The 266,059-nt window shown below is 42.2% G+C and overlaps 4 protein-coding genes, 1 non-coding gene and 2 pseudogenes across 26 annotated transcripts; 4 read left to right on the top strand and 3 right to left on the bottom strand.

Moving 5' to 3' along the window:
- Positions 1-21,338: 21,338 nt before the first annotated feature.
- On the bottom strand, positions 21,339-22,322 carry Or6d12 (olfactory receptor family 6 subfamily D member 12). The gene is given in 1 exon segment (NM_001000905.1): positions 21,339-22,322. A coding segment is annotated over 1 exon segment (984 nt).
- Positions 22,323-67,078: 44,756 nt separating this feature from the next.
- On the bottom strand, positions 67,079-74,729 carry Or13a1 (olfactory receptor family 13 subfamily A member 1). Of its 2 annotated transcripts, XM_087658401.1 has the most exons (2): positions 74,716-74,729; positions 67,079-68,000 (listed from the first exon to the last, which is right to left on the bottom strand). In XM_087658401.1, exons 1-2 carry the CDS (start codon positions 74,727-74,729, stop codon positions 67,079-67,081), a joined length of 936 nt encoding a protein of 311 aa, XP_087514527.1.
- Positions 74,730-98,288: 23,559 nt separating this feature from the next.
- Alox5 (arachidonate 5-lipoxygenase) lies at positions 98,289-145,452 on the top strand. 2 transcript variants are annotated; one of them, NM_012822.2, is given in 14 exon segments: positions 98,289-98,528; positions 106,364-106,562; positions 111,393-111,474; positions 126,976-127,098; positions 130,971-131,077; positions 131,920-132,092; positions 134,963-135,109; positions 140,063-140,266; positions 141,140-141,226; positions 141,826-142,004; positions 142,191-142,312; positions 142,557-142,657; positions 143,151-143,321; positions 144,847-145,451. In NM_012822.2, coding segments are annotated over 14 exon segments (2,025 nt in total). In that variant the 5' UTR covers positions 98,289-98,378; the 3' UTR covers positions 145,027-145,451.
- Trnap-ggg3 (transfer RNA proline (anticodon GGG) 3) lies at positions 116,310-116,390 on the top strand. The gene has a single exon. It is a non-coding gene; the product is annotated as a tRNA-Pro (tRNA).
- Positions 121,911-122,806, top strand: LOC148006333 (large ribosomal subunit protein uL30 pseudogene; annotated as a pseudogene).
- Positions 145,453-146,194: 742 nt separating the features above from the next.
- Marchf8 (membrane associated ring-CH-type finger 8) lies at positions 146,195-263,722 on the bottom strand. 19 transcript variants are annotated; one of them, NM_001401674.1, is given in 9 exon segments: positions 146,195-149,625; positions 149,938-150,085; positions 151,724-151,904; positions 153,110-153,955; positions 154,170-154,255; positions 170,768-170,818; positions 216,751-216,921; positions 263,251-263,351; positions 263,529-263,722. In NM_001401674.1, coding segments are annotated over 7 exon segments (1,707 nt in total). In that variant the 5' UTR covers positions 216,844-216,921; positions 263,251-263,351; positions 263,529-263,722; the 3' UTR covers positions 146,195-149,323.
- On the top strand, positions 186,831-189,758 carry Rpl23al6 (ribosomal protein L23A like 6; annotated as a pseudogene). The gene has a single exon (XR_015686960.1). The product of XR_015686960.1 is annotated as a ribosomal protein L23A like 6 (transcript).
- Positions 263,723-266,059: the final 2,337 nt, after the last annotated feature.

Raw genomic sequence — 266,059 nt, 5'->3', positions numbered from 1 at the left:
GCAGACCTGTGAAGTAGACTAGATTAGAAGACCCACACAGTTAATTCTAACTGGGTGGTTAAAGGCTCAGGTCTAGTTGCTTTCATCTAGAGCCCCAGACAACAGAGAAAATTCAGACTCCCAGCACCAAGTACAAAGCCAGGAGAGGTGAAGTCCAGCTGTAAGTTCAGCACTGGACACGGCAAAGACAGGGATGTCCCAGGAGCCCACAGGACACACCAGCCAGTCTACTTGGAGCAATGAGCCCCACATTCAGGAAGAGACTGTAGCTCACAAAATAGTGATGAGTGAGAGTATCCAAAATCAACCTCTGGCTACCAAAGGAACATCTGCAGTTAAATATTCTTTCACTATAAATGGATAAAGTCCTTGTATGTGAGACTTTGTCATTCTGGTCCACGAGCATCGATCTCCTGTCTAAGACCTAGATATCTGACTTAGAACAACCAAATGCTCTCAGTCTTATCAGACCTGTAGGGAAACCAGGTTGAAGAAAAGCATCACAGCCATTTACAGCAAACAAATGACAAGATGCTCTCTTCACACTGAGGCCACAGCATTGTCACAAGCAGCTCACAGCACCCAGAACTCAACTCTGCCTCTGCTTTTTTCATTCGAAGAAAAAAAGTCACCACATTGTTCCTGACAGCTGAAGCATAAGGAAATCCACACCTCCATTGTAATGCTCATAAATTCTCCAGAGGTAAATCCAACATCTGCCCGATATCCTTCTCCAATCAGCTAACTAAGAACTGCATCAAACCAAGCACATCTCGGTGCAAATCTCGAGTGCTAACTATGGAAAAACCAGTACACATTTCCTCATTGTTCTCTGAGAACTGGCAAGTGGATTCATCTGGAATTCCACAAAAAGCATTCCTGAGTCTCCATGTCATCATAACCTATCCTGAGACCTTTCTTATGCCAGCATCAAAACAAACAAACAAACAAACAAAACCCTACTGCTAGGAACATAATACAGTCAGGGTAGAAGGCAGGAGACTCTTCACTCAATAAACCTACATAGATATGATCTCCATTGATAATAATTCTTTAAAATGCTTTCCAAGGCACTGAATTTCTCACTCTTACCATCACCAAAACATGCACACTCCCAGACTGAGAAGAATACACACAACACAAGGAGCAGAAATGAAAGGGACATGAATCTGTTCCAACCTATGTTTAGTAATGGACTGTCTCTTGATACTAATCAGGGACTACCAGGTCCAGTAGGTGGCACCAAGAGACACTAAGATTCATTAGCGAGTGGAACAAAGCCCTCACACACCTGACACTCTGGGAGCCATCACGATTGGTAACTTAACAGTGTTGCGAATGAAATATCACTTGATTAATGACAATAATAGTAAGCCTGTATAAAGTATTATTATATCTGATAACACATATTGATTATGAAGTAAATGGTTGCCCTTTTAGGAGGAGATTGATATCTTTCCTTTATTTTTATGATATGTACACATTTTTAATTTTTTTATTTTTACATTCCAGATTTTGTACCCATCCCAGTCCACTCCCCTGAATGTTCCACATCCCATACCTCTCCCCCAGCTCCCGTGTCTCCACAAGGCTGTCCCCACACACCCCCAACCCACCCCAACAGACCTCTAAACTTCCTGGGGCCTCCAGTCTCTTGAGAATTAGATGCATCTTCTCTGACTGAACCCAGAGACTGGGTCCTCTAGTGTATATATATTGGAGGCCTCATCTCAGCTGGTGAATGCTGTCTGGTTGGTGATCCAGTGTCAGAGACCTCAGGGGTCCAGGTTAATTGAGACTGTGGTCCTCCTACAGGGTTGCCCTCCTCCTCAGCTTCCTCTAGCTTTTCCCTAATTCAACCAGAGGGGTCAGCAGCTTCTGTTCATTAGTTGGGTCCACATATCTGCATCTGACTCTTTCACCTGCTTCTTGAGTCTTTTGGAGGGCAGTTATAATAGTTTCTTTTTGTGAGCACTGCATAGCCTCAGTAATAGTGTCAGGTCTTGAGGCCTCCCCTTGAGCTGGATCTCATTTGGGCCTGCTGCTGAACCTTCTTTTTCTCAGGCTCTTCTCCAATTTCTATCACTGCATTTAGTTCAGAGAGGAAGAATTATGGGCCAGAGCTTTGACTGTGAGAGAGCAAACCCATCCCTCACTTGACACCCTCTCTTTCTACTGGAGGTAGGTTGAATAAGTTCCCTCTCCCCACTGTAGGGAATTTCATCTAGGTACCCCCCTTTGAGTCCTGAGAGTCTCTCACTTCCCAGGTCTCTGGTACACTCTAGAGGGTCCTCCCAACCCCCTTCCTCCAGAGGTGGCCTATTTTCATTCTTTCTGCTGGCTCTCAGGTCTTCAATATTTTCCCCCCACCCAATACCAAACTATTCCTCACTCTCCCCCCACCCCATCCTCTCTCTCTCCCCAGCCCTCCCTCCATCCCCCCTTGTGGTTGCTTTCTTCTCCATTCCAAGTGGACCTGAGGCCTCCTCACTTGGGCCCTTCAGCTTGATGACCTTTTCAGAAAGGTCTGTGGTTCTTTGGTATTCTGTAATTTGTGTGTGTGGTTGGTGGGGGTCTTAATATCCACTTATTAGTGAAAACATATCAGACTTCTCCTTTTGGGTCTGAGTCACTTCACTCAGGATGATATTTTCTAGTTTCATCCATTTGCCTGCAAAACTCAGAATGTCCTTGTTCTTAATAGCTGTATAGCATTCCATTGTGTAAATGAACCACATTTTCTGTATCCATTCTTCTGTCATGGGATGTATGGGTTATTTCTATCTTCTGGCTATCACAAATAAGGCTACTATGGACAGAGTAGAACATGGGCTACTGTGGCATGGTGGGGCATCATTTAGATATATTCCCGAGTGGTATTTTGGGGTCTTTAGGTAGGTCTAGCTCCAATTTTCTGAGGAACCTCCAAATTAATTTCCAGACTTCTTGTACCAGTTTGCAATCCCACCAGCACTGGAGGCATGTTCTTCTTTCTCCACATCCTCACCAACATGTGCTGTCACCTGAGGGTTTTATCTTAGCCATTGTCACTGGTATAAGGTAGAATCTCAGGATCATTTTGATTGGAACTTCTCTGATCACTAAGGATTTTGAACATTTTTAGGTGCTTCTAAGCCGTTCAAGATTCCTCTCTTGTGAATTCTCAGTTTAGTTTTATACCACATTTTTTTGATTTGGTTGTTTGGGTTTTTTTTATGGTTAGCTTCTTGACTTCTTTATATATATTAGATATTAGCCCTCTATTGGATGTGGGGTTAGTGAAGATTTTTTTCCAATCCATAGGATGTCTTTTTGACTATATCCTTTGCCTTATGAACCTTTCCAGTTTCATGAGTTTCCATTTATCAATTCTTGATCTTGGAATGTGAGCCACTGGAGTTATGTTTAGAAAATTACCCCCTAGGCCAATCAGTTCAAGGCTCTTTCCCACTTTCTCTTCTATTAGATTCAGTGTATCTGGTTTTACATTGAGGTCCATGATCCACTTGAACTTGAGCTTTATGCAAGGTGACAAATATGGGTCTATTTTTATTTTTCTGCATACACACATCCAGTTTAGACCAGCACAATTTATTGAGGATGCTGTCTTTTTTCCATTGTATATTTTTTACTTCTGTGTCAAAAAATCAAGTGTGCATAAATGTGTAGTTTTATTTCTGGGTCTTCAATTCTATTCCATTGGTCAATCTGACTGTTTCTGTACCAATACCACACAGTTTTTTTATCACTATTGCTCTGTAGTAAGGCTTGAGGTCAGGGATGATGATTCCCCCAACTGTTCTTTTACTGTTAAGAATTATTTTTGCTATTCTGGGTTTTTTGCCTTTCCAGATGAATTTGAGAATTGCTCTTTCCATGCCTTTGTGTGAGGATTTTGATGGGGATTGCATTGAATCTGCAGATTGCCTTTGGTGATATGGCCATTTTTACTGTGTTAATTCTGCCAATCCATGAGCATGGGAGATCTCTCCATTTTCTGAGATCTTCTTTGATTTCTTTCTTGTGGGACTCGAAGTTCTTATCATACAAATCTTTCACTTGTTTGATTAGAGTTACCCCAAGATATTTTATATTATTTGTGGCTATTGTGAAAAGAATTGTTTCCCTGATTATCATTTGTATAAAAGGAGATTACTGATTTATTTGAGTTAATTTTATATCCGGCCTCTTTGCTAAAGTTGTTTATCAGCTGAAGAAGTTCTCTGGTAAAATTTTTGGGATCACTTATGTATACTATCATGTCATCTGAAAATAGTGATACCTTTATTTCTTCTTTGCCAATTTGTATCTCTTTTTGTTGTCTTATTTTTCTAGCTAACACTTTGATTACTATACTGAATAGATATGGGGAGACTGGGCATCCTTGTCTTGTCCTCGACTTTAGTGGGATTGTTTCAAGTATCTCTCCATTTAATTTGATATTGGTTTGCAGTAAATTGCTTTTATTATCTTTAGGTATGGACATTAAGTTCCAGATCGCGCCAATATTTTCAACATGAAGGGATGTAGTATTTTGTCAAATGCTTTTACTGCATCTAATAAGATGCTCATGTTCATCTTTCCTTTGAGTTTGTTTATATGGTGGATTACATTAATGGATTTTTATATATTGATTCAACCTTACATCCCTGGAATGAAGCCTACTTGATCCTGTTTAATGATGGTTTTAATGTGTTCTTGGATTTGGTTTGCAAGAACTGTATTGAGTATTTTTGCATTAATCTTCATACATGAGATTGGTTTAAATTTCTCTTTTCTGGTAGGGCCCTTGTGTGTTTTAGGTATCAGAGTTATTGTGGCTTCATAAAATGAATTAGGTAGTGCTCCTTCTGTTTCTATTTTAGGGAATACTTTGAGGAAAATTGGTATCAGGTCTTCTTTGAAGGTCTGGTAGAATTCTGAACTAAATTCATCTGGCCCTGGGCTTTTTTTTTTTTTTTTTTGGTTGGGAGGTTTTTCACAACTCCTATTTAATTATAGGATATGGGTCTATTTAGAAAGTTTACCTGCTCTTGATTTATCTTTAGTATATGCTATTTGTATAAAAAAAACTATCCATTTCAACTAGATTTTTTATTTTGGCGAGTATAGGCTGTTGTAGTAAGATCTGATGATTTTTTTTAATTGCCTCTGTTTCTGTTGTTTTGTCTCCCTTTTCATTTCTGATTTAATTAATTCGGATACTGCCTCTGGGCCCATTAATTAATTTGACTAAGGGTTTATCTATCTTGTTGATTCTTTTAAAGAAACATCTTTTGTTTTTACTGATTCTTTGTTGTTCTCTTTGTTTCTATTTGTTTTATATCAACCCTGAGTTTGACTATTTCCTGCCTTCTAATTGACCTGGGAGAGTTTGCTTCTTTTTGTTCTAGAACTCTCAGGTGTGCTGTTAAGTTACTAATGTAAGATCTTTCCAGTTTCTTTACCAGTGCATTTACTGCTATGAATTTTCCTATTAGCACTCTTTCATTGTGTCCCATAACTTTGGGTATGATGGGTCAATATTTTCATTAAATTCCAGAAAGTCTTTAATTTCTTTCTTTATTTCATCCCTGAATAAATTATCATTGAGTAGAGAGTTATTTAGTTTCCACAAGTCTGTGGGTTTTCTGTTGCTTTTGCTGCTATTGAAGACCAGCTTTAGGCCATGGTGGTCTGTTAGAATGCATGGGATTATCTCCATCTTCTTAAATTGGTTGAGGGTTGTCTTGTGACCAATTATATGGTCAATTTTGGAGAAGGTACCATGAGGTGCTGAAAGGAAAGTATATTCTTTTGTTTTAGGGTGAAGTGTTCTGTAGATTTCGGTTATATCCATTTGGTTCATAACCTGTATTAGCTTCATTGAGTCTCTGTTTATTTTCTGTTTCAATGACCTGTCCATTGGTAAGAGTGTGATGTTGAAGTTTCCCATTATCATTGTGTTTGGTTCAATGTGTGCTTTGAGTTTTAGTAAAGTTTCTTTTCTGAATGTGGGTGACCATGAATTTGGGGCATAGATGTTGAGAATTGAGACTGTCTCTTAGTGGATTTTCCCTTTGATGAATATGAAGTGCCCTTCCTCATTATTCTTGTTAACTTTTGGTTGAAAGTCTATTTTATTGGATAGTAGGATGGTGACTTCAGCTTGTTTCTTGGGACCATTTGCTTGGAAGACCCTTTTCCATCCTTTTACTGTGAGATGGTGTCTGTCTTTGTTATTCAGGTGTGTTTGTTGTATGCTGCAAATTGCTGGATCTTATTTGTGTATCCACTCTGTGAGCTTATGTATTTTTATAGGTGATTTGAGTCCATTAATATTGAGAGATATTAAAGACACATGAATGTTGGTTCCTGTTATATTTGTTTTTGTGGGTAGCTTTATGTGCTTGTGATTTTCTCTTTTTGGCTTTGTTGTGAGATGCTTAATATCTTGTCTTTGGTATTGGTATCTTCCTTGTATTAGAGTTTTCCCTCTAGGATCCTCTGTAGGACTGGAGTTATAGATAGCTATTATTTTAATTTGGTTAAATTAAACTGGAATATTTTGGTTTCTCAATCTATGTTGATTGAGAGTTTTGCCGGGTATATTAGCCAGGGATGGCATTTGTATTCTCTTAGAGTCTGTGTGACCTCTGACCAGGCTCTTCTGGCTTTCATAGTCTCTGCTGAGAAGTATGGTGTAATTCTGATAGATCTACCTTTGTATGTTACTTGCCACTTTTCCCTTGCAGCTTTAATATTCTTTCTTTGTTCTGCACATTTAGTGTTTTGACTATTATGTGATGAGAGGATTTTCGTTTCTGGTACCATTTGTTTGGTGTTCTGTAGGTTTCTTGTACCTTTACGGCCATCTCTACTTTTAGGTTGGGGAAGTTTTCTTCTGTGATTTTGTTGAAGACATGTTCAGGTCCTTTGAACTGGGAATCTTCATTCTCCTCTATTCCAATTATTCTGAGACTTGATCTTTTCATTGTGTCCTGAATTTTCTGGATGTTTTGGGTTAGGAGTTTTTTATGTTTGAATTTTCTTTGACCATTGTGTCAATCTCTTCTACTGTATCTTCTACACCTATATTCTCTCATTTATCTCTTGTATTCTGTTGGTGAAACTTACATCTGTAATTCCTGTCCTCTTTCCCAGGCTTTTCATTTCCTGGTTTGCCTCCATTTGTGTTTTCTTTATTGGTTCTACTTCCACTTTTCAGTCTTGAATGAAAATTGTATGCAATTCCTTCACCTATTTGATTGTATTTTCCTGTATTCCTTTAAGGGATTTATTTGTTTATTCTTTAAGAGCTTCTACCTGTTTACCTGTGTTTTCTTGTATTTCTTTCAGTGAATCCTTAAAGGACTCTACTATCTTCATGAGAAAGGTTTTTAGGTCAGCTTCCTGAGGTGTGTTGGTGTATTCAGGGCTTGCCATGGTGGGAGAACTGAGTTCTGATGATGCCCATGTGTATTGGCTTCTGTTGCTTATGGTCTTGTACTTGCTTCTTGCCATCTGGTTTTCCCTAGTGTTTGCTGTTCTGGGTGACCCTGTCTAGAATCTACCTTTTTTATCCCTGGATTTCAACATGTTTCCTGGCTGAAGCAGACCTCCTGTGTGGCCTTCCCACTGGAGGGTCTTTAGAGGGGCAGAGAAGCTGCTGATTTGTTGCCCTGGCTGCAGTAGATCTTTTGGGAGGCCTTCAGACTATTGGATCTTCAGACAAACAATCACACTATTGTCCCGCGTGAAGCTTTTTTATTTTTGGTGGTGGTGAGGTTAATGGACTGTGATTTCTGTTCCTTTGTGTGCATCCACACTCCAGGGAGACTTTGAGTCTTTTGGGTCATTTACCCTGCATGCCATACAGCCTCTTGGAGTTCTTCAGACTGTGGTGTCAATTGCCCAGTTGCTCTGTGTACAGAGGAACTCCTGGGATGCCTTCAAGCTATGGTGTCCTGGGTGCAAGAGACCTTCTGGGATGCCTTAGAATGTAGTATCAATTATTTGAGGGTAGTGGTTCTTCTGATAGGCTTCAAGATGTGACTTCAAATGTTCTGAATGCAGCAAATCCTCTGGTATACCTCAGGATATAGCTTCTTCAGAGAAGCAGTCTAGCTAGCAGTCTGTCCCAGCAGAAAGGATCAGGCAGAAAGGGATTGTTAGTAACTGGTAGGGTGTTGGGGAAATGGTGGGTCTCCAAGTCCACTCTCCACCAGAACTTGCTGTGGGAATTTATGTGTGTGGAGCGGGGAGTCTTACCAAATGCTCAGGGCAGTGAATCCTCTGGTATGTCTCAGGATATAGTCTCTATCAGGGACTATATAGGAGTGAATCCTCTGGTATGTCAGCAGACTATAGTCTGCTACTAGGTAGCAGTCTGTTCCAGCAGAAAGGACCAGGCAGAAGTGCAATATGTACACATTTTATTATTATACAAGAACTCTAAATAGCTCCTAAGACCAAGTCATTTTTATTGGATATTTTATATATTTACATTTCAAATGTTATCCCCTTTCCTGGTTTCCCCTCCAGAAACTCCTTATCCTATCCTCCATACTCCTGCTTCTATGAGTGTCCTCCTCCTCCTAACAAACCCACTCCAACCTCACCACTCTCGCATCCCCCTACAATGGGGCATCAAGCCTCCTAAGGACCAAGGGCATCCCCTACCAATCATGTCAGATAAGGCCATCCTCTGCTACATATATATTTTCAAAAATGGACTCCTCATTTCATGCTCTTTGGTTGGTGGTTTAGTCCTTGGGAGCACTGGGTGTTCAGATTAGTTGATAATGTTCTTCTTACAGGATTGCAGTCCCCTTCAGCTCCTTCAGTCCTTACTCTAGCCCTTTCATTGGGGTCACAGTCACTCTGTCCAATGGTTGTCTAGGAGTACCCACATTTGCATTGGTCAGGTGCTTGTAGTACCTCTTAGGGAATACCCATACCAAGCTACTGTCAGCAAGAGTTTCTTCTAATCAGCAATAGTGTTGGGGTTTGCTATCTAGAGACAGGGATATCTCTGGATGACCTTTCATTCAGTCTCTGTTCCATTTTTTGCTCTGTCTCTCTTTTTTAACCCTTTCTAGGTTAAAACTTTTGAGGTGAGTGGGTGACCACATCCCTCTACTGGGGGAACGGTAGCTATCTACTGGAGCTGCTCTCTGCAGTTTCTATCTCCCCTTTGTTGTCTATTTCAGCTAATGCCATCCCCATTGGGTCCTGGAAGCCTCCTGATTCCCTGGAATCTGGGACTTATTAGTGGATACCTACAGTTCCCAATACCTCACTGCTACGTGTTTCTATTCTATTTCCAGACCCTCTGTACTTCTCTCCTGTCCCTTCCAACACCTGATGCTGCCCCTCCCCTTTTCAGTCCAACTGTCCCAAATCCTTCCCAGGTCTCTCCCTCCCTCCCTCTACCTCCTGTGATTATTTGTTCTCTGTTCTATGTAGTATTGAAGCATCCACAATTTTTTCTTCCTTCTTCTTAAACCCCATATAGTTTGTGGGTTGTATCATGGGTATTCTGAGATTTGAGGTTTATATCTACCTATTAGTGAGTACACACCATGTGAGTTCTTTTCTGTCTGTATGACCTCACTCAGGATTATATTTGCTAGTTTTATCCATTTGCCTGCAAATTTCATGAAGTCGTTGTTTTTACTAGTAGAGTAGTACTCTATTATGTAAATGTATCACATTTTCTGTATCCATTATTCTGTTGAGGGACATCTGACTTTCTTCCCAGCATCTGGCTATTATAAATAAAGCTGCTATAAACATAGCAGAGCATGAGTCCTTGTAATATGTTGGAGCATCTTTTGGGTATATGCCCAGTAGTAGTATAGCTGGGTCTTCAAGAAAAACTATTTCCAATTTTCTGTGGAACCAACATATTGATTTTCAAAGTGGTTTTACCAACTTGGATTTTCACCACCTATAGAGGAGTGTTTTTTGTTCTCCACACCCTCTTCAGGGTCTGCTGTCACCTGAGTTTTTTTATCTTAGTCATTCTGATTGGTGTGAGGTGGAATATCAGCATCATTTTCATGTGTAGTTCTCTAATGACTAAGGATGTAGAACATTTCTTTAATTGCTTCACAGACATTTGAGATTCTCCAGTTGAGAATGCTTTGTTTAAATCTGGACCCCATTTTTAATAGGGCTACTTGTATCTCTGAGTCTAACTTCTTGAGTTCTTTGTATATTTTTGATATTAGCTCTGAACTGGATGTAGGATTGGAAAAGATCTTTACCCAATCTGTGGGTTGCTGTTTTGTTTTATTGACAGGATCTTTTGCCTTACAGAAGCTTGTCAATTTTATTAGGTCCCATTTGTCGATTCTTGATCTTAGAGCATAAGCCATTGGTATTTTGTTCAGGAAATTTTTCCTTGTGTTCTAGGCTCTTCCCCACTTTCTCTTCTATTAGATTCAGTGTTTCTGGTTGTGCTCAGAGATGGAGTTTCCCCTAGAAGTGCTATTAATGTTGGGAATAGTTTTTGCTATCCTAATTTTTTTGTTGTTCCAGTTGATTTTGAGAATGATTCTTTCAATCTCTGTAAATAATTGAGTCTAATTGCACTAGTTAGAACTTTGAGTACTACATTGAATAGATAGGGGAAGAGTGACCAGCCTTGTCTTCTTGATTTTAGTGGGATTGCTTCAAGTTTCTCTCCATTCAGTTAGGTGTTGACTACTGGTTTGCTGTATATTGCCTTTATCATGCTTAGGAATGCACATTGAATTCATGATCTTCCCAATACATTTAACATGAATGAGTATTATGTTTTGTCATAAGCTTTTTTAGCATCTACCTAGATGATCATGTGGTTTTCTCCATTGAGTTTTTTTATATAGTTAATTATGTTGAAGGATTTCTGTATATTGAACCATCCCTGCATCCTTGGAAGGAAGCCTAGTTGACCACGGTGAACGATAATTCTGATATGTTCTTGCATTCAGTTTGCATGAATCTTATTGAGTATTTTTGCATTGATATTCATAAGCAAGATTGTTCTGTAATCCTTTCTGTTCGTTGGGTTTTTGTGGGGTTTTTGGTATCAGCATAAATGTGGCTTCATAGAACAAATTGGATACTGTTTCTACTTTTTCTATTTTGTGGGATAGTTCTAGAGTATTGGTCTTCTTAGAAGGTATGACAGAATTCTGCCTAACCCTGAGCTTTTCTTGGCTTGGCAGAACTAAATGAATGCTTCTATCTTTGTGGGAGTTATGGGAGAGTTTAGATGCTTTATCCTATCCTGGTCTAACTATGGTACCAGGGACCTCTCTAGAAAAATCATCCATTTCATGGTAATTTTCCAGTTTTGTTGAGTAAAGGCTTTTGGAGTATGATCTGATGGTGTTTTGAATTTCTGCAGTTTCTGTTGTTATGTCTCCTTTTTCAATTCTGATTTTCTTAATTTGTATACTGTCACTGTGACCTCTTGTTAGTATGGGTAAGGCTTTATCGATCTTGTTAACTTTCTCAAAGAACAAGTTCGTGGTTTTGTTGATACTTTGTATAGTTCTCTTTGTTTATCCTTGGTTGATTTCAGCCCTGAGTTTGATTATTACCTGAAATCTACGGCTCTTGGCTATATTTGCTTCTTTCTGTTCAAGAGCTTTCAGATGTGCTGATAACCTGCTACTGTATGATCTCTCCACTTTCTTTTTCTTATTTTCTTTAGTCTTTATTAACTTGAGTATTTCTTTTTTTTTATCTTAATTAACTTGAGTATTTCTTATTTACATTTCGATTGTTATTCCCTTTTCCACTTTCCTGGCCAACATCCCCCTAACCCCTCCCTCCCCTTCTATAAGGGTTTCCCCTCCCCATCCTCCCCCCATTACCACCCTCCCCCCAACAATCACATTCACTGGGGGTTCAGTCTTAGCAGGACCAAGGGCTTCCCCTTCCACTGGTGCTCTTACTAGGCTGTTCATTGTTACCTATGAGGTTGGAGCCCAGGGTCAGTCCATGTATAGTCTTTGGGTAGTGGCTTAGTCCCTGGAAGCTCTGGTTGCTTGGCATTGTTGTTCATATGTGGTCTCAAGCCCCTTCAAGCTCTTCCAGTCCTTCCTCTGATTCCTTCAGCGGGGGTCCCGTTCTCAGTTCAGTGGTTTCCTGCTGGCATTCACCTGTGTATTTGCTGTATTCTGGCCATGTCTCTCAGGAGAGATCTACATCCGGTTCCTGTCAGCCTGCACTTCTTTGCTTCATCCATCTTATCTAGTTTGGTGGCTGTATATGTATGGGCCACATGTGGGGCAGGCTCTGAATGGGTGTTCCTTCTGCCTCTGTTCTAAACTTTGCCTCCCTATAACCTGCCAAGGGTATTCTTGTTCCCCTTTTAAAGAAGGAGTGAAGCATTCGCATTTTGATCATCCGTCTTGAGTTTCATGTGTTCTGTGCATCTAGGGCAATTCAAGCATTTGGGCTAATAGCCACTTATCAATGAGTGCATACCATGTCTGTTTTTCTATGATTGGGTTAGCTCACTCAGGATGATATTTTCCAGTTCCATCCATTTGCCTACGAATTTCATAAAGTCATTGTTTTTGATAGCTGAGTAATATTCCATTGTGTGGATGTACCAAATTTTCTGTATCCATTCTTCTGTTGAAGGGCATCTGGGTTCTTTCCAGCTTCTGGCTATTATAAATAAGGCTGCTATGAACATAGTGGAGCACGTGTCTTTGTTATATGTTGGGGCATCTTTTGGGTGTATGCCCAAGAGAGGTATAGCTGGGTCCTCAGGTAGTTCAATGTCCAATTTTCTGAGGAACCTCCAGACTGATTTCCAGAATGGTTGTACCAGTCTGCAATCCCACCAACAATGGAGGAGTGTTCCTCTTTCTCCACATCCTCGCCAGCATTTGCTGTCACCTAAGTTTTTGATCTTAGCCATTCTCACTGGTTTGAGGTGAAATCTCAGTATTGTTTTGATTTGCATTTCCCTTATGACTAAAGATGTTGAACATTTCTTTAGGTGTTTCTCAGCCATTCGGCATTCCTCAGCTGTGAATTCTTTGTTTAGCTCTGAACTCCATTTTTAATAGGGTTATTTGTCTCCCTGCAGTCTAACTTCTTGAGTTCTTTGTATATTTTGGATATAAGGCCTCTATCTGTTGTAGGATTGGTAAAGATCTTTTCCCAATCTGTTGGTTGCCGTTTTGTCCTAACCACAGTGTCCTTTGCCTTACAGAAGCTTTGCAGTTTTATGAGAACCCATTTGTTGATTCTTGACCTTAGAGCATAAGCCATTGGTGTTTTGTTCAGGAAATTTTTTCCAGTGCCCATGTGTTCAAGATGCTTCCCCACTTTTTCTTCTATTAGTTTGAGTGTATCTGGTTTGATGTGGACTTGATCCACTTGGACTTAAGCTCTGTACAGGGTGATAAGCATGGATCTATCTGCTGACCTCCAGTTGAACCAGCACCATTTTCTAAAAATGCTATCTTTTTTCCATTGGATGGTTTTGGCTCCTTTGTCAAAAATCAAGTGACCATAGGTGTGTGGGTTCATTTCTGGGTCTTCAATTCTATTCCATTGGTCTATCTGTCTGTCTCTGTACCAATACTGTGCAGTTTTTATCACTATTGCTCTGTAATACTGCTTGAGTTCAAGGATAGCGATTCCCCCAGAAGTCCTTTTATTGTTGAGGATAGTTTTAGCTATCCTGGGTTTTTTGTTATTCCAGATGAATTTGCAAATTGTTCTGTCTAACTCTCTGAAAAATTGGATTGATATTTTGATGTCTCCACTTTTTTTATGGAGGCACTCAGAGGTACGAGTTTTCCTCTTAGCACTGCTTTCATTGTGTCCCATAAGTTTGGGCATGTTTGTGCCTTCATTTTCATTAAATTCTAAAAAAAGGTCTTTAATTTCTTTCTTTATTTCTTCTGTGACCAAGTTATCCTTGAGTAGAAAACTGTTTGCCTTCCATGTGTATGTGGGCTTTCTGTTGTTCTTGAAGGCTAATCTTAGTCTGTGGTAACCTGATAGGTTGCATGGGATCATTTCAATCTTCTTATCTCTGTTGAGGTTTTTTTTTTGTTAATTATATGGTCAATTTTGGAGAAAGTACCATGAGGTGCTGAGAAGAAGATATATTCTATTGTTTTAGGGTGAAATGTTATGTAGGTATCTGTTAAATCCATTTGGTTCGTAACTTCTGTTAGTTTCACTGTATCTCTATTTAATTTCTCTTTCCATAATCTGTCAATTCATGAGAGTGGGTGTTGAACTCTCCCACTATTATTCTGTGAGGTTGTTTAGTAACTTTTCTTTTACAAATGTGGGTGCCCCAGCATTTGGAGCATAATGTGCAGAATTGAGAGTTCATCTTGGTGAATTTTTCCTCTGATGAGTATGCTGTGTCCTTCTCCAAATTTTCTGATGACATTTAATTGAACATCTATTTTATTGGATAATGGAATGGCTTGTTTCTTGAGACCATGTGTTTGGAAAATTTTTCCCAGCCTTCTACTTTGAGGTAGGATCTGACTTTGTCACTGAGGTGTGTTTCCTGTATGTAGGAAAATGCATGGTCCTGTTCATGAATCCACTTTATTAACCCATGTCGTTTTATTGGAGAATAGAGTCCATTGATGTTGAGAAATATTAAGGACCTGATTGTTGCTTATTGCTCTTTTTGTTTTTAGAGGCAGAAGTATGCTTGAATGGGATTGGGGATCCCCATAATATTGTTAATATGAGACTGGAAGCTCAGATGAAGGTTGCTAACACCACATATCCCTGTAATCCATGCATTCATATGACTAAGGCAGGAGGATTACAGTGAGTTTGAGACCAGCCTGAACTTCACAATGAATGCCATGCCAGCCAGAACTGTAGAGTTAAATAGCACAACTTGATTTATTTTTTTAAGTCGTAAGGTATTGGATCCCTGAATATAAGTCAGGTTTCTCTAGAGAAAGACTATTAAAAGAAAGAACACATGTTACAAACAGAATTCATTGGTTTGGCTTATGCAATATGGATGTGTTGTCCAGCAATGGCTGTCTGCACAGTGTACAGGATGAGAAGCCAGTTCTCGGGTTACCATGCATGCTGCCTTTCAAGTTCTAATCTGGTGCTGAAACCCTGGATAATTCCTGGAGACCTTTTGGTCTTCATTCCACCCTGGAAAGCTGATAAGGCTGAGTTCTGATATCTACTCTTTTGTTTAACCACTGAGTCGATGCACTTACAAACAATAAGTGAAGGAAGTCAGGCAAAAGAAATGGTTTTTCTTCATTCTTCTTTATATATTGGATCCAGCCAGAAGATACTGCAGGCTATTGGAATGGATCTTGCTCTCACATTTAAACCAGAAAATATCCATACAGAGCTACCCAGAGGCACATTTCTTAATTAATTGATCCAATCATGTTGACAACAAAAATTAACCATTACGAGTCCAACTTTTGCCAACATAACACTCACTAAAATGTGTCATGATTCGCTTCTAAAGGATCATAATAACATTATAATTACACCTAACATTAGACAAATATTGCATTGTGCTGACTAGTTTTATGTCAAGTTAACACAAGCAGAGTCATTTTGGAAGAAGAAAGCTCAACTGAGAACCAGATTTGCCTGTTGAAAAATCTGGTGACACTTTTTTCATTGATGATTGATATCAGAGGGCTCAACTCACTGTGGGACCTAACACCCCTAAGCTAGTAGTCCTGGAGACTATATAAATACAGGCTGAGCAACCCAGTGACCAACACTACTCCATGGTTTCTGCTTCAGTTCCTGTCCTGACTTTCTTCTGTGATGAACTCTTACCTGGAGGTGTAAGACAAACTAGCACTTTCCTTCACAAACTGCAGCTGGGCATTGTATTTTATCTAAAGACAATAGAAACTGTATTTAATACAGGAATCAGCACTAGAAATAGAGTAATAGCTGTGACATGTATTTTGGGCATGTCCTTTTGGGGTTTTGTAACTTTAATTTTTTTCAAAACCTACTTTTCATGATGGTTCCTAAGAATTTTAACCTCCCTTGTAACCCACTACCCACCAGAGGTAGTGGTGAAGAAAGGATATGAGTGAAGGGGGCCTGACTAGAAAGGTTCTTTGGAGCAACTCCCATCTGTGTGGTCTGGAAATGTACAGTTGGGTTCACAGGTTGGCAGTAGCAGCTCAATCCACTCACAAACAATTTCCAGGTACACCAGCAGTCCAGATCTGTAGAGTGGGCTAGCAACAGTGGTGACAAGACCTAGCAGAGACAACCAGTCTTCAGCCTTGGCTCAACTCAGCAGGAAGGACCAAGAGGAACACCAGGATAAATTCTCAACTATGATCCAAAGCTCAGAAAAGAGCACATGTTGGCAAGGATGTGTAAAAAGAGGAATAGGCCTCCATTGCTGGTGAGATTGAAAAATGGTACAAACACCCTGGAAATCAATCTGAAGGTTCCTCAGAAAATTGGACATAGATCTACCTGAAGACCAGCTATACCATGTTTGGGCATATATCCAAAAGATGCCACAACACACTACAGTGGCAGAGGCTCCACTATGTTCATATTGGCCTTGTCTGTGATAGCCAGAAGCTGGAAAGAACCCAGGTAACCCAGAATGGAAGAATGGATACAGAAAATGTGGTTTATTTACACAATAGAATACTACCCAGCCATTAAGAACAAGGACATTATGAGATAGGCAAATGGATGTAACTAGAAAATATCATCCTGACTGAGGTAACTGAAACCCAAAAGGACATGCACAATATGTACTCGCTACATGGATATTAGCCAATAAAGCACAGAATACCAAGAATAAAATCCACAGAACTCATGAAGGTTAACAAGCCATTGGGAGGCCTCAATCTCAGTTGGGAGGGAGGAGAATGCAATCTTGTGGGGAGTAGTTAGACAAAGGGTTCTGGGTGGGAGAGGGGACAGGGGTGGAAAGGGACAAACATGATCAAGTACTGGGTGGGTGGGAGGAAAGGACTCAAGCTCTGAGGGTCAGCAGAATGAATGGAAACAGTCCACCTCAGGAGGTAGGAGGTGTGAGGACCCTTTAGAAGGTCCTGGGGACCTGGGAGATCAGAGACTCTCAGGACTCATAGGGAGGGAACTTGGATGAAGTGCTCCACAGTGAGGAGGGGAACGTCTTGATTTTTCTTGGATGTAGTTTCACTCTTTGTCTTTGAGTTTTCCTTCTATTATCCTCTGTAGGGTTGGAATAGTAGAAAAATATTGTTTAATTTAGTTTTGTCATAGAACATCTTGTTTTCTCCAAATATGGTAATTGAGAGTTTTACTGGGTATGGTAGCCTGGAATGCATTCTTGTTCTCTTTGGGTCTGTAGCATATCTGCCCAAGATCTGGCTTTTAGAGTCTCTGTTGAGAAGGCTCATGTAATTCTGATAGGTCTGCCTTGATATGTTACTTGACATTTTACCCTTACAGCTTTATATATTCTTTCTGTGCATTTTAATTATGTGATGGGAAGAATTTCTTTTCTGGTCTAATCTGTTTGGTGTTCTGTAGCCTTCTTGTATGTTTATGGGCATCTCTTTCTTTAGGTTAGGGAAGTTTTCTTCTATAATTTTGTTGAAGACGTTTACTGGCACTTTGAATTGGAATTTCCCCTCTCTTCTACACCTATTATTCTTAGGTTTGTCTTTAAATTGTGTCCTGGACTACTTTAATGTTAGAGTTAGGATCTTTTTGCTCTTTATATTTTCTTTGACTGTTTTCTCATTGTCTTCTATGGTAGCTTCTACGCCTGGGATTCACTTCTATCTCTTGTATTCTTTATGTAATGCTTGTATCTGTGACTTCTGCTCTCTTTCCCATGTTTTCCATCTTCAGCATTGCCTCCCTTTGTGTTTACTTTCATGTTTCTATTTCCATTTTTAGATCCTGGATGTTTGTGTACAATTCCTTCACCTATTTGATTTTGTTTTCATCTGTTTCTTTGAGTTCTGTGTTTCCTCTTTAAGGGCTTCTACTGTTTTACCTGTTTTCTCCTATAATTCTTAATGTATTTATGTCCTCCTTAAAGTCCTCTATCATCTTCATGAGATGAAATTTTAGACCTGAATCTTGCTTTTCAAGTGTGCTGGGGTATCCAAGTCTTGCTGTGGTGGGAGAACTGGGTTCTGATGTTGCCAAGTAGCACTGGTTTCTGTTGATTATGAACTTGCACTTGCCTGTTCACATCTGATTATCTCTGCTGTTAACTGGCCTTACTGAAGGGGGCCTTTTCCTCCTGTGAGTCTGTGATCCTGGGTGTGTCAGAACTCCTGAGGAGTCAAGCTATTTCTAGGTGTGGGTTAGTTGTGAGGAGGCTTCAGCACAGGCTCTTCTCCAGGCTCTCATGCAATGCAGAAGAAACATGTGCCTCTGGCTAAGAAGGAGTTCCTATGTCCCCTGAGTCCCAGAGGCCTCAGTTAGGCCAGGTATTGGGACTTGATTTGGGCCTCAAATGTGATCCTGGATGTGTCAGAACTCCTGGGAGTCAAGTTGCCTCTCCATATGGGCAGAGTGGATAGGGATCTCCATAATATGATAAGTGTAGGACTGAAAGGTTAGATGAAAGTAGCTAACACCACATATGCCTGTCCCCATGCAGGAGGATTACAGTGAGTTTGAGGCCAGCCTGGAATTCACCAGTGAAGCCCACGCCAGCCAGAAATGAAGAACTAAATAATACAACTTAATTTCCTTTTTTAAAGTTACATAGACGAATGGATCCCTGCACTGTATAAGTCAGTTTCTCTAGAGAAATACAAGTAATAGAATGAACACATGCTAAAAAGAGAATTCACTGGTTTGCCATATACAATATGGGTGTGTTGCCCAGTAACTGCTTTCTGCTCACTGTACAGGCTGAGAACCCAGTTCTCAGGTCACCATGCAGCTGCCTTTCAAGTTCTAATCTGACGATAGAACCCTAAGTAATTCCTGGAGACCTGTTGGTCTTCAGTCTAAACTGGAAAACTAATAGGGCTGAGTTGTGATGTCTCCTCTCTTGTTTAACCACAGAGTTGATGCACTTACCAACAATAAGTGATGGAATTCAGGCTAAAAGACTGATTTCCTTCATTCTTCTTTATATATTGGATCCAGCCAGAAGATACTACAGGCCTTTGGAAAGGATCTTGCTCTCACAGTTAAATCAGAAAATACCCCCATAGAGTTACCGAAAAGTACATTTCGTAAGGGATTCCTGATCCATCAAGTTGACAACAAAAATTAAGGACTCCTAGTCCATCTTTTGCCAACATAACACCCAATACAATATTATTTCATGATTATCTTCTAAAGAAACACAAAAACATCATAATTACACCTAACATAACACAAATATTGCATTCTGATGACCAGTTTTATCTGAATTTAACACAAGATAGAGTCATTTTAGAAGAGGGAAGCTCAACTGAGAAAATGTCCCCGTTAGATGGGATTTTTGGAATATCTGTTGGACATTTTCTTGATTGATGATTGATATCAGAGGGCCCAGCTCACTGTGGTAGCTGACCTCACTAAGCTAGTGGCCCTAAGGACTATAAAAATGCAGACTGAGCAAGCTAGCATGCAGTAATCCTCGGCTGCAGCTGCTTCAGTTCCTGCACACAGCTTCCTGCCCTGCCCTTCCTCCATGATGAACTGTTACCTGGAGGTGTAAAACAAACTTCACAAATTGCAGCAGGCCATGGTATTTTATCTGAAGGCAATAGAAACCATAACTAATGCAGGAATTAGCACCAGGAATAGAGTAATGACTGTGACAGCCCTGACCGTGTATTTTGGGGAGGACTGTGGAAGAATTGGAACTTTGTAACTTTAATTTTTTCAGAACCTATTTTTAATGATGGTTCTTAAGTGCTTCAACCTCCCTTGTAGACCACCACATACCAGGAAGTGGGAAAGAAAGTATACGGATGACATGAACTGATTAGAAAAGTTCTTTGGAGCAACTCCCATGTGTGCTGTCTGGAAATGTACAGTCGGGTTCACAGGTTAGCAGTGGCAGCTCGATCCACTCACAAACAATTCCCAGATACACCAGCAGTCCAGATCGGTAGAGTTGGGATAGCAACAGTGGTGGCATGACCTAGCAGAGACAGTCAGTCTTCAGCCTTGACTAGACTCAGCAGGAGGGACTAAGAGAAGCACAGGATAAGTTCTCAGCTAAGATCCAAAGCTCAGGTAAGAGCACATGTTGGCAAGGATGTGTAGAAAGAGGAACATCCTCCATAACTGGTGAGATTGCAAAATGGTACTAACAGTCTGAAAATCTATCTGGACATTCCTCAAAAACCAAAATAGATCTATCAAAATAGATCCAACTGAAGACCAGCTATACCACTCTTGGAAATATACTCAAAAGAAGCCCCACCACACCACAGAGGCAATTGCTCCACTATGCCCATAGTGGCCTTATCTGTAGTAGCCAGAAGTTAAAAATGATCCAGATGTCCCACAATGGAAGAATGGATGCAGAAAGTGTGGTTGATTTATACAATGGCATACTATCCAACTGTTAAGAACAAGGATGCCAGGAGTTTTGCAGACAAATGCATGGAACTAGAAAATACCATCCTGAGTGAGAAAATTTCAGAGCAAAGGACATGTATAGTATGTACTCATTAATAAGTGGATATTAGCCCCAAAAGTACTGAATTCATAGGATACAATCCAGAGAACTCAAGAAGATTAACAAGGAGAAGGACCCAAGTGAGGATGCCTCAATCCCACTTGGGAGGGAGGAGAAAGAAATCACAGGAGAGGGTGACAGAAGGAGGAAGGGATCTGGGGGAGGACAGGGAGTGGAAGGAAGGAACATGTTCAAGTATCTGGGGAAACAGGACTGAATTCCTGACTTCCAACACAGACAATGGAAACAGGCAACCTCAGGAGGTAGGAGGTGGGAGGACCCTTTGTAATGTACCACAGATCTGGGAGGCGAGAGACTCCAGGGTGAAGTGCTCTACAGTGGAGAGGGTGAACTTGTAGAACCCACCTCCAGTGGAAATTATGCATTTCCACTACTACCCTGGAGTCTTGCTTTGTTCCTCCACCACAACAAGAGGATACATGAAATCAGACCCAAAACACACATCAAATCAATGCACGGATAATTTGAGACACTTTGTTGAAACTGTACCATATAGGAGATTTTGGTCTTTACTGCCACCAAAGCAGATATAGAATGATTTTTTTCATCATAAGATTATTAATGCCATCAGATGGAATTACCAGATGTGTCAGCCATTGTTGCAATAACTAACAAGCCGAATTTGATGAGATAAAGTATCTGATGACTTATATAGGACATATAAAGAAAAGGGTGTTAGATGAAATCAAAGGAAAGGAGCCTTCCTCCTCTGATATCTGTGCAATTGAAGCCTGGACAGAGCATCCCTGAGAGCCTGGTGGACCTGCTTGTTGCGCAGGGTGTAGATGACAGGGTTCAGAAGGGGTGTCACTACTGTGTTCACAAGAGCAGCCTCTCTGTTGCTGTCCACTCTGCTTCTCTGCTTTGGCTTCAGGTATATAAATACACAGCTGCCATACATTAGAGAGAGGACAATGAGATGAGAGGAACAGGTGGAAAAAGCTCTCTGTCGCTCCCTGGCTGAAGGGAGTCTCACTATGGTGACTACTATATTGCTGTATGCAAAGATGGCTATAAGAAAGGAAGCAAAAAGCACAATTATAGCAAGGGTAAAAAACAGCATCTCAATAGACCTGGTTTCTGAACAGGAGAGATTTGCCAGTGGTCCAAAATCACAGAAAAAGTGAGGAATAATGTTTGGGCCACAGTAAAATGACTGGGAAAGCATCACAACTGGACTGGCCATGAAGAGGAAGCCCAAAAATAAACAGACAGTAACGAGAAGGAAGCACATCCTTGGGCTCATGATTGTTGGATAATGTAGAGGTTTGCAGATGGCCAGAAAGCGGTCCAGGGATAACACAGCCATAAGGAAAAAAACTGTTGCCCCAAGGACAAGATAGACAAAGGCCTGTGAGAAGCAGGCCCCAAAGGAAATTTTTTGCCTCCCTGACAGAATGATGGTGAGGAGCTGGGGGATAGCAGTAGTTATAAAACAACACTCCACAAAGGAGAATGAGCTGAGAAAGAAGTACATGGGCGTCTGCAGTCGGTGGTCCACACAGGTGATGGTAATTATGAGCATGTTGCCCATGAGGGAGGCCAAGTAGGCCAGCAAGTGCAGTAGGAAGAAGAGGATCCTCAGGTGCTCAGCTACAGGGAACCCCTCAAGGATGAACTCCTGGACCAAAGTCCCATTCCTTGTCTCCTCAGCCATCAGCCATTCCATTTCTTCAGTCTGTCACTGAGGGTCTTTGCAGAACCATGACTGAAGGTGGAGAACCATGTGTCTCTAAAACTGCAAATGACATTTGGTAAACAGGGAGTCCAATGTGTCATTTTGCCCATTTTGAAGGAAAATACTGAATATTACTATGACTGCCTTTATATTACCTGTACCCAAAAATGCAATCTATAGAAGAAATGCTTGTGCCACACACCTGCATTATTGATAAAGTCACTCACCAGTGTTGATCACTTTCCCATGTGGTTGGCTGCTTACTGAAAGCAAGGTTACACACTTTTATCTATGTAGTCATGGGACATGTTTAAAGTAAAATCATATTCATGTCACACAGGTCCAGATAAATATTGCAAAGTGAAATTTACAACTTTCAAATCAGCCTGATTCTGGGAGTGTAGATCAGGGGTAGTGCACCTAAATAACAAGTGTGATATTATGGTTTTAATTCCCACTGACACAAAATGGAAGGAAAAAAAACAAGACAGACAAACCAACATTTCAGTCACAGGAACAAGAGAGATGGCTCAGCAGTTATGGGCATTAAGTTATTCATGCAGAGGACCTGGGGTCAGTTCCCAGATTGTTCATGACATCTCGTCATCTGGAACTCCAGTTCCATGGCATCTGGATCTCTATTCTGACCTCTGAGAACACCAGACATGCATGTTGTATGCATGCACACAGGTAACCAAAATATATAGTATGCATAAGATAGGAAATTCTCAAAAGATTTTAAATCAGAAGCCATTCATTATAGAAAATATATTCCTTCATCATACCTTAGCATTTGTTTTCATGCTTGGTCATATTATTATTGGGGGAAGAATCCTGTAGTTCATAGTCTCTTCTGCAGACCTATGAAGAATACTAGTTTAGAAGACCCACACAGTTACTGTCGCTGGGTGGTTAAAGGCTCAGGTCTAGTTGCTTTCATATAAAGCCCCAGACACACAGCGAAAATTCAGACTCCCAGCACCAGGTAAAAAGCCAGGAGTGGTGAAGTGCAGCTGTAAACTCAGCATTGGACAAGACAAAGACAGGCAGGTTCTGGGAGCCCACAGGACACTCTAGCCAGTCTACTTGAAACAGTGAGCCCCACATTCAGGAGGAGACTGTAGCTCACCAAACAGTGATGACTGGGGGTATCCAAAATCAAACTCTGGCTACTACAGGAACATCTGCAGTTAAATACTCTTTCCCTGTAAATGGATAGACTTTGTATGTGAGACTTTGTCATTCTGGTTCACGAGCATCGATTTCCTGTCTAAGACTTGGCTATCTGACTTAAGACAACCAAATGCTCTCAATCTTGTTATCAGACCTGTAGGGAAACCAGGTTGAAGAAAAACATCACTGCCATTTACAGCAAACAAATAGCAAGATGCTCTGTTCACACTGAGGCCACATCCTTGTCACCAGAAGCTCACAGCACCCAGAACTCTGCCCTCTGCTTTTTTCATTCAAAAGAAAAAAGTCAACACATTGGCCTGACAGCTGAAGTGTAAGTAAATGAACACCTATGTTCTAATGCTCATAATTTCTCCAGAAGTAAACCCAACATCTGCCAGATATTCTTCTCCAATCAGCTAACAGCCTAAGAACTGCATTAAACCAAGCACATCTCAGTGCAAATCTCGAGTGCTAACTATGGAAAAACAACTACACACATTTCCTCATTGTTCTCTGAGAACTGGCAAGTGGATTCATCTGGAATTCCGAAAAAGTATTCCTGAGTCTCCAGGTACCCACACCCTATCCTGAGAGCTTTCTTATGCCAGCATCAAAAAGAAACCCTAGTGCTAGGAACATAATACAGTCAGGGTAGAAGGCAGGACACTCCTCACTCAATACACCATACATAGACTCGATCTACATTGATAATAGTTCTTTAAAATGCTTTCCAAGGCACTGAATTTCTCACTTCTGCTACCGCCAAAAACAGAGCACGCATGCTCCCAGACTGAGAAGAATACTTACAACTCAAGGAACAGAAATGTAAGGGACATGAATCTGTTCCAACATATGTTTAGTAATGGACTGTCTCTTGACACTAATCAGGGACTACCAGGTCCAGTGGGCAGCACCAAGAGACACTAAGATTCATTAGTGAGTGGAACAAAGCCCTCACACACCTGACACTCTGGGATCCCTCATGATTGGTAACCTAACAGTGTTGTGAATGAAATAGCACTTGATTAATGACAATAATAGTAACCTTGCATAAACTATTATTATATCTGATAACACAAATTGATTAGGAAGTAAAATGGTTGCCCTTTCATTTTGGGGGGAATGACATTTTTCTTTCCTTCTTTTAATGATAAGTACAATTTTTTAAATTTCTTTATTTTTACATTCCATATTTTATTCCCCTCCCACTCCATCCACCTTCCCCGAACTGTTCCACATCCCATACCTCTCCCATCCCAGAGCACCTCCTCCACAAGGCTGTCCCCACCCCACCCATCCCAACAAACCTCTAAACTTCCTGAGTCCTCTAGTCTCTTGAGAATTAGATGCATCTTCTCTGACTGAACCCTGACCTGGGAGTCCTAGGCTACATTTGTGTTGAAGGCCTCATCTCAGGTGGTGTGTGCTGACTGGTTGATGGTCCAGTGTCTGAGAGATATGGGGGATCCAGGTTAATTGAGACTACTGGTCCCCCTTCAGGGTTGCCCTCCTCCGCAGCTTCCTCTGGCTTTTCCCAAATCCAACCAGAGGGGTCAGCATTGGTTGGGTGCACGTATCTACATCTGACTCTTTCAGCTGCTGGTTGGGACTTTTGGAGGGCAGTCATGACAGGTCCCTTTTTGTGAGCACCCCATAGCCTCAGTAATGGTGTCAGGTCTTGGGGTCTCCCCTTGTGCTGGTCCCACTTTGGGCATGTTTCTGGACCTTCTATACCTTAGGTTCTTCTCCATTTCCATTACTGTACTTCTTTCAAACAGGATGAATTATGGGTCAGAGCTTTGGCTATGGGATAGCAACCCCACCCCTCACTTGATGCCCTGTCTTTCTGCTGGAGGTGAGTTCAATAAGTTTCCTTTCCCTACTGTCAAACATTTCATCTAGTGTCCCCTCTTTGAATCCTGAGAGTCTCTCATTTTGCAGGTTTCTGGTACATTCTAGAGATTCCTCCCAATCAAATTCCTCTGGAGGTCGCCTATTTCCATTCTTTCTGCTGGCCCTGAGGGCTGTAGTCCTTTCCCCTCACCCGATACCAGATCTTGTTCCCCCCTACCCCTACCCCTACCCCATCCCCTATCCCTCCTCTGTCCCTCCCTCCATCCACCCTTGTGGTTGCTTTCTTCTCCCTCCCAAGTGAAACTGAGGCATCCTCACTTGGGCCCTTCAGCTTGTTGAACTCTTTGAGTTTTGTGGACTTTTATTTGGCTAATATCCACTTATTACTGAGAACATACCAGGCTTGTCCTTTTGGGTCTGAGTTACCTGACTCAGGATGATATTTTCTAGTTTTATCTTTTGGCCTGCAAAACTTAGGATGTTCTCATTCTTAATAGAAGAATAGCATTCCATTGTGTAAATGAAACACAATTTCTGTATCCATTATTCTGTCAGTGTTGGGATTTTGAAGGGGATTGTATTCAATCTATAGATTGCCTTTGGTAGGATGACCATTTTTACTATGTTAATTCTGCCAGTCCATGAGCATGGGAGTTCTATTTTCTGAGATGATCTTTGATTTCTTTCTTTCTGGAGAGATGTCAAGTTCTTATCATACAGATGTTTCACTTGTTCAGTTAGAGTTACCCCAAGATAGTTTATATTATCTGTGGCTATTGTGAAAGGAATTGTTTCCCTAATTTCTTTCTCATCCTGTTAATCATTTGTATGAAGGAAGGCTACTGATTTATTTGAGTTAATTTTATATCTGGCCACTTTCCTGTTTATCAGCTGAAGAAGTTCTCTGAAAGAATTTTTGGTGTCGCTTATGTATATAATCTGAAAATAGTAATACCTTTATTTCTTCTTCGCCAATTTATATCCCTTGATCTCTTTTTGTTGTCTTATTGTTCTAGCTAGCACTTTGAGTACTATATTGAATAGATATGGGGAGAGTGGGCATCCTTGTCTTGTCCCCGATTTTAGTGGGATTGCTTCATGTATTTTGGTCTGCACTAAATTGCTTCTATTATGTTTAGGTATGGGCCTTGAATACATGTTCTCTCCAACACTTTTAACATGAAGGGGTGTTGTATTTTATCAAATGTTTTTTTCTGGATCTAAAAATATGATCATGTGATTTTTTTTCATTTGAGTTTGGTTATATGGTGGATTACGTTAACAGATTTTTGTATATTGATCCAACCTTGCAGCCCTTGGATGAAGCCTACTTGATTTGGTGAATGATGGTCTTAATATGTTCTTGGATTCAGTTTGCAAGAATTTTATTGAGAATTCTCGTATCGATATTCATAAATAAGATTGGTCTGAAGTTCTCTTTTTTGGTAGGGCCCTTGTGTGATTTAGGTATCAGAGTTATTGTGGTCTGACTAGAATGAATTAAGTAGTGTTTCTTCTGTTTCTATTATATGAAATAGTTTGAGGAATATTAGTATCAGGTCTTATTTGAAGGTCTGGGAGAATTCTGAACTAAATCCATCTGGTCCTGGGGTTTTCTTTGGTTGGGAGTTTTTTAATGACTTCTTTTATTTTTTGATGGTATATTGTCCTGTTTAGAAAGTTTACCTGCTCTTGATTTAACTTTGGTATATGGTATCTGTCTAGAAAACTATCCATTTCATCTAGATTTTCCAGTTTTGTTGAGTATAGGCTATTGTAGTAGGATCTGATGATTTTTTGAATTTCTTCTCTTTCTGTGGTTATGTCTCCCTTTTCATTTCTGATTTTGCTAATTTGGATACTGCCTGTAGGTCATTTAATTAGTTTGTCTAGGGGTTTATCTATCTTGTTGATTGTTTCAAAAAAACCAGCTTTTCTTTTTGTGGATTCTTTGTTGTTCTCTTTGTTTCTGTTTGGTTGATTTCAGCCCTTAGTTTGACTATTTTCTGCTGTCTACTCCTATTGGGTGAGTTTGCCTATTTTTGTTCTAGAACTCAAGTATGCTGTTAAGTTGCTAATGTAAGATCTTTCCAGTTTTTTTTTCAGACATGACTGATTTATTTGATGAATTCAAATTTCACTTGTCAAAGTATATTGAGGGGCAGGGTTTTGGGTTAATTATTTCATTAGAAGCAATCACATTTTTTTTACAGTTAATTGACATGGGGTAGTATCTAGAGGAAAGGCAAAACTCTAAAAAACGACAGCGAAAAACAACGTCATGTGTGTGGGTGATAATTACAAATATCAGCAAAGGAAACAACTAGCTTATACTACTGAGGCGTGAAGCATGCTCACACTAGTAGTGACCCTTTAGTTCAACTCAACCCACAGTCTGGAATGAGTTGGTGCAAGACACTAGGTACTAGGGATATGGTGAAAACACATGCACAATCAGACATCCTCCATCTCCTTAGCAAGTACACTAATAGCATTTATAAAAGTGGTATCGTGAGGCATAAAGCACTCTTCTAAGGCCATGGATGGAGATGTTTCTTCAGGTGACACCACTGAGTTCCACTTCAATCTGGTGAAGTAGATCTTTCCAGGTTTTTACCAGTGCATTTAGTGATACGAATTTTCCTCTTAGCACTCTTGCATTATGTCCTATAACTTGGGTATGATGTGTCAATATTTTCATTAAATTCCAGGAAGTCTTTAATTTCTTTCTTTGTTTCATCCCTGACCAAATCACCATTGAGTAGAGAGCTGTTCAGTTTCCATATGTATGTGGGTTTTCTGTTGCTTTTTCTGTTACTGAAGAACAGCTTTAAGGTATGGTTGTCTGAAAGAATGCATGGGATTATTTCCATCTTCTTTAATTGTTTCAGGGTTGTTTTGTGACCAATTATATGGTCAATTCTGGAGAAGGTACCATGAGGTGCTGAAAAGAAGGTATATTCTTTTGTTTCAGGGTGAAGTGTTCTGTAGATGTCTGTTAAATCCATTTGGTCCATAACATCTATTAGTTTCACTGTGTCTCTGTTTAGTTCCTATTTAATGACCTGTGCATTGGTGAGAGTATGCTATTGAAGTCTCCCATTATTATTAGGAAGAATTCAATGTGTGTTTTCAGCTTTAGTAGTTCCTTTTATGAATGTAGATGCCCTTGCATTTGGAGTATAGATGTTCAGAACTGAGACTTTCTTTGGTGAATTTTCCCTTTGATGAATATGAAGAGTCCTTCCTTGTCATTCTTAATAATATTTGGTTGAAAGTCTATTTTATTGGATATTAGGATGGTGACTTCAGCTAGTTTCTTGGGACCATGTGCTTGGAAGACCTTTCTCCATCCTTTATTGTGAGATAGTGTCTGTCTTTGTTATTGAGTTGTGTTTGTTGTATGCTGCAAATTGCTGGATCTTTAACCAATCTGTTAGCTTATGTCTTTTTATAGGTGATTGGAGTCCATTAATATTGAGAGATATTAAAGACATGTGACTGTTGCTTTTTGTTATATTTGTTTGTTATAAAGTTACATAAAGGTAGCTTTATGTGCTTGTGATTTTCTCCTTTTGGCTTTGTGAGATGCTTAATTTCTTGTCTTTGCTATAGGTATAAGTCCTTGTATTAGAGTTTCCCATCTAGGATTCTCTGTAGGACTGGATTTGTAGATAGATACTCTTTGAATTTGGTTTTGTCTTGGACTATTTTGGTTTCTCCATCTAAGTTGATTGAGAGTTTTGCTGAGTATATTAGCCTCTGCTGACATTCGTATTCTCTTGGAGTTTGCATGACCAGGCTCTTCTGGCTTTCACAGTCTCTGTTGAGAAGTCTGGTGTAATTCTGATAGATCTGCCTTTGTATGTTACTTGGTCCTTTTCCCTTGCAGCTTTTAATACTCTTTCTTTGTTCTGAGTGTTTAGTATTTTAACTATTATGTGATGAGAGGATTTTCTGTTTTGGTCCCATTTGCTTGGTTTTCTGTAGGCTTCTTGCACCTTTATGGCCATTATGTCTTTAGGTTGGGTAAGTTTTCTTCTACGATTTTGTTGAAGACATTTTAAGGTCTTTTGAGCAAGGAATCTTCGTTCTCCTCTATTCCAATTGTTCTGAGATTTGGCTTTTCATTGTGTCCTGAATTTTTTGGATGTTTTGGTTAGGAGTGGTTCATGCTTTGAATTTTCTTTGACCATTGTGTCAATCTCTTCTACTGTATCTTCTACACCTGCGATTCTTTCTTCAATCTCTTGTGTTCTGTTGGTGATAGTTACATCTGTAATTCCTGTCCTCTTTCCCAGGTTTTCCATTTCCTGGTTGCCTCCATTTGTGTTTTCTTTAATGTTTCTACTTCCACTTTTAGGTCTTGTACTGCTTTATGCAATTATTTCACCTGTTTGATTCGGTTTTTCTGTATTAGAGGTTTATTTGTTTCCTCTTTAAGGGCTTCAACCTGTTTACCTGTGTTTTCCTGTTAGTCTTCAGTGAGTCATTAAAAGATTCTATTATCTTTATGAGATAAAGGGTTAGGTCAGCTTCCTTATTTTCAGTTGTGCTGGTGTTCTCTGTGGTGGGAGAAGTGGGTTCTGATGATACCCATGTATATTGACTTCTTTTGCTTGTGGTCTTGTGCTTGTCTCCTGCCATCTGATTATCCCTAGTGTTTGCTGTTCTGGATGACTCTGTTTAGAGGCTTCCTCTTTTGTCCCTTTTACATCATGTCTCCTGACTGTAGCAGACCTCCTGTGGGGCCTTCCAACTGGAGGGTCTTCAGAGGGGCAGAGAGGCTGCTGATTTGTTGCCCTGGCTGCAGTAGATCTCCTGAGAGGCCTTCAGACTGTTGGGTCCTCAGAGGAGCACCCACACTGTTGTCCTGTGTGAAGGTGGTTTTTTTCTTTTGGTGGTGGTGGTGGTGGGATTAATGGACTGTGGTTTCTATTTCGTTGTGTGCAGCCACATCCCAGGGAGTCTTTGAGTCTTGTGGGTCAGTTGTCCTGCATGTCACACAGCCCCTGAGAGATCTACAGTCTGTGGTGTGAATTGCCCAGTTGCCATGTATACAGAGGAACTCCTGGGATGCCTTCAAGCTGTGGTGTTCTGGGTGCAGCAGACTCCCTGGGATGCATCAGGATGTGGTTTCAAATGTTTTGAGGGTAGTGGTTCTTCTGGTATGCTTCAGGATATGATGTCAAATGTTCTGAGTGCAACAGATCCTCTGGTAAGCCTCAAGATACAGCTTCCTCCAGGAAGCAGTCTAACTAGCAGTCTGTCCCAGCAGAAAGTACCAGGGGGGAGGTGATTGGTATTTGGCGGTGTCAGGTTGGGAGGATGGTATGTCCCCAAGTCCACTGGCCCCCAGCAGCAACTGTGGGAGTCTGGGAGAGAGTGAGTGCAGTAGAACTTTTGGTATGTCTCAGGATACAGCCTTTTCCAGGGAACAGACTGTCTGGGTAGCAGTCTATCCCAACAGAAAGGACCAGGCCAAAGGGCAATATGTACACATTTTATTATTATATTGGAACTCAAAATAGTTCCCAAGACCAAGTAGTTTTTATATTGGATATTTTATTTATTTACATTTCAAATATTATCTTCTATCCTGGTTTCCCCTCCAGAAACACCCTATCCCATCCTCCATAACCCTGCTTCTATGAAGGTGCTCCTCCACTGAACACACCCACTCCAGCCTCACCACTCTCGCATCCCCCTACAATGGGGCATCAAGCCTCCAAAGGACCAAGGGCATCTCCTCCCAATGATGTCAGATAATGCCATCCTCTGCTACATATATTTGCAGAAAGGGACTCTATGCTCTTTGGTTAGTGGTTTAGTATTTGGGAGCTCAGGGTGGTCTGGCTAGCTGACATTGTTCTTCTTATGGGGTTGCAATCCCCTTCAGCTCCTTCAGTCCTTACCCTAGCTCTTGGGGGGGGCTAGCTGCTCATTCCAATGGTTGGCTGTGAGTACCTACATCTGTATTGGCCATGTGCTGATAAAACCTCTCAGGAAATAGTCATACCAAGCTCCTGTTAGCAAGAGCTTCTTGTCATCAACAATAGTGACAGGTTTGTTGTCTGCAGACAGGATGATCCCTAGGTGGGCATTCTTTTTTTTTTAATTTTTCAAATACTATTTTAATGATGGTTTTTTTTAATTCACAGAACCAAGGACCTCCCCTCCCATTGATGCCCAACAAGAACATCCCCTGCTACATAAGCAGATAGAGCCATACATCCATCCCTGTATACACTTGAGATGGTAGTTTACTCCCTGGGAGCTCGGGGGTGGGGGAGGTTGGTTGGTAGATGTTGTAGTTCTTCTTGTGGGGTTGCAAACTCCTTCAGCTCCTTCAGTCCTTTCTCTAACTCCTCCATTAAGGACCCCATTCTCAGTTCAATGGTTGGCTGTGAGCATCTAGGTGGGCATTCTTTAGGAGACATTTCCTTCAGTCTCTGTCCCATTTTTTGTCCCTGTCTTTCCTTTGGACAGGAACATTTCTGGGTTAAATATTTTGAATGGGTGGGTGACTACATCCCTCTATTGGGGGACTGTGCTATCTACTGGAGCTGCTCTCTACAGGTTCTATCTCCCCTTTGTTGGATATTTCAGCTAATGTCATCCCCACTGAGTGCTGGGAGCCTCTTATTTCCATAGAATATGGGACTTTCTATTAGATACCTCCAGTTCCAATACCCCACTGCTACATATTACTATTCAATTTCCAGACCCTCTGTACTTCTCTCCTGTCCTGTCCAACACCTGATCCTGCCACTCCCCTGTTCAGTCCCCTCTTCTGTCTCTGTTCCAGGTCCCTCCCTCCCTCTACCTCCTGTGATTATTTTGTTCTCTGTTCTATGTAGGATTGAAGCATCCACAATTTTGTCTACCTTCTTCTTAAACTCCATAGAATTTGTAAATTGTATGATGGGTATTCTCAGCTTTGGGGCTTATATCCACTTACCAGTGAGTACATACCATGTGTATTCTTCTGTCTCTGTGTGACCTCACTCAGGGTAATATTTGCTAGTTCTATCTATTTGTCTGCACATTTCATGAAGACATTGTTTTTACTAGAAGAGCAGTACTCTATTGTGTAAATGTACCACATTTTCTGTATTCATTGTTCTGCTGAGGAATATCTGTGTTGTTTCCAGCTTCTGGCTATTCTAAATAAGGCTGCTCAGAAGCTGGAAAGAACCCAGATGCCCTTCAACAGAGGAATGGATACAGAAAATGTGGTACATCTACACAATGGAATACTACTAAACTATCAAAAACAATGACTTTATGAAATTCATAGGCAAATGGATGGAACTGGAAAATATCATCCTGAGTGAGCTAACCCAATCACAGAAAAACACACATGGTATGCACTCATTGATAAGTGGCTATTAGCGCAAATGCTCGAATTACCCTAGATGCACAGAATACGTGAAACTCAAGAAGGATGACAAAAATGTGAATGCTTCACTCCTTCTTTAAAAGGGGAACAAGAATACCCTTAGGAGGCAATAGGGAGACAAAGTTTAGAACAGAGGCTGAAGGAACACCCATTCAGAGCCTGCCCCACGTGTGGCCCATACATATACAGCCACCAAACTAGATAAGATGGATGAAGCAAAGAAGTGCAGGCTGACAGGAACGGGATGTAGATCTCTCCTGAGAGACACAGCCAGAATACAGCAAATACAGAGGCGAATGCCAGCAGCAAATCACTGAACTGAGAATAGGACCCCCGTTGAAGGAATCAGAGAAAGGACTAGAAGAGCTTGAAGGGGCTTGAGACCCCATATGAACAACAATGCTAAGAAACTAGAGCTTCCAGGGACTAAGCTACTACCCAAAGACTATACATGGACTGACCCTGGGCTCCTACCACATAGGTAGCAATGAATAGCCTAGTAAGAGCACCAGTGGAAAGGGAAGCCCTTGGTCCTGCTAAGACTGAACCCCCAGTGAACGTGATTGTTGGGGGGAGGGCGGTAGTGGTGGGAGGATGGGGAGGGGATCACCCATATAGAAGGGAAGGGTCAGGGGTTAGGGGGATGTTGGCCTGGAAACCAGGAAAGGGAATAACAATTGAAATATAAATAAGAAATACCCAAGCTAATAAAGATGGAGGAAAAATAAATAAGGCTGCTATAAACATAGTGTCAATATTATATGTTGGAGCATCTTTTGGATATATGCCCAGTAGTGGTATAGCTGAGTTTTCAGGTAAAACTATTTCCAATTTTCTAAGGAACTAACACATTGATTTGCAACATGGTTTTACCAGCCTGGTTTCCCACCCGCTGTAGAGCAGCATTCCTCTTTCTCCACATCCTCTCCAGCATCTGATGTCACCTGAATTTTTGATCTTAGCCATTCTGATTGGTGAAAGGTAGAGTCTCAGCATCATTTTTTTTATTATTTTTTTATTAACTTGAGTATTTCTTATATACATTTCAAGTGTTATTCCCTTTCCCGGTTTCCGGGCAAACATCCCCCTCCCCCTCCCCTTCCTTATGGGTGTTCCCCTCCCAACCCTCCCCCCATTGCCGCCCTCCCCCCATAGACTAGTTCACTGGGGGTTCAGTCTTAGCAGGACCCAGGGCTTCCCCTTCCACTGGTGCTCTTACTAGGATATTCATTGCTACCTATGGGGTCAGAGTCCAGGGTCAGTCCATGTATAGTCTTTAGGTAGTGGCTTAGTCCCTGGAAGCTCTGGTTGCTTGGCATTGTTGTACTTTTGGGGTCTCGAGCCCCTTCAAGCTCTTCCAGTTCTTTCTCTGATTCCTTCAATAGGGGACCTATTCTCAGTTCAGTGGTTTGCTGCTGGCATTCGCCTCTGTATTTGCTGTATTCTGGCTGTGTCTCTCAGGAGCGATCTACATCCGGCTCCTGTCGGTCTGCACTTCTTTGCTTCATCCATCTTGTCCAATTGGGTGGCTGTATATGTATGGGCCACCTGTGGGGCAGGCTCTGAATGGGTGTTCCTTCAGTCTCTGTTTTAATCTTTGCCTCTCCCTTCCCTGCCAAGGGTATTCTTTTTCTTCATTTAAAGAAGGAGTGAAGCATTCACATTTTGATCATCCGTCTTGAGTTTCGTTTGTTCTAGGGATCTAGGGTAATTCAAGCATTTGGGCTAATAGCCACTTATCAATGAGTGCATACCATGTATGTCTTTCTGTGATTCGGTTAGCTCACTCAGGATGATATTTTCCAGTTCCAACCATTTGCCTACGAATTTCATAAACTCGATGTTTTTGATAGCTGAGTAATATTCCATTGTGTAGATGTACCACATTTTCTGAATCCATTCCTCTGTTGAAGGGCATCTGGGTTCTTTCCATTTTCTGGCTATTATAAATAAGGCTGCGATGAACATAGTGGAGCATGTGTCTCTTTTATATGTTGAGGCATCTTGTGGGTATATGCCCAAGAGAGGTATAGCTGTATCCTCAGGCAGTTCAATGTCCAATTTTCTGAGGAACCTCCAGACTGATTTCCAGAATGGTTTTACCAGTCTGCAATCCCACCAACAATGGAGGAGTGTTCCTCTTTCTCCACATCCTCGCGAGCATCTGCTGTCACCTGAGTTTTTGATCTTAGCCATTCTCACTGGTGTGAGGTGAAATCTCAGGGTTGTTTTGATTTGCATTTCCCTTATGACTAAAGATGTTGAACATTTCTTTAGGTGTTTCTCAGCCATTCAGCATTCCTCAGCTGTGAATTCTTTGTTTAGCTCTGAACCCCATTTTTTAATAGGGTTATTTGTTTCCCTGTGGTCTAACTTCTTGAGTTCTTTGTATATTTTGGATATAAGGCCTCTATCTGTTGTAGGATTGGTAAAGATCTTTTCCCAATCTGTTGGTTGCCGTTTTGTCCTAACCACAGTGTCCTTTGCCTTACAGAAGCTTTGCAGTTTTATGAGATCCCATTTGTCGATTCTTGATCTTCGAGCATAAGCCATTGGTGTTTTGTTCAGGAAATTTTTTCCAGTGCCCATGTGTTCCAGATGCTTCCCTAGTTTTTCTTCTATTAGTTTGAGTGTGTCTGGTTTGATGTGGAGGTCCTTGATCCACTTGGACTTAAGCTTTGTACAGGGTGATAAGCATGGATCGATCTGCATTCTTCTACATGTTGCCCTCCAGTTGAACCAGCACCATTTGCTGAAAATGCTATCTTTTTTCCATTGGATGGTTTTGGCTCCTTTGTCAAAAATCAAGTGACCATAGGTGTGTGGGTTCATTTCTGGGTCTTCAATTCTATTCCATTGGTCTATCTGTCTGTCTCTGTACCAATACCATGCAGTTTTTATCACTATTGCTCTGTAATACTGCTTGAGTTCAGGGATAGTGATTCCCCCTGAAGTCCTTTTATTGTTGAGGATAGCTTTAGCTATCCTGGGTTTTTTGTTATTCCAGATGAATTTGCAAATTGTTCTGTCTAACTCTTTGAAGAATTGGATTGGTATTTTGATGGGGATTGCATTGAATCTGTAGATTGCTTTTGGTAAAATGGCCATTTTTACTAAATTAATCCTGCCAATCCATGAGCATGGGAGATCTTTCCATCTTCTGAGGTCTTCTTCAATTTCCTTCTTCAGTGTCTTGTAGATCTTATTGTACAGATCTTTTACTTGCTTGGTTAAAGTCACACCGAGGTACTTTATATTATTTGGGTCTATTATGAAGGGTGTCGTTTCCCTAATTTCTTTCTCGGCTGGTTTCTCTTTTGTGTAGAGGAAGGCTACTGATTTATTTGAGTTAATTTTATACCCAGCCACTTTGCTGAAGTTGTATATCAGCTTTAGTAGTTCTCTGGTGGAACTTTTGGGATCACTTAAATATACTATCATGTCATCTGCAAATAGTGATATTTTGACCTCTTCTTTTCCGATCTGTATCCCCTTGATCTCCTTTTGTTGTCTGATTGCTCTGGCTAGAACTTCAAGGACTATATTGAATAAGTAGGGAGAGAGTGGGCAGCCTTGTCTAGTCCCTGATTTTAGTGGGATTGCTTCAAGTTTCTCTCCATTTAGTTTAATATTAGCAACTGGTTTGCTGTATATGGCTTTTACTATGTTTAGGTATGGGCCTTGAATTCCTATTCTTTCCAGGACTTTTATCATGAAGGGGTGTTGAATTTTGTCAAATGCTTTCTCAGCATCTAATGAAATGATCATGTGGTTCTGTTCTTTCAGTTTGTTTATATAATGGATCACGTTGATGGTTTTCCGTATATTAAACCATCCCTGCATGCCTGGGATGAAGCCTACTTGATCATGGTGGATGATTGTTTTGATGTGCTCTTGAATTCGGTTTGCCAGAATTTTATTGAGTATTTTTGCGTCGATATTCATAAGGGAAATTGGTCTGAAGTTCTCTTTCTTTGTTGTGTCTTTGTGTGGTTTAGGTATAAGAGTAATTGTGGCTTCATAGAAGGAATTCGGTAGGGCTCCATCTGTTTCAATTTTGTGGAATAGTTTGGATAATATTGGTATGAGGTCTTCTATGGAGGTTTGATAGAATTCTGCACTAAACCCGTCTGGACCTGGGCTCTTTTTGGTTGGGAGACCTTTAATGACTGCTTCTATTTCCTTAGGAGTTATGGGGTTGTTTAACTGGTTTATCTGTTCCTGATTTAACTTCGATACCTGGTATCTGTCTAGGAAATTGTCCATTTCCTGAAGATTTTCAAATTTTGTTGAATATAGGTTTTTATAGTAAGATCTGATGATTTTTTGAATTTCCTCCGAATCTGTAGTTATGTCTCCCTTTTCATTTCTGATTTTGTTAATTTGGACACACTCTCTGTGTCCTCTCGTTAGTCTGGCTAAGGGTTTATCTATCTTGTTGATTTTCTCAAAGAACCAACTTTTGGTTCTGTTGATTCTTTCTATGGTCCTTTTTGTTTCTACTTGGTTGATTTCAGCTCTGAGTTTGATTATTTCCTGCCTTCTACTCCTCCTGGGTGTATTTGCTTCTTACTGTTCTAGAGCTTTTAGGTGTGCTGTCAAGCTGCTGATATATGCTCTTTCCTGTTTCTTTCTGCAGGCACTCAGCGCTATGAGTTTTCTTCTTAGCACAGCTTTCATTGTGTCCCATAAGTTTGGGTATGTTGTATCTTCATTTTCATTAAATTCTAAAAAGTTTTTAATTTCTTTCTTTATTTCTTCCTTGACCAGGTTATCATTGAGTAGAGCATTGTTCAATTTCCACGTATATGTGGGCATTCTTCCCTTATTGTTATTGAAGACCAGTTTTAGGCCGTGGTGGTCCGATAGCACGCATGGGATTATTTCTATCTTTCTGTACCTGTTGAGGCCCGTTTTTTGACCAATTATATGGTCAATTTTGGAGAAAGTACCATGAGGAGCTGAGAAGAAGGTATATCCTTTTGCTTTAGGATAGAATGTTCTATAAATATCCGTTAAGTCCATTTGGCTCATGACTTCTCTTAGTCTGTCGACATCACTGTTTAATTTCTGTTTCCATGATCTGTCCATTGATGAGAGTGGTGTGTTGAAATCTCCCACAATTATTGTGTGAGGTGCAATGTGTGCTTTGAGCTTTAGTAAGGTTTCTTTTACGTATGTAGGTGCCCTTGTATTTGGGGCATAGATATTTAGGATTGAGAGTTCATCTTGGTGGATTTTTCCTTTGATGAATATGAAGTGTCCTTCCTTATCTTTTTTGATGACTTTTAGTTGGAAATTGATTTTATTTGATATTAGAATGGCTACTCCAGCTTGCTTCTTCTGACCATTTGCTTGGAAAGTTGTTTTCCAGCCTTTCACTCTGAGGTAGTGTCTGTCTTTGTCTCTGAGGTGTGTTTCCTGTAGGCAGCAGAATGCAGGGTCCTCGTTGTGTATCCAGTTTGTTAATCTATGTCTTTTTATTGGGGAGTTGAGGCCATTGATATTGAGAGATATTAAGGAATAGTGATTATTGCTTCCCGTTATATTCATATTTGGATGTGAGGTTATGTTTGTGTGCTTTCATTCTCTTTGTTTTGTTGCCAAGACGATTAGTTTCTTGCTTCTTCTAGGGTATAGCTTGCCTCCTTATGTTGGGCTTTACCATTTATTATCCTTTGTAGTGCTGGATTTGTGGAAAGATATTGTGTAAATTTGGTTTTGTCATGGAATGTCTTGGTTTCTCCATCAATGTTAATTGAGAGTTTTGCTGGATACAGTAACCTGGGCTGGCATTTGTGTTCTCTTAGGGTCTGTATAACATCAGTCCATGATCTTCTGGCCTTCATAGTTTCTGGCGAGAAGTCTGGTGTGATTCTGATAGGTCTGCCTTTATATGTTACTTGACCTTTTTCCCTTACTGCTTTTAATATTCTTTCTTTATTTTGTGCGTTTGGTGTTTTGACAATTATGTGACAGGAGGTGTTTCTTTTCTGGTCCAATCTATTTGGAGTTCTGTAGGCTTCTTGTATGTCTATGGGTATCTCTTTTTTTAGGTTAGGGAAGTTTTCTTCTATGATTTTGTTGAAGATATTTACTGGTCCTTTGAGCTGGGAGTCTTCACTCTCTTCTATACCTATTATCCTTAGGTTTGATCTTCTCATTGAGTCCTGGATTTCCTGTATGTTTTGGACCAGTAGCTTTTTCCGCTTTACATTATCTTTGACAGTTGAGTCAATGATTTCTTTTTTTTTTTTTTATTTACTTGAGTATTTCTTATATACATTTCGGGTGTTATTCCCTTTCCCGGTTTCCGGGCAAACATCCCCCTCCCCCCTCCCCTTCCTTATGGGTGTTCCCCTCCCAACCCTCCCCCCATTGCCGCCCTCCCCCCATAGACTAGTTCACTGGGGGTTCAGTCTTAGCAGGACCCAGGGCTTCCCCTTCCACTGGTGCTCTTACTAGGATATTCATTGCTACCTATGGGGTCAGAGTCCAGGGTCAGTCCATGTATAGTCTTTAGGTAGTGGCTTAGTCCCTGGAAGCTCTGGTTGCTTGGCATTGTTGTACTTTTGGGGTCTCGAGCCCCTTCAAGCTCTTCCAGTTCTTTCTCTGATTCCTTCAATAGGGGACCTATTCTCAGTTCAGTGGTTTGCTGCTGGCATTCGCCTCTATATTTGCTGTATTCTGGCTGTGTCTCTCAGGAGCGATCTACATCCGGCTCCTGTCGGTCTGCACTTCTTTGCTTCATCCATCTTGTCTAATTGGGTGGCTGTATATGTATGGGCCACATGTGGGGCAGGCTCTGAATGGGTGTTCCTTCAGTCTCTGTTTTAATCTTTGCCTCTCCCTTCCCTGCCAAGGGTATTCTTTTTCTTCATTTAAAGAAGGAGTGAAGCATTCACATTTTGATCATCCGTCTTGAGTTTCGTTTGTTCTAGGGATCTAGGGTAATTCAAGCATTTGGGCTAATAGCCACTTATCAATGAGTGCATACCATGTATGTCTTTCTGTGATTGGGTCAGCTCACTCAGGATGATATTTTCCAGTTCCAACCATTTGCCTACGAATTTCATAAACTCGTTGTTTTTGATAGCTGAGTAATATTCCATTGTGTAGATGTACCACATTTTCTGTATCCATTCCTCTGTTGAAGGGCATCTGGGTTCTTTCCATTTTCTGGCTATTATAAATAAGGCTGCGATGAACATAGTGGAGCACGTGTCTCTTTTATATGTTGAGGCATCTTTTGGGTATATGCCCAAGAGAGGTATAGCTGGATCCTCAGGCAGTTCAATGTCCAATTTTCTGAGGAACCTCCAGACTGATTTCCAGAATGGTTTTACCAGTCTGCAATCCCACCAACAATGGAGGAGTGTTCCTCTTTCTCCACATCCTCGCCAGCATCTGCTGTCACCTGAGTTTTTGATCTTAGCCAATCGCACTGGTGTGAGGTGAAATCTCAGGGTTGTTTTGATTTGCATTTCCCTTATGACTAAAGATGTTGAACATTTCTTTAGGTGTTTCTCAGCCATTCGGCATTCCTCAGCTGTGAATTCTTTGTTTAGCTCTGAACCCCATTTTTTAATAGGGTTATTTGTTTCCCTGCGGTCTAACTTCTTGAGTTCTTTGTATATTTTGGAAATAAGGCCTCTATCTGTTGTAGGATTGGTAAAGATCTTTTCCCAATCTGTTGGTTGCCGTTTTGTCCTAACCACAGTGTCCTTTGCCTTACAGAAGCTTTGCAGTTTTATGAGATCCCATTTGTCGATTCTTGATCTTAGAGCATAAGCCATTGGTGTTTTGTTCAGGAAATTTTTTCCAGTGCCCATGTGTTCCAGATGCTTCCCTAGTTTTTCTTCTATTAGTTTGAGTGTGTCTGGTTTGATGTGGAGGTCCTTGATCCACTTGGACTTAAGCTTTGTACAGGGTGATAAGCATGGATCGATCTGCATTCTTCTACATGTTGCCCTCCAGTTGAACCAGCACCATTTGCTGAAAATGCTATCTTTTTTCCATTGGATGGTTTTGGCTCCTTTGTCAAAAATCAAGTGACCATAGGTGTGTGGGTTCATTTCTGGGTCTTCAATTCTATTCCATTGGTCTATCTGTCTGTCTCTGTACCAATACCATGCAGTTTTTATCACTATTGCTCTGTAATACTGCTTGAGTTCAGGGATAGTGATTCCCCCTGAAGTCCTTTTATTGTTGAGGATAGCTTTAGCTATCCTGGGTTTTTTGTTATTCCAGATGAATTTGCAAGTTGTTCTGTCTAACTCTTTGAAGAATTGGATTGGTATTTTGATGGGGATTGCATTGAATCTGTAGATTGCTTTTGGTAAAATGGCCATTTTTACCATATTAATCCTGCCAATCCATGAGCATGGGAGATCTTTCCATCTTCTGAGGTCTTCTTCAATTTCTTTCCTCAGTGTCTTGAAGTTCTTATTGTACAGATCTTTTACTTGCTTGGTTAAAGTCACACCGAGGTACTTTATATATTTGGGTCTATTATGAAGGGTGTCGTTTCCCTAATTTCTTTCTCGGCTTGTTTCTCTTTTGTATAGAGGAAGGCAACTGATTTATTTGAGTTAATTTTATACCCAGCCACTTTGCTGAAGTTGTTTATCAGCTTTAGTAGTTCTCTGGTGGAACTTTTGGGATCACTTAAATATACTATCATGTCATCTGCAAATAGTGATATTTTGACCTCTTCTTTTCCGATCTGTATCCCTTTGATCTCCTTTTGTTGTCTGATTGCTCTGGCTAGAACTTCAAGAACTATATTGAATAAGTAGGGAGAGAGTGGGCAGCCTTGTCTAGTCCCTGATTTTAGTGGGATTGCTTCAAGTTTCTCTCCATTTAGTTTAATGTTAGCAACTGGTTTGCTGTATATGGCTTTTACTATGTTTAGGTATGGGCCTTGAATTCCTATTCTTTCCAGGACTTTTATCATGAAGGGGTGTTGAATTTTGTCAAATGCTTTCTCAGCATCTAATGAAATGATCATGTGGTTCTGTTCTTTCAGTTTGTTTATATAATGGATCACGTTGATGGTTTTCCGTATATTAAACCATCCCTGCATGCCTGGGATGAAGCCTACTTGATCATGGTGGATGATTGTTTTGATGTGCTCTTGAATTCGGTTTGCCAGAATTTTATTGAGTATTTTTGCGTCGATATTCATAAGGGAAATTGGTCTGAAGTTCTCTTTCTTTGTTGTGTCTTTGTGTGGTTTAGGTATAAGAGTAATTGTGGCTTCATAGAAGGAATTCGGTAGGGCTCCATCTGTTTCAATTTTGTGGAATAGTTTGGATAATATTGGTATGAGGTCTTCTATGGAGGTTTGATAGAATTCTGCACTAAACCCGTCTGGACCTGGGCTCTTTTTGGTTGGGAGACCTTTAATGACTGCTTCTATTTCCTTAGGAGTTATGGGGTTGTTTAACTGGTTTATCTGTTCCTGATTTAACTTCGATACCTGGTATCTGTCTAGGAAATTGTCCATTTCCTGAAGATTTTCAAATTTTGTTGAATATAGGTTTTTATAGTAAGATCTGATGATTTTTTGAATTTCCTCCGAATCTGTAGTTATGTCTCCCTTTTCATTTCTGATTTTGTTAATTTGGACACACTCTCTGTGTCCTCTCGTTAGTCTGGCTAAGGGTTTATCTATCTTGTTGATTTTCTCAAAGAACCAACTTTTGGTTCTGTTGATTCTTTCTATGGTCCTTTTTGTTTCTACTTGGTTGATTTCAGCTCTGAGTTTGATTATTTCCTGCCTTCTACTCCTCCTGGGTGTATTTGCTTCTTTTTGTTCTAGAGCTTTTAGGTGTGCTGTCAAGCTGCTGACATATGCTCTTTCCTGTTTCTTTCTGCAGGCACTCAGCGCTATGAGTTTTCCTCTTAGCACAGCTTTCATTGTGTCCCATAAGTTTGAGTATGTTGTATCTTCATTTTCATTAAATTCTAAAAAGTTTTTAATTTCTTTCTTTATTTCTTCCTTGACCAGGTTATCATTGAGTAGAGCATTGTTCAATTTCCACTTTTGGGTATATGTGGGCATTCTTCCCTTATTGTTATTGAAGACCAGTTTTAGGCCGTGGTGGTCCGATAGCACGCATGGGATTATTTCTATCTTTCTGTACCTGTTGAGGCCCGTTTTTTGACCAATTATATGGTCAATTTTGGAGAAAGTACCATGAGGAGCTGAGAAGAAGGTATATCCTTTTGCTTTAGGATAGAATGTTCTATAAATATCCGTTAAGTCCATTTGGCTCATGACTTCTCTTAGTCTGTCTACATCACTGTTTAATTTCTGTTTCCATGATCTGTCCATTGATGAGAGTGGGGTGTTGAAATCTCCCACTATTATTGTGTGAGGTGCAATGTGTGTTTTGAGCTTTAGTAAGGTTTCTTTTACATATGTAGGTGCCCTTGTATTTGGGGCATAGATATTTAGGATTGAGAGTTCATCTTGGTTGATTTTTCCTTTGATGAATATGAAGTGTCCTTCCTTATCTTTTTTGATGACTTTTAGTTGGAAATTGATTTTATTTGATATTAGAATGGCTACTCCAGCTTGCTTCTTCTGACCATTTGCTTGGAAAGTTGTTTTCCAGCCTTTCACTCTGAGATAGTGTCTGTCTTTGTCTCTGAGGTGTGTTTCCTGTAGGCAGCAGAATGCAGGGTCCTCGTTGCGTATCCAGTTTGTTAATCTATGTCTTTTTATTGGGGAGTTGAGGCCATTGATATTGAGAGATATTAAGGAATAGTGATTATTGCTTCCCGTTATATTCATATTTGGATGTGAGGTTATGTTTGTGTGCTTTCATTCTCTTTGTTTTGTTGCCAAGACGATTAGTTTCTTGCTTCTTCTAGGGTATAGCTTGCCTCCTTATGTTGGGCTTTACCATTTATTATCCTTTGTAGTGCTGGATTTGTAGAAAGATATTGTGTAAATTTGGTTTTGTCATGGAATATCTTGGTTTCTCCATCGATGTTAATTGAGAGTTTTGCTGGATACAGTAATCTGGGCTGGCATTTGTGTTCTCTTAGGGTCTGTATAACATCAGTCCAGGATCTTCTGGCCTTCATAGTTTCTGGCGAGAAGTCTGGTGTGATTCTGATAGGTCTCCCTTTATATGTTACTTGACCTTTTTCCCTTACTGCTTTTAATATTCTTTCTTTATTTTGTGCGTTTGGTGTTTTGACAATTATGTGACGGGAGGTGTTTCTTTTCTGGTCCAATCTATTTGGAGTTCTGTAGGCTTCCTGTATGTCTATGGGTATCTCTTTTTTTAGGTTAGGGAAGTTTTCTTCTATGATTTTGTTGAAGATATTTACTGGTCCTTTGAGCTGGGAGTCTTCACTCTCTTCTATACCTATTATCCTTAGGTTTGATCTTCTCATTGAGTCCTGGATTTCCTGTATGTTTTGGACCAGTAGCTTTTTCCGCTTTACATTATCTTTGACAGTTGAGTCAATGATTTCTATGGAATCTTCTGCTCCTGAGATTCTCTCTTCCATCTCTTGTATTCTGTTGGTGAAGCTTGTATCTACAGCTCCTTGTCTCTTCTTTTGGTTTTCTATATCCAGGGTTGTTTCCATGTGTTCTTTCTTGATTGCTTCTATTTCCATTTTTAATTCCTTCAACTGTTTGATTGTGTTTTCCTGGAATTCTTTCAGGGATTTTTGCGATTCCTCTCTGTAGGCTTTTACTTGTTTATTAATGTTTTCCTGTGCTTCCCTAAGTGTGTTCAGGTCTTTCCTGAAGTCCTCCAGCATCATGATCAAATATGATTTTGAAACTAGATCTTGCTTTTCTGGTGTGTTTGGATATTCCATGTTTGTTTGGGTGGGAGAATTGGGCTCCGATGATGGCATGTAGTCTTGGTTTCTGTTGCTTGGGTTCCTGCGCTTGCCTCTCGCCATCAGATTATCTCTAGTGTTACTTTGTTCTGCTATTTCTGACAGTGGCTAGACTGTCCTATAAGCCTGTGTGTCAGGAGTGCTGTAGACCTGTTTTCCTCTCTTTCAGTCAGTTATGGGGACAGAGTGTTCTGCTTTCGGGCGTGTAGTTTTTCCTCTCTACAGGTCTTCAGCTGTTCCTGTGGGCCTGTGTCTTGAGTTCACTAGGCAGCTTTCTTGCAGCAGAAAATTTGGTCTTACCTGTGGTCCCGAGGCTCAGGTTTGCTCGTGGGGTGCTGTCCAGGGGCTCTCTGCAGCGGCAGCAACCAGGAAGACCTGTGCCGCCCCTTCCGGGAGCTTCAGTGCACCAGGGTTCCAGATGGTCTTTGGCTTTTTCCTCTGGCGTCCGAGATGTGTGTGCAGGGAGCAGTCTCTTCTGGTTTCCCAGGCTTGTCTGCCTCTCTGAAGGTTCAGCTCTCCCTCCCACGGGATTTGGGTGCAGAGAACTGTTTATCCAGTCTGTTTCCTTCTGGTTCTGGTGGTGTCTCAGGCACAGGGGTCCTGCCACTCCTGGGCCCTCCCCCACGGGAGCCCAGAGGCCTTATACAGTTTCCTCTTGGGCCAGGGATGTGGGCAGGGGTGAGCAGTGTTGGTGGTCTCTTCCGCTCTGCAGCCTCAGGAGTGCCCACCTGACCAGGCGGTTGGGTCTCTCTCTCACCGGGTCTGGGAGCAGAGAGCTGCTGCGGGCCGGGATCCGCGGGTGTGGGACTTCCGGTAAACACAGAACGTGCCCGGTTCTAGAGAAATTCTGTTTCCGTGTGTCCCAAGCTCACCAGGCAGCTTTCTTGCAGCAGAAAATTTGGTCTTACCTGTGATCCCGAGGCTCAAGTTCGCTCGTGGGGTGCTGCCCAGGGGCTCTCTGAGTCAATGATTTCTATGGAATCTTCTGCTCCTGAGATTCTCTCTTCCATCTCTTGTATTCTGTTGGTGAAGCTTGTATCTACAGCTCCTTGTCTCTTCTTTTGGTTTTCTATATCCAGGGTTGTTTCCATGTGTTCTTTCTTGATTGCTTCTATTTCCATTTTTAATTCCTTCAACTGTTTGATTGTGTTTTCCTGGAATTCTTTCAGGGATTTTTGTGTCTCCTCTCTATGGGCTTCTACTTGTTTATTTATGTTTTCCTGGAATTCTTTCAGGGATTTTTGCGATTCTTTCAGGCATTGTTGCAATTCCTCTCTGTAGGCTTCTACTTGTTCTCTAAGGGAGTTCTTCACGTCTTTCTTGAAGTCCTCCAGCATCATGATCAAAAATGATTTTGGAACTAGATCTTGCTTTTCTGGTGTGTTTGGATATTCCATGTTTGTTTTGATGGGAGAATTGGGCTCCGATGGTGCCATGTAGTCTTGGTTTCTGTTGCTTGGGTTCCTGCGCTTGCCTCTCGCCATCAGATTATCTGTAGTGTTACTTTGTTCTGCTATTTCTGACAGTGGCTAGACTGTCCTATAAGCCTGTGTGTCAGGAGTGCTGTAGACCTGTATTCCTCTCTTTCAGTAAGTTATGGGGAGAGAGTGTTCTGCTTTCCGGCGTGTGGTTTTTCCTCTCTACAGGTCTTCAGCTGTTCCTGTGGGCCTGTGTCTTGAGTTCACTAGGCAGCTTTCTTGCAGCAGAAAAGTTGGTCTTACCTGTGGTCCCAAGGCTCAAGTTCGCTCGTGGGGTGCTACCCACAGGCTCTCTGCAGCGGCAGCAACCAGGAAGACCTGTGCCGCCGTTTCTGGGAGCTTCAGTGCACCAGGGTTCCAGATGGTCTTTGGCTTTTTCCTCTGGCGTCCGAGATGTGTGTGCAGAGAGCAGTCTCTTCTGGTTTCCCAGGCTTGTCTGCCTCTCTGAAGGTTCAGCTCTCCCTCCCACGGGATTTGGGTGCAGAGAACTGTTTATCCGGTCTGTTTCCTTCTGGTTCTGGTGGTGTCTCAGGCACAGGGGTCCTGCCACTCCTGGGCCCTCCCCCACGGGAGCCCAGAGGCCTTATACAGTTTCCTCTTGGGCCAGGGATGTGGGCAGGGGTGAGCAGTGTTGGTGGTCTCTTCCGCTCTGCAGCCTCAGGAGTGCCCACCTGACCAGGCCGTTGGGTCTCTCTCTCACAGGGTCTGGCGGCAGAGAGCTGCTGCGGGCCGGGATCCGCCCTCAGCATCATTTTAATGTGCATTTCCCTAATGACTAAGGATGGAGAACATTTCTTTAATTGCTTCTCAGCCTTTTAAGATTTCCCAGTTGAGAATGCTTTGTTGAGCTCTGTACCCCATTTTTTTCTTTCTTTTTTTTTATTAACTTGAGTATTTATTATTTACATTTCGAGTGTTATTCCCTTTCCCGGTTTCCTGGCAATCATCCCCCTAATCCCTCCCCCTCCCCTTCTATATGGGTGTTCCCCTCCCCGTCCTCCCCCCATTGCCGCCCTCCCCCCAACAATCTAGTTCACTGGGGGTTCAGTCTTAGCAGGACCCAGGGCTTCCCCTTCCACTGGTGCTCTTACTAGGATATTCATTGCTACCTATGAGGTCAGAGTCCAGGGTCAGTCCATGTATAGTCTTTAGGTAGTGGCTTAGTCCCTGGAAGCTCTGGTTGCTTGGCATTGTTGTACATATGGGGTTTCAAGCCCCTTCAAGCTCTTCCAGTTCTTTCTCTGATTCCTTCAACGGGGGTCCTATTCTCAGTTCAGTGGTTTGCTGCTGGCATTCGCCTCTGTATTTGCTGTATTCTGGCTGTGTTTCTCAGGAGCGATCTACATCCGGCTCCTGTCGGTCTGCACTTCTTTGCTTCATCCATCTTGTCTAATTGGGTGGCTGTATATGTATGGGCCACATGTGGGGCAGGCTCTGAATGGGTGTTCCTTCAGTCTCTGTTTTAATCTTTGCCTCTCTCTTCCCTGCCAAGGGTATTCTTGTTCCCCTTTTAAAGAAGGAATGAAGCATTCACATTTTGATCATCCGTATTGAGTTGCATTTGTTCTAGGCATCTAGGGTAATTCAAGCATTTGGGCTAATAGCCACTTATCAATGAGTGCATACCATATGTGTTTTTCTGTGATTGGGTTACCTCACTCAGGATGATATTTTCCAGTTCCAACCATATGCCTACGAATTTCATAAAGTCATTGTTTTTGATAGCTAAGTAATATTCCATTGTGTAGATGTACCACATTTTCTGTATTCATTCCTCTGTTGAAGGGCATCTGGGTTCTTTCCAGCTTCTGGCTATTATAAATAAGGCTGCTATGAACATAGTGGAGCACGTGCCTTTTTTATATGTTGGGGCATCTTGTGGGTATATGCCCAAGAGAGGTATAGCTGTATCCTAAGGCAGTTCAATGTCCAATTTTCTGAGGAACCTCCAGACTGATTTCCAGAATGGTTTTACCAGTCTGCAATCCCACCAACAATGGAGGAGTGTTCCTCTTTCTCCTCATCCTCGCCAGCATCTGCTGTCACCTGAGTTTTTGATCTTAGCCATTCTCACTGGTGTGAGGTGAAATCTCAGGGTTGTTTTGATTTGCATTTCCCTTATGACTAAAGATGTTGAACATTTCTTTAGGTGTTTCTCAGCCATTCGGCATTCTTCAGCTGTGAATTCTTTGTTTAGCTCTGAACCCCATTTTTAATAGGGTTATTTGTCTCCCTGCAGTCTAACTTCTTGAGTTCTTTGTATATTTTGGATATAAGGCCTCTATCTGTTGTAGGATTGGTAAAGATCTTTTCCCAATCTGTTGGTTGCCGTTTTGTCCTAACCACAGTGTCCTTTGCCTTACAGAAGCTTTGCAGTTTTATGAGATCCCATTTGTCGATTCTTGATCTTCGAGCATAAGCCATTGGTGTTTTGTTCAGGAAATTTTTTCCAGTGCCCATGTGTTCCAGATGCTTCCCTAGTTTTTCTTCTATTAGTTTGAGTATATCTGGTTTGATGTGGAGGTCCTTGATCCACTTGGACTTAAGCTTTGTACAGAGTGATAAGCATGGATCGATCTGCATTCTTCTCTACATGTTGACCTCCAGTTGAACCAGCACCATTTGCTAAAAATGCTATCTTTTTTCCATTGGATGGTTTTGGCTCCTTTGTCAAAAATCAAGTGACCATAGGTGTGTGGGTTCATTTCTGGGTCTTCAATTCTATTCCATTGGTCTATCTGTCTGTCTCTGTACCAATACCATGCAGTTTTTTTCACTATTGCTCTGTAATACTGCTTGAGTTCGGGGATAGTGATTCCCCCAGAAGTCCTTTTATTGTTGAGGATAGTTTTAGCTATCCTGGGTTTTTTGTTATTCCAGATGAATTTGCAAATTGTTCTGTCTAACTCTTTGAAGAATTGGATTGGTATTTTGATGGGGATTGCATTGAATCTGTAGATCGCTTTTGGTAAAATGGCCATTTTTACTATATTAATCCTGCCAATCCATGAGCATGGGAGATCTTTCCATCTTCTGAGGTCTTCTTCAATTTCTTTCTTCAGAGTCTTGAAGTTCTTATTGTACAGATCATTTACTTGCTTGGTTAAAGTCACACCGAGGTACTTTATATTATTTGGATCTATTATGAAGGGTGTCGTTTCCCTAATTTCTTTCTCAGCTTGTTTCTCTTTTGTGTAGAGGAAGGCTACTGATTTATTTGAGTTAATTTTATACCCAGCCACTTTGTTGAAGTTGTATATCAGCTTTAGTAGTTCTCTGGTGGAACTTTTGGGATCACTTAAATATACTATCATATCATCTGCAAATAGTGATATTTTGACTTCTTCTTTTCCGATCTGTATCCCCTTGACCTCCTTTTTTTGTCTGATTGCTCTGGCTAGAACTTCAAGAACTATATTGAATAAGTAGGGAGAGAGTGGGCAGCCTTGTCTAGTCCCTGATTTTAGTGTGTACCCCATTTTTAATAGGGCTATTTGGTTCTTTGGAGTCGAACTTCTTGAATTCTTTGTATATTTTGGATATTTTCCCTCAATCAGGTGTAGTGTTGATAAAGATATTTTCCCAATCTGTGGTTTGCTATTTTGTCCTGGTGACAGGGTCCTTTGCCTTACAAAAGCTTGTTAATTTTATCAGGTCCCATTTGTCAATTCTTGATCTTAGAGCATAAGCCATTGGTGTTCTGTTCAGGAAATTTTTTCTTGTGCCACTGTATTCTAGGCTCTTCCCACTTTCTCTTCTATTAGATTCAGTGTTTCTGGTTGTATGTGGAGCTCCTTCGTCCAGTTGGACCTGAGCTTTGTACAAGGAGATAAGAATGGATCATTTTGCACTCTTCTACATGCAAACCACCAATTGAACCACCACCATTTGTTGAAAATGCTGTCTTTTTTCCCTGGATGATATTGGTCTCTTTGTCAAAGATCAGGTGAACATAGGTGTGTGGGTTTATTACTGGATCTTCAATTCTATTGCATTGCATTGTCCTGTAGTGCATCCTGAAGTCAAGGATGAAGTTTCCCATACAAATTCTCTTAATGTTGAGAATAGATTTTGCTATCCTGCTTTTTTTATGCCAGTCGATTTTGAGAATTATTATTTCTATCTCTGTGAAGAATTGAGTTATAATTATGATGAGGATTGCATTCAATCTGTAGACTGCTTGTGGTCAGATGGCCATTTTTACTATATGGTTAATCCTGCCAACCCATGAGATTGTAAGATCTTTCCGTATTCTGAAGACTTCTTTGATTTCTTTCTTCAGAGAATTAAAGTTCTTCTCCTACAGATCTTTCACTTGCTTGGTTAGAGTCACACCAAGGTATTTTATATTATTCATGACTATTGTGAAGGATGTAATTTCTCTAATTTCTTTCTCAGCCTGTTTATCCTTTGAGTAGAGGAAGGATACTATTTGTATCCTTTGTAAATTTTTAGTTAACTTTATATCCAGCCACATTGCTGAAACTGTTTATCAGCTGTAGGAATTCTTTGGTGGAAATTTTAGGGTCCCTTATGTATACTATCATATTTTTTTTAAATTTAGAGAATACTTTATTAGTTTTTGTAATCAAACCCACGTAGATAAGACCTTACATATTTAATACAGTGTGTTACCCCTGTACAAATGGAAAAAACTTAAGTTCAACATTTCTAGGCCAATATGGCTGTTAATTTCTGTACAGTGCCAACTCAACACAGTAAACGGGGATACTTTTTTCCAAAGTTGACAGCACAGCTAAAGTTTCAAAAAATTCAAATTATATATCTGTATATATATATATATATTTATATTTATATAAAAAGACCAATAATAGCAGTGTGTTATGCATCAACAGCAGCAACAGCTTTTCCAGGTTCTGCAGTCACCTGAACAAAACTGTAGAGACATCCAGCACACTCCATTAAAAAAAAAGTAAAAAAAACAAAACCCGAGAAAACAGCACAGTTCTGTTACTCTTGTGGTACCTGGCACCATTTTTTTAAATTAGCTTCTCAATCATCATCTGGAAAGAAAACATTCTGAGCAACATCATTAAAAACAGCTCTGATAAAGCACGGTCACTACTACGTATCATAAAGCAGGTACAAGCTATTTTACATCCACAGAGGTATGATACAGTACTGTCCTACATCTATAATACTAGAGGATACAATTTAAAAGGCATTATTTGAGACTTGATTCTACTTTTCCAGCAGAGGGCCCAAAGGATGGTGTGACACAGCTTTGTAAAGAAACATACTCTAGACAGGATTTCCTTTCACTAGTGGCACAGTTCTAAGGATTCATTCTCTCCATGAATGTCAGCTAAAACCGTTATTAAAAAAATGAAAAATCCCTATAACAAAACCGTATAACCACTGGATTCACATGAAGATGACCTAGTGGAGACAAGCTGGACCTCACCATACCAACAAGCTATCAAATCTGTTATGTTTAAACAGTGAGACCTCCAAGGAAGGAGATGCCAAGTAGTGCTTCAAAGCTTCGGACCACAATCAAACACAGCATCCTTTTCAACAGAAGCAGAAGCTCATCTGAATATGCTCAAGGATGCTGACAACATTTAATCATCTCCTCACTCATCCAGGAAGAAGGGGAGATCAGTTACTACTGTACTTTATTGTGTTCAACCAAATCACCATGTTACAAAAATAGCAAGCTGCCATAATAAAAAATAAGGCTCCTCTATCCAGCACCAGATAGCATCATTTTACTTTCAAGCCTAGAAATTGCACACTTGTATATAAACCAACCAAAGATGAGGATTGAGAGTTCATCTTGGTGGATTTTTCCTTTGATGAATATGAAGTGTCCTTCCTTATCTTTTTTGATGACTTTTTTTTCTTTTTTTTGTTTATTTCTATATTTTTTTATTAACTTGAGTATTTCTTATATACATTTCAAGTGTTATTCCCTTTCCCGGTATCCGGGCAAACATCCCCCTCCCCCCTCCCCTTCGTTATGGGTGTTCCCCTCCCAACCCTCCCCCCATTGTCGCCCTCCCCCCAACAGTCTAGTTCACTGGGGGTTCAGTCTTAGCAGGACCCAGGGCTTCCCCTTCCACTGGTGCTCTTACTAGGATATTCATTGCTACCTATGATGTTGGAGCCCAGGGTCAGTCCATGTATCATCTTTGGGTAATGGCTTAGTCCCTGGAAGCTCTGGTTTCTTGGCATTGTTGTTCATATGGGGTCTCAAGCCCCTTCAATCTCTTTCAGTCCTTTCTCTGATTCCATCAACTGGGATCCCGTTCTCAGTTCAGTGGTTTCCTGCTGGCATTCACCTGTGTATTTCCTGTATTCTGGCTGTGTCTCTCAGGAGAGATCTACATCTGGCTCCTGTCGGCCTGCACTTCTTTGCTTCATCCATCTTGTCTAGTTAGGTGGCTGTATATGTATGGGCCATATGTGGGGCAGGCTCTGAATGGGTGTTCCTTCTGCCTCTGTTTTTAGCTTTGTCTCCCTATCCCCTCCCAAGGGTATTCTTGTTCCCCTTTTAAAGAAGGAGTGAAGCATTCGCATTTTGGTCATCCTTCTTGAGTCTCATGGGTTCTGTGCATCTAAGGTAATTCAAGCATTTGGGCTAATAGCCACTTATCAATGAGTGCATACCATGTGTGTTTTTCTGTGATTGGTTTACCTCACTCAGGATGATATTTTCCAGTTCCATCCATTTGCCTATGAATTTCATAAAGTCATTGTTTTTGATAGCTGAGTAATATTCCATTGTGTAGATGTACCACATTTTCTGTATTCATTCCTCTGTTCAAGGGCATCTGGGTTCTTTCCAGCTTCTGGCTATTATAAACAAGGCTGCTATGAACATAGTGTCTTTGTTATATGTTGGGGCATCTTTTGGGTATATGCCCAAGAGAGGGATAGCTGGGTCCTCAGGCAGTTCAATGTTAAATTTTCTGAGAAACCTCCAGACTGATTTCCAGAATGGCTGTGCCAGTCTGCAATCCCACCAACAATGGAGGAGTGTTCCTCTTTCTCCACATCCTCACCAGCATCTGCTGTCACCTGAGTTTTTGATCTTAGCCATTCTCACTGGTGTGAGGTGAAATCTCAGGGTTGTTTTGATTTGCATTTCCCTTATGACTAAAGATGTTGAACATTTCTTTAGGTCTTTCTCAGTCATTCAGCATTCCTCAGCTGTGAATTCTATGTTTAGCTCTGAACCCCATTTTTAATAGGTTTGTCTCCCTGCAGTCTAACTTCTTGAGTTCTTTGTATATTTTGGATATAAGGTCTCTATCTGTTGTAGGATTGGTAAAGATCTTTTCCCAATCTGTTGGTTGCCGTTTTGTCCTAACCACAGTGTCCTTTGCCTTACAGGAGCTTTGCAGTTTTATGACATCCCATTTGTCGATTCTTGATCTTAGAGCATAAGCCATTGGTGTTTTGTTCAGGAAATTTTCTCCAGTGCCCATGTGTTCCAGATGCTTCCCTAGTTTTTCTTCTATTAGTTTGAGTGTGTCTGGTTTGATGTGGAGGTCCTTGATCCACTTGGACTTAAGCTTTGTACAGGGTGATAAGGATGGATCGATCTGCATTCTTCTACATGTTGCCCTCCAGTTGAACCAGCACCATTTGCTGAAAATGCTATCTTTTTTCCATTGGATGGTTTTGGCTTCTTTGTCAAAAATCAAGTGACCATAGGTGTGTGGGTTCATTTCTGGGTCTTCAATTCTATTCCATTGGTCTATCTGCCTGTCTCTGTACCAATACCATGCAGTTTTTATCACTATTGCTCTGTAATACTGCTTGAGTTCAGGGATAGTGATTCCCCCAGAAGTCCTTTTATTGTTGAGGATAGTTTCAGCTATCCTGGGTTTTTTCTTATTCCAGATGAATTTGCAAATTGTTCTAACTCACTGAAGAATTGGATTGGTATTTTGATGGGGATTGCATTGAATCTGTAGATCGCTTTTGGTAGAATGGCCATTTTTACTCTATTAATCCTGCCAGTCCATGAGCATGGGAGATCTTTCCATCGTCGGAGGTCTTCTTCAATTTCTTTCTTCAGAGTCTTGAAGTTCTTTTTTTTCCCATCTTTATTAACTTGAGTGTTACTTTTTTTTCATCTTTATTATGTTAGGTATTTCTTATTGACATTTCAATTGTTATTGCCCTTCCCGGTTTCCCAGCCAACATCTTCCTAACCCCTCCCTCTCACCTTCTATATGGGTGTTCCCCTCCCCATCTTCCCCCCTTACTGCCCTCCCCCCAGCAATCACATTCACTGGGGGTTCAGTCTTGGCAGGACCAAGGGCTTCCCCTTACACTGGTGCTCTTACTAGGCTATTCATTGCTACCTATGAGGTTGGAGCCCAGGGTCAGTCCATGTATCGTCTTTGGGTAGTGGCTTAGTCCCTGGAAGCTCTGGTTGTTGGCATTGTTGTTCATATGGCGTCTCAAGCCCCTTCAAGCTCTTCCAGTCCTTTCTCTGATCCCTTCAACGGGAGTCCCGTTCTCAGTTCAGTGGTTTAATGATGACATTCGCCTAAGTATTTGCTGTATTCTGCCTGTGTGTCTCTCAGGAGAGATCTACATCCAGTTCCTGTCGGCCTGCACTTCTTTGCTTCATCCATCTTATCTACTTGGGTGGCTGTATATGTATGGGCCACATGGGGGGCAGGCTCTGAATGGGCGTTCCTTCAGTCTCTGTTCTAAACTTTGCCTCCCTATTCCCTGCCAAGGGTATTCTTGTTCCCCTTTTAAAGAAGAAGTGAAGCATTCGCATTTTGGTCATCCTTCTTGAGTTTCATGTGTTCTGTGCATCCAGGGCAATTCAAGCATTTGGGCTTATAGCCCCTTATCAATGAGTGCATACCATGTGTGTTTTTCTGTGATTGGGTTACCTCACTCAGGATGATATTTTCCAGTTCCATCCATTTGCCTATGAATTTCATAAAGTCATTGTTTTTGATAGCTGAGTAATATTCCATTGTGTATATGTACCACATTTTCTGTATCCATTCCACTTTTGAAGGGCATCTGGGTTCTTTCCAGCATCTGGCTATTATAAATAAGGCTGCTATGAACATAGTGGAGCATGTGTCTTTGTTATATGTTGGGGCATCTTTTGAAGTTCTTATCATACAGATCTTTCACTTGCTTGATTAAAGTCATACCAAGGTATTTTATATTAATTGGGACTATTATGAAGGGTGTCGTTTCCCTAATTTCTTTCTCGGCTTGTTTGTCTTTTGTGTAGAGGAAGGCTACTGATTTATTTGAGTTAATTTTATACCTAGCCACTTTGCTGAAGGTGTTTATCAGGTTTAGTAGTTCTCTGGTGGAACTTTTGGGTGCACTTCAATATACTATCATATAATCTGCAAATGATGATATTTTGACTTCTTCTTTTCCAATCTGTATCCCTTTAACCTCCTTTTGTTTTCTGGTTGCTCTGACTAGAACTTCAAGGACTATATTGAATAAATAGGGAGAGAGTGGGCAGCCCTGTCTAGTCCCTGATTTTAGTGGGATTGCTTCAAATTTCTCTCCATTTAGTTTAATGTTAGCTATTGGTTTGCTGTATATGGCTTTTACTATATTTAGGTATGGGCCTTGAATTCTTATCCTTTCCAGGACTTTTATCATGAAGGGGTGTTGAATGTTGTCAAATGCTTTCTCAGCATCTAATGAAATGATCATGTGGTTTTTATCTTTCAGTTTGTTTATATATTGGATTATGTTGATGGTTTTTGATATATTAAACCATCCCTGCATGCCTGGGATGAAGCCTACTTGATCATGGTGGATGATTGTTTTGATGTGCTCTTGGATTCGGTTTGCCAGAATTTTATTGAGTATTTTTGCGTCAATATTCATAAGGGAAATTGGTCTGAAGTTCTTTCTTTGTTGGGTCTTTGTGCGGTTTAGGTATAAGAGTAATTGTGGCTTCATAGAAGGGATTTGGTATTGCACCATCTGTTTCAATTTTGTGGAATAGTTTGGATGGTATTGTTATGAAGTCTTCTATGAAGGTCTGATAGAATTCTGCACTGAACCCATCTGGACCTGGGCTCTTTTTGGTTGGGAGACCTTTAATGACTGCTTCTATTTCATTAGGAGTTTGGGGTTGTTTAAATGGTTTATCTGTTCCTGATTCAACTTTAGTACCTGGTATCTGTCTAGAAAATTGTCCATTTCCTTCAGATTTTCCAGTTTTGTTGAATGTAGACTTTGTAGTAGGATCTGACGATTTTTTTTAATTTCCTCTGATTCCGTTGTTATGTCTCCCTTTTCATTTCTGATTTTGTTAATTTGGACACACTCTCTGTGTCCTCTCATTAGTCTGGCTAAGGGTTTATCTATCTTGTTGATTTTCTCAAAGAACCAACTTTTACTTCTGTTGATTCTTTGTATACTCCTTTTTGTTTCTACTTGGTTGATTTCAGCTCTGAGTTTGATTATTTCCTGCCTTCTACTCCTCCTGGGTGTATTTGCTTCTTTTTGTTCTAGAGCTTTTAGGTGTGCTGTCAAGCTGCTGATATATGCTCTCTCCTGTTTCTTTCTGCAGGCACTCGGCGCTATGAGTTTCCCTCTTAGCACAGCTTTCATTGTGTCCCATAAGTTTGGGTATGTTGTACCTTCATTTTCACTAAATTCTAAGAAGTCTTTAATTTCTTGCTTTATTTCTTCCTTGACCAGGTTATCATTGAGTAGAGCATTGTTCAACTTCCATGTATATGTGGGCGTTCTTCCCTTATTGTTATTGAAGATCAGCTGTAACCCGTGGTGATCTGATAGGACGCATGGGACTATTTATATCTTTCTGTATCTGTTGAGGCCTGTTTTATGACCAATTATATGGTCAATTTTGCAGAAAGTACCATGAGGTGGTGAGAAGAAGGTATATCCGTTTGTTTTAGGATAGAATGTTCTATAAATATCTGTTAAGTCCATTTGGTTCATGACTCTCTTAGTCTGTCTATGCCTCTGCTTAATTTTTGTTTCAATGATCTGTCCATTGATGAGAGTGGGGTGTTGAAATCTCCTACTATTATTGTGTGAGGTGCAATGTGTGCTTTGAGCTTTAGTAAGGTTTCTTTTATGTATTTAGGTGCCCTTGTATTTGGAGCATAGGTATTTAGGATTGAGAGTTCATCTTGGTGGATTTTTCCTTTGATGAATATGAAGTGTTCTTCCTTATCTTTTTTGATGACTTTTGGTTGAAAATCAATTTTATTCAATATTAGAATGGCTACTCCAGCTTGCTTCTTTGGACCATTTGCTTGGAAAGTTGTTTTCCACCCTTTCACTCTGAGGTAGTGTCTGTCTTTGTCTCTGAGGTGTGTTTCTTGTAGGCAGCAGAATGCAGGGTCCTCATTGTGTATCCAGTTTGTTAGTCTATGTCTTTTTATTGGGGAATTGAGTCCATTGATGTTGAGAGATATTAAGGAATAGTGATTATTGCTTCCTGTTATATTCGTATTTGGATATGAGATTATGTTTGTGTGCTTTCATTCTCTTTGTTTTGTTGCCAAGACGATTAGTTTCTTGCTTGCTTTTTCTAGAGTGTAGCTTACCTCCTTGTGTTGGGCTTTACCATTTATTATCCTTTGTAAGGCTGGATTTGTAGAAAGATATTTTGTAAATTTGGTTTTGTCATGGAATATCTTGGTTTCTCCATCTATGTTAATTGAGAGTTTTGCAGGATACAGTAACCTGGGCTGGCATTTGTGTTCTCTTAGAGTGTGTATGACATCTGTCCAGGATCTTCTGGTTTTCATAGTCTCTGGTGAGAAGTCTGGTGTGATTCTGATAGGTCTGCCTTTATAAGTTATTTAACCTTTTTCCCTTACTGCTTTTAATATTCTTTCTTTATTTTGTGCATTTGCTGTTTTGACTATTATGTGATAGGAGGATTTTCTTTTCTGGTCCAATTTAATTGGAGTTCTGTAGGGTTCTTGTATGTTTATGGGCATCTCTTTCTTTAGGTTCTGGAAGTTTTCTTCTATGATTTTGTTGAAGATATTTACTGGTCCTTTGAGCTGGGAGTCTTCACTCTCTTCTATACCTATTGTCCTTAGGTTTGATCTTCTCATTGAGTCCTGGATTTCCTGTATGTTTTGGACCAGTAGCTTTTTCCGTTTTACATTATCTTTGACAGTTGTGTCCATAATTTCTAAGGAATCTTCTGCTCCTGAGATTCTCCCTTCTATCTTTTGCATTCTGTTGGTGATGCTTGTATTTACAGCTTCCTTGTCTCTTTCTATATCCAGGGTTGTTTCCCTTTCTTTATTGCTTCTATTTCCATTTGTAATTCCTTCAGCTGTTTGATTGTGTTTTCCTGGAATTCTTTCAGAGATTTTTGTGATTCCTCTACAGGCTTCTACTTGTTTACTTATCTTTTCCTGCATTTCTCTAAGGGAGTTCTTTGTCTTTCTTGAAGTCCTCCATCGTCATGATCACATGCGATTTAAAATCAAGATCTTGCTTTTCTGGTGTATTTGGATATTCAGTGTTTGCTTTGGTGGGAGAATTGGGCTCCAATGATGCCATGCAGTCTTGTTCTCTGTTGCTTGGGTTCCTGCGCTTGCCTCTCACCATCAGGTTGTCTCTGGTGTTACCTCGTTCTGCTATTTCCAACAGTGGCTAGACCATCCTATAGGCCTGTGTGTTAGGACTGCTGTAGACCTGTTTTCCTCTTTTCTTTTGGTCAGTTATGGGAACAGAGTGTTCTGCTTTTAGGCGTGAAGTCTTTCCTGTCTACTGATCTTCAGCTGTTCCTGTGGGCGGGCGTGTATCCTGAGACTACCAGGCAGGTCACTTGGAGCAGAAAAGTTGGTCTTACCTCTGCTCCTGGGGCTGAAGCTGTTCCTTGGGGGTTGTGTTTGAGCTCTCCGTGAGGGCAGCAACCAGAAGTCCGGCCCTGCCTTTTCCCTGTACCCCTGTGCACAGGGGTCCCAGATGGCATTAGGTGTTTTCCTCTGGAGTCAGAAATGTGGGCAGAGTGTAGTCTCTTCTGGCTTCCCAGGCATGTCTGCCCCTCTGAAGGTTTAACTCTCCCTCCCAAGGGATTTGGGTGCAGGGAGCTATTGACTGGGTCCCTTCAGATCTTCGTGGTGTCCAGGCCGCAGGGGACCTGCGACTTAAGTGCCCCTATCTTCATGTTCCCAGAGGCCCTATACAGTTTCCTCTTGGGCCAAGGATGTGGGCAGGGGTGGGCAGTATTGGTGGTCTTTCCTGCCCTGTAGTCTCAGGAGTGCCCACCTGTCTGAGCTGTGAACTCTCTCCCACAGGATTTGGGAGCAGGGAGCTGTGGGCCAGGATCAGCAAGGTTCGGGCTCCAGCTCCTTTACAAGACTTTTAAGATGAAGGGGTGTTGAATTTTGTCAAATGCTTTCTCAGGATCTAATGAGATGATCATGTGGGTTTTTTTTCTCTTTGAGTTTATTTACATAGTGGATTATGCTGATGGATTTTCATATATTAAACCATCCCTGCATTCCTGGAGTGAAGCCTACTTGATCATGATGGATGATCATTTTTCACATGTTCTTGGATTCTGTTTGCAGGAAATTTATTGAGTATTTTGCATCAATATTCATATGGGAAATTGGTCTAAAGTCATTATTGTTGATTGTATCTTTGCAATGTATAGGTATCAGCATAACTGTGGCTTCATACAACAAATTGAGTAGTGTTCCTAATTATTGTATTTTCAGGAATAGTTCTAGAAGTAATGGTCTTCCTTAAAGAGCTGATAGAATTCTGCATGAAAATCATCTAGCCCTGAGCCTTTGCTTTTGGTTGGGAGAATTCTATAACTGCTTCTATTTCTTTAGGAGTTATGGGACTGTTTAGATGGTTTATCTGACCTGGATTTAACTTGGGTACCTGCTATCTGTCTAGAAAATTGACCATTTCATCCATATTCTCCAGTTTTGTTAAATATACACTTTTATAGTAGGATCTGATGATATTTTGAATTTCCTCAGATTCTGTTGTTTTCTCTCTCTTTTCATATCTGATTTTGTTAATTTGGATACTCTTTGTGTGCCCTCTGGTTAGTACAGCTAAGGGTTTATCTATGTTGTTGATTTTCTCAAAGAACCAGCTCCTGGTTTTGTTGATTCTTTGTATAGTTCTTTTTGTTTCTATTTGGTTGATTTTAGCCCTGCATTTGATTATTTCCTCCTGTCTACTTCTCTTGGGTGTATTTGCTTGTTTTTGTTCTAGAGTTTGTAGGTGTGCTATCAAGCTGCATGCTCTTTCCAGTTTCTTTTTGAAGGTGCTCAGAGCTAGGACTTTACCTCTTAGCACTGTTTTCATTGTGTCCTGTAAGTTTGGGTATGTTGTGCCTTCATTTTCATTAAATTCTAACAAGTCTTTAATTTCTTTCTTTATTTCTTCCTTGACCAAGTCATCATTGAGTAGAGTGTTGTTCAATCTCCATGTTTATGTGAGCTTTCTGCCTTTTTTGTTGTTATTGATGATCAGCCTTAATCCATGGTGATCTGATAGGATGTATGAGATTATTTCAATTTTCTTATATCTGTTGAGGTCTGTTTTGTGACCAGTTATATAGTCAGTTTTAGAGAAGGTACCATGAGCTGCTGAGAAGAAGGTATATTCTTTTGTTTTAGGATGAAATGTTCTATAGATATATGTTACATCCATTTGGTTCATAACTTCTGTTAGTTTCTCTATGTCTTTGTTTAGTTTCTGTTTCCATGATCCATCCAACGATGAGAGTGGGGTGTTGTAATCTCCCACTATTATTGCGTGAGGTGCAATGCATGCTTTGAGCTTTAGTAAGCTTTCTTTTATGATAGTAGGTTCCCTTGCATTTGGAGGATAGATATTCAGAATTGAGAGTTCATCCTGGTGGATTTTTCCTTTGATGAATATGAAGTGTCCTTTCTTATCTTTTTTGATAACTTTGAGTTGAAAGTCGATTTTATTCAATATTAGAATGGCTATTGTAGCTTGTTTCTTAAGGCCATATGCCTGGAAAATTGTTTTCCAGCCTTTTACTCTGAGGTAATATGTGTCTTTGTCACTGAGGTGTGTTTCCTGCATCAGCAAAATGCTGGGTCCTCTTTACATATCTAGTCTGTTAGTCTATGTATTTTTATTGGGGAATTGAGTCCATTGATGGTAAGAAATATTAAGGAATAGTGATTGTGGTTTCCTGAGTCTGTTGTTGTTGTTGTTGTTGTTGTTGTTGTTGTTGTTGTTAGAATTGGGATTATGTTTGGGTGTCTCTCTTCCTTTGTGTTTATTGCAAGAAGATTACTTTCTTGGTTTTTCTAGGGTGAGTTTCCCTCCTTGTGTTGAAGTTTTCCATCTATTATCCTTTATAGGGCTGGATTTATGGAAAGATATTGTATAAATTTGGCTTTGTCATGGAATATCTTGGTTTCTCCATCTATGCTAATTGAGAGTTTTGCTGGATATAGCAGCCTGATCTGGCATTTGTGTTCTCTTAGAGTCTGTATGACATCTTCCCAGGATCTTCTGGCTTTCATAGTCTCTGGTGAGAAGTCTGGTGTAATTTTGATAGATCTGCCTTTATATGTTACTTGAACTTTCCCCCTTACTGCTTTTAATATTCTTTCTTTGTTTTGTGCATTTGGTGTTTTGACCATTATGTGAAGGGAAGAATTTCTTCTCTGATCCAATCAGAGTTCTGTAGGTTTCTGTATGTTTATGGACATCTCTTTCTTTAGGTTAGGAAATTTTTCTTCTATAATTTTCTTGAAGATACTTAATGGCCCTTTATGTTGGGAATCTTTGTTCTCTTCTATATCTATTATTTGTAGGTTTTGTCTTCTCATTGTATCCTGGATTTCCTGGATGGTTTTGGTTAGGAGAGGGGAGCTGAGTAGGAAGTGCCATCCCTAGCTGAGGAGAGATTGGCAATCTGTAGCTGCAGAAGGAGGGAGAATGAGGTTTGCTTAAGGATGTGATAGGCCATGGTATGTCAGCTATGCTCCATTGCAGTCTCTACATCAAGAGTATTGGGACAGGGCAAATAAAATTCAGTGAACAAGAGAAAGAGGGAATTTTATCATCACACAGTGTAATCCAAACAGCACAAACCAAAACACAAAACAAACCCTTTTTACTACTTTCCCTTTGAGTTCTGAAAACTGACTAAGCTCAGCTGGTAGCTTAGCTGGTTTCCACTCAGGGATTCTACACACACACACACACACACACACACACACACACACACACACACACCTTTTCCTCCCTCTCCCTACCACTACTCCTGGCCTCTATTCTGGGATTCTCCTAAGACTGGTCAACAATGGCTGGAAATATTTAAATACCTTCCTCATTCCTATGTCTGATGCCAGCAAGACAGAATTAGAGCACTGAGGTAGCACCTTCAGCCTTTCTCAACTGCCATGCTGCCTCCCTGAATCATGTCTCAGATGGTATCTTCCAACTTCCTGAATGTCCTATGTGCTAAAGGTTGACTCTGAAGAGAATTTGCTGGAGGAAGAAACCAGCTGATGACTATCTTGCTTTTTTTTAACATTTTTCTAGCATGTCACAACACTTCCACCACATTTCCCATACTCCCTGGTCTCTGTCCTTTTCTCTTATTCTTTTGTCATAGCCTTTTCTCACTCCCACTTCTGTCTTTAGCTTACCAAGTTCCTCGTGTTTCTTTTTTTTCCTTTTATTGGATTTTTTTATTTACATTTCAAATGTTATTCCCTTCCCCGGTTTCCTGGACATAAGCCCCCTATTCCGTTCCCCTCCCCTTCCTCTATAAGGGCGTTCCCTCCCCATCCAACCTCCTTATCCATCCCACCCCCACATTCCCCTACACTGAGGGCTAATGTTTCTTTACACGAGTAAATGCCTTTTTAAATTCATTCCTTGTACATTTTGTTCGTATTTGAGAGAAGTGAACCTTCAGTGGTTGCAACTGAAAGAGGCCCTGGGTTAGAACATAGTCCCTTCACTGTAACACTTAGAGAGCCATATACTTTGTTTTCTCAAAATGTAAAATTTTTTTAAGGTTTACATGAAAATCATATCTACTAGACTTACATATGTTTCTTAAATAGTATAACTACAAAAGAGGAATGCTACCCCAGAAATCTACTTTACAGATGAAGGATTGAATATGACCAAAAACTAACAAGCACGTGTGACAATGTCATAAAAGTCCATAATTAGTACAATTCACCCACCCCTTGTCACAGATGAAACATACAAAGAATGGATTTTAAAAGGTGTTTATTTGTTAAAGAAACATTAGGAGCTTGAAAAGTTAGAACACAGAAGTGCAAGTGAGATAAAGCAATGGAAAAGAATAAGAGAAATGACAGAGAACTCTAACACAAAACCATGCAGTGGTAGGAGAGGTGTTTTTTACAGCATTTTTTCACATTATCATATAATGTTCTCCAACATCATATTTGAATTAATTTATATTAATTAATGTAAAGTTAATATAGTTAATTAATATGAAGTTAATATGAGTAAATTTATCTTTCTCTACTGGCAATTTTCAGATGATTTTGAAAGTGTTTTTTAATGAGCACCTTTTCTATAGCTTTGATGTTTGATTTTTGTAAGGAGAAGGCAATGTAAGAATTTTTCGTACCTGACTTACACTCAAGTAAATAAAATGTATTCTTTGATGGTTCTTCAGTTACCTGGAACAACAAAAGGTATTTCCACAGTTTTTACACTTACAGAGTTTCTCCCTCTTATAGCAACTCATATATTCTAGAAATTTGTTAAGTGAATGAAAAGTTTCTCACATTGTACATTTAGAATTTTTTCCTGATTTTAATGAATGCGTGTATTAGTGACTTTTCTCTTTGGTATGATGAATACCTGACAAAAGAAACTTACACAATGAAGGTTTTATGTTGGCTCACAATATGGTACAAGGCCTATCAGGGCCTGGAAGGCAGAAGGACAGGACATGAAGCAGCTGGTCATACGGCATCTGATTTGGAAAGCAGAGAAAGATGAATGCTTGTGGTCTGTTCACTTTCTCTGGACCCTTGGAATAGGTTCAGATGCAGAAGGTTGGGAATTCTGCCCTCCTAAAGTCTCAAAGGCCTTCACGCCCTCATAACAGAAAGAGCAAGACCCAGAGACCAGGTTTTTCATGTTGTTTGTTTGATTTCCAGCCGTGGAGATCAAATCCTGAGCCTCACAGTCACCTACTGCTAAGCTAAACTCTAGGCCTCTCACCTCGGTGCTTGAATTAAACATGAAGCCTGGGTAAGGAAACATTGGAACCTGGGATTGTTTACATGCTGCTTATAGAGTTTGTGCTGTACATGAAAGTCCCATAGTGTCCTCCATCCAGACTAGCCATATGTGTTTAAGCTGATACTAACAAACAAATCTGGTTTCTACCACATGAAGTGATTAAATTGAATTGAGAATCTCAAGAGAATAAGAACCTGTGGTTGGGAATGGTGGGCTTAATCAGTGACAGAAGACAGAGAAACAGGTGGAATGGAAATTCTGTCCTTTCTTCTCTGTGGCTCCTTCTGTTAGGTTGCAAGGAATAACACAACATGGAAGGAATTGTTCTTTCCTGCCTGTGGGAAGTTGTCACTGGTTCCTATAAAATGATCCACAGAAGAATAAAGTCTTAACTTTTAGGGCTGTTGGGGTAAAAGACACGTATGTCCTTGCAACACAAGGGAGAAAGATAAAGGCATCCCAGCAGACATAAAAAGGCTTAAGCAGCAAGGTAAAGTGGAGGCCAAAATAGGGTTCAACTGCAAAGAGGAGAAAGCATGGTCTGAACACAAATGGAGCTGTTTGAGTTTGCAGAATGGGATAAACATCTCCAGACTGAAGGAGGAAGAAGATGGGCTATGGGAAGGACTGAGACTAAGAGGAGGCTAAGAATCTGTTTCTCCAAGGAACCCTCCCCTTTGGCATCTCCTTAAAAGAGATGGTGGCATCCAGAACCCTGCAAATTATTGAGGTGCCCAAGATTTAGCTGTGGCTTCAGAAACCTCTGGGATAAGGTCTCTCATCTACCTACCCCATTGCCAGTCTCCACTGGATCATTTCAGAGAGTTCACTGTGGTCTCATACAACTTAACCCCATTAGCCCAGTCATGCATTAATATTCATTTCAAACCAGGGAGAGTAATATGCAGTTTTCCACAACTACTCTGGTCCTCAGTGGATGCTCACTAAAAATAGTGGTTTATTACACAAAACACTTGATTTTTTTTTCAGTTGTTTCACTCAAGCCCAGGTTGATCTGTGTCTTTATTATTCTTAGAAGGAAACTGGAATTCAAATTGATGCTGTGCTTCTGCCAAGCAAAATCAAGACTCTTGTCACATTCTCACTTTCACTCTGACCTTGGATGACGACATTTCTTGGCACCTGAGATGCAGCACTAAGTTTATGCCTGTATTTGTCATGTTAAATACCTGTTTAATTGGAGTACTTGCTTCGTGTGTGACACACACATCTCAAATTATATATATATAATATATATTAGATGTATGCTTTGTCAAATTTCTGCTAATGCTCTTTAAACCCTCAATATTCATCTCAATATTCCTTTAAAATCTATTGTAAATATAAAGATCAGAAAATTATTAGAGACTAAGGTGAAAAATAATAAATACTCCTCATTGGATGCTGAAAATCTATTAGGATCATACTGAGACATCAGAAGTTGTTGATAATGTCATGTTTATTAAAAAATCCTGATCACTGAAAGAATCAAAATGCTATCAGGGTGTCATCACTCCATGGAGTTTAGACTTAGCCCATAAGACTCTACATTTCAGACCATAGTCTACTACAAGTCATTTAATTCTCAAACTTCAGGTTCAAAATCAATTTGTTTCTGAGGAAGGATAATGAAAATACGCAGGAAGACTCAAAGACAGTTCAGCCCTCCCAAACCAAATGTCAACTTCTATTTTTAGCTTCCATCTGATCTAGCAAAAAATATGTGGTTTTATTTCTTTCCAAAGATACAGCTAAATAGTCATATTTTTTTCCTGTCACCGTGACCAAAAGAATGGACTTTGCCACAAGGGTTTCTAACACAAGGAACAGACTCGAGATCTCTCTGTGTCAGATACAGATTTATCCAGATTTATTCAGAAACAACAGAAGGATTTTTTTACCCATGCTTTTTGTCACAGTTAACTCTTATCACTGTCCCCATTCTAGGACAAATAAAGTGGCTCAAACTCTCAGAATGCAAAAACTAACTCAAGAGGTGAGAAACCTTGGGTAGTTATCCAGGTGCATAAGTCATATATCATGTAATAAAGATGGAGTTTTTACAGGTAAGGCCAAGAGGTGAACATAAAATTTTGAGTCTAATGTTAGTGAGAGGAGAAGGAAAAAGCAAAGACAGTAGCTCACATTAACATCAATTTTTTCCTTGGAAGCTTAAAGGGGTCCAAAGGGAAGAATTAGAGAAAAAAATAGTAGTGGGTTTCTTGGAGACCAGAGGTCACCTGAAGCAATTATCCAACAATCCTCAAACTGCTATGGGGTCTGTCAATCACACACCACCTAAGTCTGTCAGAGGCTCATGCACTTCGATTCTAAGTGTAATTCCCACTTCTGTACGTCTGAAGATGTACATTCTTCAGATGCTGTATGTCTGAAGAAAGGAAAGATATTTTCATACAGCTGTAAGACTAAAGCTCATGGGGCACATCTATTCTCATGGAAAGCTTTTCATTTCCTGACAATACAGAACTCTATCACTCAGACACAGAGACCTCATTTCTCAGGCTCAGAGTTGTATGCGCTCACATGTAACCACACTCTTCCATTAATCAATGGCAGGTCACCAGAACTCTGAGGTCATCTACAAAACCATTGCAGTGGACAGAAAAGGTTAGCTTGCTAACCTTCCGTGCACAAACAAGCCTGCCCTATGCCCATGGGATAGCCAATGCACAATGAAACTACAAGCCCAAGAGAAGAGCTTTGGGAATCACATTTTAATTTCTGAGAAAAGGGAAAATTTTCCTGAGAGCTGCCTTGACCTCCTTGTTTCTCAAAGTGTAGATCAGAGGGTTGAGCGTGGGGCTCAGCATGGTATACAGCACACCAGCCAATTTGCTCTTCTCTGCGTTATAGCTGGAGACAGGGCTTATGTAGGCATAAAAGACAGCAGTGTAATACATGCACACCACAGTGAGGTGGGAAGAGCAGGTAGAGAAGGCTTTCTGCTTCCCTTCTGAAGTCCGCATCTTCAGGATGCTGGAGATGATGAAGCCATACGACACGATGGTCATCAGGAAGTTCAATATGCCATAAAAGGCGTCAGCCAAGACAATCATGACACTGTTCACATAGGTGGAGCTACAGGAGAGAAGCAGCAGGGGAGGCACCTCACAGAAGAAGTGCGTAATGACATTGGGACCACAGAAATTCAAGCGCGTCATCAGTCCTGTGTGAATGGCTGTGTTGAAAGCACAAAGCGCCCACACTCCAGCAGCCAGCACGCCGCAAAATGCTTTGCTCATCATGGTGCTGTAATGCAGAGGATGGCAGATGGCTGCATAACGGTCGTAGGCCATGACAGTGAGGAGGAGCAACTCTGAGGAAGCAGACCATGTAAGGAAATAGAGCTGGGTCATGCAGCCACCATAGGAGATAGGGTTTCTCTTTGACACCAGACCCTTCAGGGCCTTGGGCATAATGGAGGAGGTACAGATGACATCCATGGTAGCCAAATTGAACAAGAAAAAATACATGGGGGTGTGGAGCCCAGGGTTGCAGGTGATGGCCAAGATGATAAGGACATTACCTGAGAGGGCCACGCAGTAGAGAGAGAGGAAACAGATAAACAGGAGCAGCTGGTACTGCGGATGCTCAGAGAAGCCCTGAAGGACGAACTCTGTTACCAGTGTCTGGTTTCTCATCGCCCTTGACTGAGAAGGATGTTAGAGACTAGTAGATGATTATGGACCTACATTTTCATAAGCTTTCAGGGCTAAAAGAAAGAGAAGTGAAAGGTTTCTTAAGAAATGTCATTGCCTTGTTTCCTTCCCAGACAACGTGGCATGAACGAGTGATAACATGCAGCTTTATTGGGGTACACTAAGATAAACACTCCACTGTTACACAAATAAGTGCAAGTCACCAATTACAGTCATTAATTCTCAGTTTACCTCAGAGAAATGCAAACTGAATCAAAGATCCACTCTGTCATCCATGACTTGATCAACCTAGGACGTTGATGGACTTAGTATTCACATGGCTCCAACGAACAAGGAAGATGGAGCTTGAGGAATAATCTCCAAAGTTGTTCCCGGGCCTCCACATACATTTGGACATGGGCACATGGGTATCTGCACACACAAACGCACCAGAACACATGAACACACACATGCACACACACACACACACACACACACACACACAAATATGTTTTCCAACAATGCTTTCCTTTCTGAAAAATCTTCTTGAGTAAATAAAATTTAAAAATATTTTCTCAGAACAAAATAATTTAGGACTGGAAATTACAAAACTACCTGTACTCTTTAAGATGAATTTATCATTGTATATCCATGTAGTACTAGATACTTTCAAAATGATGTGCTGACAGCCTCTTACTGATTCTTCTTAAGTACATTGAAGATGTAAAAATAATATGCACAATCATTAAGATTTAAAGAACAAAAATTTAATAAGGGGGCATTGGTGTGCATATCTGGAGGCAAAATGAGCTATGCATAATAGATCAGGATGGTTCTCACTTCATTGCTTTTGCTAATGTGTTTTCTGATTTTTCTCTAGAGTAGCTTTTCTGAAAGGCAGGTGTTACAGGTAATCTCCTTCTAATAATTCAGTGACTCCTCACTGCTGACAGCCCAAACACCTCCATACAGTAAACTTTCTTCTGGAAGTTTCCTCTACAGTAAACTCTTCTGACCTGTCTTAACTCTCAAAGCCACAGTCACAGCTACAGCCACTGCCACAGCCAGCCCTCTGCAAATTCACTAGGCCACATCAGTTGCAGGGAGAGGGGATAGATCCCACAGCTTCCTCAGCCACCAGGTTCTCCTCCTCCTCAAAAGCCAAATGGGTCACCTGTTCCTCTTTCCAAACATCACCTCCCTGGTGAGAAACGGTGACTCTCCCTTTTGTGAACCCTCAGGATTGAGTACTGACTTTTGTCCTAGGACCCAGTGCAGGTGCTGTTGACTCGATTACAAAGCTGGCTCCCTAACGTTGGTCCAAGTGCCCGTGTGTGATTTCGCCCCAAGTGCTGACATTCAACAATGTTTGTTTCTTCAATGCTAAAGAACATCTAATCTTAGTATCAGTGACAGCAAGCACAGTTTCATTCTCCAGGCTCTGCACCCTGTGAGTGGGGAGGAAACCAGAGTGGGTGCCACATTTGTACCTTCTGTCTTCTCAATCCCTTCCTCATTAAAAGGATAAGAATAGTTCTTTTCAAGCTAAGAACTGCATCTTTTGCCAAACTTCTAGAGATGCATTTGTCCCAAAATATTAAAGGCTTACACAAAATGTCTAAGCATCAGCTACAGACAAGTCTAGTGCTCTTCTGAAAGATGACAGGTGTCCTTTGAGCAGAAGAGCATGGCATCACAATGGCATACAGCAACAGGCTGACTCAGGATGAAGCCCGTGCTGGCCACCGTGCCGTCCTTTCATCTCCGTATCTTCCTGGGATCTGAGGATCAGGACACCCCAATTGTTTGCATGAATAAAATAAGCACAATACGCCTGTTTCACTGATTTCATTTTTGCTTGAGAACAAAAGACTGGACAGTATTCCTTTTCTTAATGTATTTGGATCAAGAGAAATATGTGACGATATGAGTTCCTCACCACTGCCCAGAGGGTGAATTGTTCATTAGCAAGGGAGACAGAAAAGCTGAGGCTGAGAAAGTTAGGGTGAAAGGGGAGCACTGCTGGCTTTGATGGTCTACTGCAAGGTGTCTGCCCTCTACCCTGAAATTTTTACACACTGGCTTTTCCAGCCACCGTGTTCCCTCCACAGCATACACTGTAGACTGGCCAGAGTGTGTTGCCATAGCTACACTGGGAGGAGACCAGCACTCCCATTCCCTTCATTTGCAGAGCAGTGGAGTGCTTCATTGGTCACGTGTTACTGAGCTCCAAGAAAAGCACCACACAGTAAAGTTGGAGCCTGACTCTTTCTTCAGGTGAGGGTAGAAAAAATAAACAAGTCTTTGATGAATAAAGGGTCTTTACAGGGATAGAGTAGTTTCAACTAATCCCTTTAAACTAAAAGAGCAGATTCCCCTACAAAGAACTACCCACTTGAAGTGATTTTTTACGGCAAGGTGGGCAGTGCCCTGGTCCAGCTAGACAACGGGCAAGTCCGGAATCAGGATACCAAGAGCATCTATGAGAATGACATGAGGTCTACCTCACCAGTCTCTTCTCCTGAAAGGCACAACACTAGCTCTCCTGTGAGGATTCCAGACCATTGGCTTCAGTTCTCATCAAGCCTCAGAATTATCACGAAGGGAGTGAATGGAAAGAGCAAGGTTTCTGAAATCAGCCGTGCGATTTAAACTCCTGCCACACTCAGACACCACACAGAGCCTAGCACATGTTAAAGCAGAATCAAGAAAAAAAGGTTCATCTGTCAACAACCGGCATGGGTATTTTTCTGGTTGTGCTGTGGCGTCCAAACCTTAAACTCTTAGCTTCATTAGCATCTCATTTGCAACATTGCCACATTTTTGGATCAACCAGTAAGGATGGTAGATGGAGAAACATTTCCATGTCCACTGGTGCTATGTAACTAAATACATTTAGCTAAGGAAACACAGGCTGTTTCTATGGCACTCACTAATATCAAGCAGGCAGGGTTACAAGTCAAACTTTCCCCACCGTTTTATCTTACCCCGTGGAACAAACAGTCCTTGAAATACTCGCCATTACCTTGATAATCTTCCCCCTTGTGCAGTAAATGCAATGCATGTCTGACTTTCTCTCTGTCAACCACAGCTGGGGACAAGGTGGAACTGAGATCCTCAGCAGGCAATGAGGGCTTTCGTCCTCCTATATAAGTTCATATTGCCAAGACGTTTAGGCTCATCTTTAGTAAAATTTGTCCCTGTTTATGGGAAACATCCTTTCCTTTAAATGGACCCAGAAGGAGCAATTAAATTAAATCCCTCTTTGCTGGGGTTTGGCTGTCATTGGTGGACACATACGTGCCATTTGGGCTTCAAGCCAAATGTGTGGAACAGAATATAAGCCCCAGTGGGAGATGTCAGGACATCCCCACTGTCCCAGCTCAGAGGATTGAGGTCAGGGAAGACCCAAGCTCAGTTATTCACACTTAGAAATGTGGCATTTTGTTTTCTTGATTTGAATATATTTGCTCAATAAAATGATGGTCAGTTTTAGCCACTTTCCTGAAAATTGAATAATTCCATTATTTTTGATGCTTGAATAAAACTTCATTGTCTATATATGCCACATTTCCTTTATCCATTTATTTGTTGATAGAAGCCTGTGTTTACCCAATAATAGCTATTACAACTAATGCAGCCATAAACATAATTGTATAATTTGTGTGTAGTACATCAACTTACAGTCCTTCAATAAAAGCCCCAGGCATGTTATGGATGGTTCTTAGAAAGTTTTTAAGGAACTTCCACACTGATTTCCATAGTCTTTGGACTAATATGTATTCCCACCAACAACACATAAGGGTTTTCCTTTCCCTGTGTCTTCTCCTGCACTTATTATTATTTATGCTTTTATTGGTGGCCATTTAATGTAGTTTTAATTTGCATTTCTCTGATGGCTAAGAAAATGTATTTTTTCAAGTTTATTGGTTCCTTGTATGTTATCTTTTCAGGGTTGATTGTTAATTAGCCCATTTACTTATTGAATTTTTTGGTTTTGTAGTATTTAGTAATTTGAGTCTTCTATATTACCTAGATATTGATTTTCTGTAGAGCTATAGTTAAGAAAGTATTTTCTCCCATTGCATGGGCTATTCGTTCTCATTGTTTCCTTTGCCCTGTGGTTGTTGTTATTTGTTTTTAATTTTGTGGAAGTCCTACTTGTCAATTCTTGGCTTTATTTCCTGAGCTATATTGGCATCCTTTTCCAAAAGCCCTTTCCTGTGACTGTATCTTCAGTTTTGCACTAATAGCTTTAGAATTTTAGGTACCTCAAGATGTTTATTTGCTACAAACTCCTATGCATTACTGCTCAAGGACCAGGCCTTCTCACTTTTCCCAGCAACCAGCGGCACCTACCAATGAGCCTCACAGGGGACATCCTCAAACTAGCACCTTTAGTTGAGATGGTAATGTCAAAATGTTTATCATCTCACTAAATGTGCAATTGTTTATCCCAAGATCTTTGATAAAGGGATGGAAGAAGTGTTTGTGAAAGGAAACAGCAAAGGTTGTGGTCATAGTCAGTGGGGTAGGAGCAAAGCTGGGGATGTGGCACAATTAGATCACATGGGTTCTACTGCCCCTTGCCTCTATGTCCCTCCCCTCTGTGCCCCATTCCTCTTGCCCCTTCCCCTACCCCACTGCTCCTTTTTTCTAGCTTCCTGACCTCTACAAGAACTCTGGGTTAAGTATTCAGATATAAAAATCCAAAGCATTAAGAGAACTGAGACATCTTGAATTATTTTTGACCAGGGTGAGAGATAGGGATCTCGTTTCATAATTCTACATGTAGATATCCAGTTTTCCCAGCACCATTTGTTGAAAAGTCTTTTTCCAACATCTTTTGACACTTTGTCAAGGGTCCATTGGCTTCCTGGGCAAGGTGGTATGTACCTGTAATCAAAGCACTCAGGAGTTAGAGACAGGTGGGTCAGGTGGTCAAGGTCATCCACAACTACATTGTGAATTCAAGATCAGCTTGTGCTACATGAAACCCTGTGTCAATAAACTATGTCAGATGGGTGTAGCTGTGTGGTTTCATTTCTGGTTCCTCTAAACTATTCCACTGATGTATATTTTTAGTTTTGTTCAAGTATTGTGTCATGTTGCCATGGCTGTGTAATGTAACTTGAGGTCAGCATGGTTCTTTTTTTAGCATTATTTTGCCAATTCGGACTTTCACACTTCCATATGAATTGTACGATTATTGTCTCTGTTTCACTGAAAAAGGGATGACATTGGGATTTTGATGGGGATTTCACTAAATGTATTGATCACTAGTGGTAATTTAACCATTTTGTGATATTAATTTATAGATTCATGACATGATATGCCTTCTAGTATCTTCATTTTTCTACAGTTTTCTTCTTTTATTTTGTGACATCCTCTTTTCTTAACTCACCAGGTCTAATTTGTGCTACCTAAATACTCATGAATGTGGACTTCCCACCTCCCAGGAGCTATACTCTTAAAACAACAACAACAAAAACCAACCTGAGTCGACTTCTCCCAGAAGCTATCCATTGTTAGTGGCCTCTCAGCTGAGAAGACTGTTTCTATACTAGGAGTTTTGTCTTACACAGGTCTGTGTGTGCTGACACAACCTCTGTGAGTGTATATATGCAACTGCTCTGCTGTGTCTGGAGGACACTATTTTCTCATCCACCACCTATGACTCTTACAATCTTTCTGCTCACCCTTCAGCAATGATACCAAAGCCTAGGGAAGAGGGGTGAAATGTAGATGTTCCGTTTATTTTTGAGTATTCCACAATCTTTTATTCTCTGACCTTAGACAGTTGTGTTACTCACTACCCACTGGATAAAGAAGCTCTTCTTCTCCTCACATCTCTCTCTCTCTTTCTTACTTCTCAGATGTTCAGGATGGATCTTCAGGTTTAGTCCAGAAGCAAATTATTCCAATGCCCAACACCAGACTGTAAGGATGTTAAGAAGGAAGATCAAATAGCCACTGTGCCAAATAAACGCAAAAGAGATTAATCTATGGGTATAGTGATAAGTCATTAGGAATCGTTTGAATTCCATTAAACAGAACAGTAGTAGGTTCTTCTCAACAGACCATGGACAATCTATTTATGGGTTTTTGGTCAAGATAAGTGCCAGATATGGGTTCCATCTCCTGAAGTGAGCCTTAAGTCCAATCAGATAGTGTTTGGTTACAGCCATGACATTTGTCTTGCTACTGCACCATCAGGTGTGTCTGGCCAGATCACTCATCAATGTTGCTTGTGGAATTTGCAGCTGGGTAAGGCTGATGACTACTTTTCTCCTCCAGCACAATAAAAGCCAAGTAGGAATGAAGACAGCAGGTAATGTTAGCTTTATTTCCCTGTATTCTGTTGAGTTTTCAATACCTTTACCTTGCTAAGACACTCCTTGTGTGTTTATTTGGCACAGTGGCTATTTGATCGTCCTTCTTAACATCCTTGCAGTCTGATTTTGGACATTGCAGTAAACAGCTTCTGGACTAAACCTGAAGGTTCATCCTGAACATCTGAGAAGTAAGAAAGAGAGATATGTGAAGAGCAGAGGAAGCGCTAAGTAAGCAAAGTCCTTAGTAAATGTCTGCTATTGACATGGGCAGGGCCATGTCAAGGACATCTTAGATCCATGGGAAATGCCAAAGTCTCCCTTCCTGGCCCATGTGAGTGAGAAAATGTCCACTCTAGTATTCTCATCCTGGATGGTTACAGCCTGACGAGCATTAGCTTATTGATGGCTAAACCTGCCCCCATTGTTCAGCTGAGTGCCATAAACCACACATCCTTCTTCACTTTATGCAATAACCCTGACTCCATGTTCAGATGTCTATAATAAGCATGCTGAGTTCCCAGAGTGCTGCAGCTTCTTCATCAGATAGCTCTGCACACAGATCCTATCTTTTCTGTGTCCCTGTGTTTATCCTTTCTTTGTTTCCTCACCGAATAAGTCAAATCCCTTGAGTCACACAGGATATGGTAATTGTACATTAAGTAGACTTAACTGAGTAATACTCCATTTTGTAGCGTATTATCCATTCTTCTGTTTAGGGACATCTAGGTTGTTTCCTGCTGCTAGCTATTATTGCTAGAGCTACAATAAACATGGTTGACCAAGTGTCCTTGTGGTGGGATGAGGTGTCCTTTGCATATATGCACAAAAGTGGACTAGCTAGACCTTGAGGTGGATCAGTTCCCAACTGTCATAGTCAGGGTTTTACTAATGTGAACAAACACCATGACCAAGGCAAGTCTTATAAAGACATTTAATTGGGACTGGCTTACAGGTTCAGAAGCTCAGTCCATTATCATCAAGGCAAGAGCATGGCAGCATCCAGGAAGGCATGGTGCAGGCAGAACCGAGAGTTCTATATCTTCATCTGAATGCTTCTAGCAGAATATTGGTTTCCAGGCAGCTAGTATGAGGGTCTTAAAGCCCATACTCACAGTGACACACCTAATCCAACAGGGCTATGCCCTCTAATAGTGCCATTCCCTTGGCCAAGCATCACATCAACTTTCTAAGGAATCTCCATATTGATTTCCATAATGGTTGTACAAGTTTGCATTCCCATCAGCAATAGATGAGTGCTCTCCTTAGTCCAGATTCTGTGCCCTTGGCCTTATAGAAGCTTTTCAGATTCATGAGGTCCCATTTAAAATAGTTAATTTTGGTGTCTGCCTTATGGGTGTTCTGTTCAAAAAGGCATCTGAGTTCCCAGAGTGCTGCAGCTTCTTCATCAGATAGCTCTGAACACAGATCCTATCTTTTCTGTGTTCCTGTGTTTATCCTTTCTTTGTTTCCTCACTAATTAAGTCAAATCCCTTGAGTCACACAGGATATGGTAATTATACATTAAGTGGACTTAACTGAGTAATACTCCATGGTGTAGCGTATTATCCATTCTTCTGTTTAGGGACATCTAGGTTGTTTCCAGCTGCTGGCTATTATGGCTAGAGTTGCAATGAACATGGTTGAATCCTATCTTAATATCTTAATGCTATCTTTTACTATCTTAATCCACCTGAAACATGAATACGAAAGGTCTATCTTCTGATATCTTCTTCAATAAAGAGGTCATTCCCCTCTTTATCTTCTATCAGGTTCAGCATATCTGGTTTTATGTTGAGGTCTTTGAACCATTTGGAATTGAGTTTTGTGCAGGGTGATGAGTATGAATATATTTGCAGTCTTCTGCATGCAGACATCCAATTTGACCAGGACTATTTGTTGAAGACGCTTTTCTCCTATATGCATTTCTGGCTTCTTTATTAAAAGAAAATCAAGAATCCAGAAGTGCATGGATTTATGTCTGGATCTTCAATTAGATTCCATTGATCAACACATCTGTTTTTATGCCAATAAGGTGTTGTTTCTATTACTATAGCTCTGTAGTGCACATTGGAAGTAGGAAGAGTAAGATCTCCAGCACTTCTCTTTTGTTGTTCAGCATTTTTATCCTGTTGTTTGTTTGTTTCTTTGTTTATGAAGCTGATAATTATCCTTTCAGGACCTGTGAAAAATTCTGCTAAAATTTTGATTGCACTGAATTTACAGATGGATTTTGGTGGGATGGCCAATTTTACTACCTTAATCCTACTGATACATGAATATGAAAGGTCTTTCTATCTTCTGATATCTTCTTCAATTTCTTTCTCCAGTGTCTTAAGACTAAATACTTCATTTACTTGGTTAGTTACCCCAAAAGCTTTTGTGTTACTTGCAGCTGTTATGAAAGGTGATGTTCTCCTGATTTCTTTCCCACTCCATTTGTCATTTGTACATAGAAAGAATAGTGATTTTTTTATGAGTTTATTTTGTTCCAGCTATTTTGCTGAAAGTGTTTATCGGCTGTAGGAGTTTCCTAGTGGAATTTCTAGTGTCACTTACACATTCTATCACATCATCTGCAAATAAAGGTGCCTTGACTTCTTCCTTTCCATCTTGTATCTCCTTGATGTTCTTCAGTTGTCTTATGATCTAGCTAAGACTTCAAATAATATATTGAATAAGTATAGAGAGTAAACATCCTTGTCTTGTTCCTGTGTAGGAGCCACCATAGGACAAGTTAATAACTAGCAGTTGATCTTCCTGAGATGACTGCCTTAGATTAAAATCCATAATGGAACTCTGGTGGGCCAGACCCAGGAGAAAATTATTTTAGGAAAGATTCCTACTATTAATATGCTTTTCCTGTTGTTACTGACCATATATGACAATCACTAGGTATAGTCAACCCTCTTGAGCAGATCTCTGCAGATCTACAAAGATGTACTGTCTTGTAGTGATGGTATGCAGACAAATAGATGGTTTCTTAATGATGATCCTATAAGAATTCCTAAAATTATATCAGTATTGATTAAGCTCCTTTATAGTGGGACTGCTATTAGGTCCTTTTCTGATAGTCACAACTGCAATGAGAACTCTGCCAGTCTCCCATGTGTCACCAGTTAATTGTTTCTAGATTAGTCTAGTAACCAGACTTTCTACTTCTCAGAGCACATTCCAAGAGGTTGTAAACCCATTACCCTAAGGTCATAAGAAGGGAACTAATGCTTTATTATATGTGCTGGGACAGAAGATAAAACATTAAGTGGGTTTATCTATACAAAAGCTCATTACTAACTTAGCTATGGTTTTTGACCCTCGATGAACCTGCGAAGCTATGACAGGTGATGGGTGTTTAGCAGGAAATTACTCCTTATGACTATGCAAATAAACATTCTCTGTTGTAAACTTCTTATTCAATTTATGATTTAATTTGATGCGTGAACTTGTGATGAACTTTTTAACCATGTGATCATGTATTCTGAAAGATATATAAGTGCTGAGGAAAGACAGGAGCCTGAAGAATTTTCCATTATCCCCTTTTTCATTCATTCCATTTCCCCCTTTTTCTTAGAGAGCTTTCTAGGAAACTTTTTACAACCTAGTAATAAATGCTCAAATCACTTTTTTAGGTGTCCCTTTTTCTTCCTGTGAGCAGGCTGAAAGTAGAGCCCTGCAGTTCCTGCTGAGGTAGAACAGAGGCTGCTTTACTTAATCCCTAGTTGTTTTAGGATGAGGCCCTAAATGCCAGAGACTGCGATTTCTGGCCTCAGTGGAACACAGAAAGCAGGTCAGCTACAGTAGCAAAGTAGATTAGGCTCAGATAAGTAAACTTTTAATTATTATACAGCAACCGTAAATATCTTCGTAAGACAAAACTCTTACCTCCATATCTCATAAGACAAAAGTCTTATCCTCTGCCAACGCTCTACCCCCTCTACAACCTCAAGAACCAACAAGAAAGAAGACCCTGCCAGGGCTGGCCCCTGGCATTCCAGTTTTAGTACAATTGCTTTGAGTTTCTCCCCATCTAAGTTGATTTTGGCCATGGACTTGCTGTAAACTGCCTTTATTATATTTAAGTATGTCCCTTGTATCCCTAATCTCTAGAACTTTTATCATGAATTGATATTGGATTTTGTTAACATTTTCTGCACCTCATGATATGATCATGTGGTTCTTTTTTTCTGTTTGTTTATATGGCATTTTGCATTTGTTGATTTTCATGTATCTAACCATCTCTAATCTCTGGAATAAAGCCTACTTGATCATGGTAGCTAATATGCTTTGTGTGTTCTTGAATTGGGTTTGTGAGTATGTCATTGAGTATTTTTGCATCTATGTTCATAAGGGAAATTGGTTTGTAATACTCTTTATTTGTTGGGTCTTTGTGTGGCTTTGCATCAGGGTTTTCATTACCTGTTCACTTTAGTGGTTATCTAAGTTGGTTCTGTTTCTCAGGTACTGTCAAAAAAAAAAAAGCAGTAAACGTGTGCAAAAATCTCTGTGGTAGGCTGCGAAGTCTTTTGGGTGTCTGATCAGGAGTGGTAGCTGATCTGTGTGGCATGGTAGTTTTATTTCTAGTTGTTTTTAAGGAGTCTTCATACTGAATTCTCTAGGGGCTATACAAGGGTTGACTTTTTCCAAACATCCCAGTATTTGTTGTCATTTGTAAATTTGATATTGGCCTTTTGGTGAAATTTTAACGTAGTTTTTAAAAATCCAAGTCTGATTGTTCATTTGTTTGTTACTCTTAAAGACTTATATTTGTTAGAAGTAGAAGCTCTCAACCAGGACAGTCTATGCCCCTTTGAAATCTATTCCTGGCATTTTCTTTTGTTTCCTTCATTCTCTTGGCCCAAAGTTTAGTGCATTGTGCAGCCTCCTCCTTGTTTTTCGCAGTGTGTTGTTTCTTCAGAGCAATGTCAGTGTTTGTGTTGCAAGACATGAGGAATAACAAGATATTGCATCTTACGTGCTTTGGTCCTGGGCTTCTCACCTTTGTGTATGGGCTTCTGACAATACATTGGCAGACATTATCTTCTTTAGAGAGTTGAAAAGCTTTCTGATTCTGCTAGCTCTTTTGGAGCCCTAACACTGAGGCACAAGGGTATCTGTCAGTCCAGAATATTCTCCTCTCCTTTATAAAAAATGACAACCAAGTTGAGAACATTCAGAGTGTCATCCACAGTATGTCTGTAAACAAGTTTATGGTTTCCCTCCCCAGCTCTCTTTCATCTATAACAAGAGTGGAAACATTGTTTGGAAAAAAACATGTAGCTATAGATGTGTGGTGAGAAGTGCTTATGGTGCAAGAGCAGCATGACTGTTATAGAAGTAATCTGTTAATTTCTCATAGGACTTGAGGTTTGACCTGTACAAGTGAGTTCATAGCTGGTGCCATGGCCCTGGTCATAGACCCATGGCTCTGGAAATCAGACACTAGAGAGAACCTACTACTGATATTTTTGCTAAATGGACATATTGAACTGTTCTTTGAATGTTTACGATGTGTATAGACAAGTAAAGCCCTTGACCTTGATCAAAGAAGCCTCTCTTTGCCATGAACAATAGTTAATGCAAAGACCCATGGATGGGCAAAGTGCTGAGAACAAATGGCTGTTGAGTCTTTATGATTAAGCATGGTATCCATAGCACTCCTTCAATCTGTAAGGGCCATCAAGGACGAGGAAGCCAAAAGAATGTAAGACCAAACCAACAAGAAGGACAATGAATACGTGCTTAGCATCCTCATGGCACTCATGAATTCTTAACAGCTTTGGTTACCTGTATAGAGTTGAAACAATACTGAACTAGTAAACACTCAGTTGAAGATTGGAGTGGTTCATGGGAACCCACCATACCTAGAGAGTGAGTGGCAATTAAGGCTGCTAGAAGAGAGAAAACATTGTCTTCAGTACTGAGTTATTCATGTTCTGGTAGATAGCTTCACGCCAATTCCCATCTGAGTGGCCCTGGTTAAATCCAGTGGGTCACAAAGGAAAAAACAAAACCAAAATGACATGAAAGTGAGATGTGACTTAGTGAGAGAATTGGTGAGGATGAGAGGAAGTTAAGAGAGAGTGAAGGGATGAGGGGTTCCAGAATATATTACATGGGGGGTATAGCTCAGTGGTAGAGCATTTGACTGCAGAATATATTACATGCATGTCTGACCTCTAACAACAATATCGATGACAGAAAGAAATGAAAGAAGGAAGGAAAGAAAGAAAGGAAGGAAGGAAGAGAAAAGAAAAGAAAAGAGGACACACATGAGAGCAGAGGTAAGACCACTACTTCTGCTCTGAGGGACCCACCAAGAGCCTTCAGTACACAGGAACCCAGGAGCAGTCTAGGATGGGACACTTCCCATTTCTGGCTGTGCCTGGAGCTCACCCAGTCCCACAGTTCTCTATACCAAATCCCATCGGGGAGAGAGCTGGATTCTCAGAAGTGTAGACAATCCTGAGAGCTCAGTGGAGACCACCATTTCTGCTCACATTCCTGGCCCAAGAAGAACCCACCTAGAGCCCCTCAGACATAGAAACCTAGGAGCAGTCAGGAACAGGATTCTTACAGTCACTGTCTAAGTCCAGAGCTAAAAACAAGTCTCCAAAAACTCTGACACACCTGAGAACAGAGATAAGACTACCACTTCTGCTTGAAGTGACCCACCTGCAGCCCTCAGGACACAGAAACCCAGGAACAGTTTAGGACAGGACCCTTCCAGTTTCTTCCTGCACCCTGAGCTCACCAGGTACCACAGCTCTCTGTACTCAGATCCCCCTGAGAGAAAGCCAGTCTACAGGGGTGTGCTGACACACAGGCTTATAGGAGAGTGAAACCACTGTCATAGACAGAAAGACCAGCTAACACTAGACACAATCAGATGGTGAGGGGCAAGAACAGGAATCTAAGCAACAGAAACCAAGAATGCTTGGCATCATCAGAGCCCAGTTCTTCCACCAAAGCAAATATTGGATATACCAATATAGCAGAAAAGCAAGACCTAGATATAAAATTATATCTCGTGATAGAGAACTTTAAAATATTTTTTCATAGATTTGTTTATTATGTTGACAGCATTCTGTGTGCATGTATGTCTCCAGGCCAGAAGAGGGTACCAGATTTCATTATACATAGAGGACTTTAAGAAGGACATAAATAACTCCCTTAAAGAAATACAGAACAACACAGGTAAACAAATCAAAGCCCTTAAAGAGGAAACACAAAATCCCTTAAAGGATTTCAGGAACACATAAACAGGTGAAGAAATTGAACAAAACCATCTAGGATCTAAAAATGGAAATAGAAACAATAAAGAAATCACAACAGAAGACAACCCTAGAGATAGAAAACCTAGGAAAGTAATCAGGAGTCATAGACGCAAGCATCACCAACAGAATACAAGAGATAGAAGAGAGAATCTCACAGGCAGAAGATGCCATAGAAAACATTGACACAACCATCAAAGAAAATGTAAAACTCAAAAGCTCCTAATCTAAAACATCCAGGAAATCCAGGACACAATTAGAAGATCAAACCTAAGAATAATAGGTATAGAAGAGAATGAAGACTCCCAACTTAAAGGGCCAGTAAATATCTTAAGCAAAATGATAGAAGAAAACTTCCCTAACCTAAAGAAAGAGATACCCATAAACATACAAGAAGCCTACAGAACTCCAAATAGATTGGACCAGAAAAGAAATTCCTCCTGTCCCCCAAAACTGTTCATTATGAAGCATACTTGTTAGATGCTATTATGGGGTACATTTACTAAAAAAGGAAAAAGAAAAAAAGAAAAAAAAGAAATTCCTCCTGTCATATAATAGCCAAAACACCAAGTGCACAAAACAAAGAAAGAATATTAAAAGCAGTAAGGGAAAAAGGTAAAGCAACATATAAAGGCCAGACCTATCGGAATTACACCAGACTTTTTACCAGAGACTATGAAAGCCAGAAGATCCTGGGGAGATGTTATACAGACACTGAGAGAACACAAGTGCCAGCCTAGGCTACTATATCCAGGAAAACTCAATTAGTATAGATGGAGAAGCCAAGATATTCCATGTCAAAACCAAATTTACCCAATATCTTTCTACAAACCCAGCCCTACAAAGGATAATAGATGGAAAACTTCAACACAAGGAGGGAAAATACACCATAGAAAAAGCAAGAAAGTAATCTTCTTGCAACAGTGAACCTCCCCAAAAAAGAGAGCCGCACAAACATAATTCCACCTCTAACAACAAAAATAACAGGAAATGACAATCACTATTACTTTATATCTCCTAGCATCAATGGACTCAATCCCCCAATAAAAAGATATAGACTAACAGACTGGATACAGAAAGAGGACCCAGCATTTTGCTGCATACAGGAAACACATCTCAGTGACAAAGACAGCCTCAGAGTAAAAGGCTGGAAAACAATTTTCCAAGCAAATGGTCCCAAGAAACCAGCTGAAGTAGTCATTCTAATATCCAATAAAATCAACTTTCAATCAAGAGTTATCAAAAAGATAAAGAAGGACACTTCATATTCATCAAAGAAAAAATCCACCAAGATGAACTCTCAATCCTAAATATCTATGCTCCAAATGCAAAGGCACCTAAATTCATAAAAGAAAGCTCAAAGCACACATTGCACCTCACACAATAATAGTGGGAGACTTGAACACCCCACTCTCAGCAATGGACAGATCATGGAAACATCAGCAATGGAAGCAGAAACTAAACAGAGACACAGAGAAACTAACAGAAGTTATGAACAAGATGGATTTAATACATATCTATAGAATATTTCATCCTAAAACAAAAGAATATACCTTCTTCTCAGCACCTTGTGGTACTTCTCCAAAATTGACCATATAATGGGTCACAAAACAAGCCTCAACAGATACAAGAAGATTGAATATAATCCCATGCATCCTATCAGATCAACACAGATGAAGGCTGGTCTTCGATAACCACAAAAATGACAGAAAGCCCACATACACATGGAAATTGAACAACATTCTACTCAATGATAATTTGGTCAAGGAAGAAATAAAGAAAGAAATTAAAGACTTGTTAGAATTTAATGAAAATGAAGGCACAACATACCCAAAATTCTAGATCACAATGAAAACAGTGCTAAGAAGAAAACACATAGCTCTGAGTGCCTCCACAAAGAAACAGGAGAGAGCATATATCAGCAGCTTGACAGCACACCTAAAAGCTCTAGAACAACAACAAAAAAAAAGCAAATGTACCCGAGAGGAGTAGATGGCAGGAAATAATGAAACTCAGGGCTAAAATCAACCAAGTAGAAACAAAAAGAACTATACAAAGAATCAACGAAATCAGAAGCTGGTTCTTTGAGAAAATCAGGAAGATAAATAAACCCTTAGCCAGACTAACCAAAGGGCACAAAATCAGGGAGAGATAACAACAGAAACTGAGGAAATTCAAAAAAATCATCAGATCCTACTACGACAACCTATATTCAACAAAACTGCAAAAATCTGCAGGAAATGGACAATTTCCTAGACAGATAGCAGGTACCGAAGTTAAATCAGGATCAGATAAACCATCTAAACAGGTCCATAACTCCTAAGCAAATAAAAGACTTATTAAAAGTCTCCCAACCAAAAACAGCCCAGAACCAGATGGGTTTAATGCAGAATTCTATCAGACCTTCATAGAAGACCTCATACCAATACTGTCCAAACTATTCCACAAAATAGAAACAGATGGAGCACTACTTAATTCCTTCTATGAAGCCACAATTACTTTTATACCTAAACCACACAAAGACCCAACAAAGGAAGAGAATTTCAGACCAATTTCTTTATGAATATCGACACAAAAATACTCAATAAAATTCTTACAAACTGAATTCAAGAACACATCAAAATGATCATCCATCATGATCAAGTAGGCTTCATCCCAGGGATGCAGGGATGGTTTAATATATGAAAATCCATCAATGTAACCCACTATATAAACAAACTCAAATATAAGAACCACATGATCATTTCATTAGATGCTGAGAAAGCACTTGACAAAATTCAATACCTCTTCATGATAAAAGTCCTAGAAAGATCAGGAATTCAAGGCCCATACATAAACACAGTAAAAGTAAAAGCAATATACAGCAAACCAGTAGCCAACATCAAACTGAATGAAGAGAAACATGAAGCAATCCCACTAAAATCAAGGACTAGACAAGGCTGCTTACTCTCTCCCTACCTATTCAATATAGTACTCAACATCCTAGCCAGAGCAGTCAGACAACAAAAGGAGGTCAAAGGGATACAAATTGGAAAAAAAGAAGTAAAAATTTCACCATTTGCAGATGATATGATAGTATATTAAGTGACCCCAAAAGTTTCACCAGGGAACTACTAAGCCTGATAAACAATTTCAGTAAAGTGACTGAATATAAAATTAACTCAAACAAATAAATCAGTAGGTTACTTCTACTCAAAGGATAAACAGGATGAGAAAGAAATTAGAGAAATGACACCCTTCACATTAGTTACAAATAACATAAATACCTCAGTGTGACTCTAACCAAGCAAGTTAAAGATCTGTATGACAAGAACTTCAAGTCTCTGAAGAAAGAAATTGAAGATCTTAGAAGATAGAAAGATTTCCCATGTTCATGGATTGGCAGGATTAATATAGTAAAAATGGCCATTTTGCCAAAAGTAATCTACAGATTCAATGCAATCCCCATCAAAATTCCAACTCAATTCTTCATAGAGATAGAAAGAGCAATTTGAAAATTCATTTGATATAACAAAACACCCAGGATAGCGAAAACTATCCACAACAATAAAACAACTTCTGAGGGAATCACCATCCCTGACCTCACGCAGTATTACAGAGCAATAGTGATCAAAAACTGCATGGTATTGGTACAGAGGTAGGCAAGCAGATCAGTGGAATAGAATTGAAGACCCAGAAATGAACTCACATCCCTATGGTCACTTGATCTTTGACAAAGGAGCTAAAACCGTCCAGTGGGAAAAAAGATAGCATTTTCAACAAATGGTACTGGTTTACCTGGAGATCAGCATGCAGAAGAATACAAATCGGTCCATTCTTATCGCCCTATACAAAGCTCAAGTCCAAGTGGATCAAGGACATCCACATAAAACCAGATACACTCCAACTAATAGAAGAAAAAGTGGGAAAGAACCTCAAACACATGAGCACTGGGGAAATTTTTCCTGAACAGAACACCAATGGCTTATGTTCTAAGATCAAGAATCAAGAAATGCGACCTCATAAAATTACAAAGCAAATTGTAAGGCAAAGGACACTGTCATTAGGACAAAACAGCAACCAACAGATTGGGAAAAGATATTTACCAATCCTACCTCTGATAGAGGGCTAATATCCAATATATACAAAGATCTGAAGAAGTTAGACTCCAGAGAATAAAATAAGCCTATTAAAAATGTACAGAGTTAAACAAAGAATTCTCAACTGAGGAATATGAAATGGTTGAGAACTATAAATAAAAAAATGCCAGAAAGAAGGAAAGAAAGAAAGAAAGAAAGGAAGGAAGGAAGGAAGGAAGGAAGGAAGGAAGGAAGGAAGGAGAGAGGGAGAGAAAGGAAGGAAGGCAGGCAGGAAGGAAGGAAGGAAGGAAGCCTAACTCCAGGTTTATGTTAAAGATTTCCTACCCTAGATTGGAAATTCACCATTTTTCCAAGAAGCCCTAAGTCTCCTAAGTGAGAAATAATGTCTAGCTCTTCCAGAACTCTATATTCAATCTGTTGGTTTTATATAGTTACTATAGTAAAAATTAATTAGAAGTCAAATGAATTACCTATCACCTCCCAGAAGTATTGTGGTGTGTGTGTGTGTGTGTGTGTGTGTGTGTGTGTGTGTGTGTGTGTGCATGAGCATGCCCATGCACTAAGAATACTTAAAATCTACTTCCTTATCAAATTGTTGTCAGTCAATGCCATATGAATCAGCACAGAATGCACATAAAACTATCACTGTATACCTTGAATTTATTTTATTTGTTTAGTGGTTAGGTGTTCAAATAAATAAAAATATGTAAAAATGAAAATCTGCATTCAAAAACCTCATGCCCAAACACACAAAGAACTCTTAAAATAACCAGGACATGGTCATAGCCTAGACATCCATCGCCTTATGATTGGGTGCTGAAAATGTGGCACCTATGTGCCATGGAATTTTATTCACCTGTAAAGAAAAATAAAATTTTCAGATACGTAAATGGAACTGGAAAAAGTTATACTCAATGAGGTAACCCAGACCCGGAAAGACAAACACCACATGCTCTCACTCATATGGATCATTAGAATTTGTTCACCTAGGAGCACCTGTGGAGGCCAGGAAACAAGAAAGGGCCACAGGGAATGGAGAAACAGTTCTTTTATTACCTATTATTTTTTTAAGTTTTTTTATTTATTCACTTTATAACTCAATATCAGCCCTTTCCCTCCTCCCAGTAACCCCTCACACACACCCCATCCCATCTTCCCCTACTCTTTTGAAAAGGGGAAGCCCTTCTCTGGGTGTCACCACCCACTAACACACACAAGCACACACACACACACACACACACACACACACACACACACACACACACACACGTCGGGTGGGACTAGGAGCATCCTCTTCCATTGAGGCCATATTAAGCTGTCCATTTAGAGGTGCAGGGCCCACAGACAGGCAGGCAGGCAGCAAGCTCAAGGACAATGCCTGCTCCAGGTATTGGTGAATCCTCTGAAGACCAAGCCGCTCATCTGCTACACATATTCAAGGGACCTAGGGACAGCCCGTGCTGGCTTATTGGTGGTGGGTGATTCGATCTCTGGGAGCCCCCAAAGATCCAGGCTAGTTGACTCTGTTGGTCTTTTGAGGAGTCCTGAATTCTTCGGGTCCTTCGTTCCTTCTCACAACTCTTCCATAAAAATGTTCAGGTACAAGTCTCTGCATCTCTTTCCATTGACTGCTGGGTGGAGCTTCTCAGAGGACAGTTACGCTGACTTCCTGTCTGCAAGCATAACAGGGCATCATCAATAATGTTAGGAATTGGTTCTTGTCCATGGGATAGGTCCCACTGGGACAGTCATTGGTTGGCCATTCCCTCAGTCTCTGCTCTTTGTCCCTGTATGTCTTGTAGGCAGAACACATCTTGGGTTGAGGGTTTTATGAGTGAGTGGGTTGCTGTCCTTATATCTTTACTGGGAGTCATGCCTGGTTATAGGAAGTAGCCACTTCGAGATACACATCCCCCACTACTAGAAGTCTCAACTAAGGTCACCCCCATAGAACCTCTGGGGCCTCTCACCATCCCAAATCTTTGGCACATCCTAGAGATTGCCCCACCCCCACTGATCTCCCTTCTCTCTCCCCTGCTCTCCCAACATATGATTCCCCCTACTTCCCTCTCCCATCCAGTTCCTTCCTTCCACTGACCTCTGATATTTATTTTGTTTCCCCTTCTGAGTGAGATTCGAGCATCCTCCCTTGGGCCCTCCTTGTTATTTGGCTTCTTTGGGTCTGTGGACTGTAGCACGGTTATCCTGTACTGTATGGCTAATATCCACTTATTAGTGAGTACAAACCATGGATGACCTTTGGGGGTCTGTGTTACCTCACTCAGGATGATAATTTCTACTTCTATCCATTTGCCTGAGAAATTCATGATGTCCTTGTTTTTGGTGGCTGAGTAGTATTCCATTGTGTATATATACCACATGTTCTACATCCATTCTTCAGTTAAAAGACATCTAGGTTGTTTCCAGTTTCTGGCTATTATGAATAAAGCTGCTATGAACATAGCTGAGCAAGTGTCCTTGTGGATGGTGGAGCATCTTTTGGGTACATGCCCAGGAATGGTATAGCTGGGTCTTGAGGTAAAACTATCTCCACTCTTCTAAAAAACCACCAAACTGACTTCCAGAGTGGTTGTACAAGTTTGCACTCCCGCCAGCAGTGGAGGAATGTTCCCTTACTCCACAACCTCACCAGTATGTGCTGTCCTTGGAGTTTTTGATCTTAGCCACTCCAAAGGGTGTAAAGTGGAATCTCAGAGTTTTTTTATTTGCATTTCCCTGATGACTCAGGATGTTAAACATTTCTAAAAAAAAAAAAAAAAGAAAGAAAGAAAGAAAAAAGAAACTGTTTAATCTCTTGATTTGATCTTTAATTTGTGTTTTTAACATGATAATGGCAGTTCAGACACAGGTGGATTGGGGGAGAATACAAAAAGGAGGGAGGAATTGGATCACTAATGCAAAACTATTATTTCTTTAGGAGCTTCTTGATCTTTCGAGAATTCTCTGTTTAGCTCTGTAACCAAGACAGCCTGGTTCCTGGCTGAGGAGGGTTGAGCCCCAGAGACCCTAAGGGGCTGTAGGTGTTTCACCTGACTCCCAGGAAACCAGGCTGGTTACTAGCCCACAGCCCTCCATAGATGTGTGACCATCAGTTCATGTAAGGGCAATGCTCCAAGCCCCTTCACAGGTAGAGAATTTGACCACAGGTCATGTAGGTTTAAGACAGATCTCCATTATAATAAGGTACCTAAAGGCCTGGAGACTTAGCCAATGAAATTCCCTTTCCAGACACTCTTCTCAGTCCCACTCTGAGAAGTGGGGTACAGTATTACTCATCCACTTTCTGCCAAGTAAATAAATTCCTTGAAACCATGGCCTGCCTCTTTTTATTGGAATCCACCATGGGGAGCCACAGAGAAGGCCTTGCCTACAGAGTCTAATTTCCCAAAGAAGGCCTTCCTGCACTCCCAGCAGCGACCATCCAGCCAAGGTCTACTCCCCACCGGATCAGCCAGAGCTCCCCTGTGGGGCGGTGGACGGTGAAAGGTACCTTGATTCCTGGTCAAGATAGGTCAAAACCCTGGGAGACCCTAAAAAGGGCAGCAGGTGCATTCCCAGTATCCCAGGATATTAGGGCCTCATGTAGCTGCACCCCCCCCTCCCAAAGACTCCTGTGGAGAGGTTTAAGACAGACCAGTCAGCAGCTCTCTGCTCCCAAACCCCGTGGGAGAGAGACCTCACCGCCTGGTCAGGTGGGCACTCCTGAGGCTGCAGAGCGGAGGAGACCACCAACACTGCCCACCCCTGCCCACATCCCTGGCCCAAGAGGCAACTGTATAAGGCCTCTGGGTTCCCGTAGGGGAGGGCCCAGGAGCGGCAGGACCCCTGCGCCTGAGACACCGCCGGAACCTGAAGGAAACAGACTGGATAAACAGTTCTCTGCACCCAAATCCTGTGGGAGAGAGAGCTGAACCTTCAGAGAGGCGGGCGCGCCTGGGAGGCCAGAGGAGACTGCACTCTGTGCACGTCCAGACGCCAGAGGAAAACACCAAACGCCATCTGGAACCCTGGTGCACGGAGTCTCCCGGAAAGAGCAGCGCAGATCTTCCCAGTTGCTGCCGCCGTGGAGAGGACTTAGGCAGTACCCCACGAGCAAACTTGAGCCTTGGAACCACAGGTAGGACCAACTTTTCCCCTGCAAGAAACCTGCCTGGTGAACTCAAGACACAGGCCCACAGGAACAGCTGAAGACCTGTAGAGAGGAAAAACTACAGGCCCGAAAGCAGAACACTCTCTCCCCATAACTGGCTGAAAGAAAACAGGAAAACAGGTCTACAGCACTCCTGACACACAGGCTTATAGGACACTCTAGCCACTGTCAGAAATAGCAGAACAAAGTAATAGAGATAATCTGATGGCGAGAGGCAAGCGCAAGAACCCAAGCAACAGAAACCAAGACTACATGGCATCATCGGAGCCCAATTCTCCCACCAAAATAAACATGGAATATCCAAACACACCAGAAAAGCAAGATCTAGTTTCAAAATCATATTTGATCATGATGCTGGAGGACTTCAAGAAAGACGTGGAGAACTCCCTTAGAGAACAAGTAGAAGCCTACAGAGAGGAATCGCAAAAATGCCTGAAAGAATTCCAGGAAAACATAAATAAACAAGTAGAAACCCATAGAGAGGAGACACAAAAATCCCTGAAAGAATTCCAGGAAAACACAATCAAACAGTTGAAGGAATTAAAAATGGAAATAGAAGCAATCAAGAAAGAACACATGGAAACAACCCTGGACATAGAAAATCAAAAGAAAAGACAAGGAGCTGTAGATACAAGCTTCACCAACAGAATACAAGAGATGGAAGAGAGAATCTCGGGAGCAGAAGATTCCATAGAAATCATTGACTCAACTGTCAAAGATAATGTAAAGCAGAAAAAGCTACTGGTCCAAAACATACAGGAAATCCAGGACTCAATGAGAAGATCAAACCTAAGGATAATAGGTATAGAAGAGAGTGAAGACTCCCAGCTCAAAGGACCAGTAAATATCTTCAACAAAATCATAGAAGAGGGGCTGGGGATTTAGCTCAGTGGTAGAGCGCTTACCTAGGAAGCGCAAGGCCCTGGGTTCGGTCCCCAGCTCCAAAAAAAAAAATCATAGAAGAAAACTTCCCTAACCTAAAAAAAGAGATACCCATAGACATACAAGAAGCCTACAGAACTCCAAATAGATTGGACCAGAAAAGAAACACCTCCCGTCACATAATAGTCAAAACACCAAACGCACAAAATAAAGAAAGAATATTAAAAGCAGTAAGGGAAAAAGGTCAAGTAACATATAAAGGCAGACCTATCAGAATCACACCAGACTTCTCGCCAGAAACTATGAAGGCCAGAAGATCCTGGACAGATGTCATACACACTCTAAGAGAACACAAATGCCAGCCCAGGTTACTGTATCCTGCAAAACTCTCAATTAACATAGATGGAGAAACCAAGATATTCCATGACAAAACCAAATTTACACAATATCTTTCTACAAATCCAGCACTACAAAGGATAATAAAGGGTAAAGCCCAACATAAGGAGGCAAGCTATACCCTAGAAGAAGCAAGAAACTAATCGTCTTGGCAACAAAACAAAGAGAAGAAAAGCACACAAACATAACCTCACATCCAAATATGAATATAACAGGAAGCAATAATCACTATTCCTTAATATCTCTCAACATCAATGGCCTCAATTCCCCAATAAAAAGACATAGATTAACAAACTGGATACGCAATGAGGACCCTGCATTCTGCTGCCTACAGGAAACACACCTCAGAGACAAAGACAGACACTACCTCAGAGTGAAAGGCTGGAAAATAACTTTCCAAGCAAATGGTCAGAAGAAGCAAGCTGGAGTAGCCATTCTAATATCAAATAAAATCAATTTTCAATTAAGAGTCATCAAAAAAGATAAGGAAGGACACTTCATATTCATCAAAGGAAAAATCCACCAAGATGAACTCTCAATCCTCATCTTCGGTTGGTTTATATACAAGTGTGCAATTTCTAGGCTTGAAAGTAAAATGATGCTATCTGGTGCTGGATAGAGGAGCCTTATTTTTTATTATGGCAGCTTGCTATTTTTGTAACATGGTGATTTGGTTGAACACAATAAAGTACAGTAGTAACTGAAAAAAAAAAAAAAAAAGACAGACCAGTCACATAGGGCAATGCCTCAAGCCCCTCCTCCACAGGTGAGTAAGTGACCACAGGTTACATAGGCCCAAGACAGATCAGTCACAGAGGACAACACCCCAAGCCCCTCCTCCACAGGTGGGGATGTGACCTCAGGTTACTTAGGCCCAAGAGAGATCAGTTGTAGAGACAGGACCACGCCCCCGAATATATACATAAGGTCTTCCCAAGCTCTCAGGCCAAACCAATAGGAAGTAGCTGCTCTCAGACACTGACCCATCCAAAAAAATTGTATTTAAGTGACTTGTACAGAATTAAAGGTGTGCAGGAATTATTCCATCATCTGAGAGCGTCTGTCATAAGAGATATAGCACTGCCACTTGGGGAAGAGATCTGCTCTCCTGAAATCATTGCAGCCAGAAGCTCCCCTGCACCCCTTACTGGCTAGTCAGTCTCCTGCTGTCTCAACCTGGCAAGCAGCAATGGTACAAAGAAGGACCAGCAGGGAGGGGGGCAAAAGTTGTTCCTCTTCCCTGCCTGAATTCTCTCTCCCCTCGCCTCAACCCATACACCTAGCTGAGCAAGAGATCTTTCCATCTCCTGAGATCTTCCTCAATTTCTTTCTTCAGAGACCTAAAGTTCTTCTCCTACAGATCTTTCACTTGCTTGGTTAGAGTCACACCAAGGTATTTTATGTTATCTGTGGCTATTGTGAAAGGTGCTGTTTCCCTAACTTCTTTTTTTTTTCCTTTTTTTTTTTTCCGGAACTGGGGACCGAACCCAGGGCCTTGCGCTTGCTAGGCAAGTGCTCTACCACTGAGCTAAATCCCTAACTTCTTTCTCAGCCTGTTTATCGCTTGTGTAGAGGAAGGCTACTGAGTTTCTTTGAGTTATGCAGCCACTTTACTGAAGTTGTTTTTCACTTGTAGGAGTTCTCTTGTAAAATTTTGGGGTCATTTATATACACTATCATATCATCTACGAATAGCAATGCTTTGACTTCTTCCTTTCCAATTTGTATCCCCTTGATCTCCTTTAGTTGTCTTATTGCTCTAGCTAGAACTTTAAGTACTATATTGAATAGATAGGGAGAGAATGGGCAGCCTTGTCTTGGCCCTGATTTTAGTGTAAATGCTTTAAGTTTCTCTTCATTTAATTCGATGTTGGCTATTGGCTTGCTGTATGTTGCCTTTATAGTGTTTAGCTATGCACCTGGTATCCCTCCTCTCTCCAAGACTTTTATCATGAATGGGGGTTGGATTTTGTCAAATGCTTTGTCAGCATCTGGTGAGATGACCATGACCATGTAGTTTTCTTCTTTCGGTTTATTTTTACAGTGGATTATGTTGATAGATTTCCATATATTGAACCACCCCTGCAACCCTGGGATAAAGCCTACTTGAGTGTGGTGGAGGATGTCTTTGATGTGTTCTTGAATTTAGTTTGCAAATATTTTATTGAGTAGTTTTACATCAATGGTCATATGGGAAAGTGGTCTGAAAGTTTCTTTCTTTGTTGAGTCTTTGTGTGTTTTAGGTATCAGGGTGACTGTGGCCTCATAGGATGAGTTTGGCAGTGTTCCTTCTGTTTCTATTTTGTGGAATAGTTTGAGGAGTTTGGCATTAGTTCTTCTTTGAAAGTCTAATAGAATTCTGCGCTAACCATCTGCTCCCAGACTTTGTTTTGTTGTTGTTTTGGTTTGGTTTGGTTTTTGGTTTTGGGAGTAGGGTTTGTTTTGGTTTGGTTTGGTTGACTTGGTTTGATTTGGTTTGGTTTTTTTTTGGTTTGGTTTGGTTTGGTTTGGTTTTTTTGGTTGAGAGACTTTTCATGACTGCATCTATTTCCTTAGGAGTAAGCATTAAGTGCCTATGAACTAAAGTTCAAGGTTGGTAGAGTATAGTAGTAGATTGGCTATGACGCTTTGGCTCCCAGCAGGTTACACGAGAGTGCCAGGGGCTATCTGCATTCACAAACGAAAGACACCCACGAGTGTACACACACACACACACACACACACACACACACACACACACACACACACACACACATTGATTTTAAAGTGCCTTGGCTAGTTCAAAGGCTGGGCAGTTCTAGTGATCCTCACAGCTAACACACATTTCTTTCCTTAGTCCTGGCTCCCAAGACACTTCTGGGCAGCCCTCCTGGGAACTGCATTCCTTTTCACATACATTTGGGATAATTTTCCTTTTGCAACTCTAAATCTGATCCACCTCCCTCCAAATCACGGCGATTCTCCTCTTCCTTTCTCCTAGTTTCTAGCCCAAGTTGTAACCACCCCCCTCTGCCTAGCCATTGGCCATTGACTCTTTATTGATCGATCGAAAACCAATTGGGAACAAGAACATTCAGCATTTGGACACTCAGGCACCAGATTGTTTCAAAGAATTAGAACCAATCCCCGACAGTAGAGTGACATGATATATTGTACAGTCAGTTCACTGGCCCAGAAGCAAAACACCAAAGCTTCTCACACGAGATTAATGACAGGCAACAAGTACAAAAGCATCAAAGACCTTCAGGAGTTAAGCAAGAACAAGGTTTGTTTGTTCAACATTTCTTGAGCCCTTAAAGGGATAATTGCTTGTGCTCCCCTCAAGTGGCTTCCTCAAAAGGGCTCTAACTTCACTCCTGAGAAGACCTGGGTTGTTACTGCTGGATTTGCATTGTTCTGGTGAGGAAACTTTGAAATTAAGTTATGGTTGAACTTAATTTGGACTTTTTATCCTTCCCTCCTCTCATTTTCTCCATCCCATATACCCCTCCTGGCTGGTTTCCAAATTGATGGCCCTTTTTTTTTTTACTAGTTATTGTTACATATGTGTGTGTATGTGTGTGTGTGTTGGTATGTGTGTGCCTACATACATAAGTGCAACCTGCTCGGTCTCTATATTACTTCATGCATATTTTAAGGGATGAACATTTGCTATTAGATAACCAATTGCGTTTTCCTGAAAGACTATTTCTCCTGCCCCCAGCCTTCCTTTGTTGCCTATAGTTTTTTTTGTCTAAGGTTGAGGTCTCCTGCGCTCCCTCAGCCCACACCTCCCCATCCATTTTAGCATTTCTATTGTTGTTGTCCCCGTTTGGCTCATGTTCAGGGAGCCATGTTGCTGAGACATTATGAGTATAGCTTCTGACATTCCTGGAAAACACAGTCGCATAGCAAATTTCCTGTTCCTCTGGGTCTTACGGTCCTTTGCCCCCTCGTCTGCAGTGATCCCTAAGCCTTAGGTGCAGGAGTTGGGCTGTACATGTATCAGTGGGCTCTGACCTCTCCAGCTCTGCATTTTGATTGCTTGAGGCCTTCTACAGCAGCCTCTGTCTGTTGCAAAGAGACGTTTCTTGATGAGCACTAAGAACTGTGCTTTTCTTGTGGCTGTGAGCACAGATATTTGGAATGGAGTTTAGGATTGTGCTAATTTAGTAAAGTGGTAAATTCTCCTGCAAGGTCCATGGCTTCAGGTCACTGACTAGGTTTCCAGGTGTTGAGTGGATCTTATACAAAATAAGGAGGGAGGACGGTAAAATAACACTAGGGCTGTCTACAGAAGCCACAATGAGTCATACTATCAACTATCTTCCTAAACTGCCTATCATACACGTCCCATTCAGGTCATGGGGTGGCAGAAGGGGTTGTGAGACACTAGTATCCTGCTATTATTATTATTTTTGCTTTCTATTCATGATGTTTTGCCCCAACAACTATAACCACAATGCACAGCTCACCACTGAACATATATATAATATATACATATATATATATATATTCCTTTCCTATATGTACATGTTTTAGAAGCTCTTACAGTAGTTAGTTCTCTATAGGACATTTAATTAAGCTGCCCCCCATATTGCTTACTTTACCTTGCTCTCTCTTCCTGCTCCCCACTTAGTCCTCTCCTTAGTTTCTCCTGAATGAGGCTATACAGTTCCCCATTCACTGAAAATAGATTCCTTTCTCGCATAATATATCCCAATTACAGTTTTCTCTGCCTCTACTCATCCCAGTTCATCCCCACCCCTCTCCCATCCAGATCCATTCCCTTTCTGTCTCTCATTAGAAAAGAACAGGCTCTTCTGAGAGATATTAAAATATAACAAAATAAAACGTGATAAGATAAAACAAAAGTGATCACATTGAAGTTGGACAAGACAAACCAACTGAACAAGAGCCCAAGAGAAGGCCCAAGACTTAGAGGCCCACTTATTCTCACACTCAGGGATCCCATAAAAGCACTCATCTGGAAGCCACAATATATACTCCGAGAACTGAACGTTGTATAGAGGCACACAGGTTCTGTGCATGTCGCTTCGGTCTCCGTGAAGTCAAACGAGCTTTGCTCATGTGGGTTTAAGGGGCCTTATTTGTTTTTTGGCTCTTTTTTGTTTTGGGGTTTTTTTGTTTGTTTGTTTTTTGGGGGGTTTTTTGGTTGTTTGTTTTATTTTTTTTTTTTTGTGTCTTCCATCGCCTCTGGTTCTTACAATCCTTCTGCCCCTTCTTATGTGAGAGTTCCCGGTGCTCTGGAGGAGGGATTTAATGAAGATAACCCACTAAGAGGCTGAATGTTCCAAGGTCTCTCTCTCACTTCCTGCATAATGTCTGACTGTGGGTCTATGAATTTTTTTTTAAGCTGGCTAAAATAAGGCGTGGTCCACACCTGCTGAGGAAAGTGACTATTCAAATAACTCTCTAGTCACTTCCTTGGCCAGCAGAGGCCAGGTCTGCTTTGTCCTTCTGAAGGGGGGAGGGGCAGAGTCATCCTGTTGCAATTGCACTGGAGTGCAGAGGCTCCAGGGCTTCTCACAGACATGTCACTATATAGTCAGGTAACCATGCCTCCCTTCCCATCTGCTTTTCCAACCACAAATACCTGCTTTCCTGGCAAACAACGGGTTCCCCTATAATAGAGGAATAGTAATAACTAGGGCCTATGCCTAGTTTCTTTGTACCCCACATTGTCCTAAACTAGGAGATGAGCAAAATACAGTCCCAGTCCCCAAGCAGCTCATAACATGATGGGAGAAATGACGACAGAGCAGATCCTGTTGGGACAGAATGGCAATGTGACCGTAAGTCTGAGCAATGGTGGTGGGGTATCAGCAAAGGAGAGGCAAAGGGAGTCACAGAAGAAGCAGCATCTGGGAAGGAGTTTGCACAAGATCTTGAGGTACAGAAGAAAGACAGGAGAAACCCAGAAGGGAAGGAAATATACCAAGAATGTGTGGAAATAAGATACAAACTTTCAGAAAAGGGCTCACTTAGACTGTGGCATGACCAATGATTAGCATATAGTCATTCCATCAACATGATTAGGGCATTACTAAAGGATTTTGGAGATTTAATTGATTATACATTGTCTCATTATCTAGGTGAGCCCCAGCCAATCAACTGGAAGCCAGGAAGAGCAGAACTGAAAGAAATAACCAAGAAGTAGTAATACAATTTATTAAAGACAAATTAATATCACCCATCATTTCACTGTAAATTAAGGAGGGTGTGTTAACCACCCACCTTCTAGACCTGAGCAGCTCTCTTTCCTGCTCTCCTTGGCAACGCTGTTGCCGGTTTCTGAGCACAGTGGGATAGACTTCCTCACCTTCCAGCGATTACTTTCCTAACGGTTCCTTTTCTACCTTTCCCCAAAAAGGACAGTTTGACTATCACTGAAGAGGCTCCCAATCTTTTCCCTAAGACTCCCAGTCTTGACCAACTCCTTAAGCATCTCCAGACAAGACAAACTGCTTTCCCATCACCAGCCCGCCCTCTGCAAGCCTGCCATTCAAGTTCCTGACAGTCCCATGGGCGCAGATTACAAGTCGCCTACTCGGGCCACTGTTTTCTAAGGCTGATTTCCAGTACCACTAACCAGATTGTCCCCAGTTTGTGCCCCTCCCCAGTACCTTGCCCAAAAAGAGAAGATTTTGCTCATCTTGTGAAGATGAAGAAAAGCAAGTTTCCGTGGTCCAGGTCCACCCCTGGCATCAGCTACACGTGGTCTCTCTTGTGGGCTTCAGACTCCCTGCTCTAAGTTAACTGTTGCATACACTGTGCTGCAACTGAACGAGGACAGAGGTAGTTCTCAGCCCTTGAGCTGGCAATGAGGGACACAGACGCAGGTGGGAACCATAAAGGTGGAAGCAATAAGGGATTAACTGACTAATGAAAGCATAAGTGAATGAGGACTAAAAGCTAGGTAGAGATGGAGCACAGGAACAAGGGCCCTGCCTATCAGAGATGAGATTACTGTCCCACCAGCGCCACAGGAGAGAAGGATGAGTTGGAAGGTGGGGTACCCCACCACCACCACAACCCCTGCGTCCCGGACTGGCCAGGGGTGGAGCCAGAGCCAGAAGGCCGGGCCGGTCTCTGGGCGGGGCCAGACCCAAAACTTAGGCTGGCCGGCTGCTGGCCACTGTGGCAGGGAGCTGCCTTGAGTGACAGAGTCAAGAATCTGGTGGGCTGCCACCTGAACTTCCCGGGCTCCTGCGCCCACGCCAGCAGCGCTCACTTCCCAGAGCCATGCCTTCCTACACTGTCACCGTAGCCACCGGTAGCCAGTGGTTCGCGGGCACCGACGACTACATTTACCTCAGCCTCATTGGCTCTGCAGGCTGCAGTGAGAAGCATCTTCTTGACAAAGCTTTCTACAATGACTTCGAGCGCGGCGCGGTGAGAAGGCGCGCTTGGGACCCAGGGCTGACTGCAAAGAGCGGGTGGTGGGGAAGGGCAGGCAGGGGCGCGGGGGCGGGGCGGGTTGGGGGGGACTGTCTTGTTCCATCGCGCCCGAAAGGCTATGTGAGCGCACCTGGGAACCTGATGCAGAGTCGCCAGAATCGCCAGAGTCGGTGCATGTCAGGGCAAGTGATAGTTGAGTAGTGAGGCACGCTAGGCTTCCTGATGGCCCGGATCCATTAAGGGGCAAAGGACTCCCAATTTGGGGTCTGCTTGCGTCTGGCTTCTTAAGTGAGAGAAGGAACAAACTTTCACCAATGGGACCCAGAATATGTGAGAGGACCCTTCACTCGGGAGTTCTGAGGTCCCAGTGCTCCAGAGTTCGGTTCTACTGCAAAGCGTAGAAGGCCCTGTTCCACAGCTATCCATTTGTGTAGACAGTGGTCCAGGGTAAGTCAGAGATCCAGGGTGGGGAGTCAAGTTGGGCTTAATCACTCTTCTGTCCCTACTGTGAACCTCCGTTTACCAAGCTGAAAATAGGGTTAGGTCCAATCTTACCCATGAGTCATGGGGGAGTCCAGTCCCATTTGGTGGCTAGGAATGAATCTAGGAGTTGCCCCCACACCTAGGAATGAGTATCCTACATTTCCTGCACCCAGCCAGGTGGAGGAATTTCAAGGAGGAAAGGTCTGGCAGAGAAGCCCTTGGAAAGACTGTCAGCAGGGTGAATGCAAGGAGACACTTCTCTCTGAGTATTAACTTCTGAAGGAAAAAAGGAAGAAAGATTTCCTTTCTTTCCTCCTAATGCAGACTCTGGAGTCTGGCAGTCAGAGATTTTTGCATCGACAGCCCCACCCAGGCACTGTGGATGTTACTACTGGTGTGTAAATTCTAGCCCCATGGCTTTCTCTGACTACAAACAGGTCATGGTTTACAGTGACCCACTAAGTGCCTAGGACATCAAACTTGATCAGTAAGTGAGTCTGTAATAGACTGTAGACTGCCGACACTGAGGGGTGGGGAGGGGGTACTCTTCCTTCTACTACTTCCAGATCCTAAACTACGTTTAGGTTTTAAACCTATCTTTTTTTATTTCAAGATTTATTTATTTTATATGTATATCAGTAAGTTGCTGTCTTCAGACACACCAGAAGAGGGCATCGGATCCCATTACAGATGGCTGTGAGCCACCATGTGGTTGCTGGAAATTGAACTCAGGACCTCTGGAAGAGCAGCCAGCAATCTTAACTGCTGAGCCATCTCTCCAGCCCTTAAAAATACCGATCTTAGATTTTACCAGGTTTGCTATTGAGTCAACCCACATGAAATTGCTTATACTTAACCATTTGTGGTAAGCACAATGACAATGTCATATGCTTCCTGGGGAAAGTTCACTTCAGATCTGTTCAGCCTAAACGAAGGAAATGATAGTTAAGCCTTTTTCTGGGTCCCAAACTCTAAGCAGGATGCTTGCTTGATTCCTATGCTGGGACCTGGTACTTAGCCGTGATTAATAAACTTCTAGCCAGACTTGAATGCCTTCAGGCAAAGTTGAATGTTGAGCTCCTGCTTGGCTTTACCAGTGAGAGAGCTGGCCCAGAAAGACTAAGTGTGGCATCCATTTGGGAGGCTGACACCTTTGCAGCCTCCGAAGCCCTTGTGTTTGTTTTCATTTATTTTGGGGTGCCCCAGTATACGGGGGGAAGGAGAGAAGGCAGACTGCTTCCTCTTTACAAATGGACTGCAGGGGTCTTCTCCACATACGTAGCTATCAGTGGGCTGGGGCTGTGTGCAGCACAGGACAGCTCCTGTGTCCTTTCCCCCAGGAGGAGAATGGCGAGCAGCGTGGCCATCATAAGAGACTGGACAGGAGGTAAGAGGGCTGCGCTGTTCATCATTTGCCTTTCTATCCCGTCTGCCAATCTGAAAAGCCATTCAGGTGACAGTAATTAAACACCTTAGCAAGAACCCCAGAGGCAAATTTCAGGAGAGATTTGCATACGTATCTCCACTGTGGGAAGGGAACCGCAGCGCTGGTGGAACTGCTGTCCTATGGCTGGACGCAAAAACAGCCTTTAAAAAAAAAAAGAGAAAAAGAAAGCCTTTGAGAAAGTTCCTGTTGATGCAAAGTTACTACATACTTGGTCTTGCACAGTCCAGAGCTACTTCCTCATTCTGTGGCCAGTGTATCTTTAAAGTCCAGATGTCCCTTTTGGGTAAAGGTAGACAAGAAACCTTAAGGGAACCGGTAGCCAAGAAGATAAGGCTATCCCACTGTTCTTAGAAAAGTGCCACAGTGTTTCCGTGAATAACAGCCGCTGTGAAGGCTAGACAGTCACTCCCAGCACCTCTTTCTAATGTACAACTGAGTAATGGTCAGTGCTAACCTGCTTTAATAAATTCCACTATTGCCCATCTCCCATTATTCCCACAAGAGTTCTGCATAGGGATTCAGGTTAGGAACTTTGCAGATGGAATTCTCCTGAGCATCAGGCATTCAGTGGTCCCTGTTGTTTGCTGAGGAGAGCCCAGACGGGACCTGGAACGACCTTGTTTCATAAGCCAGTCCTCCATGGGACCGTCCTAACACATCTTGAAAATTTGAGGGCATCTTACTTGGCTAATTGGTCTGTCCAACACCACTTTGTAAAGCTGAGGGTAGGGTGTGCTGCTGAGTTCATGGTTCTTGAACATATTCAGTACATGTAAATTCATCTTACAGATAATATGTCGCTTAAATATATCTAACACATATTCTTATATTTATGGAGAGTAGATTCTGTAGTGCCTCTTCATGAGGAAGAGAATATTTTTTTGGTTTTTTTTTGTTGTTGTTGTTGTTTTGTTTTTGTTTTATTAACTTGAGTATTTCTTATTTACATTTCGAATGTTATTCTCTTTCCTGGTTTCCAGGGAAACATCCCCCTAACCCCTCCCCCTCCCCCTCTATATGGGTGTTCCCCTCCCCATCCTCCCCCCATTACCACCCTCCCCCCAACAATTACATTCACTCGGGGTTCAGTCTTGGCAGGACCAAGGGCTTATGAGGAAGAGACTATTGATGGAGAACAAATATTTTTTCATTAACCTTCATATACTAGTTCTCTCTCAATGTCCATCTCCCCTACATCTGCCCTTCACCCTCTTCTTTGCCTTCCTTTATCCTCCCAATGGTCAATTTCTGTCCCCTGCTCACCCTCCAACTCTCCTTCCTTCACTACTCTAATGTCCTTTACCTCTGTCCTTCAGCTTCCCCTAACTGCAACTTCTGTCCCCTCTCAGCCCCGACAGTGCAACCTCGTTTTCCCGCTCTGTCCCCACATCCTCTTGACTACTGCTCCCAATGCTCTCATTCTCTGCGACTTTTGGTCTTCCTATCGCTGCCCTTTGGTCTCATTCCCCCTGCCCTTGTCTCTCCTTTGCCCTCCCCCCCTCCCCCGACACTCTGCAGCCTCCTCCTCCTCCACCAGTTTCTCATACCCCATCCAAGATGGACAGCCCAGGTAGCCATGCCCTCGCTGCAGGAGAGATCCATTTTCTCTCCCACACATCCACAGAAGGGTGACAGAACTAAAGGTGAGCTAAAGAGAAATGCAGAGATGGAGGCCCAAGCCATGGACCTCTGTTTATAGAACAGCGATAGAAAGCTCAGAGGCTGATCGCAACACTGCTGAGATATTCATGTACCACATAATGATACTTATGTCAAAGCAGGCCACATATATGATGGTGTCATATATGCTGTAAGGTTATAACAGCTGAAATTTCATTTTGCCTGTTAAATTCAGTATGTTTACGTACATACTTATTATTATATATTACCTAATGTATTCAATACAGCGATATTCAGTACATATATATTTCTTAGGAATAATAGGTTATACCATGTAGGCTGGGTGTATAGTATGATATATCTATGCTTTATATGTAATGTATATGTATATGTATATATTACATATAAAATGACAGAATTACCTTACACTTCATTTTCCAGAATGTAGCCCTGTCACTGATGTGTGACTGTATATGGAAACTTTAAAACCTAATATACAACAAAGTTTTTTTTTAAAAAAAAAAAGGTGAAATCAGTCTTCTGGCCCCTCCTGACTTGGGCTAGTGAACTACGTGCTTCTGTGTCTCTCCCCAGCTTTCTGACCAATGCAGTGGCATCCCTGTCTTGGGAGCTGTGTTCCAGATGTGTCCTCTGTGTGAATTCCCTGATTTGAGAACATTGTTCTGCCAGCTCCCTATATCTGAAATCTCCTGCCCACTCCTCCCTGCTCTGAGGTGGTGAACCTCTCACTAACACATCCTGCTCGCCAGCTGAGTCTCAGACACACCTGTGAAATGGAGCGACCATCTTAACATTCACGTGCTCAGCATCCACTGAGCACCTGGACCACGCACCGTGTATAGCGCTCACCATAAGGAACTCAGTAGGTCAAGGACTTAGACAACAAATAAAATGTCATCCCAGCACACTCAACCATAAAACAAGATGGAAAATGTCAGCATATATGGTGACTCCACATGCCCTCCTAAAGCCTTCTTGGGTGAGGCAACACGTCACCCTGTAGTTTCCTGGAGGGAAGCCTCTCTCTGCTCTCTGTGATCTTGTTCTAGCTACACTCTGGAACTCAAGACCCACAAACAACATACTTTATCTCTAAGACTTCCTGGGTTCTAACTGAACCCCTCAACTCCTGTTTATCGCCTGTCACATTCAGGCCTGAGGCCAGGGTAGCAAGGTCTCTGGCCTAACCAAAGATAAGCCAGACTACAGGCCTGACCTCCATCTTCTATGAAAGATCCTATCGAAGCGCAGATTAAGTCCCTCTAAGATTGCATAGTGGTCTCATCCCAGTGCAGCTCTGAGGCCCTTAGCCAGACCTGTAAGGTCTCATTTTCTGCGACTATACTATAGGTGTGCTAAAGGGTCAGTCTCCCCACCCCCAGAAAAGCTACTCAGTTTCTTTCTTTCTGTCTGTCTTTCTTTTGGTTGCTATTTGCTTGTTTTGTTGATTGGTTGGTTTGGCTTGTTTTGTTTTGTTTTGTTTTGTTTTGGTTTGGTTTGGTTTGGTTTGGTTTGGTTTGGATTTTTTGAGACAGGGTTTCTCTGTGTGGTCGTGGCTGTCATAGAACTGCAGCTCTGTAGACAAGGCTACCCTCACACTCACAGAGATTTATCTGTCTCTGCCTCCCAAGTGCTGGGATTCAAAGCCTGCACCACCACCACCCAGCTACGCAGTAACTTTCTTACAGGTCGCCACTTGTAGCTGCATAGATGGCCTCAAAGTGCATGGCTTTCTCCTCAGATCTTTCTTATTACTTTAGAGTGAGTGCCCTCTCTTCATTCACCCTAACCTTCCTGATGTCATCCCTTCCAACCCTCAAGAACATTCTCTCTAGTCTCTCAATGCCACAGGAAAACCACTTCCCCTGAAGCAGCTGCTCTGGGGTTGGGTCCAGGCATTCTTGGTGGCTGCCCTTTGGTCCTGACCACAAGCTGACTTCCCTCTCCTTTGCATGCATGATAAATTCCTCCCACTGTCCCTTGTCCTTATAAGAGTTCCCCATCCACCAAGTCTAGGGCTTAAACACATAGGGTGTTCCTCTCACTCCACAGGCATAGGGAACTATGAATAAATTGCAGTGCAAAGGTTTGGCTCAGGCTGATTATAGACACTGCAGGGTTCCTTGCCTTATGAGCTCCCATGGAGTCTGAGAACGTACACCAGCTAGTTCTAACATATACACCCAGTGGACTGTGCCCTTGGAGAGAGTAGCTATTCACATATCCCACCATTCTGATTTCTCAATGGTGCTGCGAGCAGGTTGCTATCTCTTCTTGAAAGCTGAAGAAACACAAGCTAGGGAGGTTCTCAGGCAGTCAAGTGCTCATTTTGCAAGCACAAGGACCCGAGTTTGATTCTTAGATCCCATATTTTTAAAAAGCCAGTCATCCTGAGGCTACTGTGTAATCCTAGCTCTGAGGAAAAGGAGACAGGTTTTCTGGCCAGTGAGCCTAGCCTACTTAGTTCTAGGCCAGTAAGAGACACTGACTTGGTGTAGGAGTGGCAATGCCTGAGGAATGACATCCAGTTGTGCGCTCTCTCTCTCTCTCTCTCTCTCTCTCTCTCTCTCTCTCTCTCTCACACACACACACACACACACACACACACACACACACACACACACACACCAAAAAAATAGGATAAGGAGGTCTAAGAGGAGGAAGAGAAGAACAGGGAGGAGAAGTGGAGGATGGGCAGGAGGAGGAAGGGAGGGAAGGGAGGCAAAGAATGGGAAGGATGAGGAGGGGGAGGGGGAAGAAGCAGAGGAAGAAGAAAAGGAGATGAAGACAGGGAGGGCAAAAAGGGAAAGGGTAGGAAGAGGGGGAGTATGAAGAGGAAGATGTGGGGAGGAGGTTGAAGAAGGGAAGGAAGAAGAGGAGAAGGAAATAAAGCAATTTGATGAAGCCATATGACTGGCAAGTTTGCACCTACAATGTGAACTCAGAGTGCCAAACCCCAGGTCATCTATCCCTCTGGCCAATTCCCCTTCGTTGACCCCAACTCTTCTGGGCTCATGTGTGTGCAGACTCGTACATGCATCCTCATATGTACATGTGTGGGACTGAGCAATATTCCATCACATTCACATGCACTATATTCTCTGTACTCATTCATATGAGTACTCACTCATATATCTTTAGTCAAGATTCTTTTTTTTCCCTCCATCTTTATTAAATTGGGTATTTCTTATTTACATTTCAATTGTTATTCCCTTTCCTGGTTTCCAGGCCAACATCGCCCTAACCCCTTCCCCTCCCCTTCGATATGGGTGTTCCCCTCCCTGTCCCTCCCCCCATTACCACTCTCCCCCCAACAATCCTGTTCACTGGGGGTTCAGTCTTGACAGGACCAAGGGCTTCCCCTTCCACTGGTGCTACTCCTTGCTAGGCTACTCATTGTTTAGCCAAGATTCTTAAGGAATCTCTTTGGTAATTTAGGTAGCCTCACCCCCTGCAAGAACCTGGACCCTGACTTTACACAGATGGGCTCTAGCGACACAGTAATATCTTCAGCCACAAAACTGATTACGTAGAAATAGAGACAAGAATCACAGTCAGTAATGTCCAGGAAGGAGTTGGAGGTGGGGTTGAGAATAGGCACCAAAATAAAGTTAGGTAGGAGACATGTTTTAGTTTTTCATGGCACAGTACAGTGGCAATAACTCATAATTTTTGTATATCTCTAAGTAGTCTGAAGAGAAAAAATTAATGTTTCTAAGATGAGTATTTGAGGTAACAGAAATATCAATTACCCTGGTTTGCCAATATTTCCTCTATACTTGTACTGAGAAGTCATACTATACTCCACAAACTTATGATTAGCATCAGCCATAAAAATTAATTATATAAAAAGCAACACTCCCTCATCCCATTTCAGATAAGGCAAGCTTGAGAATTAAACTAGCATAAGTCAAAAATAATAGGAGAAAAGGGGACCAATGTGCCTAATGAGGTAATGTATGTCATGTTACTTAAGACCAAATGAGGACTCCCAAAGGCAGTGGGAGTCCACTGCTTACACACTGAATTGTATGGAAAACATCAGAGGAGTGACTGGATGCTTGAGTTGGCCAACCAGGTCTAATTGTACAGGTTTCTTCAAGAAGGCAAACGTTAGAATGACCTTGAACTGCCGCTTTATATCACTGAACTCAAATATTTGCTGTGCTAGAGCAGCACATTTAGGAAGAAATGCTCTCAGCAGAGTCAGAATTCTGGCCTGGGAGACAGCAGTTGATTGTCCTGTTCTCCTGCCCAGGTGGACTCCTATGACGTCACTGTGGATGAAGAACTGGGTGAGATCTACCTAGTCAAAATCGAGAAGCGCAAATACTGGCTCCATGATGACTGGTACTTGAAATACATCACACTGAAGACACCCCACGGGGACTACATAGAGTTCCCTTGTTATCGTTGGATCACAGGCGAGGGCGAGATTGTCCTGAGGGATGGATGTGGTAAGCTGCTTGGACCCCCTGCCACTCACAGGCTTCCTGGAAACCAGAAAGTCTCCCCTTCTCAGAGAGCTGTATTTCTGGGCATTAGGGTCCATCTTGGATGGAGCACATCTCTGTGTCCTGTTCCCTTATAGGAGATAGGTCTTCCACAGTTCTAACCAGCTCTAAAGCTGAGATAATAGCCTAATGAGGACTCACACCAACTGTGGCTTCCCTCTGCACACTCTCTTGGAAAAGTCTGGAAAGAGACATTCTCCTCTCACCATCAGTTAATGAAGGCCTCTTAACAGGCACCTGTGACAAGAGCCCTGCAAATGGGGAGTGCTGCAGGTTAGCACATGGCCTCCGAAGCCAAATTCTCTGACTGTCCTAAGATGGGGGGAAGTGTTCAAGGTCAGAGGACCCCTCTTGAAGACCTGAACACTAAAGGATCAGACTAAGATTGCCAATGGAATGCTAGCTCCAAGGGCCAGAGGCAAGCTGGAGTTCACTGTTCCCCAGTTTATTTGTTTGCCTTGAAACAAAGCCCAGTTTCACTGCATGCCTCAGGCTGGCCTTGAACTTTCAGTTCTGCTGTTTTAGCCTCCCAAATCCTGGGTATGCAGGGCTCAATTTGTTATTTCCATAAGATCACATTCTTTTTCAGCCCCCAGCCCCACCCAACTGATACAGAGGGTCAGAGAAGGAAGATGATGTCAAAGGTCAGCTAAGGCTGCTTGCACTCTCCACTCACCCCCCTGAGTGACACCCTTTGCACACTAGCTGCTTATATGCATGGGTCAAACTAAGCCTTGGCAAACTTCTATCTTTTAGTCCTGGCCCTGGAGTTTGCTTTCAGTCTCATGAGGAAGGATGAGCCTCTATCTGCCGACAGCCACTGCCGTGAGGATGGCTGCTGCTGCTTATGGCAGCAGTGAGCACTTCTCTGATAAGGATCCTCTGCCATGATTCATCTTCACAGTGAGGAGATGTAGACAAGATGAGATTGATAATTAAACCACCACCATTTTGATAGAAAACTGAGGAGAAGGAGGAAGAAGAAAAAGAAGAGGGGGAATAGGAGGAAGAAAGGAGGAGGAGGAGGAGAGTTGGAAAAGGAGGGTTGGAGGGGGAGGAGGAAGAGGAGGAGGAGGGTTGGAGGAGGAGAAAGAAGAAGGAGGAGGAGGAGGAGGGTTGGAGGAGGAGAAAGAAGAAGGAGGAGGAGGAGGAGGAGGAGGAGGAGGAGGAGAAGAAGAAGAAGAAGAAGAAGAAGAAGAAGAAGAAGAAGAAGAAGAAGAAGAAGAAGAAGAAGAAGAAGAAGAAGAAGAAGAAGAAAAGTTATTATTGTCTTTTCCCTCTATAGTCCTTTGGCCATCAGATCTCATCCCATTGTCCTTGATGTGGAACTTGACTTAAACCAAATTCTGGGAATTTTTCTGACCTGAATACTTGCATTTAGAAGGAGTTTTACAACCTCCTCCCCCAAGCTCTTTGGGAACCCCTTCCCACTCACCCACCTACACGCACGTTGTTCAAGTCATCCTGTGGCTAGAACAATGAAGGCTATGGACAGGGTGCTTCTCTTAACCCAGTGTTTAGAATCTTTCTTCTGTCTGCCCCACCCAAGATCTCAGTGGGTAAGTCTTTCCTGCCTACAGATTCTGTAACTTTGCATAGCAGTATGCACGATAATGCAGGCAGAGTAGGATGATTTGAGGAGGCATCAAGAGAGGAACTTTAGGAAGGCACTGAAGTATCCAAATGTGCCACCTCTGTGTATAGGGATGACAACTTGGCTAATCCTGATAAGCTGGGAGAGGGAAAGAGTTTAAGAACAATGTAGAAAGGCAACATTTTAAAGATAGTCTCCATCTTATGAGTCTGTGCAGAGCTGTGACCTCGGTAGAGAAGTGGACATCCCTGGAGAGAGGAAGAGCAGAGTGGAGAAGAAACCACAGCCCCACCCTCAGCCTACACACTCTCCCAGGACCTCCCCTCAGGCCTGTCTCCAGAGCTGAGTCTGATGGGAAGCCCATTGATGCAATCCATTCTTATCAGCTTTATCAACAAGATATAATGGAAGGGGGTCTTCAGGGACACAAATAATCTGGCTGACAAGTTCCATTAACCTCTGTTGGTAACCAACCATCTTAACTTTAAGCAGTCATTTAATTTGGCTAATGATCACGTAGGTCTAGAATCATGGAAGGAAAGGATCTGCCAAATACTTCATCCATGTCCTCTGTGCCATTAACCCATTGGGCTGCAGGCTTCACCTTGAAGAGGTTCTCCCCCATGGCTCAGCCTCCATGGCCTCCATCTCTGCATAGTGCTCCATTTTTAAGGAGTCTCACAACATGATGACTCAGGGTGGCTTCATTTCTTACATGGTAGCTCACTTCTAGGAGGAAGTATTCCAAGAAACAGAGAATAGAACCTGCCAGGCTCCAGGCCCATGCCTGGAACCAGTATAGTGTAACTCTACCACCTGTGAAGGACACCAAAATATCTGAATTTAAAGAATGCCAAAGGAGTGGTGACCATGATTAACCTACATGGCACAACAACAAATGCCTTGAACAATTGGACAAGAAGAAGACGCACCCCACAAGTGACCCCATTTCCCACCACATCTGGGGGCCTACCCAGCTTCAGGGGAACCAGCTGAGGTGGAACACAAAGTTGGATGAAGACCAAAAGACTGATGATCTTAGCCTTGAAACCCTGTCTCTTGAAAGCCAGTATAGTTGGTGCTATCAATAACAAGATCAAAGCAGGATTTCATAGTCACTATAAGTTCAAAGCACCAGTTTTTACATGGCCTGGTCTTATCGTAATGCACATCTGTGGCTTCATCCTTGGACCTGAATGTTTTTCCTTGAACACAAATTTGTTTCAAGCCATTTCTCTTTTTAGTGTAATTATAGAAGCTCATTGTATTTCTTATTATGCAGCCTTTACTTGCTATTATGAGGAGTAGGTACATTCTATTCTTGATTCTAACTTTATTAGATGTTTTCCTGCAAAACAACTAAAACCATCTCTTAGAACTTTCCTCTGAAAATTATTTGAATCAAATCACGAGTTCTATATAAAATGTAAAATCATCACTTCATTTAAACAGCATTAATTCATGAAAGTTTATCTTCATGTTGATCGGCAGGGAATTTGCCTAATAGGATGCACCGATGCTCAGAGGTTAGACATGTATAGTCATTCCATAGGCTTAGCCCCTCCTAGATGGCTTCTGACACACCACACAATGGCCTACATCTAGCATTTTACCCCTTCACTTAGGTTATCATAAAAGTGATACTATCACTGTGGTCCCAGGATCTATAGCATATGTATGTGGAAATGGTTCATTCAGGGCTCATGCCAGCCCCTGGGGATGTGTTCTGCCACACTCAGTTCAGAAGTAGCTGGATTTGTGATCCTACAGCCTGGGAAGTCCTACCCATTGTTAGTCGGAGTCTCATAACTGGGGAGACTGAGCCATTCTCTTGGGTCAACTTGTTTTGTTGAATTCCATGGAAATCTATTCATACCAAATGCAGGTAAATAAATGAAGCTTCTTAGAGTCAAGGTGCCCAAGGAATATCTGGTTATCTAAGGCACTTAGCAAAGAAAATGTCAAATGTTCCCAATAGTGCCTAGCATAGTCAGTGACAATAGGCATTGCCACAGTTTAGACTCATCTCGACCTCAGAGCTATTGATCCTGCTCTATTGTCTTGATCTTCCCCTTTGGGACCACTTCTATACTTGAGGCTGGACATACAGTGATCTAGAGAGCTCTGGAGTTTTCTGAGAACTGAGGGAAATGGGTCTGCTATAACGGAAAAGAGAACTGAGAGTTGGTGTCTGAGAACCATTCATGGCACCTTGAAACAATCACCCTGTGTTTGCTGGATTTACCTCAGATTAGAGTATAGCTGATTACAATTTTATCTATGTTGAATGCTCTGAGAAAGAACCTTCAGTAACTTGCCAAAGCTCCAGAAATGAGAGATGACATGACAGGCCACGTGACAAAATGCTGTGACTCTCAGACTTACAGGTAGACAGAAAAACCGTGAGGTTATGGGTTACCCCCATAATAGGTAACCAACAATAACCATTATTCTCAAATATTAGACACATGAGAGGACCAACCCTTTGTAGAATGCTTTACAATGTTCTCACACTAACATCCCCCATAAGATCCTGAGAAGTAGGTATTATAATCTACATTTTTATATGAGGCAGTCAAGGCAGCTTGCTCTGTGTCACGTGACTTTTAACCACAGAGTCTAAGTCCATGCCTGCTATATCTTTCCTACATCCTAGGTGTAATCTAAGTGAGCACATTTGTTTTAGAGTAGAGCCTGTCTTCTGTGTAGATAGCACAAGGGACTGGACAGTGTCCTGCATATTGGGACTTAGGGCATGCCATTTCTCTGTGAAGCAACCAAATGGACTTAAAAGCATAAGAGCCATGAGTTCTGCTGTTTTCTCTGGTGGCATGAAAGTCAGCCACTCTTTTATCCCAATATATCAAAATAACAGTTATTGGACCACTCTGAAGTGGCTTATTACTATCCACTGAAGTCTGGCACGGGGAGGGGAGGGGTAAATGCCTATAATCCCAGCCCTTGGAAAGCAAAAGTAAGAGGGTCAGGAATTTACAGTCAGCCTTGGGTAAATAGAAAGTTCCAGGTCAGTCGAGCTACAAACAAAGGGTCCCAGGATTCCTGCATAAGCAGCATACTGAAGGCTAATGGAAGATGTCTGGGAAAACCTGACCACTGGACAATGTTTGGATGTTGTTGCTCTTCCTCAAGCTGCTCTCATACTTGTCCTTCCTTCACAGCAAAATTGGCCCGAGATGACCAAATCCACATCCTCAAGCAGCACAGGCGGAAAGAACTGGAAACACGTCAGAAACAGTATCGGTGAGTTATGGCATGGACAAATGGCTGCCCTCCTGTACCTGGTCCATGGTAGGAGACAAGCCTGACCAGAGCGTAGGCACCATCATCTTACCTCCACCTTCAAGCAGTCAGAGTGAAGGCAGTTAAGGAAAAAGTTTGAGAAGAACCACATGATGCTTGGGGAGAATGTGTCCAAGAGAGTGGGTCTCCTTTCCCATTATTATATGGACTGCCTTAGCTACTTATGTCTTCATGTAATATTTAACTATAAAAGTGATACATAATCTACAACAGCATTGATAAGTCATTACATGTGATCAAGAAAAAAGGGTCCAAATTATTCAAATTAAACATGGGGGAAAAATCAATACTTCGTAGGAATTTGAGTGAATAAAAAGATGTGTACAGCTGCATGCCAATGTAGGAGGAAATGGACAAATCCTAGAAAGGCACAACCCATCACTTACTCAAAAATTAAATGAACCAGGGCCAGGGATTTGACTGAGCAAGTAAAGACAGAAGTCATGCAAGCCTGGCCACCCAAGTTTGACCCCTGGAACACACAAAATCTGGATGTAGTTGTGTACATCTTTAATCCCAGCACTACTGTAGAAAGATGGTCATGGAGACAAGAGAATCAACCAGCTCTCAGACCAGCCAGCCTGGAATATAGAGAGGGCCCAGCACTAGAAACAACCTCAAAAGGTGAAAGGTCATAACCAACTCCCCAAAGTTGACCTCTGAGCTCTACACACAGTGTCATGCATACATGCCTGAACAAACAGATACACACAGACACCCACATACATACCACAAACATACATACAATATCTTTAAGGAAATAGAGGATCAGAATAAGCCAATCTCATGTAATATAATTGAATTAATAATTTTCAAATGTCCTATAAGTAAAAGCTCAGGTAGCTTCATAGGTAAATTCTAGCAAACATTAAGGAATAAATATCAATCTTTTCCCCCAAATGAATGAGAAGGCAATATTTTCCAACACATTGTATGATAGCAGTGTTGTGCAAAAACTGGGCAAAGGCATCATTAAAAATAAATAAATACGGGGGTTGGGGATTTAGCTCAGCGGTAGAGCACTTGCCTAGCAAGCGCAAGGCCCTGGGTTCGGTCCCCAGCTCCGAAAAAAAGAAAAAAAAAAGAAAAAAAAGAAATAAATACACGAATATCTCCCAAGAATACAACTGCAGAAATTTTCAACAAAATATTAGCAAGCCAAGTTCATATGGTATTAACAGAGAAGATTTTCCCTAGGGATACAGTGCTTTTGAACATTCAATACATTGTTATCATACATATAACTCATATATATAGTTTTATATATATATATGTATATCAAAAGTACCTATAATCATGTAAATGTATGTGTATATATTTAAATATAATACAATATAATATATACACAAAAATGAATTTGAGAAAACTCAACATCCTTTCATATTGAAACATTCAAAATATTGGAATCAAAGAGAATGTCCTCAATGCAATAAAGAACATCTATAGAAAACTCCCAAGATGGTAAGAAAGATCTGGAAAATGATAGGATGCCCACTCATGCTGCCTCTGTTTGGCGTTTCACTGAAGGGTCTATCTGGTCAGTTAGGAAAGAAGAAAACTGTGTGCACAGTCACCTTTCATGGATGACACAGTCTTTTATATAACTAATAAATTCACCAAAGTTCAATTATTTATGACTAATAAATAATTAAATAACTAATAAATTAGTAAGATTATGAGATACAAGCTGAATAAAAACTTCTATACATTGTAACAAAAGAAGAAAAATATCTACTTACAGTAAGTTCAAAACTCAATAGACTATTTAGTGAGATGTTTAGCGGACGCAGTGTAAGACTATCGACAAAACCCTAGAACAGAGTTGAAAACGATTCACTAAAGAAAACCTAGGTGAGTGGACGACATCTCAAGTTCACGCAGCTTTGCTAAAGTGGCAGTGCTTCCCCCAAGAATGATGGATGATGTAGAGCTTCAGTGCAGTCGCTGTTAAAATCCCAGCTAGCATTTTTGACACAAGATTGACAAGATGTTCCTCAAATACATATGGAAATTGAAGGCATACAAAATCACCAGGCCAATCTTGAAAATAAGAAAGCTAAGTTAAAGAATCTTTATTTCCCAACATCCAGATTTCTGCACAATCATAGTATTCAGGGAAATATAGCCATATTATGAGGATAATACACAGAGCAATGAAATAGAATTCCAAGTCCAGAAACATCCCTTAATACTTATGGTGAATTGGTTTTTGGTAGAATCGGCGAGACAAATCTATATGTAAAGAGTATCCTTTTAAATAAATGGCACTGACTGAGAAAACTGGACAGCCAAAGTACAAACAAATGACATTGGATGCTTACCTAACACCAAATGGATTAACTGAATGGTAGAATTAAAAACATACAATCCTATGAAAACACAAGAGTAAACATCCATGGCTTTGAGTTAGCAAAAGGACTCTGAGACAGGACGCCACATCATACATAGCAAGAGAAAGATCAGATGACTTGGTATCACCAACGTTTCAAAGGGCAGCGTGAAGAAAATGAAAGACTGTTGATCAAGTATTTGCCTGATGAGCATGGGGAGCTGAGTCCAACCCTCGGAATTCACATTTTTAAAAAGCTGTGGGGGCCGCAGAATAAAATGCCTGCCACACAAGTAGGAGGAGTTAAGTTTCCTTAGCATCCATGCAAAAGTCCAGAGACACATACAGTGCGTGTCTATAACCTACCACTTCTGGGGCAGAGACAGGTGTAATACCAGAGCTCACTGGTCAGCTAGTCCAGCTAAATCAGTGAATCCAGGTTCAGTGAAGCGATCCAGTCTGAAGAAATAAGGTGGAGAGTGACCCAATTCACTCAATATCAACCTCTTTCCTCTAAGTGCACACACACACACACACACACACAAACACACGCACACACACACACGCACGCACACACATACACAATCAGATATGGTAACATATATGTGTAATCCCAGTGCTGAGGATGACGAGACAGGTAGATCCTGGGGCTCTCTAACCAGCCACCCTAGCCTACTTGGTGAGCTCCTATCTAGGGAGAGAGCATATTTCAAAAACAAGGGATTCCTAAACCATGGCAGTAGTAAGTTGTCCTCTGGCCTCTGCATGAAAGGGCACATATGTGCATACAGACACACCTACACACAAAGAAGCCACAGAGGAGATAGAATATTTGCAAGATATTTGTGTGACTTAAGATTCATGTCCAAACTGTATAAAGAACTCTTAAAACTCAAGAGAGAAATAATACAATTTTCTTTTTTATGAAATTATTTATTTACTTTGCATCCCAATCACATCTTCCCCCTCCTTCCTCTCCTTCCAGTTCCACCCTCTCACTCCCTCCCTACTCCCCTTCTTCTCAGAAAATGGCAGGCCTCCCATAGATATCACCCAGTTTTGCTATATCAAGTTGCAGTAAGATTAAGCCCAACATCTTCTATTGAGGCTAATCAAGGCAGCCCACTTAGGGGAAAGGGATCTGAAGGCAGGCAATGTAGCCAAAGACAGTCCCTGCTCCTACCTTAGGAGTCCCACATGAAGACCTAGCTGCACAACTGTTACATATGTGCAGAGGGTCTATGTCAGTCCTGTACATGCTCTCAGGTTGGCAGTTCCATCTCGAGGAGTCCTTATGGGCCTAGGTTAGTTGATTCTGTAGGTTCTCTTGTAGTGTTCTTGACCCCTCAATCTTCTACAATCCTTCCTCCCATCTTCTGCAGGGTTCCCCAAGCTCCACTTAACATCTTGCTGTAGGTCTCTGTATCAGTTTCAATCAGTTGCTGGATGAAGCCTCTCTGATGACAGTGATGCTAGGATCCTGTCTAAAATTATATCAGAATATCATTAATAGTGTCAGGGCTGGGTTCCCTCTCATGTCATGGGTCTCAAGTACACCAATCATAGGTTGCTGTTCCTTCAAATTCTGCTCAATAATACAGTTTTAAAAGGAGTAAGAATTCAAAGTCCAAAGAAATGGACATTTCTCCAAGAAAAATATATAACTGGGTAAACATATCAAAAAGACAGGTGCTACATTAGTCGTATGGGAAATGTATATCAATACTACAGTGAGATGTTAATTCAAACCCACTTAGGCAGCAAGAATCAGAAAATCATTATTACAAATTTTGATGACATTGCAACATTCATATACCACTGTTGAGAATGTTAACATTCTCAACTACTGCTTTGGAAAGTGGCTTAGTAATTCCCCAAACTCTCAAATAGAGTAATTATGTTACCCAGCCACCCCAGTCTTGATTATGTACCTATTAAAAAGGAAGATGTATGTTCAGATGGCTACTGTTCACTGCCAACTAGACTGGAGAATGAGGCACATGTAGGTCACATGTGCCTGTGAGCTCCAGAGAGAATTAAGTGAGTGTGAAAGACCCGACCTGAGCATGAGTAGCTCCATCCTACAAGCCCAGAGTCCTAAATATAACAAAGGGAGAAAGGGGGAAAGCAAGGAGATCCCTGGCTCTCCCCTTTCTCCACTTCATGGACGACCATGACATGAACGGCTCTATACACCTTACCTTCCCCACCAAGATGTAAATGGCTCCATTATACCTCACCCACCCCACCAGAATGGATGAGATCTCTCAAACTGAACAAAACATAACTTTTTTCCCTGAAGTAAACATACACTAATATGTATGTCCTCACTAAGATTTCTACATGCATAATCACTGTCCTAATAACCCCACTAACACAAAGATGTATACAACATAAATGTCTACGGATGGATGTCATCTCTGGATGGATGGATAAAACGTCATATATCGGGGTTGGGGATTTAGCTCAGTGGTAGAGCGTTTGCCTGGGAAGCGCAAGGCCCTGGGTTCGGTCCCCAGCTCCGAAAAAAAAAAAAAAAGAACCAAAAAAAAAAGTGTAATTTGATGTGGATTCCAGGGGTCAGACTCTACCCATTAGGCTTGGTGGTAAGCACTTTTACCTGCTGGCCATCTTGTCAGCCCCACTATGTAGTTCTTTAAAAGCCTTTGAAGTTGGTTAGTGGGAGGAACATGTAAGAGTTTGAACCTTTGGGCTAGAGAAACCCCATGATGCTTCAACCAGAGCTTACCAGATCATCTTGGTAGAACTTCAGAAGGTTGAAGTGCCAAGAGAAGTACAAAGAGTAGAGACCTGATTCATGAGTCTTCAGTGAGGAAACAGGACTCCACTGGTGGACTGGGCTGTAGGCCATTTGTGTGGTACTATGGCATGGGATCTGGCTTCATTCTGCTCATGGCCTGAGAACTCGAATGAGGTTCAATTAATGAAAAATGGACCAATATGTTTGGCAGCAGAAATTTCAAGTCACAGTAGCATCTAGCTTGTTCTACAGCTACTGTCTGCTGCTCTTATCCAGGTGTCCAATGAGAAAGATTGCCCTGAGTCTCAGAAGAGGCCTTATAAGATTGGTATGAACCTGCAGAGAACAGGGGTGGGAGTGTATGGCTTTAAAGTGACATGTTTGAATATCAGATTGACAAGGATTTTGGGCTTGTGGTTGTTAGTCTTGTCAACTTGACTAGGTGTAGGATTACCTAGGAGACAAATCTCTGGGCATGTCTGTGAGGAAGATTTCAGATTGAGTTAATTGAGGTGGTAAGAACCCCATCCCTCTGTGTTTTCCCCACCAAGACGGAGTGCACCCTTCAACTGTAAACCACAGTAAGCCTTCTCTTAGGAAGTTGCTTTTGTCAAATACTTTGTCACAACAAAGGTAGAAATAATTAATACCTAAACTAGCATAGCAGCCACACATAGACTAGTATGTTTAAGGATTGCCCTGATCTGAACAGTCCTTATAAAATGAACAATACAATTGGTGACATTTGTGACTAGGCTGTTTCACTTACATGATAGTTTCTGGGCCCATGCATGTTGTAGTATTTCATTCACTATCTGTAGAAAGAAAACCTGTCCTCTGACCTCTATACGCATGTCATGGCAGGTACACACACACACACACACACACACACACACACACACACAGAGAGAGAGAGAGAGAGAGAGAGAGAGAGACAGAGACAGAGACAGAGACAGAGACAGAGAGAGACAGAGAGAGAGAGACAGAGAGAGAGAGACAGAGAGAGAGAGACAGAGAGAGAGAGACAGAGAGAGAGAGACAGAGAGAGAGACAGAGAGAATTCATGATCGGCATTGGTATGGTAATATCTTAACTTCCCAATCTTATATATTATCTACTGTTCTCATCACTGTGACAAAATGTTCGAGAAGAACAACTGAAATAAGATCGTTTTGCCTTGGACTTTGGTTTGTTTGCTGTTTTGTGGTTTTGTACAGTCTAAGAGAAGACATAGAGGCAAAGCATGAGGAGCTGATCACCCTGAACCCATAGTCAGGGACAGAGAGAGATGAAGTCTAGTACTCGCTTTCTCCTTTGTATTTAGTCTAGGTCCCCGTGTCGTGGAACAGTACTACATACATTTGGGGTGGTTCTTGCAATTACCTCACAAACATGCTAGAGGTTTATCACCCAAGTGATTCTAGGCCCCATCATGTGACCATCAACATTAACCACCACTGCTAGCATTTTCTCCAATTGAAAAATATCTGAGGTAAAATAACTTAAAATAGGAAATGTTTATTTTTAGATCGTAGTTTTAGAGGTTTTGGTTTTCAGCCAGGAGGAGCCATGGTTTAACCTTGTGTGAAAGAAGCATACCATTACAGAGTCGTTGTGGTAGAGAACAAAGCTACTTACCTCACAGAAGCTGGAAGACAGACAAAAGGGCCCAGGGTCCAATATCCCCTCAACGTGTGCCCTGTGACTGAACTTCTGGCTACCATTTCCCGGGAAGGCCATTAGCAGGAGTCAAGCCTTTATTATCCAAGCCACAGATGTTGCCTAGGGACAGAGGGGTCAGTAGTAGCAATGATAGCTAAAGATACGGGTTCCCTTGGGGAATCTAAAAATGCTCTAATATTGACTATGGTAATGGTTGCCCATATCCGTGATATTTTAAAAAGACTAATTATTGACTGTCATTGGGTGAATTTTATGGCATAACAATTATATGCCTATAAATCTGTAAAAAAAATTTAATTAATTCAAACTGTAGCATAGACTTCAATGTAGGAATATCATCTATATACAACAGGTAGAGAACAGAAGAGCAAATCATCATAACCAAGTTCAGCAAAACCTCTTAGCTATGACACCAAGCACACACTGCACAGGATAATTGCCACACTGGATTTGGTCAAAACAAATCTTCTATACTTCACTGGACTCCGCCAGAACAGTAAAAAGACAGAGTGGGCCAATGTATGCAGACTGGGTAGGGGCTTGAATTCAAAATATACAGAGAAATCTAACAAAATGTATCAGATCATAACAAATGCCGCCAAGGAGGGGACAGGGATCAAACCCCAGCCCTCTGGTAGGGTCAAACAGCCGCAGCCGTTCTGGGAGACAAATCAGTTCTTTCTCAGAATTATAGATAGTATCTCCATGTGACCCAGCAGCACTTCTTGTCATAGGTGTTTCCAAAAATAATACAACCAGAATTAGGGGTGTGGCTAATGGCAGAGCACTTATCCAGTATATATAAGAGCCATGGATTCAGTCCCCTGTACTGCAATGACATTAACAAGAGTAACTAAGCATATGCCTACACCAAACACTTCTATGCAAACATTCACGGCAACTGTCTTCCTTAGAGTTTCTATTGGTGTAATGACACAATAACCAAATGCAACTTGGGAAGGAAAGAGTTTATTTCACTTCATACTGCCAGGTAATATCTATCAGTGAACCCATAAGAGGCCAATATGAATAATCACACGATGAAGGCCAGATGTCATAAGCACACGCGGCTGGCCCTGAACTCATGTGGCAGCGGAGTTATGACCAATAACAAAGAAGTGACATCACATCACAGGGGTGACTGGGCTTGCTGCCGTGACGATTGTCCTAGATTATTTGGGAGGCTAAACAGAAGAACCATTTGGTCCCAGATGTTCAAGGCCAGCCTGTTTCAAAGAAGAAAAGAAAATTAAGCATACCAATGCTAAGAGTAAGGGTTGAGCGTACTCTCACTGACTGGGGAGGTGGCTATAGAGATGCTTCAAGTCTGAGAGGAGGAGGGGAAGAAAGAGGGAGAGAGATAAAGAGAGAGGAAAAAACAGGCAGAGAGACAGATTGAGAGAGACAGAGACAAATGCATATGTCTACATACCCTAGTTCACAATTAAAACGTTTAAAAAAAAAAAAAACCTTTTGCACCGTCACTGCCTGGTATGAGAAAGTAACCTGATTATACTGTATTCATGCCAAAAATTCAAAAATTCAATGTGTTTGCAAGCCTTCTACTCAGTACCCTGTGACGTGTTTTGGGACCTCTGTACTTGATTCTGAGAATTGTCCCAGAGTCTGTCTTCCCTCCCATGGGACTGAAGAAAGTTTCTTCAGCTCTCTTCTTCACTTCAACCCCCTGTGACAAAGCCCTTTATAGAATTCTACAAGACTTGTAGTCTGTGGGGTGGGTTAAGACAAAACTCGAGAGGGACTTAATCTGTTGTCAGCCACTAACATCTTGGTGTGGTTTGGTACACACATATGGACTTCTTATCCATTCATCTAAGAGATCACAATGTAACCTGACCTCCTGGAAACTGTTTACTTCATCACAGCCTGGGTCTTGTGGAGAGGAGAAGTGGGGTGTGAGATATCTCGTCCCTTTCTTAGATCTTATTTTACTCCTTCCTTCCACTCAGCTGCTCTCTTCAGCAGCCCTGCCCCTACCCATGGCCCCATTTCCGGTCAGGAAATGCTGAACTTTGCACTGTCTGCACAATCATGAAGTTCCCCTTTCACATAGATTTTTGGGCTTCCAGAGTATGGAAGGAAGCTAAGCAAGAGAGTACTTCCAAGAACTCTGCTGGCATTTCTCAGCAGCCCATCTGGGAAAGGGCACAGAAAAGGCCCAGGTCAGAGATAGTGGCCCATGGCTTCCCTGACTGCACCATCCATGGGTGTGACACAGTACATCATGGTCTGAGGATATCCCTGATCTAATATGTCTGCGTCTTTCAAGCAAGCACTCTCTACTTCCAGCCCCAGAGGCATCATTCTTGGACACCACTCTACTATGTTCATTTGCCTGCCTGCTGATGGACACATGGGTACCTCCTAGTGCTTTCAGACTGAGCCACAGTGAGATTTCTGACTGTCCATGCTCTCATGATAGAATTACTCTGGGGAATATGTCTAGGCAAAGATCTGTGAGATTACCAAGCTTGTGCATCGTCTGAGTTCTCTAAATCTTAATGATCGTTTGCCTAACTGCCCAGACACTTTGTGCCCTTAGCTGGTGTTACCGTAAGATGCCATTCCCCTGCATCACCAACACATTCGACATGAGATGTTTTCATTCTTGCCTGTGGAATGGGTGGGATTGTGTTTCATAGTTTTCTTCTTCACAAATTGCTACATATTTATGCTTTATACATAAGCGCTACAAAGGCCAATGACTCCCCTACTGGTGAACACTCAGCCTGATCCCTACTTATGTTTGTTTTGAATATTACAAAGAGAGAACCAACCTGTATATCTGATATGTAAGTCATTTAATCATCAGCAGATCTGTTTCCAGAACATTAATCTCTCGTCTCAAAACAGCTCTTGCCTCACATAAAATGAAATTATGTATTGTGAGGCAAATATGAATGGCCCTGGTTGACGTGGGTGCTCTGAATGCTGCATTCCCACACAGAACCAATTCATAAACATTCATACGCACAGAATGAGAGACAGCCTTAAACCAACGCATCTGCAAACACATCAGTAGGAACACTGGTTGCATGAGCTACACCAATTTGGGGAAAATCTCATATGAGAGTTACCTGGTGGTAGTCTCAGTTTGGTGTTAACTGGTGTGTTTATACAGTCCAAAGATTTTACCTGATAGTTGGAAGGAATCAGATATAGAAGCAGGCAACGATTGGCTATTAAAGAGACAAGAGGTGGCCCAGGATAATTTTTCTCTAGCTCTGCACACCAACTCTTTACAATAACAAGGTTCCCATAAGCTGAACAGCCTTGTAAAACCTTTAGAATACGTGCAAGCTTTCTTTTCTGAGAACATTAGCTCACAGTTGCGTCAGGTAACTTTTGCACATGCAGAAGCCAAGTACTGTTTTATGTCTTGTGACGCTAGGAAGGCTCATTCTGAGGCTGTGATAAGCAGGAGGCTGAGCAGCCAGGAGAGAGAGTCTCCAGAAGAGAGAATACGGTAAAGTTGTTTAGGAAGACATCCTTTATTTATACCAGTTTTACTAGCAATTATGGTCTCAATACAACCTTTTTCCTCCCTCTGCATCTGACAAGACATTTACGTATAACATAAAAGAGTACTATTATCCCTAAAGTTAAACAATTAAACACCCTGCTCTTCCGGCTGGAACCATGGAGACTGTACCAGAGAGGAAAAAGAAGGTTGCCTTAGTGCAAGAAACTCTTAAGAGAAAGGCTCCTGCTGTGCCAAAAACCAGAAGGTGAAGCGCCTGAGGAAGCTTGCCCTGGAGACACTGCGAAAGGCAAGGAGGAAGCTCATCTGTGAGAAGGCACAGCACTCTCACGAGGAGTGCGGGCGGATAGACTGGACTGAGATTCGGATGCCTGGGATGGCAAGGAGAGCTGGGAACGTCTATGCGCCCGCAGAACCAAAATCGGAGTTTGTCATCAGAGTCCGCGGTATCAGTGGAGTTAGCCCAAAGGCGCACAAGGTGTTGCAGCTGCTTCGTCCTCAGCAGATCCTCCATGGCACCTTTGTTAAGCTCGACAAGACTTCAGTTAACATGGCGAGGATTGCGGAACCGTACATTGCATGGGGGCACCCCAGCCTGAAGTCAGTAAATGAACTCATCTACAAGCGAGGCTATGGCAAAATCAATAAAAGGCAGATTGCCTTGACAGATTAATTCCTTGATTGCTCGATTTCGTGGTAAATTTGGCATCATCTCCATAGCGGATCTAATTCATGAGATCTATACAGTTGAGAAACGCATCAAGGAAGTAGATAACTTCCTGTGGCCCTTCAAACTGTCTTCCCCATGAGGTGGAATGAAGAAAAAGACAACTCACTGTGTAGAAGGTGGAGATGCTGGCAACAGAGAAGACCAGATAAACAGGCTTATTAGACGGATGAACTAAGGTGTCGCCCCTGGTATTTTTATAATCTGATCAGTTAAGAAACACACAGCCTAAAGGAAAAAAGGTAATAGATAAGAGAAGCAGGCAGCTAGCCAAACAAAAAGTCCATTTTTTAAAAAATTCACTATAAATATGTATAATTTTAATTGTCAATTAAATGAATAAAAGTTTAAGATAATTAAATTAAAATAACTGTTTTTAAGTCTTTTTATAATTTAATTAAAATACAACTGCATCACTTCTATCCTAACTCCTCCCTTTCCAATGTTTACCCATCCCCCAATTCACAGCCTCCTCTTTTTTTAACCCTTGTTGGTAAATATACATAAAAACCAGTCAACATGTAAGTACAGCCTGCGAAGCCCCTGTTCCCTAAGTGGTGCCCGCATGTGTGTGTTTCTAGGGCTGACCGCTTGGTATTACATAACAAACCACACCGTCCATCTCTGCCCAAGACTGACTGACTCTCCTCTCCACAGCTGGTAATTGCCTGTAGCTCTTCATCTAGGAGTGGGGCCCTGAGATCCCTCCCCCCACGTCTGTGTTGGGATGGCATTTGTTTTGGAATTGTTTGGGTTCCTTTTTGGCAGCCATGTTGTTGGGATTTTATGGACGGATCTTTCCTGTCATAGCTAGAAGAGACCATCACAAAGCAGACCTTCTGTTCCTCTGGTTCCTACGATCTTCCTGCCCCCTCTTCTTTGGTGCTTCCTCAGTCTTAGATGCTAGCGATGTGTGGTAGATACCCCCCCTGGGTACCACACAACCATTTCTTCTCTTCATTTGGACTAGTTGTGGCTTTCTGTAATGGTCTCCTTCTGCTGCAAAAACAAGTTCCTTGCCACTTGCCTGTGAGTGTTTGAATAAGTATTCCAAATTCCATTAAGAACCACACTGGTTCAGAAAATTGGCCATAATATAATCTATGACCTCCCTAGCCAAGTGCAGTTGGCTAGGTTTCCAGTGCCAAGAAGGATTTCTTTCCTGTTCAGCAGGTTTTGAGTCCAAGTAGATAGCTGTTGGTTACTTCCGAGGTGGGAAATCTGGCCATGGTGGTCATTGTAGTTTATAGGCAACCACAGCTGGTAAAGACTATTGACACTCTCCTTCCCTACGTAAAAAACCACCTTCTGGTACTGTGGAAACTAGTCTTCAGGGCCACTCTTATGGTTCCTTTCCAGCTCAAATCCTCCATGTTCTATGTGTGGAGTGCACGCTGTCTTCAGCAGTAAGAACTTGCCTTTCATTTCTGGGAAGCAATCAAGGACAGTAGCAATAGCCTATATTGTTTCAGGAGCTCTCTTAGATTTCCCTGATTAACAGCTCAAAAGGAGGTTTTCATGCATGGTACTGAACTTTTTGTTAGCTTCTCTTGGCTCTTGGGTAGCCATATTATCCCTCCATATGCTATAATTTCACATATTGCATGTTTTCTCTTCTATGTGGATATTAGATCTTAAGCTTTCCATGTGAGCTTTTCATTTAAAATAGCCACAGAAGTTAGGTAGCTCATATGAGACCAGAGAGAGGAAGGAATCTCCCAAAAAAAAGAGACTTAGAATATAGTGTTATGGATAAACATAAAGGAAACTAAAATAGAAAGTTGAAATGGGGAGAGAAGAAATTATGCAAGGGGCAACTAACACTAAAGGCCTTTTGAATGGCCATATGGAAACTCACAACTCTCAAAGCCTCCTAAATTGTATAACAGAGATTTAAATGGAGTTACCATATAATGGAAGAGACAATGCCCCAACTGGACATCATATGCTATCAGGTAAAACCCCCAGTATCAGGAAGGGGTTATTTCTTGTTGAGTCACTGGTTAAAGGTGACCCACAGACAGTCCTTCATAAACAGTATAGGCTATTGTCAAAGCTACTAGTTATCCTTCAGAACCTAACAGAAAGTCCCTATTGCTGAAGACACCACTTACTTATGTCATCAAACATGGAAAAATTAAGCTGGTGCCCAACCAGAAACTTTAGCCATACTGACTAGCATTCACAGTGCTGGAAGGTGCCGTACATGTGAGCAGAGGAGAGTCATCAGTCCTACCCAGCTACAAACCCAGAAACCTATAACTGTATCTTGCACTGCAAGATACACTGGTACAATAATGGCACAAATGTTATGCAATAACCAACCACTTTTTAAAAATCATATTTAAAGCCTATTCCATGAGATGAAGCCCACATCCAAAAACCGTTAATGAAGCCAGAACCTTGAGACTATCTGAGTCATAGGCTCTAGAGGAACAACTACTACTGTTACTCTGCTAAAGAAGTATGCCAACTCCTAAAGACATAGGTTAATATATAGGACTCAACCCCCATCAGAGACGTCTCTTCTTGAAGTAGATGAGAATTAACACAGAAACACACATACTCCCAACTGGAGAATGTGCAGACAATGTGAGCTCTTGTAATACTCAATCCTAAATGGAGTGTCTTTATCAAACCCCTTCTCCCATCCTCGGGGATCAGAAGAGGCAGAAAGAGCCAAAGGTTCCAAAAATACAGTGTCTTTCAGACACAAAAGGGCAGGTGGACATTGAAACTCACAGAGACAGTAGCAGATATACAAAGACTACACAAACTCAAGCTAGATAAAGGGAAGTGGGCACAAGTCCCACTCCTAACCAGGATACTAATTAAAATTGATATCTACTCAGAGAGGGAATATTCATTTTCTCCAAGTGTGAATTTTAGGTGGGTAGGGAGGTATGGAAAACTTAGGAGTTGAGGAAGGTGAAATCTATGATGAAAATATGTTATATGAAAAAATTCAAATAATTTTAAAAATGTAATAAAAATAGAATGGCTTTATTCCGAAAGAAAAATCCACAAACACTTTACAGTGTCTACCCCTTTAAGTGTGAGAAGTGTGAAGTTTACTAAATTTTCTGATTTGGTGTTCGTGTCTAGTGGTTTCAGCCATAGCTCTTCTGCATTTCTTTGTAGCACTGCTATCCACTTGTGTTACATTGCCTCCAAGATTGCAAAACGTCAAGAGTGCTTCATGGCACAAAGATGGTGCTCAAATAGTTCATTATAGAATGAATATACTTTGTCCTTTAAGAGACTGATCAGTTCCCACACTAACTGTACTCTTTTCCTATTTCTTTATTGAATTCTTACTTTATCAATCATGTCTTTATGAGGACAGATGTCTTTTCTTTTTTTCATTAAATTGTAGTCTACACCTCCTTAAGTTCTCTCCCTCCAAACCAGATGTCTTTTCTACCTCTTCCTATTTCTATCCAGTTGATCCTTGTGGTCTTCCTCCATGGAGTGTGAGGTTTTTGTTTTCCCCTGGCCTATTTATGTCTTTGGCTCCTGTGGGTTGACTTGTCTGTATGTCTTATTCAGTAGCAGGGACGTGGTGTCTGGCTTTGGAGGCCAGTAGCAAGCTATCTGGCCAGTTGTCCCATTCTCATGCAATGCTCTCATCTGCAAAGCAGCAGGTAAATGTGAGCCCCGTGATGTCACATCTGAGCTCAGAATGAATATTTCGGCATTTAAGCAAAACCAACTTATTTTCTCTGTCCCAAATGGATGAACATGATTTTGTTTTTGTTAGTTTGTTCCCGGAGAGTGTTCAGTGAGTTGATGCATGAAGGCTGTAGGAGTTAAACATTCTCACTGGAGTTGGTGTCTGCTTCTCTTCAGAGGGAACTACTTTGGTTGTGACCACCTCTAACCCTGCTGCAGGCCAGATGTTAGAGGGGCATTCCCTCAGTGCTCTGCACCCAGTGTTCTTTCTCGCTTCCTCTAATGCCCTCTGATTCCACCGTGAAAGCTATCTCCTTCCCCAACCACCGCACACAGAATCAGGATGTGCACTGACCAAGCTGGAATGACATTTGACACTAAAGCTGAGTGTGGCTTGGGAGCCTTAAAGTCCTCTCTACCTTTGACTGTCAAGGCAGGCCTCTCTTAGGCTCTGGGGCTATTCAAAGTCACCTGTGTTGAATAATGTCTCTGGGATCTTCCTCACTCCTTCCAATGCAATCTGTTCCATTCACTAAATCTTTAGTGTAAGCGGGCCTCATATCTGTAACATTGCGATCATGTCATAGCACAGATGGTTGCCATACAACGTTGGAAGGATTCCTGGCACCTCTGCTTATAGCGCACTGAGCTTATAGTGGGAAAAGAGACCACCGTGTATAAACTTGTCTGACAACATGGCAGCCTCCGCTCAGGGGACACCCAACAGGGCCATCTCTAACATAGTGTTTTCACTTTTCTTGTGCCAGATGGATGGAGTGGAACCCCGGCTTCCCTTTGAGTATTGATGCTAAATGCCACAAGGATCTGCCCCGAGATATCCAGTTTGATAGTGAAAAGGGAGTGGACTTTGTTCTGAACTACTCAAAAGCGTAAGTTTTAGGGACTTCAGGGTGTGGGTGGCCCATCTGGTAGCTGGGGGGGGGGGGAGTGGTAGAAAAGAGTTCGGGATCTCAAAGAAAGAGCACGCCATTCTACCTCAAGTGTCAGGACAAGGCAAGCAGTACTGTTGGTCAGAAGGGGGGCCACACACCAAGACAGGGATTCCACTTGCTTGATTCCCACTCACAGTCTTAACTAGCTAATCTGGACGGAGCTGGCTCAAGAAATTAAGGAAGGGGGAAGAGGTCACTACAAATGCCTACAATACAGCAGTGGACTTTTAAATCAAGATTTCACTGGGGGAGGAGAAATTAAAGCATTTCCATAAAAGTCCAAGGTTATGGGGCGGGGGAGTAAAAATAGTTTAATTCCTTGTCCTGAATACAAGTTTTAGAGCATTTGATAGAAAAGACTCACAGTTGGTCTTTCTTATAATAGGACCCTCATTCTTTTCCTTTATTGGCCTTGAGCTGGAGGAGCAGGTCAGCTGACCACCATTCCCCGTGTGTTTGTTCTATCAAGGCCAGGAGGTAGAGACCTGCCAACTTTAAGATGACGGATATCTAAACAGCCTTGACCCAGAAGCTTTCTAGCACGGACAGCACTGTGCTTTCGGCTCACAGAGAGGCTCTTCTTGCTTATAACACTCCCTCTCCACTTCCAGTTCATTCCTGCAGCCAGTCTACCTGAAGATGGTGCCCAGGCTGATGCCAGGTGGCAGATTCTATAGTGACAATGACTCAGACGCCACTGTTGGTCCCATGACTTGGATTCCTGTTCGTTTGTCATAGGGACCTCATGAAATAGGCACATGGGTTTATCACTGTTCTATTGCTGTGAAGAGACCCTAAGACCAAGGCAATTCTTATAAAAGAGAGCATTTAGTTGGGAGCTTGCTCACATTTCCAAGGATTAGTTCATTATCATCATGGTGGGGAGAGGGAGCATGGTGGCACACATGGTGCTGGAGAAGTAGCTGAGAGCTTTACATGCTGGTCCACAGGCAGAGAGAGACCTAGACCAGATGTGGGCTTTTGAAACCTCAAAGCCCAACCCCAGTGTCCTCTAGCAAGGACACACCTGTTCCAACAAGGCAACATCTCCTAAACCTTATAATCCTTTCAAATAGCCCCATTCCCTGATGACTAAGCATTCAAATATAGGAGCCTATGGGGGCCATTCAAACACCACAGCACATATTGCTCCCTCTGCAGCTGAAGAACCTGAGAAGGAATAAGAAGGTTGAGGACCTTGCCTAAAGTCCTTTGCTAATAAAAAGCAGAGACACTGAACTCTGGGTTACATGTCTGCACTCTATTACTACGGCAGGATGCTGGCACAACCATGGATATTCTGTCAAAAAACATTGACATTTCAGCACCACATCAAGGACAGCGTTCATGCTATACTTTGACTCCTGGAGAACTTTAGAATCATACAAATCTAAAAAACCCTAAATTCATAAAGTCCAACTGAGCCTTATAGTCCCTGAGGGACTTTTAGCACTTTCTTGCATCCAGCATAACCACAGACAAGTCTTGGAGAGAGGGACTTGACTACCTGCACGCCCAACAGGCAGCCAGGGCTGAGGACCACAAATGAGTCTGCTTGCACTGGGTGTTTTCACAGGTATTGTTGTCCGCTTCTAGGTAAGGAAATCAAGATCCCAGTGGATCAAGATAAACTAATTTACACACACATATATGCACCTATATATAAATACATAATTTATATATAAAGTAACCGTGGTGGTCTGAATGAGAAATGACCCTGTAGGCTTGGATATTTGAACATTTGGTACCCAGTTGGTGGAGACCTTTGAAAAAGTTTATTTAGGAGGTTCAGCCTTGCTGGAGGAAGTGTGTCACTGGAGGTGGGCTTTGAAGGCTTCCTCTTCCAGTTCACTCTCTTGCCTTGTGCTTGCCATCAAAGATGTGAGAACTGTCAGCTCTCTGCTGCCTGCTGCCATGTTGTTCCCACCATTATGGACTCTAACCCTATGGACCATGAGCCTGAATAAACTCTCCCCTCTATAACTTGCCACAGTTATGATGCTTTATCCCATCAACAGGAAATTAAATTAGACAGAAGATGGTCGCAGAGAGTAGGTTCTTACTATTTGGTTTTGTTCCGTTGGCCATGGGTGTTTTTGTTTTGCTTTGCTTTGATTTAAAATGAGGAAGCCTTTGGAACTTGGGACTAGAAAAGCAGTTGAATGCTATAAAGAGCTTAACAGGCTGTCTACATAGGAGTCTGAAAGCCACCAGTGATGAGAGCAACGTACACTATAGAGGCCAAGCTCAAAAGGTGTCAGAGAGAATCATGGGCTAAAGTAGCAACTAAGCTGGAGGCCACTCACGTAATAGTTGGCAGAGTCTGGCTGATTTCTGTCCATGCCCTGAGAGATTACCCGAGGATGAATTGAAAAGCAATGTGTAGTAGATATTTAATCTTTGGGAATGTCAAGACTACATAATGTATTATCAATGATACTTATGCAGGTCTACAAAAAAAGAGAGAGAGAGAGAGAAAGTGAGGCAGTAAGAAATACAAATGTACAATTTAGGGAGAGAAAAGTTACAGGAAGTTTAGCAGCCAAGCATGTGTTTGTTGAGGAGAGGCTGTCATTGCTAAAGAACTATCATAGCTAAGCGGAGGCCTGCTATTTATGCCCTGGAACCCAGGAGGGGTGTCACACAGATAAGCTTCCGACTTTTGAACAGGAGCCTATGGAGATTTCTGCTCCTAGAAAGGAACTGACTGAAAGAGCTGCTGTTCCCGTGATTCAAGAGACCAGGGTCTGTCCCAAGCTGACAGCTGAGTTTAACTGTATCATCCATATGGTACTGACTTTAGAGGCATGGAGGGTGCCAGAATGAAGGGGTTGTGGATTCTTCTCCCATGGTTTTAGAAAGCCACTAAGGCAAGGCATGGTGTGTCAAGGGTGCCCCTGTATGAAGACCATAAGAGCAAAATACTCTGAGAGGCTATTGCATCAAGCTGTACAAGTGTGGCCTGGGTTGCAGTGGAGACCCCAAGATTTTGGAGATGTCAGAGCTGAGAGATACATACATAGGAGAGCTGCATACATAGATTGGAATCAGCCCAAGAGAGAAATATATGTTGTAGTTAGCAAAGCCGGAAGGGCAGAGCCATCGAAGCCCTTTGACAATAGGCGTGGACCTGAAGGATTTGGTGTGTGCCCTGCTGGGTTTCAGCCTTACGTTGACCCAGTATTTCTTCACTATGCCCACTTGCCTCCCTTGTGGAATGTTAATGTACATTCTGTGCCACTGTGTGTTAGAAGTATGCAGTTTCCTTTTTTACAGGGGTTATAATTAAGAGATTGCCTTGAGTCTCAGAAGAGACTTTGGGTTTTTTAACAGGGTGGAGCTTGCAAGACTCTGGAGACTTCTGCAGTTGGAATAAATGCATTTTAGATTATGATATGGCCACAGACCTAGGGGGGCCAGGGGGTTGAGTGTGGTTTAAGTGAGAAATGTCCACAGGCTTGGGGTGGGTAATATTTGGTGCGCTATTCGGGGAAGCTTAGGAGGGGCAGCCTTGCTGCAGAAAGAACACACTAGGGGCAGGTTTCAGGAGTTTAAAAGTCCTGCTCCATTTATGGCTTGTGCTCTGCAAAGGAATGAACAGGTGCAGAGGTGGGATTCAGAGCCTGGTCTCTTGCACAGCTGAGGTGCAGTAGGAATGGTATCTGCCACACACTAACTTCTTCCCTGGTCCTACGAGGCCAGCACCTACCCCATGGAACTGCCTGGGCTATCAGGAGGCTCCCGAGTGGGAAGTAAGACACACTGCAAGGCATAGTGGTGGGCAAGGTGACCTGTCCCCTGGTTTGCAGGATGGAGAACCTGTTCATCAATCGCTTCATGCACATGTTCCAGTCTTCCTGGCATGACTTTGCTGACTTTGAGAAAATCTTCGTCAAAATCAGCAACACTATTTCTGGTAAGTGGGATCTTGGGGTTCTGTGGGTGGAAGAGTTTATTTTTCTGTCTGAGACTTGCAGACATCCAAGCCAAGCACCCTCGGCATCATCTCACCAGAAGTCTCAAGGCCACTGGGACTTTTTCCTTCATACATACTTTTTTCTTTGTATTTGTGGCTCTTCTACCCAGAGCCGAGGCAGGACTGGGCTACATCAAAGTAGAGGTGGAAGTGATGGCTGCTCTTGCGAAGGACTCAAGTGCAGTTCCAAACATCCACACTGGGGGGCTCACAACCACCAAGAACTCCAGCTCCAGAGGGATCCAAAGTCTGGTCTCTGAAGACACCTGTGCACGCGCGTGTACGCACACACATACACACGCACGCACACACGCGCACACACACACACACACACACACACACACACACACACTTAACAGTAGTAAAAATAAAATTTAAAGCAATGGGGTCCTTAGGTCCAGAGTTTGTTTGAAGCTCTGGCACTGTCCTGGACAGTCATGACAGCCATCACTCTTTAAGGAGGCAGAAATGGTTGGATAAAGATGTTGACCTCAGCACAAGAGACCAGCTTTCTCCCCTCTTTTCATGCTGGGCTGAAGGACCAAAGACCTTGAAAAGAGCAGGTGCTTGGTAGTCTCGCTGTTCACTGAGGTGTAGCTCAAGGAAGACTAGCTGTGTAGTCTGACTCAACAATAAGTAGGGATACAGCAAGTGGGACTGACAAGTGAGAGGATCCTGATGACCCCAAAAAGGCTCCCTACAAAGACTTGTCCTCATGCAGGGCCATGAGGGCCTGCCCAGCCATCCTATGTAGAGGGTCTGCCCTCCTGTTCTCCCCACAGAGAGAGTCAAGAACCACTGGCAAGAGGACCTCATGTTTGGCTACCAGTTCCTGAATGGCTGCAACCCAGTACTCATCAAGCGCTGCACAGAGTTGCCTAAGAAGCTCCCAGTGACCACAGAAATGGTGGAGTGCAGCCTAGAGCGGCAGCTCAGTTTAGAACAGGAAGTACAGGTAGGCCTGCTTGCTGAAGAGACCTAGTCTTTCCACAGAAGCCACTTCCTGCTGCGCAGTGCTTGCTGATCCCCAGACTACTACTGGCTTGTGTTTGATTGACAGTGTGAAATCAGTAGTTTCTTCCTTTTCCTGGTTGCAGTATCCAGGAGGGTCTTGGGCACTGTGCGAGCCACATTCAGTCACAGGAGGGGTTGTATCTACACAATCCTCACATCTGCAAATAAAGTGTCAGTGTGTTCAAGGTCCATATCAATAATTACAAGAGGGCTTACAGTGTGTCATTCCCTGTAACAGGTGTGTTCTACACATCTTCACCCAACTGTCACCCACTTTGTAAATGTGAGGAACCTGGGAAAAGAAGTATATTGCAAATTAGAAACATAGGCACTACTTGTCCCTTGCACACCTTCCACTTCCACAAGCCAGTCTTTCCTAGTTCTCACTTGCAGGCTCCAGCCCTCATCCCCAGCTCCAAGGCTGATCTTGAGATGGATGCAGTCCAAACCGAATCGGCTTGTATCTGATGAGATCTACCAGGCATTCCCGTGCTAGATTTTATTTTGCTTGCTGACAGTCCCAACAACCCTCTGCATACTGTCTTCTCCATCTCCCCACTGCAGCCAGCACCACTGGGCCTCCGTTTCCAGCTGTTCATATGACCTGTTGCCTCTGGTCACCTGCCTAGGTACCCAGCCCACACTGAGACTCCAAACACATATCATTCAGCCCTAACTTCCTGCCTTTGGGAGCTTACTTAACCAACTGAAGTTGGGGTCCTGGTCCACGTAGGGAGTCCTTCCCCATTCATCAGGACCTGCATGAGACCCGTCATACTTCTAGGCAGGCAGACATCCAGCAACAATAATAACTCCTTACACCCACCCCACATTAATAACTCTTTACACCCACCCCATGCACAGAAATAAGCATATCTTAGAACTGAGGGGGACCTAAACTGCCACAATTGTCCCTAACCACTCAAAAGTAGGACCTTGCCTGTTCTCCAAGACAAGGCAACATCCTCTTACTGGTAAGCCCCTACCAACTCCAGGCAAGGTGGCTTATGGGTTATCTTCGCTTTGAGCTGGTCCATCAAACACATGATGATGATGATGTTCTGCTGTGGTTTAGATCATGAGGAAATAATCTAGTAATCTAACATCCAGTACTGATTAGACTCTTACGTGCATACTGATTAGACTCTTACGTGCATACCACCTTGTCTCTTACACTGTTCCCAGCAAACACACCAAGCACAGTTCATGGGGCCCTCCATCATTCTTGACACCTTTCTTTGACAAACTCGGTGACATGTTAAGCTCAAAGGTCATAAATTGCTTTGTTTTCAGTATTGAGAATTGGCCCCAGAGCCTCACATGTCTTAGCAAGCTCTCTTCCACTGAACTGCATTACCAACCCCTTTTTTAAATCTTTTCCAATGAAATTTAGTTTTAGAACATGAATAGAAGAACCTTTCAAGGACCCTTCTTTTACCCATATCTGTAGAGAGTAGCCCCACCCCTCCCATCTCTTCCTTTCCTGGAGGACTCTGTCCTGGGTGGCAGTGGTTAATTTGCCGAGTGTTGAACTTGATCTAAATGAAGTCCTACAGCAGCATCTGGGTGTCTGACTTTTCCCATCGACCCCCTCTAGCCTCATCAAACCATCCTCAGAGTAGTCTTTCGACTTCTTCCAGGAGCACCGAGCAGCTTTCGGGGACAATGAACCTGAGTTAGTTGTGGCCAATCTTTTATCTTAGCTTTGAAAATAAATAATTAGAAAGTAGAAAACAAATATGTAAAACTGGCTTTAAAGCTGGAGACCCAGACCCATGTGTTTTGAATTCCACTTGTACCCAAAGTTTTAGGGTAAAAGCCCAGGTTCCCAAGGCCCAGACAGGGTAGGTTTGGCCACCCAGCCCCTAACGCAAACAAAAGAGATGGGTAACATGGGTTAAAGCAGAGAGATATTTAGTCAATATGGACACACAGCAGGGAGGAGATAATGGGGTCCAGTGACCCCTAAATCCATCTTGGCACACTGGCATGAGCTTTAGGTTTAAACAGGGGAAGTCTTGGGCCTGAGGACAAGATGTGACTTAATAAGAAGCTCCAGTCTTTTTGACCATTTGTTTTGGTACTGCAACTGTCCAAAGAAGTCTTCATTACTGATTGACGGGGTGGATCTGGTTTCCACAAGATGATTACTTCAGCTCCAGGCTGTGGTAGTACTATCCTGGTACAAGTGTGGTGTGGTGTGGTGTGTGTGTGTCTATGTCTGTGTCTGTGAGTGTCTGTCTGTCTGTCTGTCTGTTCTGATAGGTGTTACCTGTTTACCTGTTTCTGGGACCCAAGACTGTGACATATTTTAAATGTTTGCAGCAAATATTTTGGTTCAAATACACCTCTGAACCACAAAGGAGGAAGCTCGGAACTCGTTCTGTCCAATATGATAGGTGAATGAATCGCTGCATTGAAAGTAAATGTAGAGTATGATGTTACAATAATACACTGCAGGAGACAGTGAGGACTTACCTCTGTGCCCTTGGCCTTGAAGAGAGAGGAAAGTAGGTTAGACAGACTCCTCCAGTGATTAGCACACTGACCTGCAGAGCCAGCAGGGGTCTGACAAGGGCAGGGATAGCCGGTTGTCAGCCAGCACTTAGTTACTGTGCAGTCAAGTGAGGAATCACCATTCCTAGTAAAACGGTTTCAAGTGTTTGTTACACACCAGGTTACAGAGAAGGTGCGTGTACGGGGGTGAGGTGTGCATGTCTTGAAGACCATCAGTCCCACCCAGCCCCTGGCCTGGCCCTCAGGTCCATTTCTGCTTAAAGTAGCTTGAATATATTTGGCTGCCTCCCACAGGAAGGGAACATTTTCATCGTTGATTACGAACTACTGGATGGCATTGATGCTAACAAAACTGACCCCTGTACACACCAGTTCCTGGCCGCCCCCATCTGCCTGCTGTATAAGAACCTAGCCAACAAGATTGTTCCCATCGCCATCCAGGTAAGTGGCTGCTCAGCTCCACCCTTCTGTAGGACTTGTACCTCAAGGGCTTGATGCTGGGGTGGGGGTGGGGGTGGGGGTGGGGTTGTCTGGGGCGGCACCATCCACTCCACTCCGCTGCCGCCTCCGAAGGGAGCTAGAAGCTTTCACTCTAGCTTTCTCTAAGGTGGAAGAGAAAAATGAGCTATTGGGGCTCACTGCTGCTGTGAAACGGCTGTCTGCACCACAAAAGGCAGACAGTGGCTCTCCGGGGTATCTTTGAGAAATTCCCTCCGAAGCTAAGAACTGGGGAGGGCTTGTCCTGCAATGACATGCTTTTCCTCCCACCCACCTCCTGACGAGTGCTCCCAAATCAACATGCCCACACAAGCCAGATAGATGAAGCCAGGAGTTAAGCTGCAAACAGAAGCCACTGAGCTCCATCGGAGACTTCACCATCCCGGAACATTGTCTTCCGTACAAGAAGATTCTTGTAACTCCGAGGACCGTGGAAGGCCATGGGAGCAGCCTCATGAGTGTGGGGGTGGGAGTCGGGGGAGGGGCAGGCGGGCACAGGGTTTCATTACCTGCACTGTGAGAGCTGATGTTCAGACTACAATGAGGAGACCAGGAAAGGCAAAGCAGGCCTATGTGAAGGTCCCCGGGGAATAGGGCTTTTCAGAGACCCCACGGGGGATGGAAAGTTGAGCATTTAGCACAGTGTCTTGACCTGGAGCCTGGGTGTAATGGGAATAATATCAGTGACGTGCAGGCCTCTACACAGCACAGTCCAAAAGCCTTCGCCTGGAGAAGCTTAGAAACCCTGGAAACGGCTGCAGGTTAAGGGCCTAAGAACAGACACCATGCTTGATCTTAGCCATAAGACCAAGAAGCAGTAAAACTGTGACACATTTTAAATTTTCTAGCAAAGTTGTTAGTTTCGAATAAAGCCTGGAACTGCCGGAGAAGCAGTTTAGAACTTTTGTTCTGTTTGGGATGATTCCTGAATGGGTACTGTAAAACACGGCTGTGTTGAGTGTAGATGTAATATACAGGTCTGTTGTTCTAGACCTGGAGGAGGAACTTGCAACGTAAAGAGACTTATGTACCTCTGACATCCCAAATAGTCTGGGTCCTAGAGCATACGATCATGGGGTTTCACACAGTACCAGTTTCCATTTGTGTAATTACCACCTTCCTGCTCCCAGTCATCTTATCCAGGCAAGCAGACTAAGGCACAGGTGCCCCTACGAAGCCACAGAGCTGAGATTCAAGCCAGCTGTCTCAAGCTGAAGTTTAGCTTATGTTTGCGATCCCAGGCTGTCTGTTCAAGGCCGGCCTGGGCTACAGAGTGACACCCAGGGTCAAATTGTTTAATAATCAATTAATTAATCAAATCAGTTGGCTGTGTATCTATACCCCCCAGCTTCCTAGGCCCCCACCCCTCTGCATTCCAGGAGTCCTGAGCCTCTTATCAGAGAAAGCTCTATGTGTAAGAAGCTGAAGCATCAAATGAAGGCACAGCTGATGTGGGAAATCACCACTGGAAGACGCCAGGAGAGGGATGGATTACCACTGACAGGTGTTCTGAAATCGCCTGTCCCAGACATATTTTTATTAGAGCCAGGGACCTGGCTCAACTCTCAGCTTTTTCCATCGTTAGCAGGAAGTAGGGTATTGGACAAGCCACAGGACATGGTTAACCCTTTGTCTATGGTTGCCCAGAAGAATTAATGCAGCCCAGGGCCCAGAGGTGCTGGACCAGGCTGAATTGCAGGCCATGCTGTAAGAGGCCCATGGGTCTCCATGTTGAGGCTGGCATGGCCAGGACAATTGAAACAGTGCTGAGAGGTTCTCTGCCAAGACTGCACCGAATTAGGCTTTCTGAGGATCAATAGAATATCGTGCTAGAGGGTGGAGATCATGGCTCTGGTTTGGGTGTGAGGCTGCAGACAGACTGAACGTAGGAGAGGCTGAGGGGATGAAACACTGCAGCGTTGTGCGCCTTCAAAGAGGACTGCATCCACTCTCAGCCGACTTGGTCCTTCCTAAGGCTAGCACCAAAGCAGACAAGCAAGACATGGACTATGGGTGACATCAGCTCATTTATGCAAAATGAATGCAGCAACATTGCATACTACAAACCATATATGGGTAGGCTATGTTCACATGGGTAGACGTTGTTGACTTGGTGAAACGCAGGACACAGGGTCACCAGGCTGCATACAGAACAGGTTGGGCATGGTAAGGACAGGCAGGCCTAAGTTCCTCACAGTAAGTTTCTATTTATGAAAATCAGACATAAATATGCACATATGCAGAGTCCTAGGGAAGCAGCGCCCCCTTGTGGCTGGATCAAAGTGACATGCTCACTATTTCTTGGACTTCTCTGCAAATGCTAGAGTAGTTTACAATAATAAGCATATATAATAATAAGCATATATAACAAACATATATAATTTTCTACTCAGAAACAAAAGATGGCCTCCTTCAAAAGCATTTAAAATAATGTCCTGGGCATATCTAGAGGACCTGGGATGAGACCAAACCTGGAATGGTGGGAGGAGGGTGGGGCAGGCTGTGCATAAAAGTCCGCTACGGGGGCTCTTGTGTGGCGTGGTCAGAGAGGAGAAGGAACTACAGTGCGGTGGAGTTACAGCCGACGGAGCAGCTGAGCATTACCACTCAGCTCTGGATCTCTGCGTGACCTGGAGAGTGGCTTAGTCACTCAGAACCTCACTTTCTCTCTTTGCAAACCTGTTGGTCAGGCCATGGTGAGGATTTAGTGATAGCATGTAAGTCAAACCTCAGGACACAGCAGAAAGCCTCCAGAGTCAGTGTCTGAGGACGCCTGAGTAGGACAGATGGCCCCTGTGCTCTAGGAAGCAGGCCACGGGGGCAGCTGTCTTTGGGCCACACAACTAAGGAAACAGAGTGACCATTGGGAGGAGCAGTCCTCTGAGGGATGACCCTGCTCACTAGGCCTGCCTGCAAAGGGCTGTTGTCCTGTGAGGATGCGAGTTCTGACTTAAACCTGATCACTTAAGTAGCCTGAAATTCTCTCATAAAGGTAGAGGGCAAATCCATAAGTGAACAAGTGATAAGAGTACCATGAGGGCCGGTGGTGTCTCCCTGTCCTCCCTGTCCATCCCCAGGCACTAGGAGACAGCTTCTCCTCTAGTGGCCCTGCCTTCTCCCCCACAGCAGAGTGGCTTGGGACACAGAGCTCCTTGCTCTGGCGTTCTCCAGATGCAGATAATCCAGACCAAAACGCAGTGGAAATTCCATGTGTTCACAGTCCATAGACTTAGAAGAAGAGTCAAAGAGTGAAACCTGCCACAACTAGTTTCAGAACAGTCTCATGTTGTAGAAAAGTGGGTGAGGTAAATATCTGCCCAGGGGTTATGTGCTTCCTTTTCTCTAAAAAAAAAAAAAAAAATGGCTGACTAAAAGTATAATTTAAAAAAGGTGACTACCTGGAAATTTGAATTCGTGTTACTTGCATTATATTTCTATTGGCTAGTGGTCTATTGGATGGAGAGCCAAATCAGGAAGGCACTTCTAGCCTCTCTAGTGAAAACAGTCTAAGGAAAAGAAAGTTATTCTGGTGCTCAGGTTAAGTACAGTCTGTCGTGGAGGGTAAGGCATAGCTGCAGAAATAGGAAGTGGTTGGTTCCATCCATAATCAGGAAGCCAATGGACAGGAAATGGGGCCAGTCTGTGGAACCTCAAACCCAAGGTTCCAGCTCCTAAAAGTTCCGAACCTTCCAAAACAGCGCTGCCAGCCAGCGACCAAGTGTTCAACACAGGAGCCTACAGGGACATCATATTCAAACAGCAAAGCCATCTTCCATATTAGAGACGTACAGCTAAATCTGTTCCCAAGCCTCTACTAAAAGTCTCTATAAGCTCTGGAAGGCCCCACAGAACCTACTTCTGGCACAGAAGCTTTCCTGGGTTATCCAGATTGCCAGGTCTTTAAAAGTTTCCATGTTTGAAAAGATGGGGTAGCGTGGTCGCCACCTTCCAGACTCATAGGGAAGCTCACCCCCAGGTTCTGAAATGAAGCTTGTTAAGAGTCACAAGTAGGAGCTGAGAATGTGGCTAAGCAGCAAAGTGCTTGCCTTGCATGGGCAAGTTCCTTGCTAGTGCATGTGTGCATGAGTATGTACACACACACACACACACACACCACTTACACCCCACCTTATACAGTGGTGTCAGTAGCTAAGTCAGCAAGGTCCACCTTCTAAAGTTTTCAAACCTTCCAAAACAGTACTGCCTGCTAGCAACCAAGTGTTCAACACAGGGGCCTATGGGACATCACATTTAACTGTAAAACTATTTCCCACATTAGTTAGGGGGATACAGCTAAGCGTGCTCAAGGGCTTCTGGCTTTAAAGAAATTGGTCTTTTAAAGAACAGATAACAAACTCTTACATTTTAGAGAAAAATCACTTGGCCCAAGCATGGAGTGAAACTGGTAGGACAAAGGCACAGGGCCCCTGTGTACCTGGTTTCAGAGCTGGGACTCAGAACAGGGCTCCAGATGCAAATCCTGATTTGCAAAAGCAGGCTCAGCTTGAGACCCCACCCTTGGCCCAGAAGGTGCAAAGGTAAGGGTAGAGGGGAGGAAGATGGACGGAGCTGCTAAGCAGAAGTGGGTAAAGTGGGAGGATGCCAGGCACTGGGGAGAGCCAATGAGGAAAGCATGGGTCATGGCCCCTTGCAGCTGCTTGTTCCTTCCCTGAGGTCTGTTCCACTGTCTTCAAGTTACAGACAAGGAACCTACAGTTCACAAACAGGTTGTAAGACACAGCACTAGGGCCCTCCACCACTCACCACATACTTCTTGTGGTCTAAAAGTCCTCATAGTCGATGTTTAGATTCTTGTGGAACTTCCCCAGAGGCAGGGCTCTCCCACAGCTGTAAAGGAGAAATAAAGTGGTGTGCTCTCTTTCTTCAACATGCCAGCTCAACCAAACCCCTGGAGAGAAGAACCCAATTTTCCTCCCTACGGACTCAAAATACGACTGGCTTTTGGCCAAAATCTGGGTGCGTTCAAGTGACTTCCATATCCATCAAACAATCACCCATCTTCTCCGCACACATCTGGTGTCTGAGGTGTTCGGTATTGCCATGTACCGCCAGCTGCCTGCTGTGCACCCCCTTTTCAAGGTACAGCCAGCCACAGCTCTGCCTACAAGGAAAGAATACCTGAGAGAATAGCTGGCATCCCAGGGTGTGTGCGGGTGGGGTGGTGATAGCTACAGGGGCCTGGGAACAGATACTCAAGGGCCAAGTTACAAGGAGCCTGCCACAACCTGCTGGCCAGAAAGCAGAGTTTGAAAGGGCAGTTAGGTCACTTTCCTTCTCTTCCTAAATGCTGCCAGCACTTGATTGTTGGGTTAACTACAGACTGAAATATACCGCTGCTAAGCTAGCAGTAGTGACGGGTGGCACAAGTCTTTAATGCCAGCCCTTGGGAGTCAGAGGCAAGCAGATCTCTGAGTTCAAGGCCAACCTGGTCTACAGGCTGAATTCTGGTACAGCCAGGGCTACATACATAGAGGAACTCTGTCTAGAACAACCATGAAAGAAAGAAAGAAAGAAAGAAAGAAAGAAAGAAAGAAAGAAAGAAAGAAAGGAAGGAAGGAAGGAAGGAAGGAAGGAAGGAAGGAAGGAAGAAAGAGGAGGGGGGAAGGAGAGGGGGAGGGAGAGGGAGAGGGGGAGGGAGAGGGAGAGGGAGGGAGAGGAAGCAAGTGAGCTGGTGCTTTGGTCTCTTCATTGTAAATGAGGTCACAGCAGGACTTCTGCCTTAGGAGATGATGGTCAGGATCTGTTCCCAGTGAAATAGGAAGCAAGCACCAGGGCCCTAACTCCTAAGCAGCACAATGGTGCCCACTGGGCCTCTATAGCTACTGGGCAGGAAGGTCTCCACATAGGCACTTCCTGGGGGGGGGGGGGGCAGAGTGACTGTGCCCTGTGGGCTGGCTGGGCTGGGAGTGCAGAGTGAGATTGAGTCCCTCAGTGAGATCTCTCCCCACCCAGCTGCTGGTAGCCCATGTGAGGTTCACCATTGCCATCAACACTAAGGCCCGGGAACAGCTTATCTGTGAGTACGGCCTTTTTGACAAGGTGAGTGCCCCCTCTTCATAGGGAGCCTGAACAAGCTCTGCCTTGTGGCTCCATCCCTATCTGAGGTCTGAAAAGTGTGGGGAACTCTGGTCCTTCCACCAATACCACAGCCAGCTCTCCTCTTCCCCGTGTTGTCTCTCAGTCACCTGTTTATGTCCAGTGCCAGTGTCTGAGCCTCCTCCACACAAGCCACTAACCTCACACCCGTGACTTCTCCCACACTACCATATATCCCTGTCATCCTGCCTGTGACCTTCAGGGTACTTAAACAGAACTGCCCAATAATTGCCTACCCCAGGTCCTTGATGTTCCCATCTCTTGGAAGCTGATTGGATGCCCAAAAGCTATGTTCTGCACAAAGCCTGTTCTCTGTATTATGGCTATAGAGTGTCCAGTGCATGTTATCCCATCCGGGGGGTGGGAGCATGACCTGCTTAAAGTTGAACAGCTCTCTCATTCCACATCACAGGACACAGGCTGGCCCTTTCTGTGGCCAGCCACCACACTGGCCTCCAAGTGTCTTCCAGAGGAATCTAGGAGGTCTGGATATGGACAGTTCTTGGGGAAAACCAAGCTCAGGCTCTCGGATCTCTCACCAGGCCAATGCCACCGGAGGTGGTGGGCACGTGCAGATGGTGCAGAGAGCTGTCCAGGACCTGACCTATTCCTCCCTGTGCTTCCCGGAGGCCATCAAGGCCCGGGGCATGGACAACACCGAGGACATCCCCTACTACTTCTATCGTGATGATGGACTGCTCGTGTGGGAAGCTATCCAGTCGTGAGTGTGACCAGGTTTTGTGGGAGGGGGAAACCCTAAAGAAGAGTTTGATGAGGCAAGCTTGCTCCTGGGTTGGCTGTTGATGGAGGGAGGAGGCGGAGGACATCCAGAGTCAGACATTAAGAACTGATAGGATTGGGAGAGGCACCTGCTGGATACCCACTCCTGCTAGCCCTCCTGAATCAGGTTCACAACTGAGGTGGTAAGCATCTACTATGAGGATGACCAGGTGGTGGAGGAGGACCAGGAACTGCAGGACTTCGTGAAGGATGTTTACGTTTATGGCATGCGGGGCAGAAAGGCCTCAGGTAAGCTACCAGGACACTCTGCTTCTGCTGCAGGGCATGTGTGCACCTCAAGGTCATGAGGAACAGAAGGCAGGTGACTCAGCTCCCAAGGGTATCCAACCCCTGCTCCCCCATATCCACCAGTCAGAGCTTCCCTCAGAGCAGCCAGCCTCCCTTTCTCTGAGCATCTTGCCAAGTGTGGGTGGAGAGGCAGAGGTGGGTGTCCCTCACAGAGCTGAGCTCATGGTCTGTGGCTTTGTCTTAGGTTTCCCCAAGTCCATCAAGAGCAGGGAGAAATTGTCTGAGTACCTGACGGTGGTGATCTTCACAGCCTCGGCCCAGCATGCAGCTGTAAACTTTGGCCAGGTAGGTCTTGATAGCCCTTTCTGGGGAAGAACAACCTTAGGTACCTCACAGTGGGAACCATCCCCAACTTCCCACCTCTGGCCCAGGCTTTTGTCCTTCTGGCCTTCCCATAACCACGCAGCTTCTGAGCCTGAACCCAGCAGTAGCAGGCGTGAATTCTGCATGCACCCCTGAGGGAACCGTCAGGCCTAGGCAGTTGTAGGCCCTGGAAGGAAGGATAGGGTCTGAGGAGGGAGGCTTGGAGACCCTGGAAGAAAGGCAAGGTGAGTCACAAAGGAGGGGAACAATGTCAAAGGTGTGGCTTGGGAAACCAGGAGAGGAGAGGGCCAAGACAGGTGCAGTGGGGACATCAGAGGGGTCGGTGGTGCCCACAGGGAGGAGTGGAGCCCGCTAAGCTGGTTCCTATGAACCAAGGAAATGTAGACATGTGGATCTGAGGTGGGGAAGCCACTGTGCTTCTTGGGCACCCATGTTGTTGTTACTGTTCTCACAGTATGACTGGTGCTCCTGGATCCCCAACGCTCCTCCAACTATGCGGGCCCCACCACCCACGGCCAAGGGTGTGGTCACCATCGAGCAGATTGTGGATACTCTACCAGACCGTGGCCGCTCATGTTGGCATCTAGGTGCAGTGTGGGCCTTGAGCCAGTTTCAAGAGAATGAGGTGAGACCAGGCATTGCTGGAAACAGTGTAGATCACTTTAGTTTCAACTCAATCTCCAGTCCACGGCTTTGGGGCTCTGGTTCAAGCTGGAAACCTGTAGCCAAGAATCCTGATTTCTAAGGTGGAGCTGCTAGAAGTGGATGGGGGTGGGGGTGGTGTTACTCCACTCCAGGTCCTCAGCCTGGGCCTGGGCCTAGGCTAGGCTGGCAGTGGGAGGCACAGGCTCTGCTCCAAGTCACCAGAGGGGTGTGTGTGTGTGTGTGTGTGTGTGTGTGTGTGTGTGTGTGTGTGTGTGTGTGTGTGACATCACCCCATACCCCATACCCAGTTGTTGATAAATCTCATCCATGTGGTTTCCTGGCTCCCCACAGGGAGAATTGGAGCTCCCGTTCCACCTATGTGTGCTTAGGTATCCTTCACAGCTATGCTAAATGAAGGTCTTGGTGGAAGCAGCCCTTTGCAATGTCTCAGTGCTGTTCCCATCCAAGTACCTCCAGCTTGTCCCAGACCTGCTAATATGCTGGATCTGTGCTCAGTGTGACCAGAGAGCTGTTCCTAGGAGACTAATTTCCTAGTCAAAGGATGTCAAGTCTGACTTAACTTCTGCAAACTAAACCCCAGATCTCCCACCCCCTTCTAGCCACTGAACCCTTTGCACACATTGGTGTAAGCACATTACCCTGCAGGATGCCCATCTTCCACCTCTTAGTGCTCAGGACCCCTGCCTGTCCGACCAAGGGCAGGCCAGCAGGACCCTGTGGCCACAGAACTTTCAGAGCTAGGACTCTCCAGGTTTACCCTGCACCTTTCCTTGTCTTAAAACCCACCTGGCAACAAGGAAGTAATTTCCTTTCAAATCTCCAGCCCTGAGCCTTTCATAGGGAAAATAAGGTGGGATTTATATAATCTGTTTTTCTTTTAATTGACACACAGTAAATTGCATACTTATGAGATAGAAGTGTGATGTGTGTATAGTGATACTGCTCAGTTATGGCATCTGACCTATCACCACAAACAAATCACTTCCTTGTGTAACATTCAGAATCTTCTAGTTTAGAGACACACACTACAGTATGAACTATTTACCCAACCATGCTGTAGAACATTACTTAGGCCTCCCTTGAATCACTAATTTGCCATTTTTCCTTCTCTCTGGTAACTTCTTTGAGATGATGAGGCAGGACTTACTCTTTTAGATAGGGTTTCACTATGCAGCTCTAGCTGGCCTGGAACTCTCAGAGACCTGCTAGCGTCTGCCTCCCAAACGCTGAGATTAAAGGCGGGTGTGTGCCAGTGCACCTGTTGAGACAGCTGTTTTTAGCATTCCATATATGGTATTTGCATCTGCTCTTTTCACTTAACACTACGGCCTCCCAGTTCATCTATTTTCCAAAGACAGGATTTTGTGTGGCCACATAGTGTTCCATCATATGCATACATGCACCCCCAGTAGGTAGCCAAGGTCAAAGGTGGTAGAGTTGAGTAGTGACCCCTCCTAAACTATCTTTCCATGTCTGACTCTCAGCTGTTTCTGGGCATGTACCCAGAGGAGCATTTCATCGAGAAGCCAGTGAAAGAAGCCATGATTCGATTCCGCAAGAACCTGGAGGCCATCGTCAGCGTGATTGCCGAGCGCAATAAGAACAAAAAGCTCCCCTACTACTACCTGTCACCAGACAGGATTCCAAACAGTGTAGCCATCTAAGGCTTTGCCGTCCCTGTCCCAGCAGCTCTCTGGGCAGGCCAGTGGCTTGCCTGGCAGGCTGTAGATCTTCCAGCAGCTGGTGCCTCTCCCAAGCTAGCAGTGCCGCTCTTGGGCCCAGGTGTGGTTGTAAACTAAAGGCTGTTCTAGGTGGGGAAATTTCACAGAGCTTCAGCACATGCTACTTCTTCCTGTCTTCAGTGACATAGTTCAGGGGCCTCCCATCCAGAGCAGGGGTGTGCGGCTGTGTCCCCCAGTCCAGCTTAGTAACCTCTTCACTCAGTAGCAACAGAGTAAGTGATAATGTTCCACTGGGTCAGGGGTCCATCATTCTACTTATGCTTCCTCCAACTGCCTGCATACAGTAGGTGCTTAGAGAAACTTCTTAGATTAAGAGTTTGTTATAAAATAAAGTTCATTTAAAACAGGCGTCGTTCCACAGGCTGCATTCCAGTCACCCCCACCCCCACCCCACTGTTCCCTTCGACCACCAATAACAAAGCCAGTCTACTACCTCCCCCAACTCACAAGACCTTTGCCCCCACTCCACACCAGCAGCCCTTTCTGGTTTTGTAGACTCTACAGGTATTCCAAATTAAATACGCAAATCTAAAGATCTGAATTTATGCTTATATATATGAGAACCACAGCATGTGTCTGTGTCTGGGTCATGTCACTTAATAGAGTGTTTCCATCCGTTGACCAGCAGGTTTTATGTTTCTTTGCAGCTGAACAAAAAAATTCGCATTATAAATAGGTACCTCATCTTTATTATCCATTCACCAGGTAAAGGACATCTAGGCTGTTTCCTTGTCTCTGCTATTGCCTTCAATGAATGAACGGCCTTCCCCTAAAGAAGAGAGACCTGGAAGGACAGGGCACCCACCTCATTTATTCCAATGTCACAGGCTAGCACAGGCCTCAATGTCTGCACCCCCTCCTCTTCCTTCCAGCAGGGCATCCGGCTGATGCTTGCTCTCCTAATGACTGAGTGAAGTAACTCACACAAAAGCAAATATCGCATGGATCTTAACATCAATTCAAATCCTCTTCTACTCCCAGCCCTCTCAGGTCCGGACCCCCTGTCCCTATGGCCTCATTGTTCTTTACTGATGTGGAGGCTGGAAAGGGTATCCTTGCTTCCCCACTGGAAAACACTCTCATCACAAAATCCCTTTGTAACGAAAGGCTTTATTGCTACCTTTAGACACCCCGTGTATAGCACATACAAATCCCCGTACAGAGAGTCGTTCAAGCAGTAATACTGAGAAACATGAACATACACAAAAAGATTAAAAAATTAGACATTTAGATTACTAGAAATTTTCCAAGAAAAATTTAAAATGTGAAGTGCTTTTTAGAAACTACACTACACACACCAGTGTAAATTTGGTTTTTATTAACAATCAACTTGAAACATTGCATCTAAATGTGCACCAGTTACGCGCCTTCATCGCTCACTCCCCACAGACAAGTGCCTTTGACCTCCCTACGCTTTGGGCTTTCCTTGAGCTGCATTATTTCAAACCAGATTTGAACACGGAGTATTTCAAATATGCATGTGCATCTAACCACACCCACAAGATCTTCACCCTGCCCACACAGCCTTCACTCTCCTGTCACTTAGACATGACCCAAGGCCTTAAACTATCCTATCCTCAACTGCCTGAGCCTGCACATCTGTGTCCACTTGGACACACCCACAGGTTTAGAAACTAAGCCTACATGACTGAAGAGTGTACCGAAACCAGAAAGGAGAGTCAGAGAAACCTAGACTAAGAAGAGAATGCTTACATTTCCAGGAAATTCTTGTGATACACTTGAGCACAACCCCCAACTACTCACTTGTGGCAGCTAAAGTCAGAGCTGTGTGAACGGGTCTATGACATACGGGGTAAAGGCCAAGTTAGAGAGGGCGGCCAGTGACACCCTGAGACTACTTCTTCTTCACTTGACCCACAAGCACAAGCCCTCCTGGCCTGGGGCATCATCCCAGATCTGCTTGGTCCAACTACATGCCATCTTCCCACTGCATCTAAGCTAAAGTGAGGAGCAATGGGGTAGACAGAGAGCCCTGCAAATTACTCAGAGGCCCAGGACTAGAGAAGACTGGAAGAGCCCAGAGCTCTGCCAGACCTTCATACCATGCCTTGCCAGTCTCCTGCACTGAGTCGCCCATGTGTAGTTGTTTTCTAGATCAGAGAACCTGGAGGTGGGGTGGGGGGAGAAGCAAGGGGTGGCTGGGAGAGGAAGAAGGCTGAAGGACAGCGTTCATCAGAGAAGCCAAAGAAGACATACCATTAGGCTTCCTGAAATGAAGGGAACTACATGAATGCCATGGTGGGAGTACAAGCCCTGGTCAGCTGTGCAGAGACAACCGCCACTGAGGTAAGCTCTCTTCTCTACAAAAGTCTCCGTCTTCATTTGACTGTACACCCACTGTTGGAGCATCATGTCACAGACAGATGGATAGGACCAGAGACTCAGAGGCAGCAGTTACTAAAAAGAATAGTCAGGGCCTAGTGGGCAGTCTGTAGCTACCCAGTGCCCTCACTGCATGTGAGTAATTGCACTTTGGGGCAGGCACAGTGAGCACAGGAGGCTTATGTGGTCTGGGAGAGAGAGCAGGCTGACCTCAGGGTGGGCCCGTTAGACAATGGCTGGAAGCCCTGGCAGAAGAGCTTCACAAGGAAACCATGACTCCAGGGAGCAGACAAGGGGAGAACAGGACAGAACTTGCTTCCACAAGCCTGCTAGCCTCTACCTGCTCCTGAAAACTAAACACAGAGCTTCTACTAGGAACTCAGAAAGATTTATCTTCGGTTTGCCTTGGTCTCTGAAGAAGCCAAGTGAAGCAGCCAAAGCTCGGGGAGATGGACCAGACCCTAGGCATTGCCCTGGCCACCTCAAGAGAATCTGAAGACCCTGTAGCCGACAGCAGCCACTTGGAGAGGACACTTCTGTGGTTCCCCTTGTCACATTGTGAGTTGACTATTGTCTGGCACTGTGACAATGGCCTTCAAGAAAAAAAAAATGTTCAACAGACTTTTTAAAGGGGCAAAGGCCATTTAGCAATAGTGATTTGGTTTTGTCTGTCTTGTGAAAAAAAGTGCAGGAGGTAACCCCAAAGACAGACTAGATCATGTGTGGAGCTAAGGACCCTAAATGATCCTGTCAAGTCTGGTTAAGGCGATAAGTGGGTGTGGGGCAAGGTCAGTGACACAGTGGCTCATGCAGTTAACTGACTGCTCAGGCCAAGGCCTCAACCCAGAGCTGGCCTGTTTACCTCGTATCTTTCAGCACAGCAGACAGCAGAGCTGGATCACAGGGGTGTCCTCTCCATCTGGAGACATCTGTCAGTCAAAGGAGCATTTTCTAAATGCTCACGCTGAGTCAGATCCATTAGATCTCAAACCCCTTCCATTTCAATGCTCACAACATAGAAATGTACGGGTGGGCTCGTGAGATAGGGCTTTTCAGGAAACAGACTCAAAACCAGAGGAATTACGCCCATGGCATCCATTAATTCCCATGGAGTCTCAGACCTGCCTGTCTTGCTTTAAGTCTCAAGTCTTTTCTTGACATGGAAGGACATCTACTACTCAGAATATATAAGGCAGAAATGGTTTCAGTTCAATTTTGATGTAAGAGATAACAGGCAATAAAGAGAACATTTCTAAATGTGACACGCTTTTAAAAGTGTCACTCCCATTAGACACAGGAATTCCAAAATAAGAACTTCCATAAAGTGCTGTTTGCTCAGTGAATCGCACACCAGAAGATGTGGGGCCCCAAGGCCTCATCTGCCTGAGAGCAAGGCGGCAGCATCAGCTGAACGAGGCAGGGGCTTATTTGTAGGCACTGTTCCCTTCCCACCTCTAGCTCTTGTTAGTCAGAGGGAACCCTCCCAACCAGCAGCTTCCCGTACCATGCTGCCCTGCCCTCTGGGCATCTTCCATCATCCATCTCCCTCATGCTGCTCTGTCTTCTACTTTAGCTTTTTACTTCCATAATCTACTCAAGACCAGGGGCTGGAACACAGCCAGCTCCTCATTGTGGATACATGGGGTCTCCCACCTTCCCAGACCACAGAGAAGCCTGACAGAATGGGGCCCAGTGGTACCTGCTCCACAGGAATTCTAGGACACTCTCACCAAGGAAGGCTGAGAAAAAGAGACCACTATAAATAGTCACCTGCCCAGTCTATGCTATTAAACGACGGAGGGAAGGAACACAATTGGCAGTAAACAAATCCCTTCAGCTGTTGATGGACACTAAGGAAATGGCACCCTCCACATGGTCAGACGTTAATAATTTCTGCTCCAGTGTCTTCAGGCTCTGTGCAAGAAGAATTTGTGGTGGAATGACACATTCCATGTCCTTCTTTATTTTCAAGGGTGGGCTCTGTTAGTGCAGACTTTTCAAAAATATTCTTTTTACTTGTTTCTGGACAGTTTTGAACATAGATCACTCTATTGTAAGCCTTGAGTCTTTTCCATAACTGTAGGTACACCTTGCACTGGACATACATAAAGAGAAGTCCTCCGGTGAAGCCGATGGCCACAACTACCAGCTTAGTCCAGAAAGGCCACTCTAGGATTCCTGCAGGGGGAGACTCAGTTAGCGCATGGGATCTCAGGTCAGAAGGAAATAGGACAGAGCTTCTGAATGTACATTTCTTACTCATCAAATCCTCCCTCCCCGAAAGGAGCATGAAGGGCTCTCAATGCAGTTTACCCTGCTCTCTCAGGAGTCTCAATTTCATCTCATGTCAGTGGCTTTGAAGACACAGAGAAATAAAGGGATGCTTGTGTCTCCTGAGTGTTCACCCTCTACCAAAACAGAGCTCTGACCCCAAGTCCCAGGACCTGTGTCCAGCATCCCCCACCCCGCCCTCATGGCCCATGCGCTCACCTGTCACCTGACCCTGCTTGATCTCCTCTGCTGTGCGGTCAATGAGCACATACAAGGACCAGACCACACAGGTGATGGCAATGACATGGAACGTCACTGAGCACATGATCTTCCTGCGCTCACTGGCCGTCATCTGCAACTTCTCCCACTGGAAGACAACACAGAGACATGGGGCTCAGCGTCAGAGCGAAGGATCACGATGGGAGAGAGCTTTTGTTGCTCACAGCTATGACCAGCTTCCTTCCCTCCCTCTCCCAGGCCACATCAATTTCCCCAAACACCCAAAACTCCTTTAAGCCGCTTGGCTTCAATGAGGTAGCAGACACAGCCAAGTTTCTGTGCAATGAAGAGAAGCTAGGCCTGAGATGAACGGCAGCCTCCGTGGGCTGTAGTCAGACAGTGAAGAGCTTGACAAAGGGAACATGTCAGCTGAGACCCAGCTGCTATGGTCAGGTCTGTGCTAACTGACACGGACGACTGGAAGAAAAGAGATGACCCACAACACACTAGGAATGGGTCGCATCTGTGCTGGGAAGGGGAATGGCAGAAGGCTCTCACTCTTTGGTTCTCTACTACTTTGGCAGCAACAGCTTTAAATCGATGCCTAAGAGTTCTTGGTACAAGGAACTCCGTCAGTGCTGTCCCTCAAGGAGCTCATTAACCTACTGCAGACAGACTGGCCTGTCACTTACTGGCTCCCGATTCAGAAGACATGAGAGAGAAAGAAGAAAGTGCAAACATGCTACGTATCTTCTGTTAATGATGGGCACAGACTATCAGGCTAAGCTGCAAACAGAGCTTCATTAATGATCTATGCTATCCAAGTGTTACGGATTAGCACAGAGTGGGTCCCAGGAGACTTTGACCAGGCAAAGCATTTTCTTGGGCAGTTTGCACCTGCCTTCTCTAACGTCCAACTGCCTTCTGTGGGGTTTCAGAAGAAGCAGGCCTCTGGGATCAGCACCTTGTGTCTTCTGTGCCTGGGTTCTCACTCTTTCCTGCAACACCCATGGCTCCAGGCTTTCACACTCCTGAAGTGCTCACATTTACTACCTCAGTGGATACTTTTCTCCACAGGCAACCAGGCCTTTTAAAGCCTGTTCACTCTGCCTGCAAATCTTACACACTGGAGAGAAGCACTCCCCAAGCCAAACCATCTACAATGCCCCTCCTCCCAGGAGACTGTCCCAGGAGGATCATGTCTTTCTCTGTGTGCTCCACTGCCAGGTGACTTAGCATTTAATCAGCCCCATAATGTGTAAGTTCCCTAGCAACTTATATATTAAAGCTCTTGGCACAGCAGGGGCCTTTTTCTCCTTCCAAATATAATCTTTTATGCTGGGTACAAAGAGAGAAGTATGATACTGACAAGTATGGATGGGAAGCCAGCACCAGGAAGGCAGCAGTGACTTGGGGACCTCCTTGGGTAGGAATCCTTTCAGCTAGCAAATACTTAGTGCAGACATACACAAACAAACTGTGCTGAACTAGGCTGAGTGTTGGAGAGAGACATTCATCACTAAGTGTCCTAACAAAAGACACCAATCAGTTGACACACAAATAAAATGCTGAGCAAGATGTCATAGGATAGTTGGTGGCCAGAGGAGAGAAGGGGAAGAAGAAAACAGTCTCAGGAAAGAACAGCATCAAGAATGAAGGTCAGACCCGAATCATTACGATCAGAAGAGAGTCTACAACATGAACTCCAGCCTCTGGCTTCTAAAGCAGTGAACACAGGTAGTCCGAAGGGATGACTCTACCGAGCGCCCACCCCCTTCTTACGTACTTTCCTCAAAGGTTTCAGCTTGGTCTCCATGATGAACTCGTATTTGCAGAGTTCACAGCAGCGTGTGTCAGAACTCTTAATCCACTGCTGCAGGCAAGCCTGATGCACAAAGTGTAGGCTCCCTGTACAGTGACAGGGGGTGATCAGAGGGCTCTCGTCATCGCCTTCACAGTGGCAGATCCTGTGGTGGAAGGAAAAGTAGTCAGTGAACGAAGGGCTCTAAGAGGGAAGACGATGGTGTGCCAGAAGGCCAATTCCTCCACAAACCAAAGGTGGCTGTCAGCACAGAGACACACAAGCACAGATGAGCACAACCACGATTAGCTGACATCAGCTTACCACAGCAGCAACATCAGGATGGCAGTTGGCAACAGAAAGGGATACAAAAAATGACAAGATCCGCATTTTTAGGGAAGACTTCAAACTTTCAAAGATAAAATTTAGGCAACAATAAAGACACCTTTCAGAACATAAGACATTAGAGGGGGAAGTCTATGTAAACCAAAACAAGCACTCTCATCTCTAAAACACTACAGTGGCTTAAAAGGCTTGCTTTCCAGTGAAGTCACACCCTCTAGTCACATGCACAACAGCCACACCCTCCCACCCTCTCTTGGGGGCTGAGCAGAGACCAAGTACTTTGTCTGCACTTAAAACTCACCATGGTTCTGCAACTTCATTTCTTTTGGGGACTCTCAGAGCACTGAGTAAGAATTGTTAAAGAAGTCATTACTCCCAAGGAATCATCTTGGACTCACCCACTAACCTCCATGGACTCGGGCACTTGAGAACACTGTTTCCAGCAGCTGGTCAACAGGCAGAACAGGTGTTCTGAAAAGGGCCTGGCCCAGCCTGGCTAGAGGGTTGGGTTACTTGTTTCTGGAACAGGTTTTCTGATCCAACAGTAAGACTTTAACAACTGACACTGAGAAGGGAAACTGAGGGAGGCACAGTACTGGGGACAGATGAGACCGATGAGAATGCTGTACAGGAAGATGAAGTTGGGAAGAAGAGTTTGGACTTGGACACAGCCCTAAGGTAAGAGGGAGGCAAGTGGGGAAGGAAGGTGTGGGCAGGCCACAGGAGACCAGCCCCTCCCACACTCCCGGGGCAAGCAGAAAGACGGAGGTACTATCTCTTCCCACACGTCTAGGCAAAGCCTGCTTATCCTGCTGAGTGGAGTGGGCATGGTCTTTAATATGTGTAGTTTCTGCATCTTATGAAATTAGCTTCCAAGTGGTGTCACTGTATAGAAAACATAATTTGTCCCATTGCTGGCAATAAATGTCTTGCTACTTCATTTTCCAGAAACTTCACATACTAAATCAAGGTAAGGTTATACAGGTATAACAGAAACAGCCAGATGGTGGTTCCTGGCAAACCAACCTGCAGGCATCCCCTGAAGTAGACACAGGAGAGATAGGAGTGCATTTTTCAGAGAGCAGAGAAGGACAATCCAGGTCACTATCCTTCTCTACTGAGCACAGGGGCGCACGCAGGACCCTGTTCTTCAATTTGGCAGATGATGCATCCTCAAAGACGTCGTCGTCTCCCATTTCATCGGAACAGAAACCCATGCTCCCTGCCAGCCAGCTGGACGACTTGGCAGTGTGCAGACGGCTGGCATGGTTCTCCAGCTCATGGAACCTAGGTAGGCTGCTGGCACTTGAGCCACGGGAGAGTGAGAACAGGTACCGGAGCAGTCGCTGGCTTCTCAACCTGGCCTCACCATCAGCTTTCTCCTCCAAAAGTGGGATGCGCACGCTTCCCTTGCCAGCTTCCCTCTTTGAGACAGCTGAATGGTTGGTAGCAAGGGATAAGATAGGAGAGTGTTTGGAATGGCTGAGGGGTGGGCAGTGCTCTGCTCCTTTGTCTTTATGATGGAGCCTGTTCTTTTTGAGAGATGGACCTTGAGGAAGCACCAATTTCCCTTCAGAACAAGTTCTTTCCATATAGTCAAAGCTTTCCAAAGTATCCTGGGTCTTCTCACCCACATCACTTAGTGACTTTGAGAATCTGAGTGCTCTTCTGGCCTTGGTATTTTTAGCAGGCCTCAAGACTTGGTCCCAGTCTGAACCAAAGGGATTTTTCTGTGATGCCTGTAATGTGTCTTTACAGATAACTGTCACAGTGAGCCCTTGTGTCAGAGAACTCTGGCATGGAGGAGCTTTCAAGACAACAGCAGACTGCACGGGACTGTAGTGACAACACTCAGAAAACACTGCACTGGAACTGCATGCAGAACAGTGGAATAAAGCACAGAAAGGAAAAACAAGTTTAAAGAGAGCAGACATCAAAGTGGGGAAATGAGACTGTATTGTAACTTGGCAAGCAAACAGCACATAAAACCGGGCTGTTTAGACCAAAGGTGGAATGATCAAGCAGATGGAAAACTGAGAATTCTGGGCCACCACAGGCCACAGGAACATGTGAAGCAGACTGTTACCTGCAGATGTCCTGGTTGGATGGTGTTACAGAAGTGCGAGAGAAGGCAGACACTGGAGCGGTCGTGGATGGAGGACTACTCCCAGCCTGCAATGACACACTTTCAGTCAGTGTTTATAAAGAAGCCAAGAGACCCAGACACACTGTCTCCTTGTGAATGGCAAAAGGTAGAAAATGAAATAACATCTGCTATTTCCCACTACTTTAAGAGAATATGTATTAGGTTCTTTGTTGTGTTTTGTTGAGACAAGGTCTCACTTTGTAGTTTTGGCTGGTCTGAAACTCACTATGTAGACCAGGCTACCCTGAACTCACAGAGATGAGCCTGCCTCTGCCTCTCCCTCTCTGCTCCTCCCCGGCCCCTGACTCTGCCCCTCTGCCCCTCTGCCCCTATCCCCATGCCCCTGTCCCCTTGCCTCTGCCTCATGAGGGCTGGGATTAAAGGTGTGCACCCTATGCCTGGCTGGAATAATCATTAGATTCCTACACGTCAAGACAAAGCAATTCTTAATTTTTCTTACTTGTGGAAAATAATATAACTAAAGATACTCTGAGACCACAGAATATCACTTCCAAGCTCTGAAGATCCTGTGGCCTTTTCCCCTAAGCACACAAACTTAATTACTTCATATGCAAATCAGGAAACTCAGTCCTATAGACACTCCACCAATGTGAAAGAAAGCATATGAGGTGTCTTGTCTTCCCCTGGTTCCTGAGATAACCCTTCTCAAGGCTGACGAGTGGTTCTCCACCTGACCATTTCACACAGAGAACCCAAGTGCTGGGCTTCAAAACCTAACTGCGCTGTCAACTCTGGGCTCCAACTCTGGGAAAATTACTGGAGGAATTTTCCCGGTGCATCACGATCTCGTGGAACCACTGCCATAACTATTCAGTGCACTGCTGCCTAAACATCACAGGGCGGCACACATCCATGAGCGCTCCACGCCCACTGAGAACAGCCAGCCTGACTGACAGTCTGCTCCATGAAACCCAAGAAGCTACGGTTAACAGAATCATGGTCCTTGAGTAAACTCCCATCACAGTTCAACCTTACCTAGAACTTGCCCTGTGATTCCAGAGCATGCCATGCTGGCCCACAATTCTCAGAGTCTAGAAGGATACTCTTATCTTGGCACTCTACCAATAGGATATCAGGCATTAAACAGCACTGACATCACCAAAACACTGCCCTCTGCCCTACATTATCAATGTCCAGCATAGATAATGCTAAGCATACCAGCCTAGAAAGAAGTCTCTAACATCTGTAATCCAACTTAATCTCAAGAAATGTGATCCAGAAGACACATGTTGATATGATGTATGCACACAGTAACGTCACTGGTATTATTCAGTCAGCACACCTGAGCCGTCAGTTTATCTGTACTGTCTATATTGTCTACAGATCCTTTAATAGGGGAAGAACTAGTCAGTTGGGAAGAGAACCTCAACTGAGAAACACTTTTACCAGACTGACCTGTAGACAAGTCTGTGGAGGAATTTTCTTGATTAATGAGTGAGAGATAAGGGTCCAGACCACTGTGGGAAGTGCCACCAGTGGGCAAGGTAGCCCCAGGTTATAATAAGAAACTAGTCCCCACAGGGAGCAAGCCATAAGCAATGTTCTTCCATGCGTCTGTTTGAGTTCCTGTTCCCAGGTTCCTCCCTAGCTTGAATTCTTCCTTGGCTTCCCTTTTCGAAACTGTATGTAAACAGTAAGATGAGGAAAACACTTTCTTCCTCCAAGTTGCATGGTTATAGTCTTTCTCAGAGCAATAAGGAAGCAAACTAAGACAGAAATTGATACCAGGATCACAGGGTGTTACTGTGACAGATCTGACCATGTTTGAGGGAGGATTATGAAAATGCTTAGAATTTTGGGATAGAAAAGTCATTAAGTTCTTAGAAGTTAATGAGTTAGAAGAATGCTGAGATCCGTTCAGAAGATGGTTCACTGCATACTTTGAGTTGAAAAATCTGTGTTTTCTAGTCAGCCATGACTGAAGAATGAGCTGTGAACCACAAGAGACCAGAACTACTGAAGTAAAACTTTTGCTTTACTGGGATAATTAATGCTGGAGCTTAAAAAAAAAATCAGCAAGGATTAATAGAGACCAGCATCATTAATGTGAAAGCTTTTGGGAAGCATCCCCTCATGATGAGCACACAGTTGTGGTCCAGAGATGGACAAGCTGCAACTTAAACTTGTAGCTAAACTTAATATATATAAGAATCTTCTAGATGCTACAGGTTTGATGGCATGAAAGCTACAGGGTTGAAGGGGTCATCCCTGGACAACAGCTAAGGCTTGGCACAGTGTAAATCCAGGAGAGGCCACTATGAAATTACAGTCTCAGTTGCAGAGGAGACCCCAGGATTAAAGAGGGCATGGAAAATCTATGACACCATGTGGCATGGTCAAGATCCCAAAGAGAGGCCATGAGGCCTTTACTGTAGGCGTAGCCTGTAGAGAGCACAGCATACTGGAGATGCAGGACTGTGAGATGACTAACAGGGGTGGCAGCAGGTGTGGAGTATAATATAGCATAGCCTATAAAACATGTGCTGATGATGGCAGAGCAGAGAAGCAGGGCAGCACAAAGCCCTTTGGAGACAAAAAGATTATGAGTTCCAGAGTTCAGACATTGGGCTACTTAAACATCTATACTTGGGTTCTGTTTTTATGGGTATTTTAGTAGACTTTGGATATTTTAAAGAGACTGAACTTTTAATGTGTCTGCGTTTTTAAAGACCAGAGGACTTTTAAAATTATACACTATGCTTTATTAGTGTAATAGTAACATGGAATCTTGAGGATAAAAAGGAAAGGTTATGGTTTAGTAGTGATGTGTCTGTATGTCAGATTAACATGGGATCAATTGTACTGGTTAGTTTTTTGTCACTTTGATACTCAGATTCCATCTGAGAAGGAGTGACAATTGGGAACATGCCTTCATCGGAATGGCTGGTAAGCAAGTCTGTGAGGGCATTTCTTGATTAGGAATTAATATAGGGAGAGTTTAGACCACTGTGGGAGAGCCATCCCTGGGCAAGCAGTCCTAGACTGTATAAGAAGCAGGCTGACACTACCAAAGACTATACATGGACTGACCCTGGCTCCAACTGCATAGGTAGCAATGAATAGCCTAGTAAGGGCCCAGTGGAAGGGGAAGCCCTGGGTCCTGCCAAGGCTGGACCCCCAGTGAACAAGATTCTTTGGGGGAGGGCAGTAATGGGGGGAGGATGGGGAGGGGAACACCTAGGTAGAAGGGGACGGGAAGGGGTTAGGGGGATGTTGGCCTGGAAACCGGGAAAGGGAATAACATTTGAAATGTAAATAAGAAATACCCAATTTAATAAAGATTGAAAGAAAGAAAGAAAGAAAGAAAGAAAGAAAGAAAGAAAGAAAGAAAGAAAGAAAGAAAGCAAGCAGGTTGAGCAATCCCTGAGAGAGCAAGCCAGTAAAAAGTCCCTCCATAATTCTGCTGAGTCCCTGCCTCCCGACTTCTGCCTGCTTGAGCAGACGAGGCGTCTCTTCATTAGGGACAGTAAACTGAAGATGAAGTGAACCTTCTCCTCCCCTAACTTGCTTTTGGTCATGGCCTTTTTCACAGCAACATGAAATAAACTAAGAAAGGCATATTCTTTAAACACATTAATAGACAGAGTTCTCAAGAATCTAAAGTTTGGTCTACTTGGACATACAGAAACAAAAACCCCAGACTAGCCTCTGTCACTCCTCAGGACTTTCCCTGAAACACAGTGAGAGGAGTCTTAGGACATACATGGGCAATATCTCTTCAGTTCTCCACCTCATGTCTCACAGGCCTATCTACATGCACCACCCTTCTCTTTTTCCAGCATCTTCAATCCACAGCAGCCACCAGATCCAGGGCCCATCCACTCCTTGGGTGCTCCTCCTGTCCTGAGTTCAGCACATAAGGTCTTTGGCAAAAAAGCTTTACTGTCAATCACACACACAGGCAGGCAGTGTGAGACCTCTTAAAATATCCAAACTCCAGCAAACTCTAGGATTCTCTGCTCTTTAGTTCCCAAACCACTTTGAGTCTGAAAAACCTCATGATCCAGCTCTGGTTAGCTGCCACAGGAAAAGCCAAAAATACATCATGAAGACACAGTACATAAGAGAGAAAAGAGTCATCATCTAATCCCCTCTCCCCACCACCATGCAAACTTGGCAGAACGCCAATGTGTATTCACACCCTGTAACCACTTCTTCTGTGCTGTGGGGGTCAAACTCAGTTGCTGGGTGGCACTGAGGTATGAAGAAAACCCCCGCATCCGAAGGACAGAAGACAGGAGGAATTACCTCGTCAGTTCCTCCTGTTGTTTCAGAAAGACAGAATCCTCATGGAACCAAATTTACTTTTCCATATTATGAAAGGAAAGTAACCCATGTGGAGGAGGATGAGGTCTGATCTGTCCCCAACCAGAACCAATGTCCTGGGAAGAAGTAGGCTCCATTTGGGAAGCTGAAGCTTAAAAGAAGGCCTGTTACTACCCTTTCAACTTCAAGTAATTTATGTTAAATATCTATGCATATACAGATTAAGGGCAGGGGCAAAGCTGGGAGGTGGAAGGGTAGAGCCTGACAGCCATGGAGGAAGCAACAACCATGGAGACACTGTGAGGCCTGTGCATTTCCTACAGAGTCTCTACCTCAGCTGCATCACAGAGCGCTCACCTAGTGCTGGGCGGGCACGAGGCAGCAGACACCAAGAACAGCAAGATGAGACAGGAAAAGCATGGAGGTAAAGCTCAAGGCCACGTGTTAGTTAGGAAACAAGAACAGTCCTCTACTAATGGATCTGCCTGATTTAATCTTCATCAGTTTCACAAGAACATTATAAGATATTCTCAGCAGGTGACACACAAGCCCCAACAAGCCTCCAAAAGCCAAAGGCAAGTGTTATGTTTGTCATGTATGTTCTTGTTAGATCAGAAAGTTTAAAGAAAAACTTAGAACATACTTATAATTACTATACATAAATGTCTTCAACAAATGTCTATCCCTCCAATAAAAACAAGAAAATCCAGCAAGATGTGAGCACATGTTTATAAACTGAAGAACCAATCTGTATACCAAAATGCTTTTAAAGAGACAGACTTCTTGTTGGCATCAAGCTCAGTAAAATCTACCATTTCTCTAACAGGGATCCAGAGGACTGGTATGACCACAAGAAACAGAAGCCTACAGCTCCTAACACTTTCCCAGTAGATTCTCAAGTCAAAGTTTCGGTGGTTTGAATGAGGTATCCTCCACACCCTGGGCATTTGGATACCTGGTCCCTAGTTGCTGACGCTACTTGGGGAAGCTCAGGTGTGTTGTTGGAGGAAATGTGGACTGGAAGTGGGCTTTCTGAGCTAAAAAACTTGGTCTGCTTTTGATTTGCTCTCTACTTCTGTGAGCTTCCAGTGACCATGCCTAAGCTTCGCCACAGGGACCCTTAACCCTCTGGATCCATAAAGCCAAATAAACGCTTTCTCTAATAAACTTCCTTGGTCATGGTAGTTTATTATAGCAAAAAAAAAAAAAAAGAAAAAGAAAAAAGAAAGAAAGAAGGAAACAAACAAACAAACAAACAAACAAACAAACAAATAATGGACGCTGGTACCAGAGAGTTGGGCCCTTGCTGTGCCAGGCCTGGCCTGGAGGTGTGGCCCCTTGTTGGGTGGAACAGTTGGCAAAGATTATGAGTTGTGGCCTTGGAAGAGTTGTTTCACTGGCTTTGAGATTTCAAAAGCCCATGATGTCCCGAGTTAGCCCTCTCTTCCTCATGCTGTGGGTCAAGATGGGAGTTCTTAGCTACTGGTCCATGCTGTCCTGCCTGCTCCATATCCCCTGTCACACCGCACGCCATAGTCACCCTTTGGCACAAGAGTCCTAATAAGCTTTTTTATAAGTTGTCTCTATCATGGTGTCTCATTGTAGCAGTAGAAAAGTAATGAAGACACCTACCTTTTAAAAACAGGAAATAGTAAACTAAAAGACAAACTAAAATAGGACTAAGCCTTTTAGAAACAATGTTATTTTTCATTTGTGTCTGTGTATCAACTAGGTTTTAATATAGAACATATATCTCACTACGGATCATGGTCAAAGCAAATTAAAAGTAACTACAGGAATATTATTTCTACAAAGAAAACACAAATATTTTTTCTTCTGAGAAAAAGACTATTGTTATGATGTCAGTAAGGGACCTCAGAATCTTAACACCACCTATGTGAGATTCCTCTGGCTGGGCAACAAATCAATACAATTGGATGGCTTAAAACTACCAATCAGCTGGGCATGGTAGTGCAAGCCTATAATCCTAGCACTCAGGAGGCAGAGGCAGGAGGACAAGGTCCAGGACAGTCAGGGCTTTACAGCAAGACCAAGTAAACAAAGCAAAGCAAAGAAAACCAAAAGCAGCCAACCAAATTCCCAAACAATGATGACAACAGAAGCACCTACAGAAGTCAATTGTCACAGTCCCTGAGGAGCCCTGGGGGTAGCATGGCAGGAAGCTCTGCTCACAAGCCCCAGGAGCAGTAGGTCTACCCTCATGATGGTTGCTTACAGGATATAGTTCTGTTCAAAAGCAGAACCCAGACTGATTGCTACTTACCATTCACGGCCATATGGGTGTCCCATCTCACAACCTTCTCTAGCCTTAGGCCCACTTCTGCTATGACTCTTGAAATTCCCTTTCTGTGACCAGCCATGGAAATTCTCTCCTTTTAAACAGTCACAGCATTTCACTAAGGCCATGTGTACAGTCCACGCATGTCTCTCTATCAAAGGCAGCTGTGTTATATGACAATGGAAGAGCATCTCAGGCTTCCACAGACAGGGTGGCACATACTGGAGCATGGTATTTTAGGAATCCTGTTTATCAGAGTACCTTTTAATCTGTGTTTCCTTCCCAGGAAGCTGCTAAAGGTTACTGTCCTCCCACTCCAAACTAAAAGGTAGTGATTTGCTGCTAACCACCCTCTCAACAGACCTGACTTCATAAAATAGACACGCCTCACTTGATGTTTTGGTCACTGAGAAATGCAGGCTGAGACTATGTCTCAGAAAACTTGCGTTTAGTGAAATTACTCTGTGAGAGCCATTGCTCCCTTCTATAAATAAATACCCAGTTGTCTCCAACCTAAACAGTGAGCTACAATTAAAGAAGAGGGTCACTCTGTGGCTGCTCTGACACATACACTGTGGCTCTTGCTGGAAGGCAGTGCCAAGAACCAGCCTCCCAAGAACAATTAACTAGTCTGGCCATTAAAAGTAAATGGAAACAATATAGAATTCATGGGGGAGAATGCATAATAAAGAACTACTGGATACAAAAGTATTTGCATTACAAATGACTCAATGCTGCCTAGCAAGGAACACAAACACTGGGCTCTCTTCTTTCCTGGCCTGGTGGCGCCCAGTCCTGTGGACAGCAGTATGTCGCCAGTATAATAAGAGGCAAAGGACACAGTATCAGGAAGGAAAGCTGTGGCAAAAATGCTTTCTTAAGACTTTTCTTCCTAAAGTCTCCACAGCTGGATCCTCAGCAGAATAATGCATGTTTAGCATAAAGAATACTTAAGGCAACAATTTCTGAGCAAAGAAGTCTTCATAGACCCAGAAACTAAAACTGTGACCATATAAAGGTTCAAAATCATCAGTGTGGGTTTACACAAAGGTCTGTATCTGTATCTGTATCAAAAGGACCATTCACTATTCTAACTTCCTTTAAATAGTTAATTTTTCACTACCAAAAATAATTCTTACAGAGTTTTAAGGTAATGGCAAAAAGGCTTTTTGACCCCGGAGTTCTCACTATGCTCTGAGGCCACTCCATTGAGCATACACCAAGCAGAGTTTAATCTCACTTAAATATCAGGTTGAGGATCTGAAGAGACAGCTCTGTCAATAACCAAATATGAGGACCTGAGTTGCATTCCTAGAGCCTACGTGGCTGGTGGGAAGAAGTTTGGTATTATGGTGTCCACTCCTAATCCCACCACAGGAGAGATGGGGCCAGATGCATCCTGGGGTTTACTAGCCAGCCAGCCTGCCTACTTGGCAAGTTCCAGGCTAGTGGGAGACCCTGTCTCAAAAAAACAAGGTGGGCAGTTCCTGAGATGCAACACCCAAGGTTGTCCTCTGGCCTCCACATGTACATGCACACCTTTGTACACTTGTACACACATAAGGGTACACACACAATAAATTAATTATTATCAAGTCAACCCATAAACCTGCTGTACGAATCAAATAAACCCAGAGGAAAGGCAGGCGGGTCACACGCAGCATCACGGTGATTATTGGAAAGTGTCTCTGCCATTGATGACTCACATAGTGAGTCCACAGGTTCCACCTAGGCTAGGACAGACCCCTTCTCACAGTACAGCCCCACCTACCCTCCTAAGGTTGAGAGAGTTTCTGTACGGGCTCCTTGTCTTGCCAGCCTTAGTCCACGGGGTACAAAACTTTAAGACTAAACCAGAGGCTGAGAATGCTGCCAGTCAGAACACAGGACTTACACTAGACCTGATACTCCCAAACCAGGTGAGGCTGAGGGCGGTAAATAAAACCATCCATTTTAAAGTCCACACCACCCCTCTTCCTAAAACACACACATTCTCTAGGTACACACACACACACACACACACACACACACACACACACACACACACACACACACACACACATTCTCTAGGTAAACACATACCAGCCCCAGGGTTCTGTGCATATGGGGCAAGTGGCCTACCACTGAGTAACTTCCAACATGCCTTAACAAAAGAAGGTTCTGAGGCTGCCTTAAAACTTCACCAGCCTCAGCAGACTAGGGGCTCCCAGCAGACTGTCTTACTCAGCCCTAGGCCACCTCTGTCTCTGGGGATGCTCCTATACCCATCTGCAGGGGTGGCTCTGCCTTGAGTTTCTTAACCCTCCTCTCCCATATCTTTATACCTGGTTCATTTATGAGGCTGGAGGGATGACAGTGGGTAAGTCTGAATCCCCAGCATTCTTGTAAATAGCTAAGCATGGTGTACACTTGAAGCTCAGTGTTTGGGATAAGGATAAAGACAGCAGATCCCAGAAGCTCAGTTGTTAACCAGTCTAACCAAATTTGAGCTCCAAGTTCAATGAGAGATCCTATCTCAAAATAATACAAGGCAGAGAGCAAATGAAGAAAATTCTAGATGTCAATCTCTGGCCTCCATCCATGCCAACACACACACACACACACACACACACACACACACACACACACACACACACGTATCAATCCTGTTTAAACACAATAACTAGAAAATATTAAAAGAAGCCAAACAAGACTCAAATTCTCTGAGATAAGCTTGCCAACTAACACTACAATAATTAAAGAGATTAATATGTCCAGTCTAACCTCTACCTTAGAATGCTTGATTAACAAGGGGTATATGATGCTCATGGTATGCAACTACAGTTCTTCAGATCTCTGAAAACAATCTGAATGAAGTGCTGGTCTCTGACACTACAGGAATAGAGAACCCCGAGGAGGCAGCCATACACCAGGTTTTCATTTCCTTCTCACTACACCAAGTGCTGGAAATCCTTCATGCCAGAAATACGTGTCACCTGGAATAGGGATTCACAGGGTCCCTTGGGGCAAATAACCTTTGTGTATTTGTGCTTCAGTGCTGTCTTTTCTATGCTCATTCCATGCACAAATTAAAATTACACTGAGAACTACGAAATCACGTCAAGATCCAACAGCAGAGGCCCCTGTGATTTGCTGATCTAGGCCAGTTCCTGGCATCTAAAGCAGTTCCAGTTGGCAGAGTGTGTTCAAGCCTTCTCAAGGAACTACACTCCTTCTCTGTATGATGTAAGGCTAAAGGACTCACTGGAATAGACTTAGCCAATACAGGATCATGGTTTCTAGACATCCACATTGGGTGCCAAGACAGTAACTGCTGCCTTCCACCTGCTAACTGAAAGCTGAGATTCCCCAGTGTGTGTGTGTGTGTGTGTGTGTGTGTGTGTGTGTGTGTGTGTGTGTGTGTGTGTGTGTGTGTGTGTGTGTACTATCTTTCTACCACAGTTGAGCTCCAGCCTGACTGACTCTTTTCCCTTCTGTTTTAAGCATTCCCTCACTATCCACACCTTCTCTGAGCAGCTCTTCTACCCTGGGTTTCTTGTCATCTCTACCTTAGCTTCAGTCTCCTCTTTTCTAGGAGTCCTCTCCATTGATAAGCATCATATGGAAATCTTTCTCAACCAAAGGCAATGTCTAGGACACAGTCAAGTATTGGAAAAATCTAAGCTCATGCAACTGCCAGAAGACTATACTATACCTACTTCTCTCTGTGTTTACAAGCAAGGACAAATCTTACAGTGAGGCAAGGCAACCTACAGGTGGTAGGATCTCAGTGGCACTTTTTCTGAGTCTGCGCTCAGTATAGTGCTGCCCCAACCCAGTGATAGCACTGACAGGAAGAGGCTCTCTCTCACAGTCTCCCAAATCCCCATCTCAGTAAGAGCTATCTTATAAAGTGGCAGCATTATGACAACTGGGAGTTCCTTGGTTATGATAAATTGAGGAACATACTATGTAATAGTTACATTTTAATTTCAGGTAGAAACTAATCAATGTGATTTCTAAGTAAATGTGATTTCAGACATTATAAACCAATGTAAAATTCTGAGTTCTCAAATTATTTGATAGCAACACAGTAAGCATAAGGGTGAAGTGAGGTATAGACAATGTTTCTGATGAGCATGGCTCCAAGTTGGGCTGGCCTATCAGACTAATGAATCCTTGGCAAGGTGAGAAGAGCCAGGGCTATGTGGGTCCTGCAATTAATGTCCAATAATACAAAAGCATGTCCCTAGTGGGGCTCCTCCCTCTTCAACAAAACATGTCTTTTTGAGGGGACAAGTCTGCTTCCTTTGTGTGTTTGAAGCAAGGTTTTAACTCTGTACACAGGCCTCAGGTGGTCTGAAACTCATTATATAGTTCAAGTTGGCCTTGAACTCAAAACAACCTTCCTGTCTCAGTCAGGCACAATCCACCACGCCCAGTTCTCTGCTACTCCTTAAACAAAACAACCAAAACCCCTCTAAACTTAAAAAAGACTTTCTTATACACGGCTAAAGGATGGAGCAAGTCATACCCTATAGGAGAAACGCATTCATTATACTTTTAGTTTAAAAACCGAAGTCTTACAAATAATCCTTTCCTAATTGATGTTTATCCATTGTAAATGATAGGAAGTTTCATGTGGATTTTAAATATAGGCATATAATGAATTCTGAGCATTATCCTCCACCATCCCCTGCTCCTCCCAATCTCACCTCTGCCCACCCCTTGTCCTCTCTGTTCTCCTATAGAAGATCACACCTGTACTTCATGTCATATACATGCCATATTTTTGTTGCTATAAGTCTGGGACCCACAAATGAGAGAAAGGGTGACATCTGTCTTCCTGACATAGATTTAATATGTTATCCACATCTTCCAAAGCATTTACTGTTATTTTTTTCTTTTAAAAAACTTGTTTTGATTTTATTTATGTGTGTGTGTCTGTGTGTTTATTATACATGAGTGCAGTGCCTGTGGAGACAAGAGGGCACTGGGTCCCCTGGAAATGGAAGATACAGGTGGTTGTGAAAGGCTGATGAGCATTGGGAACAGAACTCCAGACCACAGAAGAACAGTGGGTTTGTATCTGGATTTTTATTCTATTCCACCAATCTCCAGGCCCTGCGCTGGTGTCTAACCTGGAATCAGGACATGGTGGTGCCTCCCTCCAACACTACTCTTTTGCTCGGTATTGCTTTAGAGACCCAGGGACTTTTGCACTTCTATATGTATTTAAGGATTTTGATTCTATTTCCATGAAAAAATTCTATTAGAATTCCATTGAAATTGCATTGAGTCTAATATATGTGCTTTCATAACATTAATCAAGTTTATTTCTTGTGTTGACTGTAATCTTCCTGTTTTGATTAATACACATGTGTCTGGGACTAGTTACAATGACTTAAAATCATGGTCTGAAACCACAGTTCCTTTTGTACCTAGCAATTCTGATGGACTTTACACGTGACCTACAAGTGCCCTTCACTTTTCAGTACTTTAATCTGCTCTGGTCTGTTTGGAGCTGTAAATGCCCTGAATCATCCAAATCTTTTCTCCTGGATTTAGAGGATTTTCTGCTAGGATTTTTTCTGAATATGTTATTTACACCTTTAGCCTAAAGATCTCTCCTTCTATGCTCACGGCTTATAATTTCGGTCTTTTGATGGTATCCAATACATCATGTGTTGTATTTTATACTTTATTACTGTATTGTTGTCAATGTCTGAATATTCTAATCAATCTACCTTACCATACATTCCTCATATCTACTTTTCACTCAATCCATTCCAAATTGGTAAGTTTTTCAATCGAGTATTTCATGTCTAAAATTTTCTAAAATTTCAGTATGATTCTTCAGTATTTCCATAGTTTTGTTCAATTCTTCATTCATATCCTGCTCTGACCTTATTTCATTCAGCTCTTTGTATTCTCTCAGTTCATTCAAAAGTTTGTGTCCCCTTTGATTTTATTCTACACTCTTATAATTATTCTCCTGGATTCTTCGTCTGGAATTGTATCTAATTCTCTTGCACTGGAGTCTAGTATCAGAGGGGGCATATAGTTTTTCTTGCTCCTTATAACTCTGCACTGGGGCTTGTGCAGCAGGAATTATTTCTTGGCTGGGTTTTTAATCAGCTGTATTTTTTTTTTATTAACTTGAGTATTTCTTATATACATTTCGAGTGTTATTCCCTTTCCCAGTTTCCGGGCAAACATCCCCCCATCCCTGTTCCCCTCCCCATCCTCCCCCCATTGCCGCCCTCCCCCCAACAATCTAGTTCACTGGGGGTTCAGTCTTAGCAGGACCAAGGGCTTCCCCTTCCACTGGTGCTCTTACTAGAATATTCATTGCTACCTATGAGGTCAGAGTCCAGGGTCAGTCCATGTATAGTCCTTAGGTAGTGGCTTAGTCCCTGGAAGCTCTGGTTGCTTGGCATTGTTGTACATATGGGGTCTCGAGCCCCTTCAAGCTCTTCCAGTTCTTTCTCTGATTCCTTCAACAGGGGTCCCGTTCTCAGTTCAGTGGTTTGCTGCTGGCATTCGCCTCTGTATTTGCTGTATTCTGGCTGTGTCTCTCAGGAGCGATCTACATCCGGCTCCTGTCAGCCTGCACTTCTTTGCTCCATCTATCTTGTCTAATTGGATGGCTGTATATGTGTGGGCCACATGTGGGGCAGGCTCTGAATGGGTGTTCCTTCAGTCTCTGTTTTAATCTTTGCCTCTCTATTCCCTGCCACGGGTATTCTTATTCCCCTTTTAAAGAAGGAGTGAAGCATTCACATTTTGATCATCCGTCTTGAGTTTCATTTGTTCTAGGCATCTAGGGTAATTCAAACATTTGGGATAATAGCCACTTATCAATGAGTGCATACCATGTGTGTTTTTCTGTGATTGGGTTACCTCACTCAGGATGATATTTTCCAGTTCCAACCATTTGCCTACGAATTTCATAAAGTCATTGTTTTTGATAGCTGAGTAATATTCCATTGTGTAGATGTACCACATTTTCTGTATCCATTCCTCTGTTGAAGGGCATCTGGGTTCTTTCCAGCTTCTGGCTATTATAAATAAGGCTGCGATGAACATAGTGAAGCACGTGTCTTTTTTATATGTTGGGGCATCTTGTGGGTATATGCCCAAGAGAGGTATAGCTGGATCCTCAGGCAGTTCAATGTCCAATTTTCTGAGGAACCTCCAGACTGATTTCCAGAATGGTTGTACCAGTCTGCAATCCCACCATCAATGGAGGAGTGTTCCTCTTTCTCCGCATCCTTGCCAGCATCTGCTGTCATCTGAGTTTTTTATCTTAGCCATTCTCACTGGTGTGAGGTGAAATCTCAGGGTTGTTTTGATTTGCATTTCCCTTATGACTAAATTGAAGTATTTGCAATGCTCAGGTGGGACTAGTTTATGTATAGTATCACTAGCTAAATTCCCAGTTTACATGTTTTGGGAACTAAGTGTACTAATACCCTGCATTGCCCCAGAATGCAATCACACTTACTAGATCGGCCCACTGTGAAATATACTGCTGAGGTTTTTAAACCTCCTCACTTCTAATTTCAATAACTACTGAGGGAAAAGAGCACAGGAGTAAGTGTATGGTTAGATATTAAATACTTATCAGGCATAGTAGCGCATGCTTTAATCCAGTACTCAGGAGATGGAGGCAGGAGGATCTCTGTGAGCTTGAGATAGGTCAGCCTGGTCTACAGAGTGATCTCCAGGTCATCCAGAGCTACATAATGAGATTCTCAAAGATAGATAGATAGATAGATAGATAGATAGATAGATAGATAGATAGATAGATAGATAGGCAGGCAGGCAGGCAGGCAGGCAGGCAGGCAGGCAGGCAGGCAGGCAGGCAGGCAGGCAGGCTAAAAGGCTAAGGTTATAGGTAGAAGGAAACTAGCCTGGACTGAGATAGGGATTAGTATTATGTCAACTGAGGAAGCACTGAGGAGGAAAAGGTAGCAGGAATGAGGAGGCTGAGATAGTTAGGATTCAGATAATTTAAAAATTAAAGATATGGAAGGTTAGAGGTAAAAAGTAAAGGAACTGGGGAGACAGCTCTGTGAGTAAGGTATTGATGCACAAGCATATGAACCCCAGTTTGAATCCACAGAACCCCCATAAACTGTCAAAGTAGTGTATAAATTTACACTACTTTGGGATGTGGAGATGGGAGGTTGGGAGGTGGAGACAGGAGAGCCCTGGAAGCTCCCAGGCAAACAATGTGGACAGTGAGGACTGACAAATGAGATTGTTTTCTTTTGGTTCTTTTTTTTTTTCGGAGCTGGGGACCGAACCCAGGGCCTTGCGCTTCCTAGGCAAGCGCTCTGCCACTGAGCCAAATCCCCAACCCCGAGATTGTTTTCTTATTCCTCTCCTGTGCCATGGGTCATATGCACCTTCATTCATATATGCACATGTGTGCGTACACACACACACACACACACACACACACACACACACACACACAAACACTCACAAAGAGCAGGGCGTGAGGAAGAATGAAATGAGGTAAGGAGGAGAGAGAGGTGGATATGGGTTGTGCATAGGAAGAATAGTAAAAAGTGCACAGCACAATGAGTACAAAGCATATAGAACAACTACAAAGCCTGAGCGGTACAGAACTAAATTAAGACTCTTAAATGTTAAGTGTGCATCATAAAAAAAAAAAAAAAACAATGAGAGCCAAGTGAAGTTAATATAAAATAGATTAAGAAATCATCGCACCAGTGAATATTTCCTGTTAGTGACTAGGTTTCTGAACTCCTTCCCTCCTACAGCGGCTTCATGTAACGAACAGCACCAGTTCACCTGTGTAGCCCTTGGTTCCCACATCATCAGTTGATGTGGCAGTGAGGGTGTCCTCCAGGGTACCTTAAAGGTCAGCTTCCAAGTCCACAGGCCCCGACAATCCCTGTTCCTAGTCTACCATGCTTTTGGTTTATCTATATATTACACCATTTCAGCTTCTCTCTCCAGCACAGTCTGGAGCAAGGGGTGAAGGTAAAAGTGCTTGCTGGAAGCTCCTTGGTGATGCAGGGGACTCTGCTTCAGGCTCATATCCATCTCTGGTCTTCCTCTCTATCCATGCTGTACATAGTCCTTGGTCTTGCGAACACTTCTCCCTCTGTGGCTATTGTAGCAATGTTGGTGTGTAGAAGGGATTATAAACCCTCAACTAGCCATTCCCACTGACCTCCGAAACCATGCACATTGGGGCGGAATCTGCTTCAAGTTCTCAGGCCCAGAGTTGCAGAGCCTATGCTGTAGTTCCCACTGTGTGGGAAGCTGGTGTCTACTGGGCCAGATTCTAGCATGCACTGTGCTTCTAGAAAGCTACCTATGTAAACACTGCAGGAAGCACAGATGCACTGTGTGACCACGGCTAAGCAGGATGATGACAACATAGCAAGAAAGGTAGAACAGAGAGAAGAGCGAGCCTGGAAACGACTCTGAACCTGGCTCTAGACTGCTTTCAGAAATCTTGTCCCTGAGTCATATAAATCCACTTCCAGCCAAACACGGTCATAAGTGGAGAAACAGACTCTGGTACCTAAGACTTCTCTGCCTGAAAAGTATAATTTGAGGGGTTGGAAATAGAATTTCTCCAATAAGTCTCCCCTAGCACACACTCAAAGTTGCTTTGCTGGAAAAATATCATATCCAGTCTCAGAGTAGATTGTAGAAATGCGTCAAGAAAAGAGGGCTGAAAGGGGCTCAGGTGGTGAGGATGTGAGCCTGGATTACAGTTAGTCCTGCTCAGTCACAGACCTGGTCTCAAAACATAAAATAAAGAGTAATAGAGAAAGATATTGACCTGACCTCTGGCTTCCAGGTTACACATACACTAACATGCACACGGGAATGTACACTTTAAAAACATGACAATGAATACATGCAAAGTGGAGGAATACAAAAGTCCCAAGATATAAAATAATTTATTTTGGTAGCACTTCACCTTAGAAATGTTGCTTGGATGACTCATGGAATGTCCCAAAGTCTTCTCATTCTGTAAGACAAAAAGGTAGTAATTAAGCTCCAATTAAAAGCATGCAAAGAACAAGTAATCAATTATTCTAATAAGATGTTATTCCTGTAAGCAAGCACAAACCAATCTACTAGATATATATTCCTAGGTATTAGACATTGGAAATTTGGGCAAAAGTAAATAAAACAATGGTCCCTGACCTAAAGAAACTTATCATGGAAAGAACAGAATTTTGGAAAAATAAAAATAAAATCACAGCAACAGACACTTTCAAATTCATAGTTCAGAGATGAGAAATCCTATATACCCTTATACCTGACAGAATCTGTGTTATGAAAGACCACTAAAAAGACAAGGAAGAGGGTGGGGTGTGTGACCCCACCTCCAACTGTCAAATGCCCAATGCCTAAGATTGTCAGATCACTGGCCTCCTCCCTCCCATAGCGATCACAGCCCATCACAAACTCATGTAGCAAATTCTCCCGTTTGCCTCTTAATCTCATAGCTCATCTCCATTTTTACTTGCTAATATTTGAAGATCTTTTGAATTCTAATGTGGAATTTTAAAAATAACTTTCTATATTGTCCCTCTGTTCATAAGCTGACCTTGTTAACGGATAACAGATAACTTCCCCCTTTCATCCAACTTTATACACTGAAGTCCAAACCCTTATATCCTGAAATTGGACTATAACCATATTTAGAGACAGGAGCCTGCAATGTGGTGATTAAATTGTAAAGAGGTCATTAAAGAGGACCACAGTCCAACAATGGAAACATCCGGGCTGGAATGAAGATATTCTAAAGAAACACTTGTGTCTCTCCTTTCGGCAGTTAGTGCCGGAAACAAAGAGATTTCAAAACAATGGAATTCCAAGAATATCATGCAGGAAAGGAAAAGACTAGGAGTGTGGTGTCAGCAAAATGGAGAGTTTGTCTCTCAGACACAAACTTCACATGTCTTAACAACTTGTCAGATATCCTTACCATAGAGACTGGAGCTGACACAGTGGTAAAAGGCAGGGCCATGTCTTGACTAGGATTATGAGAATAGCCTCCCCAGGCTCAAATGTTTGAAAATACTTAACCCCTAGTTGGTGGAATTGTTTGTGAAATATTAGGAGGTGTGGCCTTGTTGGAGGAAGTACGTCAGTGGAGATGGGCTTTAGGGTTTCAAAGGTGTCTTGTCTGTCTGTCTCTATGTGTCTGTCTGCCTATGCCTCCTACTTTTGATTCAGATATAAACTTTCAGCTCTTCCTGCTGTCATGTTCTGCCATTATGGACTCTAACACTCTGAAACTACAAGTCCCAAAGTAAGTAAGTTCTTTCTTTTACATGTTGCTTTAATCATGACATCATACTGTGCGTACCTTTGGTCTCTATTTAAACCTAACCTACTAGGACTTCAGAGAAGAACTTGATCACTGGACTTCTGTGTGCTCCTAGTGTAGCCACACTGAATATTCTCTTTCTGCTTTTCACTACTGTCTTCAGTTGGCTAACTGAGGATGGGTGGCCAAGACTGGCTGGTTAGGGTTACTAGGACAGAGGTGGTCTTCTAAGAAGAGATAGGAGCAGGACAAGCAGAAAGTACTATACAGACAAGAAACGGAAGAGAGAAGCTCAAAGGAACCCAATCTTGTTGGTACTTTATGCTGAGACATCCAGTCACCAAATAGAGAAATTTTTGGCTACTTAAGCCATTTTGCTACAGTATCCTTGGTACAGTGTTCTAACCTTTCTAATGCTACAAACCCTTCTACTACAGCTCCTCATGTTGTGGTGATGCCCAACCATAAAATTATTTTCATTGCTACTTCCTAAATGTAGTTTTTCTACTATTATAATCATAATGTAAAATGTCCGTATACTCTGGTGGTCTGAAGTGACACCTGTGAAAAGGTTGTTTAAAGCCCCAAAAGGATCACAACCCAGAAGTTGAGAGCCTCGACTTAGCAAACAAAGAAGTATTCCTATATGCACTTTTGTCTTATTGAGAACCTCCCACTAAATACAAACAAAAGAAAACTATTTCAAAATAAAGAGTTTTCACTTCCATTTTTATGATCCATTTTCTTTTACATTCACTCAAACCATGAAAGGCTAAGTAAAGTCTACTGAGGTAAAAATTGATTACCTCACCTATGATTGTCAGAGGTACAAAAGGTCTTTCAAAATCCCCCTTTAGGCTTTTCCACCCATCCATCCATGCCTGAAGATGATTAGGCACTTGACTTATCTTTTGGTCTGCTGGCACTCTCACACACAAGACCAGTAATCATCAACATAGGTGGAAAGGATTGAGAAGCAAGTGAAAGAAGCTAAATTTTTCCCTTTTTTCAACATGCCAAATTCCACACTGCCCTCTTTCTCATATTCTTGCTTAATGTTCTTAAATGCCCAATGTTCTTAAAATGTTGGTAAAGAAGTCTTCAGATCAATTACCAGTTCTATTTTGGTAATGTTGTTTTCTTTGGTGTTATAAAAATAATGTGTTTATGCAAATTCTAAATATTTTGTCATATTCTTTTATAAATCTAAACAGAAACAAAACATACTTCTCTTTTAAGTGTACAATATAGTCCCTGTTATTATTAAGTGTTTACCCTTAATGAAAGACTTCTTGATCTTACACCAGACTATTATAAAGGAAAAGGAAAAAATTATAAAGAGCACTTAAAGAATTCAGAGTATGGCACCTAAGATAGCTTTTAAGAACTTAGGCTTCTAGAGCTAATACATGCCGACGGGCGCTGACCCCCCTTCCCGTGGGGGGGACGCGTGCATTTATCAGATCAAAACCAACACGGTCAGCCCCCTCCCGGCTCCGGCCGGGGGTCGGGCGCCGGCGGCTTTGGTGACTCTAGATAACCTCGGGCCGATCGCACGCCCTCCGTGGATAATAAATGGTAAAGCCCAACATAAGGAGGCAAGCTATACCCTAGAAGAAGCAAGAAACTAATCGTCTTAGCAACAAAACAAAGAGAATGAAAGCACACAAACTTAACCTCACATCCAAATATGAATATAAAGGGAAACAATAATCACTATTCCTTAATATCTCTCAATATCAATGGCCTCAACTCCCCAATAAAAAGACATAGATTAACAAACTGGATACGCAACGAGGACCCTGCATTCTGCTGCCTACAGGAAACACACCTCAGAGACAAAGACAGACACTACCTCAGAGTGAAAGGCTGGAAAACAACTTTCCAAGCAAATGGTCAGAAGAAGCAAGCTGGAGTAGCCATTCTAATATCAAATAAAATCAATTTCCAACTAAAAGTCATCAAAAAAGATAAGGAAGGACACTTCATATTCATCAAAGGAAAAATCCACCAAGATGAACTCTCAAGCCTAAATATCTATGCCCCAAATACAAGGGCACCTACATACGAAAAAGAAACCTTACTAAAGCTCAAAGCACACATTGCACCTCACACAATAATAGTGGGAGATTTCAACACCCCACTCTCATCAATGGACAGATCATGGAAACAGAAATTAAACAGTGATGTCGACAGACTAAGAGAAGTCATGAGCCAAATGGACTTAACGGATATTTATAGAACATTCTATCCTAAAGCAAAAGGATATACCTTCTTCTCAGCTCCTCATGGTACTTTCTCCAAAATTGACCATATAATTGGTCAAAAAACGGGCCTCAACAGGTACAGAAAGATAGAAATAATCCCATGTGTGCTATCGGACCACCACGGCCTAAAACTGGTCTTCAATAACAATAAGGGAAGAATGCCCACATATACGTGGAAATTGAACAATGCTCTACTCAATGATAACCTGGTCAAGGAAGAAATAAAGAAAGAAATTAAAAACTTTTTAGAATTTAATGAAAATGAAGATACAACATACTCAAACTTATGGGACACAATGAAAGCTGTGCTAAGAGGAAAACTCATAGCGCTGAGTGCCTGCAGAAAGAAACAGGAAAGAGCATATGTCAGCAGCTTGACAGCACACCTAAAAGCTCTAGAACAAAAAGAAGCAAATATACCCAGGAGGAGTAGAAGGCAGGAAATAATCAAACTCAGAGCTGAAATCAACCAAGTAGAAACAAAAAGGACCATAGAAAGAATCAACAGAACCAAAAGTTGGTTCTTTGAGAAAAATCAACAAGATAGATAAACCCTTAGCCAGACTAACGAGAGGACACAGAGAGTGCGTCCAAATTAACAAAATCAGAAATGAAAAGGGAGACATAACTACAGATTCGGAGGAAATTCAAAAAATCATCAGATCTTACTATAAAAACCTATATTCAACAAAATGTAAAAATCTTCAGGAAATGGACAATTTCCTAGACAGATACCAGGTATCGAAGTTAAATCAGGAACAGATAAACCAGTTAAACAACCCCATAACTCCTAACGAAATAGAAGCAGTCATTAAAGGTCTCCCAACCAAAAAGAGCCCAGGTCCAGACGGGTTTAGTGCAGAATTCTATCAAACCTTCATAGAAGACCTCATGCCAATATTATCCAAACTATTCCACAAAATTGAAACAGATGGAGCCCTACCGAATTCCTTCTACAAAGCCACAATTACTCTTATACCTAAACCACACAAAGACACAACAAAGAAAGAGAACTTCAGACCAATTTCCCTTATGAATATCGACGCAAAAATACTCAATAAAATTCTGGCAAACCGAATTCAAGAGCACATCAAAACAATCATCCACCATGATCAAGTAGGCTTCATCCCAGGCATGCAGGGATGGTTTAATATACGGAAAACCATCAACGTGATCCATTATATAAACAAACTGAAAGAACAGAACCACATGATCATTTCATTAGATGCTGAGAAAGCATTTGACAAAATTCAACACCCCTTCATGATAAAAGTCCTCGAAAGAATAGGAATTCAAGGCCCATACCTAAACATAGTAAAAGCCATATACAGCAAACCAGTTGCTAACATTAAACTAAATGGAGAGAAACTTGAAGCAATCCCACTAAAATCAGGGACTAGACAAGGCTGCCCACTCTCTCCCTACTTATTCAATATAGTTCTTGAAGTTCTAGCCAGAGCAATCAGACAACAAAAGGAGATCAAGGGGATACAGATCGGAAAAGAAGAGGTCAAAATATCACTATTTGCAGATGATATGATAGTATATTTAAGTGATCCCAAAAGTTCCACCAGAGAACTACTAAAGCTGATAAACAACTTCAGCAAAGTAGCTGGGTATAAAATTAACTCAAATAAATCAGTTGCCTTCCTCTATACAAAAGAGAAACAAGCCGAGAAAGAAATTAGGGAAATGACACCCTTCATAATAGACCCAAATAATATAAAGTACCTCGGTGTGACTTTAACCAAGCAAGTAAAAGATCTGTACAATAAGAACTTCAAGACACTGAGGAAAGAAATTGAAGAAGACCTCAGAAGATGGAACGATCTCGCATGCTCATGGATTGGCAGGATTAATATAGTAAAAATGGCCATTTTACCAAAAGCAATCTACAGATTCAATGCAATCCCCATCAAAATACCAATCCAGTTCTTCAAAGAGTTAGACAGAACAATTTGCAAATTCATCTGGAATAACAAAAAACCCAGGATAGCTAAAGCTATCCTCAACAATAAAAGGACTTCAGGGGGAATCACTATCCCTGAACTCAAGCAGTATTACAGAGCAATAGTGATAAAAACTGCATGGTATTGGTACAGAGACAGACAGATAGACGAATGGAATAGAATTGAAGACCCAGAAATGAACCCACACACCTATGGTCACTTGATTTTTGACAAAGGAGCCAAAACCATCCAATGGAAAAAAGATAGCATTTTCAGCAAATGGTGCTGGTTCAACTGGAGGGCAACATGTAGAAGAATGCAGATCGATCCATGCTTATCACCCTGTACAAAGCTTAAGTCCAAGTGGATCAAGGACCTCCACATCAAACCAGACACACTCAAACTAATAGAAGAAAAACTAGGGAAGCATCTGGAACACATGGGCACTGGAAAAAATTTCCTGAACAAAACACCAATGGCTTATGCTCTAAGATCAAGAATCGACAAATGGGATCTCATAAAACTGCAAAGCTTCTGTAAGGCAAAGGACACTGTGGTTAGGACAAAACGGCAACCAACAGATTGGGAAAAGATCTGTACCAATCCTACAACAGACAGAGGCCTTATATCCAAAATATACAAAGAACTCAAGAAGTTAGACCGCAGGGAGACAAATAACCCTATTAAAAAATGGGGTTCAGAGCTAAACAAAGAATTCACAGCTGAGGAATGCCGAATGGCTGAGAAACACCTAAAGAAATGTTCAACATCTTTAGTCATAAGGGAAATGCAAATCAAAACAACCCTGAGATTTCACCTCACACCAGTGAGAATGGCTAAGATCAAAAACTCAGGTGACAGCAGATGCTGGCGAGGATGTGGAGAAAGAGGAACACTCCTCCATTGTTGGTGGGATTGCAGACTGGTAAAACCATTCTGGAAATCAGTCTGGAGGTTCCTCAGAAAATTGGACATTGAACTGCCTGAGGATCCAGCTATACCTCTCTTGGGCATATACCCAAAAGATGCCTCAACATATAAAAGAGACACGTGCTCCACTATGTTCATCGCAGCCTTATTTATAATAGCCAGAAAATGGAAAGAACCGAGATGCCCTTCAACAGAGGAATGGATACAGAAAATGTGGTACATCTACACAATGGAATATTACTCAGCTATCAAAAACAACGAGTTTATGAAATTCGTAGGCAAATGGTTGGAACTGGAAAATATCATCCTGAGTGAGCTAACCCAATCACAGAAAGACATACATGGTATGCACTCATTGATAAGTGGCTATTAGCCCAAATGCTTGAATTACCCTAGATCCCTAGAACAAACGAAACTCAAGACGGATGATCAAAATGTGAATGCTTCACTCCTTCTTTAAATGAGGAAAAAGAATACCCTTGGCAGGGAAGGGAGAGGCAAAGATTAAAACAGAGACTGAAGGAACACCCATTCAGAGCCTGCCCCACATGTGGCCCATACATATACAGCCACCCAATTAGACAAGATGGATGAAGCAAAGAAGTGCAGACCGACAGGAGCCGGATGTAGATCGCTCCTGAGAGACACAGCCAGAATACAGCAAATATAGAGGCGAATGCCAGCAGCAAACCACTGAACTGAGAATAGGTCCCCTATTGAAGGAATCAGAGAAAGAACTGGAAGAGCTTGAAGGGGCTCGAGACCCCAAAAGTACAACAATGCCAAGCAACCAGAGCTTCCAGGGACTAAGCCACTACCTAAAGACTATACATGGACTGACCCTGGACTCTGACCCCATAGGTAGCAATGAATATCCTAGTAAGAGCACCAGTGGAAGGGGAAGCCCTGGGTCCTGCTAAGACTGAACCCCCAGTGAACTAGTCTATGGGGGGAGGGCGGCAATGGGGGGAGGGTTGGGAGGGGAACACCCATAAGGAAGGGGAGGGGGGAGGGGGATGTTTGCCCGGAAACCGGGAAAGGGAATAACACCCGAAATGTATATAAGAAATACTCAAGTAAATAAAAAAAAAAAAAAATGGGGTTCAGAGCTAAACAAAGAATTCACAGCTGAGGAATGCCGAATGGCTGAGAAACACCTAAAGAAATGTTCAACATCTTTAGTCATAAGGGAAATGCAAATCAAAACAACCCTGAGATTTCACCTCACACCAGTGCGATTGGCTAAGATCAAAAACTCAGGTGACAGCAGATGCTGGCGAGGATGTGGAGAAAGAGGAACACTCCTCCATTGTTGGTGGGGTTGCAGACTGGTAAAACCATTCTGGAAATCAGTCTGGAGGTTCCTCAGAAAATTGGACATTGAACTGCCTGAGGATCCAGCTATACCTCTCTTGGGCATATACCCAAAAGATGCCTCAACATATAAAAGAGACACGTGCTCCACTATGTTCATCGCAGCCTTATTTATAATAGCCAGAAACTGGAAAGAACCCAGATGCCCTTCAACAGAGGAATGGATACAGAAAATGTGGTACATCTACACAATGGAATATTACTCAGCTATCAAAAACAACGAGTTTATGAAATTCGTAGGCAAATGGTTGGAACTGGAAAATATCATCCTGAGTGAGCTAACCCAATCACAGAAAGACATACATGGTATGCACTCATTGATAAGTGGCTATTAGCCCAAATGCTTGAATTACCCTAGATCCCTAGAACAAACGAAACTCAAGACGGATGATCAAAATGTGAATGCTTCACTCCTTCTTTAAATGAGGAAAAAGAATACCCTTGGCAGGGAAGGGAGAGGCAAAGATTAAAACAGAGACTGAAGGAACACCCATTCAGAGCCTGCCCCACATGTGGCCCATACATATACAGCCACCCAATTAGACAAGATGGATGAAGCAAAGAAGTGCAGACCGACAGGAGCCGGATATAGATCGCTCCTGAGAGACACAGCCAGAATACAGCAAATACAGAGGCGAATGCCAGCAGCAAACCACTGAACTGAGAATAGGTCCCCTATTGAAGGAATCAGAGAAAGAACTGGAAGAGCTTGAGGGGCTCGAGACCCCAAAAGTACAACAATGCCAAGCAACCAGAGCTTCCAGGGACTAAGCCACTACCTAAAGACTATACATGGACTGACCCTGGACTCTGACCCCATAGGTAGCACTGAATATCCTAGTAAGAGCACCAGTGGAAGGGGAAGCCCTGGGTCCTGCTAAGACTGAACCCCCAGTGAACTAGTCTATGGGGGGAGGGCGGCAATGGGGGGAGGGTTGGGAGGGGAACACCCATAAGGAAGGGGAGGGGGGAGGGGGATGTTTGCCCGGAAACCGGGAAAGGGAATAACACTCGAAATGTATATAAGAAATACTCAAGTTAATAAAAAAAAAAAAGAAAGAAATGTATATAAGAAATACTCAAGTTAATAAAAAAAAAAAAAGAACTTAGGCTTCATTCCATCACATTATTTATACACTCACCTAATAGAAATACAATGATTGTCCAAAAATTCTGTATCTGTTCAAGCATCATTTATGATTGAAAATGTACTGTAGATAAATAAAAGGCTCTATAATGAATTCTGGCTTGACAATGAATGTACTGGTTATTTGACACCAGATTTTAAGTAGCTCATTAAATTAAAATACCATGCTTTGGACTATCTGCACAGAAAACGAGTTATATCTAGTATCACATTACCTGCTGTGGTGGTTTGGCTGATGATGGCCACATATAGACTCATATATTTAAATGCTTGGTCCCCAGTTAGTGGGACTCTTTAGGAAGGATTAGGAGGTGTGGCTGTATTGGAAGAAGTACATCACTGGGAGGTGGGGCTTTGAGGTTTCAAAAATACTCATGCTATTCCCAGGTAGCTCTTTGTGCCTTGTGCTTGTGGATCAATAAATTCTCAGCTACTGCTTCAAGCACCATACCTGCCTGCCACCATACCTTCTTGCCTGCTGCCTTGCCCTCTTGCCGGCTGCCATACCTTAGTCATGATATTCTATTACAACAACTGAAAAGTAACTAAGACACCTTCCACAAAACAAACAAAATAGCCAGTTTGGTGGAATCAGGAAATCTACGGATAAGTTTTGAGGAACTAAAAGAATCAATAAATCATCCACTAAGACCTTTTCATGGCAATAAATACCAGGGTGGGAGGGTCCCGGCTCTTAAGCTCTATAACACTGATAATCTATACTAAGAACCAAACACTGCTCTTTGCATAATAAACTTGAAAAATAAATCAATTCTTCAGTTGAAGAACATCTAGGTTGTTTCCAGTTTGGGGATATTATAAATAAAGTTTCCATGAACATATCTGAGCAAGTATCTTTGTGATAGGACGGAACATCTTTTGGTTATTTCCCCAGCGGTAGGATAACTGGGTCTTAAGGGAGATCAAGTCCCAATTCTCTCGACAGCACACCTAAAAGATCTAGAACAAAAAGAACCAAATACACCCAGGAGGAGTAGAAGACAGGAAATAATCAAACTCAGAGCTGAAATCAGCCAAGTAGAAACAAAAAGGACCATAGAAAGAATCAACAGAACCAAAAGTTGGTTCTTTGAGAAAAATCAACAAGATAGATAAACCCTTAGCCAGACTAACAAGAGGACACAGAGAGTGTTTCCAAATTAACAAAATCAGAAATGAAAAGGGAGACATAACTACAGATTCAGAGGAAATTTAAAAAATCATCAGATCTTACTATAAAAGCCTATATTCAACAAAACTTGAAAATCTGCAGGAAAGGGACAATTTCCTAGACAGGTACCAGGGACCGAAGTTAAATCAGGAACAGATAAACCAGTTACACAACCCCATAACTCCTAACGAAATAGAAGCAGTCATTAAAGGTCTCCCAACCAAAAAGAGCCCAAGTCCAGATGGGGTTTAGTGCAGAATTCTATCAGACCTTCATAGAAGACCTCATACCAATATTATCCAAACTATTCCACAAAATTGAAACAGATGGATCACTACCGAATTCCTTCTATGAAGCCACAACTACTCTTATACCTAAACCACACAAAGACCCAACAAAGAAAGAGAATTTCAGACCAATTTCCCTTATGAATATCGACGCAAAAATACTCAATAAAATTCTGGCAAACCAAATCCAAGAGCACATCAAAACAATCATCCACCATGATCAAGTAGGCTTCATCCCAGGCATGCAGGGATGGTTTAATATACGGAAAACCATCAACGTGATCCATTATATAAACAAACTGAAAGAACAAAATCACATGATCATTTCATTAGATGCCGAGAAAGCATTTGATAAAATTCAACACCCGTTCATGATAAAAGTCCTGGAAAGAATAGGAATTCAAGGCCCATACCTAAACATAGTAAAAGCCATACACAGCAAACCAGTTGCTAACATTAAACTAAATGGAGAGAAACTTGAAGCAATCCCACTAAAATCAGGGACAAAACAAGGCTGCCCACTCTCTCCCTACTTATCCAATATAGTTCTTGAAGTTCTAGCCAGAGCAATCAGACAACAAAAGGAAATCAAGGGGATACAGATTGGTAAAGAAGAAGTCAAAATATCACTATTTGCAGATGATATGATAGTATATTTAAGTGATTCCAAAAGTTCCATCAGAGAACTACTAAAGCTGATAAACAACTTCAGCAAAGTGGCTGGGTATAAAATTAACTCAAATAAATCAGTAGCCTTCCTCTACACAAAAGAGAAACAAGCCGAGAAAGAAATTAGGGAAATGACACCCTTCATAATAGACCCAAACAATATAAAGTACCTCGGTGTAACTTTAACCAAGCAAGTAAAAGATCTGTATTATAAGAAGTTCAAGCCTCTGAAGAAAGACACTGAAGAAGACCTGAGAAGATGGAAAGATCTCCCATGCTCATGGATTGGCAGGATTAATATAGTAAAAATGGCCATTTTACCAAAAGCGATCTACAGATTCAATGCAAACCCCATCAAAATACCAATCCAATTCCTCAAAGAGTTAGACAGAACAATTTGCAAATTCATCTGGAATAACAAAAAACCCAGGATAGCTAAAACTATTCTCAACAATAAAAGGACTTCAGGGGGAATCACTATCCCTGAACTCAAGCAGTATTACAGAGCAATAGTGATAAAAAACTGCATGGTATTGGTACAGAGACAGACAGATAGACCAATGGAACAGAATTGAAGACGCAGAAATGAACCCACACACCTATGGTCACTTGATTTTTGACAAAGGAGCCAAAACCATTCAATGGAAAAAAGATAGCATTTTCAGCAAATGGTGCTGGTTCAACTGGAGGGCAACATGTAGAAGAATGCAAATCGATCCATGCTTATCACCCTGTACAAAGCTTAAGTCCAAGTGGATCAAGGACTTCCACATCAAACCAGATACACTCAAACTAATAGCAGAAAAACTAGGGCAGCATGTCGAACACATGGGCACTAGAAAAAAATTTCCTGAACAAAACACCAATGGCTTACGCTCTAAGATCAAGAATTGACAAATGGGATCTCATAAAACTGCAAAGCTTCTGTAATGCAAAGGACACTGTGGTTAGGATAAAACAGCAACCAACAGATTTGGAAAAGATCTTTACCCATCCTACAACAGATAGAGGGCTTATATCCAAAATATACAAAGAACTCAAGAAGTTAGACCGCAGGGAGACAAATAACCCTATTAAAAAATAGGGTTCAGAACTAAACAAAGAATTCACAGTTGAGGAATGCCGAATGGCTGAGAAACACCTAAAGAAATGTTCAACATCTTTAGTCATAAGGGAAATGCAAATCAAAACAACCCTGAGATTTCACCTCACACCAGTGAGAATGGCTAAGATCAAAAACTCAGGTGACAACAAATGCTGGCGAGGATGTGGAGAAAGAGGAACACTCCTCCATTGTTGGTGGGATTGCAGACTGGTAAAACCATTCTGGAAATCAGTCTGGAGGTTCCTCAGAAAATTGGACATTGAACTACCTGAGGATCCAGCTATACCTCTCTTGGGCATATACCCACAAGATGCCCCAACATATAAAAAAGACACGTGCTCCACTATGTTCATAGCAGCCTTATTTATAATAGCCAGAAGGTGGAAAGAACCCAGATGTCCTCCCAACAGAGGAATGGATACAGAAAATGTGGTACATCTACACAATGGAATATTACTCAGCTATCAAAAACAATGCCTTTATGAAATTCATAGACAAATGGTTGGAACTGGAAAATATCATCCTGAGTGAGGTAACCCAATTACAGAAAAACACACATGGTATGCACTCATTGATAAGTGATTATTAGTCCAAATGCTTGAATTACCCTAAATGCATAGAACACATGAAACTCAAGACAGATGATCAAAATGTGAATGCTTCACTCCTTCTTTAAAAGGGGGAACAAGAATACCCTTGGCAGGGAATAGAGAGGCAAAGATTAAAACAGACACAGAAGGAACACCCATTCAGAGCCTGCCCCACATGTGGCCCATACATATACAGCCACCCAATTAGACAAGATAGATGAAGCAAAGAAGTGCAGGCCGACAGGAGCCGGATGTAGATCGCTCCTGAGAGACACAGCCAGAATACAGCAAATACAGAGGCGAATGCCAGCAGCAAACCACTGAACTGAGAACGGGACCCCTGTTGAAGGAATGAGAGAAAGAACTGGAAGAGCTTGAAGGGGCTCGAGACCCCATATGTACAACAATGCCAAGCAACCAGAGCTTCCAGGGACTAAGCCACTACCTAAGGACTATACATGGACTGACCCTGGACTCTGACCTCATAGGTAGCAATGAATATTCTAGTAAGAGCACCAGTGGAAGGGGAAGCCCTTGGTCCTGCTAAGACTGAACCCCCAGTGAACTAGATTGTTGGGGGGAAGGCGGCAATGGGGGGAGGGTGGGGAGGGGAATACCCATAACGAAGGGCAGGGGGAGGGATTAGGGAGATGTCTGCCCGGAAATCGGGAAAGGGAATAACACTCGAAATGTAAATAAGAAATACTCAAGTTAATAAAAGAGAGAGAGAGAGAGAGAGAGAGAGAGAGAGAGAGAGAGAGAGAGAGAGATATCTTCCCTTCTGTCCAATGGAGTTAGACTACAATAGATTAAGCCAAGGACTTCCAATGCCTGTTTGATTTTGTCTTCTCTACACACAGGAAGACTAGAAGTAAATAGGACAATGCAATTAAACCAAACCTTTGAGCTACAGGAAGAAAAAGATCTGGGAATTACAACGGCTTGAAGAAGTAAACAGATATTTGAACCACAGTCCACAAAAGACAGATTGGGATCTCTGACCTAGAACTGCAGAATATACTCAACTACATTGTAAAGCGAAATCATTAGCATTCTTTATAAAATCTGTCGAGTAGAAAATTATAGCTCCAGTCTCCAAGATATATTATGAAGTTACTCAAGACAATTAGCTGTTATAAATATTAAAACTCACATGGGCAAAGAGTATAGAGACATTACAACAGAGATAGAAGCACCATGGACTCAGAGGTGATGTCATCCAAATTACCCTGGTGTTCTATAGCAAAGATTTTAGACCATCTGTGATAGAAATGCTTCTACCAAGAACTGTGAAGCCTCTTGAAGCCAAAACCAAGAAAGTCTCAGCAGCTGAGGTATGCAAAATTTTAAAGAAGATGCAATTGAAATTTTCAGAACTGTCAAAAGCTCTCAAAGTGATGTTCTGTATTAAATAGTCTCATAAGTAGACTAGAAAGGAAGGAGATGAACATTAGTGAGAAAGGCTTTGAAGAGTGACCAGCGGCTCCTGGACCTTTGGGAGAACAAAAGGTGTTCATGGTGTGATGCCCCAGAGGGAAGGAGGAGGAATGCTAGAGTTTTGTGTAATCGTCAACACTGTTATCCCACATGAGGTCCATTCCTGGTTTTGAACATCAATTACCTATTCACATATGCCACTCATACAAGTGTGGAATTTATAAGGAGGAACTTCTAAAAGTTAATATTTTGGAGGATAGTTATTTTTTCAATCATCCTCTGAAGATTAATAACATTTCTCCGTTAAAGTAATACCTCCGAGATATGAGCAGTCTGGTTCTAGACCACTACCTTGAAGCCATGCAATTGTTTTGTTTTCCTTCTACATATAGAAGTTATTTTACGGTGACCAGGACCAATGCCAAAAACCTTTAGTTCCAGATACTCTGGAGGATGAGCCAAGAGGTCAGTTAACCCATAATGTTCAAAGCCAGCATGAACGACATAACACATTTCTAGATTAAATTCCATTTCAAATGCTATTTTTGTGCTGTAATGTAATTATTGGGGAAAATAAAAAGCTTAAAATCATTAAAAAAAAAAGTCCCAATTCTCTGTGAAAACGCAATACTGATTTACACGTTTGCATTCCCACCATCACGGGAGGAATGTGCCCGTTGCTCCACACATCCTTGCAGCCAGGAATTAACATTTGTGGCTTTGATGTCAGCCACTGTGATAAGCATAAGACGGAATCTCATAGCCATTTTGATTCCCATTTCCCTGACGGCTAAGGATATTGAATATTTCTTCAAGTGTTTCTCAGCTAGTTGTAATTCTTTTGTTGATAATTCTCTGTTTAGATCTGTACCCCAGTTCTTAATTAGACTGTTTGGTTTGTAGATGTTATCTGGTTCTTAAGTGCTGAGGTAAGGGTGGCACAGAAACTGTGAGTGTGGCTAACCAATGACTGGACTATCGTGAGACCCATGCCACAAGACAGTCTACCTCAGACACTGCCTGGAGGGCCAAAAACCAGAAGCCAGATGGCCCAGAGACCGAGGATAGAACCGAACATGACTGGAAAAAGTCAATGGAATGATTTCTAATGATATTTTGCTATATTTTTGATATATTCATAGATTGCTGCCTAGCCCAATTGTCAGCAGAGGTGTCACCCAGCAACTGATAGAAGCAGATGCATAGACCCACAGCCAAACATTAAGTGGCACTCAGAGAATCCCGCAGAAGAAGGGGAGGAAGGATTGTAGGAACCAGAAGGGGTCAAGGTATAACACACACACACACACACACACACACACACACACACACACAAACCACCACAGAATCAACTAACCTGGACTCATAGGGACTCACTGACCCTGAACCAACAATCAGGAAGCCTGCATGGTCTAACCTAGTCCTGTATATATGTTATAGTTGTGTAGCTTTGTGTTCTGTGGGACTCCCAGTGGGGGAGAGGCACTATTTCTGATGCTTTTGACTGCTTTGGGAACCCTTGTCCTTCTACTGGATTGCCTCATCCAGCTTTTTTATGAAGGGAGGTGCCTAATCTTACTACAACTTAATATATTATGTTTGGTTGACATCACTGGGAGGCCTGCCCTTTTCTGAAGTGAAACAGAGGAAGAGTGAATGGGGAGGGAAGAGGTGGGTAGGAAAACTGGGAGGAAAGGAAGAAGAGGGAACTAGAGTGGAGATATAATGTATGAGAGAATAAATGGATTTTAAAAAGTAAGTTGAGGCTGGGCAACCCTTTTCGCCAAGATGGCGCCAAAAACGAAGAAGGAAGCTCCTGCCCCTCCCAAAGCCGAAACCAAAGCGAGGGCCTTGAAAGCTAAGAAGGCAGTGCTGAAAGGTGTCCACAGCCACAAAAAGAAGATCCGAACGTCACCCACTTTCCGGCGGCCCAAGACCCTGCAGCTCCGGAGGCAGCCAAAATATCCTGGAAAGGGTGCACCCAGGAGAAACAAGCTTGACCACTCTGCTATCATCAAATTCCCACTGACCACCGAGTCGGCCATGAAGAAAATAGAGGACAACACGCTTGTGCTCATTGTGGATATCAAGGCCAACAAACACCAGATCAAACAGGCTGTGGAGAAACTCTATGACATTGATGTGGCTAAAGTCAATACCCTGATACGGCCTGACCGAGAGAAGAAGGTGTATGTTCGCTTGGCTCCTGATTATGATGCTCTAGATGCTGCCAACAAGATTGGCATCATCTAAAGTGAGTCCAGATGGTTAATTCTAAATATATACTTCTTTTTCCACCATAAAAAAAGTAAATTGAAAAAAATCTGATGATGCAAACTCTTGTGAATTTTTTTAAGTAAAGAGAAACATCTAGAAGGTCCTTTATGTAAAGGTTGAGCCTCACTACTTAGGGCTGCTTCTCCAATATGAAAAAGGATTGCTTCCTTTACTCTTCTGTAAACTACTATTTAACATCTATGGATTTAGATACAACAGAAAAATCTAACAATTAGGAGCACAACAGAGTCAAATCTGGACTTCCACTCGAAGTCATCTTCATTCCACACTGATTTACTGTGGTATTCCTACACACATCTGCATTAGTACAGAACAAACATGCCCCCTAGCCTGCTACATTACCTAACATTACCACAAAACTGCTTGGAACAGAGTACTGACGAAGTCTATACAAACTATGGAGAAGCTGAAGAACAGCATAAAAAAGGAAAACCCCTAAATGACATGTGAGCGGAGTGGATGACTCTAGTGCACCTTATGGAGTCTATAGTATGACAGAATGGAGCTTTTCTTTCTCTTTCCTTCTTCCTTTCTCTTTCCTTCTTCCTTTCTTCCTCCCTTTCTTTTTTTCAAAGAAGAAAAGTTTGTCAAACATCAGTGACATAAAATAGAGCCCAAACTAAGCTTCAAACCAAAATATTAAAAAGTTGGCAAATTATTTTTATTTGGATCTTTAACACACTTGGTCGCTGCTCAATTGTGCCAGCATGTTTGACCACGGGGAGGAAACACACACACACACACACACACACACACACACACACACACACACACACACCCCTTTTCCCTTGAAATGCACATCCTCCCTTGTTCACTCCCATCTTCCCACTGGTTTGGTAGATTCTTTTCAGATGCTACACACAAGAGTCCCCTGGAACACCACATCCTGCCTTCCTGTTCTCTCTTAGACTACGGTGTCTCCAACTTTGTGGCCTTACTGAGGGAGGACCTTGCTGAAATGCAGACTGTGACTTCTTAGAGCTCAGATGCCTGGAGAGTCTGTGTTTCCACTAAGTTTCCAAAGTTACTCTGCTACGGAAGGTGCCTAGAAAATACACTGAAGTACAAGCTCTACTCTGGAACAACGCACAAAGGCTACGGCTCGCTGTGTGAAAGCCGACTGTCTGCGTCAATTCTGTCTCGATTTGCTTTCTACTACTGTGGTAAACACCATGGCCCAAAGCAAGTTGGAGAAGAAAGGCTTTATTCGGTTTTCACTTCCACATCACAGAAGGAAGTCAGGAACCTGGAAACAGGAACCAAAGCAGAAGCCACAGAAGAGTGCTGCTTACTTGCTCCCCATGGCTTGCTTATGCCACACAGACGTGACTACAGGCCAATCTTATGGAGGTATTTCCTCAATTTTGATTTCAGTTGACAGAGAGAGAGAGAGAGAGAGAGAGAGAGAGAGAGAGAGAGAGAGAGAGGCAGACAGACAGACAGACAGACAGACAGACAGACAGAGACAGAGAGAGAGACAGAAAGACAGGGACAGGCAGGCAGATACTGTAAAAATGACAGGGAGCTTAAAATAAACAAATCATGAAGCATATTGGAAACATTATGGCCTGAAGGGGAAGGGGGTAATTTTTATTCATGTAAGAAGTTGTCAAATCGCCAGGGAAGAATAGTCTCTGGTGAGGAATAAGGAACATTTTGTAATTAACCCACTCCTGCCAGAATATTTCCAAGTTGGAACAGGCACTTAGAAGCTGCTTTTGCTAAGTCATCGACTCCTCACTTTGGCCCAAAGGTAACCAAAAAGCAACAAGACAAAGGCTGGTGTCTCAACCTTCTCTCTGTGTCTCTCCCCTATACCTTGGCTAAACCTTTCACCTTAAATCCCAGGAAAAAGCACAATCTTCCAAGACAGAGCTCCTCTCCCCTGCAAGAGGTCATTAATCACGGAGTGTGGGGAGTGACCCTGGTGCAGACTCAGTCATCTTATAAGAAGAAACCAGACTAGTGACCTCACTATGACAACAAGTAACACATTAACAACACATTAATGGGTCAGTCATGGATGGGCCACTCCAAGCTTGACCAGGACAGCTTCCCTAAGTATACCACTTACTCTCCACCCATTTAAACAAAAACCTCACTGCCATTCCCAAAGACACACTGGGGGGTGGGATAAAGGGTTACCTGATAGACCCCTTTATTTTGTTAGCTAAAGTTCCCCAAAATAAATCACAGCTACATTAGACATTCTACAAGGCTGGTATTTGATTGTCAGTGATTGTGAGGAGGTTGGAATATTGCAGATCCAGAGCCAAGCTATCTTGGGGTATCTAAAGCCCTTCAAATAATCATTCACTGCCCACTGATGTATGTGACCTAAACTCCCCCTGTCTTGTTAGATCACAGACCCTTCAGATGCCCCCTCACAGACCAAGCATCAAGCTCCTGGCAAGCTCTCATCCCACAAGTACCTGGACAATATGGGTCATGCATTAATCTAAGCTCCTTCTCCTCCCTTAGAGACCTTGAAAAGCTGGCACCTTGCTTTGTCTAGTGGACCTAGCTTCTCTTGCTTCAGAACTTGATCTTTCTGTGCTTGTTGTCTGCAGTGTGACAGCTAACAGCTCCCCAAAGAAAGACCACATCCTTTTCTCATCCTGGGGCTTCCTCTCCTATCTAGTCCTAATGTCTACCTAACAGCGACTACTAGATATATATTTTGATATGTATAAATAGTCTCGTAGCTTTTGTCTACCCAGAGCTAAAACATGTCATCAGATAGGCTCTGAGGCCTACAGCAGAGGTGTCATTACTTTGATGTCACTTGCCTGACTCATCCTCCCACCAACATACCTGAAGGGTCATAATTTATTATTTTCTTTGTTTTGTTACTATAAAAACTTCATGAAACTGTTAGCATATTGGAACATGGTGTTTGGGATAACATAAATCTGTGTTCATGGGTCAGAGTCACTAATATTTGGCTCCAGAATAAACTATCTCACCCTCTCTGATCAGGGAGCTGTGTTTACTGCATCTTCAGTTACATGATGCTTTTGATATGGAACCCCCAGGACTGACCCTTTGCTTAAGTTGCAAACCCTAGCACAAATGGTTGAAGAGTCTATTTAACATAGCAAAGTAGCCCTGATTGCCTGGTTCTCCCAGTATCTCCCAGTCCCTACTTCTTATAGGGTATGGCTGGCATGCCCTGTCCCCTACCCTAAACTTCCCCAAACCATGGGCTGGCTGCCCTTCCCTATGTAACTCAGACTTTTTGGCTACTTGCCCTTATTTGATCTACCCTTTACTCTTTGGGCTGGTTTCTTGGCCCAGGCTGCCCTCTTGATCAGTAGTTCCTCTTCCTTCTTCCCTCTCCTTACATGGCCTGGCTCAACCTAGACATGTCCCTCTGACTCTCTTAAATGTTCCCGCCTCTGGCTATGCTCTCCCTTTAATCTACAATAAACTGTTTTGTCCACTATACTTAGAAGCATTCATGTCCTTCCCTTTTTATTTTATTTTCTCATTCACTTTGTATCGATTGCATGGCACTGGCTTCATGGCTGGTGAATTCCTTCTGATGGTCAAACCTTCATGTTTTGTTTTGACAGGGTCTCTCTAAGTAGCCTTGGCTGTCCTGGACAGCTCTCTCTAGATCAGGCTAACCTTTAAGTCACAGAGATCCTCCTGCCTCTACCTCCTGAGTGCTGGGACTAAAGGTGATTAAAGGCATGCAGCACTACACTGGCACTGGAACCATTCAGTCTGTTAATGTGCTAGCACTCAGTTCATTACATGCTAACATTCAGTTGTCTCCCCTGCCACTCATCCAAAACCTAATTCAAGGATGAAGGAAATGGTTAGAAAAAAACAGCTCTTTGATACTCCAGCTGGTTTTGCTTGATAACTGTGTTAATTCAACTTAAAACTGTAGAGGGGCTTTAATTAAAGAAATGGGGAACATTCAATGTTTACATTGTTTATTGAGTGCTAATGAGAATTCCTAACAACAGAATTATAGATTATGAATGGGCACCCTGCTTTAATTGAAATTTAAAAACATTTAAGGAAAGGAAAAGATATAATTGGTAACTTATAAATTCAGAAAGAAAAAACTGCATGATCCCCTTCACATACGGATGGTAGCATTATATATACATGCACATGTGTGTGTGCGTACACACACACACACACACACACATACACACCACTTATAGATAGGAGATGTGACTGTAATTTAAAAACTATTCAACAAATATATTAAGGTAAACTTACAGTAAGACAAATACATCATTAATTATCTTAAGGCTGTGTAATCTACATTAACAGTGAGGTGGTTGTCTGCTATACTTTTGTTCTTCAATTCATTTTAAAGCTTTAAGCAATTAATAATAAAGTGAGAAAGTGACAAGCGTTCAGAAAGTAAGTGAGATGACAAAACATAAAACAGAATATCTAAGATTTGTTTGGGGTCATTTATCTAGACTCTAGAATAGCTTTCTCTTTTTTTATTTAATTTTTTCTTATGCATATACGGGTGTGTCCATGTGAATATGTGTATTCATGTATCCTCAGAGGCCTGAAGAGTGAGCTGTGTCCCTTGGAGCTAAAGTTTCAGGCAGTTATGAGCCACTTGATATGGTGCTAAGGGCTGAACTTGGGTCCCCTGAAGAGCAGGGAGCTCAGCAGCTATCTGGCCTCTTCAGCCTTCTCTTTTATGAGGGGGCTTCATCAATGGGTGAGGGGTGCATTAAAGGAGATGACACTGGTGGTGACTCTGAGCTCTTAAGACAGTAACTTTTTAAAAAACAAGAAAGTCTCACTGTATGAAGCAGACTGACTGACCTTAAACTCAGACATCAGCCTGCCTCTGTCTCCTTAAGGCTTGGATTAAAGACATGCACCATAATGTCCAGCTAAACATATTGTGTCTTAATAGAACGTATTGCTTTCCTTAATATCACTAAGCACCATATATATGCAGTTTAAGACTCCTGAAATCATAAGTAAATAAACATATAGTTTTCTGTGACACAGACTGACAAACGCTTTTCAATTTGTAACATACAATATAGTATAATTAGGATAATAATAACTATAGTAATAATGTAGTGAAGAATATAATCTTTTCCAATGCATTTTCCACTAAGGATCTTTGTATTCATAATTGATTTTTATTAATAATTATATAAACAACTAAATGAACAAACATTTCTGGTTTTTAAAAATTATATATAGGGGTTGGAGAGATGACTCATCAGTTAAGAGCACTGACTGCTCTTCCAAAGAACTGGAATTTGGTTTCTAGTACCCACATAGCAGCTTTTAGTTGTCTGAGGCTCCAGTTTCAGTTGACCTGATGCCTTCTTTTGACCTCTGTGGACACCAGGCTTACACATGGTGCACATATAGGCAAACCCTCAAACACATAAAAATAAATCTTAAAAAACACTTTAGTGTATTAGATAAATATGTGAAACCTTAAAGCTAAAGTAATCTATATCAATGCAAGTTAGAATCACTGGCTATAAAAGTATTGAAATTACACTTACTATATTCCACATAAAGCACAAAAGGTATTAGAAGTCTTAGTTAGGAATGTGCTAATTTGGAAACATACTAGCTACTGCAAAGCAGGGACTGTTAATTTAAGGCCTTGAAGAATGGACTGGCAAATAAAGCAGAGACCCTCATACTCACAGAGTTTAATAAAATGGAGTAGGAAAGTTGCCTAAAATCACACTATTTGGGAAGTTGAGTCAGTAGGATTATCAGTTCAAGCCTAGCCTAGATTATACAGCAAGACCCTTTCTCAAAAACAAAGAGAAGACCAGACAAGACAAGAGAAGACAAGAAAATCATCGAATTTGGTTCCAATTACTTTTGTGTAATTTTGTGTCCCAAGCTCTGGAACATCCCACAGTCTCAACAAAGGCATCAGCCAAACAAAATCCAACAGACAAAGCAAAGGGCATTATCAGAACAGCCCTGACAAATGAAATCACAGGTCTCGTTTGCAAGTGTATGTATGCACACATGATAACACATACACACATGCACATACACATACAAAAGCTCACATGGATACATGGTAAATAACATCCACAAACAGAACAAAGGCTCTTTGTTCCACAAAGAAAGGAGGTGGCTTCTGCAAACAATACCTCCTCTAGAAAAGAGTCTGTAGTCTTTATTGATTCAAATACTACATTATTCTCAGGTTTTACAAAGCCAAACTCCACGATTCAAAATTAAGTGGTCAACATTAATAAAAATATATTTTTACATCAAAAGATATATCAAAAATTTACATGACATTTAAATGTTTATTGTTTTAAGAATATGTTTAGCAAATGCAAGGACATAGTCTATTAGAATAAATTGTATTACAACGTACTTCCCTGACAGTATGAACTGCAAGATTACTGTTTGGAGCAGCTCTTTGGTTCTAGGGCTTGTTATGGCATCCCTAAAGTCAGTGAGAAACCTGGGCAGTGCTGACAGTTCACTTCTCTTACCTGAAGCTTCATCTTCCAACAGAAATGCATGGGCGTGTCCTCAGTACAGCTCTCTCCAGCAGCATAGTGCCCTGCGCCAGTGCGAGGTGGGGAGGGGTTGGGACTGAGCCTGAATGCAGCTGCTTTGCAGCCCGGGAGCAGCCAGCAGAGCCACACTGCTCCGCTGCTGGACTTCAGTGCAACATTCTGTGATCAAACTGGACTAACTGCTTCCTCCAGCTGATTTCCAAGGAATGAGATCGTTTATGAATAATTCATGAGTCCCTTCCCGCAACCAACTTCACTTCTGTTCTCTGGCCCTCCTACAACAATACGCATGTAAAGATTCTAAGTACACTTGCTGACTTGCAAATAATTGAAGGTCGGTCTCCAGTCGATGGCAGTAGATGGTCCCAGGTCTGTTTGTTCTTGTATGTTAACCTATCACCCAGACTTACTTGAGAGACTTCAAAAAAGGGGTAGAAATGGTAAATAATTAACCACAGATATCTGAAAGAACAATATTTTTTTTCTTCCGTCAACTTGTCCTTCTGGAGCTGAGCTATGAGAGAAGCAGCAGAGTGCTTGGAAAACCTTGCCAGCTGGGGGAGGTGGGTTCTGAACAGTGATGCTAGGAAACGAACTCTTCAAGGGGGATCTTCCTGCTCCCTGGCTATAAATAAACCTTTTATCTCACTGTTATTCTTCAAGGAGGCTGATGAACGTTTGTTTCCCACAACCTGTCAATGCTTGCATATTTACAAATGTATGACATCCAAAGCATCTGAAAACTACTCAAAACTCAATTCCAAGAGAAGCCTGAACTGAAGACTGGATGACCGCCTTCTTCCCTCTGGCCACTATCTTAGGAAGTCTAGTCACCAATCTTGTTCTCCACCTGCTCCATTCACTCTCCACTGGTGTCTGGCTGGCAAACAGGTCATGTTTGAGCTATCTGTGAATGGGAGAGGGGGAGTATTTTGCTCCTAGCTGCTTCTGACTTATTAGCTTTGCAAACTGGTCTTCAATGCATCTCCTTGGCCCTGAGTCTTTCCTTTCCTTTCATTTTGTTACTTTATAATATCACTTCTGAGTTTATGCTTTCTAAAATTTAATAGGTGATGTTATTGTTAAGATTTTATTTTTTTGGAACTAGACATAGTGTTATCGTTATGTGGTTCATTCTTTAATCTCAGTACTTGGGAGGCAGAAGACAGGCAGATAGATGTCTGTGAGTTAAAGGACAGGTTGGTCTATATAGTGAATTCCAGGATAGTCAGAGCTATGTAGAGACCTTGTCTCAAAAATAAATAAATAAATAGATAAAATAATAATAACAACAATAATGAAGATTTTAATTTTAGAGGCTAGAGAGATGGCTCAGCAGTTAAGAGCACTGACTGCTCTTCAAGAGGACCCAATTTCAATTCCCAGCACCTACATGGCAGCTCAGAACTTGTTTGTAACTCCAGTTCCACACTATCTTCTGACTTCTGAGGGCAACAGGCACAAGGTAGTGCACAGACACGCATGCAGGCAAAATAGTCACATATACAAAATAATAAAACAAAAATTTTCAAAGATTTTATTTTTAAATTATGTGTATATGTGTGTGCATAGGTGCATTTGCATGTGGGTACCTTCAGAGTACAGAAAAGGGTACCGAATCCCCTGGAGCTGGACTTAGGTGGTAGTTGTGAGCAGTCAGATGTGGGCACTAGGAACTGAATCCGGGTCCTCTGGAAGAGCAAGAAGTGCTATTAATCACTGAGCCATCTTTCTAGTTCCCAAACTCAAGTTCTTATTAGTCTGCTCCAAAGTTCTCAAGAATAGTCAAGAATTCTCTTGCTGTTCTTTGGATTGGTTGTTTTGTCTGCTCTGTCAGTAGGGTCTCATGTATCCCAGGCTGTCCTCCAAGGACATATGTTGCACACCAGGACTTTGAGCCTAAGAGGAAAGCACTCTACCTGCTGAACTACACCCCAGCGCTCGAGTCCAGACAAACACTTTCCTCTAGAACACATTAATAAGCCTTTGCCTTTCTCAAAGAGTTCAGCATGTCTCTTCATCAGCCCACGCTCCACAGTAACATTCCTGACCTTCTGTGTTACTGTGTGCTCAGGGGAGCCTTCCCTTTCAGCTCCACAGCACACATGCATTACACGGGGGAAAGGGTAGTCTGTGGAAAGTGGTAAAGGAAGGAAGTCAGCTGGGGTAAATGCTACAAGAAGCTGCCGCTGTCAGGAATGAGAAAACAACAACCCAAAGTACAGCGTTGGAATGTGTGGTTCTTTACTAGAAAGAGACAGAACCAGGAGCTTAGAAACATCCTCTCACCATCCAAGGCAGGTTGCAGAACTAAAATTCCCTTTTCTCCAAAACTAGCCATAGCCACTTGAACTTCACTCCCCCAACGCAAGACATAAGCCCCAGAAACATTACTTAAAGCCTCCCCCTGCCTTTCTCTTGTGACATGTCCGAGCTAACTTTGACTGTCAACTTGACATTCATTGGCCTAGTCACTTGAGAGGGCAATCTCAACTGAGGGATTGCCCAAAGCAAGTCCAGTGGACACGTGTGAATAGGACTGGCTTGATTGTTAATTGATACAGGATTGCCTAGTAGGTAGGCATTGAGAGATACACAGTCAGATCCCCAGCAGGTAGGCAGGGACAAAAATGACGGTCTAGGTAGATTAATGAACTTCTCAGCTAAACATTTAAGATGTTTTTCTTCCTCTCTAAGGTAAGGATGGGGTGGGCTTAGGCACCCCAGGAGACTTTAAAATCTAGGTTGGGGAAATAAACCATCTCTAGCGGTAGGAATGAGTCAGCTTCCCTTTCTTTGTCTAGATTATCCAATCCCCTACAGTAATACAAACTACTCAGTTCTGAGACAGACGAGGAATCCATTCTACCCCTAAACATACAGAAGTTTTTGGTTCTGCCAGACAAACTTGGACCCCAGGTCAGGCTTGGAGGAGTCTGCCTCTGTGTAGTTTCCTCTGTGCACGTGGTGCTGCTTTCAATAAAAATTGAGTGTTGAGGCTTTATTATTCCTACCTTTTTATTCTTTATTATTCCTACCTTTTTATTCTTTAAATCTTCAGAGAAAAAGGATGCTCTCCTGTGACCCTACATGACCCCACCATAACGGCATCAGCATCGCTCCTTGGGAAGATGGTGCTGGGATGCATAAGAAAGCTGTCTGTGCACGAGCTTGTGAGAGAGCCAGAGAACAGCATTCCGCCAGTTTCTGCCTCTAGTTACTGCGTGAGCCCCTGCCCAGACTTCTCTCAGTGATGCAGTGTGACCTGCAGGCTAAGTCAACCCCTTCCTCTGCTGTTGACCACAGTGTCTATCACAGCAACAGAATGGAACCAGAACATGGTGGCACATATATCTCTATTGCTTCAGAAGGGTCCTGTCACACTTGGGAAAGGATTTCTACACAGAGAATCTCAACAGACCAACTAGCTGAGTTTCCCCACTTCAGCCTATTACACTGAACATGCAAACTAGACTTCTGGAAAGGAGCAGTCTGACTGACTGATCAGAATTTCAGTGATGTGGGGAGGTAGGATTCTGCAGAAGCAGAGCCTAATTACAAGTTATTTTTTGACCCTCACTCTGTGTTGGACCTAATATTCTGTGACTAACAGATAAAGTCGAGACCTCATAACCTAACAGATAGAAATCTTTTAGTATGTATTACCTTAACAGAACTCTAGTTTTCATCTAACTAAAAGGTTGAGTGCTATGTGCTATTAGACAGCTGGATACTCCCATCTCGCTACCACCAGTCTACCTGATGTACCCATCAACACACTTGAATGTGACTTATTTATGGATTTCTCTCTGTTTCTATAAGAGTTCACGAAATGCCACTTCATTGGAATATGGTATTTGTGGTTCTGGGTCCTGGTTACTAACACTTAGTTCCCGAATAAACCATGTCTTTTATTCCTTTTCTGTTTCCTTCTGAGCCCATACATTAATACCCCATTCTTCTCTAGTATGTTTTCTTTGTCCCAGGAGGGAAGCACTCAGCAAAGGTTTCCAGTCCTCTGGGATTTGTGTCATTCTAGCTAGGACAGCTGAGGCCCACAGCCTCATTCCTACCATGGTTGACAATAATTTTTCAGTATTTGCTCACTCCTTCTCTGTCAGACAGTGTAGAGAACAAACAGCATCAGGCTCTATTTAGAATGCAAATGTAGGGGTAGGTGAATAACTCATTCCTAAGAGTAAAGAGATGCTACCCATAAGCTAGTAAAACAGACCAGGAATATATGAGCACACGGGTATAACCATTCCCTAGGGAACTGCCACCACGGTTGGAAAGACAGAGTAAATGATTAAGTAAGTAAATACTTAATTTAAAAGTCAGGAAAAACGGGACTGAGGACCTACTGAACACACCAGGCCAGGGAGGAGTACAATACTCATGGACCCCATAAGCAGAAGGACACTGAAGCCAAGTGTGGTGGCATCCGAAAAAATGACACCTAACACTGTGACGGTCCCACTGTCACCCAACTACTTGGTTTGCACCTGCATTAGCTTTCTGCCTGTGCCTCCTGTACAGCCTCCTTGAACTCCTTCAGCGTTGCTGTGGCCTCAAAACTTCCGTAGCAATTCTCCAGCACAGGCACACATACATGCACACCTGTGCAATATGACCTGAGAGCCAATATTCATGACTAAGACAGAAATAGCCAACATCCAGCTACCAAGGTAAATAGAGACTACGTAAACTGTAGCCAAGAAAACTGAAGTCACATATGACAAAATTAATTTATAATTAATTTTGACACCAAGGAAGACACAAATGTGTGTCTCTGTTTCTGACAGCCTGCTCCTGACAAAGAACCTCTCTGCACAGTATGAGGCTAAGAATTTCTCTAAAGCAAGCCCTCTATTCGTGAAGACTTTTTTTCCCCACTGATCATTAGCTGGTGTCTTTGCTGAAGCTGCAATGTATGTTTTTCTGCCAGTTTTAACCTATTTATTCTGTATACTACTGAGTCTAAGAAGATGGATATTTTGGAATTCGGCTTTACTCTATTATTTTTTTAAACTGAGAGATTACTTAAGGAAAATAAAGCACAACCAATAATCTTCTAACTTTTTTACTTGTTTATTTACTTACTTGCTGAGACGGTGTTACTCTGTCACCTCATGGAACTTGCTGTGTAGACCAGGCTGGCCTTGAATCCACAGAGATCCTCCTGCCTTTGCCTTCCAAGTGCTGGGATAAACTCACTGATCTAAAATGGCTTCACTGAAACAGTTGTCCAAGCCAGGGCTGGCAACATACACCAGAGTAAAGGCACCTGTTAAGGCCTCACAACCAGATTTCAATCACTGGAGCCCACATAAGAGACACAACATGGAACCAATGCTAGAAAGCTTTTCTCTGAATGCTACATGTTTACTGTGGCAACATACATATACATGTATACACATGCGTATACATGTATGCACATGTACATATAGACACAGATACACCTTTTTACAATGTCAAAATGTAGTACTGGGACACAATACCTACAATGGAAAGATAGATACTGACAAGCTGACCCTTTCTTCTCTCCTTCTCAACTCAACTGTTGATTTTCTTCTATATTCCCTTCCTGTTTGCCATGACCCAAGGGATGCCAACACCCTTCCTCCCTGAGTACATCCATCAGGCTAGCAAGAGCCTACTTTACAAAGCTCCTGATAAGAACTGCTAGAGACCCCTGGAAAAATCCTCCTTATTCTTACAAAGAAAATGAGAAGCTTCTCTTCTACTCCACTTCCTGACACAGCCAAGGGCTATGCTGAATGCTACTGACACCCATCTACTACTGTAAAAGAAACTTGCCTTAGTTTCTTAGCATACAATTTCAAACCCATTATAAAGGAATCAAATATGGCCAAGGATGTTTAGAAAAATGATGCTCAGAAATAACATAAACTTAGCATGGGGCACAGTATTGCATCCCTGTGAGTCCAGATCCCTGGAAACAGGAAGACCATGAGTTCACAGATACATATAGCTCTCTCAAAACTTTGTTCTCAAAGGAAAATTAACAAAGATATAAATATTATCTAGTCCAACCAGTAAGGAACCTAAGCCACTTTATCCTCTAATTTCATAGCCATACTTGTTTCCCTTCAATATTCTCCCCGTAGCAACTCTCCAAGCAGTTTCCCATGTAGCTAGTTTTATCCACTTTGCTTTAAATAAAATATTTACTTATTAAATAAAAGTATGCCTAGTTGCCAACAAGCTTATACTTTACCATTAAAATGTCAATGGGAATATTGAATTGTAAAAGCAGATTTAAAGGGTGTCACAGTCTAGCTCAATGGCAACTGCATTTATAATATGGCATGACCATGCCATGGTTTGGACACCAGTTTCACTAGATCATCAGTTAACAGTTGATAGCAGGGCCATGAATCAGCATTTAAATAGGCCATTAAATGTCTTCCTCATGGGCAACAGATACATACAACTCTCCCAAGCTTCAGGGCCTCCTCTCACTCTTGATAATGACAATATGAGTAACATAAAAGAAGAATTTCTTCTCTTGGGTCAGGGCAGAAACAACTGCAATTCTTCACAGCTGTAATTTGCTGTTTGATATTAGAGCACACTCTTAAATATGTGGCTATGTTAGTTATCATTTACAGTTATATCATTTTTTATAGCTTTTTGTTTTTTCTTTCCTATCATTTATCACATATTTACTTTATCTGTGGTGATAATTTTAGATAATCAAATGATTTTCTTTTTTAAGTTTCAAAAGGCCATAAAGCAGTGGAGACGGCTTTCAGCAGTCATCAGTGATCTAGCCAGGAACTCCTCTTGAACTTGCAAATGCAGTGGTGGCTGGGGAAGTTTTTCAAAGGATACAAAGTATAGTGGCTGCCATTAGAAATTGACAGTGACCAACTGAGAGCAGCCAGGAAGCTCATCCTCTTACAATTAAAGGAGAGGGTGCCATGTAGAGCAAGAGGGAAGCAAGCTGGCATGGTGAGATGGCATGAACTGACAAAGCACCAGTCATCCTGTTAGTCAGCCTAGTCACAATAAACTATTTCTTGATCAGATTTGATACCTAGTGACAATCATTCAATCAGTGACTAGACTAAGCCTTTCTCAGCAGACCTGCAGCAAAACCAAATGATGTTTACTGGTTCTGCTGCTGGTCCAGTCCACCACGACTTTCTGAACCTGAGAAGTCATCTCAGCAAGGCAAATAGCACCTACCCCCAAAAAACAACAACAACAACAACAAAAAAAAAAAAAAAAAAAAAAAAAAAAAAAAAACCACCCCAGAACTCTGGCCAGGACTGGTCAACAGAAAGGGTGTGATTCTTTTCTCTATAGCATCTGACTGCAAATCAATACTTCAGAATGTGAACGAATCGGGCCACAAAGTTTTGTGTTGTTTACCATGTCCACTACCCATTGCCAAGCATCCTGACAACTTTCCCTGGGGAAGACACTTCTGCAAGCATTAGGAGCAGAAAGTGCTTTCCAAACACATCTCAAGTCCCGAAGCATGGAGTTTTAGGCAATACGAACTTATCTTTCACTGGGAGAAATGAGCTGACTGGCACGGGTCCCATCTTAAATGCTAAACATGTATATGGGCCTAGTTCTACAATTTAAAATTCTGGGTCTGAAACCAAAATTCCCTTTGCATGAAACTAACAAAAGAAATGCTTATAAGTATTACAAGAAGCAAAAACTTGGTGCAGTGAAGTTTGGGGTTTCACATTCCTGTCTGCCTTCGTGAAATTTCTCTGTATCTTCATGTGCTTAGCAGACTGACCTTGGGGTAAACCAACCTTAAACATAAAGGACTGCTGGGGAATACTAACTGTAAGTGATGAAACAGTCTTCCAGTAGAAGATGATAACAACTGAGTCTCTATTCCTCACGTTTCAAATTATTAAACTGTTACTTTCTTTTCTCTATTGCCTCTTTCTCAGCTATTATCTTCTGTTCTTCTGCAGTATCTCTACACACTGAAAATAAGATTCCTAGAGACAGAATCACTCTAGGAAGACTTTAAATCTTGCCCAAGTGCAGACTAAGGATTTCTCTAAAAAATAATCCTTCCTGGGGCTGATAGATAAGTGATGGACTCAGCATATGCCAGGCATCTCCTGCAGAAACCTAACTGAGGGACCTCCTTGTACAACTTATCCCACACCACCACTAGCTCTTCTCACCACACCTCAGAGGTATGGTGACTCCAACTGTAGTAGTTGCCCTGATTTAAGAAAGGCTTCTGAAATGGGACAAACTAAATTCCACTGGCTAAAAACGGGAAATTCCCAAACTCAGAAAGAGGAACATGAATTAAAAACATATTTTATCCCCTACTGAAACGAAAGGATAGCTTTCGGTTTCCGTCTATGCCTGGAGTGGACCCAGTGCCACAGCTCTCTGTACCCAGATCCTATGGGGGGAGAGTGGGACCCTCAGAAGTGTGGACAATCCCGAGAGTACAGGGGAGACCTTCACTTCTGTTCACATTCCTGGCCCAAGAGGAACCCGCCTGGAGCCCTCTGGACACAGAAACCTAGCAGTCTGGGACAAGATCCTTCCAGGTTCCGCCTGCACCCAGAGCTGAAAGCTTGTCACCAGGAGCAATGGCACACCTGACAGCAGAGGTAAGATCACCAATTCTGCTTCGAGAGACCCATCTGGAGCACTCAGGACATAGGAACTGAGGAGCAGTGTGGAACAGGGTCCTTCTGGTTTCTACCTGCACCTGTGACACAGCTCTCTATATCCAGATCCCTTGGGGAGAGACTGGGGCTCTCAGAAGTGCTGACAATCCTGAGAGCACAGGTGAGACCACCACTTCTGCTCACATTCCTGGCTGGAGAGGAACCTGCCTAGAGCCCTCTGAAAACAGGAACTAAGGCATAATCTGGGACAGGATGCTTCCGGTTTCCTCCTGTGCCCAGAACTGATCCCACTGGGAGAAAGCCAGTCTCCAGGAGTGCTGACACACAGGGTTACAAGAGGGTCAAGCCACTGTCAGAGACAGCAAGACCAGCAACACCAGAAATAAGCAAATGGTCAGAGGCAAGGACAATAACCTAAACAGTAGAAACTAAGGCCACTTGGTATCACCAGAATCCAGTTCCCGCACCACAGCAAGCCCTGAATGCCCCCAAAACAAGAGAAAAACAAGATTTTGGTTTAAAATCACAACTCATGATGATGTTAGAGGTCATTAAGAAGGATATAAATAACTCCCTTAAAGAAATACAAGACAACACATGTAAACAGGTAAAAGGCCTTAAAGAGAAAACACAACTATCCCTTAAAGAATTACAGGAAAACACACTGAAACAGGTGAAGGAGTTGAATAAAATCATCCAGGATCTAAAAATAGAAATAGAAACAATAAAGAAATCACAAAGAGATAGAAAACCTAGGAAAATGATCAGGAGTCATAGATGCAAGCATCACCAACAGAAAAAAAGAGATAGAAGAGAGAATCTCAGGGGCAAAAGATACCACAGAAAACATTGACACAATCATAAAAGAAAATGTAAAGCAGAAAAAGCTCCTAACCCAAAATACCCAGGACACAATGAGAAGATCAAACCTAAGGATAATAGGTATAGAAGAGAGTGAAGATTCCCTTAAACAGGGCAGTAAATATCTTCAACAAAATTATTCAAGAAAACTTCCCTAAACTAAAGAAAGAAATGCCTGCAGGAAGCCTACAAAATTCCAAATAGATTGGACTAGAAAAGAAATTCCTCCCATCACATAATAATCAAAACACCAAATGCACAAAACAAAGAAAGAATATTAAAAGCAATAAGGAAAAAAGGCGAAGTGACATATAAAGGCAGACCTATCAGAATTACACCAGACTTCTCACCAGAGACTATGAAAGCCAGAAGATCCTGGACAGATGTCATACAGACCCTAAGAGAACACAAATGACAGACCAGGCTACCATATCCAGCAAAACTCTCAATTAACATAGATGGAGAAACCAAGCTATTCCATGAAAAAAAAAAAAAACAAGTTTACACAGTATCTTTCCACAAATCCAGCCCGACAACAGATAATAGATGAAACTCCAACACAAGGAGAGAAACTACACCCTAAAAAAAGCAAGAAAGTAATCTCACGGCAAAGAAATCAAAAGATAGCCACACATACATGATTCCAACTCTAACAACAAAAATAACAGGAAACAACAATCATTGGTCCCTAATAACTCTCAACAACAATGGACTCAATTCCCTAATTTAAAAAAAAAAACATTAACAGACTGGATAGAGAAAAAGGACACAGCATTTTGATACAGACAGGAAACACACCTCAGTGACAAAGACAGACACTACCTCAGAGTAAAGGGCTGGAAAACAACTTTCCAAGCAAATGATCCCAAAAAACAAGCTGGAGTAGCCATTCTAATATTGAATAAAATCGACTGTCAACAAATGTTATCAAAAAAGATGAGGAAGGACACTTCATATCCATCAAAGGAAAAATACACCAAGATGAACTCTCAATCCTGAATATCTATGCTCCAAATGCAAGGTCACCTACATTCATAAAAGAAACTTTACTAAAGCTCAAAGCACACACTGCACCTCACACAGTAATAGTTGGAAACTTCAAAATCCCAATCTCATCAATGGACAGATCATGGAAACAAACTAAACAGAGCCAGAGAAACTAACAGAAGTTATGAACCAAATAGATATAACGTATATTCATAGAACATTTCATCCTAAAACAAATGAATATACCTTCTTAGCGCTTCGTGGTATCTTCTCCAAAAGTGACCATATAATTGGTCACAAAACAGGCCTCAACAGATACAAGAAGACTGAAATAATCTCATGCGTCCTATTAGATCACTATAGACTAAGGCTGGTCTTCCAGAACAACAAAAACAACAGAAAGCCCACATACATATGAAAACTGAACAACACTCTACTCGATAATTTGGTCAAGGAAGAAATAAGAAAGAAATTAAAGACTTTTTAGAATTTAATGAAAATGAAGGCACAACATACCCAAACTTATGGGACACAATGAAAGCTGTGCTAAGAGGAAAACTCATAGCTATGAGTGACTCAAAAAAGGAATTGCAGAAAGCATACACTAGCAGCTTGACATCACGCCTGAAATCTCTAGAACAGAAAGAAGAAAATACACCCAAGTGAGGTAGAAGGCAGGAAATAATCGAACTCAGGGCTGATATCAACCAAAAGAACTGTACAAAGAATCAATAAAACCAGGCTGGAGAGATGGCTCAGTGGTTAAGAGCACTGACTGCTCTTCCAGAGGTCCTGAGTTCAATTCCCAGCAACCATATGGTAGCTTACAACCATCTGTAATGGGGTCTGGTGTGTCTGAAGACAGCTACAATTTGCTCATATTCATTAAATAAATAAATATTTAAAAAAAAAAACCAGGAGCTGGTTCTTTGAAAAAAAAAAAAAGATAGATAAACCTTTAGCCAGACTAACCAGAGGACAAAGAGAGAGTATGCAAATTAACTTAATCAGAAATGAAGAGGGAGACATAAGAACAGAATCTGAGGAAATTAAAAAAATTATCAGATCTTACTACAAAAAACCTATACTCAACAAAACTGGAAAATCTGGAGGAAATGAACAATTTTCTAGACAGATACCAGGTACCAAAGTTAAACCAAGGTCAGATAAACCATCTCAACAGCCCCATAACTCCTAAAGAAACAGAAGAAGTCATTAAAAGTCTCCCCCCCTCCCAAAAAAAAAAAGTCCAGAACCAGACAGGATTAGTGCAGAACTATACCAGCCCTTCAAAAAGACCTAACACCAATATTCTTCAAACTATTCCACAAAAGAGAAACAGATGGAATATCACCCAATTTGTTCTATGAAGCCACAATTATGCTTATACCTAAACCACACAAAGACACAACAAAGAAAGAGAATTTCAGACCCAATTTCCTTTATGAATATCAATGCATATATCCTCAATAAAATTCTCACAAACTCAATCCAAGAACATAATCATCTATCATGATCAAATAGGCTTCATGCCAGGGATGCAAGGATGATGGTTCAATATACGGAAATCCATCAATGTAATCCACTATATAACCAAATTCAAAGAAAAAAATCTCATTAGGTGCTAAGAAAGCATTTGACAAAATTCAATACCCCTTCATGTTAAAAGTCTTGGAAAGGTCAAAAGTTCAAGGCCCATACATAAACATAGTAAAAGCAATATACAGGAAACCAGTAGCCAACATCAAACTAAATGGAGGGAAACATAAGAAATTCCACTAAAATCAGGTACTAGACGAGGCTGCCCACTCTCTCCCTACTTATTCAATATAGTACACCAAGTACTATCTGGCGTAATCAAATAACAAAAGCAGGTCAAAGGGATACAATTTGCAAAGGAAGAAGTAAAAAAAAAAAATCACTATTTACAGATAATATGATAATATAATTCAGTGACCCCAAAACTTCCCAGAGAACTCCTATGGCTGATAAACAACTTCAACAAAGTGTCAGGGTATAAAATTAACTCAAACAAATCAGTAGCCTTCCTCTAGTCAAAGGATAAACAGGCTGAGAAAGAAATTAGGGAAATGACACCCTTCACAATAGTCACAAATAACTCGGTGACTCTAACCAAGCAAGTGAAAGATCTGTATGACAAGAACTTCAAGTCTATGAAGAAAAAAAAAATGAAGATCTCAGAAGATGGAAAGATCTCCCATGCTCATGGATTGGCAGGATTAAATTGTAAAAATGGCCATGTTGCTGAAAGCAATTTAAAGATTCAATCCATCCCCATCAAATTTCAACTCAATTCTTCATAGAATTAGAAAGTGCAATTTTAAAATTCATCTGGAATAACAAAAAAACCAAAATAGCGAAAACTATACTCCACAATAAAAGAAATTCTTGGTGAATCACCAGCCCTGACCTCAAGCAGTTGTACAGAGCAACAATGATAAAAACTGTATGGTATCGGTACAGAGACAGGCAGGTAGATCAATGGAATAGAATTGAAGACTCAGAAATGAACCCACACACCTATGGTCACTTGATCTTTGACAAAGGAGCCAAAACCATCCAGTGGAAAAAAAGATAGCATTTACAACAACTGGTGCTGGTTTAACTGGAGGTCAGCATGTAGAAGAATACAAATTGATCCATTCCTAGTGCCCTGTACAAAGCTCAAGTCCAAGTGGATCGAGGATCTCCACATAAAACCAGATACGCTCAAACTAATAGAAGAAAAAGTAGGGAAGAGCCTCGAATACATGGACACTGGGGAAATTTTCCGGAACAGAACACCAATAGCTTATGCTCTAAGGTCAAGAATCGACAAATGGGACTTCATAAAATTGCAAAGCTTCTATAAGGCAAAGGACACTGTCATTAGGACAAAAGGGACACCAACAGATTGGGAAAAGATATTTACCAATCCTACATCCTATAGAGAGCTAATGTCCAATATATACAAAGAACTCAAGAAGTTAAGACCCCACAGAATCAAATAAGCCTATTAAAAATGGGGTTCAGAGCTAAACAAAGAATTTCCAACTGAGGAAGATCAAATGGCTGAGAAGCACCTAAAGAAATGTTCAGTATCTTTAGTCATAAGGGAAATGCAAATCAAAACAACCCTGAGATTCCACCTCCCACCAGTCAGAATGGTTAAGATCAAAAACTCAAGTAACAACAGATGAGGGTGAGTATGTGGAGAAAAAGGAACACTCCTCCATTTTTGGTGGGATTTCAAGCTGGTACAACCTTTCTGGAAATCAGTCTGGCAGTTCTTCAGAAAAAAATGGACATGATACTACCTGAGGACCCAACTATACCACTCCTGGGCATATACCCAAAAGATGCTCCAACATATAACAAAGATACATGCTCTACTATGTTCATAGCAGCCTTATTTATAATAGCCAGAAGCTGGAAAGAACCCAGATGTCCTCCCAACAGAGGAATGGATACAGAAAATGTGGTACATCTACACAATGGAGTACTACTCAGTTATCAAAAACAATGACTTCATGAAATTTATAGGCAAATGGATGGAACTGGAAAATATCATCCTGAGTGAGGTAACCCAATCACAGAAAAACACACATGGTATGCACTCATTGATAAGTGGATATTAGTCCAAAAGCTCAAATTACCAAAGATACAATCCACAGACCACATGTGAAGCTCAAGAAAAAGGACGGCCAAAGTGTGGATGCTTCAGTCTTAGAAGAGGGAAGAAAAATATTAATAGGAGGAAATAAAGAGACAATGTTTGGAGCACAGACTGAAGGAAAGGCCATCCAGAGACTGCCCCTCCTGGGGAGCTAGCTCATATACACACAGCCACCAAACCCAGACAATAATGCTGATAGCAAGAAGCACATGCTGACAGGAACCTGATACAACTGTCTCCTGAGAGGCTCTGCCAGAGCCTGACAAATACAAAGATGGATGCTTGCAGCAACCATTTAACTGAGAAAGGGGTCACCATAGGAGGAGTTAGAGAAAGGACTGAAGGAGCTGAAGGTGTTTACAACATCATAATAACAACAATACCAACCACCAGAGCTCCCAGAGACGAAACCACCATCCAAAGAGTACACATGGACAGACCCATGGCTCCAGCTGCATATATAACAGAAGATGGCCTTGTTGGGCACCAATGGGAGGAGAAGCCCTTGGTCCTTCCAAAGCTGGTTCCCCCCAGTGTAGGGGAATGTCAGGTGGGGAGGTGGGAAGGGGTGGTAGATTGGTGTGGGAACACCCTCAGAGAAGAAAGAGGAGGGGGTATGAGATAGGGGGTTTATGTACGGGAAACCAGGAAAGTGGATAACATTTGAAATGTAAATAAAAAATAATCCAATAAAAAAAGAATTAAAAGACAAGGATAGAACAGTGGAATAAAGTAATCCAAATTGTAGCAAGCCTCAAGAGGACAAGGACCGTGCTGTAAGATAAGAAGTATTCTCGGGGCTGGGGATTTAGCTCAGTGGTAGAGCGCTTACCTAGGAAGCGCAAGGCCCTGGGTTCGGTTCCCAGCTCCGAAAAAAAGAACCAAAAAAAAAAAAAAAAAAGAAGTATTCTCAGTGACTCAGTAACCACTTTGGTGCCCTTCACATACCATTCTTTTTCTCAGATTATTCAACTTGGGGGTAATTTCGTCTACTCCTCGGGCTTTTTGTATTCTAAAATATCTATCACTGTGACAGTCACACTATACACTATACAGCCTAGCTGGCCTGGAACAGAAGCTTTTCCTGCCTCAGTCTCCTGAGTGCTGGGATTATAGCAAAACTCCCTTGACTTGGACTTCTCTAAGGATTCGAACACAACTCAATTCTGGGTTTCCACAGCTGAACCAGCCAATTACGGTGGACCTCCCACGTCCACAGTCATCCTTGTCATCCTTCCTGTCTCTGTGACAGTGCATGTGACCCTGCTGTCTAGTCTGGAGGTCATCTATTCCTGACCACACCCAGCCCTGCCCCACCCACCTCTCATCCATCTTCATGAAATCGATTAGTTTTTCTTGACCCCAGCAACTTTCTCATCACGAAGATGGGGTGACTGCCTTTCACGTGGCCTTGAGCCAGGGCTCGCCTCACTGACCCCAGTACTGGCCTCGCAGTGCTTACAGCCTCCACGTGGCCACTCCGGCCTTGTCTATTTCCTATCTTCACCCTTTGAATTCCAGTGAAACTAAGTTCTTCTAACTATGCCAAACTGTTGTGTATAATCTAGAAAATGATCTATGGCAGCAGTACTTTTGGTTTTGAGCAAGTAAGCTTATTAGGTTCTAGTCACCAAAAATAGATGAAATCACAAGCAGCAGACAGGGCAGCAGAGAACAAAACACCATCGTATCAGGAGCTTGCAACATCCAACATCCAACACAGGCAACTCAAACAGCTGGACAGAGAGAGCAATAAAAGTTAGCATTTCAAGCTGGGCTTACAGACCTGCAGAAATCAGCTGGGGAAGTCAGCGTGGAGAGCAGGAGCTCCTGACTGAGGTCTGGGATGAGCTTCCGACTGCTGAGCTTTGGGTTTCCCCACTGCAGGCATTTATATCACGGGACAAACAAGAGCACCTCGGACAGAAATGGTTTCCATTCTAGTCATCCCCTCTCTCCCCAGCATGGAGTTGGGGGAAGAGGAGCAGCTCCTCTCTTGACAGGGAATGTTGTCGCTTTTGAGGCTAACATTCTTCAGTTTGAAGTGATGGGATAGGGAATCCCATTTCCAAAGGCGACTTCATAGTGAGTGTAAACCACACAGGACAATTTAGCAACATACCAAGTCCACGATAGTAGAGGTAGGCCAGGTCCTTAGAGGCACAGAGGCTGGCCTAAGTAGCCAGCAAAGAGTATGACTGTGAAGAGTACATGTGACTTCAACCTACACCAACTAGTACAGAGAACAAGCAAGCTGCTTCCTAAGGCTTGTCTATAAAAAGAAGAGAAGACTGAGAGTCTGTGTCCTTAGTGCTCACATGAAGATTATGTTGTCTACATGGCCCAATACTAAGAACAAGCAGGCAGAGTGAGCACAAAGCAAGCATATGCTACAGTAACTTAGACCCTTAGCAGTAGCATTCTTGTGATTCTTTTTTTTTTTTTTTTTTTTGAGCTGGGGACCGAACCCAGGGCCTTGCGCTTCCTAGGCAAGTGCTCTACCACTGAGCTAAATCCCCAACCCCACAGCAGTAGCATTCTCCATGCTCCAAACACACAAGAAAATTATCAGAGGGGGAAAGGGGAAAAAATTAATAATTAAACAAGAAGCTAGAGCTAATTAGGTTATAATTCTATATTCACAAACATAAAAGGGAAAATACATTATAAGGACAGAAAATTAATTAAAAAAATTAAAAATGTCTAAGAAGCCCCAGAAGAAAACTATGGTGACAGTCAGAACATACTGCACAGGGGGAGGTAGAGGGATTATGAGAGGTGGGGTCTTGGGAACAATAGCTAAGAGACTCTAGAACCCAAGAAAGACTCATAGCAGACAATGGCCAGGCTGTGATGCACTGAGACAGCTATCACAATGTACTGTCCCCGGTTTTCTGCGGGAATGGCTCCTTCACAGGCACAATACACTGCTGCTACAGATACAAATGAGCAAACAAATGTGTAGGGTGTATTTGTATTCATCTGCAAGAAATGATTTTAGAAGAAACATGGGAAATACTCAAACTCAGGTTTCCAAAACTTTGGGGGTGGGGATCTGTTTATTCTTATATGATATAAGGAAGTTGTCTTGTTGTAATCAGGTAGTATTCAAAGGCACTAATTTCATTTACAATACTATAATAGCATCCTACAGTGTTATTTTGTGAAATCTCTGCATGAAAAAACAAATTTAGATAATTTTCAATTTTCAACATTACTGAAAACATATCTGAAGTCACCACCACTGCACTCAACAGCTACAGACGAGTAGCAACAGCCAACAAGTCATACTCATCAGTGACACCGGGCTAACGAACTCTATAACCGTCACTCAATTTATTTGCCACACATGAAGCCAACAGCAAATGCTTCTCTTCCAGTATATTCTGCCTGTTTTATCTAGATAATGTGAACTCTAAAAAATCTCCTCCCCAAACCAATGCCCAGAGTTCAGCTCTAAAGAAGTAAACAGCCATTACTTTAAGACCCAAGCATGTGAACAAGGCAAAGCAGCTTGAACTTGGCAAAGCTGAATTTACCGTTTGGTAACAGCACCCTCCCCACCTTTTCTATCTCCAGGGAAGCCATCAGACATTATCTCCACACTCAACAATGAGCTGGAAATGGCAGTTAGTAAGGAAGGAATCATCTCTGGTTCATGAGTGACAAGAAGGCTCCAATTTCCTATATATGGCTGAGCAAACTAGGAGGATCCCCATAGCTGTGCTATGCTAGTTAGCTGTGACTACCAAACAGGATGAGCATTCTGGGAGGCAGATTTGAAAGATGTTACACAGATGGCCCCACAAACACCACAAGAAAATACATCCCTATTTCCAGATGTGAGAATGTTACTATGAATATGGTTGGTCCCCTTGTCCCCAATGGTAGTAGGCCTTTAGGAAGTACTTGGTTATGAAGGATCTGCCATCATAAAAGGGGGAGCATGGTTTCCAGGAAAGCGTTTTGGTTAGTATAGGATGCCTCCTTAGAGACTCCACCCACTCTGTACTCCCTTCTCCTTTTTCATATCCTCCTGTCTTCTGTCATGCATGGGACATGAAGAGGTCCTTACCAGAAGCTGACCAGCCTACAGAACTAGAAGTCTTGTTCGAACTTACTCAGTCTCAGGTATTCTGTTACAGCAATAGAATCAGCTGAGGCAAACATTAATGCCCTGAGATTCTCTCACAAGAAAGAGCCGCACAAATGATGACCGAGGTAGTAGCCTGACAGTGATTTAACTTCGTATTTCAAAGGTGCATATTCATCTCTATGTAGAAAGAATCGCATGTGGTTTACGGATACTTCACCTGTCAATAAAAACCTACAGCCTACGGGAAAGGGTAGGATAGCGGGTGGGACATCTGGTGGGCATAAAGGATTCTGGGATTGGGCCAAGAAGCCATTGGCTCCATGAAGGCAAGTCCTGGAGCATGAAGGAGACAGGTACATGAAACCTGAGCAGAGGTAACCAGCCACATGGCAAAACTTAGATTAAAATAAATGGGATATTAAGTTATGACCTAGTCAGAAAACAAGCCAAAGCTTATGCATTTGTAAATATAGTAAAGCCCCAAGTCCTTATATCTGGGAACAGAGAAGCAACTCACAGTAAACACCCTAAAACATCTCTTTATTTAATTAGGCCTCTATAAAGAAGCCAAGAACTAGAGAAACGGTAGGCTGAATACTGACATGCAAACTTGTAAAGAAGCAATTTTTATTCTACAAAATAAAACAACAGTTCCTAGAAGTAAACAGTGGAGTTGCTAATAAGAGAAAGCTAGAAACTGTGTTGATGAGAGACCTTGGATCCTTAATAGTTTAAATATGCATGCACAAGACACACACACACGCATACACACACACACACACATACACACACACACACACACACACACACACACACACACACACGCACACACACACTCATCTGAAAGAAGTAGGTAGGCCACTAGTGCATGTTGTTACCCTGAACTTTGGAGACTAAAGTGGGAAAAATGTGAGGAGATGGGCAAAAACAGAAGTGGGAAAAGAAAGAAAGAAAAAAAAGAAGCAGAAAAGGAGGGGGAGAGGGAAGGAGAAGGAGAAGGGAGGGAAGGAAGGAGTGGACAGCACCTGAGGAGGCTCTGAGAACAGGCTGCCCTGAAGATACCAAGCAGGCAGGCCCAGCATAAGGTGGAAGCAAGGTCTGGAATATTAAAGCTCAGATTTTCTGCAAGTTCTTCCTGTAGGCTCTCATTGTTTATCTAGTATACTAAAGTAGCAACCGTTAAGAGGTCAAAGTTTAATGAATATGCTTCAGAAAACTGCTGTCCCTTCATCAACGTGAGGCTCTTGTTCCAGACCCTGAGTACAGATGAATAGAAACTAGGTAATTACATAATGTATATGAAGTGTAGATAAAGCATCTACCTCCTTGTATTAAAATCTTCTCCATTTATATACTCTCAGAGCAAACTGAAATTTGTTTAGATAACTGTCAATTTGATGCTTCATGATAAAATCCCTCTGTTGATCTCAAAAGGAAGATGCAGAGATCAACAGTGAGAATTAGAATTCCTTAAAAGTATGAAAAATGTCTTTTGCTTTCTATGTAGTTGTCTAAACACAAACCAACTATGGGTCACATTTTTATTACGCTTTCACGAATGCAAAGATGTGGACCAGTTCTTTAAGGGTAGAAAGTGAAAATGTATTTTCTGGATAATCTTACAGATTGGGTGCCAGGTGATGTGGTCCTCTACTGAAAGGTACCCATTTATACTCGGAGTTTGATCACACATGAGGCGAGAGGACAGAGTGGCAGATCATGCACCATCCACTTAGCTTGTCTAACCTTGGCAAAAGTGAAGAGTACAGCAGAAGCAGCAGCATGCATCTGGAATCTTAACACTCGGATGAACAAAGGAAGAGCATGGAGTTTGGGACCAGCCTGGGAGACAGTGTGAGGCAGATGAACTGTGCCACAAGACAGAAGAACTGGTAAGGCTGAGTGAACTTAGATCCTGTGAATCTCAGAACTGAAAATGGGAGGAGTGTCGTCATTCCCTGCCTATCTCTACCTGCTCTGGGAACAATGACACCCCACTGAGAGGACCGTGACAGTCAGGTAGGGAAAACACCTGGAGTCCTTCCCATTCAAAGAGAGCATCACTAACATCACAAACTAGCATAGGAAACATCTAACCCTAGGTCCCGCCCTACTCTGCAACGTTTATATAGTCCCTATCCATGTGGAATAAAGCACACACATTATTCCACTAGGATCATATGTGATCATATGTGATCATATGTGAGTGGCTATTTTTACTGAAGTGTAACTCTTAGGGAAGAGTTCTCTCTCTCATCATGGGATCTTGGACCTGCCTGGCTGTGGTTACCAACCCCCACCCCACCTCCCACCCCACAGCTGGGGCTATCATTGCCACCTTCACTGCTGCCCAAACCTTCTCGCTTTTCTTCTAAAAGCTCTAATACCTCCAGCTTTCCCAGGGGGACCAAGAACCATGGAACCTATTTGTCCCAGCTCCGCTTCACCCTTTGGGCGGATAGAGGACAATAGAGTGAACACTGAAACCTGTCTCAGCAGAAGGTGGGTGGGGTTTTCCAGCGCCAACAGTTTTTAAGTGGCAGTGTTGGTAACACAAGAGGCATTTTTTTTTCAGTCATAATAAAGATAGTGGTAATGTTTAGCACAGGATACAGCAATTGAACTTTTGTGATTCACTGCCTCCTAATCTCCTTAATTTGGAAAAAGATGTTATTACTTACAGTGTGCGCTAGACTCCTGACCTTAAGACTGAAGAATGGAATACTGCTCTAAAATGGAAAGGGACTTATAATGACTGTCAAACACTGATTTGGAGACCAGCCATAAACTTTAAGACTTTTACAGAACAGTAATTTTATATTAAAACTTAGTGTATACAAAGTTGCTTTAAAATAAGTCTTGAAGCAAGATATTACTAACCATAAGATGTGAAAAATAAGAATGTATTCTCTAAGACAATTAAGACCAAAAAAAAATTTTTGAAGGTTTTTTTTTTCTTTTTTTTCTTTTTTTTCGGAGCTGGGGACCGAACCCAGGGCCTTGCGCTTCCTAGGCAAGCGCTCTACCACTGAGCTAAATCCCCAACCCCTAAAAAAAAATTTTTTTAATGAAGCAACTCAGGTTTCCAAAAGGAGACTAAAGGCTGAAAAGTAATGGGCTCCTGTCTATAAAAACCTAAAAAGCCCCATGGTGGCTCCTGGCCTTAATCCCAACACTCAGGAGCAGAAGCAGGTAGATCTCTATGAGACCACTTTGGCCTACAGAGTCCCAAGATAGCCAGAGCTACATACTGAGACCCTGTCTCAGAAAATAAAACCAACCTAAATGCAGCAGTCCACTTAAAGAATAGTTTATCTACGCATAAGTGATAGCAAGAAAATCCTTTATAGATTACAAAGTATTCCCAGCAGTTCTAAGGCCACTGAAGTGAGACCCGTCTTCATCCATAGATAGTATAACAATGTACAAGTCACTAAAAATCCACAGAGTTCCATATATACGCTCATGCATGCTATAGAAAATTGTGTTTAAAGTCACCTTGGGTATAACCAAAGATAAAGACCTTATCTTTGCGGCTCCCAGAACCTCAGTGAAGAGGAGGAGGAAGAACCTTTGCAGAGCTTCTCTTTCACTCTCAGGACAGGCACGTCACAAATTGCATCTAAAGATTTTGGGTTGACCTTGTGGTTTTCTCAACTTGAGTCACTCTGCCTTCTCCTTTCCCCTTAGCTTGGCACTACTGTAGAAAACCCATTTTATATGGGAAGTCCTAAAATCCCTCCATCACTGACCTTATCCGACCAATGTTTCGATGTGTCAGGCAGACCGTCAGAGGGTGGTAACAGAGAGAGGCTGATTATAATCTCCTACATGCAGTAACAAGTCCTAATCTTTGCTCAAATGCATCTATACACTGCATCTTGTTTTGAAACTCTAAAGAACTTCCTCTCAGGAATGTGTAACACATGATCAGGACACTTAGCCAACTGAGACCAGCATGTCACTTATAGCTAAGACGCTAAGAAGCCTATGCCAAAACCTCAGAACCCAGAAACCTGCAGAAGACAATCGCTTCTGAACACAGCCAGCTGTGTTCTCATTGTGCTCATTGGCACATCTCCAAGGAAACCAGCCCTTCAGGGCTCAGGGATTATTCTAGATTACAGTTGAGGACATTGTAATAAAATAATCCACATGGGGAAGAGCATCAGCTCTCCAAAGCGGTCCACTTTATCTTATTGGTGGGCGGGCCATGGCATGCTCACACCATTGCTACAAATGGGGCGCATGTGAAATACACATGAAAAACAAGGATCCAGATGATGTACTTGTGTGGGTGATTGACACTGACTGTAAACACCACAGGATCTAGAATCACCTACGAGTCGGAGCTATTAGTGTGTCTGTGACAGAGTTTAGAGACTCAGTTAACCTAGGTGGGACAACCAATCTAAGAATAAAGAAGAGAAAGTGATCCGAGCAGCAGTGTTTTCTCTGCTTCCTGCATGGAAATGATGAGACTGCCACCTCGTGCTCCTGATGCCAGGGCTTCCCCGCTGCCATATTTTTGCTTTCAAAATAAAACAGCTGCTCAGCCAGTGTCTGGCCACAGCTACCTGGGGGTCCAGGAAGGCGCTGAAGAAGTTCTCACATTACCTGCTCCTTATCTTTGGTCTTGCTCCTGTAGACTCTAGCAGAAATGGCATCCTGAGAAGGGATGGCAGAGATCTGGTGCAGTGGCATGCTCATCCCAACCTCTGACCTGGTTTTCCTCCTTACGGAAGTGAGTCTCCACTAGCAGAGTCATTTTGGGCCATTGACTTCAAGCTGAGAGAGAGGAAAAGAAACAGAGCTGAGCTAAAATTTCTAATTTCCAACAGTAAGACTGCACTTTGTTAATTTGAGGAAATTATTCTGACCAAATACTTGGTCTTCAAAAGGGACAGAAAATGACTAGGGAACACTACATTTGTTTCTTGTACTAAAATGTCAGTCTGAAAAGGAAGCAGGGTCACAGAGCAGTCTTTTGTTGTCATCGTGACTATAAAAGAACAATGTCTCATTATATTACTTCTGAAGTTAAATTTTTGCTCATGAGCAAGTATTCCTGTCTGTTCCCCTGAATATCAAACCTCATCCTGATATAAAAACCTTTCCTTAAAACTAATACCTTTGGCAGGAGGATTACAAACTTGAAACTAGCTTGATCTACATAGTAAGATCCTGTATAAACAAAACAAAATAAAACTTAAAACAAACATTAGACACACACAAAAAGAGCAAACTTACCACTGATGTCTTAGGGTCAAGTGACAATTCTGTGGTAGAGCTTGTCAATATACCTAAGACCCTGGGTTCAATCCCTAGTGTAAAGTTTAATAATAATAATAATAATAATAATAATAATAATAATAATAATAATAATAAAAAGAGAGAGGGGGAGAGGGAAAGAGGGAGGGAGAGAGAGAGAGCAAGCAAGCAGTGGGGGGAGTAGGATGGACAGGAGGGAGGGACAAAGGGAGGGAGACACAGAGAGGGAGACAGGGAGGGAAGGAAGGAAAGAAGTCAGTCAGTCCATCTGAATGACCTCAAATTCATATAATGGCAACACTGAGGTTTTAAATGTCTGAAATTGAAATTATCTATGGTTCAGGCATGACCTCCCAAAAGTCTAGATTACTCAAACCAGCTGTTGGCCAATTTCTCCTATAAAGGGCAAGATAAATATTTCGGGCATTGTAGGACTGTTCTAGTTACTTGACTCCACTGTATACCGCGAAAGCAGCCATTGATTAATGGGTAAATAAACAGGAATGGCACTGTGTTCTGGTTTAGATATGGCTTGTCCACTATGGTTTGCCTGCACTGCAAGTTTGATACTTTAAGAATAAGTCTTGAGGACAAATGTTTTTCTGGAAGTTTTTCTGGAAGTTTTTTCTCATTAGTGAGCTCAAGAACTGCTGTTACAAAGCTTCCAGCTCACCCTGTTTCTCTTCCCTCCATTATTTTCTTTCCTTCTCTCCTCACTGTTTCCCTCTCCAACCCTGTGATGAAATCTAGCCTGTTACAATACAGCCAGGGGCCTCACCAGAAGCCAGTGCCAATGCTTGTATCTCCAGAACTGTGGCCTAATTAAACCTTTTTTAAAAATAAAAAGTAAAATAAAATGCCCAATCTTGGGTATATTTTGTTACGGTAAAATGAAATAAACCATGACATTATTTATCAATAAAAATAGATTTGCAAAAACAGGTGGCAGGATAGATTTTGCCCATGACTTACAGCTCAATTATGGCTTCTCAGGGAAGACGTGGGTCATCATAGCCATTCCTGAGACCCTGAGAAGGCTGCCTTTATGTAAACTAACAATGTCTATATAAGCTGTCTTACATAACTTGCTTACTTTCTATATGTTCCCATTGTTAGTAATCGAATTATGGGTTCTCTCCTCCCATTCTCTTGTCTTGCTGCTCCTACAGAAACAGCTCCATACAAACTCTCCATGTTCATGGCAGTAATGTTTTATGATACCATTTCAATGTTGGCAGGACAGAGCTTTAAACCAAAAGAATGTCTCTAATTTGGGGGTCCTTCATTTGTTAACCATGTGTTGGGCATGTGGTGGTGAACAGGGAGGGTAGACAACAGGGCCAGAGCACCCTAAGGCCACATTTGACAAATATTTGTCCCACCTCCCTAAAAACTCCTCTCTCAAACAGCAGTGTCTGTGGGGCTGCTCAACTCCTACAGTGTCAGTAGCCAGGCAGAAGATATGGGGCTTGTGCATGGTTTAGCCATGCCTGCACACAGATCAGATCATAAAGCAACAGGGAAAGGAGGAATGGTTACAGACCAACACACAAGAAAGGAGCTACAAGGACGTTACTCAGAAAGGCTCATCTTATACTAGGCAAATGATCACTGATAATCAAAAAGTAAGAAAATAGAGTAGATTGCAGTATCTATGCATTACACTTCCCCTACTGGTCTTCAGGCCCCGATGAAGCTGGTAGAGAAGTAACACTGTGCCCTACAAATGTTCTCTGCGTGTTTATATCCAAGCACTCTCCCACACAAGAGGCGCACACTTACTATTGAGCTGCTGACGCTCTGGAATATCACAATAATGGTGAGCAGCATTTTCATCACCAATGCATTAAAGTCACAGATGACAAATTCCAGGTGGCTTCTTAGAATAAGTAGTTAAACTCACTATGCCCAAAGCCCACTACCTATCATGCCAGTAGCTATCTGTGGTGCTTCTGATATAATCACCATTATTACATCACTAGTATGTGCTCATGACAAGCCTAGGAAAGACTATACCAAAGAGAAAACAAGAGAGTCAGAATGTTTGCAACTTCCAAGGCCCCTCCTTCCTTACAGTCACTCCAGCTGCTCTGACAAGTATCACCATTTCCTGGTAATGGACCTGGAAGTTTGTCAGAAGCAATACTATTTAAAATAAGCATTAATTTATAAACAATCAAACAGGCCATGCTGCTATGTACATGAAGGATCATGTGAAAGAAAGTATAAGACAGGTACCTATTTTATACAATTCAATTCTTTAATGATGGATAGTTAGTCTTGGCATTGTGCCTGATTATCTAAATGCAGACTTGAATTTCACTGATATAAATCAAAGCCAGCTGAAACATCTGTATCTAGAGGAACTGGCCTCCTAAAATTTGAGTCAAGAAGAAACACCAAGTTTATGAACAGGAGCGTGCACACTATCATAACTTTCACAGGCTGGGTTCTAGCTCAATGGCAGAATGTTTGTGAAGTATTAGGAAAGTCATGGGTTTGATCCCTACTACTTCAAGGGTGTGTGTATGTGGGGAGTAGGGGTGGGGAGTAGATCTCTTCAGTCTGATCTATAGAATCAAAGTAATCCCTATCAAAATCTGAGCTACTGTTTGGCATAGATTTGACAAGGTGATCCCAAAATGAAAATGCAAATTAAACGGACTCAGACTGCTAATGCAGGCTTGAAGAACAAAGTCTGAGGACTCATACTTTCCAGTTTCAAGACTTACTTCAAAGGCTCAGTAATCAAGACATATTGAAACATAGATTTGGAAATCAACAGAACAGAAATTAAGAGTTGAGAAATAAACTCATCTATCTATAGTCAAATAACTGTCAATAGAATAACAAGATTTCACTTCCATAGCGGAAAGAAGATACTTTACACAGAATGCCAGGACAACTGGTCAGCTGCATGCAAAAAATAAAATAGAATAAACTTGGATCTCCTCCTCACACTAAGAAACAATAGAAAAACAAGAAATTGTCAAATTAATGTTGTGTGTGCTTCGAAAGCTGCCATAATAAAATTGAGGAGTGGAGCTAAATGTGCAGCTCAATGGTGTGCTTGCATAGCATGCAAGACCCTGGGTTCATTCTCATTCTCATTCATATTCATATTCTCTCTCTCTCTCTCTCTCTCTCTCTCTCTCTCTCTCTCTCTCTCTCTCTCTCTCTCTCGTCTGAATCCCAGAACTCAGCACAAGGGAGGCAAGGGATCAGGAGTTCAAAGTCAGCATGAGCTATACACAGTGAGACCTTTTCTCTTAGAAACAAAACAGGGGAAAGGAGAAATTGATGGAAGAAGAAACAAACACAAAATAGAAGAAAATGTTTGCCAAGAATTGTCTATCAAGAATCCTGTACTCACAATGCAGTAACAAAAAAAAGAAAAAGAAAAAAAAAGTACCCAGTGAAAACACGGTTACTCAGCATCGTCAGGAATCAGGACGTGCAAATCAAAGGCAAAGGCACAGGCGCTGCTCTAACTGCGTCCTAACGGAAGACACACAGACAAGCATTAGTAAGACATGCTGACGTTGACACCTTCAGATGCTACTGGCGAGAATGAATGCATGTGGCTGCTTTGAGAAAGTCTAGTTCTCAAGATAATAGATATGTAATCATCTGACCCATTTCTAGGAATACACATCAAAAGAAATGAAAATATCTTCCCTATTCAAGAACATTGCCCCTAAATTTAATCATGACACTACATTTCCATAACAGCATAAAGTAGAAACAACCCCCAAATCCATCAACTGCTAAGAAGCTACAGTACATACCCATTCACTTGAATCATAGTCATCAATAAAAAATATGAATGAACTTTAACAAAAAATTAATAAGTGAAGCCAGTCAGAAAGGACTGACTAACACTTGATAGCATTTGTATGACATATCCAGAATAGGTAAAGGTACACAGACAACAGACAGTAGGCAGCTGGGTTTGTCGAGGGTTAGGGTTAGGGTTAGGGTTAGGGTTAGGGTTAGGGTTAGGGTTAGGGTTAGGGTTAGTGAAAGTCAGGAAATGTGAGTGTGTGATTGCTTAAACAGGCTGTTCCTTAGAGTAATAAGCATGATCTGAAAGTGTCTGTGGTGAAGTCACACAATCCATGAGCAATGAATTATACCCATTTAAGTCAGTGAGTTGTAATTCATGTAAACAATCTCAATAAAGCTATTTTGTAAAAAAAAAAAAAATAAATAAATAAATAAATAAATAAGGAAATAAGTGAACTATGAAAAACATTTTAATTTTCCTTTTGTGTTTGTTATACCTACTTAGTTTTTCCAGAGGGCCTAGAGATGAACACTCTTCTCCTTCCCTTCCACCTCAAAGGACAAGGGAAAGAGTACAAAAGCAGCAATCAGAAATCAAAGTTCAAGTCCTGGCACCAACTGTGAGAGGTATGGAACAACGGTGAAGTTCTAAACCACTATTTCCTGTTTGTAAAAGATAAAGGTATTAACCCCTCACCAGTTAAAAAGGGTAAATATGAAAATCAAATAACTGTTTCCACGTGTGCACACACAGGCCCAAGCAGTACATTTACCAGCAGACTTGTTGGCACAGTCTGCCTTTCCATCACTGGTTTATGTACCTTTCTTCTTAGACTTAAGAGTCATAAAGCTTGGGCCTCCAATCCTGCTGACACGGAGATAGAAGAGCAAGGACAATAAACCGAGAGCGCTAGTACAATGGCCTGGTCATGAGAACACCCACGTGGCTGAACAACCCAACTGCTACATACTTCTCCAGACAGCTGAGATAAATGCAAGATTCCGTTCACTCAAACAACGTGCTGTGAACAGGTCAAAATAACAACCTACAGGTGTGAGTATGGAAAGCAAGTCCTGCCTCCTGTCTGCAGTGTGATGGAGTCAGTGAAGGAGAGACCCCTTTCCCTACTTTTTACTGCAGGTCAGGGAGTTGGCCCTGATGGGGTCATGAGAGCAGGAAATCGGGGCCTACTCCACACCTGCTGCAGCACTTGGGACAGCAGGCCCTGAACCTCACCTAGGAAGCACTGTAGAGCTGACCCTGACAGCAAGGGCATGAGTGAGCTAGCCCCGAGGGTTTGAGGATGGGAAAGCTGGCCCCAAAATTTGTCTGCCACATGGCAGCAAGTCAAGGGAGAGATGCCCTCCCTGGACCTTCACCCCTTGCCACCTATGGCAGGTGAGACCACGGGCACAGGGTCATGGGGACAGGTATGCTAGTCCTGACCTTCACCTGCTGCAGCACTCAAGTGAACAGGCCCTGGACCTCGCCTAGGAGCAGGGGAGATCTGGCTCTGGTTTCAGGGTTGCTGGTGAACCAGCCCCAAGTCAGGTGACAGTGCAGGGAAGCCACTGGGCTCACCAGCCCTGATACTTCTCAAGCCCAGATCTACATCTTTGAATTGACCAACCCCAACATCAACCACACTGATGAACTGCTGGAATGCTTGAAAGGGCCAGTCCTGCAGATCCAAAACTACAGGATCTCGATGAAGGCATCGACAGGATATCTGAGAGGAGTCTGAACAAGGTTCCAGAACTGATAGAATAGCAGAAGTCAGAGGCCTCATACTAGACCAAAAGGTCAGTGCAATGAATATTTGCAAGCAAAGAAGTGTGGACAAAAGGCTACAATGTGAGACACACTGTGACAAACTACAGTTTCCACAGAGATTTTTCTTCACTGTTATTCTGGAGGTTTTAAGGGTAGAGCAGGAACACGGGGGAGGAGATGAGTGGGATTGAAGTGCATGCTGTGAAATTTACAAAAAAAAAAATGTAACTCAAAGTCTAGGACAGAATTCACATGGAAGAATGATCATAAAATCATATATTAAAAAACAAGGTGGACCCGCGGATCCCGGCCCGCAGCAGCTCTCTGCTCCCAGACCCGGTGAGAGAGAGACCCAACCGCCTGGTCAGGTGGGCACTCCTGAGGCTGCAGAGCGGAAGAGACCACCAACACTGCTCACCCCTGCCCACATCCCTGGCCCAAGAGGAAACTGTATAAGGCCTCTGGGCTCCCGTGGGGGAGGGCCCAGAAGCGGCAGGACCCCTGCCAGAGACACCGCCGGACCCTGAAGGAAACAGACCGGATAAACAGTTCTCTGCACCCAAATCCCGTGGGAGGGAGAGCTAAACCTTCAGAGAGGCAGACAAGCCTGGGAAACCAGAAGAGACTGCTCCCTGCACACACATCTCGGACGCCAGAGGAAAAAGCCAAAGACCATCTGGAACCCTGGTGCACTGAAGCTCCCGGAAGGGGCGGCACAGGTCTTCCTGGTTGCTGCCGCTGCAGAGAGCCCCTGGGCAGCACCCCACGAGCGAACCTGAGCCTCGGGACCACAGGTAAGACCAAATTTTCTGCTGCAAGAAAGCTGTCTGGTGAACTCAAGACACAGGCCCACAGGAACAGCTGAAGACCTGTAGAGAGGAAAAACTACACGCCCGAAAGCAGAACACTCTGTCCCCAGAACTGACTGAAAGCGAGGAAAACAGGTCTACAGCACTCCTGACACACAGGCTTATAGGACAGTCTAGCCACTGTCAGAAATAGCAGAACAAAGTAACACTAGAGATAATCTGATGGCGAGAGGCAAGCGCAGGAACCCAAGCAACAGAAACCAAGACTACATGCCATCATCGGAGCCCAATTCTCCCACCAAAACAAACATGGAATATCCAAACACACCAGAAAAGCAAGATCTACTTTCAAAATCATATTTGATCATGATGCTGGAGGACTTAAGAAAGACATGAACACACTTAGGGAAACACAGGAAAACATTAATAAACAAGTAGAAGCCTACAGAGAGGAATCGCAAAAATCCCTGAAAGAATTCCAGGAAAACACAATCAAACAGTTGAAGGAATTAAAAATGGAAATAGAAGCAATCAAGAAAGAACACATGGAAACAACCCTGGATATAGAAAACCAAAAGAAGAGACAAGGAGCTGTAGATACAAGCTTCACCAACAGAATACAAGAGATGGAAGAGAGAATCTCAGGAGCAGAAGATTCCATAGAAATCATTGACTCAACTGTCAAAGATAATGTAAAGCGGAAAAAGCTACTGGTCCAAAACATACAGGAAATCCAGGACTCAATGAGAAGATCAAACCTAAGGATAATAGGTATAGAAGAGAGTGAAGACTCCCAGCTCAAAGGACCAGTAAATATCTTCAACAAAATCATAGAAGAAAACTTCCCTAACCTAAAAAAAGAGATACCCATAGACATACAAGAAGCCTACAGAACTCCAAATAGATTGGACCAGAAAAGAAACACCTCCCGTCACATAATTGTCAAAACACCAAACGCACAAAATAAAGAAAGAATATTAAAAGCAGTAAGGGAAAAAGGTCAAGTAACATATAAAGGCAGACCTATCAGAATAACACCAGACTTCTCGCCAGAAACTATGAAGGCCAGAAGATCCTGGACTGATGTTATACAGACCCCAAGAGAACACAAATGCCAGCCCAGGTTACTGTATCCAGCAGAACTCTCAATTAACATTGATGGAGAAACCAAGATATTCCATGACAAAACCAAATTTACACAATATCTTTCTACAAATCCAGCACTACAAAGGATAATAAATGGTAAAGCCCAACATAAGGAGGCAAGCTATACCCTAGAAGAAGCAAGAAACTAATCGTCTTGGCAACAAAACAAAGAGAATGAAGGCACATAAACATGACCTCACATCCAAATATGAATATAACGGGAAGCAATAATCACTATTCCTTAATATCTCTCAATATCAATGGCCTCAACTCCCCAATAAAAAGACATAGATTAACAAACTGGATACGCAACGAGGACCCTGCATTCTGCTGCCTACAGGAAACACACCTCAGAGACAAAGACAGACACTACCTCAGAGTGAAAGGCTGGAAAACAACTTTCCAAGCAAATGGTCAGAAGAAGCAAGCTGGAGTAGCCATTCTAATATCAAATAAAATCAATTTTCAATTAAAAGTCATCAAAAAAGATAAGGAAGGACACTTCATATTCATCAAAGGAAAAATCAACCAAGATGAACTCTCAATCCTAAATATCTATGCCCCAAATACAAGGGCACCTACATACGTAAAAGAAACCTTACTAAAGCTCAAAACACACATTGCACCTCACACAATAATAGTGGGAGATTTCAACACCCCACTCTCATCAATGGACAGATCATAGAAACAGAAATTAAACAGTGATGTAGACAGACTAAGAGAAGTCATGAGCCAAATGGACTTAACGGATATTTATAGAACATTCTATCCTAAAGCAAAAGGATATACCTTCTTCTCAGCTCCTCATGGTACTTTCTCCAAAATTGACCATATAATTGGTCAAAAAACGGGCCTCAACAGGTACAGAAAGATAGAAATAATCCCATGCGTGCTATCGGACCACCACGGCCTAAAACTGGTCTTCAATAACAATAAGGGAAGAATGCCCACATATATGTGGAAATTGAACAATGCTCTACTCAATGATAACCTGGTCAAGGAAGAAATAAAGAAAGAAATTAAAAACTTTTTAGAATTTAATGAAAATGAAGATAAAACATACTCAAACTTATGGGACACAATGAAAGCTGTGCTAAGAGGAAAACTCATAGCGCTGAGTGCCTGCAGAAAGAAACAGGAAAGAGCATATGTCAGCAGCTTGACAGCACACCTAAAAGCTCTAGAACAAAAAGAAGCAAATACACCCAGGAGGAGTAGAAGGCAGGAAATAATCAAACTCAGAGCTGAAATCAACCAAGTAGAAACAAAAAGGACCATAGAAAGAATCAACAGAACCAAAAGTTGGTTCTTTGAGAAAATCAACAAGATAGATAAACCCTTAGCCAGACTAACGAGAGGACACAGAGAGTGCGTCCAAATTAACAAAATCAGAAATGAAAAGGGAGACATAACTACAGATTCGGAGGAAATTCAAAAAATCATCAGATCTTACTATAAAAACCTATATTCAACAAAACTTGAAAATCTTCAGGAAATGGACAATTTCCTAGACAGATACCAGGTATCGAAGTTAAATCAGGAACAGATAAACCAGTTAAACAACCCCATAACTCCTAAGGAAATAGAAGCAGTCATTAAAGGTCTCCCAACCAAAAAGAGCCCAGGTCCAGACGGGTTTAGTGCAGAATTCTATCAAACCTTCATAGAAGACCTCATACCAATATTATCCAAACTATTCCACAAAATTGAAACAGATGGAGCCCTACCGAATTCCTTCTACGAAGCCACAATTACTCTTATACCTAAACCACACAAAGACACAACAAAGAAAGAGAACTTCAGACCAATTTCCCTTATGAATATCGACGCAAAAATACTCAATAAAATTCTGGCAAACCGAATTCAAGAGCACATCAAAACAATCATCCACCATGATCAAGTACGCTTCATCCCAGGCATGCAGGGATGGTTTAATATACGGAAAACCATCAACGTGATCCATTATATAAACAAACTGAAAGAACAGAACCACATGATCATTTCATTAGATGCTGAGAAAGCATTTGACAAAATTCAACACCCCTTCATGATAAAAGTCCTGGAAAGAATAGGAATTCAAGGCCCATACCTAAACATAGTAAAAGCCATATACAGCAAACCAGTTGCTAACATTAAACTAAATGGAGAGAAACTTGAAGCAATCCCACTAAAATCAGGGACTAGACAAGGCTGCCCACTCTCTCCCTACTTATTCAATATAGTTCTTGAAGTTCTAGCCAGAGCAATCAGACAACAAAAGGAGATCAAAGGGATACAGATCGGAAAAGAAGAGGTCAAAATATCGCTATTTGCAGATGACATGATAGTATATTTAAGTGATCCCAAAAGTTCCACCAGAGAACTACTAAAGCTGATAAACAACTTCAGCAAAGTGGCTGGGTATAAAATTAACTCAAATAAATCAGTTGCCTTCCTCTATACAAAAGAGAAACAAGCCGAGAAAGAAATTAGGGAAACGACACCCTTCATAATAGACCCAAATAATATAAAGTACCTCGGTGTGACTTTAACCAAGCAAGTAAAAGATCTGTACAATAAGAACTTCAAGACACTGAGGAAAGAAATTGAAGAAGACCTCAGAAGATGGAAAGATCTCCCATGCTCATGGATTGGCAGGATTAATATAGTAAAAATGGCCATTTTACCAAAAGCAATCTACAGGTTCAATGCAATCCCCATCAAAATACCAATCCAATTCTTCAAAGAGTTAGACAGAACAATTTGCAAATTCATCTGGAATAACAAAAAACCCAGGATAGCTAAAGCTATCCTCAACAATAAAAGGACTTCAGGGGGAATCACTATCCCTGAACTCAAGCAGTATTACAGAGCAATAGTGATAAAAACTGCATGGTATTGGTACAGAGACAGACAGATAGACCAATGGAATAGAATTGAAGACCCAGAAATGAACCCACACACCTATGGTCACTTGATTTTTGACAAAGGAGCCAAAACCATCCAATGGAAAAAAGATAGCATTTTCAGCAAATGGTGCTGGTTCAACTGGAGGGCAACATGTAGAAGAATGCAGATCGATCCATGCTTATCACCCTGTACAAAGCTTAAGTCCAAGTGGATCAAGGACCTCCACATCAAACCAGACACACTCAAACTAATAGAAGAAAAACTAGGGAAGCATCTGGAACACATGGGCACTGGAAAAAATTTCCTGAACAAAACACCAATGGCTTATGCTCTAAGATCAAGAATCGACAAATGGGATCTCATAAAACTGCAAAGCTTCTGTAAGGCAAAGGACACTGTGGTTAGGACAAAAAGGCAACCAACAGATTGGGAAAAGATCTTTACCAATCCTACAACAGATAGAGGCCTTATATCCAAAATATACAAAGAACTCAAGAAGTTAGACCGCAGGGAAACAAATAACCCTATTAAAAAATGGGGTTCAGAGCTAAACAAAGAATTCACAGCTGAGGAATGCCGAATGGCTGAGAAACACCTAAAGAAATGTTCAACATCTTTAGTCATAAGGGAAATGCAAATCAAAACAACCCTGAGATTTCACCTCACACCAGTGCGATTGGCTAAGATCAAAAACTCAGGTGACAGCAGATGCTGGCAAGGATGTGGAGAAAGAGGAACACTCCTCCATTGTTGGTGGGGTTGCAGACTGGTAAAACCATTCTGGAAATCAGTCTGGAGGTTCCTCAGAAAATTGGACATTGAACTGCCTGAGGATCCAGCTATACCTCTCTTGGGCATATACCCAAAAGATGCCTCAACATATAAAAGAGACATGTGCTCCACTATGTTCATCGCAGCCTTATTTATAATAGCCAGAAGCTGGAAAGAACCCAGATGCCCTTCAACAGAGGAATGGATACAGAAAATGTGGTACATCTACACAATGGAATATTACTCAGCTATCAAAAACAACAACTTTATGAAATTCGTAGGCAAATGGTTGGAACTGGAAAATATCATCCTGAGTGAGCTAACCCAATCACAGAAAGACATACATGGTATGCACTCATTGATAAGTGGCTATTAGCCCAAATGCTTGAATTACCCTAGATCCCTAGAACAAACGAAACTCAAGACGGATGATCAAAATGTGAATGCTTCACTCCTTCTTTAAATGAGGAAAAAGAATACCCTTGGCAGGGAAGGGAGAGGCAAAGATTAAAACAGAGACTGAAGGAACACCCATTCAGAGCCTGCCCCACATGTGGCCCATACATATACAGCCACCCAATTAGACAAGATGGATGAAGCAAAGAAGTGCAGACGGACAGGAGCCGGATGTAGATCGCTCCTGAGAGACACAGCCAGAATACAGCAAATACAGAGGCGAATGCCAGCAGCAAACCACTGAACTGAGAATAGGTCCCCTATTGAAGGAATCAGAGAAAGAACTGGAAGAGCTTGAAGGGGCTCGAGACCCCAAAAGTACAACAATGCCAAGCAACCAGAGCTTCCAGAGACTAAGCCACTACCTAAAGACTATACATGGACTGACCCTGGACTCTGACCCCATAGGTAGCAATGAATATCCTAGTAAGAGCACCAGTGGAAGGGGAAGCCCTGGGTCCTGCTAAGACTGAACCCCCAGTGAACTAGTCTATGGGGGGAGGGCGGCAATGGGGGGAGGGTTGGGAGGGGAACACCCATAAGGAAGGGGAGGGGGGAGGGGGATGTTTGCCCGGAAACCGGGAAAGGGAATAACACTCGAAATGTATATAAGAAATACTCAAGTTAATAAAAAAAAAGAAAAAAAAAGAAAAAAAAAAAACAACTCCATAAAAAAAAAAAAAAAAAAAAAAACAAGGTGAACTAAATAAAAATGTTGGGAAAAATCAATAAGATGGATTTTATTTAATATTTAAATATTTTTAAGATAAATATTGAGAAACAGCAAGGAACATGAACAAGAATTGAAACGCTCAGAGACTAAACCATACTGAAGAATACATTAACCAACACAAGCAGCAACCTTAAAATTACATCGAAAGCTATGCTTTTCAATGATTGAGGTTGGAACAGCTTGATAATCCAGAAAAAAAAGTAAATGAATACTCACACATTTTATTCATCAAAATAAATTCTGTGTGGGTTGGTGAGATAGCCAGAGGGTTCAGGCAGTGCTGCCAAGCTGAACAGCCTGAATGCAATCCTAGAATTAAGTGACAGAAGAGACTCTCCTACCACAGTCTGTCCTGCACATCCAAATGTATCAAAATAAGTGAGTAAATTCTGATAGATAGAAAGTTTACATGAAACAAACAAAATGAAATTCAACTACATATGAATTTATTAAGAAACTCAACTACAGAAATGTCTTTCTAAAACTAGAACTTACATATGCTTAAAAAGTCATAAAGGACAAAGGTGTATTGATTTGACTCTATACTTAAAGACATGAACGAGGAAACAAAGGGCTGGAAAACATGCTACATGGGACAGAAATATGTTTACACATGTTAATACAAAGTATTTTTTCCTTCCTATCTCTTGAGATAAGGTTTTGTTAGGAGTCCTGACTGACCTGAAACCAATATGAACACTTATGCTTAGAACTTTTAGCAATTTTGTTTCTGTCTCAGGAGGTCTTCTAATTGTGAGACTGTGCCACAATATTTAGCCAAATAAGTTATTGGAAAAAATATCAAAAAATTGAAGCCCGCCCAGACAGATGGGAATGTTTCATAGGAACTTCATGCACAAGGACACAGCTGGTGAACTAAAGCCTAGAAACAAATCAACTATACAAAGAATCAACAAGACCAGAAGCTGGTTCTTTGAGAAAATCAACAAGATAAACAAACCCTTACCCAGGCTAACCAGCAGGCAGAGACAGTATCGAAAATAACAAAATCAGAAATGAAAAGGGAAACATCAAAACAGAAACTGAAGAAACAAAAAACTATTAGATCCTCCTAAAAAGAACCTATACTCAACAAAACTGGAAAATCTAGAGTAAATGGACAATATTCTAGACAGATAGCAGGTACCAAAGTTAAATCAGAATTGGATAAACCATCTGAACAGCGCATAACACCTAAAGAAATAGAAGCAAACATTAAAAGTCTCCCAACCAAAAACAGGCCCAGAACCAGATAGGTTTACTGCAGAATTCTATTAGACCTTGCAAGAAGACTTCATACCAATACTCTTCAAATATTCCACAATAGAAACAGAAGGAACACTACCCAATTCCTTCTATGAAGCCACAATTATGCTCATACCTACCTAAATCACACAAAGACTCAACTAAGAGAAATACGGAACAATTTCACTTATGAATATTAATGTAAAAATACTCAATACAATTCTCACAAACCGAATCCAAGAACATATCAAAATGATCATCCATCGTGATGAAGTAGACTTCATCACAGGGATGCAGGGGTGGTTTAATATATGGAAATCCAACAATATAATCCACTATATAAACAAACTCAAAGAAGAAAGAAAACCACATGATCATTTCATTAGATGCTGAGAAAGCATTTGACAAAATTCAACACCCTTTCATGATAAATGTCTTGGAAAGATCAGGAATTCAAGGCCCATACATAAACATAGTAAAAGCAATATAGAGTATTGCTATAAACCAGTAGCAAACATTAAACTAAATGAAGAGAAACCTGAAGTAATCCCACTAAAATCAGGGACTAGAGAAGGCTGTCCACTCTTGCCCTACCTATTCAATATAGTACTTGAAGTCCTAGCCAGAGCAATCATACAACAAAAGGAAATCAAAGGGATACAATTTGCAAAGGAAGAAGTCAAAATATTACTATTTGCACATGATAGGATAATATACTTAGGTGACCCCAAAAATTCCACCAGAGAACTCCTATGGCTGAAAAACAACTTCAGCAAAGTGGCTGGGTATAAAATTAACTCAAACAAATCAGTAACATTCTATTCAAAGGATAAACAGACTGAAAAAGAAATTAGGGAAACAACACCCTTCCCAATAGTCACAAACAATACAAAATACCTTCGTGTGACTCGAAGCAAGCAAATGTATGACAAGAACTTCAAGCCGCTGAAGAAAGAAACTGAAGAGCTCAGAAGATGGAAAGATCTCCCATGCTCATGGATTGGCAGGATTAATATTGTAAAACTGGCCATCTTGATGAAAGCAATTCAATGTAATTCCCATCAAAACTCCAACTCAATTCTTCACAGTTAGAAAGTGCAATTTCAAACTCATTTGGAAAAGCAAAAAACCCAGGATAGCACAAACTATTCTCAACACTAAAAGAACTTCTCGGGGAATCACAATCCCTGACCTCAAGCAGTATTACAGAGCAATAGTGATAAAAACTGCATGGTATTGGTACAGAGACAGGCAGGTAGATCAATGGAATAGAACTGAGGATCCAGAAATGAACGCACACACCTATGGTCACTTGATTTTTGACAAAGGAGCAAAAACCATCCAATGGAAAAAAGATAGCATTTTTAGCAAATGGTGCTGGTTTAACTGGAGGTCAGCATGTAGAAGAATGCAAATTGATTCATTCTTATCACCTTGTGCAAAGCTCAAGTCCAAGTGGATCAAGCTACCTCCACATCAAACCAAATACACTGAAACTAATGTAAGAGAAAATGGAGAAAAGCCTCAAACACATGGGCACAGGGGAGAATTTCCTGAACAGAATTCCAAAAGCTTATGCTCTAAGATCAACAATTGACAAATGGGACCTTATGAAATTGCAAAGCTTCTGTAAGGCAAAGGACACTGTCAATAAGACAAAATGGCAACCAACAGATTGGGAAAAGATCTTTACCAATCCTACATCGGATAGAGGGCTAATATCCAATATTTGCAAAGAATTCAAGAAGTTAGACTTCAGAGAACCACATAGCCCTATTATAAAATGGGGTATAGAACTAAACAAAGAATTCTCATCTGAGGAACACTAAATGGCTGAGAAGCACCTAAAGAAATGTTCAGCATCTTTAGTCATCAGGGAAATGCAAATCAAAACAACCCTGAGACTCTACCTCACACCAGTGAGAATGGCTAAGATCAAAAACTCAGGTGACAGCAGATGCTGGTGAGGATATGAAGAGGGACACTCCTCCATTGTTGGTGGGATTGTAAGCTGGTACAACCACTCTGGAAATCAGTCTGGAGGTTCCTCAGAAAATTAGATATAGCACTACCTAAGGACCCTGCCATACCACTCCTGGGCATATACCCAAAAGATGCTCCAGGGCACATGCTCAACTATGTTCATAGCAACCTTATTTATAGTAGCCAGAAACTGAAAGGAACTCACATGTCCTTCAAGGGAGGAATGGATACACAAAATATGGTACATTTACACAATGGAGTACTACTCAGCTATTAAAAAACAGTAACTTCATCAAATTCTTAGACAAATAGATGGAATTAGAAAATAACATCCTGAGTGAGGTAACCTAGTCACAAAAGAGCACACACAGTATTCACTCACTGATAATTGTATTAGCCCAAAAGCTAGGAATACCCAAAATACAATTCACAGACCACATGAAGCTCATGAAGAAGGGTGACCAAAGTGTGGATGCTTCAATCCTTAGAAAGGGGAACAAAATACTCAAGGGAAGAAATACAAAGTGTAGAGCAGAGACTGAAGGATAGGCCATCCGAAGACTGCTCCATCCTGGGATTCATCCAATATACAGATAACAAACCCAGACCTTATTGTGGATGCCAAGAAGTGCTTGTTGACAGGAGCCTGATTTAGCTGTCTCCTGAGAGACTCTGCCAGAGTCTGATAAATACAGTGGTGGATGCTCACAGCCAACCATTGGACTGAGGACAGGGTCGCTAATGGGGGAGACAGAGAAAGGACTGAAGGAGTTGAAGGGGTTTGCAACCCACAGAGAGAAAAACAGTATCATTCAACCAGACCCCCCAGAGCTTCCAGGGACTGAATCACCACACAGTACACATGGAGGGACCATGGCTCCAGCAACATATGTAGCAGAGGATGGCCTTGTCGACATCAATGTGAGGAGAGGCCCTTTATCCTGGGAAGGCTCGATGCCCCAGTGTAGGGAAATGTCTGGGTGGGGAGGCAGGAGTGGGTGGCTGGGTAAAGGAGTACCCTCATAGAAGCAGGGGGAGGAAGGATAGGATAGGGGGTTTCTTGAGGAGAAACCAGGAAAGGGAATAACAATTGAAATATAAATAAATAAAATATCCAATAGAAAGGGAGATAGGAGATAGAAGCATCCTGGAAAGCATTTGGCCAGTGCTTTCAGAGCTATTATTCACACGGATATTTTTTTTCAGTTTGTGTGTTCCTGGGCTTTGCTAGAAATATGTCTGTGGCAGGAACCATAATCTTTTACAACCCAGAAAATAATAAGCAAGAACTATTAGTAAATGCATTTTCCTTTTATTCATGATCATAAAAGGAATATTCCAATATAGTATACAAGTCTGTTTTTCACTAGAGGAAATCCAATCACTCTCTCAAGAGAGAGGAACCCTAGATAGGTGCATATGCCGCCTTGTGTATTGGCTGGTTTTGTTTGTCAACCTGACACAAGCTAGAGTCATCAGAAAGGAAGGCATCTCAGTTAAGGAAATGCTTCCATGAGTTTCACCAGCTCCCCAGAATTCATTGTGCACCCAGGTATTACAGATAGAGATTGCAAGGAAGAAATTAAAATTATGGGACATGTAAAAAAAATGATGCAAATTAACACTGGGATAGAACTGCTCAGTTTCTCTACATGAAGGACAAAGCCGCTCCCAGGGAATTTGGGAACAGGGCGATTTAGGAGCACTGAAAAACATGTTTCCTGGCAAACAGTGGTTAAAGATGAGAGACTCAAATTAAAACTACAAGTAAATGATACTGAAATAGGTTTGGTAGATACAGGAGCTGATGTGACTATCATTTCTCCAAAATCCTGGAATCCAGAATGACTACTTCAGAAGGTTTGCACAGAGTTTACGAGAATTGGTAAGTTATTTCAAATAAGACAAAGTGTACCAGTTAAATATGTGGGACCAGAAGGGCAAACAGGGAAGTTGAGATCTTATGTGGCTAACATACCACAAATTCATAAGGAAAGTATTTTTTTATAACAGTGGGATACTCAGATTAATATTCCTGCAATCCAGAGACAGTTCATAAAGAAATTAGGGGAAATGGTAGATGTTCTTGGGGAGGGATTAATATGTGTCATCAAAACAAGCACAATTGTGCCTACTGTGCAAATATAAGACAACAGCGATTGAGTTTTCAAGTTAAAAGAAGGGCCTGTGCTGAAACATCAACAGTTTTGCCCCAAAAATGGTTGACAGATAAGCCTGTGTGAGTAGAACATTGGCCCTTAGCTAAGAACGTGGCACTTGGTACAAGAGCAGTTGGAGACTCAACATACAGAAGAGTCTACCAGCCCATGGAATTCGCCTGTGTTTATTATAAAAAGAAACCAGGAAAATGGAGGATGCTAACAGATTAAAGATTGAATAGAGTAATTCAACCAATGGATCTGTTATAGCCTGGCATTCCTTTACATTCTTTGTTACCTAAGTCATGGATTATTAATAGTAATTGATTTAAAAGATTACCTTTTCACGATTCCTCTGCATGAACATGATAAGGTACCTACTTGTGACAACAGTGGTCCAATAAAGAGATATCACTGGAAAATGCTTCCATAAGGAATGTTAAATAGTCTAACTTTATGTTAATATTTTGTACAACAACCACTAGAAATAATTCATAAACAATTTCCTCAATCTATTATTAATTATTACACAGATAACTTTGTTGACTGATTCTGACACATACTTTAGAAGATGTTTAAGGAAACAAATAATTCTTCCATGCTAGAGATTACAGATTGCTCCTGAAAAAATACAAAGAGGAGATTCTCTTAATTATTTGGGGTATAAAATAAGTCAACAAAAAATTTGATGACAAAAGGTACAGATCTGAAAAAAAGGAAAGAAAAAAAGGTACAGATCTGTCGAAGTCAGTTGCAAATTCTTAATGATTTTCAAAATTAATGGGAGATATTAGTTGGCTGTGGCCAACAATTGGATTAACTACTCATGAGTTAAGCAATTTGTTTCAGACTTTACAAGGAGATTCCCACTTAAACAATCCAAGATGATTAACAGCTGAAGCAGAAAAATAATTAACTCTGGTAAAACACAGACTGCAAGATAAATATATGAAGATCAAATTGATCATAACCTTGATCATATTTTGTTTACTTTTGCCTTCAACACAGTCTCCTACTTGTCTCATTATGCAAAGGGAATGAATTTTCTTAGCACATAAGCAGTTAAAAAGATAAAATCATAGAGAAGATTTCTGAATTAATCATAAAGGGTAGAATAAGACTGTCAATTATCAGGAACAGCCAGCTGAAACTGTAATGCCTCTTATTAATGCTGAGATTATGTCATGGGTAATCAATGAAAATTGGCAAAGAGCTTGTAGTAACTATTTGGGAAAAGTTAATAACAAATATCCTAAGAGCAAGCGTTTGCAGTTTATAAAAAGAAGTAATTGGGTTCTCCCATGAATTGTAAAGAGACCACCAATTCTTGAAGCACTTATGTTCTGTACTGATGAAAATGAGGTGGGAATGGCAAACTATAAATCAGACAAAATAAGCAAAAGGTTCCAAAGCCCATATACTTCAATTAAAAAATCAGAGCTGTGTGCAATCCTTATGGAATTATTAGATCTTCTTGAATCTCTTACTACAATTACTGACTCTCAATATGCAAAAAGAGTTGTTGTGCAAATAGAAACTGAATTTATTCCTGATAATTCATAGTTAACTTTGTTACAACAGGCCACCAGATATAGAAACTATCCATTATGTATTACTTATATGCAGTCTCATACAGGTTTGCCAGGTCCACTGGCACAAAGAAATGAGGAAATTGACAAATTATTAATAGGAAATGTGTTAGAAGCCTCAAGATTTCATGGAAAAACACCATGTTAACAGTAAAGGTTTAAAGAAAACATTTTCTATCACTTGGTGACAAACCAAGAAAATTATAAGAAAATGTCCTACTTGTTCTCTGTATAACGAAACTCTATTACCTGCAGAGAGTAACTGTAGGAGTACCAAAAGAAATGAAATCTGGCAGATGGATGTGCTTCATTTTGCAGAATTTGGAAAATAAAGGTTGTATATCATACCACCGATACATATTCAGGGCTTCAATGGGCAACTGCATTGAGTTCTGAAAAGGCTAATTCTATAATTACATATTTACTGGAAATAATGTCAATTATGGGGATACCTGCACAAAATAAGACTGATAATGCCCCCACATATGTATCCAATAAGACAAAGCAATTCTTTGCATATTATAATACAAAGCACATCACAGTATACCACACAACCCTACAAGATAAGCAGTTGTCTTATAGACAACTAATCTCACTTTTAAAAAGATGCTTATTAAACAAAAAGGAAGAGTAAACACCCCCAGGCACACACTAAATAGTGCTTTGTTAACTTTAGATTTTCTTAATGTCAATGAAGGAACAACATCTGAGAGACACTGGGTTGTGGAATTAGACGACCTATATACAGTAAGTATGTGTTGACATCAGAGTGGACGCCTGCAATAGTTTTGTGACAAGGATGCTGTTTGCTCACATTTCTACAGGGAATGAAGAAAATATGGTTACCATCAAAACTTATCAGGTTAGATTTGGCCTAAAGACTAGGACGACCTCCTGCTAGCTGAGACATGAATGTCTCTGCATAGCCAATAAATCTTTTGACTACCTGGTCTTCATAACTAGTTATTACATATCACATTTAGCATGGATGGAGATTTATATTACAATTTGGTTACACAGTTCTAACAGACTTATAAAGTTGAAGATGCATTTCACCTGCTCAAACACAGGGCTAGCTGATTTGTACACACTGCACATTCCACACACATGTTAATGCAAAAATGTACCTATATTGCCTTTAAAAGTTTGTGTGTTTTCAGAGCAAAAGGACCAAACACAAAGCATGACCATGTATGTCATCCAGCCTCACTGACTCCCTCAGTTATTTTTTCTCAAAACTTGCATACAGGTCAATTTCAAAACCGCTGGTCTCAAATGGCCCCGCCTAATAGACTGCTTCAGTTAAGCTTTTCCTATCCCACAGACACTGGACAACAAAAGATACAGCAAGCTCTCCCAGGACCTAGCCAATTTTCTTAGGATCCCCAAAAGATGTCTTTACTCCCGAACAATTGGAAGCAATTTGAAGAACATGAGGCCCCATTCCCAGGAGGTGTGGTGGGTAGTTTCTGTTCATTCAGTGAGTTATAGATGTTTATTATTTTAGGGGGTTGGTTACAAGTTGTTACTGGTCATGGACAGGAAGGAAACAAAGTAAAGGATGTTAGAATCATGGATTTCTTTCTCTTGTTCTTTCTCCCCTCCAATCTTCTTTCTCTCCTGTTTTTCTTTCCTATCTTTCTCTCCTATCTAGTGTTAGGGGGAAGGAGTGGGAGAGGGAATGATAAAAAGAATAAACAGGGAAAAAAAAGGTGTGGATATAAGATAATAGTGTAAAAGGTAGATTATTGAATACACTAGTCTCAAATATTTTCAATAGTATAAATTACTGTATATTGATAGAAAATTAAGGTTATTTTATTCAATTCTTGCTCAATGTATTACACAAATATAACTCACTTAAATGTAATTTGAAGTTCTAGTCTTATGAAAACTACTATTGCAAACTGTTTAGGAAAATTGGAAATGCAAGTCAGTGTTAGTTATCTATAAATAATCTTACTTGTAGTCTTGTTAACTTGTAGTTTAGCTAATTATAGAAATAAGCTTTATTTAACCTCTTGTATATGTTTTCAAAGTTAGGTGGATAGTAAATAGCCAGAAACAAACAATGCTTGTTTATCCACACATACTATAGATGTCTAGTGTGGACTAAGAGGCTGCTTCACAGGAGGTGAATATGATTTGCTTTGTACACTAGCAGAGGCTGATCTCTGCCAGCTGCAGAGAAAGCTATAAATGGGAGAGTCCTGAGAGGACCTGTGGCAGCTACTGCTCCCCTAACTCCTGCTGGTTTGTCCTGTGGCTGCATTGCTGCTGCATTTGCTATTGCTGGATTGCAGGACTGCTGAATATTCTGACAAGGAAGACTGAACTTATCCCAAGGAACACAAAGCCCTAATCAGCAGGAAGTATGCCCTCTTTCTCCTCTAATCTTCTTTCTCTCTGACCTAGTGTTGGGGAGTTGAAAAGGGTAAGGGTGGAATAAGGGTTGGAAGGGAGATAGAGGTGTAAGAACCCAGTAAAATAGCTAAAAACAAAACAAAAATGCCAATATCCTGCTGTAAGGCATTTTCTCAATTAGTAATCAATGGAGGGGGGCCCAGCCCTGGTGGTGCCATCCCTGGGCTTGTGGTACTGGGTTCTATAAAAAAATCAGGTTAAGCAGCAACCCTATGTGGCCTCTACAGGCAGTTCCTGCCTCCAGGTTCCAGCCTGTTTGAATTCTGATCCTGCCTTCCAGTGATGGACTTTGATCTGGAAGTGTAAGTTGAATAAACCTTTCCTCCCTAACTTGCTTTTTGGTTGTTGTGTTTCTTTGCAACAATAGAAACCCTAACTAAGATGCCTTGAATCTGACCATAGGATCAGACACTTTTGGTGTGTCCACATATTTACTGTCAAGTGCCTCAGTTTCCTTCTACCAGGCCTATGAACTTACCCACAGGTGTCAATCCTTTCATGACATTACCATGTGTAATGTAAAGAAATAAGCTCCCTGAACACTGGGGATGTACCTGAAGTTCTTTGGCCCTGTTCTTACTAGGCTATTCAAGAGCCTCTCTGTCAGCCAGGCTTCTCCCTGCATATCTCCTTCCTAATAAACAATTTCATATGAGTTTCCCAAGGAAAATACACAGAATGAGTGGTTGAGATATATATATATAGATATAGATATAGATATAGATATAGATATAGATATATAGATATAGATATATAGATATAGATATAGATAAAGATATAGAGTTATGCACCAACAAAAATATCTAGTATCAGTCGAAAATTTTAAGTACTTTTTGCTTCATTCATCTTTTTAGTTGAAGACAGAAAAAAAAATCAAAAAGGAAAGGGCAGACAAAAGATTTGGGACTATGAGAATATTCAAAGTTCCACTCAGAAAGAAGGGGCTACGAACACACAGAAATTAAACCAAGAAGAATTCAAGAAACCTGAAGACAAAAAGAGACAAGCCCCAGGCTGAAAGACCACTAAGTACCTGGTGCCATGAATTCAAAAGCAAAATGTTCTTATCCACTGTGTTAGCATAAAGTTCTAAGATCCGAAACACAGAGAAATCTTCCTATAGGAGACAGATGTTACATTGCAAAGGGCTCGAAGTCAAATGAAATCAGACCTCTCCACAGCACTGCAAAATACAAACACCTTCAAATTTCTAAGACTATTTCAGCATGGAAATCTATGTCCACCTGTACTACCAACAATACAAGAGACATAGTGTAGAACAATTCTCTCACACATTTTTTTAAAGCAAAAACCTGAAAGATAAACTCTATAGAGTAAAATAAGAAAACAAATCAAGGAAAAAGAGAAAGGACACAGGGCTGGGGACATAGCCTAGTGGGTAAAGAGCTTACCAAGCACAGATGAAGCCCAAGATTTGATCTCCAAGACTGCATAAAAAACCAAGCATGGCAGCATATGCCTGTAATCCTAGCATTTGCACCTTGGCCGCAAACTAACAGACCAAGTACTTGACCATTCTTCCTTCCACATATTCCAGGTAAATCTACTTATTCAATTTTAATAATTTTAATAATGATGAGGAAAAGGAAAGGAAAGGAGGTGTACTTAACTATGAGTCTAATAATGGGTCCAGGGAGGTAGGTCAACAGAATTCAACAGAACAACAGCAAAACTTTCCCTACAAATAAAAGGACCAGAATTTGATCGCATTTGACTGATGTAAATGTGAGTGAGTGGCAGGCTACCTGTAATGGCAGAGTTTGGGGAAAGACAGAAGATCCCTGGATCAAGCCAGCAATCTAGATTAGCCATATTAGCTGTGGGTTTAACCAGAAGACATTGCCTCAATGAGAATATATATATATTCTCTCTCTCTCGCACAGACAAGATCTCGCATGCACATACACACACATGCAAACATGCACATATATACATGCACAATTACATATATACTACATGCTTACAAATTTTAAAACCATTTCTGATAACAATAATTTAGCATAATGTATAAAAACATTATCAATAGTACCTTTCCACTTGGTACTACAGTTTGGATTAAGCTTTGATATCAGCTGAACCCTTAGTCATTTTGAACCTAAGATCACTCTAAAAAAAGATACTGAGATTCTGTACGTGACTGAGAACCTGCTTACAAAAATGACCTTGACATCCAGTAAGCGGGAACGAACAGGTGAGCACGCCACTCTAAAGCAGGAGTCCCGCTCTGAAAGAGAACATGAGAGTGCAGCGGTTTGGAGGACAAATGGTCTTCATGACTCAAATTACCCCACAAAAAGCAAAGGGGCTGTAGGTCCAGTTCAAGAAACTCCTCAAAAAGGCAGCCAGCGCACAGCAAACAGCAGCTGTTGGCCAGGTCTACCATCAGCATGGGTGATAATTACCACCCTGGCTGCCATAGCCCTGGTAGTAACCATGTCAACACAGGGTGTTTGTACTGACAATATTGCTACATCCTGGCAGTGGCTCAGGGCATCACTCTGCCCCACATCAGCTGGCTGTGAGAGTGCTCACTCTCATGTATACGTGCACCTGATATCAACCAACTGCAGCAGGACAGTACCCAGTACTGCGGCCAAATCACCACACGATTCTGCTTTTTCTATAAAAGCTGTGTTTCCAGGTAACTTACAGTGTTATAATAAAATAAAACTACCATTTTGAAAGAAATAAAGCTATGTAAAGTGGAACACATTGAGGTCTAAAGGGACGAAATATGTGATAAAAACCAGTAAAATTTAACACAGAAGTTATCATAGGACAATTCTCATATTATAACCCAATGTATCCTTAAAATAAACATTCCAACCCAATGTATCCTTAAAAAGTAAAGCTGTAACTTTTCAACGCAGATAGCTTCAAAGAAGTGTTTTGACCTGAGGGAGCTATGGGCCTAGCACCGGAAATGTCACTCTGGAACTGGGCTCAACCTGCAGAACCTACTGTCATCACTGATGCATTGTTGGTAATCACCAGGATGTGTCCCCTGAACTTGGCAGAGTCTCCAATCTTGCTCTGCTTCTGGTCTATATCCAGTTTAGTTACACAGCAACCCTAAAATACTTGGCATCAACAGTTCTTGAAACACAATTTTTTATTGGATTTTTTTTTAATTTACACTTCAAATGTTATTCCCTTTCCTGGTTTCCTGGACATAAACACCCTATCCCATCCTCTTCCCCTTCTTCTATAAGGGTGTTCCCTTCCCCATCTCCCCCCCATCACATTCCACTACACTGGGGGTCCAACCTTGGCAGGACCAAGGGCTTCTCCTTCCATTGGTGCCCAACAAAGCCTTCCTCTGCTAACTATGCAGTTGGAGACATGGGTCAGTCCATGAATACTCTGGGTAATGGTTTGGGACCTCTGGTTGGTTGGCACTGTTGTTCTTATGGGGTTGCAAGCCCCTTCAGCTCTTTCAATCCTTTCTCTAATTCCTTCAACAGGGGTCCCATTCTCAGTTCAGTGGTTTGCTGCTAGCATTTGCCTCTGTATTTGACCCGCCCTGGTTGTGTCTCTCAAGAGACATCTATATCCAGTTGCTGTCGGCATGCCCTTCTTAGCTTCATCAATCTTATCTAGTCTTGGTGACTGTATATATATATATATATGGGCCACATGTGGGGAAGGTTCTAAATGATCATTCCTTGAGTCACTGCTCTAAACTCTGCCTCCATATCCCCTACTATGAATGTTTTTGTTCCCCCTTTTAAGAAAGACTGAAGCATCCGCATTTTGGTCATCCTTCTTGAGCTTCATGTGGTCCGTGGATTCTATCTTGGGTAATTCGAGCTTTTGGGCTAATATCCACTTATCAGTGAGTGCATACCATGTGTGTTTTACTGTGATTGGGTTACCTCACTCAGGATGATACTTTCCAGTTCCAACCATTTGCCTACGAATTTCATAAAGTCATTGTTATTGATAGCTGGGTAGTATTCCATTGTGTAGATGTACCACATTTTCTGTATCCATTCCTCTGTTGAAGGGCATCTGGGTTCTTTCTAGCTTCTGGCTATTATAAATAAGGCTGCTATGAACATAGTAGAGCATGTGTCTTTGTTGTATGTTGGAGCATCTTTTGGGTATATGACCAAGAGAGGTATAGCTAGGCCCTCAGGTAGTGGAATGTTCAATTTTCTGAGGAATCTCCAGACTGATTTCCAGTTTGCAGTTGTACCAGTTTGCAATCCCATCATCAATGGAGGAGTGTTCCTCTTTCTCCACATCCTCGCCAGCATTTGCTGTCACCTGATTTTGGTTTTTTTTTTTTTTTTTATTAACTTGAGTATTTCTTATTTACATTTCGAGTGTTATTCCCTTTCCTGGTTTCCGGGCAAACATCCCCCTAACCCCTCCCCCTCCCCTTCTTTATGGGTGTTCCCCTCCCCATCCTCCCCCCCATTGCCGCCCTCCCCCCAACAGTCTAGTTCACTGGGGGTTCAGTCTTAGCAGGACCAAGGGCTTCCCCTTCCACTGGTGATCTTACTAGAATATTCATTGCTCCCTATGAGGTCAGAGTCCAGGGTCAGTCCATGTATAGTCTTTAGGTAGTGGCTTAGTCCCTGGAAGCTCTGGTTTCTTGGCATTGTTGTTCATAAGGGGTCTCGAGCCCCTTCAAGCTCTTCCAGTTCTTTCTCTGATTCCTTCAACGGGGGTCTTGTTCTCAGTTCAGTGGTTTGCTGCTGGCATTCGCCTCTGTATTTGCTGTATCCTGGCTGTGTCTCTCAGGAGCGATCTACATCCGGCTCCTGTCAGCCTGCACTTCTTTGCTTCATCCATCTTGTCTAATTGGATGGCTGTATATGTATGGGCCACATGTGGGGCAGGCTCTGAATGGGTGTTCCTTCTGTGTCTGTTTTAATCTTTGCCTCTCTCTCTATTCCCTGCCAAGGGTATTCTTGTTCCCCTTTTAAAGAAGGAGTGAAGCATTCACATTTTGATCATCCGTCTTGAGTTTCATTTGTTCTAGGCATCTAGGGTAATTCAAGCATTTGGGCTAATAGCCACTTATCAATGAGTGCATACCACGTGTGTTTTTCTGTGATTGGGTTACCTCACTCAGGATGATATTTTCCAGTTCCAACCATTTGCCTACGAATTTCATAAAGCCGTTGTTTTTGATAGCTGAGTAATATTCCATTGTGTAGATGTACCACATTTTCTGTATCCATTCCTCTGTTGAAGGGCATCTGGGTTCTTTCCAGCTTCTGGCTATTATAAATAAGGCTGCGATGAACATAGTGGAGCACGTGTCTTTTTTATATGTTGGGGCATCTTTTGGGTATATGCCCAAGAGAGGTATAGCTGGATCCTCAGGCAGTTCAATGTCCAATTTTCTGAGGAACCTCCAGACTGATTTCCAGAATGGTTGTACCAGTCTGCAATCCCACCAACAATGGAGGAGTGTTCCTCTTTCTCCACATCCTCGCCAGCATCTGCTGTCACCTGAGTTTTTGATCTTAGCCATTCTCACTGGTGTGAGGTGAAATCTCAGGGATGTTTTGATTTGCATTTCCCTTATGACTAAAGATGTTGAACATTTCTTTAGGTGCTTTTTGGCCATCTGATAATCCTCAGCTGGGAATGTTTTGTATAGCTCTGTACCCCATTTTTAATAGGGTTATTTGGCTCTCTGGAGTCTAACTTCTTGAGTTCTTTGTATATTTTGGATATTAGCCCGCTATCAGATATAGGATTGATAAAGATCTTTTCCCAACCTGTTGGTTGCCATTTTGTCCTAATGACAGCGTCCTTTACTTACAGAAGCTTTGCAGTTTTATGGGTCTCATTTGGCGATTCTTGATCTTAGAACATAAGCCACTGGTGTTTTGTTCAGGAAATTTTCCCCAGTGCCCATGTGACTCTTCGAGACTCTTCCCCACTTTTTGTTCTATTAGTTTGAGTGTATCTGGTTTGATGCGGAGGTCCTTGATCCACTTGGACTTAAGCTTTGTACAGGGAGATAAGAAACACAATTCTTGTTGACAAGTGGATTAAGACCATAAATTTCCCAGAAGATTCCAAGTTCTTGATCAGCCTGTACTATACAGAGAAATCTATTTCAAACAAAAACAATAACTTCATTCTAAAGAATGCCATCCCCATCTAGAGTGAATTTGAGTCTACCTGGCACAATGGTATGTTCCAATACTATGTAAATCCAACCAATCAGCACCTCCTAAATGCCTTCACCACAGGGCTGCAACTCATCATAAGCATCTCGTGCCATTCATAGGTGGAGGGAAAGATCTGGATAGGGAATTCATTTTGTTCTTCTGTAAACAACAAATGAGAACCTGTAAAACCTTCATCATGTAGCTGAACTCATCGCTGCTGCTCAAACAAAAGCTCTGTTGTCACAGGGAGCCAGCACATCCTGAGCAGCTCTGCGGCATCACAGCCCTCTTCTCTTTATGCTCCTGAGTCTGCAGCCCTAACCTGACAGCAGAGTGATGAACTCTGGGGCTGCCTGTCCTCTTCCAAGGCTGAATTTCAAGATGAAATGCCCACTGTTGGTTCCAAAAGTATTTTCTTCCTTCTGATTTCAAACAAAAAGCCCAGTTGGATAGTTTTGTTTTTCAATTACTTCCCATCTACTGTCTTATCTCCCCATCTTCCACAAAAACCCTTCTTCTCAGGAAGCCATGGAAGAGAACAGGACAAACTAAGGACTAGAACTCTGCTAAGTGGTTAATTTTACCCAGAACAAAAGTGCTCTTGACTTTCTGGCAGAATTCAAATAGTCTCTATTTGAAGTCATTTAGATCACTATACATCAATTTAGAGGTTCCTCAGAAAATTGGAGATAGACCTACCTAAAAACCCAGCAATACTACTCTTGGGAATATACCCAAAAGATGTCCCATCATGCCTCAGGGGCACATGTTCCACTTCGTTCATAGCAGCCTTATTTGTGTTAGCCAGAAGCTGGAAACAACCCAGATGTCCCATGACAGAAGAATGGATACAGAAAATGTTGTTAATTTACACAATGGAATACTACTCAGCTATTAAGAACAAGGACATCTTGAATTTTGCAGGTAAATGGATGGAACTAGAAAATATTATGAGTGAAAATATTATGAGATAGCTCAGACCCAAAAGGATAAGCACAGTATGTTCCCACTAATAAGTGGATATTAGCCAAAAAAAAAAAAAGTACAGAATACCCAGGATACAGTCCACAGAACTCAAAAAGATCAATAAGCTAAGGACACCTCAGTTCCACTTGAGAAGGAGAAAAAAGCAACCACAATGGGGGAGAGAGGGAGGGACAGGGAAGGGAAAGTCAATAAGCTAAGGACACCTCAGTTCCACTTGGGAAGGAGAAAAAAGCAACCACAATGGGGGAGAGGGGAACATGATCTGGTAGTGGGGGAAAAAGGACTGAGGGCCAGCAGAAAGAATGGAAACAGGTGACCTCAGGAGGAAGGAGGTTGGGAGGACCCTTTAGAATGTAGTAGAGACCTGGGAAATGAGAGACTCTCAGGACTCAAAGTGGGGGACTCTAGATGAAATGCCCTACAATGGGGAGAGGAACTTGTAGAGCCCACCTCCAGCAGAAAGACTGAGCATCAAGTAAGGGATGGGGTTGCTATCCCACAGCTCTGACCCATAATTCTTCCTGTCTGAAAGAAATGCAGGGATAGAAATGGAGAAGAGCCTGAGGAAAAGAAGGTCCAACAACAGGCCCAAAGTGGGATCCAGCTCAAGGGGAGGCCCCAAGACCTGACACCATTACTGAGGCTAAGGGGCATTCACAAAAAGGGGCCTATCATGACTGCCCTCCGAAAGACCCAACAAGCAGCTGAAATAGTCAGATGCAGATATGTGCACCCAACCAAGGAACACTGGTGCTGACCACTCTGGTTGAATTAGGAAAAAGCTAGAGGAAGCTGAGGAGGAGGGCAATTCTGTAGAAGGACCAGCAGTCTCAATTAACCTAGACCCCTGAGATCTCTCAAACCAACCAGGCAGCAGACACCAGCTGAGATGAGGCCCCCAACACATATACAGCAGAGGACTCTAGGGTCTGGGTTTAGTCAAAGATGATGCACCTAACCCTCAAGAGACTGGAGGCCCCAGGAAGTTTAGAGGTCTGGTGAGGTATGAGGTGTGGGGTGGGTGGGGTGGGGACTCCTTTTGGAGACACACAGGAGAGGTGGAGGGGAGGGAGAGGGAGGCAGTATGGGATGTGGAACTGTAGGGGAGCGGGGGAGGGGGAGACTGGGAGGAGAATTAAATCTGGAGTGTAAAAATACATAAATAAAAATTTAAAAAAACAAAACAAAACAAAAAATACCATATTCACACAGAGATCTCCATAAGGTAGAATCATTAGACAACACAAACCACAGACACCATTCTTGTCATTTCCTCAGAATATTCAACTCTCAAAGAATATTAAATATTTAAATAAAAGAACTAAATGAGAAAACAACAACAACAACAAAAAAACCCACCAAAACTGGACAGCTTGAAAAGGAATAAGGGCCAGTCTGGCGGCTCCATGCAAGGTACTTACTGCCACGTCCAATGATTTGAGTTCCAGTCTCCCAACCCAACCCACAAAGAGGGAAGGAGAGAACTGAGTCCACAGACTTCTGTCCTCTGACTCAACATGTGATATGGCACACACGCACGCGCACACACACACACACACACACAAACACGCACACACAGTAAACAAGTATGTGTAATTTTAAACAAGAAAACACTACTTCTAGAAATCAATAAAAATGATTAAAACAAAGCCAAATGAATGAAACAGATTAAACATAGCTAAAAGACCATTAAAGAATTTTTCCATCATTAAGAAATGAAAAATATTAAAGACAGACAGCAGACAATAAAAAGGCATGAGCTCCCTGAAGACTATTCGCATCCCAGAGAAACAGAGAACGTGAGTTACATATGAGGAAATAAAAGTTGGGCATTTTCAAACATAGATAAAGGGCTAAAAATATGACTTAGCAGTAAAAAGCACTGATTGCTTTCCCAGAAAACCAGGTTCAATTCCCAGCACCCATAAGGCAGCTTACAAGCATCTGTAAATCCAGCCCCAAGGGATCCAATCCCTTCTTCTGACCTCCCTGAGCGCCAAGCATGCAACTGGTGCACAGACATTCATGTTGGCAAAACACCTGTACACACACAATAAAACAAGTTTTTTAATATTAAAAATAAAATTATTTAAAAATAAAAATAGAAGAAAAATTTCAATCTAGATTAAAGAATTACAATACACACAAAGTAGTATAAATAGAAGAAACTTTACACATGGACTTGCTATAATAAATTTCAAAATAAATACAAAGAAAGTATTTAGCCAGAAAGGGGGTTGGGGATTTAGCTCAGTGGTAGAGTGCTTGCCTAGCAAGCAGAAGGCCCTGGGTTCGGTCCCCAGCTCCGAAAAAAAGAAAAAAAAATAGCCAGAAAGACAGGTGATCTCTACAACTGGATCTCATTAGCAATAAGAAAACCCAGGTGACAGCACGATGCTCTCCTCAGCATACTGACAAAATGAGTTGTTAATCAGCTTATCATAGCCAGCAAAATTACTATTCAAGAATGAAGAGGAAATACTGATATTACTGTCCCAGCAAAGCTTGCGTGTGTACACACACACCAACAACAACAACGACGACGACGACGACAACGACAATGATGATGGCACTGAGAAGAGAGGAAGACCAAAAGGAAGACAAAGAGAGTGAAAATACTGAAAACAGCAGTATGTGGAAATCCTCAGAAAACTGGGACTAGTCTAGGGTACACTCATCCCACAAGGACACTTGCTCAACTATGTTCACAGCAGCTTTAATTAGAATAGCCAGAACAGAAGAACGGATAAAGAAACTGTGTTACATTTACACAATTAAAAACAATGATATGAAATTTGCAGGCAAATGGATGGAACTAGAAGAAAATTATCCTGAGTGAGGTACCCCAGACCCAAACAGACAAACATGGTATGTACTCTCTTATAAGTGGATATTAGTCATAAAGTACAGGAAAATCATACTATAATCCACAGACCCAGAGAAGCTAAGTAACAAGGAGGGCTCAAAAGGCAATGCATGAATCTCACTGTGAAGGGGAAATAAAACAAAAATCACAATGGATGGGGGAAGGGTCCTGATGCAGGATGAGGATGGAAACAGGGACTCAGGTGGCAGAGGATGGAGGGAGAGAGTACTAGGAGAAACAAATGGAATAGGGTGGGGGTGGGGGAGCATCTCTGGGACAAGCTAGAAACCTAATGCAATGGAAACTCCCAGGAATCTATGAGGGTGACTCCAGCTAAGACTCCTAGCAATGGGGGATATGTAACCTGAACTGGCCATCTTCTGTAACCAGGCAAGTCTTCCAGTGGAGGAATTGGGACACCAACCCAGCCACAAAACCTTCGACCTATAATTTGTCCTGCCTACAACATGTGCTGGGGTGAAGGTGGCATAGAAATTGTGAGAGTGGCCAACCAATGACTGGTCCAGTTTGACACCCACACATGAGAGGGAGCCCACCCCTGTCACTGCCTGCACAGCCAGTGCAGAAACCAGAGGTCAGATAGCCCAGAGACCTAGGAGAGAACCAAACACAGATGGCAAAGGGGTGGGGGAGGGTGATGAAATTATTTCAATATATCACAAACTGGTGCCTAGTCCAATTATTAGAGAGGCTTCACCTAGCAACTGATGGAAACAGTTGCAGAGACCCACAGCCAAACATCAGGCGGAGCTGAGGGAATTGTGGGGAAGAGGAGAGGAAGGATTGTAGAAGCCAGAGGAGTCAAGGACACCACAAGAAAACCTACGGAATCAACTAACCTGGGCTCATAGGGGCTCACAGAGACGGAGCTGCCAACCAGGGAGCCTGCGTGGAGCTGACCTAGGCTTCTGCATATATGTAATAGTTGTGTAGACTGGTCTTCTTGTGGGGCTCCTGAGAGTGGGAGCAAGGGCTGTCTCTGACTGGTTGCCTGCCTTTGGGACCCTCTCTTCCTACTGGATTGCCTCATCTAACATTAATAGGAGAGGAGGTGTCTAGTCTTACTACAACTTGATATGCCATGGCTGGTTGATATCCATGGGAGGCCTGCCCTTTTTTGAAAAAAAAAAATGGAAGAGAAATAGATGGGGAGAGAGGGGAGTGAGAGGCTGCGGATGTAAAATAAATGAACAAATAAATAAATAAATTATGTATAATATTTTACTATACATACTATATAATATATAATATATAATTTATATAGTCTTTATAGAGAGAAATAACATAATAAAAAGAAATATTATAAAGTATATCAAGAAGATAGAAAACAGACATAACGTCTATGAATAAAGGAATATAATTTACTATTTTTTTCTTTGCCTCCTAGAATCTGTCTTTCTCTATATATACAAATATTTTTCCACAGGGACATCACATCTTCCTGCACACAGGAACACTATAACAAATCCCTACACTAAAGTTGGGAGTCATTTTGAGCAAGTCGCCATCAAAGGTGCACACTGCAGGCCAGGTATGATGGCACACACCTTCAGCCCGGCACTCAGGAAGCTGAAGTAGAAGGATCACAGACCTGTACAAGGCCACGAAGGCTATATTGTGAGACTGTGTCTCGAGAAAGAAGAGGGAGTGCTAACTGAGGAGTGCAAGTAGAGCAGGAAAGACTGCTGTTTGCAGAGTAAGAAGTGAGGTGACCGTGGCTTTACTCAGCTTCATCTCAGAACAGAGGTCTCAAAAGCACTGACTCGGGGTTACTAACCAATCTTGCTTTTTGTTTCAGATGCCAAAAATTTGGCTCACCTGTATAACCATTAAATATAAAGAGACTACATAAATGTTTCAATTAAAAGGTAGACAGCTAGAGAGACTGGAGAGAAAAAACAGGGAACAAGAATGCATTAGTCAAAACTAATACAGGGTTCATTGGTTCTCTATATAATCTTGTCTGGTCAGGAACTTGCTATGTAGACCAGGCTGGCCTCGAACTCATAAAGCTCCAACTGCCTTAACAGTTGAGATCAAAGGTATGCAGCATCACACCCATTTGAAAAATTAATATTCCTGAATATTTTTATTATATAAACTACCGAATCTTACATTTATTATAGAAACATTAACAAATGAAGATTCAAAAGACAAAAATATAGATGTGTGCAAAAATATGTACATAAGTACACTATAGTGATTATATATTACTAGGTAAGAATATCCATATATATCATTCAAATAAATAACTGAATGAATAAACGAGCAGGACATGGCAGGAGGGAAAATTCTTCCTCTTAATAGGAGACAATTAATACAGAAAGAATTCTGGATAAAAAAAAAAACCACACAATTCAAACCTAGGCCTAATAAGCAAAAGTCTGATGAAGTAAAGAAGAGTTTAACTTCAAAGAGAAAAGCACCAATTTCACCACAAGTTCACAGTGTTATCACTAATATATGATAAACTAACATTATATGGCTACTATTATATTATACTGTAAAGAACAGAAATATTTTTGGTTTTTTATAGTTGTCTAAAATTTAAAACTGAATATAACCATGAGGCAACTACAGAGAAATACAAGTAGGAATATTCTAGAAAATAACTGTCCTGTACCCTTCAAAGACACTGATGTCAAGAACAAAGAGAGATCAAGGAACTAACCCTTGTCAAGAGTCTGAAATGACAGCTGAATCCAGGATGATTCTGGATTAGATACAAGCAGAGAGAACAGAAGAACAAAAAACACCAGAAAGACAGCCATAGACTTGCTTCACCCAAAGGATAACCGTGGGCTTTCTACACTGAGCTTGGTCACCACTGCACAGGAAAACAACTTTAGAATTCATAAGAGAAGAGAAAGGCCTGGCTCCTGGGTAAAATACAGCAAATGGCCTCTAACAAAGAGTGGACGGCAGATCCGTACACACTTACACTTTTCTGTTAAAAGAAAAAAATCATACAGCAATGGGAAAAACTGAAAAAGTAGGAAAAAAATGTTTCAAACAAATACCCAGGAAAAAAGACCTTTAATACATAAGAGCTTTTAGAAGTGGAACTTAGAGCACGCCAGAAAGCCCTGGGTTTGATGCCCACCATGACAAAGGAAGAGGCAGACTGAAGTAGAAAAGAAAGGAGAAAGGAGAAGTACTGTGTAAGTCAAAGCTTTAAAATACTAATGCCCAACAGATTAATGGGAAACACACAATTTGTAGCCAATTCATAAAACAAACTAATGAACTTTACAGAGAAAAAAGAAAAGCAAGTTAGCTTTACCAGGAAGTACAGGATGATGAGATCTTTTCCCATAATCAGTAATTTTCTTTTTAAAAAATTGGCAAAGACTTCATAAAATGACCACCCTACAGGAGTTAGAAGCAGGAACAACTAATTAGCCAGTTTCAGAAAGGTGGTTCAGTAATATAAATCGAGAGCCTTAAAAATACCTTCATTATTTAACTTTGTGCCCTCTTAAAGAAATAATCTCTACTGTGGATTGAAAGCCAGGCTCAAACCCATGCATTAGGGGCTAGAGAGCGGCCAGTGCGTGAGAGCACATGTGGTAGGAGCATGCCAACAGCTGGTCAGGCCCCTGACATCCCATCCTCCATCCTCCATGAGTGCAGCAATACCTGCTCCACACATAAACCCATACACATACCTACAGAAACACTCCTAAATGAAAGACACTCACCAAAGGGTAGTTATAGTAGTAAAATTATAGAATGATACACAAGTTCATAATGTGGAAATTAGGATATAACCACAACATCAACATCCTATCACTAAAAGATGTTAAGATGAGAAAAAGTTGTAAAAATGTGTCAAGAAATTAAAGTCTACAAAATGGGTATTCTGGATGATCTTAAGAAAAAGGAATTCACTAAAGTTTAGATTTTAAGAACTAAAAGTGAGCAAGCAATGAAAATATTAATGAGGGTTAAAGTATGGTCTAGCCTTCTGCTATGAGATCTAATTTGCCTACCCCTTCTACCCAGTTCAAAGTTCACATTCTCCCCTGCGAGGAGGGGGCCCTCCCCATCTTCCCATTTTGCTTTCTCAGCACCTCAAGGCCTACATCTCTGTCAGCTATATTCAGTAAAAATCGGCTGCTTCATATTGACCCGTGCATCCACATCACTTCTTACATGCCAAAGGAATAGACTCCAGCTATTACACTAAAGACACCTTACACATGGCAGTTAATCAAATAGAAGTTTCATTTTTCCCCTGCTTCTTTCAAATAAAAACATTAAGAAAAACAATCCCTGAAGTTTTCTTTCCTAACCCAAATCCCCAAGGCAGGCTCTGAACAGTACAGACAGCACATACCTAATTATGTTCTGTGAAGTGTCATCTGCTCACTTTCATATCAAAAGACATTTAACCTTCTAATCACTAGCCACCACCCAAAACACACCCATCTGTGCCAGCTCTGCCCTGCCTCTGAGTCTCACTTCCACTGTACACTTCCGCCTCACTAGCAGAGCACAGTGGTCAGAGGAGAGGAGCGAGGCTGGGAACACTGACGCCCAGACAAGGAGTAGGGTGACTTAATCTAGCAGAGGCGGAGGATGGGAGTGGGCATCGGTACCTCAGTGGTCTTCAATAGCAGTCATGGGGGCGGTGCATCTCTGCTCGCCACTGCTTCGTAAGTGCTACTGGCATTTAATAAGGGGCCAGGGATGCTACTGACGTCCTCCAGTGCACAAGGAAGCTCCCCACACAAAGAAAAGTTACTATCATAGCAATATCCAATTCCAGTTCATCAGGGAAAAGACAGTGCAGGGTTAGGACAGCTGTGTAGTTTAGGACCTCTAACACACACACACACACACACACACACACACACACACACACACACACACACACACACCTCTAAATCGGATGCTACAACAGAGTGGGAGAACTGTCCCTCTGGATACCAAAATTCTCCTCAGGCATGGGAAACACGAGAGTGGTATGTACGCCTTCTCTTGTCATTATCTTGTGTTTCTTCAAATGCTGCTTCCGAGCAGCAAGAGTGAGCAGATAACAACTATCAAAACTGCCCAGGCCGACCTCTGGCAGAGCTGGCAAAGACCCACAAAATGATGACAAGTTGAGCTGAGTATCTCATCAGGACAGAAGGAAAAGCCCAGCTTTGGTCAGTCAGGAGAAAGGTGACAAGTAATGAAGGCCAGCCAAGAAGAAAGTAACAATGCTGTTCCCAGAAGAATCATTAAAAGGGACAGAAGATCTACAGGAGTGGAACTGTAAAAGCTGGTAACATAACACTCAGCCTGAACTTCCACCCAATCCAGATAGAAGCAAGAAAGCAGTCAAGAACACAGTGACACTGTCATAGTTAGTTAACTAACCTCATGACCACTGACTCACAAAGCAGGTCCTCCTTATTTTGTTTTTATTGAGTCATAATTTCCTCTGATGAAGGTCAGATGGCGGGGAAGGCCTTTAGTACTCAGACTGGTTAAGACGTGAATAACTCTGATCTACCTCCCAAACATCATTTCCATGTCTAACTTAACTTTTGTCCCCAGTGTTGGGGAGTACTTGAAGCTTAAAGTGGCTCATTTCAACACCACACAGGGAGAACCATTAGAAACTTGCCTCTTAAAGTCAGCAAGGTAGGATATACATCAGTCCTAGCAGTGGGACACTGAGGCAGGAGTTCAAGAACAGAAGAGGCTACAAAACTCCATCCTGTCTTTAAAAAAGAAAAAAAGCAATAAAACATGAAGCTGGGACTATAATAGTTGGTAGAGTAAGTGCTTGTTTCACAAGCTTGAGGCCAGGAGTCCAATCTCCAGCACAGCTAAAACACAAAAACACAGAAATGTGTCCATGGTGAAGAATCAATAGAGACGCCCTCGATCTGAATATATGAACAAAGTTTAATGATTCCCAGTACATCAGCCCTGAAGTTTCTCTCACATCATCTGATCTTCCAATCCTAGCCTTTTCTCTTCTCTAGGCTGTGAGATGTGCTTTTGTCCTGAAAAGTGTTATACCTAGACTTCTATGTCATATAATTATGAATGGATGACAAGAGCATCAAGTTTGATCCTCAGGACTGACATAGTATGAGAACTATCCTCTTACCTCCACAAGAGTACCCTGGTACACACACACACACACACACACACACACACACACACACACAGAGGTGTACACATACAGACACACACACATAGGCACAACACAGAGACACACAGAGGTACACACATAGGTATATACACAGGTGCACATACACAATGAGTCAGAAAGAAAAGCGAGGCCCTGCCAATGCACAGCCAGCTACTTGGGAAAGCTGTAGGTCAACTGGAGATTCTGGGTCCTGCCCTCAGAGTTGTACCAAACAGTAAAATACTATGTAACAGGACTGCAGCTTCTTACAGTTTTGTGGTAATGTTTTTTTAAAAAGTTGGTAAGTTTTTTAAAACCTCATTTTGTGATAAATTGCATTTTTATAATTACTCCTCACAACAATAAATTCCTAGGTCAAGTGTCAATAGCAAGTGTGTGCTCTGTATCATAGATTCTGGCCTATGGTAACTCAGTTAATTCCACAAGGACACTATGGAAGGAGTATAGTCCCCATGTCACTGACAGACCCAGGTCAGAGGTGATGTGGTAAAATCGCAGTGACCAGTGACATTAGTCACCCTTCCAAGCCCATGTTCTATCTGGCTAAGTCCTAGAACATCCCTACAACTGTTACAACAGGGTTAAACTTAAGGCTCTTAGTAATTCTTTAAAGTATTTACTTAAAATAAGTCAGCTATAGCATGGGGCACAGAGAGAGGCCTAGTTAAAGACAGTTTTTCATAGTCTCAAGCATTTCCTAGAGGTTCTTCTAAGACAGAGATCTGCACTTTGAACTGACAGCCATGAACAAAGTACAGATCTTTCTAGAGATCTGTACTTTGAACTGACAGCCATGACTGGAAGGGCGTCTGGGCGGCCTTCTTCACACAGAATATTGTGTGCTGTGAGTCCCAGGAAGAATGAAATCGTCTGAGGAGTGGAAAAGCTGGGGTCACTGCTTCCCACTCACTACAGTTGACCATTCCTGAGCAATCAATAAGATTGCACCTTCCCATCTTCTTCCAATCATGTTAGATGTCATGTGGCTAAATCCTGGTCACCACACTGTAGGTGAGTGAGGTCAGCCACTTTCAGGTCTGGCTTGGAATGTTTCCACATTCACCCGAAACCTTCTCCTAACTCTCTGCCACCTTGGCATAGCTACAAACGAAGGAGATAATACAAACTCCTGTTGGATTTTGCATTACAAAAATATGCAGTTGCTGCTATTGTTGCTCTAATACCATATAACATATATTTTTCGAACTTTTGGGTAAAAACAAATCACTGTGTTCCTATTTCATTGGTCTAGGATGGGGAAAGATTTCCCCAGAAAAGCACAGAGATGATGAAACAATGACAAACTTTTGACATCAGGGAAAAATAGAAATGTGTACTTGAAGAATTAAATTGAGAGAAAATTGGATAACTAAAATTTTTTAAATAAAATGGAGTAGAGTCACAGACTCCTAAGTGACTCTGTGATTCAACAATGGATCACTGATTAAATATTAATTATTGATTTCACTAAAAATAGGATTATACTGAAACTTCAGAGTAGAGGAAAGGTAACTGAAGATTTTATGATGGCCAAGTCCTCCGGCATGAAAATTCAAACATGATGCACAAGCACCCACATTTCATTAATGGAAGCGGAACCTCACTAAAGGCAAACAGCTCCACTACCCGATACAAATCCTCTACAGTCCTACTTCCTGGGCTCTACAGTGTAATAATCATCCCATGAATGTGTAAATATCAACATACAAGAATGGTCATGAAACACTACATGAAGGAAAAACTGAAGCATACTAGATGCCTACCAATAGAGCAAGACAGGAGTGAGTTATGTATTTAAGTTTCCACACCATCTTACCGCAATGTCTTCTTCGAGATGAGGTTTTACTATGAGACCAGGTTGCCATTGAGCTAGTAATTTGAGTTGCTTCTCCATTTGAGCTTACACAGGTTTATGTGTAAGGTTTGGCGTGGTCATATTTGTGTTCTTCACAGGCATATTACCTGGAAGTGCAACTGTAATGTCATGGTGAATCACTATGTAAGCACTGGAGAAACTGCCCCCGTTGCACATTCTCTCTTGACTAGACATGGAGAGTCCAATTCCTCACAGCCACACCAACACTTTTTATATCTACCTTTTTAAAAATTTAGTAATTCTAGTAAGTGTGATGGGGTGGGATTGAACTCTTGGCTTTGCGATTGCGACCTAAGTCAGACTTCTGATTACCTCCTAGCTCTTCCCTGTGATCTCCGTGTTTTCCTTCAGCATCCTTGCTCCTGTGTTTACTGTCAGTTGTTTGTCTGAAGAAACACCCACTTAAACCCTCTGCGAGCTCTTTGGTTGAGCTTTCTCTTTACATTGTCAGGTTGGCATCAAGTGGTAGAATCAGGGCATATAACGTACTTACTGCTGTCTGGCTGATGTAAGAAGAGTTCTTTAGACACACCGATACTGGACCTTCATTGGATAATTGATTTTTCTCATACCAAACACTCGTGAGCATACAGGCAGACGAACAGGAACTTTCTGACACTGCTAATAGGAAAGTGAAACAGTCCAATTGCCTGAAGCACAACTCAGCAATCAAGAAGCACTGGCTGGGGCTGGAGAGATGGCTCAGCCGTGAAAGGCTAGGCTCACAACCAAAAATATAAGAAGCACTGGCTGTCCCTGGTACAGCTCCACTCAACCAGCTTCTGCATCAGGCTACAATCTCACATCAGACATACAAGCTTAAAAAAAAAAAAAAAAAGTCTACATGCTCAGGTGCTCTGGTCATAAACACAAACAATATGAAAGGCCAAGACATTATGTCCTCCCTCATATGTATGTGAGTGTATATGTGTACATACATATATATCTACACACATATATCTATATATACATAAATGGGATGGAGATAGATAGATAGATGGATGGATGGATGGATGGATGGATGGATGGATCGATGGATCGATAGATGGATGGATGGAGATAGCCAGTGAGAATTACCTAGCTGGACTACAGGACAGAATTTAAAAGAATAATCACAAAGTTTATCAAACATGTAAAGGAATTTAAAAAGGATGGGGAGGGGCTGCTCCACGAGTTTAACAAGGACTCTAATATATGCCAGATTGACAGTCAAGAAAACAAATATATGACTGAATGAAATGACAGTGACAATTCAGGATTTAAAAACTGGATTCAGTGAAGAAGTAAAAATGCTGAAGAGAACAGAGCTAAAGTGAAACTCAGTGACATGACTCAGAACTCAGGGGAAAGCCCAGGAAGTAGAGGGGTTCAAATAGAAGTCGGCTGCCCAGGCTTGAAGATATAGACGATTTGAACTACTCAAGCAAACACTATGAAAAGTTTTTTAAAAAACAGATGAAGAGAGCACGTAAAACAGCTGGACACCTTGAAAAGTCATCTTCAAAAGTCTACAGGCATAGATGAAGACAAAAATTCCAGATCAACTACACAGAGCAGATCTTCAACAAGACCACAAAACAAACGTCCCCAAATTGAGGAAAGACACACTCAAACCAAATAGACATGACCCAAAAAGAAACTTCTCGCAGTAGATTGTAGAAAAAGTATTTAATTGACATTACAAGAAGAGAGTGCTGGGAGAGAGAAGGGGAGAAAGCACAGATCACACGTAAAGGAAAACCCATCAGAGCAACTGTTGAATTCTAATGGAAAATTTCCAAAGCCACCAGAGCCTAGAGCAATGCACTTCAAGTTCTACTAGACCATGGGTGACAACCTAGACTACTGTGCCCAGGGAAACTGTTGTGGATGAAGGACAAAGAAAAACTTCCCACTATACAAATAGGCTTAAAGAAATTACTTCCGGGGTTGGGGATTTGGCTCAGTGGTAGAGTGCTTGCCTAGCAAGCGCAAAGCCCTGGGTTCGGTCCCCAGCTCTGAAAAAAAAAAAGGATAGGAAAAAAGAAAGAAAGAAAGAAAGAAAGAAAGAAAGAAAGAAAGAAAGAAAGAAAGAAAGAAAGAAAGAAATTACTTCCAAGGTGGAGGAGATGGCCCAACAGTTAAGAACTGGATGCTCTTCCAGAAGATCTCAGTTCAATTTCGGGCACACACATGAGGACTCATAGCCTGTAACTCTAATTGTAAGGGATCCAATGCACTCTCTGGCCTCTGCAGGCACCAGGCACATATGCAGTACACATACATGCGGCAAACACTTACACACATAAAATAATAGACTCATTTCCAAAAAAGCAGCCCTAGAATATACTAGAAGCAATACTTAGGACTGAATAAGCACACCCAAAAGAATATACAAAGAAAACAAATGAAGCTGTAATACTAAAACACAAAATAAGACTAAGACATAAATAAAGCAAATGAACAACCCTCCCCAAAATGACGGTCATCAACAAACACCTTTAAATAGTAACTTTCTATATTAGTAACCACAGTTCCCAATTGAAAGACACAGGTTTGGGGTTGGGGATTTAGCTCAGTGGTAGAGCGCTTGCCTAGCAAGCGGAAGGCCCTGGGTTCGGTCCCCAGCTCCGAAAAAAAAAGAAAGACACAGGTTTGTTGAGTGAATTAAGAAACAAAAATGACGGGGTTGGGGATTTAGCTCAGTGGTAGAGCACTTGCCAAGCAAGCGCGAGGCCCTGGGTTCGGTCCTCAGCTCCGGGAAAAAAAAAAATGACCCAGAAGTCCTATGCAGCTGTACCACCTGTACCACCTACAAACCACAGCAATGATCAGAAAGTCAAGATATTCCAAAAGGTGCAACAGAGGTGTGGTGGTTTCAATGAGAATGACCCCAGAGGCTCATAGATTAGAATGTTTGGTCCCTAGTTGTGGAACTCTTTTGGGAAGGATTAGGGAAGAACTGTGTCACTGGGAGTGGACTCTGAGGTTTCAAAGATCCACACCAGTCTGCCTATCCCCCACCGCCTCCATCCCCACCCTCCACCACCTACGCCTCGTGCTTGTGGATCAGATGTAAGCTCTCAGCTACTGCCAGTCTCCCCACCATGATGGTCATAAACACCCTCTGAAACTGTAAGCAAGCCCCCAGCTGCCTTGGTCATTATGTCTCTTAACAGCAATAGCAAAGTAACTAAGAAACCAGCACTTAGATGCTGAAGTAACAGCCATCTAATTGGACTTAAAGCCAGCTCAATAGAAGAGGAGTGACAAAAATCTAGCCAACTCCGTGACTGGTGAGGTCTACATCGATCCAAGAGAAGAACCTACTTTAGTAAATCAGTATAATTTCTAACTGCATTGTAAACACTTACCCTCATACACACAGGTAAGCATAGGTCTCACTCCTTATCAAAGCAGCTTCTTTCTCTGACGGACAGGAACCATTACAGAAAGCCACAAGGTGAGCAAAATGCAGAGAACAACTGACTGCTGGGTGAACAGCCCTAACTGATATATCTACAGCACAGCCACTGTGACTCAGGGAACATCAGGAACAAGACAGGGAGAGGGCGAAGATGGAGGAGGCAGATACCCAGGACAGGAAGTCGGCTACAAGATAAGCGTCTTCTGTATATGACGGGGAAGCTGCAGCCACAAAAATCTCACCAATATTGTTTCCCAAGGAAGCCCTGAACAATGACAGCACCTTTGGACATGACAATGTGGATGAGGGAAATCTCACAAGGCCCTATCCTTGGGAAAAGAGCTACAGGGAATTAATGGCTGCGGAGAGCAAATCAATCTTCTCCAGGGATAAGTTCCCTGACACACACACACACACACACACACACACACACACACACACACCACTAACGGGACAACATGTTGTATTCAAAAGTAAGTGTGTGTGTGTGTGTGTGTGTGTGTGTGTGTGTGTGTATGTGTGTAAAACAATAATAAAGAGTAAGAAGCTAAGAGGCCATGCGTTTCAGAGGGAGTTGTGGGGACACAGGGAGAAATGGAGAGAGCGGGAGATGATGTCCATACAGTACTCATGTATGAAATTAAAAACAACTGGCTGTGGGATGCAGACCAGTGGCAGAGCAGTTGCCTGATTTGTGTGAGACCCTATCTATGTTCACTCCTCAGAAAGAAAAGTGAAGAAACAGAACATGGTAAAGGAAAGAGAGGGACAGAACCCCCTGTGACAGAAGATGCCTTCAAGTAGATGGTTCACCTGACAGTAAAGAGGGCTCTTCACGCACCAGTGGAAGTGGAAGCCCTTAGTCCTGCCAAGACTGAACCCCCAGTGAACGTGATTGTTGTGGGGAGGGCGGTAATGGGGGGGAGGATGGGGAGGGGAACACCCATAAAGAAGGGGAGGGGGAGGGGTTAGGGGGACGTTGGTCCGGAAACCGGGAAAAGGGAATAACAATTGAAATGTAAATAAGAAATACTCAAGTTAATAAAGATGGAAAAAAAAAAAGAGGGCTCTTCACTTTCCACTACTGGTTGGTTGTTTTGGTATTGGAGACTGGACAAAAGCCCCCTGTGTGCTATGCAATCCCCCTGCGACAGACCCACTCTGCAGCCCCCAACAAGGAAGCTTAACAAGGGAATCCACCTATTCCATCCTTTCTGGGCCTTGAGCTAATTTTTGTCCTAGTGCTAGTTTAAATGAGACAAATATGCTGGACTTAAAACAGTCACACTTAGCAACAAGAAGCAAGTAAACAGTTAAACCTCGTTCTCAAATAAATGATAAGTTTGTTTTTGGTTTAGGTATGTTCACATATTTTGTATTTATCTGAAGTTCATATTTAGTTGTGAATCCTGTATTTTATCTGACAATCCTGGTTGTAGCCAAGACACAGAACACAATTTCCACACCCAGAGAAGAACGTAATAACCAACAACAATAAACAGACAAAAGCCCAGTTTGCCTCAACTGAAAGAGAAGGTAAAGGAAGGAGCTGTCTTGGAAAAGAAGTCACACTGCACGTAAGGGGCACACTCCCCTCAAGAGGACAAACTGTGAAAATGTGTTTTCTGCCTCTACCTTCCCAGTGCCAAGATTACAGGCGTGCACCACCATGCCCGGCAGTTTTCCTTCTAACATCAAAGTTCAGTACACCTCTTATCAATCAAATCTCCAGAAACAAGAAGTTAGGAAAGTGCGCTTTATTTTAACTCCCTCGGCAATTTCACACTCTGCATTCCTTCATTCACTATCAAACAGGATGTTTTGTTTGATTTTGTTGAACATAGGGTCTCACACACTGAATCTCTCAAAATTCAAAATTCCCTTGCTTCAGATTTTCAACATTTATTTTAAAAAGTCCTCGTCATTCCATAACTCTGACAAGTGTTAATTCATACATTCCTTTTCACATAACGCGATTTGAGTATTCTAAACGAATTATTACTCTCCCATTTTGAGTAACTAACCAAGCAAGTAGGTGTGAAATCTACTATATAAACGCGCCCTTGCTCCTCCTGGCACTGATCGGAAATACTGGTGCTTTGTCCAGGAGATAAGTTACTTATTCCTCTAATTGCACGACATATAATCGATCAAAATAAAGAATAATGGGAAGGGCCATACATCATATGTATCTTGAGACATCGAATTAACAACAAAAGAAAAACAAAAAAAAAAACACTCCATAATAAATCTTGACAGCTGTATAACCATTGTGTGTCCTTACTTGGAAGAGACAATAAGGCTGAAAAGGGCAGGCTGGCTGGCTTTCTTCCTTTCTTTCTTTCTTTCTTTCTTTCTTTCTCTCTTTCTTTCTTTCTTTCTTTCTTCCTTTTTCTCTTTCTTTCAAATGAGCTTTCAGAGAAGCGTGTTTTCTTAAAGGAGGTTTCGCCGCGTTAAAGGAACGTGAGAGCAAGAACAAGAGCCATTATGATTCTTCCCTAATAAGTTCTCTATTAAAAACTTGACTCAGATGAAAGAGAATCCCAGTCGGTTCCAAGAAAAACATTTTAAAAGACAAGCGAATGGGCGGCGATTAAAATGCAAAGCAGCCTACCTACGCTTTCCCTCCAGCGCTTCTACTTGAACAGCACCCTCCAGACGCCACGTCAGGCACTCAGAGAAGGCGAATCCACACTTCCATCTCGGACCTGGAGACTGAAGCAGGGGCAGAGGCAGAGGCAGGGAAGGCTGCTGGGTGCACGCCCTCACAGCCCAGCCGCCGCAAGACTTCACCTGAGAGCGCCCGAGACCTTCGGCCGCCCGCGGATTGGGTGACCGGACCCCGCCCCGCAGCACGCGGCCTCTCCCGGGCCCAGACCTCCGCGCACCCACCTGTCGCGGCCTCCCAGCGGCCACACCCCTGGCGGCCGGGAGCGCGCGGCCCCGCCACGCCGCACCTCGGCGCAAGCAGCTCAGGTGGGCGCGCAGCTCCACGCGCGGCCCGCTTCCTGCATGACACAGGCCGGACGCAGCAGGGCGGCTGGGTCAGTACGCAGCCTACACCACCCAGCGGGAGGACGCCGACTGACCGGTCACGTGACACGCTGGTCACATGGCCCGTCGCGCCTCAGGCAAAAGCGTTGCTGAGGCGACCTGGGGCACTCGGAAGGCGGGGTAACAGCGGCTGCCCTCTGGTAGATGGCGCTGGGTGAGGCTGTTATTAGACTCCGCCCGGCTTCTGTCTCAGTGTAGTGGAAGGTAAACCTTTCCGTGCGCTAACAAATGGAAGTGGGAGCAGGGAAAACTAAGCGGTAAAACGTTTGTATGGACGAACAGAGGTTTTGTTTTTGCTTTTTGGTTTTGCTCTCACTCCCTAACCTAGATTCCGTTTGTATATGGTATGGATATGTAAATATGGCATTCATAATTTTTATGAGGATATTGCTGTCCATGTAATCAGGTATGAGTAAATATTTGACTCAGGTATAAGTAAATATTTGTCCACATTAAACTCTTCCCTGATTAAACCTGTACATTGGTGTTCTTTGTGCTTGGTTGGACCCAGGGTTCTCCCCTAAGTTATCACTGAGTTTCATTCCCACCTTTACTATTTCATAACCATTCTGATTTCCCTAAGTCACACCTTACAGAAGCAGTTTGGGCCACTGACAGTTTTATTTATCCTTTATTACACCGGGCATTAAAGTTTTTTTTTTAATTTATGAGAGATTTATAAGGAAATCCCTGAAATACTTGACAATTTTCTGTTGTCTGGAAGTAGGGCTAATCAACTTACTCGGCATATTCAAGTATGCTGATCACTTTGCATACTGGGTGTTTAGAGAGAAAACTATCAGGAAAAAAAAATCTGGATCCATACAGCAAAGCAAAAATGGGTTCGTTCCTCTAAGTCACCTGGAAAGGAACATGTAATGTAATGAATTTTTTTATGAGTTTTTTTTCTGTGGGAAGCAGCAGCAACAACCTGAGAGGATCTTCCTGCCCTGATGGCAGGCTGCTTTCTTACAAGGCAGGACTAAACTTCCATTAGTGTAGTGTATGCCTACATCGGGTGAACAAAGAGAATCAGATAAGTGATTTGGGGGTGTAGAAGCCGGTCATCCTACTGTAGGAAGTGACAAAGGCTTCCAAGTTCTAGAAATGTCTGAGTAGTTGTGGAGTTGGGAAGACTATTTAAAAGGTAGAGAGTCCTAAATCAAGCATCACTACCCAAGAGATTTTTGAAGCCTTTCTTCATCTATCTAAAACAAAGCTCGAGACCAAAAAGATATCTTGCATTTGTCCAAACAAGGAAACAAACCAGAAGTGGGAAGACACTTCTGTACTTAGAATAGAAAGCTGCTAAGAAATGAATTGCTTAGAGGTGACCGTATGTTCAGTCAAAGAGGCCTTGTGGCATTTGGTAAAATCCCCCTGTCTGTGCTAATGTGAGTGACTTCCCTCTCCTAGGTTGTAGGTTAGGGGAGAAGTGAGGCATGAGCCAGGGGACCAATGCTACCCTAGAACTAGTCACATCCAACTCTCCAAATGCTTAAGCGCATGAAACACGTACTTATCAGTTTACAAGTTCTTGGCAAACAAAAGATACTGTTACAGCCGATATGTTAATGTGCACAAGTAATTTCTGCCCCTGGGAGGCTTTCAACAGATCGTGAATTCAAGGTCAAGCCTAGGCTACATAATTGATCTTTAAAAATGTGACAAAATGTCCCAGACCCCGTGAGAGAGAGACCCAACCGCCTGGTCAGGTGGGCACTCTTGAGGCTGCAGAGCGGAAGAGACCACCAAAACTGCCCACCCCTGCCCACATCCCTGGCCCAAGAGGAAACTGTATAAGGCCTCTGGGCTCCCGTGGGGGAGGGCCCAGGAGCAGCAGGACCCCTGCCTGAGACACCACCGGAACCTGAAGGAAACAGACCGGATAAACAGTTCTCTGCACCCAAATCCCGTAGGAGGGAGGGCTAAACCCTCAGAGAGGCAGACACACCTGGGAAACCAGAAGAGACTGCTCTCTGCACTAACATCTCGGACGCCAGAGGAAAACACCAAAGGCCATCTGGAACCCTGGTGCACTGAAACTCCCGGAAACAGCGGCCTAGATCTTCCTGGTTGCTGCCGCCACAGAGAGCTCGTGGGCAGCACCCCGCGAGCAAACTTGAGCCTTGAGACCACAGGTAAGACGAACTATTCTGCTGCAAGTGACCTGCCTGGTGAACTCAAGACACAGGCCCACAGAAACAGCTGAAGACCTGTAGAGAGGAAAAACTACACGCCCAAAAGCAGAACACTCTGTCCCCATAACAGGCTGAAAGAAAACAGGAAAACAGGTCTACAGCACTCCTGACACACAAGCTTATTGGACAGTCTAGCCATTGTCAGAAATAGCAGAACAAAGCAACACT

Source organism: Rattus norvegicus, chromosome 4 (assembly GCF_021556685.1).
Source record: "Rattus norvegicus strain SHRSP/BbbUtx chromosome 4, alternate assembly SHRSP_T2T, whole genome shotgun sequence".
Lineage (NCBI taxonomy): Eukaryota > Metazoa > Chordata > Mammalia > Rodentia > Muridae > Rattus > Rattus norvegicus.
Note: the sequence above shows the minus strand (reverse complement) of the source record. Positions and strands in the feature narration are given on the sequence as shown.

Coding starts and splice junctions, on each gene's coding strand:
- Alox5 (XM_087656100.1), top strand. CDS start 126,980: ATGGAGTGGAACCCCGGCTTCCCTTTGAGTATTGATGCTAAATGCCAC. Junction 131,078..131,919: donor AATCAGCAACACTATTTCTG/GTAAGTGGGATC, acceptor TTCTCCCCACAG/AGAGAGTCAAGAACCACTGG. Junction 141,227..141,825: donor AGTACGGCCTTTTTGACAAG/GTGAGTGCCCCC, acceptor ATCTCTCACCAG/GCCAATGCCACCGGAGGTGG.
- Marchf8 (XM_087657618.1), bottom strand. CDS start 216,843: ATGAGCATGCCACTGCACCAGATCTCTGCCATCCCTTCTCAGGATGCC. Junction 170,819..216,750: donor AGACCAAAGATAAGGAGCAG/GTAATGTGAGAA, acceptor TTTGTCTTACAG/AATGAGAAGACTTTGGGACA. Junction 149,626..149,937: donor CAAGCAGGGTCAGGTGACAG/GTGAGCGCATGG, acceptor CTCCCCCTGCAG/GAATCCTAGAGTGGCCTTTC.